The sequence below is a fragment of the Eleutherodactylus coqui genome, chromosome 2 (assembly GCF_035609145.1).
Source record: "Eleutherodactylus coqui strain aEleCoq1 chromosome 2, aEleCoq1.hap1, whole genome shotgun sequence".
NCBI classification, from domain to species: domain Eukaryota; kingdom Metazoa; phylum Chordata; class Amphibia; order Anura; family Eleutherodactylidae; genus Eleutherodactylus; species Eleutherodactylus coqui.
The window spans coordinates 4,620,866-4,870,690 of record NC_089838.1 but is presented as its reverse complement, the minus strand read 5'-3'; the positions used below and the strand labels follow the sequence as shown (position 1 = coordinate 4,870,690).

The 249,825-nt window shown below is 45.8% G+C and overlaps 1 protein-coding gene across 3 annotated transcripts; it reads right to left on the bottom strand.

Moving 5' to 3' along the window:
• Nucleotides 1-7,585: 7,585 nt before the first annotated feature.
• Nucleotides 7,586-141,748, bottom strand: SHISAL1 (shisa like 1). Of its 3 annotated transcripts, XM_066590193.1 has the most exons (5): nucleotides 141,156-141,741; nucleotides 58,480-58,579; nucleotides 43,850-44,063; nucleotides 33,446-33,739; nucleotides 7,586-8,339 (listed from the first exon to the last, which is right to left on the bottom strand). In XM_066590193.1, coding segments are annotated over exons 2-5 (576 nt in total). In that variant the 5' UTR covers nucleotides 58,547-58,579; nucleotides 141,156-141,741; the 3' UTR covers nucleotides 7,586-8,338. The 3 variants fall into 3 exon arrangements, with proteins under 3 accessions (XP_066446290.1, XP_066446288.1, XP_066446289.1); XM_066590191.1 differs by lacking the exon at nucleotides 7,586-8,339 and having other exon boundaries at nucleotides 33,442-33,739; nucleotides 141,156-141,748; XM_066590192.1 differs by lacking the exons at nucleotides 7,586-8,339; nucleotides 141,156-141,741 and adding an exon at nucleotides 112,559-112,651 and having other exon boundaries at nucleotides 33,442-33,739.
• Nucleotides 141,749-249,825: the final 108,077 nt, after the last annotated feature.

Sequence of the window (249,825 nt, the reverse complement as noted above, 5' to 3'; positions counted from 1 at the left end):
ATGCAAATCTGTCTAATCCTGGGAGATAATCCCACAACCTGGCAGGGAGTACTGGAGACGTTACCAGTTTAATGAGGCATTACACGGCCATTCTGTAGATTAGCAAATTTACTCCACATAAGAACAAGATGGCGCCCAAGAGCTTTTGGGAAAATTTGCCATTTCTCTGTTCTAGGTTGCTCTTCCTTAAGAAATGTTTTTTCAGTTTTGCTTCGGGATAAACTCGCTATCCTGTTACAAGGTTTTCTGACTACTATTATACGATAACAGGTGGCATCTTTTTCTCCACTTTTGCACCATTTGCCCCTTTCTTTCTTCCATACTGGCAACGCTGAAATCCCAAATCACATGGCTTGTGTTAGCTCCACCCCCTATCTACCAGGAAACACCTCTTTATGCAAATTTCTTCCTTTTGCAGTTTTGTAAAAGGGGCCCCGGAGCATTAGGATGCTGGGTTTTGCATGATTTCTTCCTTCTTTCCATGAAACTTAACACAGTGAACAAAAGTTCTCCCTGGAAAGGTTCTCCAACCTAGTAGCACAGTGGATAGGATCAATCAGGGTTGAGTATCCTTTAGCCAAGGGCTGCATAGCATTTTAGTTTTTGATGAAGATAGCACATCAATAAGGAGTATTGTTGGCCTCCTATTGCAGATATAGAGCAGTGTGGAAGGGATTCTGCTAAAGCCAGTTGTCTTACAGCCAGGATCAGCTTTACCCCTCTTCTTTGTTGGTTAAAGCTCCATATTGTCTAAGGACCGGATGCAGAAGTTGTTCACCGCTGCCTTCCTTTCTATCTGCTCTGCTACCAATCTACTAGTTCCTAAGACCACTCTACATTCTTCGAAGATGACCAAGATGCAAACTGAGTACTGGTGGTTCATTGGGCGTCTAAGACTTTAAACGTGGCTTTGATTGGCCAACACTGCTCACGTGGCCAGTGCAAAGCCAGCATGCATTCTGATTACCCATCAATTAGTGACCGTGGCCATCTTGGAAGAAAGGAGGCCCCAGAAACAAGCAGATTAGTGGCAGAATGTGGATGAGTCCTTCACAGGTTCTCCAACCTAGTAGGAAAGAGAATAGGAGCAACCAGTGATGGGATTAACTTTACCAAGAGCTGCATAACATGTAGCTGAGCATTCTTGGTTTTTGATGAAGGTAGGACGTCAATAAAGATTATTCTTGGTCCACATATAGTGCAATGGAAGATGGCTTCTGCTGAAGCTAGTTGCCTTACAGACAGAGTCATGTTTAGCCAACCTACTTATTTATTAAAGTGACCCTTTTGAAATTCACATAGGGTTAAGCTATGTTACCTGGTGCCCTATTTTCTCCCCTTTCTACTACTGATCAGCTAATTCCTATGGCCTCTCTTCATTATTTGAGAACCACAGAGAACCTTCGACTACTTGATGTAAACTAAGCACTGGTGGTTCATTGGTAGTCTAAGACTTTGAGCACAGCTCTGATTGGCCAGCACTGCTCATGGGCCAGTACAAAAACAGAGCAGCATGCAGTGTCTGATTACCCATCGAGTGATAATAGTGCTTGGAAGAATGAAGAAGGGCCCAGAGAACAAGACGCTCAGTGGCAGAACTGCGAGAAAGGAAGGCACCAGATATTATAACTATCCTCTTCCAATCTGTTAGACTGCATAAGCTATGCAGTTTCTCTGGAGAGGGGAGTCCTGTGCAGGTTCTGGTAAGTCCAGGCTCCATGGTCAACCGCTGTAGTATTTAAGCCCTATTACACTACTACTGAGCGATGACAGGATCCTATTCCCTCCCAACCCATCTGCCTGCTCTGTGGCATCGGCTCCGTCCTCACATACCGTCTCCAACCAATAAAAATATATAAATATTGTTAAAATCCTACAAATTCTGGAAACTCATTTTCCTGGCTCGGTGTCCGGCCTTTGCAGAGCACATGCCGTAATTTTGGACTTGGAAGAAAAGAATGTCTCTCCTTTAAAGCGGTGCCTGTTCATCATATATCGCGGGCGGCCGGAGACGGGTTTTCTCATCTCGTAGGTAAGTTTTCTTTTTTCAAGCTCAAATTTTTGGCCCGAATGAAAAAAAAAAATGACATTGATAAATTCCTTCTCTTTCACTTGTGTTCTTTAATTCATCATCAATCAGTTTCTGGTTGGAATGGCATTTATTTTTTGACTTTGCAAGGGCATTACGTGTCCACAGAGGTTCAGGCACATTGCTGTACTTTATAAAAAGATTGCTCCAAGTACATGCAGAAGAGGGAGGGCGCCATAACTTTGGGGCAGGCTGTTGCTACCAAACACTTAGTATTTTTTACCCCATTTCAAAGAGCCTTGGGCCGGTTCTCTACCTCCTTGTTTGCAGGTTCTCACCACCCAAAAGCAAAGTGAATGAGGCCAACCAGGTTTGGGTCCCCCCTCATCAAGGGCTCCGTAGGTGCTGCTAAGTCTGCCACCATGATACGTACATACATGGCTGATATTAATATACTGATATTGTGGTGATTATGGTTCTAGTGTATGCCACATTTCATAGGTGCTCTCCCTTAGAAACTGCCAGGAGAGAATATGGAGCTTCACCAAAGCACTATGTGTCAGTACACTGATTGCCAATGGGACATAATATGGCCGTACTATGGGTCAGAGGTGGGTTTGTGGCCATCCTACACTCAGGGGCGTCACTACTAGGAGCAACCTAAGGCTGCTGCAGCAACACAGAGGGGCGGCGCTTGGGTTGCCACTGGCTAGTAAGTCACCGGTCTGGCCATTAATATGACCAGTATTTATTTTTTACCGGTCATAATAATGTCCTTCAAGAATAAAACATGCAGTAGCCCAACGCCATTGAGCACTTAACTCACTCCATCTGTAGCTCCTGTAATCAGACTGTGACTCCCGTGCTTTCCCCTCCTCTGTGTCTGCATTGCGTGCCGGATGGCGTCTGGATGCGGGAATGCAGATGGCGGCTGTGGAGGGTGGAAGAGATCAGGGATCACAGTCTTATTACAGCAGCAGCGACTCGCTGGATAGCAGCTACAGATGAAGTGAGTTGAATGCTTGATGGTGTTGTGATGCAGCCTTGCTGGAGGTCCACTAAGGGGGTCACTATTACTACTGGGGCCATTAAGGGGAGCACTATTACTATTGAGGCCATTAAGGGGATCACTATTACTACTGGGGCCATTAAGGGGATCACTATTACTATTGGGGCCATTAAGGGGGTCACTATTACTACTGGGGCCATTAAGGGGATCACTATTACTATTGGGGCCGCTATGGGGAACACTTACTATTGAGGTCACTTCTGGGGTCATTATTACTTTGTGCCTTCAGACAAGTCTCAGTGGTTCAATTACATGTTGGGTATCTTGTGTATTGGCAATTTCAATGCCTATAAAATGAGTGTTTTTTGACGGTAATTGGTAGGGCACCATTTCACACTTCAGACAGCAGAAGGTCTAGGAGCATCTCTGCATGTACTGTGCAGTTTCCCATCACCAATTAGCACTCTATAGTCCACCAATAGAATAAGTTGCATGGTATTAAAGTTTATCTGGCCATAAAAAAGAAGACATCTGAATGTTTAGGTCACTTCTAATTCATTGAAAAAAGATGAGCAGAGAGCAGTTATGCAATATTAATAAATAATTATTACTTTTATGGATTTTTTTTTGGGCATCATGCCAGCAGCCATTTTTAATTTAACTTGACTATAATACTTCATTTCTCCTGCGGAGGCACTGTAGGGAAACTGAACACTTATTTCTGACTTTCTCTATAGATTACAGCTGTTTGCTAGAGATCCCATCAGCAGGACACCCTGTAATTTGCTAATAGCTGGGGGCACTTTCAACAAAAAGGGATTGTCCAAAGTAGACAACCCCTTTAAATATTGTTACAATAATACAATGTTACTGTTCATACTAACAAAGTGCGGTTTGTTTTTCCCATCACTATCATTCATATGTATTCCTACTTTATATTCCTTCTCGGCAGTAATGTAGTGTATTGTTATTTCTGATATTTGACTTTCTGTGAGTCACTTGTCAATCCAATGAACTTCTCTGTTTATGAGGTTTGCCGAAACCTTCAGAGACCTGTTAAATTATCCGGTATTTTCCAGCACCGAAAATGTAATAAAACACAAGGATATTTTCCAAGTATGTTTCGTGTTTGCAAGTGGTTACAAGAAGAATTGGAATATTGTCTTTATTGTTGTTTCCGAATGAAAATAACATCTGGAGATATTTTCAAAAACTTGCGCAGATGAAGACGTGTTGGGATTTCCCACAGTTACCAATCAGATTCCAGATATAAGTTTTACTTCTAGTATTCATGTACTAGTTAAAGAAAACCAGAAGACTCATCTACTTGATTATTGTGGTCATCACAACTTTTTAAAACTTTTTTTTTAATATTCCACATTATAACATTTCTCAGTGGGCATCCAGTAGGAAGGGTTTCTTCTCCTAATAGAGCTTGTCTTCTCATTAACAAATGCATGGACAGATGACACTGGAGCAAAGCAAACGGTCCAGCAGTCTCCAAGTGAGAGATATTAACCAAGAGCCACAACCACATTTGATCTGGCTCGGAACCAAAGTGTCATCACCAGGGACCCCATTGTTTTGTGAAGTCCCAAAACTAAACAAAAAAATATACTATGTTAACAAACGTATTGGGTCACCCACCAATCTTGTCCTGTCAGGTAAAGGGGATATGCAATGTGGGCATATTTGTGCCAGGAAGGACTGGGGCCATTGGTTATAATGAAATTCACCCTCAACGCCAATGGGTACAGAGACCTTCTGGACAATGTGGCTTTACCTACCCTGTGGCAATACTTTGGCACAGCTCTGTGCAGAGGCGTAACATGAAGCTCCCGGGCCCCAATGCAAAACCTGTAACAGGGCTCCCAACTATAAGGCTTTACTCATAGTACTGGGCTCCCTATATGGACAAGAGAGGCCTTATGGGCCCCCCAAGGCTCCTGGGCCCGGGTGCAACCGCATCCCCTGCACCCTCTATAGTTACGCCTCTGGCTCCGTGTATCTGCCGACTTGACTGAGCGCCATGTCATGTAACATGCAGTATTGAGGCTTTGTTTGAGGAGCAGAATGTCTGCAGACTTTATAGGCCGGCCAAAGTCGCGATCACAATCTCATTGAACATCTTTGAGATGAATTAGGACGCCGTATCCGTGCGCACCCAACACTCCCATCGTACCCTGCAGCACTATGTGAGGAATGCAGGCAAATCCCTCCACATATATAGGGATAGCAATCCTAAGTGGATTACTGCGGTCAATGAGGCTAAAGGCGGCCCAACACCGTATTAATGGGAAGAAAGTAGAATTTATCACCCTCTATATGTGTCCCAATAGTTTTGTCAACATAGTCTAGATTGATAGAGTCAGGGCACTTGTGATGTAGAAGAATTCCAAATATGAGAGTTGGCAGATCTTTTTTTGTTCACCACGAGCCTTTCGTCTGAGTTCAAACTATCACCGCCACCAAACTTTTCTGAAATAGTTGACATTTGGTCATTCCAGCTTTAGGGCGCCCACCCACTGGCGTTTGCGATTTTCGTGCGTGAAAAACGCAGCGTTTTCGGCGCGTTTTTTGCGGCGTTTTCGCGCCTTTTCCATTAATTTCCATTGACATTCATGGGTGCATTAGGAGAAAAATAAGGACACATATGCAACTGACAGTTCCTATGTTAAAAATCGCAACGCACCGCAAAAAAAAAACGCCAGTGGACAGGAGTACATTCAATTCTAATTGCTCTTGAGAAAAGACGCAAAACGCAAAGAAAAAAAAAATCGCCAGTGGGTGGGCGCCCTTATTGTCAGGAATTGTACCACCTCAGTTTCTACTGCTGCACCGCTCTGGAATTTCCAAGGTGATGTGACCCCAGTGCACTTGCCACGTGTGCCCTCTCGATAATCCATCCCTGGTGTTCTGTGTCTTACAATCATGATGCACTAAATGAAAATTTTAGACCCTCATGGGAAACCAGTTGCAAGTGGTCTTCTTTGCACCACTGTCCTAATTCTACCATGAAATAAAATTATATAATGTACTAGAGGGTATGAAGAACAGAACTCATCAAGAAGCTCTTGGTTGTAAAAACTCAATTACCTCATCCTAATGATATACTGTACCGCTAATTTTAGGTTTTCTAAAATCTACCACTGCTTACCCTATGCCAAAATCTATTCACATGTTTTTGAGACCATCTTACCCCTCAGAACTTACCCTTGTCCACGTTTGAAGCCCACAGAGTAGGACTATCCTACAGATGACAGTGAGGAGCAATCCAGTCCCTTGTCATCCTCATTGCTACCTTTGATGGCCCTCAATGGGCCTCACCAATGCTTCAACTCTTGTCTATCCTCGCAAGTTCCTTCAAAGTTCTATATCTGACATCATAGTGATTTTAAAGGAGAATTCTAGCTTGCCACAATAACATCTCTAGTGAATTGATAAGAATCTAACTTTATCAAGATGTTCAGGACGTCTGCTAAAATGGGCCTCTGTTGATGTTATCTTCCGGCATATTTTGGTGGCATATTAAAAGATACTTTAAAAGAGCTGGCCACTTCTGAACTATTGATGACCTATCCCCAGGATAGGCTGCCAAAAGTTCATTAGTGAGGGTGGACCGATATGCTGCAGGATATCATACAGAGCCTGTATGCTTCCATGCCCTCCATATCACATCTTGTATCCAAGCTAGAGGTGGCACAACAGGGTACTAGAGCCTCCATGCCCACCCTTATCACATCTTGTATCCAAGCTAGAGGTAGCCCAACAGGGTACTAGAGCCTCCATGCCCACCTATATCACATCTTGCATCCAAGCTAGAGGCGGTACAACAGGGTACTAGAGACTCCATGCCCGCCCATATTACATCTTGTATCCAAGCTAGAGGTGGTATAACAGGGTACTAGAGCCTCCATGCCCGCCCATATTACATCTTGTATCCAAGCTAGAGGTGGTATAACAGGGTACTAGAGCCTCCATGCCCGCCCGTATCACATCTTGTATCCAAGCTAGAGGTGGTATAACAGGGTACTAGAGCCTCCATGCCCGCCCATATTACATTTTGTATCCAAGCTAGAGGTGGTATAACAGGGTACTAGAGCCTCCATGCCCGCCCGTATCACATCTTGTATCCAAGCTAGAGGTGGTATAACAGGGTACTAGAGCCTCCCTACAAGGGGTCAGTTTTCTGCAATAAATTCTCCTTTTGCTCTGATATTGTAATCACTAATATCAATGTTACAATCACACAGAGGAAGTTTCATTTGATTCCAGTAACTCCTTTTAGGGGATGGATTTTGACAATGAGGAATGTGAAGCTCCTGGGTCCTGATGCAAGACCGGTCTGATACTTTCCACTTACCATGTGCCACTTATAATGTCTTCTTATTTAGTAGACAGACTTATGGGCCCCCTCCCCAGCATTGAGGCCTGGATGCAATTGCTCCATCTGCACCCCCCATTTATAGACAGCCTGGTCATACTATGTGCCGTAAACCATACCCACCAATTAGAGGTCAGACAGTCCATATATATTCAATTCTGATAGTATTTATTGTCATGTTTAACGAAAGTGGAAAATAATTTCTCCTGCAGGAGTTCATCTAAAGTTAACGAGTCAAAATTCACAATTGACGTCAAACTACATAGAACCTCCTGTAAATAATACTGGTCTACGCGGCAGGTCGTGGTGCCATCATGGGTGACTGGTGATGGGCGCGCCTGTACTTATTTGGAACACTTATGGATTATAAAAAAAGGACAGTCCCTCTACTGTAGATTATAAGGATATGATAAGTGATCTCTGAAGTATGTGCTCTGTTGAACCCTTATAATTTACACCCGGGGGTTTCTTCAACGTTGCCTCATACCACATACTCTTTTTGGTAGTGAACTGCGGCCAGCTCATACCTATTAGCCTGACACTTAGACTAAGTACTTGACGACATATGAACACATAAGGCAGACTAACCACTGCCTGCCATTGCTATATCGAATGGTGCCCCATCGCTTCCTGTCTAGTTCACGTATAACCTTGAGGGCACGCTACATAGTTCATCTACTCCTTGTTGACAGTCCATTTCAAAAATAATCTTCTCACGCTAGAGATAAAAATATTGCTTACAAACAGTTAGAAAGTACATCCCGATGACTGTGAGAGTCTTTTCCGCCAACCCCTTTTGGTAAAAATTTCCATAAATGTCATTCATCTCCATTCTTTCTTCAGTCTTGATTGGCATTGCAGACTCAGGCTTTCACCTGGGTGATAATCTTCTCCCATCATTAGGCACTATAGTTATTCTGGAAGAGAAATCAAAAAAGTCATTAGAGGATCGGTGATTGCACGTTGCGGACTCAAATGTTCAGTGTAGCTTAGGCAAGGTTATTGGATGAGGAACAAGTGAGCGATTAACAAACCATTATAAAGGAAATGAGTAGGAGGGGTAACTCTGCCATCCAATTTCTTAAGAACTTCCACAACATTGTATAGAATTAGAAAAACATGGCTGCTTTACTTTGGAAACATTGCCCAACCTGTCCATGGGTCGGGGCTATTATGGTAGCTCGGCTGCATGGTGTCAGGGACCTGGGGTCCAGGTATGGGATTCCCTGAAAACAACCCACTACCCCTGTCCCTACCTACCTGCCCCCCTGGGCTAAGCCCCAGGGCAACAACTGGGCGACGGTCCCTACACTCACTAGGGAAGCACAGGGACCGATACAGACGAACACTGGAAACAAACGAGCACAGAGGAGAGTCAGACAGTCCGAGTCGGCAACTGGAGGGTACGAGGTACAAAGGGGTCAGGCAAGGCAACGTCAGGTCCGAAGTCCGAGGGTCAAGAGCCGGGAGCGCAATCCAAATATGCGGGTGTAGCCTGGAGACAAACATACACTGGCAACGCTGGAAGGAAACAGGCACCTTTAAATGCTGTCAGAACTCCCGCCCCAGCAGCTAATTAGGGCGGGGGCCTGGCCGCAACCAGACCCAGACATCCAGCAGCAAGTGCAGATCATGCTAATCAGGATGTCATGGCAACGGGGACGGCATCCGCCGCATCCCCAGCAACTCGATTGCCCAGGCGCCGCCCCCTGAGCACAGGAGCATGCGCCCGCAGCCAGTGTCCGGGACCCCGACGGCCAGGGGAGGTCACCAAGACCGGAGCTCCCCTGCGCCGCATCCAATTAGCTTGGGTGATAGGACTGGTGGTGCGGACACGGAGACCCCGAGAGCCGTCGGTCCTAACACATGGAAGAGAAGTAGGACTGAGCTCCAATTTTTTGATTTCACCAATGCATCTAAAATCCAGAATAAAAGAATCATAATCCTTTTTTTAAATGCAACTACTTTTGAAACCTATGTGTCTCTATGGTTACAGACTACAAACCAAGCCTGCATGTAGTCTAGTGCTGCAGTCATGTGTTACCCCCCCCCCTCCTTCCTTCCTTCCCTTTTTCTTGACTAACCTACAGACTGCAGATGGCAGGTAATAACACATGACTGCAGGATCAGACTACGACAAGGTTTGTTTGTTGTCTGTCTCCATGGAGACACATAAATCTGTATAAGTGTTCTGTTTGGCTAGTATATATGCACTCAATAGCCTCTTTATTGGAGGCCCCCATCTAGTAGCGGGTTGAACCTCATTTGGCCTTTAGAATGGAAGCAAATTGTTGTGGCATAGATTCCACTAGGTCACGAAATTGTTCTGTAGAAATATCGGCCCCTGCGGACAGGAAGCTTCCACAAATTGGCTGGAGGTACTTAGTTCTGAACAGCTGTCAGGAAGGGGTCATTGGTTCGTGCTGCTTGCGCAAAATTCTGGTTCCCCCGAGTCGCAATTGTGCAACATCAATTTAGATTCATTTTTTCACCTCTCAGTGATACAATTTTTGCACGCTTTTGCCCACTACAGTCTTGCCTTTCTGTTTCTCTTAGATATCAGTGATGCTGGAACTAGTTATCTGCTGTTATAGCCTATCCATGCTAAGGAATGATGAGTTGTATGTTCGGACATGTTAGTTGGAGCACCTGCATTCTATTCAGCTGTAATTGCTTGACAGTGCAGCACCTGGTCATCAGAACGATTCCTGACATCCTCCTCTGACCCCTTTCTGTAAGTTGTTGCCGTCTACAGGATCACCTTTTGCTGGATGCTTCCCTTTGATAACACCATTCTCTGTATACTCTCTACTCCACTGTAGAAGAAAACCCTACAAGGTTGGTAGTGAAATCTCGACCCTGGCTAGTCCAGCACCGATGGCCGGCCTTGTTGGAAGTTGCTCAGATCGTTGGATTTTCTTATGTGGATTCACAGAAAACGTGTCACGTGATTTTATGTCGCACTCGGAGGTCACGGTTCAAATTTCCATACAAAGATGCTCCAATTGTGTGAGGGCTCGTGTCTTTAATGTAGGGGTCATTCAGGGTACATTTTTATAATACTTTTGTCTTTTTTTGATACAAGAATATACAACTGTAAATCCCAGCCCCCTACCGCTTCTCCATTTGGTTCGCCGAGTTACACAACTTTCATTAGTTCTATTATGACCTAAATATATGCAAGTACTTGGATAAAAATGGAGTAATTAACCAGAGCCAGCATGGGTTTGTAACAAACAAGTCAGGCCAGACTGATGTAATTTCCTTCTATGACAGAATTACTGACTGGGTTGATCAGTGAAATGCGGTGGATATAGTATATCCTGACTTTAGTAAAGCATCTGACAAAGTATCTCATACCATACTTATTGAAAAATGACCAAATCTGGGATTGACGAGGCAACTGTTAGGTGGATTCACAACTGGCTGAGTGATCGTACTCAAAGAGTGGTCATAAATGGCTGCACATCCAAGTGGGAGAATGTATCAAGTGGGGACCACAAGGCTCTGTCCTAGGCCCAGTGTTGGTCAACATTGTTATAAATGATGTGGAGGAGGGAACTGATGGGAAACTGATCAAATTTGCAGATGACACAAAGCTAAGAGGGATGGCTAACACTAGGGAAGAGAGAGAGAGTATTCAAAAAGATCTAGAAAAGCTTGCACAGTGGGCGGCGACTAACAGAATGGTATTTAACAAGGAGAAATGAAATGAAATGTCCTACAATTGAGAAAGAAAAATGAAAAAAGCATATATAGGATGGAAGGAATTGGGCTAAGCAGCAGCACATGTGAAAAAGACTTGGTTATACTAGTAGATCACAGACTGAACATGAGTCAACAATGTGATGCAGCAGCCAAAAAGGCAAACACAATTCTGGGATGTATTAAGAGAAGCACAGAGTCTAGATCACGTGAGGTCATTATCCCCTCTACTCTTCCTTAGTCAGACCTCATCTGGAATACTGGGTCCAGTTCTGGGCACCCCACTGGAGAAAGTCCAATGAAGAGTGTTACCTAGATAGTTAGCGGTCTACAAATCATGTCCTATGAGGAACGGTTAAAGGATCTGGGAATGTTTAGCTTGAAGAAGAGAAGGCTGAGAGGAGCCTTAATAGCCGTCTACAAATATCTGAAGGGCTGTCACAGTGCAGAGGGATCAGCCCTATTCTCATCTGCACAAGGAAAGACTAGAAGCAATGGGATGAAACTGAGAGGGAGGAGATACAGATTAGATATTAGACAGTGAGGGGGGTCAATGAGTGGAACAGGTTACCACGGGAGGTGGGAGTTCTGCTTCAATTGAAGAGTTAAAACAGGCACTGAGCAAGGGGTTGGACCCGATGACCCTGGAGGTCCCTTCCAACTCTACCAGTCTATGATACTAGCTGCTTTAGAAGTGACGAGGCTGTCTGTGTACGTTATGTCCTTGCTGTCATGTAACTTCTTCTCTGGGTGGTGGAATATTTCTCTATTATTCCCCTTTTTATTTACAATTTTTGTGACTTAAAAGCACGCTGCCTCTTCTCTCCAAAGTCATTTAATATTCTGTTTCATGCCAAGCGAGAGTTCAGAATGTGAAAAACATAAATGTCAGAATTCCTATCAGCACCGAGTAAAAATTATCATATATTCTGATAAAATACTTAAAATACTAAAAAAGCCATTTCTAATAATATTTGTGCAACCTGCACCTCCATCTGTAGCAAATGCCCCTCATTATCTGTCAAAGTGAAGAAGTCCCCATTATTGTGGCAGGACTGAACCAGCATACAACGTGGCCTGTACTGAGGGCCACCACTTTTTATCATCTACTCCATTGGATATTGTTCTTGAAGTATCTATTGACGGTTTATCCTCAGGATGGCTCACCACTTTGTTATTTTGTGGAGGTCAGCCTGCCAGACAGCATTCATTTCATTGGTTGGACCCCCTGATCGATTAACAGAAATGTTTCCCTTGCAGTACCCTACTTAGCCACATGGTGTGTTGTCAAATGGAAAACCAAAGGAAGTTCCTGAAATACCCCTTTAACCCTTTCAAGGCCAGAGAGTTTTCATTTCCCTATTTTCATTTTTTTTTACCCCGCTTCCAAAAGCCATAAGTCTTCCATTCGTATATCATAAGAGAGCTTGTTTGTTGTGAGATGAGTTGTGTTCTCAGTGGAACCATTAAGGGTTCATTCACAGGGGTTTCTTGCACAAGTTTAGTGCGTTGCAAGATGACAAAACTTGCACCAAAATAGACGCCATTGTTTTCAATGGAAAATTTGCGGCATGTTCTGTTTTTCTGCAAGTCTGCGATGGTTGAGAAAACGAAAGGCGCATCGCGTGTACGTGCGGGTTCATTGCAATATTCAATTTTTTCTATGTAATCCACTCGTAAGTTGCAAGGTTATACGCGTTATACTGCCCCGATATTGCGCTTGCCTGTGTGAAGGCCCCCTTACTGGACCATATAATATGTGCCTTTTGGAGGCAGGCACAACCCCTTTAAGTAACAGTTATGTTCTCTAGGTTACAGAAATATGTCATTTTATGAGACAAAACCGGCTAATTTATGCAAATTTCTAATATACTCAGTCTTTTACATCTTCCTCACTTTCAATATCTGCTTGCTGTCAATAGTTACATATTTGCTTACTAGAGGTGAGAAAACTTTTCAAAAGTTTGGTTTCGCTCATTCGCTGAACTTCATTAAAATGTTTGCTACTGTCCAAATTAGTTTGAGCCGAACAAGAAGTAAAAAAAAACCCTAAATCCGGTATTGAGGATTCTTTACTAAACATGAAACAATGGTAGTAGTGTCTCCGCGGTTAGTACTGCTGTAGGAGACTGAAAAACCTGCTGTGGCCTACTTACTAAGGTAAATCATGGCAATGTCATGTGACTTTTCCTTTGGCTTTATAAGAGAACACTAATATCACATAAAGTGAGGGGTATTAGATTGGAAAACAGAATGTGCTCTTTTGTTTTGTACTTCCAACAACAGCGCCTTTCTTCTCCATGGGCTGTGTCTGGTATTGCAGTTCAGCCCAACTCATGTGACTGCAATACCAGACACAACCACAAGAGCGGCACTGTGTCTGGGGAAGAAAGATCCCTTTTTCTAGTTTCATACAATCCCTGCATTGTACAAAATTTGCCGTTGACCCCCTTAGGCCGCCTGTCCACGGGCGTTACGTTTTACTGCAGCGGATTTCCACCGCCGGAGAACCCTAAGGTCACTGAGATTTTTCGCAATGAAACTATCACTATGATAGGCTCACCGCAGAAAATCGTGGCATGCCGTGATTTTTAATGCACAGGCAGAAAATCATGGCGGTTTCCACTCGTGTACATTGGGTTGCGCTTTCTATAGTTATCCTATGGCAAGCGTTTCATGTGTTACCCACGGGCAGATCATCGCCCGTGGACGGGAGGCCTTACTTAGCAGTGATACTCTTTATATTCTGGTGCTCACAGCCTCTGCACTGAAAACTTTCCAAATTCTGTTCTTAAATAGCATACAAACTTGCCCTAGATAATTCCTCGCAGCTCCCTCCACTTCTCTGCCAGTTTAATTATTTCAGATCAAATAGGTTTCCGCCCTTGAAGATTTCTCTAGACAAGTTCTTGCATATAATCCATTATTCACCAAAAACTATTAACACCCTCTTCATCTCCCAAGACCTTTAAAATGGGATAGAGACGGCAAATTTTATATACTTTCTATATGCGCTCGCCACCCACAGCATGCTTGTCCTATTATGAGCATCATACGGTAGTAATACACCCTATCGAGTACGGAGAAGTTCTTCAGAACTTCACAGAATCATAGACTGGTAGAGTTGGAAGGGACCTCCAGGGTCATCAGGTCCCCCAGGGTCATCGGGTCCAACCCCCTGCTCAGTGCAGGATCACTAAATCATCCCAGACAGATGTCTGTCCAGCCTTTGTTTGAACATTCTCATTGAAAGAGAACTCAACACCTCCTGAGGCAACCTGTTCCACTCATTGATCACCCTCAGGCCTCTTTCCCATGAGCGTATATCGGCCCGCCATTTTCACAGTCGGACGATATACGGTGTGATCTAATGCATTGGATTCCAATGCATCAGATCACATGGCCGTATTCCCGTGACCTAAAAGCGCCCAGTCGGCCAATATAGCGCCGGGCGTTTTTACGTTGGGCCTAAAAGATAGTCTTGTAACTATCTTTTGGGACAGAATACGTTAGTCGCTACAAGGGCTCCTATGAAAGCCAATTACAGCAGACGGAGAAGGAAGGTGGGAGGGAGTTTAGCAGAGTGACTGCTAAACTCCCTCCCTCCTTTCTCCTCCCCTCTGGCTGATTGCAGTTGGAGGGAGCGGGACAGGGGCGGAGGGGAGGAAAGAGGAGGAGGTAAGCCATCGAGGGGGAGGGAAGGGGAGGGGGTAACGGTATGGCGGCCTCGGCGTATATGCGCTGATATACGCTCGTGGGAATAAAGCCTTGCTGTCAGAAAGTCTTTTATAATATCTAATTTGTGTCTCCTACCTTTCAGTTTTATTCCATTGAGGACTTCTAAGGATGGAATTTTAATGTTTGATTGGTGGTAGTCTGATCTCAGGGACCTCCTATTATGTTTCAGCCAATTTTACTTAGAATTAAATGAGCCTAACGGAAGTGTCCATCCCTTAATGAGTCTATGGTGAATGTCTATCTCTTAATGAGTCTAATAGGAGTGTCCAACCCTTAATGTTTCTATGGTGAGTATCCATCTCTGGATAAGTGTAAAGGGAATGTCTATCCTTAAAGGGGTTGTCCCGCGCCGAAACGGGTTTTTTTTTTTTTTTAACCCCCCCCCCCCGTTCGGCGCGAGACAACCCCGATGCAGGGGTTAAAAAAACAAACCGCACAGTGCTTACCTGAATCCCGGCGGTCCGGCGTCTTCATACTCACCTACTGAAGATGGCCGCCGGGGTCTGCTCCCTCCGTGGACCGCAGCTCTTCTGTGCGGTCCATTGCCGATTCCAGCCTCCTGATTGGCTGGAATCGGCACGTGACGGGGCGGAGCTACACGGAGCCGGCATTCTGCACGAGCGGCCCCATTGAAGACAGCAGAAGACCCGGACTGCGCAAGCGCGGCTAATTTGGCCATCGGAGGCCGAAAATTAGTCGGCACCATGGAGACGAGGACGCCAGCAACGGAGCAGGTAAGTATAAAACTTTTGATAACTTCTGTATGGCTCATAATTAATGCACAATGTATATTACAAAGTGCATTAATATGGCCATACAGAAGTGTATAGACCCACTTGCTGCCGCGGGACAACCCCTTTAATGAGTCTAAGAGGTGTGTCCATCTCTTGATAAGTCTATGGTAAGTATTTATGTTTGGCACAAAAAGGACCGCACCTTGGCTGATTACGAAGTAGGGGGGAGGACTCCCCCCACCAACATGACTCAACTCCAATCCCAAGACAGCCCCCCAAGGGGTGGAGCTTAGCAGATCTAAAAGATTCTGCCTCGTGTCTCCCAGATATACTTCCTGCTCTCTGCTGAACAGAATGCCAGCGGCTGATGATTCCACGAGCAAAGTGATTTAGGGTGTAACCTTTGGCTATCCGTCACCTATACCCAGGTTCTTCTGGGGCGATGCCAAAGACGTACCAGACCCTGAGGATGTTCCTGCTGCGTCTCCTCTAGCTGAGCAAGAGATCTTGCTGGCCAAGAAAACAACCCTAATCCTTGGACCCTTGCAGCCTGCTAGGCCCAGGAGGGTTTCTCCAAGAGCCAGGCTACTTGAAACTCGAGCGCCGGATGCTCCCGTGGTTGCCACTTCAGTCCCTAAGCCACACCAGAGGTTCGTGCCGAAGTTGCTACCCCATAAAGGGAAGGACCCCCATCTTACCCTGGATCATTATTTATTAGGCCAACAGGGTGGCCAGACCTGCTATTCCCCCTGGGTTGCGTCCCTTTATCCAAGACTTTGAGGACCCTGGGGTGAGAGTGTTGTTGCACGCTAGGGAACACATGCATTTATGGTGGAAGCTGCGCCCTCCTTATTCTTCACCAGCCCTGTTGGATGAACCCTGCCCTACCAGTGTTGCTAAGCCCACAAGAACTGTAACCCGACGTGTTTGGGATCTGGGCAGCCCTTCATCAGTGGTCTCTCTGGGGATCCGGTCCTGGGGTAGTTCAGTAACCTCCAAAGGCTGGAATACTGGATTAGAGGACGAAGACAAGGAGATCTACGTTACCCAGGTGATTCTTTTCCCCCAGTTAAAGGGGTTGTCCCGCGCCGAAACAGTTTTTTTTTTTTCAACCCCCCCCCCGTTCGGCGCGAGACAACCCCGATGCAGGGGTTAAAAAAGAACACCGGACAGCGCTTACCTGAATCCCCGCGCTCCGGTGACTTCTTACTTACCCGGTGAAGATGGCCGCCGGCATCTTCTCCCTCGGTGGACCGCAGGGCTTCTGTGCGGTCCATTGCCGATTCCAGCCTCCTGATTGGCTGGAATCGGCACGTGACGGGGCGGAGCTACACTGAGCCCCATTGAGAAAAGCAGAAGACCCGGACTGCGCAAGCGCGTCTAATTTGGCCATTAGACGGCGAAAATTAGACGGCAACCATGGAGACGAGGACGCCAGCAACGGAACAGGTAAGTGAATAACTTTTGATAACTTCTGTATGGCTCATAATTAATGCACAATGTACATTACAAAGTGCATTAATATGGCCATACAGAAGTGTATAACCCCACTTGCTTTCGCGGGACAACCCCTTTAAGTCCCTTCTAATACAAGGACTTCAAAGTTATTTCCCTTTTGCATAGTCATGCACTAAATGTTTTCCATATTGAAGTTCATGATATGATTGATGATGTTTGCAACATTCAAGAGATGTGCAGGAGGACGTTTATTTCATTGCATTTGTTATTTTTCTGCTCACTGACGCTCAATATATAGTAATTTATATCTTGAAAATGTGATATGCTCAGTTTAGTATATGCTTAATTTAAAATGTCTATGTGTGAGTGGAACTGTATGTATGATATGTATGATCTATATGTATGACAGGTTTCTTGTATCCCCATGTGCTGTCTCAGTGTTTGCCCTCCGTCTAGTCTGTCCAAGTAGGCAGGGTCCTTTCTTTCTTCTTTTTCTTTGGTCATGGACAGCGGTATAGACGTAAGCTACTGACTGTACCGCAGACTACTACTTCTTCAGGGAGAGTGATGGTCATTCCACTCATCTCTTGTTTTTCCTGCCAATCAACCTTCTCTATTCTGTAGTTCAGTAGCAGTGTGTTTCAGTTCTTTACCAAGTAAGTGATGGTCATTCTGCTTGTCTCATTCCTTTCGTCTGTGGAGAGAATAGTTATGTATGTGCTCCACAGCTATACTAGTGTTCCTGAATTCCTAGTAGAAAACTTTAGATGTACTTGCAAGTCATATTTCTTACATGCTGTCATAATCAAAAAGCTAGACTCGGAAAGCGACATTCACCGTTAGTCTCAGTACACCGGGAATGGGTTTATCCTGTATATAGCTAACCGGGGGTAGGAGTTGTGTTTATAGGTTTTGCCTTGTATACTCCGTGACTGCGCAGAGGCCTCTTGGGTGAAATGGAAGTAATACACTGAAGATAGCTTGACTCCGGATCTTACACTCCAATTTGGAGGCGCCAGGGTCGGCTTATTTTTAAGTTAGGGGGAACTGTAGTGGCCCAGTACATCTATTCCTGGCCCCCTCCATTATGTCATACATGTCATGTCTTATGTTGGTGCGCTGTGCAAAATTGTCTTGTCATTTTGTTATGTGTATTGCACAGCTGCAGCAAGTGAGGAGTTAACTGTTTGTATGAGCCTGGGAGATGCTTGCAATATTTCAATTTGTCTTGTCACGTGGTATGAATGAGAATATAAATAAGAGTGTGTGAGAGCGGAAAGTCAGTTAGAACATTCTTCAGAGAGATTCTTCTGGGTTCCTGAGAGAGAGTTTAGGCTGCATGAGGATACCTTCAACCGTCATGTAGAGAAGAATAGAGGAAGAGGAGTAGTTCCTGACTATCTGTGTGACAGCAACCGTGGCAGAGTGAGTCCCTTGAGACGAGAGAGAGCGTGAGCAAGGGAGAAGGTGCATACGACTGGGCCTAGTGTAGAGGTACGCTGTGATTGTCTTTCCTACACGGCCGTCCTGAAGTCTGGGATCACAATGTGGAGGTACACTCATTTGTTTTTCACCTCCGGCCGTCCTGAAGTCTGGGATCACTGGGTGGAGGTACTCTCAAGTCTGTTTCTTTTTCCTGCACTGCCCATGTTATGTAAATTGTGCCTGTATCCAGAACTTTTGCCTTAGTAAAGTTTTTGCAAGGCCCTGATCGTTCCCAGGGACCTGAGGTACGTTACTTGTCTGCGGCTTCTTTTATTTACCGCCGAGGGTCAAACTGGTGGATAACGGAATGGTGGCCTCACCCGTGACATCTGCTATACCTGTTCTCCAGTTTATTGGGCATCCCTATCCTAGGGGTGTCCAGAAGAGGCCCAGCGCTGCTCTGCCAAAGGCTACGTGCGACCCTCCAGGGGGACGCCTGGTAAGTGCCACCATGACAAGTGACCACTCTACCCTCCCAGCTCCTCAACGTGTGCCTTGTGTCTGGGCTCATCCTATGGGACGTTGCAAATGTCCATCTCTTAATGAGTCTATCGTGAGTATTTATCTTTGATTGAGTCTAAGGGGAATGTTTTTTTTTAATCAGTCTAATGGGAGTGTTTATCTCTTAACAAGGTTATTATGAGTATGCCTCCCACACCATACCCTGCCCTTCACGCTGTTGCTCCACCCCATCCATCCCCAAACCTTTTTGTGCCTAAAAGAATAATGAAAACTCATTCTAACTTAACTCAGGGGGCTGCACTCCTTATTACTAACCAAACTAAATAGAGTTTACTAGAAGCTTCTAGAGAAGGTTGTAATTGGTTATGTAGTGTTAACAACCAGCAGCCATCTTGAAACTGTGATGCAGCTCAAATTGTGTAAGAGAAGGAAGGAGCACAAAGAACTGTGTGATCTAAAGTGATATGTAAGGGCCCAGCAAGGCACCGGTTGATATAGAGCCACATGTGATGCTAGAGCCAGATGTTACAGTGAAATTAAGTCATCATGCATTAGGCCGGGCTCACATCAGCCTAATTTAATTGGGTATTACTCGTGCAATGTATGAGCTCATAATATGCACTGAATGGAGTCAATGAAAGTACACTGATTTTAATAGATCCATTAACACGGGCGTATGTTCATTACGTATAATAGGGACGAAAATAAGAACACAGGATATTCTATTTTACTGTGTATTAAACACAATAGAGCCCTATTGTTCCTTAATAGTGCATCCAAAAATGCACACATACACAATTACAATGTGTTCTGGGGATGTGGGCACAGTTGGAATTAGTACCGCTGCCAGGGAGCCTGGCACAGATATATGATTTTCTGTAAGGTTAACGTGCCCCTGCCCCATGTATGGCTCCACATACCTGAGACCACCTACCTGCTCCTTACTGATTCCCTCTGGGTATTAGTGTATCTTGACGCCACCAGGAACTCCTGGTGGAGTCTAGATTGATAGGAGGGTGACGCCCCCTGATGCTGATTGGCTGCACATCAGGCTTGAAAAGTAGGTCCTGGAAGGGCACTTAAAAGCAGAGTTTAAATGAAATGCTGTCTGCCGGCGGCCCTGTCAGCTCAGTGGCCTCAGCTCCCCCACTGACATTTTTTCCGCCACTGCCGGCAGTGTCAGCTCCGTACCCGGGGTTCAGCCACTGAAAATTCCCGCACTAACCACCGCAGGGACTGTGAGATGTCTAGCTTGCGCTCCCCCACTGCCGGCTGCTGGCTCAGAGGTGTCCTGCGGCCGGCGACTGTGAGCTCCGTAGCGGGTGGTGGCTCCAAGCTCTGTTGCCGCTGGCACCTGGGAGCTCCGTTGCGCCCGGTGCCTGCGAACTCCGTGCTGTCCATGTGCCGCAAAACGTCTGCACTGACAGGGGGCTTCCGGGCTCTGGGCCGCGGCAGGGGTCCTACTTGCATCTGTGGCTGGAGGCCCAGTGGCCTATTTATCCCTTTTCTATTGTTTCTTGCAGGACCTAGTGCACAAGACGCTGTGCAGCCAATCAGCTACAGGGGGCGTGACCCCTCTGTCAATCTTGACTCCACCAGAAATTGCTGGTGGCGTCAAGATACACTAATACCGTCACTCTGAACCCGTCTAGCTGCTGTCCATGCGGCACACGGCGGTTACTCTGGATATTAACTGGTGGTCGTAATAATGTGACTCGACTCTGTGTATGTCTTAAATGTCTGTGCTACTAATTACTCAGTGAGTAAATTACGCATCGTCTAACGAATAAACCCAGATAGAGAACATTATAGAAAAACATTCTCATTAAAGGCCTTTCAGCCGTCGTTCATTGACAGCTGACACATCTTTAAGAAGTAGGGAGCTAAAACACTTTCATGTGGTTTATAAATAAGACTGATTTAACAATTAACCAAATAAATGAGATTGACACCTAAAAAGAACATTCTCTCTGGGGAAAGGGGGGTGAGCAAAAAATTACACAATCACTGAAACGCGTCAGCCCTGAGGACACGGTCTCTAGTAAGACTAATGCATGAGCGATAACTATAGACGCCAACAGTATTTTCGGCACATTGGTAACATGGTTTGTAGGATACCCCCAACACTGAATTTCAGTTTTAACCGTTTTGCTGCCCATTGTCCAATGATTTAGCATACTACACGTGCAGATAACCAGACATTCAATATCAAAGATATTAGTGTTTTGTCATCTGAACTCACCAATTAGATGACTCTCTAATGGGGGCAGTTCAAATCCCCCCCGATGACGAAACAGGACGTTGAATTTCAAAACCCGATCCTTTTGTTCCCAGGGAGATAAGCTGCTGCTGCTACAGTTGTATGGCTGTGGCTTACTTTCCTTGACACATGAATACATGGCCGAGCCAAATATTCATGTTTATGGGGGTCTGTTGGAAACAGCTGTCAGCCATAATATGTATGGGCACCTTTAGTTGGCGCCTTCCCAAACGGCGTACTAGAAGGTAGATTGCGGATCTCTTTAAATGGGCATTCCAGGGAGTAAGATTTTTTTCAACGTTTTCACCCATCCACTGCATGGGTGAAAACTGCCAGGTTGGTGGGGACCACCTGCTGGGACCCCCACTGATCTTGAGAAGGTCAGATCTGTCTCTGTCTATTTCTCAATGCAGGATCGCTTATTCCTTTTTCCCCAAATGCTGCAGCGAATCTGCCACTGCCCGCACATGCACAGCCATAGCTCCCCTAAATTCTGTGGGGATGACAGACAGCCGAGCACTATGCTGCTCCATTCATTTCAATGGGGCAGACAGAGATAGTTGAGTATGAGTTCCCCTATCTCTGACTGCCCCATTGAAATGAATGGAAACCTGGCTGCGCATGCGCGACCGCAAACTCATTTGCGTTACTGAAATAGTGCAATGCTGCACTGCGAAATAGGGGGGGAACATGAGTCCCCCTTTCTCATGATCAGTGAGGATCCCTGTATCTGGGCCCCAGTTGCTCTATTGGTTTTCAACCATCCAGCAGATTGGTGAAAACTTGGAAGAGTAACACTGTCCATTAACAGCGCATGCACCAATCCGGCACAGTAGGTTCAACCACTTTATTTACAGCAGAGACAAGACAAGGTGTTTTCAGACCAGATAGGACCCTTCATCAGGTAAATCAGTAAGTCACGTCAGCCTGATGAAGGGTTCTGTCTGGACCGAAACGCATTTCCTAGTCTCTGCTGTAAATAAAATGTTTAAACTCCTGTCCTGGATTGGTGTACGTGCCGCTGCGTGGTCAATCTCCTGGTGATCTGTCTGATGGTGTGGAGAAGCGGGCAGCCACCCCTTCCTAAAGCATGTACCATACCATGCAAGACACAGCTGATCAAGATGAGCGGCTTAAAGTAAAGTAGTTTCTTCTTTACCCAACCCTTCTTCTTTTCTTTGTTTTGCATGTATATGGTATAAGGTCATTCACGGCCCTTGGCAGTGAATTGGGTGAAGAGATCCAGTAGAATGGCGGCCAAAGTCGTCGAACTTCACGCCTTTTAAATTTTATCTCTAGGGTCATATAAAGTCCCTTGTGTAGGCGGAAAAATATGCAATATGGTTCACCTGAAACGGCACATCCTGCAATGTAGAAGTATCAGCCCTCAGCTAACTCCTAAACAAGATAGGGCAAAACTGACAACACCCCTGTGGTTCTAAGTAAATTCTAGTCAAGATTGGTATATCACATGACCCCCTTCCCATTTGAAGAACCTCAGATGAATTCAATATGGCTATTTCATGGCAATGAAGTAATTATTATGGGAGACTTTAATTATCCAAATATAATATGGGAAGACGAAACCTGCAAATCTCACAAGGGGCATAAGTTCTTGACAACAATTATGTTACAGTACTAGTAGGGTGCACAGGTACACACAGTGTGGAACTCCCTGACTCTCACCCATGCCAATGTCCCTTCCTGGAGGTAGCCCCAAAGGTGGACAGGTCCAGGTTGCCAACACTGACCCTACGCTGCCTAGTGGCAGGACAGGAAGGAACGGTCGTACCTATGCAGATGACAACTTACTAGTACCGACAGGCTAGGCTGATAGAATAAACCAACATGACAGGAAAACCCCAGAACACAGGCAGTGCTAGATTGAGACAAAGTAACTTTCACTGGAGCAGAACGGAAGTCAGACGCACAGGGAACGGAACCAATAACTGGCAACTGCTATCAGCAGCTGCCAGACTATGTTCAGGAGTCTCCACCCCTTGGGTGGAGACCAATCAAGCCAGCTGACTGGAGCTCCCAGCCAGCCATTAAAACTCACAGAGGTAGAGCGTGCGTGCCTCTCATAGCAGGCATGCGCGCACCACATGCTGCGCCCGCACACCGGAGCACGGCGCTGCTGATCGCTGACCCGAACGTGGCTGCAACACCATCCCAGAACGCCGTGGCAAACCGCGTCACTACCACCCATGGTCCCTGACCGGCCTCATGGTAACAAATTAAGTAGAACTACCTTACCCAACTTGTGCGGAAGCCAACTAGAGGGAGGGCCACTCTGGACTTATTATTAACTAACAAACCAGACAGAATCACAGGGGTGCAGGTTGAGGGACACATAGGAAATAGTGACCACAATATAATTAATTTCCAGCTGTCATTCAATAAGAAGTCTTGTCAGAGAGTGACAAATAAACTAAACTTTAGTAAAGCAAAATTTGATCAGCTCAGAACTACTATCAGTAACATTAATTGGGACAACATCCTCAAAAATATCAGTGAGGACAAATGGGAGGAGTTTAATAACATCTTAATTACCTCATGTGAACAGTTCATACCCACTAAAAAAAAAAGAACTACAAGTTGAAAAAAACCAATGTAGGTCGACAAGACTGTAAGGGGGGCAACAAAAAAGAGGATTAAAATCGATAAATCGCTGGGCCCAGATAGAATACACCCAAAGGTTCTAAGGGAATTAAGTGATGTGATAGCTGGACCGCTATTTCTTATATTTATGGACAGTATTGAGACTGGGGTTGTACCACTGAATTGGCGCATGGCCAATGTGCTTCCAATATACAAAAAGGGGTCTAAAAGAAAGCCTGGTAATTACAGTCCGGTAAGTCTCACTGCAATAATTGGCTTCACTTGTTAGGCCTCACATGGAATACTGTGTACAGTTCTGGTCATCGATGCTCAGGAGAGAAGTTGCAGTGCTTGAGGGGGTTTAAAGAAGGGCAACTAAACTAATACACGGACTGGGAGGACTGGAATACCCAGAGAGGCACCAAAATTGGGATTATTCCCCCTGGAAAAAAAGACGGCTAAGAGGCGACCAAATAACTATGTATAAATCCATGAGAGGACGATACAAGGATCTCTCCCATAATCTGTTTATACCCAGGACTGCGACGGTAACAAGAGGGCATCCGCTACGTGTAGAGGGAAGCAGGTTTCATCACCAACACAGAAGGGGGTTCTTTACTGTAAGAGCAGTGAAACTGTGGAACTCTCTGCCTGAGGACGTGGTGATGGCAGGATCCATAGAGGATTTTAAGAGGGACTGGATGTCTTTCTAGAGCACTATGATATTACAGGATATAGACATTAGGTCATCAACGGGGTTGTTGATCTCAAATGTTGATCTAGGGATTACTTTGGCTACCATCATGGAGTCAGGAAGGAATTTTTTTCCTCCAAATGAGCTAAATTGGCTCACTGTTGTTTTTTTTGCCTTCCTCTGGACCAACAATGAAGGAGTTGAAACAGGCTGAACTGGATGGACATTGTCTTCATTTAGCATAACATACTATGTTACTATGTGTTTTCAAAATGGGTACTGAAAATTTTTCCTCCCCCAAAATATGCAGTCTTCCTCCCAATTAATACTTTCATACATTTGAAGTCAACGTTCTCCTAATTACAGCAGTTAAATGGGTGTGTCCAGACTTATGCCTCACCCTGTGTTGTGTACCATGTAGTGAAACCTTCGTATGTGCCTGATACAATTACACCCACAAAACATGAGGATAATTTCCTACATACGGGACTGTAGTTCCATCAGTTAGTAACAGGTTGCTTTATCTTATTTTGGAACATATCCTGAGATTTTCTTATTTTTTGCTGTCACCACGCTCTTACAAAAAACAACTCCAAATGAGCACCGACAACCAACATGTGCCCTAATTATACCGCCGCCCTACAGAGCCACGTAAGCCTATCTGTGTCAGTGACAAATCTCCCAGCATGGAGGGACCGAGATCTCAGGTTATTGTATTCTTAATAGTATGAAAGTCTCTTTTCCTCATTATTACTTATCTTTCCCTTCTTGGCTCCAAAATGCCTTAAATTTCCAATGAAGTTGTCAGATTTGATTTGAATAAAGTTTCAAGGGCTTTTTCCCCTTTAATTGCTTAATGAAGATTTCTGAGTTATTGATTTTATTTAACGATATTAGGTCAATATACTCAGTGGCGTTGAATCTCCACCATCTGGTAAACCTGGCATATGGGCTCCTACACTAGAAGCCCCAAGGCAGGTTCACGGGACGTCACTCATGATGCCCCTGTCCGGCTTCCTATTGGCTGCTGCGGTCATGTGAGTACACAACCTAAGTCATCGCTGCAGGCGGGAGTAAACAGAAGACCGGAAAGATGGGGGGCAGCGCTCAGCGGGAGGGTTTCTTTTCTTAGAATTATGTTATGATCCTCTTCCCCCAATGTTTGGGGTTCTTAGAAACCCTCCTCTAAAGGATACGTGCACTTCTTAAATTCAAATAAACTTCTTCTCAAAAAAAAGAAGCTCTTGTAAAGAGTCGTCGTTTTGCTGAAAAACTCGGCATGCCTTTGTCACACATCCATCGTTGTCTCCGTTTGCAGTGGTGACATGAAACTGGGCGCTACAGAGTCCAACTGGGTTGACTTTTAGATTTAGTTTGGGCGCTGACGACGGTCATGTTCGTGTTTGGAGACCTCGGGGTGAGCACCTTAATCCTGCCTTTGCTGTGGAGCGACACACTGCCCCCTGCTGGTGTGATGGTCTGGGGGGGTCATCACATACGACAGTCGGTAACCCCTAGTAGTGGTACGAGGGACAATGACAGCTCAGCCATATGTTCAGGACATCCTGCAGCCACATGTGTTCCTCTCATGGAGGCTTCCAGCAGGATAAGGCTCAGCCACACACAAGGGGGTCACAGGAGCCCCCACAATATTGTCACACTGCCATGGCTGCCCGGCGCCAGATTTATTATCATTAGAACATGTATGGGACCATCTGGGATGCCAACTTCGACAGGTTATGCATGATCTACAGCCTCAGTTATAGTAAATGTGAACTATATGGGTACTAGAGCATCAATGCCCCCTTTATGACATCTTGTATACAAGCTAGAGGCGGTACAAGAGGGTACTAGAGTCTCCATGCCCGCCCATATGAGATCTTGTATCCAAGATAGAGGCGGTACATCAGGGTACTAGAGTCTCCATGCCCACCCATATCACATCTTATATCCAAGCTAGAGGCGGTACATCAGGGTACTAGAGCCTTCATGCCCACCTTATCACATCTTGTATCCAAACTAGAGGTGGTACAACAGGATACTAGAGCCTCCATGCCTGCCCATATGACATCTTGCATCCAAGCTAGAGGTGGTACAGTAGGGTACTAGAACCTCCATGCTCCCGTATCACATCTTGTATCCAAACTAGAGGTGATACAACAGGGTACTAGAGCCTCCATGCCCACCTTATCACATCTTGTATCCAAACTAGAGGTGGTACAACAAGATACTAGAGCCTCCATGCCCGCCCATATGACATCTTGCATCCAAACTAGAGGTAGTACAACAGGGTACTAGAGCCTCCATGTCCACCCGTATCACATCTTGTATCCAAGCTGGACGTGGTACAACAGGGTACTAGAGCCTCCATGTCCACCCGTATCACATCTTGTATCCAAGCTAGAGGCAGTACAACAGGGTACTAGAGCCTCCATGCCACCTGTATCACATCTTGTATCCAAGCTAGAGGCGGTACATCAGGGTACTAGAGCCTCCATGCCCACCTGTATCACATCTTGTATCCAAGCTAGAGGCGGTACAACAGGGTACTAGAGCCTCCATGCCCCCCGTATCACATCTTGTATTCAAGCTGGAGGTGGTACAACAGAGTACTAGAACCTCCATGCCCCCCGTATCACATCTTGTATTCAAGCTAGAGGCGGTACAACAGGGTACTAGAACCTCCATGCCCCCCGTATCACATCTTTTATCCAAGCTAGAGGTGGTACAACAGGGTACTAGAGCCTCCGTGCCCGATCGTATCACATCTTGTATCCAAGCTAGAGGCGGTACAACAGGGTACTAGAGCCTCCATGCCCCCCGTATCACATCTTGTATCCAGGCTAGAGGTGATACAACAGGGTACTAGAGCCTCCATGCCTGCCTGTATCACATCTTGTATCCTAGCTAGAGGTGGTACAACAGGGTACTAGAGCCTCCATGCCTACCCGTATCACATCTTGTATCCAAGCTAGAGGTGATACAACAGGGTACTAGAGCCTCCATGCCTGCCTGTATCACATCTTGTATCCAAGCTAGAGGTGATACAACATGGTACTAGAGCCTCCCTGTAAGGGGTCAGTTTTCCACAATAAATTCCCCTTTTGCTCGGATATTGTAATCACTTACATCATCGTTACAATCACACAGAGAACGTTTAATTAGATTCTGACTACTTCTGGGAAGGGATTAGTTTTGACAATGAGTGTAATTTAAAAAAAAAAAGTGATTTTGTAAATCCCCTTGATTAAAAATCTCCTACCGTCCTGCTCAAATCTATGTGTATCCATGGTTACTCGCATCAAAACAAGCCGTTTGTGTAGTCTGATCCTGCAGGACCTTTCTCTTTTCCACCTAGCCTACCTACCTCTGTCTTGTATTGCCAGGGATCTAAAACAACTTCTGAGACCATGTCAAGGGTATGTAGATGCTCCTCCAGCTCACTAAATGCCGCTCCCGCGCTCTGCCCTCCTCCTGTACCACTAAATAACAACCCAAAACAGTGAGTTACAATGAAAAATAGAGGCCACTGTGGCGTCTCTAATTACAAATCCAAATTAACAAAACATTCTCATAGAAAAATAACCCTGAATACGTTGTAATTGTCAAGAAGAACCGTCACAGCCAGAGGAAGTCCAGGGTGGCCATCCAACTGCAGTACCAACATGAGCCCACAGCACCGCACCCACTCAGGGGGTGAAAAAAAAGGCCAAGGTACTGTCTGACTCATTTAGAGCCAGGTCTTCTGGAACCGTCCTGGTGGAACCAACCCCCAACCAGCAGAGTAACCATACCTCCGATGTGCCCCTAAACCACCTCATAGATTCCCATCCATGACCTTCTCCCCACAGCTGCCATGACAAATCTTATCCAAAGCCACCACTACTAAGAATGCAATCCCATAAAGGGTGGGCTGCTGGCTGGTCCAGGCTTCCAGACGGACTAACAAACTCCTCCCAGCAAGAGGTGCACTTTCCCTTTTCTTCCCCTATTCTCTACTGTTGAAATAATCCTTTAATTTAGGTGACACTCAAAGGATATTGAAGCCTCATCAACCAGGCATGGCCTATTGTCTGTGCAAGGCATTGAAGAGGAGCACAATATGGAACAATTAAGTGTTGCTCCAAAGTTCTGAAAGTAGAAGCTCATTCACAGTTTTTATTGCAAAAAGTAAAACAAAGAAATGTATAGTAGTCCAATCAGAGTGGACATCACCCTAAGTTACACCTTATTGCAGTGCAAAAGTTGCAAATCAGTACTAAAGTTAACCCTTTCCAATCCACTGTCTGACGTCTGAAGACATTCTGATTGAAGGCTGTGCAGCTCCGATGTTGGAAGACGTCCAGCAGGGTATTCTTACTGTATATTACTTGCCGCTTTGTTATCGGGGGCCTCTCCAGCATGCCCCCATACCCTGCAGTACTGGCTCTAGCCAGCAGTCGACGCCATTGTATAATGACAGACAGAGAAAGCCACCTAGGAAACCCTGAATCCAAAATTGGATTGCTAAGGGTTAAATACTGACTAATGAATACATAATGTGATCTGTGCATACATTAGTCATAGTGACAAGAGCAAGTAATTCGGACACAATGACTAAATATGGTCTTCAGGAAAAACCCAAGAGCCTCCAGTACTTAAACTGTATGAACTGGTGAATAATAAGTGTATCATAGATCATTTTAATACTTTCTCACCACCAATCCAGTAAAGCCCCTCTTTAAGCCCTCCCCTCACATCACCTAACTATTATTAACCCCTTAATGACTTACTTCCTACAAAACCTGCCATGATGGGTCTGCACTTTGCTACTCCCATTCTGGCCCTACCTGGAAAGCTGCTAGGATAAAAAGAAATGTTACTATACTCATCTGTTGAGTCCCCCGCTGCATCAATGTCCGCACTACGGTGATCTGTGCCAGTCTTTGTTTACTTCCTTGCAGCAATGATGTGCCATTCATGCATGTGACTGCAGCAACTAATCACTGGCCTAAGTATTGATGCTAATATGGAAAGCATAAGACTGCTAAGGACAGTAAATGGCTGAAGCGATCATGTGGATATACGTAACATCATCAATACAGGACAAGCCAACGAAAATTGGTGGAGAGTCAGGAGACCATCGAAGAGGGGGTAAATTGAGCAGGTAAATATAGTTTTTTTTCCAATTTTCCCAACATTCTTGCCCTTAACAATTTTTTTTCTAGATCCCGGACGAGCCCCCAGTAGAGGGAGCAGAGGCTGTAGGGTAACTCATGACTCAGGAGCCCCATGGAGTATATTTGTAGCTAGACAGAAACATGTTGAGAGACCCAATAGTCTCCTTGGAGATCATGAATGTTGGAGGTGCCCAACAGCTACTTATGCCCCTGCTTATTTGCTCAGTTGATGTGAATGTACATCTTTATGGAGGAGTCAAGGGGAAAAGCTGAAGGGAAGGGGCTTATTTGACCAATAGCCATCCTATGTATGGCCAGTTTAAATCTCACATTTTGATACCGTTTAATGTTAAAAGGGTATACCTGTCTCACAAGTTATACCCTATCCACAGGAGTATAATGGATAACCTACCGATTGATGGGATATTATTACTGGCCCCCCCCCACTGATTCAGAGAAATTGCTCCCGGCAAGTCTTGAAATTTGGATAGTTGTGGCCATGCATGTGCGCCCCAGCACCATCCAGTTTGCTGTGGCGCACAGTCACGTTCAAGCGTTTGGCGATCTCCAGTACTCCCATTCACTTCAATAGGACTAGCAGAGCTTGCTGAGCACTTGAGCTTGGCGATCTCCGGTGGTCCCACTGAACTGGATAGTGTGCTGACGTGCATACAAAGCCACCTACTGTCAAAATGTTGCGACCTGCTGGGACAATTTCTCTGGATCTGCGGTGGTCCCAGTGGTCAGCCACCCCCACCGATCAGCAATTTATCCCATCTCCTGTAGATTTAACCCCTTCATGTTTCAGTCATTTTTCTTTTTGTCATTTTTGCTTTTTCTCATCACTTTCTAAAGATAACTTTGTAACTTTTCTGATGACAGCTACATGAGGGCTTCTTTTTAGGGGACAAGTTGTATTTTTCAGTGCTACCATTAACTGTCCCATATAATCTATTGGAAGACTGACAAAGGGGGTGAAAAACACAGTTCTTGCCATTTTCTTTTTGCGGATGGTTGCTTTTACGGCATTAATGGTGATGTAAAAATGGCACGCTAACTTTATTCTGCAGGTCAATCACAGCCAGACCAAATGGATCTAGTTTTTTCTACTGTAGTACTGATTTTTTTAAAGAAATTAACCCTTTGACCCTCGTAACTTCTTTGGTTTTTTGACAATAGGGCAGTGTGAGGGCTCGCTTTCAGAGGGATGACCGGTAGTTATTATTGATACCATTTTGGGGTTCTGATCACTTTTTGATCACTTTTTTTTTCAATTGTTTTCTTGGAGCTAGGGAGCCCCAAAAATTCTGATCTTCCGTCTATTGTTTTTTCTGATGGTGCTCTCCGTGTGAGATTAATAATATGATAGTTTAATAATTTGGTATCGCTGCGTTGGTGTATATCCACTTTTTATTGTGACAACTGGGAAATGGTTTTCATTTTTAATGTTTTTTATTTTTTTTTTAATAATAATTAAAAAAATTTAATTTTACTTAAAAAAAAAAAATGTTTCTTTATTCCCCACAGGAGACGGACCTGAACTTACAATTGTCGGATCACTCATACAGTACAATGCAATACTGTAGTATTGCATTATGGTATATTCTCAGGCACATCAGAAATGCCTCTGGCTGCCATGACACCTAGGCGTCTCTCTGCGTTATCATCATAGGGGAAGCTGTTCCAGACACCTGAATGCTGATTGGAGCATTTAAAGGGTTAACAGCCAGGACTAGTTTTATCTCAATTCGCGACTGCTGCAGGTAGATCCCAACGGTCAAAGATGGCCTACACCTGCCGTGTATGTTGTGGGCTTGGACACCCAACGTATGCCGTACATGTACAGCGCATGTCTGGAAGGGGTTAAATCATTTTTAAGCCCATCATTCATGCTGATTCATTTCTGGTATACCCTTATAGCGGTCGGGGCTCCATTTTTCCTTATACAGAGCTCCAAATCCCCTGCATTGACAGATGACATTCTGACTACAAGCCGTGAATGAGCGAAGGATTCGGTTGGGTGACTGTCATATTTTTACATATCACTCCCAGCAGATGGCTAAACAGGACCGGGATGTGGCCCACAATGGTACAATCTCGTTACATTCCAGAGCTGTACTCTAAGTGCCGCTATCATCCCTGCAAGATGTAGAACAGAAGAAACACAAAAGCCGCTCGCTGGCTTGTTCTACACGCGGTCGTACCGCATTCAAAATGCTCTTCATTCATCAGAGTTCAATAGGCGTCATTATGTATAATCCCAATGTAGACATGAACAATCCCGCTTTCCTTTCTCTCCTGCATTGTACTGGTGGAGGCTTACTTGGCTCTCTTTCGACAGAGCGGCGTACTGTGAAAATTGCTTGAGGTGAATGTCTATTTACTGCTGCCGATTAATGCCCTCGAATTTACCAAGGTTGCAAGCCATAAGTTGGATGCGTGCGGAACATTCCTATGATGGGTTCGCGGGATGTCGCTCCCACCTCCTACAACCAATGCATGGTAACTATAACACCCCATCCAAACTCTGAGGAGGTGCTCGACTCTATGGTGATGCTTCTACTCATCTCACCCTTCCAGTGGCACGGACTTACTGGCGAACGCGACTCCGGCCACCTGTGGCGATCAGGCTTGGGTAACCATTGTAACCAGAGCTCTTGGATGATGTCAACCATGACTATTTAAAGGAAACTCCTGCCTTACCTCTTTGCCTACAGTTGGGGTTGCCACCATTGTCATTGAAGAACGAATCTCAGACATGGTAAAGGCGATGTGCTTTAGCGGTGCGGCAAGAGGCGAGGCTTATCACTACATATCTTTGTATCTCTGTTATTACAGTAGCTCCAGTAGTAATAGTGTCCTCTCTCAGTGGCCACAATAGTAATAGTGACTGTTCTCAATTGCTCCAGTAGTAATAGAGTCCCGTTTCCTGGCCCCAGCCATAATAGTGTTCCCCTTAATGGTTCAGCAGCAATAGAGCCCCCTTTTGTGGCCACAGCCATAATAGTGCCTCCCTTAGTGGCCCCAATAGTAATAGAGACTTTCATTAGAGAGTTGTGCCAACATACCAGTTTTTTGTATTCGCATTGACTACATGTCTGACTACATTGTAGTCAGACATGTAGTCATGCAGTCAATATACATTGTAGTCAGACATGTAGTCATGCTGGTTTTGGGTTAGCCAGTGCTACTCAGGTGAGTGACACTGACCAATCAGAGCAGTGAGCAATGTCTTAGACTACCGGTGTGAAAAAGTCTGAGCTGTATAGACCTTTTCCCATTGAATGTAATAGGATGTGGAATTTGATGCAGAATCGGTGCATATTCTGCAGCAAAAATCTGCTGTGTGAATATATTCTAGGAATCGCCATGGCCATATTGGAATGGAGCCACACTAGCAGAGAGAATGGAGAGAGAAGAGGGCAGCAGGTACTATTACTCTCCACCCCTCCAGCCCCTGGACATATTTTGCCCAAATCTTTAAAGAACTCACAGAACCCCTTTAAGACTGAAGAAGGGGGAGTTCCCTGAAACTCTGCATCCCATTTCAGAAACAGCGCCACACCTGTCCTTAGGTTGCATTTAGTATTACAGCTCAGCTCTAAAGTGAAGAGCTGCAATACCACACACAACCCGTGGACAATGGTGGCGCTCTCCGCCAAGCAGCCATGTTTGACAATTCTTTTCAACTTGGCCATAAGAAGGGCTAATCTCTCCAGAGTCTTACCAGGCAGTTGAAGTCTGAAAGGACATCAGTGTTGGACTAACAGTATCTCCTTTTAAAGTGTGTACGGCATGTGAGGTCTGAGACTGAGTCTGTACTTGGGAGGGCTCCGGTGCTGCTGCTGCTTTATCCCATTGCCTCTGTCCTTGCCGCATCCATTTCGCTTGGATCCCCCACCTTGAAAGGTACATTTTACAAAAATCATAGTTCATTGCTGAATAGTATATGAGATCAAGAATTAACAGGGTGAGCACAAAAAATCCGTAGACCCAGACTCCGATCAGGGCGCTGTAGTTGCTGTGAAAAAACAGACAAAAAGGATAAAGCCATTAGATGAATCAGACTTTTGCAAATACTTTATTTTAACCCTTTAATGACCTAAAGGACCAAACACTTTTAAAGAGTCACTTCGGCAAAAACACATTTTTTCATGCCTGGCCTCTCACCTGTCACACTCTGGAGGTCTCCTCTGTGTATAGCAGTCACTTCCCTGCAGTGCAGGCCCCTGTCTGATGCTTATCAGGCACTATATTAAGGCTGAGATTTTTGACTTTCAGTTTCACACCAATCCCATGATGCATCAGCATAGCATTAGCTGATGCTACACCATTTTTGCCTGCTGAGGGGGACAGTTTAATTATAATTACCTTCACCTATGTATGCTACAGCCCATAAGTAAGTATACAGCCAGGAGGATGAGCTGTGATCTCCTCTTTTATACCTGTGTGATCATCATCAGTAACGGTGACAGAAGTGTCTGTGTCCCCCTGTTGATAGTTTCAGTAGTAGATCCATGGACCAGCATCATACAGGCTGACATTGGACTCATTGACAGGGAGGTATTTGTGCTGTGTATTATGTGTGTTTTTTTTTTACCCACAATGCACCGTCTGACTTCCCGTTGAGTTATTGGGGTATTAAGGGAAGCGCATTTTCACAGAACTTCCGATTGCATGAAGAAAATTTGCAACACGTCCTATTTTGGTGTCGCACCCAGGTAGCCTATTGAAGTGAATAGGAATTACACAAATATGCATGCGCTTGTATATTTACGGCGGTGCGAGATGAAAGCCCAGAAGGGGGCGCCGTAGATTTACAGCCCTTGGTATTTATCAGAATAGTAATGATTTGGAGTCTCCAGTTAGCCCTTCGAATACGCACTATTACTGCTGCCCTCTGCTAATGTAGTGCAGATATGCTCAATGCCCCCCGCTGCCCGTTCTGTCGTTCGTCTGCTGAGGTCTGTGCCTTTATATCTTTGGATGTGGAAAGGGAATCATAAAGTGTCTTGACTTTACAAGGAAGAAATGTTCCTTCTTAACAGACGTGTGACAGACGGAAATTCCGAAGGGGTCCTTACTGATCATCACAGCTCAGGCACCGAGGAGTGCGAAGACCCCTGAGAGAATGATTTCACAGCAATGTATGATGGTGCCGCAATGATCTGACCGAGGAGAGTTGCCTTTGACTCAATGGACTAGGGAAAATCAAGATGTTACGTGATGGACGAGGCCATGATTACTAGAGGGTGGAAAATCCTACACAGACATCTCTGTCTTTTCTTACTGAATATCTTATATAATTTATTATTATAATTCAATGTATTTCAAGGTTATTTAATGGGTTGGTTGTGGATTTACAGGGTAGCTACCTATAGATGGCACTAGAGAGACAGTTTTTTTCCTTCTAGAGGAAAGCAAATTTGCATACCATTACCCAGGGTGCATTGCCTGTCTCCCTAAGGTAACTAGTGTCTTTGCAAAGGAGAAAGAGTACACCCAAGTGCCTGTGAATATAAAATGCTAACGCTACTCCCTTTCCTTATACCCTATTAGGGCACATGGGATCCACTTCATGGACTATTGTAACATAGAACTAGAGGGAACCAGACCCATCCATGTATTACATGGTTCATGGCGTAGTTGTTTTATGGAAGGGTAGTTTTCAGTAATGCAGCTATACAGGTTGTAGTTGCAAGTGGGCCTCTAAGTCAAGGGGGTGGCAAGGGTCTTCCTCATCACAATGGCAGGTAGAAGTGTCATTGCTGGGCCCCTCAGCCCCCAAAACACAGGTGTGCACTGAATAAACTATGACACCTACTCATTGAGAAGGACAATGGAGAAAGCAGCAGAATGGGGAGAGTGCCCAAAGACAAGTCATAGCTGGAAGAAGTCCTCATGGCGGTCTGTACCCAAATAAAGAAAAGGGAAAGTGGATGACTACATCAAACATGAGCTGTGATCACTGGAGGTAACTGCACTGTAATCATTATCATCATGTATAAGTGATATCTGGCTATTAAATGATGACTGCGTTATTTAGATGTACCGTATGCTACCATACACAGAGCTGAGCTGCTGTATCTGAGCCGGGGAAAAGGGGGGAACAAGTTGAACATTTGTATAAGGGCTATATTGCCTCATGAGCCTGCAGCTCATGAATTTCAAGGACTACTTTCTCCATGTGTGTTCTGCTGACAGACTACTTCACAGATCCATAAGATGGACATATCTTTGCAATCAGTGAGCCTTTTTCTACCTTATACTGCTCCCAGAAAGATGGTGACAAATTCCCTTTAAGAGGTTCCAGGCGGGTATATTAATCAAGTGACCATACGAAGGATGATATAATGTGTAATACGCAGTCAGAAATAACCCGTGAAGATACTTTTTAGGAACCTTCTAGATGTTTAATTCCTGCCTCGTGAAAGCACTGAGCATGAAGATAAAAAAGGATCTCGTAATTATATAATGCGGTGTTGGAATTCTCAGCCAACTGCCTTATAAAACGTAAAAATGACTGGAGGGGATCGTGTATCCTCATATAATAAGATTTATGGAGGTAGTGCGAGGAATACATGGGTACACACAGATTCATCTCCACAAACACTGAGGAAAGCGATTTATTCCGAATCGTAATAAATACCAGACATCATAAAGCATCCCAATCAAAAGTGAGGAAGGGAAAGCAAGGGAGAGAAGACATATGAAATGTAGTATAAGGAGCGTATATAACAATTCTCTATTAGACTCCTAGTGACCACAGTGCCTTCTCTAGGTAAGGGGTGAACAACCGGGGTGATCAAATTACCCATGGCACCTTAATCTGCTGTCTATTCATCATGACACTCTCTCCATTCAGGGGACCATAGAAGCTACAACCCTACTGGGCCTATAGCCTCCTGATGTCCTGACCCTTCTTCCCTCTATTACTCATAAATAACTATTAAAATTAACTATTACGGTAACCAAATCCCAATAGGTAATTGCTAGACGATAAAGTAATTCATTCTCCTTGCCTTCATATTTGTGATGGCTCTAATATGGCGGACCTCCATAATTTCCTCTACTTAGCTTGGGTCGTAGAACTGACAACTAACCAGAACTTCAATATCCGTCTGCAATTTTGAAAGTGTTCTAAATCCCTATGGAATACAAAGTAGTGATTTTTTTATAATATGCATGTCTGATCTCCATCATGACCAATCTTAAAAGTATCAGCATGAAGGTGTTGTTCACGGGTTCATGGTGGTTCCTAAATTCCACCATTGTTCAAGCCAAGATTTGTCAAGAACATGATGGAAACAAGCTGGTTCTCTGCAACCCTATGAATACTGCACCAATTCTTTAGAAGATTCTTCTCTAGATTGGGGTCTTCAGACTCTGTGATGTTCTCATGATCTTCCTGCGAGTCATTCTTTTCCTCCTATCTTCAACACATAATTTATTTTCAAATGATCTCAATTTTCTTATAATACACTCTTTGTAAAAAAAAATGAAAATCCAACACCTAGATCCAACACCTTGCTGCAAAACCTGGCATGCAGTTATATCTCAGGCAGATATGCAAATGACTAGAGTTGTGGCATGATTAGATGTATCAACTTGCTACTTGAGGCCCAGCTGGTTGACCACTAGACATGCCTCTACGATAAAATCAAAGAGATTTCACCGAGTAAATAAAGTTTGAGAAGGCAGGGAATTATTGGCATGGAAGAAGCTGGATGGTAATATCGATGAATTGCCCACCACCTGGGCTGTGACAGTTAGGAGGTGTTGGGACTTGTGGTTGCATACGGGTATGCACACAAGGCAACTGGACTCAGGATTCCCTTGGCAGACCACCAGTAGAGGAGATTGTCTGATCATTCAATAAGCACAAGCAGCTACAACTGTTTCATTGTTCGCTATCCAGAGACAGGTGGCGCCATTGTTACAGGCTTCTGTGTCTGTTGAAACCATTTCCAGGCACCTAGCTGAAGGACATTTCGTCTCACGTTTTTTTGATTCTGACAATTCCTTCTAGGTGTTTGATTTTTTTTTACACTGAGTGTACATCCAACCATAGTTGCCTATGCAGAGGACTGGCAGCTGCCTTTCAAGGAGGTCTTGTTCATCGGTCATGATGGTTCCTAAATCTGGCCACTGTTCAAAACGAGATTTGTCCTGATCATGGTGGAAACAATCTGGTTCTTCGCAGCCCTATGAAAACTGCACCAGTTCTTGAGAAGGTTTTCATGATTTCCTTGCTGGTTATTTATTTTCTCCTGCTTTCAACACATAATTTTATTTTTCAGTTATCTCATTCTCCTTATCATGCATCCAAAATATGATATAGGTTAATTTACCATTGTGGCATACACAGAGAACTGGGAACTTCTCTACTTTGTGTGCCAACGTTGCAGAACTGGTGGAGGCCACTTCCATATACAGGCTCTTATCACCTAGGGAAGAGACTCTATGGGCCTAATAGCAACTATATGGGCTAATTCTATGATGCCTAGCTCTTGGTTCAGCCTGGTTATTTATGCTTCAAGTGGTCACCCAGACACACTGCTGCTCCATTCACTTCACTAAGACCACCAGAGATAGCTAAGTGCTTGAGCTATCTCCAGCATTCACACTGAAATCAATGGAGCGGCAGTAAATACATGTAACCACCGCTGCTACACCTCAGGATACACCAAAGCCCCTTCTAGTTATTGGTCATTCGGGCCCAGAGGTCGGACTCCCATTGATCAGCAAGATATTGTTTATCTTATGAGTTGGGTATAACTTGCTTTTGTGAGACAACCCTTTTAATTCTTCATCAATACCAAGGCTCAAGGTTGTCACCAGCTCTGGTTTTGGCTATACCTTCTATCAAATGGATCAGGGTGTTGTTCCTCCGTCTAACCCTACTATCAATTTTCCCTGAAAGAGCAAATCTGCGGCATTAGAAGTAGGTGGCAACCATTCCCCACCGTGGTCCCCTAACGTTATCACTAGAGTTGAGCGAACGTACTCTGTCGAGCTTGATGCTCGTTCTATATATGGTAATATGCAGAGCTCTAAGTAATGCAATCACCATATAATAGTTGGATATTAGATCTTCATAGTCATTACAATGCAGTTACCTCCAGAAATCACAGGTGATGTTTTCTCTGATGGGGTCATCCACTTCCCCTTTTCTTCTTTATTTGGGTGCAGATCACCGTGTCTACTTCTTTCAGCCATGAGTTGTCTCTGGACACTCTCCCCATCCTGCCACTATCTCATTGGCTCCTCTCAGTGTCCCCACAGTACTTGTGCTCCACTTTGTGCCCCATACAGTAATACTGCCTCCTAGCCCTGCTCCCCTCACATTTTGGCTTAGCCCTGCTCCCTCAGTCCCCCCAAAACTCCAGAGAGCATTGAATAAGCTTGACGGTGACCTCTACGACTCCTATAGCTATACCATTGTCTATGAGCATCCTAGCAGTTTTGGTTACTTGAGGACTCCCATAATGCATTGCTGCAAGTTGTGTTTGCTGTAATATTGTAGTTTACATTTAAGATTGGGATCTCGGTGGAGTCATTTATTTTGTTGGTCTCGGTCACATTGAATTTCAAAAACCGCCAATTACATCTAGAGCTTAAACAAACAGCCATTCTGAATGAATGCAATCTTCAACAATTTATTAATCTCCCAGCCCGTGGCTTTCCCATCTGCTCCCTCTAACTAACATCTGTCTGTCATACAAGAGGCTTTCTCAGCTGATAGGACGGCACAAAAGCCTCATAACTACAGAATGACAGAGAGAAGGAGAGGGAGGGGGGCACTTACTTATCTTCATTACATTCGCTGCTCTGATTTCGTGTTCCTCTACTTACCCATTTATAGATTGCAGGGGAACACTAAGTCTTGTTCACTGCAATGACATTGTCTTAGGCCACATTCACATCTGCCTTCGGGCTTCTGTTTGGGATTACCTTTTCATGTTCTGTAATGGAAAAACCGAATTCCTGCCCAAATGGATCCAAGACAGAATCAAACAACGCTGAACCAACCCCATTGACTATAATGGGGTCACCTGGACAAAATAGTGCAGAAGTGAATGTGGCCTTAGAGGGGTTTCGAAAAACTATTTTCAAACACTCTTTTAGGGAATAGACGGGGTTCCCATGTTTATAATCTACATCCTATAGCTACAAAAAATAGTCTCTGGAGGACCAACAGATCCAACCATTTCAAGGAAAGCCCATTGATTTCCATAGGAAGTGTGTAATTCTTCATTTCTCCTGCGGTAGCGCTGCAGGTAAATTGGATGCGCTACAGAAAAAAAAGGGGAAAACGACCAGAAATCTAGAAGAAGGCCCATGTCCTGAGTAAATACTCCCCTCTTCTCGTTCCTGCAGTTCTCTTAACTTCCAGACAACATCCTGACATCCGTGCCCGTCATCAGGACAGGGACTGCAAGTGGTTGGAATGAGGGCAGGTGATTTACTACAGGGTGGTCTGGGTCTAAATATGGTTAGGGGTCTGGTCTATAGTCTGTAATAGTTTAGGGGTCTGGTGTTTGCATTTGTTTATGAGGTCTGAACTGGAGTCTGAGTTAGTAGGGGCCTCCATAATGTTCTGTTTTTCTCCTGCCAATGTCTTGTCAGTGTCTTGTTTGTGGAATGCATTTGATTTATGTCTATTGCATGGCTGCAGGACTAAGAGGGTTAATGTGTGGTATGTATTGTCCTGTCTGAGAAATGTATCGTTTTGTGTGTGTCACGTGATGTGGATTTATATATATATATATATATATATATATATGTCTTTGCTGAATGCAGAGAGAAGGAGAAGAGAGAAAGACAGAGGACTGGCATAGTGTAAAACCCTGAGAGAAGCAAGTCAGCAAGTCGGTCTGCGTGTGGGACATGGAGGAGGCCGAACGACTTCCCCATGCTCATTCTGGACCCTTACTACCCAAGAGGCTTCGGCGCTTCTGTTGAATGCTGAATGAAGGAACAACCATTAGACAGCGAGAAGAAGAGAAAGAGACTGTTTGCCAGAAAAGGAAGTTCACAGATAACTTGGACTGTGAGTGATCTGAATATGCTTGCCTATCTTCGACAGTCCTTTTGGAATGAATGGAGCAGCACCGCAGCCGCGCAGCCATCGCTCCAATCAAATCACTGCAGGGGGTTGCAGCAAGCCCACAGTGAGGAGAACGGGGGAAACGGGACCCTCATTATTGATATCGTTGGGGTCTCAGCATTGTTACCTCACCAATCAGATTTGTATCACCTAGGTGATAAAGACTATCTTGGTACAAGAAGGAATCGGTCACCTCCCTAGACCACCATAAACCAAGGTGATGTAAGTTTTTATACTCAACTGTTCCCCGGTTTCCACCGATGAAGATCGTACTGGGCACGAAGATATGACTCTTCTTTGAGACGTGAGCGTGCTCTCCCATAGACTTGTATGGATGAGCATGCACATGTCAATCACCGGTCGGGTCTGGTCTGGGGTCTCTATTTGTTTAAGGGGTCTAGGTCTGTATTTAAGAGATCTATATTCTTCAGGGGGTCTTCTCGGGGATTTTGATTTGTATAGTGGATTTGGTCTAGGTCTGTATTTAAGGGTTCACTATTCATTAAAGGGGTCTGGTCTCAGGTCTGCATTTGTTTAGGGGGTCTGGTCTAGGGTCTGTATTGATTCTGTGGTGTAGCCTTGGGTGTGTATTCATTTTGGGGTGCTAAGCATCTGGAGTCTGGATTTATTTTTGGGTTTGATACGGGGTCTGTTTTCAACTTGGTGTGCTATCTTGGAGATTGACCAGTATAAATGGACAACATAAGTATGTCCTAATGCTTTGAGATGTTGTCTACAGGCTTGTTGAGGACGATACATGGCGGACATCCACGTAGTTCTTACTTATAGCACATTCCTCACCTACGTTTTCTCAGCTCACGAATGTCTGTCTCCATCATATTTAAGTAATACGTCCAAATTCCAAACAGGAATAATGAGGTAGTTTATGAAAAGCGTAAACTTTTCTAACCTCCCGCTAGCAAATTTCGTATTCAAAGCTTCTAGTATTCAGATGTGCGGCACACGCCGGGCTGGAAGATGAGGCTGGATTCTAGCAGTAAAGGGTTATTTCCTGCAGGCGGGGAGATAAAAGTGGAATCACAAGAAAACAGCGAGCTTGGGCCCCGTCTTGTGATTCCGCCTTGTTATTTAGGTTCCACACGGTTACCATGGCAATGGCCTAATGGATGGATTATAGATTTATTTATAAATGGTATTAATTGGATTCTGGAATTGAAATGGAAATCAGCCCGTGCACGTTCAGGCGGCATGACTTTACTTCATCTGCATATGAAGAAGCAGCCACAGAGTCGCAGCTGAGCAACTGTCTGTCAGAGGGATTGTCATGCAGAACAATGGACAAAAGGACTCCTTTGATCCATAACCCTTTCATCTTGCTTTTTTTGCCCCTTTAAACAGTTTTCATTGTATTTCTAGAACCTAAAAGCTGAGGAAAATCTTCTTTTTGGATGACGAGAAAATCTACAATATACCATTTTCTAAGTCTGATAATATAAAATATCGGATAACCCAGCACCCCAAGGATAGGCCAACAATGGAAAATACTGAAAAGTGTTTCATCATGTCTCCTAACTGCCCTGGTTTTGGCGGGACAGTCTCACCAACCTGGGAGGTGCAAGGGCGGCCAGGAATGGAGTAAAATAAAACTCATTTTTGGGTAGCCCAATCATATATACCAATGCCAGGGAATGGTCACAGAAATCACAAAACCATGCTATAGGAGACTAGGGAAGTGGGGAGCTGTGGCAGAGGGAGTGAAAGAGGTGAGTAGCCTGTTTTTTATTGTTTAGTGGGGGCATGTAGGGGCACTATTGTCATGAAAGCAACACTAAAGGACCCTGTTACTCTGAGGGGATCCCTAAGGAGAACTATTACCATGAGAAGGATTTTTAAGAGGCACTATTACTGTGAGGGGGTCACTAATGGGCACTATTACTGTGAGGGGGTCACTGAGGGGCACTATTACTGTGAGGGGGTCACTAAAGGGTACTATTACTGTGAGGGGGTCACTAAAGGGCACTATTACTGTGAGGGGGTCACTGATGGGCACTATTACTGTGAGGGGGTCACTGAGGGGCACTATTACTGTGAGGGGGTCACTGAGGGGGACTATTACTGTGAGGGGGTCACTGAGGGGCACTATTACAGGGAGAGAGTCACTAATGGGCACTATTATAGTGAGAGAGTCACTAAAGGGCACTATGTGAGAGGGTAATTAACAGGTAGTAATACTGTGAGGGCGTGGTGTAGCATCAAAGGGGCATAGCTTAGCAGAGTAATACAGTATATACCGTGGAGTTCAATACATGCCACAAGAATTGTCCCTGTTTTCATTGTTCAAAATTGGGTTGTATGGTTTCACATTATAAAACAGACATATTTTGTAGGCAGTACCATGCCTAACCACACGGTGCGCTGTTAAATGAAGTAGGTCCATAAATAGATAGACCTCACAACTCACAGAACTTTAATTGTGTGATTGTTCCCAGCAAGAGAAACCAAGTCATCTTGTAGATGTGATACCTTTTAATGGCTAACAAAAATACACGATGCTACAGCGAGCTTTCCAACCTACTCAGGGTTCTTCCTCAGGCTTAATGGAGAATCTTGATTGTGATGCCATACTGTAAGGTGCCTGCTAGTGGCAGACTTTTGTACTCTAGTCATTCAAGAAAATGCAACTTATAGAGCATTTCCAAATAAAACAAAAAATGTGACAACAGGAAATTTCTGCCATTACCACTACTACCAAGATTTCTAAGATCCCTAAATGCGTAATCTGCTGTAGGGTTGGTTGAGGTATTATTGTATAATTACTATCCACTTGGCACTCTGGGAAAACTGGGTGACAATGACAACCCCTACAAGGGCTGTGATAGCAGCCATTACCTTCTGCCAGCTTGAGATGCGGGAAGAATGGTGTATCCAAAGGAAAACAATGTTCAGTCTGCCTATGATGGGGATATTGGACAAAAATCTTAAAAAATGGGCAACCACTCTATGGTCAATTTTTAACAAAAATTTTTGTTGAGAGGGATGATGTGGGATTGGGTCACTTACTTGTGCATATAGCCATCAGTACCCAACGTGAGATTCATCTGCATGACGTTCTGGAATTCTGTCTCATTACAGCAGTACTTGAAGACGGTGTTGTTGTGGTGACAGCACAAGATGTATGACTTATTGTCTGAAAGGCGAGGACAGTGGAATCCAAAGTGGTATCGACCTTTGTGGTCTGTATACGGTTCACAGACTCTGAAGTGTGCAGAAGAGGCTGTGGGATATTAGAGTAGGTTAGATAGCAGAATGCATTATACAGCAACATCATAAACTTTTTGTAAAAAAATAAAAAATCAATCCCCTAGAAGGAGTTGTTGCTTTGCTGCAAAATTCGGTATGCGGTTACATCTCTGATATACAAATTATTAGAGTTGTGGTGCTTAGATGAACCGTCTTGTCACCAGAGGCCCTAAAGCTTGGTTTAGACACAGCGATAATCACTCAAGATTTTTTGAGCGATAATCGTTGTGTTCTTTACAGTGCAAAGTGATCGCTCAAACATTGAGGGATCACCTTGCGCTCTGTGGGGAGGATGCAGAAGACAAGTGGGGCCACTTGTCTTCTGCATCCAGCTGTTCCCCAGTCGGAGAATCCCCTACAGACCACCAGTAGAGAGGACCGCCTCACCAGACTGTTAGGAGGTGTGGGGACCAGTGGATGTGTGAGGGCACACAAGGTGACCGGGCTCAAGATAGCTCCTACAGACCACCAGTAGAGAGGAGCGTCTGACAAGACTGTTAGGAGGTGTTGGGACTAGAGGATGTGTGAGGGCATACAAGGTGACCGGGCTCAGGACGCCCCCTACAGACCACCAGTAGAGAGGACCGCCTCACCAGACTGTTAGGAGGTGTGGGGACCAGTGGATGTGTGAGGGCACACAAGGTGACCGGGCTCCGGACGCCCCCTACAGACCACCAGTAGAGAGGAGTGCCTAACCATACTATAAGGAGGTGTTGGGACCAGTGCATGAGGGCACACAAGGTGACCGGGATCAGGACACCACCTACAGACCACCAGTAGAGAGGACTATCTAACCAGACTGTTAGGAGGTGTTGGGACCAGTGGATGTGTGAGGGCACACAAGGTGACCGGGCTCAGGAAGCCCCCTACAGACCACCAGTAGAGAGGATCATCTGATTGTCCTATAAGCATGAGCAGCAACAACTGTTTCGTTGTCCGCCATCCAGAGACTGGTAGCGCCATCGTCACACCCCTGTGTCTGTCTGAACCATTTCCAGGTACCTGGCCAAAGGACATTTGGTTTCACGTTGCCTATTACATGTACTGCCTCTGACACTCATCGACCGTCTCCTCCATTTTCAGTGGTGTCCTAAACTGCTATGGATTGGAGCTGCGTTGTCTTCAGCGATGAATCGAGGTTCAGTTGGGTGATGATGGCCTTGTTCGTTTCTGGAGATCTAGAGGTCAGCGCCTCAATCCTGCCTTTGCTGTGGAGTGGCACACTGCCCCCTGCTGGTGTGATGGTCTGGGGGGCCATTGCCTATGACAGTCAGTCCCCCCTAGTTGTGGTACGAGGGACAATGACAGCTCAGCGATATGTTCAGGACATCCTGCAGCCACATGTGTTCCTCTCATGGGGGTCACAGAATGTCTGCACTACAGTGGCTGCCCGGTCGCCAGATTTGTTGCCAATAGAACATTTATGGGACCGTTTGGGACACCAACTTTGACAGCTGAGTTTGCACGAGCTAGGGGCTCAGTTGCAGCAGGTGTGGAACGATAAGCTACAGGATTCTGTACAGAACCCATATGACTCCATGCCAGTATGTATCACATGTTGTATCTAAGCTAGGGGAGGTACAACAGGATACTAGAGCCTCCCTATAAGGGGTCGGTTCTCCACAATAAATGCTCCTTTTGCTCTGATATTGTAATCACTTACTAATATCAACATTACAATCACACGGAGGAAGTTTTATTCCAACAACTTCTGGGGGGGGGGGGGGAGGGATTGTTTTTGACAATAAGTATATTTACGTTGCTTACCATGATTAAAAAATACATTAGGGAATATTCAGCATGAGTCCATTATACCATATATACTACCTAATGGTTGCAATCACAATTTTTTAACCCCAATTGCAAATTAGGTTTATTTACAAACTTTCAGCTGTTTTTTTTTTTTTTTAAACAAGAATTTAAGTAGCTCAACACGACTAATATAACCAGCAGGTTCTCCAAATTGACCACAATTGACTTTTAAAGACTACTGCAGTGTCAAAAGCATTCAACTCCCTGAATAGAATCCCTCATAAGAGCACAAATTTGCAAATCAATTGCTGTCTTAAACACACCTGATGCATCTTCTGGTCATTATTGGTTGCATCAGGTGTGCTTGAGAGAAAACTCATCCAATACCTGGACTGGTGAAGGCTTTGTCAGCTGTGACATTCAACTGCATGTTAGAAATATAGCTAAGTCCAGAGATTGGTCTACAAAGTTAAAGGGTTGTCCAAGTTATAAGAGGTTAGGACAAACTCTTACTCATGCAGTAAAATAACAAAGTGATATACTCACCTCTCCCAGCTCCGGCACTCGGTCCCTCACGGCGGTCTCTGTTTATAGCCGCAGTCCTGCCTTGTTTTCGGGACGTCACATGGGCTGCAGCCAATAATGGAGCTCAGCGATCGATCTATTCGGGGCAATGGATCAGTTCTATGTCTGGAAGTGGAAGAATGAAGCATACGCTGGAAGGAAGGCCCTGCCTAGAGTGAAGCATGGTGGTGGTCGGTGATGCTCTGGGGCTGTCCTGCTTCCTCTGGCACTAGACATGTGCAGTGTGTGGAAAACAGGATGGATTCAATGAAATGTCAGGAAATCCTAGGAGAAGACATCATGATTTCTGTGAGGAAGCTGAAGCTTGGGCATCAATGGACCTTCCAATAGGACAGTAATTTCAAGATACCTCAAAGTCCACAGGGCTTGGTTTCAGAAGAAGTCCTGAAGTATTCTGAAGCGGCCATCACAGTCACCTGACTCCAGCCCCGTAGAATGTGTAGAAGGCAGTTGTAACACGCAAACTCAAGAATATTAGTGAACGGGAGGCCATTGTTCATGAGGAATGGGGTAAGACTCCTCAGGAACGCTGTCAGAAGCTCAGCATCACGTCTGCCGCAGGTCAAAGGAGCTCTACTAAGTGCAGAAGACGCTTGCCATTCAGGGGTGGGGGGGAATAATTTTGAGCCTGCAGTAGTTAGTAAAATTGGCATTTTGTGTTGAATGTGGAGAAACCACTTCTTATATAGGTAGGGAGATATTTAAACTGTTCTTGCTTGATTGCTTTTTGCAAAAAGTGAAAAGTTTGTAAATTTTGCAAATAAACCTGATTTGCAATAGGGTTTTCAATAATTGTATTTTTAGCTGTCTCTTTGCATGCAGTACCATGCCCAAACACATGGTGTGCTGTCAGGGGAACGAAGTCCATACGTTACTGCACACAGAGCATACAACACTATCATTGTAAGGCTCTATCAACATTTCTCCCTTTCCTTCGGGGTTTTGGTACTTTATCAACAAGAACGGAATAGTCTGTAGAGCGATTCTTGATGTCAAAAATACCACAACCATGACGGAAACCCGCAGACCCCTGTATTAAGGATCCATGTGAAAAGTGATCCCTATTATTCGTTATGAATGTAAGCTATGATGTTAGTGTGAACTGTGCCTAATACAATACTTAAGGCGCCAGCTAGTGACAGAACTGTACTCTCATACACACTGAATACTAATGAAACTGCATAGAAATCACGATAATATTCTACAAAAGTTTTCAACATGGATCCATTATAACTTGATGAAAATTGTAAAAGAAACATATACAAATTAAACTTGCAATACTATGCCTGACCACATGGTGTGCTCTCATTCCCATATGTGTTGTGTAATGCTCCACGGCTCCAGCTAGTGGTATAAATGTTTAGTGCAGAAATTTTAAATTTCTATCATTCATGATTCTCTGATGTTACATATGAGGTGCATTTATGAGACAAACAGCTCTGCTTTACACTTCTGGTCCTCAGTTGCTGAAAAAGCAAGATGGCTGCCAGGCACCAGATTCTTTTGCACATAGTAGAATAGAAAGCAGATAAAAGCAGGGGTGGGCTGAGCATTAAGGCAATATGTATAGCTACACTAGGTGGCTGGTAAAGGCCCATGACCACTCTTGGTTTGCCCCTTGTTGATTATTTCTTCCAACACTAGTCCACTTGCTACTAATATATGGTAATACCGTATACTGCTCATGATCAGAAGTTGGTTAAACACCCACTTCCATCTAAATATATCTAAAACAGTGGACTCAGAAGTTCTCATAAACCGCAAACAGCCGGCAAGCATGTGTTTAGAGGACTGGCCTGGATCCAGGATAGATATCTGGTCTAAACTCCATCTTTAGTTCCAACATCCGATCTACTGATGTTTGATGCAGTCACATCAAGGGAACTTTCAGTAACATCTTGGTCACTGACTCTAAAGAGACAGGAAGGTCTAATATGAGACACATGTGGAAGACTCTACAAAATGAAATGCTGAAATATCAAGTACAGCTTGGTGGGAACTCCATATTGATTGCTCAAGAATTCAGTTGACACCAGAAGACCTTGCTGTCCAGTTAGGCCAATAGAGTGTTCCTGGATTGGGCCAAATATTGTTAAGGGCCCCAAGATCAGTTTTACACTGTATTCAGAAGCAGAGCAGGAAGACCCATAAGTAGTATCTAAATAATGGTGCCCAGAAGGTCACTGAAGTAAACCTTCCTATGACGAAATCCCAAATTGAAGGGCATTTTAAAAGGGTTTTCTAGGCAGCACCCACTGTCAGTGGCAAGCTACAAGGGGGTCGGAGCGGAAGCTGCTCTTCCAACTCATGTGTAGTGGCCGGCACTTGTAATTGCAGGCGCAGCTCCTATTGATTTCAATGAGACTCCAGCCCGCAGTTATGATAGTCGGCCACTACACAAGGGTCAGAGCAGTGGCTTCTGCTTTGACCCAGTTGTATCCCGACACTGACAGTGGGCGCTGCTTAGAAAACCCCTTTAAGCCACCCCACCAGAAATGCCTTTTAAACAGTATAAAAGGGCCTTTTTGTGTAAATTTATATCATCCACTCTTTTCACAGCCCAGTTCACCGGAAAGTCTATTAATATATTATTTTGAGTGACTGAGACCCCCACAATTTAGGAGACACTATTGCTCCTTTGGGCTAATCCTGAGGGCTGCTCCAAGAGGTCCATGGTCTTCATCCTTTACCCTCTTTTAAAGGGTCTGGTCTGAGCAGAAGGAAACCTCCCGGACGTTACTTCAGCAGTAGACTCGGTTCATTAATATGTGACCTGGTCGGGTCGATACACCGTCCGAAAAAAGGCCAAGGTTGGGACAGGTAGAGTTTGGGAAAGCTCAGTGTTCAAGATGACAGTCAAAACCAGCAAACGGATAGTATACAGAACACCTTTGTTTGGAACATTAGGAACCTTGCGGCTCAGGCACCTTCCAGTGGGAAAAAGTACCTTACATATCCTCAGAAGAGCTGGCCCTTTAAGAGGCTGCCTAAGCACAAACGCGCACTCTATGGGTCTGGGCATTGGCAGGAGGAGTAATGTGGCACTAGTCATACACCAGCCACAGCAACCAGTGGCAGAGGGAGTTGATAGAAGGCACTGCTGGTCATAGTTGAAGACCAGCAGACTTGGAACTTGACTTTAAGAGTCACACATATGTCATAATACCCTTTGTTGGAATACCCCTTAAATACATAAAGGAGAACTCTACTTTTGCCAAACATATATTTTGAGAATGCATAATTTAAATCTATACAAAATAATCAGTAACTTTGCAAATACTTTGCTTCACTTATTTTATACTTTTTATACGATATTGAATTCAGACAGGACACTACATTATACTGAGAACAGTGCATTGTGGGAGATCACATGACAGGTTTTCAGTTGTTAATTGACTGCAGTGCAAATAAACTGTACAGAATCCACACTCACATTGGGTGTGAATGCTGAAGCCAACATGATATAGGTCAAAATCAGTACAAGTTAAAAGCTATGTATACCTTTGCACTTTTTGCTTTCTTTTAATCAATATGTTTTTGGAAATTAAGACTTTTTGTAATTAGTTTTCATTAAAAAATTTTGATTTCTATACTTGCTTTGTTTTTCAAGGCACTGCCAGCTGGAGGACTGAAATCTTAGCAAATGTGGTCAGTCAGAGTAAACTGACTCCTCCTCTAGCCTGCTCCCCTGTTGTGAAGCTGCATTCACTGACATTCCACTGAGCTATTACAGAGGGCTGTATGACAGTGCCAGGGTAGGGTGGAGGAGATCAGGAGGACAGCGAGCAGAGAAAGCTACTATTACAGAGGACTGCAATTCACTGTGGGCGAATCTTCTGATCTTATCAGCAGTAAGGGGGGAATGGGACCAATAGCTACTCAGAGAGAGGATGACACATAGCTGTGTAGTGTTGAGTGGGTGTGGTTATGCTACACAGCCTCTGGAAGAGAAGAGGAGATAAGAGGGCAAGCTGAGCTTGTGTGCATTCATGAGAGAAACTAGCTGATCAGTGCTGGGAATGCCCCCCTTGCCAGAAACTTGAATGTAGAAGAGTTTGCAAACCAAGTATGACACTTTCTTAGTGCACGAGAAAGAAAACTCAAAAGAAGATATTGCATTTTATATGTGTGTGTTGATTTTTCATGCACAAAGGTTTCCATAGCCTTTAAGTAAAGGAAAGTATTTACACATTTTCTCTACCTGATATGTAAACGTTAAATGGGCCATTTAAAAAAAAAAGTGGAATGTCCCTTTAAGGTCTTAATATGGTTTTAAATCTGCAAATGATGGGTGCGCGCCCAACTCCTTAACACAAATTGGCTTTGAAGTGCACATTAACATTGACTATGATATAACCTTTAGCATGTCCTTCCACGTTGCGGGGGCATCCGTGACACTGTAATGATAGGATGTCATCTTGTAAAGTTAACCTACTCCAATACCTCCTGTGAAAAATGTTCCTTTTTACCTTAAAGGATTAACCTTTACATTGAAAGCTTTTCAAACCCCATTAAACTTGACATTAACGTCTCAAATATGTTGCCGGGGAGAATTGTGGGTAAACAGTTATTTTATAATGAAATGGAGGGAAGAAATATCTAATGCAGAAGACATTCACTTGTCCTTGTATGACTCGTAACAATAATGGATAGTAGCAGTTGGTAACATAGTAGCTGCTCCGTTATTTCAGGACCATGCCCCAGCATTGAAGTTGACCCGACATTGGATGATATCCAAAATAGTACTTCTACGTCTCCTCCAATAATGTACCATACAGTGCCTGAATGCTAACTGCCATACAGTACCCAAATAACAAGGCCATGTGCTGACCGAATAATACTCCCACTCATTGGCCTAAATAAGAATTCCATACAATGCTGCCACCAGCATACACTGTAAATACAATATACTGTACAATGTATATGTAGCAGTGCAATACAATGCAAATAGTGCTATATAGTGCTCAAACCATACTAACCCCCAGTAACCAAATGAAAGCACCATACATAAAGCGATCTAATACTGCTACAGTCCATAATGTTTTAATGTGACTGTTATCAGATTAATATTAAAGTGACTCTCTAGTTGGGGACGAAAATAGTTACATGGACTGAAGGGGAAGTCCTATTATCTGTGGTTGGTCTTCTGTGCAGTTGTCTCGCAGGTCCAACAGTTTCAGGCCCCATTTTCGGTCATCCAAGATGGCCATCCCAAACTTTTGTCTACCTAATCTACACTGTGCTTTGAAAGTACGTTAGACTACCGATGTATTGTAGGGTCTACCGGGCCTTGAGCTATTACTGGGGTACATGAAGCAATGTATGCACGTTCTTTTATAAATGTGTTACTATCCCTTTAATTTCAAGATATCGTGTCCCTAGGCTGCTGGAGACGGAAGGAGTGAGATGCCGGATTGATTCTCAAGTGAGAAGGAACCTAGAAAAGGAGGCCAGATACTACTGGGTGTGGCGGTGCAAAGTGAGTGATGAGTGGAGGACGTGCGTTCTGAGCGGAAATAGCTGGGCCACGACTGAGTCAGTAGGCCGAGGGAGTTTGGAGTCATCTCCCATGCATTCTGGTGCAGTCTTTACTGGTGGCCATGAAGCTGTATGCTCTATTGAAGAAAACAGATGGAGTTCCAAAGATTTTGTATGTTATAACTTGAGCAACTCTGCCTTCAGTGATGCAGCACCAGAAGTTTGTAAGTCTGTAGGTGTTCCACTTAATAATGTCTAAAGTCCCAGTGTGGTGTCATATACCACTGAACCATATACCGAGGATCTTGTGACAAGGTCTACTTTGCCAGAAGAGGACAGCCCTACAGTCTATCCAGGATGCGGTGGTCCTGAGGTGAGTGGTGCCCCTTATGCAGCCGATCCCCAGAACCCCTATTGCCCTCTGCCTGCCTCCCTACAGGGTATTAAAGTACTACACCTGTTCTCTGAATGGCCAACATTGCTCATGTGAGCTGCAGCGGCCAGTGTGAGGGCATACTGCAGTGATCATTAGTTACTTAGAATATTGTGATAGCCATCTTGAAGAAGAAAACAAGGCCTGAAACTGGTGAGCCCAAGGACCAACGGAGCACAGTACCAACGGCCGGTATTATAACCCACCCTTTGGTTTTGTCTTGGGACAGAAGGGTCACTTTAAAGAGGTTATCCCAATATTTACTCCTTATCTGCCAGATAGTGAAAAAGTGTGACCGGTAATGGTTTGACTGCTATAGCCTCACCAATCACGAGAACAGGAGTCCTGTGTCCCCTTATATAGTGGCAGCCAAGCATGTGCCCTGGTATCCTATTCATCTCTATGGGATTACCAGAGATTGCCAATTGTTGTACTCAACTTCTCTTTGGCAGGCCCATAGAGATAAATGGAGGGGCAGTGTATCTGTACATGTGATTGTTTTCTGCTGGACCTTTGGGGCCATGCTATAATAAGGTCTCATATATGGGCAGCTACCAAGGTGGACTTGTGATTCTTTGGTGGACCGGCCCAACCTAATAACCAGGCGTTATGTTGACCACCAATAATACAGAACAAATGTCGTGCTTGGGGTCTGTGGACTCTCATTAGACTTAATGACCCTCACTGAGACCGCCTGCTTCAAAGTAATCATAAAAGAGCCATCTCTACAAGTTCTTCTTTAAGGGAAGGCACAAGGCAACATCGTTTCCCGCACATCATCACAGCGAACTTGCTTTGTTTTAGGATGCTTTCCAATAAGTCTCCTCTTTCATCTATTATGCGCCTGTGTTATCCAAATGGGAAATGCATGATGTCTAGCAGACGGCGGCGACTGAATTAATTCTTAGTGAGAAAGGAGAGAATGATTTTAATTTTAATTATGATCCAGACAATTAAATGGCTGACACAAGAGAACAGAGAAAGAAGTGACTCAACAAGACATTACCCTACATACGGCCTGGATCAGTTTGGTTTTCGTGGAAAGTCTTAAGTCAGTATGATTGCTATTTTGGTCGTGAGGTCACCTCTCGTCTCCCCGTCTTCTCCAGATCTCCTCTGATGGATGCGATACAACATGACTTCATCCTACATTAACTTCCAATGTTTTATTCAGCAATCCCAGTTATTTCAGACATTTTGATGAGTTAGGGCTTGCGAAAATAGTTTATGGCGTCAAGAGTTTTCCAAGCCATTGGGCAACTCATCAAAAACTTCTCCGAACTCAAAAAGTACAAAACAAAAAGTTCTTCACATCTTCTGAAAGGCAGGCAAGGAATTGCATTACAATGGAAAGGGTTGCTCCTCTTTAGATTAGTGTCTAATGGTATTGTGATGTATTTGACCCCTAGTTTAGTAAGGAGATCCTCAAGTATTATGAACTGTCATCCTCTTACAGTAGTTTGACAATAAGACATATATTTACAAACTGAAAATCTTTACCTCCGTTTTTGCTATGATTATGGAAATGTTCTGCACTTATTTTAGTTACAGAGATATAACTTGAAGTTTACGGGCCCCAATATGAAATCTGTAATCTGTTCCCCATCTCACATGCACCATTTACACTGGATGGTAACTTTATTAGAGTTGAGAGGGAAATACATGTGTATGTAGGCATACTAATTCTATACAATGCTATAATGCAAAAAACTTAATATGGACCTTACTGAAGCTTGATTAGATATTATGCCAAGGCTTTGCAAGGCCGAGAGAGATGTGTCCAGAAATTGAGAGATGATACAGAACCGGATACGAAGGCCGCGTGCTAGGCTGTTTTCTCAGAAGCGCCTTATCTAGATAAAAGCTGTTTAACTACATATATGACTAACACTACCTCAGGTGGAACTGCGGACATCACATATATGGTTATGCGGTGGATTTGAGCCAATAAGACACTTCTAATGATGCGATAAGGGGTATAAAGCCCCATGTAACCTATAATAAAGTGCCCAGTTATTTCCCCGTGTGAGGAACTATACCAGACCTCCGTGAGTGGTGTTTCTTCTTTACCGCCGGCAACGGGGCATTGGGGCAGGCCTGATTGGTGCTGTACACAGAATTACCCAGAGACAGAGTCTTCGGCCCTTTCATGATTGGAGCTTCTCTGTATGGAAAATAGAGCCGTGACCCTGAAGCTCAGCATAAAATCATGACAAGTTCTCTCTGGATCAGTTTTATTGTGAATACACAAATTGAGCGATCTGAGCGACTTCCAACGAGGCCGGTCATCGGTGCTAGACTAGCCGGGCCGGGATTTCACTGCCGACCTAGTGGGGTTTCTTGTGCAATGATTTGGATAGTATACTTAGAATGACAAGATCGAGTACAAAATCCAGCAAAAAGGGATCCTGTTGATGGAAACAACTTGATGCCGAAAGGGGTCAAAAGAGGATGACAGGAAGCGTTCTGATGAACAAGCAGTGCACAGTTATGCAAGTTGCAGGCGATTACAGCGCTGATGCTTCACCCAACAAGTCCGAAGGTGCAAAATTTCAATGGGCAATAATAGTAGATAACCACTTCCAGCACCATTAATGTCTAAGAGAAAAAGAAAGGCAAGGCTTCATTGGGCCAAAGAGCACAAAAACTATATCAGTGAGCAGCGAAAAAACATCACCTGAAATTTGAAGCAAGTGTGGCCAGCGGGATGAGTAGGGATCAGCTTGGTTCATGGTAGCTATACATTCTAACTAGCATCAGCTCCACTAGATGTGAAAAGGGGAAGCAAGGGGATGATGGTAGATGAAGTTCATGACGCCAGTCCGCATCAAGCCGAAGGGAGGGGCAGCTAGATAGTACTACAAACAAAGTTTTTGGTTGAGGGGGGGTGGGGGTTGTACTTTCTTCCCCTGGGGACTGGTGTAGTACATGGTGTAGTTGCAAGTGAGAAGGAGCTCCAGGAGTCCAGGATAGGGTGACCCAGGTATAACTCACTGTTATTCACAGTCGCAGGAAAACAAGGTAACGTTCCACACAGTCCAATTCTCGTCCACAATAATCCAGAGTTTGGTGACTGGAGATACTGCCCTTGGAACAGTGCATTGTATCTAACACTTGAGGTACCGCTCTCTATATCTTGCATCATATCTGGCACCTTCTCTCAGATGTGGGGAATGGAGGTCTTTGTCCTGTTTCAAGCTTTTCTGTTGTGTTCTTCTTTCTTTCTCTCTCTAATTTCCTTATTCTAATCTTCTCTCTTCTTTATTACACCTTTCCTTCTTACTGCACTAAAAACTGATCTCTCCAACTCTGTACTTACTTCTAACTCTAGACTGAACTTTCTGGAATCTGGGTGGAGGTGTTTATATGTTCTAGGTCCTCCCCTGAGCATAAAACTCAGGAACTAGACAGGGGCCTAGTCTACCCTCTAATTGGTACAACCCTGGGTCACTACACAAGCAGCATGAATTGATGATCCCTTCCTGTCAGCTGGTCAGAATATGTCGGTACTACAAGAAGCTTCCTGTCCACAGGGGCCGATATTCCTGTTGAACGATTTCAACTCCTAGTTAAATCTATGGCCCGACATACTGCTGCACTCCTTAAGGCCAAAGTCCATCATGGTACTAGATAGGGGTCTCTAACACAGTGTCCATTCAGTGTATAATACTGGTGTCCTATATGAGGCAGGGGGGTCTTTAGCCCCCTCAAGCATGAGGGTCTGGGTGCAGTTGCTTTGTTCGCACCCTTTGTAGCTACACAGTAGTTCATGTCGTGCACAAAGGTTCATGTTTCTGGCGAATACTGAGTGATAAATTGTATTCTGCTTGAGGGGAGCATATTGAAGAGGACATGGTGGGGTCTGCAGTTAGTTAGCACCATTCCTCTTGCCCCCGCTCTTATGCTTCGGCCTCATTATTTTGCATGTGGTTTTAATTCGAAAAATTTGTAGTTACTTAAAAATTAGTAATAAAACCATATAATGAGAAATATCCAGTCTCCACATGTTGTATTAATATACGCCTACAGGCTGATGGTTGCATGGGTTGTATTATGGAAATGTCACACTGTATGTATACTATCACCATATCACATGTACCATCGGCATTGGACACAAGCGGTGGTATAGTATGGAGGTGCAAAGGTTGGCAATGGGCCTTTTAGCAGACACTGCAGTAAATGACTCCTTGATTGTTAGCATCGGTGGTCCCATTGATTTGGATGAGAGCTGCACTTGCAGTTACAGGTGACGGCCACTATATAGGGGTCAGAGCAGAGACTTCCGCTCTGAATCCTGTGTAATTCTGGCATTGTCAGTGGGCACACAATCAGCTGATTGGCTGGGGTCCCAAGCAACGGACCCCAGCCGATCAACTATTCTCTCTGGGAAAACCGCTTTAACCTCCAGAGGATGTTGACCGACTGGTGAGGCACTTCTTGGTGCATCTGGGAACGAGAGGCTTAACTCAGTGGTAGTCATAGTACCCCAGTCCTCGAATATAGGCAGGGGTGTCAGCTTAGCCTTGTGGCCGGGTACCGGCACACCATTTTTAAAAAATTGAGTCTTGACTAGAAGTAGGCGCGGGGGATGTAGTGGTCTACCGGACACTCCTTTGAAATGTGAAAAGATCGGAACCAGACATTGCTGGAAGACAAAAGAACGGAAACAATTGGCGGTGTGCAGACTGTTAATCTGAGTAATCTTTCCCGTGAACAAGGTGTCAATAGGGTAACGGTGCTGATAAAGCACAATCTACTTGCAGCAGAGAAGTAGAGCGTCCTTTTTGTATCCCGGGTTCTGGGTCTGTTACACATTCAGTTTACAGAGCATGTCTTTCCGAGCCTCAGATAGTCCGCTTATAGACTGTGGCAGTGAAAGTTTGGGAAGACCCACAAAAGTGGCCAGCTCTATATTGATGCAGAAGCGGCTCAGTTAAATCCCTTTATCTGCCCATAGGGCTCTTTTTCTTCTATCTTAAGTACCCCCATAGGGCAATAGCGCAGACCGGCCTCACTCAGCAGTGGAGGTTCTGGCAATACTTCTGTTCCTCTAAAATTCATATTTTTTAGTTTACCAAATACTCTTGGAGATTAAGTTGTGGTAGAAGCTTCTGTTAGTGGATAAGCAAAATGTGGTTAATCAGAAACGTTAGACAACCTGACTGACTCAAAGAGTCTGCTTAACTCTAACGAGCGTGGAGTATGGTAACAATCTGGCATGAATCACAGAGATCAGCCACATGCTTCACCTGTAGAACACGTGGTAGTACCACCGAATGCTTCAATCCAGCAATGGCGGTCTCTCACACATAGTCCGAAAGTAGCGTAAGTGTTGTTGAATAACTGGCAGGTCTGTGTTTAAGTCACTACCTGTGTGCACATGCTGAGCCTTTTCCTGAGGGCCTACCTCACTTACCTATCTCCAGGGTGTACGGTACTGTAATGTAGGTGGCACGTCTTTGGACGTCTGTTGGGGATGCCCCAATTCACCGTGATGCAGGACAATGTGAGTCATTTGCAGCAGCCTCTCTAGCTGTCGTTCTGCAGCTTTGCTCTCTCTGCGATGTCGGTTTGGCGCATTATGAAGTTGCACTTCTCAAACACCGTCTACTTCCTTTCTTGTGCCATTGTCCCTCCCTAAGAGACACAGATCCTCCAGAACACATCCTCCATGCCTCCCTAAGCTGACTCCTCACTCCTTTGTCAGCTCTCTCTTCCGGCAATGGCCTAAGGGTCCGTACCATTGGAATTGCTCTTCCACTTGCAGCTCTCTATGATCTCAAGTCCTCCAAATTTCCCACATGACTTCTGCAGCCAATGAGAAATCTTATGCAGCACTCCATAAGCACATGACCTGCAGTAATGCATTTCGACCAGTAGAGGTTGCCCTTATACCATCCAAATTATATAACTATAGGAACCATGACAGAGCTCATTGCAGCACAAACTATAACCTGGGCTACCCCCTTACACAGCCACTCCTCGAGCCTCGCCCACTCTTAAAGAGGCAGGAGCTATAAATGTTATCAGCACATTAAAACAACAAATAAAGGTACAACGATAACATGTTTTCCCCCTTACAGCTTCATAAGATGCAATTAACCCTTTTAGATAATATTAAAGGTTCTACTCAATGACTTACCTTTTGAAGATAATACTAAGAGAAATAAGATGAGACCGTTGAGAAAGCGGTGAGCCCAGCTAGTCATCCTTTTGCTCTCATCTGTCCACTAGAGAATCACCTAGAACATAAGAAGAGATAATAATCACTATCCTGATTCGGATCCCATCAGTGCGTTTTTGGGTTAAGTGGTAATATGTGACGATGGATAGTCAGTGATAGTCAGACCCATAGCTGTTTCCTCTGACTGACCCATATACATGAACATTTGGCTCGGCCAAGCATTTATGTCTAACTTAATAGGCTAATGAGAAGATGGAACAATGGACAATGGAGAAGACTCTGGCTTTGGCTTATGTTAAAAGGTCAGAAATTGACTTGCAGGAATGCTGCCTTCTAATAGGTGGCGCTGTAGAGGCATTGTTCCATCTTCTCATTTGCATATTTCTTAGTGGAGCATGCATGGCCTTATAAGTCTCCGCACACCTTAAAGGATAAACTGTACCCCATCCGATCCATGTGTATAAGGAACTAAGCCATAGTCAGACATCTCTGGCAGCGGGTGATTTCCTTTGAAGTAAAAGGATCATGTGTTATGAATTCAATGTCCCCGATCCTTCTTTCTCCTGACATTATCTGTTGGGGAAACGTTAAGCGCCCCCATCACATTAGAGAGTCAACCAGCCCCACAGTTATTGATGGGCTAGGAGAAAGCACTAATGTGTATACACTTGTAACAAAATCAACTTTTATCACCTCTCCATAAGATAATAGTGTGATCACAGGGGGGCTCACCAATGAGATCCCACTGATCCCGAGAACGGGGTCCCGGGTCTCCCTCTCACTCTCACTGTGGGCTCACTGCACCTCGCAGTGAGGAGTAAACTGAATGAAGTGGCTGCACATGCACGGTGCCTTCATTAATCATAAATGGATTGCCGGAGATAGCCGAGCGCCTATACTTGGTGATTTTCTTTAGAGTTGAGTGGAGTAGCTCCGCGCATGTGCGATCACCGCCCCATTCAGTCTCCACGTCACTGCTGGTGGGTGCAGTGAGCAGGGGGCACATGACTCCTGTTCTCCGCAGTGAGACCTCAACTGATCAGACTTAAAGGGATTACCACAAAAAGTTGATTTTGGAATAACCCCAAATACATGTGTAGCATGGAAGCAGATGAAGCAGCCGCTCTGAATCCCTTGGAGGGGGTGGGGTGGGGGGCAATCTTGGTTGGTTCAATTCCCATTTTTATTGGGTTGAAAAAACCTGTATCAGACTCTCCTCCCCAGAGGATCTGCAGTTTTGGCAAATAATAGGGTGGGGAATTCACCTATGGGCCATGGATAACAAAATCAGGAACCATGGCTTCAGTATGGGCCCCTCTCTTATGTGTGCCGCGTTGACTTGAGATATCAAGCAGCTAAAACATATTCTTTTCTATAAAAACATACACACAGTTCTTAGTTATGAAATATAGCATTGGTGCAATGACACTTTTCTACCAGCAGAGGTGCTACTGATCTTTTTCTAATAACATAGAGCAGTGTTCCCCAACTCCAGTCCTCAGGGACCGCCAACAGGTCATGTTTTCAGGATTTCCTCAGTGTTGCACAGGTGATGTAATTACTGTCGGTGCCTCAGATATTGCCAGAGGTGTTCCTACTATAGGAGATCCTGAAAACATGACCTGTTGGTGGTCCCTGAGGACTGGAGTTGGGGACCCCTGACGTAGAGGACCCATGCAGTTAATAACTAACTGATTTTAAAACCAGTGACAATTTTAGATTAGATGGCACCCTGCGTGAAAATTCTTAGGCCTCCATCATAAGAAAACAACTATATATAAAGAACTAATAGGTAGTCTGCTTATATTCTGTTTGTGCAGAAATCAGCAAGATAGAAGTATACCCACACCCAAACAACACAGTGAATACATACTGAGCCAGAACCAAGCTCATAGCATAAATACAGCACCAGAGCAAAGCTCACATAGATATGTAGTGGCCAGAAGTCTATGCTGTTGCCCCCCCTTGTCTTTTTTTTAGATGCGCTGTGCAAAGTTGTCTAGTCTCTTGTTATGTGTATTGCACAGCTGCAGCAAGTGAGAGGTTAATGTCTGCATGTGACTGGGAGATGTCTGCAAATGTATCAATATTTGTCTAGTCACATGATTTGTGTTGTCTATAAGTATGAGTGTTTTGGGTGTGGTAAAGGTTCATCCTCCTCAACAATAGAGTGGAGTGGAGTGCGGGCCACATGGGGGTACCTTTAACCCTCATGTGGTGAAGAGAATAGAAGAGGAAGAGAGGTACCCTGAGGATCCGAATGCCGGGGGGGGGGGGGGGGGGGAGAGAGAGAGAAAAAAGAAAGGCCAAAATTCATTGTGCAGAGGTGCTGTACCACGAGAGTGTCTGTGGAGTGACCTCACCCCTATTGTCCTCTGGAGAGTTCCCCTTTCAGAAGCCGTGCCTAGCAGATAAGTGGGACTGCAGGACCGGTTTCATCCTGAGCTTCCTCCTGCACCTCTAATCTTCTGTCTACCTGCATCACTATTTTAAGAAGTGTATTTTTGCAGAGTTATTCAGTAAGGTTTTGCCAGGCCCTGACCGTTCCCAGAGACCTGAGGTACGTTACTTTTGTCTGCGGCTCCTTTATTTACCGCCAAGGGTCAATCCAGTGGGTAACGAAAAGGTAGCGTCACCCATGACAACGATATCTCCTGTTCTTATGTTTATTGGCCATCTCTCTCCTAGGGGTGTCCGGAAGAGGCCCAACGCTGCTCTGGCCGAGCCAATGTGTGTCCCTCTGGGACGGAGCCTGGTAAGTGCCACCATGACAAGTGACCACTCTACCCTCCCAGCTACTCAACGTATGCCATGTGTCCGGAGTCACCCTATGGGACACTGCAGATGTAACACCAGAACCAAGCCCATAACATAAATACAGTAGCAGAACTAAACAATTTTTGTGCGAACACTAATGGACTAACAGTGGTGCCTAGGAACATTGGAGGGGAGGTGACAGAGCCAATAGGGAGGATGATTCGCGTAGCTCCACAAAACGCTGTCACATGGAGGAAAAGGATCATCTGGTCTGGTGGACCTAAGGGCAGAGACATAACTTGAAGCTACTGGGGCCCAGTGCAAAATCTGGAACTGGGCCCCCAACTCTAAAGCTTCAATAATAGTATTGGTTTGCAGTATGGGGAAGAGAGACTTTATGGGCCCCCTAGGGCTCCTGGCCCCAGGTCCGACAGCACCCCTTATATGTATGCCAAGGGTGTAAGTATAGGGGGTGCAGACGGTGCAGTTGCACCTGGGCCCAGGAGACCTGGGGGGCCCATAAAGTCTCTCTTCCCCATATTGCAAACCAATACTATCAATGAAGCTTTACAGTTGATGGCCCAGTTCCAGATTCTGCATCGGGGCCCAACAGCTTCAGGTTACGCCTCTGACGTACACCCATGCCTAAGGGGGATAATCACTCCCAGCCTACAAATGCCTGGTGTCCCCCCTACAAGCTGGTGGCTGTGGCCCTGTACAACCGCATGGGTCACACTTAGATAAGGCCGGCCATGTGCAAAGTATAATACTTCCCCCAAATTAAAACAGAAATGACCTGAAAATGTTAATTACCTGGTGAGATGGAACCACTAATGATCTTTTTTAAACAACAGGTCCCTTTCTAATCCCGGACTGCTCGATCACCTGAGAAGGTAATCAGTAACAGGGCCTTATCTACTGTGCCATATACCATTTATAATACTTTCTTATGTGGCCGAGGGGCCTAAAAGCCCCCTTAAGCATCAGAGCTCAGGTGCGACTGCTGCACCCCCTATAGTTACCTTCTGTAGGCAGCCAGGAGAAGGGACTGGTGGCTGATGAGAATGTCTGGAAGAATTCACATTATACCCACAGATATACTTCCAGGCACCGAGCCCGAGACTCGTCTTCAATTTCCAAAATACGGGAGTTATACAACACAGTGAGTCACTGTTTAGCAACACTGGTTTTATCCAGAAAATTCTCTTTGATTGCAGATTGCAAAACACGCTGACTGCGCCATTGTTCTGCTTATTAGTAAAAGAGAGGATAGTATATGCAGAAGTCGTACGGAGAACACTGGAGATGGCAGAAAGAAGGATCAGACAGATTGGATTTGACCCTGTTCAGAGATAAGTGGCACTTGGAGGAGTCTTGAAGAAGCTTATTCTACTTCAATTCTCTAACATTTTTTATTTGTGCCAGTTGGGAAATGCGTTGTGGACTGATCAGTATTTCGTGTGACTGCCATCTATTATGTAGCTATCCCCCAGTATATATAAGTTGGCTAGTGTAACCTTGGTTAGTTATAGCTTTCTGTCTATACCCCCTGGCTTCTTCCTCCTCAGATGGTCATGTGATCTCCATTCTGACCAGCTCCGATCTACTTGGGGTTATGTGGTCATTTTATAGTCAGTGTCTCAGTTTATGTGATGCCGTTACATGGATCTGCCATAGAAACTGCATAGAGGGGGACACAGAGACCCCTATCACAGTTACTGATGAAGATCACACAGGTATAATAGAGGAGATCACAGCTCATCCTCCTGATTGTATACTTATGGTTTATACCTTATTTAGGTTGAATATAGAAGGTAATTATAATTAAACTGTCCCCCTCATGGACAAAAAGGGTATAGCCTTAACTAATGCTGTATTGATGCATCATGGGATAGATGTGAAACTGAAAGTATAAAATCTCAGTCTCATGATGGTGGCTAATAAACATCAGACAGGGGGCTGCACTACATGGAACTGGCTGCAAAATATATAGGAGACCTCCAGAGCGTGACAGGCAATCAGGTAAGGGGTGCAGACAGGGGGAAATGTGATTTCACCAGAGTGTTCCTTTAAGGCTGTCTGCACACGGGCGGGTCAGATTCCGCATGCAGAATCCCACAGTGGAATCCGGCCATGGCAGCAGCTGCGTCCATACATACCTGCTTTCGTGTTCTTCTTTCTGTACTGCTACAAAGGTGCAAAAGCCTGCAGAGGAGTGTAGTGGCCCGAAGTCAGTGGGGCCCTCCATAATGTTATGTGTCTGTCTCGTGCCATTGTCTTGTCAGTGTCTTATGTGTAGTATGCATTTGGTTTATGTGTATTGCACCCCTGCAGTACTGAATGGGTTAATGTCTGGGTTATGTCTGGAAAATGTATCATTGTGTGAGTCATGTGACTATGTTTAATATATGTATGTGTTTGCAAGAGTGCAGTGCAGTCTAGTCTAGTCTAGAAGTCAGTGGAGTGGGAGTAGAAGTCTAAGAGTGGAGAGTTGAAGAAGTCAGTGAGTGAGCCGCACGGATACTGGTCGGTCTGTGAGTGGAAAATGGAGGAGGCCGAGCGATGGCCTGAAGCTCAGCCTGGGTCCGTGAGCACCCAGGAGCCTCAGTACCACTGTTGAGTGTTGAGAGAGGCCAGACGCTACATGGCGAGAAGAGGACTACAAGAGTCAGTGTTTACTGGTAGAGAGTGAGAAAGAGTCGCCGGGAGCGGGATCTCGCAGATAACTGGGTCTGTGGATCATCCAAGATACCCCGAGAATCCTCCCTGTTATACCACTCTAGTTACTTTGTCAAGTTACAGTAAACGGACATTACCAACCGTTCCTGGTTTTGTTCAGAAAGTTTTCCTTGTGTGTGGACTATTTTATTTCATCATCAAGTTTCACCGCAGAGAACGGAACGGTGGCGTCACGAGTGACAAATGGACTCAAGGTAACCCCTGGTTACTTTCCCTGTGATCTCCCCCAGCAGTAACGTGATTGGGTTTTGTGCTACCCCCAGGGGAGGAGATGGTAGAGCCCCGTGACAAGGTCTTTATCTACCCCGATATCTCCTCGGTTGTGGGCCCGCTTCTCAGACTCTGCTGGAGCTGCAGCTGGAATGAATGCTGGAATCCAGGGAGAAGAGCTGCTGGAAGGACAGAGAAAGCACAGCACTGCATGGCAGAGCGACAGACCAAAGCCAAAGAGGACACTGAGGAGATTGTTGCCACGGAGTTGTAAGTGAGGCCGGCCTCAGTAAATCCACTAGATGTACACACTGCTAAGGATGATACATGAACAGGCCTGCTATAGCAAGGGCTAATAAAATGGACACTGATGTTGTTTAAGTTCCAGGTGCTGAAATCCAGGCTATAGACTGTAGTATTTAAAGAGACAATGAAATCTAAAAACACAGCGAATCAGAACCAACACATCATATATATGTAAACATAGTGATACCTGGTCCCATAACATCTCATATATGGCACCACCATATCAAAGAATACTAAAAGAGAAGAAAAATGAGCAAAAAATGACAAATTTGCAAAATATAACACATTAAAAAAAGATGAACCGCCACAAAGAGTTTCAGCCACACAGGGATCCGTGCTAAGTAATTACAACCCACAAAGTAACATAGCATGTTTGGCGGAAAAAAGACATATGTCCATCTAGTTCAGCCTATCGCCCCCAATGTTGATCCAGAGGTAGGCAAAAAAAAACAAACAATGATGTAGAAGCCAATTTTATCCATTTAAGTATAAAATTCCTTCCCAACTCCAATCTGGCAATCAGAATAATCCCCGGATCACCGACCCTCTTGAAGTAATCAGTGATATAACATGTAATATTTAAGAAAGGCGTCCAGGTCCCTCTTATACTCTTATCGAATTTGCCATCACCCCGTCCTCAGGCAGAGAGCTCCATTGGCTCACTGCTCTTACAGTAAAGAACCCCCTTCTATGTTTCTGTGGAAACTTCCTTTCTTCTAGACATAGAAGGTGCCCTCTTGTTACAGTCCTGGGTATAAACAGATGATGAGAGAGATCTCTGTACTGACCCCTGATATATCTATACATAGTTATTAGAGCACCCCCTTGTTACAGTCCTGGGTATAATAGATAATGGGAGAGATCTCTGTACTGATCCCTGATATATTATACATAGTTATTAGAGCGCCCCCTTGTTACAGTCCTGGGTATAATAGATGATGGGAGAGATCTCTGTACTGATCCCTGATATATCTATACATAGTTATTAGAGCGCCCCCTTGTTACAGTCCTGGGTATAAACAGATGATGAGAGAGATCTCTGTACTGACCCCTGATATATCTATACATAGTTATTAGAGCGCCCCCTTGTTACAGTCCTGGGTATAATAGATAATGGGAGAGATCTCTGTACTGACCCCTGATATATTATACATAGTTATTAGAGCGCCCCCTTGTTACAGTCCGGGGTATAATAGATAATGGGAGAGATCTCTGTACTGACCCCTGATATATTATACATAGTTATTAGAGCGCCCCCTTGTTACAGTCCTGGGTATAATAGATGATGGGAGAGATCTCTGTACTGACCCCTGATATATCTATACATAGTTATTAGAGCGCCCCCTTGTTACAGTCCTGGGTATAATAGATAATGGGAGAGATCTCTGTACTGACCCCTGATATATCTATACATAGTTATTAGAGCGCCCCCTTGTTACAGTCCTGGGTATAATAGATAATGGGAGAGATCTCTGTACTGACCCCTGATATATTATACATAGTTATTAGAGCGCCCCCGTGTTACAGTCCAGGGTATAATAGATGATGGGAGAGATCTCTGTACTGACCCCTGATATATCTAATCTATACATAGTTATTACAGCGCCCCCTTGTTACAGTCCTGGGTATAATAGATGATGGGAGAGATCTCTGTACTGACCCCTGATATATCTATACATAGTTATTAGAGCACCCCCTTGTTACAGTCCTAGATATAATAGATGATGGGAGAGATCTCTGTACTGACTCCTGATATATCTATACATAGTTATTAGAGCGCCCCCTTGTTACAGTCCTGTGTGTAATAGATGATGGAGGAGATCTCTGTATTGCTTCTTATAATATTACTCATTTTTATTTCTTTGTTAGCAAATAAATATTGTTCTGTAACTCCTTCTGCTGCCTTGTATCTTGAATCTGCATTGAGACATCCCCCCTCCCAGCTACATGTTTATTTTAAAGCCTGGAAGTCCTAGAGAAATGAAAGTCTGTGGCATTGCACTGATTGACCTTAGTGACACGGCCTATTTTGGTCCTAAAGTTGCTACATTTTTGGGATTTTCATCTCCACATTTCAAAAACAATAACTTTTTTATTTTTCAGTTGACCTGAACATATGAGGGCTTGTTTTTGCATGGGGAGCCGTAGTTTTTATTGGTACCATTTTTTGGGTTCATATAATATATTGTATAACATCTATTACATCTTTTTTTGAAGGGCAGAGATAAAAAACACCTGTAGTGTAGAGGAGTGTACACTCTATAATTTAACTGTGGACTCTACTATGAATTGGTGGACAACTGTCACTTTAAGTTATTGTTGGTCTACCACACTTTGACTAGAAAAGTTCAGCCTAGTTTAGAGTCACTTGTCAGGCAGTCAGGAGATAGACAGCCTGGGATTGGCAGAAGGGTCCTATGCCCGCGTTGGTCAATAGGAGCTTGGTATAATATAGAGGGGAGGAGTTAAGAGTCAGTTATAAGAGAGTCTATCCAGAGAAGAGAGGAAACTCAGTTCTCAGAGAAGTTTACGAAGAGAAGTCTAGAAGAGAGAGTCTAGACAGGGAGCTCAAGAGAAGAAGAGAAGCCAGCCAAGAAGGAGCTAACCAGTGAGATGGGAAGGAGATAAAAGGGCGAGTACTCAATGTTGTGTAATATCCACTAAGGAAGAGAAGGAAGAAAAGCAATAGATAAGCTTCAGCAAGAATCTTGATACTTGAAAGAATAGAAGAGAATCAGTATGGACCTAAAGCAACTGTAATGCAATAAAGAACGGAAACACGATACTTGAAAGAATAGAAGAAATAAAAACTAAAAAGAGAAAAGCAGAAGGGCAAAGCATAGAGGGCAGAAAGTATTCTGTGATTAATTACTGTCAGAGAGCCCATTTGTGTCCAGATGGAAAGTCTGCTCTTCATGCCTGCATGTGTCCTAATTATACTAAGATTTGTCTAAGGAAAATATACCTCCCAGTAAAGTACCGTATATACTCGAGTATAAGCCTAGTTTTTCAGCACATTTTTTTGTGGTAAAAAAGTCCCCCTCGGCTTATACTTGAGTCAGGGAAGGGTTAAAAATAAAAAAAAAGCCTCCATACTCACCTCCCAGCCGATGTCTGTGTCCCCGGCATGGTGCGGCAAGCTGCTTGAATTCCTATGTTCCTGGTGGCGATGCAGCAAGCTGCTGGAAATCTCTTCGCTGTCATCCCCCACTGTCCTCTCTGCTCGGTTCTGTCCTCCCCCGCCATCACTGCTGTGATTGGATTGAGCGCCAGCCAATCACAGCCAGCGCTCGATTATTCACAGCCAATCGCAAGCTGCTTTAGAATTCTCCCCACTGTCAGCTCCCTGCTGTAGGTAAGCGCTGTGATTGCGAGTGCCGGCTGTGATTGGCTGGCGCTCAATCCAATCACAGTGCTTACTTACAAAGCGCTGACAGAGATGACAGAGCTGAGCAGAGAAGACGACTGGGATGACAGCGGGAAGAATTCACGCAGGTTGCCGCACAGACACAGACGCTGGCTGGGAGGTGAGTGTGGAGGTTTTTTTTTTTTTACCCAGTATATACTCGAGTATAGCTCGGCTTATACTCGAGTCAATAAGTTTTCCCAATTTTTTGTGGTAAGACTTATTGACTCGGCTTATACTCGAGTATATACTGTAACTCTGAATTTGCACTAAAGCTGAAGTCACCTCATTGTTCTAAAGAAATAAACTGTTCTATGTTTCCACCTTTAATTCAGCCTCCTGGAGTCCCTTCCCACCAGTTCCCATCTGCACTGAGGTACAGCACTACACTTCAGGGGAAAGAAATGTTTTATATTATTTCTCCCATTTTTGTATAATTCTTTTGTCCGGCACAGAGTAGGTCTGTATATGAACTGTCGTCACGAATTTCACAACTGCCATTTGCCCCTCTGTGGAGCCACACCAAAACGGCATCTTTTCTCGGAGAGGAGCAGTGGCGCCACTGTGACAACCAGCTTCTTTTCTGCTGCTCTCACTCCTAGGTCTGGTCCAGCTCACTGCACACCTCAAAACTGCAGTTTTTTACAGCATTAATCATACAGCATAAATGACTTGATTTCACGTGACGAGCAGAAGTTTTCATTGGTACCATTCTGGGGTACATATGGCTTTTTTTTTATCATCTTTATTGCTTTTTTGGGGTGGTGAAATGAACAAAATAATTTTTTTAAATTGAGCATTTTAATTTTTTTTACATTTTTTATGCCTCTGTAGGGAACTTGAACCTGCGATCTTATGATCACTATGATAATACATGGCAGTACGTCTGTACTGCCATGTATTGTCACTAATAATAGCTATTGTCTGGTATCTGGTTGCCATGACAATCCATCAACCCTCCTCAATTACATTGTGGGATGCCAATGATGTCACAGTGGGAGCGGCCTCCCCTCTGTTAACTCTTTACACGCCACGATCAACATTCATCAGTGTTGTCCACAATCCCCGCTGTTGCATTGGAAGGCCAGCTGTCAGTCACAGCCGACTCCTGCTGCACATGGTGCAGGCTCAACTTCTGAGCCCGCGCCATCCATAGGAAAAAAGTTTATGTGCATTCGCTGAAACCCCATCCCAGCCTACACTATGTGTTGGGTAGGGGTGCAGGGAAAGCTTGCCAATTGGCTACCTGAGCGGTGGAGGATCGGGCGTCTGATTGGTGCAAAAGGTAGCAAGGGGAGAGTTTTACAGCTACACAAAAAGTGTGTACAGCAAGCCGCCCCCCCCCCCATTCTTACAGCAAGCCCCCCCCCCCCACCACCACCACTCTGCAGTGAGCTCCTTGGTTTTTAATCTTGTGTATTGCATATAGTAAAGCCTACACTGGTGGAAACTGAAAGGGTTATACCCAGATAGAACTTTTATGACACTTTGATCAAAGTCTCTCCATATGAAGGGGACTGAATAATTAAAAATTGAATGAAGTCTGTGTATTCGTATGGAAATGATGGGCCCCTTTGTTATGCAAAATGCTACATTGTTCTAGTTTATACATGATACAGTGTGTTATGTAAGAAGACCCTCTGTTGCCCACACATTGTTGGTGACCAGGTATGCCAAATCATAGAGGTGGAACTCCGTAGACCCAAATGTTTGACTTGTCATGTTCCAAATGGGGACATCATATGGTGAAATCTCCCGAATGACTGGCCATAGCGCAATGTCAGTAGTTCCTCAGAGGACACAAGGTAGACCCGCTGACACGGCATAGGTCCACACAAAAGGACAACGCCACGTGAAGACCGCCAAACTGTGCAGATGGCAGTTGCTGATTGACGGAGGACAGCAGCACAGATCTGAGCAAGTTAGAGTCACCCAACAAACAATTGTAAACCGACTGCTTAAAGTTGGGTTGCCTTCTTGGACCCCGTGCATTTGTGTCCCATTAACCCGATTTCACTGCCAGCAATGACTGTGTGCTGCCAGACGCACCCGGACATATGAATGGAGAACAGTTGTGTTTAGTGACGAGTCCTGATTCTGTCTGGGGCAAAGTGATAATCATCAACGTATCCATCTGCGTTTTGGAGAAAGGGCCCACCCTGCAGTGATCTCAGAGTACCACCACCCAGGTCCAACCCCTGGAGTCATGGTTTGGGGGACAGTCAGTTATGATAGCAGGGCACTGACCCCCAGTATGTGGACAGAGTGGTACACCCTGTTGTCATACCCTTCGTGGTCTTCCAACGGGATAATGCCCATCCACATACTACAGCTATCACAAGACAGACCTTGCAAGGTGTCATGACCATGGATGGGTCTGCACGGTCCACAGATTTATCCCCAATAGGAGACGCATTATGTCACTTGGCCACCCATCACAACTGACGGCACAAGTCATGCAGGCATGGAGAGACCAGAGATATCCGAAGATGTATCAATTCTATGCCTGCAAGAATCCAAGTGTGTATAGATGCTCAAGGTGGGCACACGTCTTACTGACACCTGTACCCAACGGTAGGAAACCATCGGATTCATTCCAGTCTGCCATCATTTATGACTCTGTACACATCTACCAGGTTTCCACCAATTCCCTTTGGGTGTAGTTTTGGGACATGGGGTATCCATGAGTCCCTATAGGGTCTAGTATACCCCTTAGCCGACTCCTGTAATTTATAACAACTATCTGATCCAGGATCGACACCTGTGTCTAGTATGGGGGTCTCCGACCCGGTCCTGCCCTGTGAGGTGGGTGCTGGCCATCACATCTAACCATAGATGAATGGAGGGGGTCCGCAGCGTTCTCCAGCTGTTTCCGTAACTCCCATAGCAGTGCATGACGAGAGACCTGCATGTGTGGGCCCACCGCACCGGGCGGACGGGGATAATAAGACAAACATCCCGCGCCGCTCCTACAGTCTGAAGGATGTGAAAACTTCACAAGGAAACTGGAAGAAGCAAACAAAAGTTGCAGTGGTTCATTTATATTCCGCACCCCCCTCTGCAGTGCCCCTCCCCCCACCCGTCTCAATCTTGATATTTAAGCTTAAATTCCTTATTTCACGCCTCAGAGTCCCCCTTTGTGAGGCGGTTACCCGGGTCACGGTGCGCAGTCACAGAACACATTATCTCTCACAACCATTTGGAGAAGATTTGTGATTTTTTATGACTTTTCGCACTCCCATAAACTAGAATTTTCAGGACGCTGAATAAATATGTGCATCTTAAGATGTGTGCAGGTGATCCCCCGTAACCTATGCTGCACTATGAGGCGATACTAAATGTTTTGTGACTTAGGTCGCATAAATTTCGCAATTTAAAGGGGTGTTCTGGTTTCGGCAAATAAATGTCATTTCATTGTGGAATAGAAAGTTATACAATTTTCCAATATACTTGCTGTATCAATTCCTTACAAATTTCAAGATCTCTGCTTGCTTTCATTCAATAGGAATCTTCATGGTTTACTCACAGTTTATAAAAAATCTGTCCTGGTCATGTGACAGCTCCATAAAGGGACAGTGCAGTCTTCTGAGCTATATGTTATCATGAACTGTGTCCATCACATCACCAATACAGATTTTTTTATACCCTGGGAGTAAACAATTAAGATTCCTATTAAATGACTGCAAGCAGAGATCTTGAAAATTGTGAGAAATTGATGCAGAAAGTATATTGGATAATATTATGAGTTTTCATTGAAGAAAGAATATATCCTTTACTTGTTGAAACCAGAACATCCCTTTAAAGCTGAAGATGTCATAATATGCAGTATCTTTAGAGGGGTCCAAACTATGTGCTACTGATCAAAAGCACCAAATTCCTGGACTCACTTCACGCAGTCATATAATACAATCTCAGTTGCTTTTAGCTACCACTAGGGGGAGATTAGGCGTATAATAAAGCCTTTCCAACCTGCATTTTACATATATAACACAACAGGTGGGATGTTCCTACCAACTGCTGTATAGCTATGTGTTGCAGTCAGCAGCAGGTGTCAGCTATAACATACGGTTGATACCCCACTGCAACAGCCAGGATCAGAGATAACTGCTATCCCAGATATATTAGCCCTTAGATGCCATGGTCAATAGTGGCCGCAGCACCAAAGCAGTTTGACTGAGGAACTCTCAAACCCAATCAACAGCTTATGGGTTGTCATGGCAGTTGGGGCTCATTGAGGGTCTGTGGTCTTTGTACATTATTAAAGGAGTTGTGAAGGACTTTTACTATTCATGACTTTTCCTCAGGATAGTAGTCGAACAGTGAAGGTTCGGCATTCAGGATCCCCACCGATCAACTGCTCAGCAGGTCCGGTGTCAGTACAGACTGCGCTGGAAGAAGATAGCACTGTCAACATTGCAGCTGCCAGTTTAGTACTACAAGCACAGCACCTATTGAAATCAATGAGCGCTGTGCCTGCAGTACCAACTAGAGACACTGCAATACAGACAGCGCTATCTGCATCCAGCACACTCTGCACTGACAGTGGGCGCAGCAATCAGCTGGTCGGGGATCTCCAGTGGTGGACTTTGCCGATGAGGATACACAGCTTTGTCCTATTGTCTGGGGCTAAATCTGCATGCAAACCCGCAGCACAACTCTGAGGCCAATGCCAGCCTTATGTTAGATGACACACTGTGTGAAATTTCAAACATTTTTTTTTGGCTCCCCCCCACCCCCTAAGAAAAAAAAAAGATATATATTGAACTGATAGGCAGTCTGCCTGTATTCTGACTGAGCAGAAAGCTGCAAGATAGCAGCAGAGCCACACCAGCTCAGTGAAAAAATACTGTACCAGAAACAAGCTCATAACACAACAGAACCAGAATTAAGCTCAGTACATAAATATAGCATGATCCAACCTCAGAACATAGATGCCATACCAGAATCAAGCTTGTAACTAGAGATGAGTGAGCACACTCATTTAAGGCAGATACTCGAGCGAGCATCGTTTTTCTCGAGTAACTGATTACTCGTCTGAGCAAATACGGGGGAGATACCGCCCCCCCCCGCCGCCTCCCCGCATTTGCTCGGACGAGTAATCAGTTACTCGAGAAGACCGATGTTTGCTCGAGTACCTGCCCTAAATGAGCGTGCTCGCTCATCTCTACTTGTAACATAAATACAGCACCAGAACCAAGCTCATAATATAAATACAGCACCAGAACCAAGCTTAGTGCTTGAATATAGCACCTGAACCAGGCTCATAACTTAAATACAGCTACAGAAGATTATAACATAAGTGAAGAAGCAGAATTAGGGACTTGTGTTGCGGGGGGAACTGACGGGGTGACAGCGGCACCTTAGAGCATCAGCGGGGAGGAGACAGAGTAGGACAATGATTCATGTAGCTCCACAAGACACTGCCGCACGGAGAAAGAAAATCATCTGGTTGGTTGAACCCAAGAGGGCGATCGCTCTCAGCCTACATCCATCTGCTGCCCCCCATACAAGCTGGTGGCCAGCGCCCTGTTGACCGCATTGGGTCGTATGTAGCTGAAGGAGGCCATGTCTGAGGCTCAGCCCCAAAGCTCTTGTGCAGATTACGTATCGGAGCCACTTGGCCCCTTCACAGCGATGGGAGCTGAACCTAAGAAAAGTCTGTACGGGGGAACGTTGCACGGGAGCTGCATACAAATACATTTTGGTGAACGCTCCACTTAAGTAGATAGTAGGCATATGTGCCCGTGCACCACAGTGGGGGCCCAGTGTGATATGGAGCCCCCTCTTTTCTGTGTACCCCACTGGTTCACTCCATTGTGACATGAGGGACTTCATCAGCCGCGAACATAACCCCCCAATGTAAAGCTTCAGGGGCTTCAGGCCAGGGAAAATAGGATTACAAAAAGTTCTGACTAAGTTTCAAAAATACTGAAAATTCCAAGCAGATTTCAGGATAAGGATGTGACGGCTACAACACATGACGCAAAACCCCCTTCATCGTATTCTGGAATGTGTTTATTCATTGGAGTCATCCAAAAATGTTGTTTTAAGAAGTTTATTCGATATATAAAAAATGATATTTTCCATCCAAATATCAACAAGGAATGAACCTCGGAGAACAAAGCGTGATCCTCGGAGCCTCCTCGGCCAACTCAAACTCCGTTTAGATTCATTTTAATGAAATTCCTCGGTTTATTTAGCTTACCTTTGACCCAAGAGCAGACGCCTGGCGCCAAATTCTGACAGATACAACACTTGGTGCTGACACTGCGTGTCATCTATCCAACCGCGGTGCGAAGGGCTACGAGACATGAGATGTTCCTCAGAACAATTCATCATGGCTTTTTAATAGTTTGCTTCAATGAGTTGCAAACCTATCAGATAGGGGGCGCACTAACGTACGCCAACCAGGATCACACATTGCAGACTGCGAAAAACACCCAAAATATAAGTCTGTGAGTCATTTGCTTCCGGGAACTTGTTGAAAACTTTAGTAAGCTGTTATAACTGCTTTTGGGAAGGTCATGTGACTGTGACAACTGCTATGGCTGCCTGTATAGCTTTCAGGAAGGTTGTCACTCAGCTTTCCTGGACTCCTAAATGGTAAATGCCCCATTACAGGAGTCGGGGATGTCTCAATGCATGGCAAGTTCTAAGAGAGGGCATCTGAGAAATTCAAAAATTTGTGGCCTTCTGCCCCAGTTATGTAGCGCACGTCCCTGAACTATGGTATGTGAGTAATAAAGAGTCCTTAGGACCCCTTTTATCACACCCCAAGATGAATACCAAAGACTGGACTCCCTAAGCTAATACAGACAACAGAGCAGACCCCCTAAGTCAGGCTTGGACTAGCCAATAGGATAATAGGTGAGTCCCCACATGGGCTCTGAGATAGGAGTGGGACCCCATAAACAGCGCACGACGCTATAACCCACTGCAATACATACTGATGGTCAGAGTACAGAACTTTAGACAGGTCATATTTGCATGTAACTGTTCAGTGGGCCCCAGAATTGGTTGAACTGGTGGGTCCTGGGCAACATTGTTCTAAGCCAACTCAGACCCCAACAAGACCCCATAAACTAAGAAAGACCCCAGACCAGAGCGCCTGAAGTAATACAAACCACAGACTAGACCCCCCTGAGCTGAGACAGTCTCCAGACCATAACAATTGAACTTATGCAAACCCAGGCCAGACCCCTTAAATTAACATAGACCTCAGACCAGACCCCTTAAACTAATACAGACCTAGAGCCCTAAGTGAAGCCAGACCCCTAAGCTAATACATACCCCAGACAAGACCCACTACACAAATACCGATCCAAGACAAAAACCTCTATAGAAATACAGACCCCTACAGACCCCCACCTCCTAAATAAATACAGTCCCCACACCAGCCCCCTAAACTAATACAGACCCCAGACGAGACCCCCTAGACAAATACAGACCCCAGATGTAAACCTCTAAAGAAATACCTAAGCTAAGACAGACTCCAGACCAGACCCTCAAACCAATAGAAGCCCTAACAACAGACCCCTAAGCTCAGACAAACCACAGGACAGACCTCCTAAGCTAGTTCAGACCACAAACATGGCCTCCTAAACTAATACAGACCTCAGACCAAACCCCCTAGACAAAAACAGAAATCAGAACAGACCTTATAAGCTAAGACAGACCCCAGACCAGACCCCTTATACTAACATAGAACTCAGACCAGACCCCTAAATCAATAAAAACCCCGGACCAGTCCCCTTAAACTAGTTCAGACCCCTAAACTAAAAGAAACCCCAGAAAAGACCCCCTAGACCTGTGATGGCGAGCCTATGACATGCATGTCAGCACTGACACGCGGCCGCTGTCGGCCGTTCACCCTGTTGGTGAATACTAGCAGGGCCGCGGCTCCCCTGCTGGTATTCACTAACCAGCACTACTACCGGTAGCAGCGCTGATCCCGGCCCACACTGTGATGTCAGTGTGCAGCCGAGATCCTCCTCCACCCATCCCCGACGTCTCTTACCACTTGGTTCCGCGAGAGCGTCCAGGGAGGAGTCCGGAAGCGCACTGACATTAGTGTGCGCCAGAGATCATCTTTGCTAGTGGCGCGGAGGCCAGCGGAGGAGCAGAGCTTCCAGGACGTGGATGGGGTGAGTACGTGGGTCTCAGGGGGCACTGTCGCTGCTGCGGGGGGTCCGCTGTCGCTGCTGGGGGTCCGCTGTTGCTGCTGGGGGGGGGGGGCACTGTTGCTGCTGGGGGCCGCTGTGGGAGGCTCTGTCACTGCTGGGGGCTGCTGTGGGGGGCTCTGTCACTGCTAGGGGCTTATCATTACTAAGATAAGTGAGGGGGAGGCTGGGAGAGGTGAGGGCCTGTGCTATGGGGGTTTTAGGTTTACTAAATACAGTTATACATTACAATTATACATATTTGTTATTTAAACTATAAATATCGCAAATTTATGGATTTTTTCTCGAAGTGACACACTGCCCGAGTCATGCTTTGTTTTTTGGCGAATTTTGGCACACCGAGATCAAAAGGTTGCCCATCACTGCCCATCACTGCCCTAGACAAATACATAAAGCAGAACACACCCTCTAAGCTAAGACAGACCCCAAACAGAGTAACATGGAGCTCAGACCCGAACCCAGAGGAGAAATTCTAAAGAAACGCACCACATTTCCAAAACCAATACAGTCCGCAGACCGGTCCCTCAAACTAATACAGACCAGATACCAGAGCCCCCGAAACGGATAAAGACCCCATGAGATCTCAGACCCCTGGAGGAGTGGGGAAGCAAGTATCTGCTCTCCTGACACGTCTCTTTCAGTAATTCCTGGCACTTTCCATGATATAACAATTCTTCAGCAGCTTTTCTTAGAATACTACTTGTGTTTTTCCTCTGTTATCCCTCCTGGAAATGTATGAATAAATTAAAGGGCCCGTTCAACTGTGAAATATTTTTTTTGGAAAGTGGCTTCAAATGTGTTAAAACAGTAAAATAAGCACTTCTTGCCCGTTCACTCCAGCGCTGCAGCTTCTGTAGTACCAAGGGCTACGGCCTGCCCACTGCAGACAAGCGGAGGCTACAACAGGCACATCCCATTCTCCTGCTAGCATGGCCCCCAGTGTCTGAGCGGTGAGGTTTGGAGACTGGACATGATTGCTGCAGTCTATGATTGGACAGTATCAACATTTGTAGGCGCACACCCCTTTCACAAGGGGACTGTTAACATCCAGGTGCCAATGGATGCATACATTTCCAGGAGGAATAATAGAGGAATGACAAAATGCAAAGTTGTAACAAAATGTACTCAGAACTTTTATTTTATGGAGCCTGCAAGCACTGCCACAGGAGAACTAACGAGCCATCTTGAAGTCGGCCTTTAGGTGACAGTCATATACTGGATGTATATATATATATATATATATATATATGGACCTGGATTTAGAAACCTCTGGATTTTTTCCTATTTCTTCCATTTTTTAGCTGTGTCCTTTTTAGAATTCCAGAGTTTATTTTCTGTGACATTTGCTTTTTTTTGCCACTATCTCCCAGAGCCCCTCCGGGGGAATAAAATGCCAGATGGAGACCGAAGAGACGTGTTCTGCCAGAACCTTCCCGAATGCCGTTTCGGCAGTATGTGCAAACACGACTAAAGTTTCTGCCACTAATAAAATCTGATTGTTTCAGGTTAAACATCGGAGCCCCCCCCCCCCCCCCCCCGTTCCCAAGGGCAGCAATTCTCTGATTAAAGGGGTATTCCAGCTATGAGATGTTATTCTCTACTTTTCACTAATCCACTAGTAGGGTGAAAACTGATAGATCGGTGGGGGTCCGAATGATCCTAAAGGTGGTGGACCCATGTCCCGCCTATTTGACAGTTCAGGATCCACTGTTCCATGCCTTTAGTGTAGTAGGCCTCTGGTCACACATGCGCAGTATCGGCTCCGTGCTTGGCCCGGCTACCAGTCTGTCCCATTAAAAGGGATGGAGCAGACAGAGATATTCAAACTCTGCGCTCAGCTGCGACACTGAGAAGAATGGCGCGGCGCCGCTCTGTACATTACAATAGGGCAGTCAGATGGCCAGGCCGAGTACAGCGCGATGCCTACTAGGTTACACTGCATATTCTATGGTATTACATTATACTGTATGACTGATCAAATGATTGCAAGTGCAAAACAATGTAAAAATAAAGAAAAATCAGTTTTTTTAATTATTGGAAAAAAAGTAAGTAAAACATTTAACCCGGTAACCCCCCTTTTCTCCATATTAATAAAATAAATATAAAAATAAATGCATATTCGGTATCACCGCATCCATAAAAATAATCCATAACTTATCCTGCACGGTGAATGTCATTGGAAAAAAGAATACACACCAGAACTGCGCATTTTAAGCCGCCCCGTCTCCAAAAAAAAGTTAATAAAAAGTAATCAAAAAGTTATACAACCTACAAAATGCTACCAATAGAAACTGCAGGACATCTAGCCAAAAAAAAAAGAGCCTCCACACAAGTATATGGACGGAAAGCTAAATAAAGCTATGGCTGTCAAAAAATTTTTTCCCCCTTTCAAAGGGGAAAGGGTTAAACTTTTAATACCATTTACTTTTTTCTCAGAATTAATAAAACTTTTTGAAACCAACTTTTCTTAGTCCCTCCAGGGGACTTGAACTTGCGGTCGTTTATTCCTTCAGAGAGTGTCATGTGTTACATAAGATTGCATTACACCGTGTTCCGGCTGTCAGAGGACGGCGGCAGAAAATACTGGTAGGCTTTCCAAAGATAGTTTATTTTTAAAAAGTAGTATAGCAAAAAAACCTAAATGTGGATCATCACAATCACACCGACCGCAGAATAAAGGTAGCACGGCTTTTGTGGCATTAACACAAGCCCCCCCCCTCCCCCTTCCAAAGATGGTGGAATTGCATGTTTTTCAGAACATTATATAGGACATTGAATAGTAGCAATGAAAAATATAGTAAAACATCAGCCCTCAAACAGCCGATGGAGAAGGGAGGGGTGTAATATGCGGAAAGTAGGGAGAAAAGCCGAAAATGTAATAAAAAGGGCTGCATTAATAAGAGATTAGAGCAAAGCTTTCTGACTACATTTTGCCACCTACAGAGGGCGCTCCGGAGAGGGCTGCATCCATTATGCACTGAAGTTAACCCTTTCCAATCCACTGTCTGACGTCCGAAGACATTATGATTTAAGGCTGTACAGCTCTGATGTTGGAAGACGTCCGTCGGGGGTTCTCTTACTGTATATTGCCAGCCTCTCTGCTGTTAGAGCCTATCCAACGTGTCACCTCATGCAGTACTGGCTTTAGCCAGCAGATAGCGCCGTTGTATAACGGCAGAAAAAGAATAAGTCCCCTAGGAAAACCAGGATACAAATTGGATTGGAAAGGGTTAATAGTAGGACACCGGAGACCGGTCTCTATGGTATAAATTAAAAAACAGCTGAGATCTCTAATGATGGGTGTTTCGGATGGAGCTGCATCCGCTGTATTAGGCCCAGTTAACTCTTTGGTTGCCTTTAACCCGCCCGTCATACAATAAAGGACGTAGGTGATTGATGTTTCGTCATCTATGCAGACGGCTTTGTACAGCCATTGGCTTTGACGCTCCGGCATGTGAATGACACCGAGGTCTAACAGCTGACGGCACGTCTAATCATGGACTCCTTCTGGTGCCTGCTGTCAGAAATGGATTGTACGTTTGCAGCGAAGTTGTGGCAGGACTCCTGCTTCTGATAAAGGATTCACTGTGCAGGTACTAAGCTGGCAGGTAATGGCCAGGAGAAATGTCAGCATTCCAGGGCAGCCAATACTTGTGATGAGGCCGGAAGGAGCAGGAGACAGGCAAGTGCAGAACAGAAGAAAGTTTAGTGCCACAACTTGTATGGTGGGGGGCTAGTAATGTTACAGAGGGCAAAGACCGAATAACTAAGTATTAAACACAGACGGGATGCAGCAAGGTGTTACCGGGACCTCAGTGGTCCACGAGTTTGTCCAACTCCATGTAAAGTCTAATATGCCACGTAATGATGTAAACGACATATATTATAGTCCTATGAGCAGGATAACAGTCCTCATAAGTCTCATATATCTGTGAAATCAGAATAATGATCATCCATCCATGCGGTGTTCTATTTATGTACTGAGCTTGTTTCTGGTACTGAATTTCTTATAAACTTGGTTCTAGTGCTTTATTTATGGTATAAGTTTGGTTCTGGTGCTGTATTTATGGTATGAGCTTGGTTCTGGTGCTGTATTTATGAACTGAGCTTGGTTCTGGTGCTGTATTTATGTTATGAGCTTGGCTCTGGTATTGTATCTATGCACTCAGGTTGGTTCTGGTGCTGTATTTATGTTTTGAGCTTGATCTGGTGCTGCATTTATGTAATGAGCTTGGGTCTGGAGCAGAATTTATGTTATGAGCTTAATCTGGTGCTACATTTATATTCTGAGCTTGGTTCTGGTATTGTATTCATGTATATCACTTAGTTCTGGTGTTGTATATATGCTGAGCTTGTTGTTGGTACTGTATTTATTATGCATTCGGTTCTGTTACTGTATTTATGCTATGAGCTTGGTTTTGATGCTGTATTTATGTCATGAGTTTGCTTCTGGTACAGTATTTATTTTCTGAGCTTGGTTCTGCTGCAGTATTCATGTTATGAACTTGATTCTGGTGCTGACTTTATGGTATGTGTTTGGTTCTTGGACTCTATGTTATGAGTTTGATTTTGGAGCTATATTTTTGGTATGTGATTGATTCTGGTGCTGTATTTATGTACTGAGCTTGATTCTGATGCTGTATTTATGTTATGGGCTTTAAGCCCACGCCATTGCAGACCTCCTGGGCTCCAGTGCAAAATTCATAACAGGGCCCCTTTTATATAATACCGGGGGCTTCTTATGTGGTAGAACAGACCCCTCATATATCAGAGCCCACATGTGGCTGCACCCTTTGCACCCCTTAGATCTGCTTGCATCCCTGTTAGCATTTCTTTAGTCCATTTCGGCCTTCTAAGGTCATTAGAGGTCATTACAGCGCTATGTGATATGGTATGTAATATATTCTTCTGCACAACGACTTCCGCTTCTGCTATTGTCCATCGATCCCCATATATTGATATGATATCTGAGGCCCGACGCATTTTGTATGGAGAGCCCGGACAATCCTTGTCTCCTACCCCGTGACATCAACGCTCGTCTCTCACTTAATGATGAAATTGGGCAAACTGTTTAGCCAGAGGACGGTAAAGAGACATCAAAGGAATATTGAATCTTCACATTTCAAAGGATCAACAAAGCAGAGGTGGGAGGAAGGCCGCCCGAGGTCTGGGGAGATAAGTGATGGAGGTGGCACAGAACTGCGAGCATATTAACAACCATTAATTGCTCACCAGCGCTCGGGTCACCTTGTAATAGATCCCCATTACATAAATAAAGAGCAGAAGAGATGATCGGCCTCGGCTGTAGTCATCAACTACAGGAAAATGTGGAAAACCTGTATGCCGACTACTGCTAACGGACAGGCATGTGGTGCCATAAACAGGTTGTCGCCCTAAAAGGGGTTGTTCTGTTGTAAACTAATGATTGCCCATCCTCAGGAGAGATCATCGATAGTAGAACGGCTGCAGTCCAAAGCTTGGGAGCACCATGGATCAGCTGTTTGCCAGGCCAGTGGGCTTTGTGCCACTGCAGTGGCCCAGTTTGATATTGTAGGCAAAGTTCCCATTGAAGTGAATGACGACTTGGCCTGCAATACCAACTCTGACCACCACAGTAAGAATGGAGCTGTCTGCTTCTTGCAGAAATCAGCTCAGTGCATACCAGCATCACTGTCCATGGGAGTCCCAAGGAATCGACCCCTGCTAATGTACTACTGATGACCTCTCCTGAGGATAGACTATCGTTAGTTTAAACCCTTTAATGGCCCTAAACCCCACCAGATGGGCCGACAGTCACATGACGTTCATGGCAGAATCAACGCTGAAACCTGTGAAAGGCTAAGTAGTCATCTGCATGATGAACGCTTCATGACTGCAGCCGTGTTCTTCTTGTACAGGCCCGAGAAAAGGTTAAGTGCCACAGCCTCTGCGAACAGCTGATTGTGGTGGCAGACCCCAGTTGATCAGATATTGATGACTTTTCCTTAGGATAGGGCATTGATATGTAACTTCTGGAAAACCCCTTTAAATAGGTTCTTCATGAGCTAAAAAATGGCTGCCAATCGAGGATCCTCTGGGAAACCCTTCGTAGAACGTAATGGAGATGAGCTGATAAAACCAAATGAAAGAGATGGGGAGGAGGTGGAGATGGGGGAGGTGGGGAGAGGGTGGAGGTGGAGATGGGGAGAGGGTGGAGGTGGGGAGAGGGTGGAGGTGGAGATGGGGGAGAGGGTGGAGGTGGGGAGAGGATGGAGATGGGGGAGACGGTGGAGGTGGGGAGAGGGAGGAGGGTGGAGGTGGAGATGGGGGAGAGGGTGGTGGTGGGGAGAGGGGAGAGGGTGGAGGTGGGGAGAGGGTGGAGATGGGGGAGAGGGTAGAGATGGGGGAGAGGGTGGAGGTGGGGAGAGGGTGGAGATGGGGAGAGGGGAGAAGTAGGGAGGAGGGTGATCTTTAACACCCCACTGTTCATTCCAGTCAGCCTGACAGGAGCTCCCGCTGTATTATTAGGCTTCACTTCTACCCTTACCCCCCCTTCTGCTTTCCCACACTCCTCATTTCTCATCAACCCATCCTAGTTACATTCTAGGATAGGCTTTTCAGAGGCTGCTTGGATGGCAGCTATTTTATACAATTTTTGGGGGACCCATGTAAATAGCCCGGATCAGAGTTATCTCTGATCCCAGCCCTTGTAGCTGTGTAGCTAACACTCGCTGTTAATGATTTGGGCTCAGCGTCAGCGCCTGCACCGTTCCTGCGCCACACAATTGTCATGCATAACGTTACCTACCTCGCACTATCCATGTAAATGTATTGGTATTAAGGTCATTAAGCACATGATAAGATGTAGCCATATTACATGCCTTTAAGGACCGTCGCACATATATATCATTTTGCTTGCACCAGTATTGCGTCATCAAAAGCGCTTACACAGGCCCTGCCACTATTTATCAAACGGAACAGCCTAGAACTAGACGGATCCATTACGTACCGTCCTCTCAATGTTTACCTAGGGACCGGGAAAAAGGTGGGGCTTATTAATTCACAATTTCCAATTCTAAACTCCTCCTCTTTGTATAATCCCACCCCCGAGGAATCTATGACTAGCAGAGAGAAGGCTTATGTTGCGTTACAACTAGCACATAGGTCTCAGTCTGGTACACAGAGGTGCCGCCAGATACCACAAGTATCCCGTATGAAGAGACTTGTGCCTTTTAACGCATTAGTCTCGCCGACGCCATGAAGCGCCAGTGACTATGCCCCAGTCTGTGCCGCTTCATTTGTATTATTTCTAGGCACTACGGGCACACCAGCTCCTAATCTACCATACGGTGAAGAACTCCGCCAGATCCATCAACATCCTGCATAAACTGCAGCGCTTCTTCTTAGCGTCACGTCCCTGAGCGTTAACTATAAAGCACAATCTGTCGCCGCCGCCATCTCTTGTGGGAGACGTGCTTCATTGTGCTGACAGACTTCGGAGGCTATTAATGGGAGAGCTTCCAGGTCAGCGCTATAATTGATTGATTGCGAACGTATTTAGTGCAGGCATTTTAACGATTCTGCTTCCAGCTCCAGAACGTCCAGGGAGAAGTCATTAACGAGTTATTAAATGGCGCTAACCTCCGTTCTTATACAAAAGCATCGAGGCGCGGCCGAGATTTTACTTTCAAGGCTCATTTTTCGGCTTTCTTAGAAAGCTACAGTAGAAACATCGGGGCACATTTAATTAGACCGCTGTTATATATGCCGATCTAATTAAATTATCGGGCGAGCTAAAAGCAATAAATGTATTGAGAGGCTCAAACCTTTTAATATGTTTTTCTCAACTGGCAGAACCTCCTCCTGCTAGATGGAAGCCTACACTACTTGGGCTAGGTTTACGCTATATTGTATGCCAGGTTCGGGCTTGCATTACAGTAAATCTATTGGCTGTGCATGGCCACACCCCATAGAGCTAGGTCCCGCCCACTTTTGAAAAATTGCCAGGGACCCACTGTAAAAACATAAAACATCACAATTTTGGGGCATGCAAAAACTATCCATATACCCCAATAATCTTAGTGTCGGGCGTTAGGACTATGAATAACATAGTTTATGTTATAAATGTACTTAAAGGGACAGTACACCTGCATTGGAATTACCCCCCAACAGTCACATTAAATTGGGAAAAACACTCCCAAAAATGTCACTTTTGTTATTGTAGATTTTAAATGTATGTCTCGCCAGAAGAAGATCAGAGTTTTGGAATGCCAGACCTGAATGCCAGTGAAGGTCTGTGGGTGACCTGAAGAGGGCGCTACACACAAGATGCCCTCGCAATCTGACAGATTTGGAGCGCATCTGCAAGGAAGAGCGGGCAAAGATTGCCAAGTCAGGATGTGCCATGGTGATGGACACCGACCCAAAAAGACCGTTAAAGGGTGCATCAACACAGTGTTAGTTTTAGGGTGTGATTAGTTATGCAAATGCATTATTTTAGTATTACTTTTTTTAGTTTTCCACCCTAAAATCCTTCCATTTGTCCCCCACCGGCAGTGTGCGGTATAGCTGGCATTCGTGCGGCTGACATCAGCCGGTCCACGTTATGTCCAGCGAGCGCCAATGTTTTGCAATATTAGCAAGAATGAAATATAAAACATAGAAAGAACTTTTCCGATATATCAAGTGGTAAGAAAGCTGCGAGGTACAAAGACTAATGAGAGGAGCGGGAGGGGGGGGGGGGGCGCGGCACAAGATTAAGTGTAATGGCACAATGGGAGGGAAGAGCGGAGCAAGAAGACAGAGAAGAAGAAGATGTGCTCTGACCAGAAGAAATATGGGAAGCGCTGCGCCCTAGAAAGGGACGTGTGAAAGGCTCACTTATCTCCGTCACATGAGTCGGATACTCCATGAATTATATCTCATCGCCATTTATTAGACGGGCTCTTTGGTCCGTCCTGACAATATTCCGCTGCTATCACAAGGCTTCGTGCCTCCGCTTGCTTCACCCTGCCGGACACCTTCATGTGACATGGTACATGTGGTTTTAGAAACGGTGCCGCTCTGTGTATGGGCTGTAGTTAAACTGCAATACCAGATACAGCCTGAAGTTCAGAGAGGCGCCATTTCTGGAACAAAACATATTCCCCATTAAGGTCTCATTAAGCTCATTTCTACAGGCCGTTGCCATGACAATGGCGCATGTTTACTGTGCTTTAAACACTAGATTTCCAGCATACAAAATCACAAATAATGGCGCACGTCGTTACTGGCAGCTTTGGTCATCTTTACATTCACCTATGATACTTTTTTAACAGTGGTTGGGGTTAAGCAAAAATGGCCGTGGTCTCTAGGGGGTGTCAGATTTACGGGAATTTATACCAGTAATTGGCGTACATTATAGCTGCCACCTACGCCAGCTGGTATACATTTCTGTCTGCCGCATGTAGATGTTGCCAGGTACGGCAAATGTGTAAAGAAGCCGGTAAATACATTTGTCACACAAACACCAATACAAAGATTACTGAGACCAGAGCAGGATCTGAGTAAAGTATCTCTCTATCTATCTTCTATCTATCTATCTATCTATCTATCTATCTATCTATCTATCTATCTATCTATCTATCTATCTCCTATCTATCTATCTATCTATCTATCTATCTCCTATCTATCTCATATCTATCTATCTATCTATCTCATATCTATCTATCTATCTCCTATCTATCTATCTACTATCTATCTATCTATCTATCTATCTCCTATCTATCTCCTATCTATCTATCTATCTCCTATCTATCTATCTACTATCTATCTTTCTATCTCCTATATATCTGTCTATCTATCTATCTCCTATCTATCTATCTATCTCCTATCTATCTATTTATCTATCTATCTCATATCTGTCTATCTATCTCCTATCTATCTATCTATCTCCTATCTATCTATCTATCTATCTATCATCTATCTATCTATCTATCTATCTATCTCATATCTGTCTATCTATCTATCTCCTATCTATCTATCTATCTATCTATCTTTCTATCTCCTATATATCTGTCTATCTATCTATCTCCTATCTATCTATCTTTCTATCTATCTCCTATCTATCTATCTTTCTATCTCCTATATATCTATCTATCTATCTCCTATCTATCTATCTATCTATCTATCTATCTATCTATCTCCTATCTATCTATCTATCTTTCTATCTCCTATATATCTGTCTATCTATCTATCTATCTCCTATCTATCTATCTATCTATCTATCTATCTATCTATCTGTCTATCTCATATCTATCTATCTCATATCTATCTATCAATCTATCTCCTATCTATCTATCTATGTATCTATCTATCTATCTCCTATCTATCTATCTATCTATCTATCTCCTACCTATCTCCTATCTATCTATCTATCTATCTATCTCATATCTATCTATCTATCTATCTATCTCATATCTATCTATCTCCTATCTATCTATCTATCTATCTATCTCCTATCTACCTATCTATCTATCTATCTATCTCCTATCTATCTATCTATCTATCTATCTATCTATCTATCTCCTATCTATCTATCTCCTATCTATCTATCTCCTATCTATCTATCTATCTATCTATCTATCTCCTATCTATCTATCTCCTATCTATCTATCTATCTATCTATCTATCTATCTATCTATCTATCTATCTATCTATCTATCTATCTCCTATCTATCTCCTATCTATCTATCTCCTATCTATCTATCTATCTATCTATCTATCTATCTATCTATCTATCTATCTATCTATCTATCTATCTATCTATCTATCTATCTATCTATCTATCTCCTATCTATCTCCTATCTATCTCCTATCTATCTATCTATCTATCTATCTATCTATCTATCTATCTATCTATCTATCTATCTATCTCATATAATATTATTTCTTGGCTCCTGCTGTTTATCACACTTGGAATCTTCTAGCTTCTTAGATAAAGCCCGGTGTTGTCTCCCTGCGATCAGGACCCAAGTTTGGATGCCAACATTCAGGCTCCCATATGTTATTCTGGCAGTGGAAACCAATGAAATGTATTAACTCCTTCCTAACTTCAGGTTTTGAAGCAGTAAATAAATTGGCGTCTTCATCCCATAGAAAGCAGCTCTTTCTGGTGTGGATGATGGGTTATGGATGATGGGTGATGGGTTATGGATGATGGATGATGGGTGATGGGTTATGGATGATGGGTGATGAGATGCTCTGCAGGATAGCGCTGCACAAGATTTCAGCTTCATCCCCTGCATACCTTATAGTTACGTTAAAATACGAAGCTGATGGAGGGGCGCGACTGCAGGGTTGGCGAGGTGACGTATTGTCAAGTAATACATGTTATTAACATAAAAGCAGACATTCCATGCGTGTTCATGGGAATTCCATGGTGGATTGTGGGTGGGGCTTAAAGGTGTCCCATGAGTGGATGTTGAGAGGTATATTAGCTCCAGTTTAACATATGCAGTGCTGGCCTAAGATTAGATAGCACCACATGCAACATTTTTCTTGGGGCCTCCCTGTCATTAGTAAAAAACAATATATATTGCACTGATCGACAGTCTGCATGTATTAGGCTTGTGCAGCATACCCACATCACAACAGCTCAGCGAATAAATACGGTACCAGAGTTTATAACATAGAGTACTAAAAGCAAGCTCAGTACATAAATACAACCTCAGAACCAAAGCCATAACATAAGTAAAGCACAAACCAAGCTCATTACATAGATACGGCACAATAACCAAGCTCAGTACATAGATACAGCACCAGAACCAAGCTCAGTACATAGATACAGCATAACAACCAAGCTCAATACATAGATACAGCATAACAACCAAGCTCAATACATAGATGCAGCACCAGAACCAAGTTCAGTACATAGATACAGTACAACAAGCAAGCTCAGTACATAAATACAACCTCAGAACCAAGCTCAGTACATAGATACAGCACCAGAACAAAGCTCAGTACATAGATACAGCACAACAATCAAGCTCAGTACATAGATACAGCACCAGAACCAAGCTCAGTACAACAAGCAAGCTCAGTACATAAATACAACCTCAGAGCCAAAGCCATAGCATAAATAAAGAACAAACCAACCTAAGTACATAGATACAGCATAACAACCAAACTCAGCACATAAATACAGCACCAGAACCAAGCTCATAACATCAAAACAGCATGAATCAAGCTCAGTACATAAATACAGCACCAGAACCAAGCTCATAACATAAGTACAGTAGTATAACTAAGCAATTGTGTTGCAGGGTGCCAAAGGATTGCCACAGAGCTTTGGACCATCAGAGGGGAGGAGTTAGAGCAAGGAGGAAGATGAGTCGCATCGCTCTACAAGATGCTGCCACATAGAGGAAGATCATCTGCCTTTGGCAGACCTGGGGAAGATCCTCCTCAGTCTACATCTGACTGGCGCCCCCTATCCCCACAAGCTAGTGGCTGCATGGGTCAAATGGAGCAAAGGTCGGCCATGAACATATGCAACTCCATTCACTTGAATGTAACTGGACTGAATTACTAGAAATCACCTATGGCTGAGAGCGGTGCTATTTCAGGAATTAAACCACTGTTTTCCTAATCTCACCCAAATTTATAATCACCGGCTGCAGGAAACCACTTTATAACGCCAAGATCAGGAAATGTGCATATTAGGACGTATATAAGTGTGGGAGCATTCCATAGTGGTGGCAGTCCACTTTAGTTCATGACATCACTGCAAACAGAGGCGACGGTGGGTGGGTGTCAAAGGCCGTACATATAATGGGGGCCGTGAGAGCAGTTGTCCTTCAGCCAAGTGCCTGAAAATGGTTCCGACAGACACAGGGGTGTAATGATGGCGCCCCCTGTCTCTGGATGGTGGACAACAAAACAGTTAGAGCTGCTGGTGCTTGTTGGACCATCAGACGGTCCTCTCTACTGGTGGTCTGTAGGGGGCGTCCTGAGCCCGTTTACCTGGTGTGTCCTCACACATCCACTGGTCCCAACACCCCCTAACAGTCTGGTCAGATGTTCCTCTCTACTGGTGGTCTGTAGGGGGCGTCCTGAGCCCTGTCACCTAGTGTGCCCCCACACATCCACTAGTCCCAACACCTCCTAACAGTCTGGTCAGACGCTCCTCTACTGGTGGTCTGTAGGGGGCGTCCTGAGCCCGGTCACCTTGTGTGTCCTCACACATCCACTGGTCCCAACACCTCCTAACAGTCTGGTCAGAACGCTCCTGTGTACTGCTGGTCTGTAGGGGGCGTCCTGAGCCTAGTCACCTTGTGTGTCCTCACACATCCACTGGTCCCAACACCTCCTAACAGGCTAGTCAGACGCTTCTCTCTACTGGTGGTCTGTAGGGGGCGTCCTGAGCCCAGTCACCTTGTGTGCCCCCATCCATTGGTCCCAACACTTCCTAACAGTGGGGGACAGTTTTTCTATATGACCATCTAGCTTCTTGAATTCCATAATGTGCCCTTCTCAGACTTTGTCAACCGGGCAAAAATTTTTGTATAGGCGTCTAATAGGCAACAAGCTCTACACAAGTGGAAGAAGAGGTCACTGCACACAAGGGGCCTCTGAGAGCCTCTTATAGGCCAAGGGAGGAACCACATTTAGGGTCTCTGGTGACAAGACCGTTCATCTAATCACATCACAACTCTAATCTTGCCTGGTAAGAAGAATATCCCATCACCCAGGTTCAACAGATGGCACCATTGCTGCAAAACTATTTCAAAGGTCCACCTTATGGAAGCCTCCATAAACATTTTACAGCGTACTTCTAGGGTGGCCGCCAGAATAAACCAATTCTATCCATCATCGCTGCCCTTCTGTTTCAGAGGTTGTTCGGATAGGATCCCAGTTGCATATCCAGTAGACTTGCCCAGAGGTGTCCTGGCTCTGGCCTCAGGTCCATAGGCTACCACACCAACTGATCGTTGAACCATTGCAAAACTCCCCACTGGTGTTTCTATTAGGAGATCGCCCACCGAACACCAGCCATGAACGTATACAACATATATGTATGGCGACTGGAAGGCACATTGCAGCGAGATGGAAACAAGCCCAAGTACTGGCCAGAGACTCACTATGAAAGCATTGATGCTATAGGGTCAGACCCATTAGAGAGGTACGGAGGGGCGTGGGGACCTGGGAGGCATCTGATAGATATTCCAGCATTTCGATGATAACATTCCTTCGTAAGTCTGGGGAGAATCTTCAGCTAAACACGAGAGGAGTGACCCATGTTTGCTCTTGTTTTGTTACATTGTTTAAGTTTATATTTAAAGTAAAAGTTATCTATTTCATAAATATCAAAAAATTGGTAAAACCTTTTACACCATCGGTCTGATAATCTGAGGGAAGCATTGCTGGCTGACTGTACGGCCTTCTGCTCCTTAAAGGAAGCTGCGCCACATTTTGCTTTCTTAATAAAAAATCTTTGAAACAAACAAAACAAATGACATTATTCTCACCTTCTCTGCTGTCTTACCGCTTCGCATGCCATCCCTTCCAGTAAGAGGCGGAATTAGAAGCCTTTGGGCCCCAAGGCAAAACCTGTAACAGGGCCCCCAACTATAATGGTTCATTCCTAGTACTGGGCTTACTATAGGGAGAAGAGAGGCCTTATGGGCCCCCTAAGGCTCCTGGGCCCGGGTGCAACCGCATCCCCTGCATCCCTTATAGTTACTCCCCAGATTCCAATCCCACTGATCTCCCTGCAGCCGGTCACATGGTGCTGCAATCCCTGGCCAGTGATTGGCTGCTGCCACCATGCGCCATCAAGCATGTGACTGGCTGTCAGGACTGAGGCCTGGAGACATCAGTGGGATCCAAAGGGACAGTCAGTGGAAAGACAGGAGGAAAGAAAGTGAAGCGACTGGGGGTCACTATTACTATTGGGGTCACTAGTGGGGGGTCACTATTACTACTGGGTTCACTACTGGGGGGGTCAATATTACTATTGGGGTCACTACTGGGGCCACTACTGGGGCCGCTAACGGAGGTCACTATTAGTACTGAGCATGCTATTACTACTGGGGTCACCAATGGGGGGTCACTGTTACTATTGGGGTCACTAATGGGGGGTCACTATTACTACTGGGGTCACTACTGGGGCCGCTAACGGAGGTCACTATTAGTACTGAGCATGCTATTACTACTGGGGTCACTAATGGGGGGTCACTGTTACTATTGGGGTCACTAATGGGGGGGGTCACTATTACTACTGGGTTCACTACTGGGGCCGCTAACGGAGGTCACTATTAGTACTGAGCATGCTATTACTACTGGGGTCACTAATGGGGGGTCACTGTTATTATTGGGGTCACTAATGGGGGGTCACTATTACTACTGGGGTCACTACTGGGGCCGCTAACGGAGGTCACTATTAGTACTGAGCATGCTATTACTACTGGGGTCACTAATGGGGGGGTCACTGTTACTATTGGGGTCACTAATGGGGGGTCACTATTACTACTGGGGTCACTACTGGGGCCGCTAACGGAGGTCACTATTAGTACTGAGCATACTATTACTACTGGGGTCACTAAGGCCGTATTTACATGGTTGATAGCGTGTTGTGCCCGAGACCCTCATGCACTTCCGTTGCACGGCACACAGACCCCCCACATCTGGCACTGCTTGCACCGTTATTAGACAACTGTATACTTTCAGCTCCTGTTTAATGGCATCTATTTTGGCAATATTTGGCGCTGCTACTCCTTACAATACTGTATATTATATTTGCAGTGTATTTTGGCGGCTGGTTTGTTGGCATTGTTTGAGCACTGCTCCCCCGGCGCTCTACAGTGAGGTTTATTATTTAGTGTATCGCACTTATATTCTATTAGTATGGAGTGATTTGACTGCTATATGTTGGCATTATTTTGGCACTGTTTAGCGGGAATGGATTTAGGCAATGTGTGCGGTACTGCTGTCTGGGCATTTTACTATACTGCTTCTTGATGGTGTATAGTGGTGGCGGCACTGTATGGCGCTGTTATTACATAACTTTATGTATGTACTTGTTATTCAGCCACTGAATATTGGAATTATTTGAGCCCCCTTTGGCTGTAACACCGCTACCAGGTGCTTGGCAGTACATGTAGCATTGTTTTGTTGGTGGATGGCGGCACTGTATAGCACTGCTATTACAGAACTTTATCACTTGAGCACTCTTTGGCAGTATTGAAGTACTGTGTTGCACGGCTACTTTACCATACTGTATATTATTTTTGCAGTGTATTTTGGCATTAGAGGACTTTATGTATGGAGCTATAATATGAGCACTGTTTGGTAGTATTTCTTTAGGCACGGTGTGGCACTGCTGCTTAAGCACTTTGCAATACGATTTATTACTTTTGCAATGTGCGGTGGCAGAAAATACCCGGTGTGGGGAAATAAGTGACATATCACTGCTTGATGTGGGGAAATAAGTGACATATCACTGCTTGATGTGGGGAAATAAGTGGCATATCACTGCTTGATGCGGGGAAATAAGTGACATATCACTGCTTGATATGGGGAAATAAGTGACATATCACTGCTTGATGTGGGGAAATAAGTGACATATCACTGCTTGATGTGGGAAAATAAGTGGCATATCACTGCTTGATGTGGGAAATAAGTGACATATCACTGCTTGATATGGGGAAATAAGTGACATATCACTGCTTGATGTGGGGAAATAAGTGGCATATCACTGCTTGATGTGGGAAATAAGTGGCATATCACTGCTTGATGTGGGAAATAAGTGACATATCACTGCTTGATGCGGGGAAATAAGTGACATATCACTGCTTGATGTGGGGAAATAAGTGACATATCACTGCTTGATGTGGGGAAATAAGTGACATATCACTGCTTGATGCGGGGAAATAAGTGACATATCACTGCTTGATGTGGGGAAATAAGTGACATATCACTGCTTGATGTGGGGAAATAAGTGACATATCATTGCTTGATGTGGGGAAATAAGTGACATATCACTGCTTGATGCGGGGAAATAAGTGACATATCACTGCTTGATGTGGGGAAATAAGTGACATATCACTGCTTGATGCGGGGAAATAAGTGACATATCACTGCTTGATGTGGGGAAATAAGTGGCATATCACTGCTTGATGCGGGGATATAAGTGACATATCACTGCTTGATGTGGGGAAATAAGTGGCATATCACTGCTTGATGTAGGGAAATAAGTGACATATCAGTGCTTGATGTGGGGAAATAAGTGACATATCACTGCTTGATGTGGGGAAATAAGTGACATATCACTGCTTGATGTGGGGAAATAAGTGGCATATCGCTGCTTGATGTGGGGAAATAAGTGACATATCACTGCTTGATGTGGGGAAATAAGTGGCATATCGCTGCTTGATGTGGGGAAATAAGTGACATATCACTGCTTGATGCGGGGAAATAAGTGACATATCACTGCTTGATGTGGGGAAATAAGTGACATATCACTGCTTGATGCGGGGAAATAAGTGGCATATCGCTGCTTGATGTGGGGAAATAAGTGACATATCACTGCTTGATGCGGGGAAATAAGTGACATATCACTGCTTGATGTGGGGAAATAAGTGACATATCACTGCTTGATGCGGGGAAATAACTGACATATCACTGCTTGATGCGGGGAAATAAGTGACATATCGCTGCTTGATGCGGCTTCTGCATTATTTCTGCAGTATGATTCCCTCTCCCTATAAGCCGTTCTACAGGAATTTCGGAAACACAATGCATTGCAGAATCAACCTGTCTGAGCCTTACGCCATATTCAGACGGTCCCCATGGAGCAGCATTTACATGTCTGTATCACTACTGCAAGTTCTGGACGGGCTCTAGATCTGAGGACCCGACCTAAGAGCATCACAGGCCCCTTCAATGCTGTTCGTTACTGGGGTCAGGGCTGGTGCCCATAATACTGAAGCTAGAATGTGGCTGCATCATGACCTCCCGGACGCGCCCGCAGTCTGCTACCCACTTCCTCTAGCTTCACCTCCCCTCCTTCCATTTCTAGCGCTAGCATCGCCCATTAATCCTGCTCTTTCTTTGGAGATGATAATCCAGCTGTGAACTTTCTTCTTCTTCTCTTCTCCGAGCCGATAAGAGAAGAGCAGGTGCTGAACAATGGATTTGTAGCGAGGCTCGTAACCCCGCGCAATGGGATTTCGGAACGAAAATATCACTTCAATAACGACTTCATTGTCGATTTATGCAAACAAAGTGGCAGCAACAGACGAGGAAACATTAGAAAAGACGGATCGGACAGAAGGGAAGACGCAGCCATTGTACTTGGAATCTCACCAGCTGTCGCCACATACAGTAGCTTGTTAAGTAACGTGAAATCAGCAGCATGTGGGGCTCAGGAGCCGGGAACGCCGCCAGGAACAGTCGCGTGTTTTACTCGTGTTTTTGAAATATTCAAGCGTCTTCCATAGACTGTAGTAACAGAGGGGTTGCGGCGCTCCGTAGTTTGTAGTCCTAGATAGATTGTAATCCTCCATAGACTGCAGTCATCCACAGGTTAAAGTCCTCCATAGATGGCAGTTCACCATAGGTTGTAGTCCTGAACAGATTGGGGGCCTCCATAGATTGCAGTTCTCTATAGGTTGTAATCCTCCAAGGGTTGCAGTTCTCTATAGGCTGTAGGCCTTCATAGATTGCAGTTCTCTATCAGTTGCAGCCTTCTATAGGTTTTAGTTCTCTATAGGTTGTAGTCCTCCAAGGGTTAGAATCCGTCTACCCAACAGAGCTCCCATGGTGATCCGTGTAGTTACTTTTGTGATCATGAAAATTAATGTATATACCTGAATCCAAAATCGAAGGAGCTTTGGGCAATTCCATCATATGTGTAGAAACGTGCCCTTGTCTCCACCCCCCGAAAACATAGGCCCGACGACCCCGGCAACATGTTGGAAAGTCTCCTGGGAGTCATGTACCATCACATTAAGAGTTTATCACCGGCGTCAGTGATTGATACATTAATGGAGAGTTTGTAGCCCATCAGTCCTATACGGATTATACTCCTCTATATATTGCAGTGTTGATAGCATATCCTTAGCACCAAGGCCGTAGCTAAAGGCTCATGGGCCTGGGTGCAAAAGTTTATCTTGTGGCCCCCAACCTCTCTTAACCCCTTAACACAGAGGTGTAACCTGAAGCTCCTGGGCCCCAATGCAAAACCTGTAACAGGGCCCCAACTATAATGCTTTACTCATAGTACTTGGCTCCCTATATGGAGAAGAGAGGCCTTATGGGCCCCCTAAGGCTCCGGGGCCCCGGTGCAACCAAATCCCCTATAATTACGCCAGTGTCTATTTTTTCTGCATCTTTTCATGCAGTACAATGTCTCATAGAGGTGATCAGGACCGGGATTGTTCCGGCCCACCAGGGAATTCTGTGATCCTCCAACATTCCATCCCGTCTTTTTGAGTTTTCTTCCTCCACTGATGCCGGATTTGTACAGTATACATATGTATTTTGCAGTAAATCATATCACCCCCTCGTGCCGTAAAGGCGTTTCTTCCGTTTTATGTCGCTGTCAGTTCTTGCAGTCAGCAAATTGATTGATTTTCTGTTGCTTAAAAGAAGAAGCCATTTTATTCTGCCGCCGAGGACAGTAATTCACACTTTAATATACAGGTTTCAAGACAATATAGATTTTTCCGTTTGGATCAATATGGTGCCGGTATCAGCAGCCCCATGTAATACATCATATCATGGTCTGCCCGTACAGACAGTTCCCAGCTATATATAGAAGGAGCGCGGATGTGTTTGTGTATTAGTGCAGCAAATCTGGAGTATCTAAGCACCAGACACAGAATTCAATACATGCACGAGATAAGTGGGTCATCTGGACAGCCGGAGGGATCTCCGTACAAAGGAGTTCACAGGAAGCACACGCACAGCGTTCTCATTTTATTTGCTGCGTCAATATATAAAAACCAAGACGGGTCACCCTGAAATTAATCATTTATCGCCCATCTGACTGGCAATACAAATAGTATGGCTGTGGAACATCCGCTGGGACCACGGGTGATCAGTTAGAATCTACAGCAGAAGCTGGCAGCAGTATTCAATTTCCCTACAGCGCCTCCGCAGGGAAAATGAGGCATTGCATCAATTTTTTAAACAGTCAAAGTTTTACTTCCTTTCAACAAACGACTGTGTAACGAATCCGCCAATTACCGATGCTTCCAAGGACTACGATCTCATAAATCAATCATCTCCTCTCTGCCCGAGTACAGGTGATATATTTGCAGACGTTGTTCTAGGCTAAGATGATAACAGACACTGCTTTGTACGCCAGTCCTGACGGCCGCACTCATCCTGAGTGACATGTCATTTAGGAATAATGAGGGAGGGGTGCTACGGGATGAATTGTCTGCGCTCGGCTTCTGTCAAGCACAGCTGAAAGGCTGACGTCTTTGGCGCCGGCACAAGTCAAAGCCTTTTCAATGGGAATGAATAGACGGAGAAGTGTTTTCTACCAGTCTAGATTATAAATAAAGGAAGGCGCCGAGTAGAATAAAACTAGATGTGTGTGATATGGAGCCTCCATCAGCGCGGTGGATATGAGGTCTGCTGTAGTGTGCTAGAACCCTTTCATAAACCATTGTTGGGCAATGGACAGAATGCATGGGTGGAATCTTAAAGGGCATCTTCATCTGAAAGATATCAATTAGGTGGATTATGAAAGTGCAACAGGAAGGAGAACGAGGGGCCACAGCTTCATAGAAATGAACAGGAGCATCGAAAAAGTATGTGTTTTCGGCAATCCAATTAGTTTCTATATTTCTGCTCTCTACCTTAGTCTCGGTAACAATAGGGACCCCAGAGGCCTGATCCCCGCTGGTCATACTTTTAGAACCAATCTAATTGTCATAGGAGAATCCTTTTAGAGCCTATAGTGCTGTACAGGTCTATGAAACTCTGTGGCACCCATTACAATCTATAGGCCCATATTCTGAGATACGGGGTGCCTCAAGCCTTTATGCTGCCTGAGTCGCCATGTGAAATGCCCCCCGGGAAAAAAACTCATTTTACAGGCATTGAAAGGGCCAATACACAAGATACCCAACAGATATTTGAACCACTGAATCTTGTCTGAAGTGACAAGTAATAATGCCCTCAGTAGTGGCGCCAATAGTATGTGTCCTCCTTAGGGGACCCAGCAGTAGTAGTGATCCCCATAGTCATCCCAGTAGTAATAGTGATCCCCCTAGTGGTCCCAGTGGTAATAGTGTCTCCCATAGTGGCTTTAATAGTAATAGTGTTCCTCTTAGTGGCCCCAGTAACAAGATCTCCCCCAGTAGTGTCCTTAATAGTAATAGTGCCCCACATAGTGGCCCCAAAAGTAATTGTGCCTGCAGTAGTAACAGTGTCCCTATTAGTGGCCCCAATAGTAGCAGCACCCTCAGTAGTGGACCCAGCAGTAGCATCGTCTGTCACCAGAAAGCTCAAAAACGGCTTTGCCACCACAATCATCGCCTTCCTCGTTCCAGCACTGTAGCGTGCGGCTGCAGTTATCTGTCAGACATTGGCACAACTGTTGTCTCAAACTGTCTCAGCCATAATATTCTCCACTTTTTACAGCAGGTCACCAAGTGCCATCCTCATCCTATGGTCATGATGAGGCCAAATATACACCAACCCTCCTGGCGAGCACTGCGGATGAGTGGCAGAACTGGCCAATTTGTGGTTCTGTGAATACGTATGAAGTCCTCAGAAAGCCCTGGAGATACTTTTGAGGGCCTCATTTGGCAGCCTTCATTCTCCAGCCCTCTCCTTCCACCCTGCAGCTTGACCACTGCGGTTCCTATGATGTGTCATTATGGGCACAACCCAATGTTTAAAAATGAAAACCACTTGTGTTATTCTCTGTCTAACAATAAAATCCAATCAGAGTCACAATCCGAGCCAACAACACCCAACCGCAGAAAGTTTGGATGCAGCAGAGAAGAGGGGCAGCGGCGGGGTTCGAGTAACACTGGATTTTGAAGTCGAGCTTTTTTTTTTTTTAAACTTCAAAAAATTTGGACAATAAATTATATCTGACACCTTGATTTGCTTTAAGCACTTGGAAGGAAAACTAGAAGGTTGGCAGCCGAGAAATTAAATATTTGGAACTTATAAAAGCAGGGTTATGAAAAAATATGGATTATTTCTGTATTTAAAGGAACATTCCGGGCAATAATGATGTCATGCGTTCTGTTTTTTGCAGGGCCTCAGGTGGAGGAGCATGACCCAGGGACTTACTATTGAGGCCACTATGGGAGACACTATTACTACTGGGATGACTATGGGGGTCACTATTACTGCTGGGGCCCCTAGGGAGGACACATACTATTGTGGCCTAGGTCAGGCAATAGAGAATACCCAAGTTCCGGAGGAATTGAAGAAGCCTGAGTTGGTTCAGGCACCGGTAAGCCGAAGTCCCACAGAGTGACCAGAGTTTCCTAATCCATGTAGGTCAGGGGAGATGCTAATAGGCCTTCATGGCCGGGGTCAGGTCATACGGGACTACACTGCGGCATTGAGGCAAACTGGGCTCTGGAAAGGCAAGGACCCAGAGATGGCAGCCATATGTGGCATAATCCAGAGAGGCTATGGATGCTTCAATACAAACACCAAACAATAAACAGTAATGAGTAATGGCTGCTTATGGCCGCCTGCACACGGGTGGATTTTCATTGCAGAGTCAGGAGCGGGTGGCCACCTCTGGATTCTGCAGCCAATACCGCCCATAGCATGTTAGGGAAAGTGATTCTTCCAGCACACGAGTGGAAACCAAATGCAGTTTCAGCTCGAGGAGGAAAAAACAGCATGCTCCATTTTTGCGCGGATTCCGGAATTGACATTGACAAAAGAAGGACAATTAGTGTAGAAATCACAAAGTGGTGCGACAGGGAGGAAATCACGGGGTGAGCGAGGGATCTACAGTCCCAGTTATCTGTAGGGCTCCGTGCCCGGCACAAACACCTCCTCTGCACAAACGTCTGGCACACACTCCACACTGCGATGGCGGTTCCTCTCTCTCTCCTCAGTGGGTCAGTACACCACTGGCATCTCCTGGGTGTAACAGGCCCAGGAACGGCTGGGGATGTCTCCCAGCCTCCTCCATTCCAGCCCACACTGAACGGCAGGTCTGTGTATTCCTTGCTGGGCTAGGACCGGAACCAGGACTCCCCACTCTCTTGCACAACCACTTGTAAAAACATATATTAAGCATGGTCACATGACCCCAAACTTACAACACAAAGCGATACATTTCCAGACAGAGACAGCTAATTTGCCGACATTAACCCATTCAGCGCTGCAAACTCCGATACACATTTTGCTGATTTATACCTCATCAAAGGAAAATAGACAAGACATTACAAACAACGTATAGCAGACATTATGGAGGGGCCCCGTTGTTCTGGGCTACTACAAGCACTTTCAGCAAATAAATGACATATGAAGGAGCACGTAAGTCATGGCCGCAACAAAATAGCAAGGTTCTTAGCACACTTTTTGATCATAACATGTGGACCCATCTGCCACGTCCAAGTGAGTCTTATTGAATGTGTTCTTAGCTCTGTAGACACCTCTCTTTGGGCAAAAAGTCACCAAATGAATGGAAAGCTGGATAAAAAGTGACCCAGTCCCAGTAGATAGACCCTACAGTTCACCGTCATCCCCTACATAACCCTTTGGTTGATACACCACTGAGAGGATCTCACCTGAGGCCGTAGCTGCCCTAAGGCATACTCAAAAATAAAGGTGTATGTAATAAGGCTGTACAAAATAAGCAGAAGATGAGCGTGAAGCCTCCCGCAGATACCATTAGATAGTCAGCACTGGAGAACGCACCATCACTGCAGGCTGCAGGACGTCAACATACATTAAATGGTATATGAAATAAATGACAGCGGCATCCATTACCCGGAACGTTATATGTCCTCCTAAGTGCTGAACATTACTTCTCTCTTGGCCTTGTTGCATTAAATGGATGAACAACCATGGGGGATAATCTACTCCTCATACTCAGTGACTAATGCAACCCAGGAATCAATAATATATGTTTCGCTATATGGAACTTGGCTAACAATCGCCCGCTTATGACGTCCACTTCTAGATGAATCGTCGTCTCTGGGGACATTATAACAGGATATAATGGAGCTCTTGGCCTTCTTTCAAAATCTATAAGACTCTCATGTTGCTGAGACATACATCTATCTATAGATCAATAATGTCTTTCTCTCCATAGATACATCATCTAACTATCTCATATCTTTCTGTAGTGGTCCAGAGTTAACGGGGCCCCTCCATGTTAAGTGTTTGTCCTGTGCAATTGTATTGTCTGTGTCTTCCATGTGTATGCATTTGTGATGTGTATTGCACCTCTGCAGCACATAATGGGTTTATGTCTGGGTTATGTCTGAGAAATGTATCTTGTTGTATGTTACGTAATCATGTTACATATATATATATATGTTTTTACAAATATGCTAGGCTAGAAGAGTCTAGGCAAGAGAGAGTGTGCAGTCCAAGTCCAAGTCTTTGCAAGCTTGTTGGAGTTGGAGAGAACTTTTGTTGAGTAGAATATACTGTGCCCTGTCTTGTGAAGAGCCCCAGGATGGAAGAGGCTGAGCGATGGCCTAATGGCCAGAGAGAGAGAGAGACAGAGAGAGAGGGAAAGAGAGAAAAAGAGAGAGAGAGAGAGAGGAACTGCCAAGCAGTGCTGAGTGCAACTTCTCATAGTGAGTGTTGACCAGTAGCTGGAGAGAGAGAAAAAGGGTGGCCAGGAGCAGAACCCCACAGATAACTGGGACTGTGGCTTCTTCTGCCATCCTGTAAATCCTCTACCTATAGATCTATCTATCTCATATCTATCTATCTCCTATCTATCTATCTATCTCCTATCTATCTACCTCATATCTATCTATCTCCTATCTATCTATCTCCTATCTATCTATCTATCTATCTATCTATCTATCTATCTATCTATCTATCTATCTATCTATCTCCCTATCTATCTATCTATCTATCTATCTCCTATCTATCTATCTATCTATCTATCTATCTATCTATCTATCTCCTATCTATCTATCTATCTATCTATCTATCTATCTATCTATCTATCTATCTATCTATCTATCTATCTCCTATCTATCTATCTTTCTATCTATCTATCTATCTCCTATCTATCTATCTATCTATCTCCTATCTATCTATCTATCTATCTATCTCCTATCTATCTATCTATCTATCTATCTATCTATCTCCTATCTATCTATCTCCTATCTATCTATCTATCTATCTATCTATCTATCTATCTATCTATCTATCTATCTATCTATCTATCTATCTATCTATCTCCTGTCTATCTATCTATCTATCTATCTATCTATCTATCTCCTATCTATCTATCTATCTCCTCTCTATCTCTCTATCTATCTATCTTTCTATCTATCTGTCTGTCTGTTTTTCACATCTCAGGCCACCATCTGGCATTCAGGTAATGATGATGCTTTGTATCCACATCCTCGTTACCTGTCAGATTCTGCCCATTAATCGCTCACTAGCCGGCCTGGAATCAAATTATTTCACTTATCAAATCTGAACATTTTCTGATCTGAACAGAACTTGTGATTTCTGCTTTGCATGCGGGATGTGAAGGTTGCAGCGGCGTTGGCACCACCCGGAGAACACGTCGTGTCACATTAAGCCCGATGAGGTATAACACTGAGATGTGTCATTCAGCTCTCCGCTCCATTTCTAACAGATTTTGCTGACTGGTACTGAAGACGTGAAAAGATTCCTTAAGGCACAATTATTTTTTGTAGCTTGTCACAAGCCATCGTTATTAGGAGCTGCCAATTGTATCGTTCCGTCAAGGTTGATGCTACGCTCAGCTTCCATGAAAGTGCCATTCGCGATCTTCCGAGCGTCTTATTAACAAGCGCATCTGTGATCTTAGACCCCGAGTCTTGTTTAACACGAACCTTCTACAATCACTGAGCAGCAAATGACACCAAATCGCTACATTTCAGATTCTTTTTGGATTTTACTCTTTTTGTCCAACCACACAGTCATGCAAGCCATCCTGCCTCCTCCGAATGACGACCCTACCATCCGCCACCCGTGTTCACTTATTAGAGCTATGTAGTCAAGATATGTCTGCAGTGCATAATAAATTGCAATCAGCGCAGATTACGGTCTGGGACGACCGCTGACTGTTGTTCGGACTAGTGAACAGATCCCTTCATACAGCGCCCAAAGAATACCGCCATGCGGTGCTTGAACAATACTGCCGTGTAGTATCCAAGTAATTCCACCATGCAGTGTCCAAATAATACCGCCACATCATGTCCAAAAATATTCCCATACAGTGAACAAATAACGCCGACCGGAGGTTCCAACGCAGATGGTAAACCGCTCTAACTCCACCAAACAGCGTCCACATAAAAATACCATGATTTATGGAACAAGCCCCGGTGGGATCTGGATGGCTTTCTGGAAAAAAATGTAACATTTGGGTACTAAATGTCCGCAGACAGGATGTAATTACGTGGATTTATACTTACTATCATATTTGGAGTCGGGGAGGGATTTTTCTTCAATATGGGGCATTTGGCATCCACATCATGGGTATTCTTGCAGATCAGTACGGTAGGATTGTAGGTTCCACTTGCTGGGCCAGCGCCCTTATCAATTGCATCAACTATGTAACTATATACAGTGTTCAAATAATACCACCAAACACCGCAAATATAATATCGCCATACAATGTCCACATAATACCAGCATGCAGTGCACAAATGATAACACCGTAGTGTCATTATCATAGTACCGTGCAGTGCACAAATAATACCACTAGATAGTATCCACATAACAGCACTATAGTGCACAAATAATAACCCCAGACAGCGCCTACCGCCGTAATGCACAAATATAAAACTTAATGGAGTTTCCAAACAATGTTATCATTTGGGTGAAAATACATCTACGTACCGCCATCATACAGTATAGTGCTAAATAATAACATCCCGCGGTTCACAAAGTAATAGCACCAGGAAGGATATTCATAATGCTACTATATAGTGCACAAATAAAAACACCATATGGTGCCCAACTAGTAGAACCGTGCAGTCAAACAAATAATGCCACCATACAATCTTTACTCCCAGAATGGCCGTCTAAGGGAGGAAGAGCAAGGATTCTGGTGCAAGACTGGGTAGAAATGGTACCATGTTTCAGAGTGAGTCAGATCCTAACGGCTGACACAAGTCGGATGTGTGGGTCATCTCTCCTACGGAGGCTTGTATTTCCGAGAGTTCTGTGTATTTAGTTACACCGCAGTGCCGCCCTTTGTCTAAAGTTCATAGAATCTTAGAATGGTGGAGTTGGAAGGGACCCCCAGGGTCATCAGGCCCGACCCCCTGCTCAGTGCAGGATCACTAAACAAATCATCCTAGACAGATGTCTGTCCATCCTTTGTTTGAACACTTCCATTGAAGGAGAACTCCCCACCTCCTGTGGTAACCTGTTCCACTCATTGATCCCCTCACTGTCTAATATCTAATCTGTGTCTCCTCGCTTTCAGTTTCATCCCATTGCTTCTAGTCTTTCCTTGTGTAGATGAGAATAGGGCTGATCCCTCTGCACTGTGACAGCCCTTCAGATATTTGTAGACCGCTATTAAGTCTCCTCTCAGCCTTCTCTTCTGCTAAACATTCCCAGACCCTTTAACCGTTCCTCATAGGACATGATTTGCAGACCGCTCACCATCTTGGGAACTCTTCTCTGAACTTCCTCCAGTTTGTCTTAAGTGTGAAAAGATCCAGGAACCGGAGAACAAACGAAGTTTGCACAAATACAAACTCTGCCCAGGGTGCATCCAACCTAAGGCCGGCACCGCTCAAGTAACAACCAAGAGAACCGTAACCGCTTACTGTGGTTTGTATGAAGGGGGTCCAGGAGCCACACAATGTGGGTGCTGGCTGTTTCTCACAGCTGTCAGCCACAGACAATCCCCCAGCTGATCACAGCTAGTAAGCCTGTAAGTGCAGCTGACAGTTCTGACAGCGGCATTTATACCCCCAATCGGTTTTGCGGGGTCCCAAATGAGATTGCAAGGTGCTGTTTGGTTGCCATAGCAGCCTGGGACCTTCTGAAGGCCTCCAGGGCTGCCATGGCTGATTGGCCATCAAGCCATGCCTGTAGACTACCTGTCAGATCGCAGGTTCAAGTCTCCTCCGGGGACTATAAAAAAAAATGTAAAAATCAGTTTAAAAAAGTTTTATGGATTATTAGAAACCATAAAGTAGTAAAAGTTAGAAGATGAAAACCCTTTTCCTATATTTATAATAAAAAACAAAAACATTCGGTATTGTTGTGTCTATAAAAGTCTTATTTATCAAACGTACGCATTAATTATCCGCTACGGGGAACGTAAATATACGTCAGAATTACATTTTTTTGCTCACCCTCGAATCCAAGAAGAAATGGAATAAAAAGCGAAACGCGCTCCGAAATGGTACCGATAGAAACTACAGGACGTTCCGCAAAAAAACCAGACGCTCACACAGCTACACTGATGGAAAACTATAACAGTCGCGGTGGTTAGAGGATGGCGGCAGAAAAGAACTATGTTTTTTCATAAATATTTTTTTAAAGTAGTGCAGCGCGAAAAAAGACGATAAATTTGGTCTAGTTGTCATCGTACAGAATAACATTATCATACACCATAAGTGATTTCCAGGGAAGGGCTTTAAATAGAAGTCCTTCTCTGAAAATCATCCCTAAAATGTGTAAAGAATAAAAAAAAATGTATACTCACCTCTCTGCAGCTGCCGGGGCTCAGGCGCATCCAGCCGACTCTTCTCCTGCACTGCTATGAAGTGCTTTTAGCAGGCGGGGATTTAAAATCCCGGCCTGCTGAAAGGGCTGCCTCTGATTGGCTGAGCACCGTGACCAATCAGAGGCAGCACTCAGCTATTGAATGACAGCTGTAGCAGAGGACTGCAATGTTCTCTGCATGTCAATAGGGCCGCCGGCCCCATTGACCACAGGTGAAACCCCTGGATGTGACAGCAATCAGGGGTTTCACATCCAAGGAATTCGCTGCTGCAGCTGTCATAGCCGCAGCAGAGGATAGTGGGCAGCGCACTTTATGTGGGCAAAAACGCGGTCAAGTGCGTTTTTTCCTGCGTGACGCCCGCTTCGGTCACGCAATTTTTTTTGGCATGCGTTTTTGCGCACATAAATTTGCATGTTAAAACGCTCATCTGACGGAGCCCTTAAGGGGTTAATGTCCAGTGCATCTTCCCAATAGCTGACTATGCCTGCGCCCGTTTTTGATTCAATTGCCACATAATTTAAGGACCAATAAGACCAGAGTTTCTGCATCCTAATTTTTGGCATTTTTAGGGCTCAGTCAGACGGGGATTTTTTATATTTCCGCACGTAAAAAAATGCGTGACCGCGTCCATGGACACCCACATGTTCTATCCTTCGTAGGTGTGAATTTTATGCGCATGTAAAAAACGGACATGTGACCGCTGCCATTGGAAAGCATTGTTCTATATAAATGCGAATCGCAAACGCAAAAAGCATGCGCCGCAAAAACCGCCCCTCTGACTGAGCCCTTAGCCCACCGAATATTTCTGAGTGTTCTAAAGATTGTATGTGACCCCTCCTGTAGACACGCGACCCCTCCTGCAGACACGTGACCCCTCCTGCAAACACGTGACCTTCCTCCTCCACCTGCATCTTTGCTGAATCAAGTCTTAGACCCCTCCTGTAGACACGTGACCCCTCCTGTAGACACGTGACCCCTCCTGCAGACACTCGACCCCTCCTGCAGACACTCGACCCCTCCTGCAGACACGTGACCCCTCCTGCAGACACGCCACCCCTCCTGTAGACACGTGACCCCTCCTGTACACACGTGACCCCTCCTGCAGACACTCGACCCCTCCTGCAGACACGTGACCCCTCCTGCAGACACGCCACCCCTCCTGTAGACACGTGACCCCTCCTGCAGACATGCGACCCCTCCTGCAGACATGCGACCCCTCCTGCAGACACGCGACCCCTCCTGCACATGCGACCCCTCCTGCAGACACGCGACCCCTCCTGCACATGCGACCCCTCCTGCAGACACGCGACCCCTCCTGCACATGCGACCCCTCCTGCAGACACGTGACCCCTCCTGTAGACACGTGACCTCCCTCCTGTAGACACGTGACCTCCCTCCTGTAGACACGTGACCCCTCCTGTACACACATGACCCCTCCTGCAGACACGTGACCCCTCCTGTAGACACGCGACCCCTCCTGCAGACACGCGACCCCTCCTGCAGACACGCGACCCCTCCTGCAGACACGCGACCCCTCCTGCACACACGTGACCTCCCTCCTGCAGACACGTGACCCCCCCTGCAGACACGTGACCCCTCCTGCAGACACGCGATCCCTCCTGCAGACACGTGGCCCCTCCTGCATACAAGTGACCCCTCCTGCAGACACGTGACCCCTCCTGCAGACACGCGACCCCTCCTGCAGACACGCGACCCCTCCTGCAGACACGTGACCCCTCCTGCAGACACGTGACCCCTTCTGCAGACACGTGACCCCCTCCTGCAGACACGTGACCCCTCCTGCAGACACGTGACCCCTCCTGCAGACACGTGGCCCCTCCTGCATACAAGTGACCCCTCCTGCATACAAGTGACCCCTCCTGCAGACACGTGACCCCTCCTGCAGACACGTGACCCCTCCTGCAGACACGCGATCCCTCCTGCAGACACGTGACCCCTCCTGCAGACACGTGACCCCTCCTGTAGACACGTGACCCCTCCTGCAGACACGTGACCCCCTCCTGCAGACACGTGACCCCTCCTGCAGACACGTGACCCCTCCTGTAGACACGCGACCCCTCCTGCAGACACGCGACCCCTCCTGCAGACACGTGACCTCCCTCCTCCACCTGCATCTTTGCTGAATCAAGTCTTAGATTGTATTTAGCTGATTGGGGTCTTCGGAGGCTCCAGAACATAAACACTTCCAACTATATTTCTGGTTTCCTGTGATTCCTGATGTCAGACAGCTCATGTAAAGCCAGCAGGGTTCCGCAGCGTTATCTGCGGCGCGGCTCCAGGTAACGTCTTCACGGCTCCGCAGCACATCTGCTCCCCTGGCCTCCCCTCTGCTGCTCTGATTATTCTTCTTGCTCGGTTTCGCAAAAAAAAAAGTTTTGTTATGTAAAACCATATTCCAAACATTGACCCGGCGCCCGAACATCTGCGCCGCTCACACCGAGGAGATAATGGGGGAATTGACAACAGGTTACTGCAAAGAAATCCTTGGATGGAGTCAGAGGAGAAGCTGGAAACAGCCAACAATTCTTCGATTTTCACAGTTGGGTCCTCCGGGGACGAGTTATATAAGGATTCACACTTCTGAGTGGCGTCATCCATTATTCCACATTCACGGGTCACATTAACATCCACTGCTTCACTTTCATGAAAGGAGAACGAATGGCACAAGAATGTATAAAGGAGGAATTAGTGGATTTGTAGATCTCAAGAACCTCCCAGCAGAATCACAAGGTAATGCAAGTTCATAGGGGCAAGACGCTGAAAAGACACTTTATTAGAGACCCCGGCCCTCTTCCCCTTCACACTCTCCTATATGGCAATGGGGGCCGTGACCACAGAGTGTAGCATTAAGTCACGTGACAAGTTTTCTGTGAATCCCCATTAGAAAATCCAGCAATCTGAGTGACTTCCAACGAGGCCGGTCATTGGTGGTACACTAGCCGGGGACGGGATTTCACTGAGGAAGGGGGGAGTGTTTCACGCAACAGTCTGGAGAGCATATCAAGAGTGTTGTGTTCGAGGAAAAGCATCCAGCGGAAGGGGATCCTGCAGACGGAACAACTTGTCGCTGAAAGGGGTCAGAGGAGGGTGTCAAGAATCCTTGAACAGGCAGTGCACAGTCAAGCAAATTGCAGCTGAAAACAACTTCTCGTCCTTACCACGGCTGGGCTATAACAGCAGACGGCCAGTTCAGGCTCTATTGTGTCTGAGAGAAACAGAAAGACGAAACTCCAGGGGGCAAAACAGTGCAAAAATTGTATCACTGAGAAGTGGAAAAATATCATCTGTTGCCCCATGCTGATGGGAGGTCAGAATATGGCAGAAGCATGGCATGACCCCTTCCTGTCAGCTGGACAGATCATGTCACACCGCCATCTAATCTGCAACAACGATGAGAAGTTTGCTGTCCGCAGGGGCCGATATTCCTGCAGAACGACTTCATCACCGAGTGGAACCTACATCATGATGAGTTGATGCAAATCTGAAGGCCAGTGCAGGTCCAACGCGCAACTAGATGGGGGTCTCTGGATGGGAGGAGGGCAAGAGTGTTTCTGTAGTCTGAGCAGGAGATGATGAGGGCATGCACTCTTATTTTCGATGACTCAAGGTTGCGGAAAAAACATATCGAAGAGATGCTTTCGAGTTGGAGATGGCAGGAGGTGGCAAGGGCTTATATGTATAGTTGGAAGAGGGCACAAACAAATATGACCCTGAGACAGCAGACCGGAGGGATTGGGAGCCGCTAACTGTTATTTAGGAGGAGAATAAGGAAGATGGAACCAATAGACTCTCTGGGACTTGGGAGAGCAAAAGGGTAACATCTGGGCGACATAGGAAGAGTTTGGTGTCATCTGCATAGAGGTGTTACTAGAAACCTACAGGTTCTAGAAGCTTAAAGTTCTTGGGTCCACCCATACTTTTGGCCTAGGTTCTAGACACGGTTCTAGGCCAAAGGTATAGACGGAGAAGAGTTAGGTGGTCCGAGCCTTGGGGGACACCAGAAGAGAGTGGGTGAGGTGAGGATGTGGTGTGCGAGGGGGAGACACCACACGTTCAGTTGGTGGGGTACGAGGAGGGTCGGGTAAGTAGACAATATACGGTCTATCAATTACTGTATGACAATACACCTTATAGGGGAGCCGACGGAAGGTAAAGCGCAAGCAAGCCCAGCCGTGGATGGTGATATAGAGTATGTTCACAGTCAGCAATACTCCAAGTTCCCTCCAATTTGGGGCATTACATGCTCTTCAGGGTCTTTGGACAACCCTTATGGGGACATAAAAAGAAATCACAGAACTCCATAGAAAAACTTTTAATGGGCCTTATCCCGTTGGGAGCGCCAAAAAATGGAGGACTTTTTTAAGTAATTGGGGTTGAGCCGCTCGGCTAATGTCATTTTATTATAGTCTTATTAATTGGAATTAAGACGTTGGAATACATTTCGGAGATCCCTTTTATAAGAAGGGATTTAAAATGAGTAATTGTGGAAGCCGGAGCGGCGGAGGCCGAGCCGAGACGCAACTGTATCATTAGCTGCCGAAACACTGAAAGTTGCCTTGAAAGCGCAGAAGCTCTGATCTCAGATCACAGCCGGCTCCTGCTAGGACTCTGCTGCTCTTGCAGGAAAACTACAAAGGTAGAAGCAACAATAAAACCGAAATCTCTCCGGATAATTGGATATAATATGATTTTATGCAGTAAGCATAACGGGCAGGAGAAAGGTCTACATGCATAGAGGGGGACGAACAGCAAGTCTAACACCGCTCTAAACCTGTCAAACACTAATGGTGTTCACTGAGGGCTTCATATGAGATTAGAAGAACACCGCTGCTTTCTTTCAGGAACAGCGCCACTCTTCACCATGGCTGTGTGTGGTATTGCAGCTCATCCCTAAATAAGATCAAGACCCTCATCTTCTTCTCTCTATGGAGGACCGAGTACAATCATGCATTACACAAATTGAACACCTACTGCTGGATTCTTGCACCTACAGATGATCACTAGTGGTCCCAGCAGCTGGAGATCAGTTTATGGATGGGGATCCTTCCAATAAAAGCAGACAGTTTAGTCGTCATTCAACTTTTTGCAGCACTGTGGCGCATATGTATTATAGTTTTCCGTCATGCATGCACCAAAATTGTGAGCCTTTGGGCTTTTACGCCAAGTCCACACACTTTTTTAAAAGGTGCGTGGCGCCTGTTAGGGGCGTGACAGGGTACATTTTCTATAATGTCTGCTGGGGGTTGGCATACATTATTGTAGAAACCTATGCCAGCTCTGAGCTGGTGTAGGTTGCCATCTGGCGCACGCCGCTGCATTTCCGCCAAGGCCTGCTACTTCTGCAAAATGTGGGCGGGGTCTAGCATTAAGGGGTGTGGCTGTACGTGTCTCGTCACACTTAGTATATTTTTTGCCAGAAACGCAGCTGGTGTAAGTCGCGATGTGGCAGATGCGACAAATCTATAAGGAGGCTCTTACTACATTTGTCACCCTTACGCCGCTGCATCGTTAACCTGTATGTGCAAAGCAAGTCTATGTAAATTTGCGCATTGCGTTTTGTATTGGCCGTTTTTTCTCACTTTTGAGGCGGATTGTGGATCCATGGCAATTTTTGCAAATTTCAGCCCACTCCGTTCTGCTGTTTTCTCTGACATTTTTCAATATAGGAAAAGAAAAACGTGAAAGAAGAAACGCGGCCACTAAAAACCGCCACCAAAAATGTCCGTAAACACACAGATATCATTCAAAAACTGCTAGAAAAAAGAATTGGGGAATGGATTAAAGACCGGTCCTTAGCTGACGAATTAAGATGCGCACACCCTGATTAATTTTGGCGCATCCTCTGCCGACTTTGAGCCACTTGTTAAAATCCATGACAGATTAAAGCTGCCGCCAACTAACGCTGTCATTTATGCCAGGTTCTAAAGCAAATTACAAAGGACCCGCCCATCCCCCATCCCGCCAAGACCCGCCTATTTTATTTTACTTTAAACTCTGCGATTGCAAAATGTGCGCACGATATGCAGAGAACAGGATTGTTCGCCTGCGCATATTTTACATAAACGTAGACTTTGCTGAAATCTTGGAATTTACCTGAAATGTTCTGTATTAATTTCGGCTTAAAATTGCGGCAAAATCCACATCGACCGCGACGTTTTACTGCCGCCGATCCGCACGTGGATTCAGCCCTTTTAATGGACAAAATCTGCATGCAGAATTCCAACATGTTTCCGTTCGTTTCTGCATCAAGAAGCGACACGATTTTCTGTGTCAGAATTGCGCACGCAGATTTTGCCCATTAAGGCCAACATGTTTCCACGTCAAGAAGTTTTATGTCACTTCTTGAAGCAAAAAAGCGATTTTCCGCGTTGGAATTCTGCACACGGATTTTGCTCATTGACGGCGCTAAATCCACACGAATTTACGGCAAAAACCACAGCGGACCGATGCGGATGATTACCGCGGTTTCGGGGCGGAATTCACACGGAAACTCCCACGGCGAATTCCAATGTGTGAACATCCCCTCTGGCGCAAGAGAGAGCGACCCACCGCTGTGATCAGCTCACATTTACAGGACTGATACATTGTAGCAAAACCGCAGCTTTGACTATTTGGCTTTATTCCTACTTGCATATTATTTTTTCGTCAGGCGGTCACGTCTCTTGTCAGCGAAATAAGGGCAATCTACTGGGCCAAAAGTACCAGAGCTTCCATGGAGCCCAAAATCAACAACTCGTCTATTATCAGCCTCTTGTATATTTATTATTAACCCCTTGTTTGTTTATTATTAACCCCTTGTTTGTTTATTATTAACGCCTTGTTTGTTTATTATTAACCCCGTTTTGTTTATTATTAACCCCTTGTTTGTTATCAGCCTCTTGTTTGTTTATTATTAACCCCTTGTTTGTTATCAGCCTCTTGTTTGTTTATTATTAACCCCTTGTTTGTTTATTATCAGCCTCTTGTTTATTAACCCCTTGTTTGTTTATTATTAACCCCTTGTTTATTATTAACCCCTTGTTTATTTATTATTAACCCCTTGTTTATTTATTATTAACCCCTTGTTTGTTATCAGCCTCTTGTTTGTTTATTATTAACCCCTTATTTGTTTATTATTAACCCCTTGTTTGTTATCAGCCTCTTGTTTGTTTATTATTAACCCCTTGTTTGTTTATTATCAGCCTCTTGTTTATTAACCTCTTGTTTGTTTATTATTAACCCCTTGTTGGTTTATTATTAACCCCTTGTTTGTTTATTATTAACCCCTTGTTTGTTTATTCCCTGTGTCCAGCACAGACGAAGGTGGATACATAAAGAGTCGGTGATTCTCCCGAGCCGCCTGGACTTTGCTTCACCACTTTATGTTCTTCGCACTTGTCTGATACAAAGTGACATTGTGCGGAGGATAATCACTTCAGTTGTGGGAAAGACATTACATTGTCTCCGCTCTGCTGTGCGGAAATTAATACATCTTGAAATATTCCCCCAAAACAGAGAAAACAAAAACAGATATGTATTTTGTAAAAACGCCGTAGCGAAAACCTCCTGTACCTCATTGTGATAATGGGGGGAGGGGTCCCGTCCGGTTAGAAGGTGAATCCCGGGATCTCCTGTCCGGCTGCGGCAGAACCCATATCGGTAGCGTCCCGGTATGAGACCCCCGGGATAAAGAAGGGGCCGCACACCGCTTGCAGGTTACAGCGCAGACCACCCTCACCGTGGGGGAGTCCCGCAGACGCTCCAAATAGACCGGTGGGATCCCCTCCCAGTTTCTGGCATTACATTTGTTTCCTAGAAGGTGGGAGGCAGCTTAACCCCTTAAGGACGGGGACCTTATTTTCTTCCATTTTTGTTTTTTCCTCCCCCCTTTTTAAAAAACTCATAACTCCTTTATTTATCCATCGCTGTCTGAGGCTTGTTTTTGGCGTGACGAGTTGTATTTTTTAGTGGTACCATAGAATGCACTGAAAAACTTTAAAAAAAATTTAAGTGGACTAAAATGGAAAAAAAAAACCTAAATCCCCCCATGTTTGGTGCGTCTGGTTTCTACGGCGCACAAACTGCAACAAAAACGACCTGATCCCTTTATTCCATGGGCCAATACAATGACCGCGATACCGGCCTTGGATAGCTTTTATTTGCTGGGTTACTTTTATTTTTTTCAAAGAAATTTAATTTTTACAATGATTTTCTTCTGACCGCCGGAACGTCGTTATTTTTTATTGTGCGCGGCTCGTTTTTGCGGGACGTTCTGTAGTTTCTATTGGTACCATTTTGGGATACATGTGACTTTTTGATGACTTTTTATTGCATTTTTCTTGGATACGAGGCTGATGAATCTGATGATGTTCACCCAGCGCGGTAAATAATCCATGACTTTGATAGATGGAACTTTTTACAGCGATAACAAATATACATTTTTGTTTTATTATTTAGATTCTTTTATTAGAAATATGACAAAGGGGCTTTTTTAATTTTTAGTGCTTTTCAGTTTTTTTAAGAAGTAGTAAAACTTTGTAATGCCATAGCTTGATAGGCACTTTGCAATGGCAGCCCTGGGGCCATTCAGAATGCCCCCCGGTTGCCATGACAACCTTACGGCAAGCCGCGATCTTATTGCAGGGGACCAAATGTGACCCCCAAACAGCGGTTGGGGCATTTAAATGCTGCTGTCAGAATAGACTGTGGCATTTAAAGGGTTACTATCTTAGATGAGTGGCGCGACATATCGGAGTTGTTGCGGGCACTGCGGAGATTCATCCACAGATCGGACCGTTCAGCCGCAGGGATCATACTTTCCTGTTCACTGAACAGAGCAGGAAAGCGGAACCCTGGGTGCAGGCTGGCACCACCCTAACACAGCTATACAGTGCCAAGATAAAAGCACCATGTGCCGCCCAAGTGCTGCCATGATATCCTGCACCAACAACAGCCGAATGCAATGCCAAAATGATACCATCATACAGTGCATAAATAACAGCGCCATACAACGCCCGGAGAATACGTCGCACCATACACAAATAACAACGCCATACAACGCCCGGAGAATACGTCGCACCATACACAAATAACAGCGCCATACAACGCTCGGAGAATACGTCGCACCATACACAAATAACAGCGCCATACAACGCTCGGAGAATACGTCGCACCATACACAAATAACAGCGCCATACAACGCCCGAAGAATACGACGCACCATACACAAATAACAGCGCCATACAACGCTCGGAGAATACGTCGCACCATACACAAATAACAGCGGCATACAACGCCCGAAGAATACATCGCACCATACACAAATAACAGCGCCATACAACGCCCGGAGAATACGTCGCACCATACACAAATAACAGCGCCATACAACGCTCGAAGAATACGTCGCACCATACACAAATAACAGCGCCATACAACGCTCGGAGAATACGTTGCACCATACACAAATAACAGCGCCATACAACGCTCGAAGAATACGTCGCACCATACACAAATAACAGCGTCATACAACGCCCGAAGAATACGTCGCACCATACACAAATAACAGCGCCATACAATGCCCGGAGAATACGTTGCACCATACACAAATAACAGCGCCATACAACGCTCGGAGAATACGACGCACCATACACAAATAACAGCGCCATACAACGCTCGGAGAATACGTTGCACCATACACAAATAACAGCGCCATACAATGCCCGGAGAATACGTCGCACCATACACAAATAACACCGCCATACAACGCCCGGAGAATACGTCGCATCATACACAAATAACAGCGCCATACAACGCTCGGAGAATACGTCGCACCATACACAAATAACAGCGGCATACAACGCCCGAAGAATACATCGCACCATACACAAATAACAGCGCCATACAACGCCCGGAGAATACGTCGCACCATACACAAATAACAGCGCCATACAACGCTCGAAGAATACGTCGCACCATACACAAATAACAGCGCCATACAACGCTCGGAGAATACGTTGCACCATACACAAATAACAGCGCCATACAACGCTCGAAGAATACGTCGCACCATACACAAATAACAGCGTCATACAACGCCCGAAGAATACGTCGCACCATACACAAATAACAGCGCCATACAATGCCCGGAGAATACGTTGCACCATACACAAATAACAGCGCCATACAACGCTCGGAGAATACGACGCACCATACACAAATAACAGCGCCATACAACGCTCGGAGAATACGTTGCACCATACACAAATAACAGCGCCATACAATGCCCGGAGAATACGTCGCACCATACACAAATAACACCGCCATACAACGCCCGGAGAATACGTCGCATCATACACAAATAACAGCGCCATACAACGCTCGGAGAATACGTCGCACCATACACAAATAACAGCGCCATACAACGCCCGAAGAATACGACGCACCATACACAAATAACAGCGCCATACAACGCTCGGAGAATACGTCGCACCATACACAAATAACAGCGGCATACAACGCCCGAAGAATACATCGCACCATACACAAATAACAGCGCCATACAACGCCCGGAGAATACGTCGCACCATACACAAATAACAGCGCCATACAACGCTCGAAGAATACGTCGCACCATACACAAATAACAGCGCCATACAACGCTCGGAGAATACGTTGCACCATACACAAATAACAGCGCCATACAACGCTCGAAGAATACGTCGCACCATACACAAATAACAGCGTCATACAACGCCCGAAGAATACGTCGCACCATACACAAATAACAGCGCCATACAATGCCCGGAGAATACGTTGCACCATACACAAATAACAGCGCCATACAACGCTCGGAGAATACGACGCACCATACACAAATAACAGCGCCATACAACGCTCGGAGAATACGTTGCACCATACACAAATAACAGCGCCATACAATGCCCGGAGAATACGTCGCACCATACACAAATAACACCGCCATACAACGCCCGGAGAATACGTCGCATCATACACAAATAACAGCGCCATACAACGCTCGGAGAATACGTCGCACCATACACAAATAACAGCGGCATACAACGCCCGAAGAATACATCGCACCATACACAAATAACAGCGCCATACAACGCCCGGAGAATACGTCGCACCATACACAAATAACAGCGCCATACAACGCTCGAAGAATACGTCGCACCATACACAAATAACAGCGCCATACAACGCTCGGAGAATACGTTGCACCATACACAAATAACAGCGCCATACAACGCTCGAAGAATACGTCGCACCATACACAAATAACAGCGTCATACAACGCCCGAAGAATACGTCGCACCATACACAAATAACAGCGCCATACAATGCCCGGAGAATACGTTGCACCATACACAAATAACAGCGCCATACAACGCTCGGAGAATACGACGCACCATACACAAATAACAGCGCCATACAACGCTCGGAGAATACGTTGCACCATACACAAATAACAGCGCCATACAATGCCCGGAGAATACGTCGCACCATACACAAATAACACCGCCATACAACGCCCGGAGAATACGTCGCATCATACACAAATAACAGCGCCATACAACGCTCGGAGAATACGTCGCACCATACACAAATAACAGCGCCATACAACGCTCGGAGAATACGTCGCACCATACACAAATAACAGCGCCATACAACGCTCGGAGAATACATCGCACCATACACAAATAACAGCGCCATACAACGCCCGGAGAATACGACGCACCATACACAAATAACAGCGCCATACAATGCCCGGAGAATACGTCGCACCATACACAAATAACAGCGCCATACAACGCTCGAAGAATACGTCGCACCATACACAAATAACAGCGCCATACAACGCTCGGAGAATACGTCGCACCATACACAAATAACAGCGCCATACAACGCTCGAAGAATACGTCGCACCATACACAAATAACGCCATACAACGCTCGGAGAATACGTCGCACCATACACAGATAACAGGGCCATACAACGCCCGGAGAATACGTCGCACCATACACAAATAACAGCGCCATACAACGCTCGGAGAATACGTCGCACCATGCACAAATAACAGCGCCATACAACGCTCGAAGAATACGTCGCACCATACACAAATTACAGCGCCATACAACGCTCAGAGAATACGTCGCACCATACACAAATAACAGCGCCGTACAACGCCTGGAGAATACGTCGCACCATACACAAATAACAGCGCCATACAACGCCCGAAGAATACGTCGCACCATACACAAATAACAGCGGCATACAACGCTCGGAGAATACGTCGCACCATACACAAATAACAGCGCCATACAACGCTCGGAGAATACGTCGCACCATACACAAATAACAGCGCCATACAACGCTCGGAGAATACGTCGCACCATACACAAATAACAGCGCCATACAACGCTCGGAGAATACGTCGCATCATACACAAATAACAGCGCCATACAACGCTCGAAGAATACGTCACACCCTACAAAAATAACAGGGCCATACAACGCCCGGAGAATACGTCGCACCATACACAAATAACAGCGCCATACAACGCTCGAAGAATACGTCGCACCATACAAAAATAACAGCGCCGTACAACGCTCGAAGAATACGTCGCACCATACACAAATAACAGCGCCATACAACGCTCGGAGAATACGTCGCACCATACACAAATAACAGCGCCATACAACGCTCGGAGAATACGTCGCACCATACACAAATAACAGCGCCATACAACGCTCGGAGAATACGTCGCACCATACACAAATAACAGCGCCATACAACGCTCGAAGAATACGTCACACCCTACAAAAATAACAGGGCCATACAACGCCCGGAGAATACGTCGCACCATACACAAATAACAGCGCCATACAACGCTGGGAGAATACGTCGCACCATACACAAATAACAGCGTCATACAACGCTCGAAGAATACGTCGCACCATACACAAATAACAGCGCCATACAACGCTCGAAGAATACGTCACACCCTACAAAAATAACAGGGCCATACAACGCCCGGAGAATACGTCGCACCATACACAAATAACAGCGCCATACAACGCTCGGAGAATACGTCGCACCATACACAAATAACAGCGCCATACAACGCTCGGAGAATACGTCGCACCATACACAAATAACAGCGCCATACAACGCCCGGAGAATACGTCGCACCATACACAAATAACAGCGCCATACAACGCTCGGAGAATACGTCGCACCATACACAAATAACAGCGCCATACAACGCTCGGAGAATACGTCGCACCATACACAAATAACAGCGCCATACAACGCCCGGAGAATACGTCGCACCATACACAAATAACAGCGCCATACAACGCTCGGAGAATACGTCGCACCATACACAAATAACAGCGCCATACAACGCTCGGAGAATACGTCGCACCATACACAAATAACAGCGCCATACAACGCTCGGAGAATACGTCGCACCATACACAAATAACAGCGCCATACAACGCTCGGAGAATACGTCGCACCATACACAAATAACAGCGGCATACAACGCTCGAAGAATACGTCGCACCATACACAAATAACAGCGCCATACAACGCTCGAAGAATACGTCGCACCATACACAAATAACAGCGCCATACAACGCTCGGAGAATACGTCGCACCATACACAAATAACAGCGCCATACAACGCTCGAAGAATACGTCGCACCATACACAAATAACGCCATACAACGCTCGGAGAATACGTCGCACCATACACAAAGAACAGCGCCATACAACGCCCGGAGAATACGTCGCACCATACACAAATAACAGCGCCATACAACGCTCGGAGAATACGTCGCACCATACACAAATAACAGCGCCATACAACGCTCGAAGAATACGTCGCACCATACACAAATAACAGCGCCATACAACGCTCGGAGAATACGTCGCACCATACACAAATAACAGCGCCATACAACGCTCGAAGAATACGTCACACCCTACAAAAATAACAGGGCCATACAACGCCCGGAGAATACGTCGCACCATACACAAATAACAGCGCCATACAACGCTCGAAGAATACGTCGCACCATACAAAAATAACAGCGCCGTACAACGCTCGAAGAATACGTCGCACCATACACAAATAACAGCGTCATACAACGCTCGAAGAATACGTCGCACCATACACAAATAACAGCGCCATACAACGCTCGGAGAATACGTCGCACCATACACAAATAACAGCGCCATACAACGCTGGAAGAATACGTCGCACCATACACAAATAACAGCGCCATACAACGCTCGAAGTATACGTCACACCCTACAAAAATAACAGCGCCATACAACGCTCGGAGAATACGTCGCACCATACACAAATAACAGCGCCATACAACGCTGGGAGAATACGTCGCACCATACACAAATAACAGCACCGTACAACGCCCGGAGAATACGTCGCACCATACACAAATAACAGCGCCATACAACGCTCGGAGAATACGTCGCACCATACACAAATAACAGCGCCATACAACGCTCGGAGAATACGTCGCACCATACACAAATAACACCGCCATACAACGCCCGGAGAATACGTCGCACCATACACAAATAACAGCACCGTACAACGCACGAAGAATACGTCACACCCTACAAAAATAACAGCGCCATACAACGCCCGGAGAATACGTCGCACCATACACAAATAACAGCGCCATACAACGCTGGGAGAATACGTCGCACCATACACAAATAACAGCGCCATACAACGCTGGGAGAATACGTCGCACCATACACAAATAACAGCGCCATACAACGCTGGGAGAATACGTCGCACCATACACAAATAACAGCGCCATACAACGTCCGAAGAATACGTCGCACCATACACAGATAACAGCGCCATACAACGCTCGAAGAATACGTCGCACCATACACAAATAACAGCGCCGTAAAACGCTCGGAGAATACGTCGCACCATACACAAATAACAGCGCCATACAACGCTCGAAGAATACGTCGCACCATACACAAATAACAGCGCCGTAAAACGCTGGGAGAATACGTCGCACCATACACAAATAACAGCGCCGTACAACGCTCGGAGAATACGTCGCACCATACACAAATAACAGCGCCATACAACGCTGGGAGAATACGTCGCACCATACACAAATAACAGCGCCGTACAACGCTCGGAGAATACGTCGCACCATACACAAATAACAGCGCCATACAACGCTGGGAGAATACGTCGCACCATACACAAATAACAGCGCCATACAACGCCCGGAGAATACGTCGCACCATACACAAATAACAGCGCCATACAACGCTGGGAGAATACGTCGCACCATACACAAATAACAGCGCCATACAACGCTCGGAGAATACGTCGCACCATACACAGATAACAGCGCCATACAACGCTGGGAGAATACGTCGCACCATACACAAATAACAGCGCCATACAACGCTGGGAGAATACGTCGCACCATACACAAATAACAGCGCCATACAACGCTGGGAGAATACGTCGCACCATACACAAATAACAGCGCCATACAACGTCCGAAGAATACGTCGCACCATACACAAATAACAGCGCCATACAACGCTCGAAGAATACGTCGCACCATACACAAATAACAGCGCCGTACAACGCTGGGAGAATACGTCGCACCATACACAAATAACAGCGCCGTACAACGCTCGGAGAATACGTCGCACCATACACAAATAACAGCGCCATACAACGCTGGGAGAATACGTCGCACCATACACAAATAACAGCGCCATACAACGCCCGAAGAATACGTCGCACCATACACAAATAACAGCGCCATACAACGCCCGGAGAATACGTTGCACCATACACAAATAACAGCGTCATACAACGCCCGAAGAATACGTTGCACCATACACAAATAACAGCGCCATACAACACTCGGAGAATACGTCGCACCATACACAAATAACAGCGCCATACAACGCTCGGAGAATACGACGCACCATACACAAATAACAGCGTCATACAACGCCCGGAGAATACGTCGCACCATACACAGATAACAGCGCCATACAACGCTCGGAGAATAAGTCGCACCATACACAAATAACAGCGCCATACAACGCTCGGAGAATACGACGCACCATACACAAATAACAGCGTCATACAACGCCCGGAGAATACGTCGCACCATACACAGATAACAGCGCCATACAACGCTGGAAGAATACGTCGCACCATACACAAATAACAGCGCAGCACAACGCTCGGAGAATACGTCGCAGCGTTCACAAATAACAGCGCCGTACAACGCTTGGAGAATACGTCGCACCATACACAAATAACAGCGCCATACAACGCTCGGAGAATACGTCGCACCATACACAAATAACAGCGTCATACAACGCCTGGAGAATACGTCGCACCATACACAAATAACAGCGCCATACAACGCTCAGAGAATACATCGCACCATACACAAATAACAGCGCCATACAACGCACGGAGAATACGTCGCACCATACACAAATAACAGCGCCATACAACGCTCGGAGAATACGTCGCACCATACACAAATAACAGCGCCATACAACGCCCGAAGAATACGTCGCACCATACACAAATAACAGCGCCATACAACGCTCGGAGAATACGTCGCACCATACACAAATAACAGCGCCATACAACGCTCAGAGAATACATCGCACCATACACAAATAACAGCGCCATACAACGCTCGGAGAATACGTCGCACCATACACAAATAACAGCGCCATACAACGCTCGGAGAATACGTCGCACCATACACAAATAACAGCGCCATACAACGCCCGAAGAATACGTCGCACCATACACAGATAACAGCGCCATACAACGCTGGAAGAATACGTCGCACCATACACAAATAACAGCGCCATACAACGCCCGAAGAATACGTCGCACCATACACAAATAACAGCGCCGTACAACGCTTGGAGAATACGTCGCACCATACACAAATAACGCCATACAACGCTCGGAGAATACGTCGCACCATACACAAATAACAGCGCTGTACAACGCTGGAAGAATACGTCGCACCATACACAAATAACAGCGCCATACAACACTCGGAGAATACGTCGCACCGTACACAAATAACAGCGCCATACAACGCCCGAAGAATACGTCGCACCATACACAAATAACAGCGCCATACAACGCTCGGAGAATACGTCGCACCATACACAAATAACAGCGCCGTACAACGCTCGGAGAATACGTCGCACCATGCACAAATAACAGCGCCATACAACGCTCGGAGAATACGTCGCACCATACACAAATAACAGCGCCATACAACGCTCGAAGAATACATCGCACCATACACAAATAACACCGCCATACAACGCCCGGAGAATACGTCGCACCATACACAAATAACAGGGCCATACAACGCTCGGAGAATACGTCGCACCATACACAAATAACAGCGCTGTACAACGCTGGAAGAATACGTCGCACCATACACAAATAACAGCGGCATACAACGCTCGAAGAATACGTCGCACCATACACAAATAACAGCGTCATACAACGCCCGGAGAATACGTCGCACCATACACAAATAACAGCGCCATACAACGCCCGAAGAATACGTCGCACCATACACAAATAACAGCGCCATACAACGCTCAGAGAATACGTCGCACCATACACAAATAACAGCGCCATACAACGCTCGGAGAATACGTCGCACCATACACAAATAACAGCGGCATACAACGCCCGAAGAATACGTCGCACCATACACAAATAACAGCGCCATACAACGCCCGAAGAATACGTCGCACCATACACAAATAACAGCGTCATACAACGCCCGGAGAATACGTCGCACCATACACAAATAACAGCGCCATACAACGCCCGAAGAATACGTCGCACCATACACAAATAACAGCGCCATACAACGCTCAGAGAATACGTCGCACCATACACAAATAACAGCGCCATACAACGCTCGGAGAATACGTCGCACCATACACAAATAACAGCGGCATACAACGCCCGAAGAATACGTCGCACCATACACAAATAACAGCGGCATACAACGCTCGGAGAATACGTCGCACCATACACAAATAACAGCGCCATACAACGCCCGGAGAATACGTCGCACCATACACAAATAACAGCGCCATACAACGCTGGGAGAATACGTCGCACCATACACAAATAACAGCGGCATACAACGCTCGGAGAATACGTCGCACCATACACAAATAACAGCGCCATACAACGCCCGAAGAATACGTCGCACCATACACAAATAACAGCGCCATACAATGCTCGGAGAATACGTCGCACCATACACAAATAACAGCGCCATACAACGCTCAGAGAATACGTCGCACCATAAACAAATAACAGCGCCATACAACGCTCGGAGAATACGTCACACCATACACAAATAACAGCGCCATACAACGCTCGGAGAATACGTCGCACCATACACAAATAACAGCGCCATACAACGTTCGGAGAATACGTCGCACCATACACAAATAACAGCGCCATACAACGCTCGGAGAATACGTCGCACCATACACAAATAACAGCGCCATACAACGCCCGAAGAATACGTCGTACCATACACAAATAACAGGGCCATACAACGCTCGGAGAATACGTCGCACCATACACAAATAACAGCGCCATACAACGCCCGAAGAATACGTCGCACCATACACAAATAACAGCGCCATACAACGCCCGGAGAATACGTCGCACCATACACAAATAACAGCGCCATACAACGCTCGAAGAATACGTCGCACCATAAACAAATAACAGCGCCATACAACGCTGGGAGAATACGTCGCACCATACACAAATAACAGCGCCATACAACGCTCGGAGAATACGTCGCACCGTACACAAATAACAGGGCCATACAACGCTCGGAGAATACGTCGCACCATACACAAATAACAGCGCCATACAACGCTGGGAGAATACGTCGCACCATACACAAATAACAGCGCCATACAACGCTGGGAGAATACGTCGCACCATACACAAATAACAGCGGCATACAACGCCCGGAGAATACGTCGCACCATACACAAATAACAGCGCCATACAACGCCCGGAGAATACGTCGCACCATACACAAATAACAGCGCCATACAACGCCCGAAGAATACGTCACACCATACACAAATAACAGCGCCATACAACGCTGGGAGAATACGTCGCACCATACACAAATAACAGCGCCATACAACGCTCGGAGAATACGTCGCACCATACACAAATAACAGCGCCATACAACGCCCGAAGAATACGTCGCACCATACACAAATAACAGCGCCATACAACGCTCGGAGAATACGTCGCACCATACACAAATAACAGCGCCATACAACGCTCGGAGAATACGTCGCACCATACACAAATAACAGCGCCATACAACGCCCGAAGAATACGACGCACCATACACAAATAACAGCGCCATACAATGCTCGGAGAATACGTCGCACCATACACAAATAACAGCGCCATACAATGCTCGGAGAATACGTCACACCATACACAAATAACAGCGCCATACAACGCTCGGAGAATACGTCGCACCATACACAAATAACAGCGCCATACAACGTTCGGAGAATACGTCGCACCATACACAAATAACAGCGCCATACAACGCTCGGAGAATACGTCGCACCATACACAAATAACAGCGGCATACAACGCCCGGAGAATACGTCGCACCATACACAAATAACAGGGCCATACAACGCTCGGAGAATACGTCGCACCATACACAAAGAACAGCGCCATACAACGCTCGGAGAATACATCGCACCATACACAAATAACAGCGCCATACAACGCCCGAAGAATACGTCGCACCATACACAAATAACAGCGCCATACAACGCCCGGAGAATACGTCGCATCATACACAAATAACAGCGCCATACAACGCTCGGAGAATACGTCGCACCATACACAAATAACAGCGCCATACAACGCTCGGAGAATACGTCGCACCATACACAAATAACAGCGCCATACAACGCTCGGAGAATACGTCGCATCATACACAAATAACAGCGCCATACAACGCTCGGAGAATATGTCGCACCATACACAAATAACAGCACCGTACAACGCCCGGAGAATACGTCGCACCATACACAAATAACAGCGCCATACAACGCTCGAAGAATACGTCGCACCATAAACAAATAACAGCGCCATACAACGCTGGGAGAATACGTCGCACCGTACACAAATAACAGCGCCATACAACGCTCGGAGAATACGTCGCACCGTACACAAATAACAGGGCCATACAACGCTCGGAGAATACGTCGCACCATACACAAATAACAGCGCCATACAACGCTGGGAGAATACGTCGCAACATACACAAATAACAGCGCCATACAACGCTCGGAGAATACGTCGCACCATACACAAATAACAGCGCCATACAACGCCCGGAGAATACGTCGCACCATACACAAATAACAGTGCCATACAACGCCCGAAGAATACGTCGCACCATACACAAATAACAGCGCCATACAACGCTCGGAGAATACGTCGCACCATACACAAATAACAGCGCCATACAACGCTCGGAGAATACGTCGCATCATACACAAATAACAGCGCCATACAACGCTCGGAGAATACGTCGCACCATACACAAATAACAGCGCCATACAACGCTCGGAGAATACGTCGCATCATACACAAATAAAAGCGCCATACAACGCTCGGAGAATACGTCGCACCATACACAAATAACAGCGCCATACAACGCTCGGAGAATACGTCGCACCATACACAAATAACAGCGCCATACAACGCTCGGAGAATACGTCGCATCATACACAAATAACAGCGCCATACAACGCTCGGAGAATACGTCGCACCATACACAAATAACAGCGCCATACAACGCCCGGAGAATACGTCGCACCATACACAAATAACAGCGCCATACAACGCTCGGAGAATATGTCGCACCATACACAAATAACAGCGCCATACAACGCTCGGAGAATACGTCGCATCATACACAAATAACAGCGCCGTACAACGCTCGGAGAATACGTCGCACCATACACAAATAACAGCGCCATACAACGCTCGGAGAATACGTCGCACCATACACAAATAACAGCGCCATACAACGCTCGGAGAATACGTCGCACCATACACAAATAACAGCGCCATACAACGCTCGAAGAATACGTCGCACCATACACAAATAACAGCGCCATACAACGCAGGAAGAATACGTCGCATCATACACAAATAACAGCGCCATACAACGCTCGGAGAATACGTCGCATCATACACAAATAACAGCGGCATACAACGCTGGGAGAATACGTCGCACCATACACAAATAACAGCACCGTACAACGCCCGTAGAATACGTCGCACCATACACAAATAACAGCGCCATACAACGCTCGAAGAATACGTCGCACCATAAACAAATAACAGCGCCATACAACGCTGGGAGAATACGTCGCACCATACACAAATAACAGCGCCATACAACGCTCGGAGAATACGTCGCACCGTACACAAATAACAGGGCCATACAACGCTCGGAGAATACGTCGCACCATACACAAATAACAGCGCCATACAACGCTGGGAGAATACGTCGCACCATACACAAATAACAGCGCCATACAACGCTGGGAGAATACGTCGCACCATACACAAATAACAGCGGCATACAACGCCCGGAGAATACGTCGCACCATACACAAATAACAGCGCCATACAACGCCCGGAGAATACGTCGCACCATACACAAATAACAGCGCCATACAACGCCCGAAGAATACGTCACACCATACACAAATAACAGCGCCATACAACGCTCGGAGAATACGTCGCATCATACACAAATAACAGCGCCATACAACGCTCGGAGAATACGTCGCACCATACACAAATAACAGCGCCATACAACGCTCGGAGAATATGTCGCACCATACACAAATAACAGCGCCATACAACGCTGGGAGAATACGTCGCACCATACACAAATAACAGCGCCATACAACGCTCGGAGAATACGTCGCACCATACACAAATAACAGCGCCATACAACGCTCGGAGAATACGTCGCACCATACACAAATAACAGCGCCATACAACGCTCGGAGAATACGTCGCACCATACACAAATAACAGCACCATACAATGCTCGGAGAATACGTCGCACCATACACAAATAACAGCGCCATACAACGCTCGGAGAATACGTCGCATCATACACAAATAACAGCGCCATACAACGCTCGGAGAATACGTCGCACCATACACAAATAACAGCGCCATACAACGCTCGGAGAATACGTCGCACCATACACAAATAACAGCGCCATACAACGCCCGAAGAATACGTTGCACCATACACAAATAACAGCGCCATACAATGCTCGGAGAATACGTCGCACCATACACAAATAACAGCGCCATACAATGCTCGGAGAATACGTCACACCATACACAAATAACAGCGCCATACAACGCTCGGAGAATACGTCGCACCATACACAAATAACAGCGCCATACAACGTTCGGAGAATACGTCGCACCATACACAAATAACAGCGCCATACAACGCTCGGAGAATACGTCGCACCATACACAAATAACAGCGCCATACAACGCCCGAAGAATACGTCGCACCATACACAAATAACAGGGCCATACAACGCTCGGAGAATACGTCGCACCATACACAAAGAACAGCGCCATACAACGCCCGAAGAATACGTCGCACCATACACAAATAACAGCGCCATACAACGCCCGGAGAATACGTCGCATCATACACAAATAACAGCGCCATACAACGCTCGGAGAATACGTCGCACCATACACAAATAACAGCGCCATACAACGCTCGGAGAATATGTCGCACCATACACAAATAACAGCACCGTACAACGCTCGAAGAATACGTCGCACCATAAACAAATAACAGCGCCATACAACGCTGGGAGAATACGTCGCACCATACACAAATAACAGCGCCATACAACGCTCGGAGAATACGTCGCACCGTACACAAATAACAGGGCCATACAACGCTCGGAGAATACGTCGCACCATACACAAATAACAGCGCCATACAACGCCCGGAGAATACGTCGCATCATACACAAATAACAGCGCCATACAACGCCCGGAGAATACGTCGCACCATACACAAATAACAGCGCCATACAACGCTGGGAGAATACGTCGCACCATACACAAATAACAGCGGCATACAACGCCCGGAGAATACGTCGCACCATACACAAATAACAGCGGCATACAACGCTGGGAGAATACGTCGCACCATACACAAATAACAGCGCCATACAACGCCCGAAGAATACGTCGCACCATACACAAATAACAGCGCCATACAACGCCCGAAGAATACGTCACACCATACACAAATAACAGCGCCATACAACGCTGGGAGAATACGTCGCACCATACACAAATAACAGCGCCATACAACGCTCGGAGAATACGTCGCACCATACACAAATAACAGCGCCATACAACGCTCGGAGAATACGTCGCACCATACACAAATAACAGCGGCATACAACGCCCGAAGAATACGTCGCACCATACACAAATAACAGCGGCATACAACGCTCGGAGAATACGTCGCACCATACACAAATAACAGCGCCATACAACGCCCGAAGAATACGACGCACCATACACAAATAACAGCGCCATACAATGCTCGGAGAATACGTCGCACCATACACAAATAACAGCGCCATACAACGTTCGGAGAATACGTCGCACCATACACAAATAACAGCGCCATACAACGCTCGGAGAATACGTCGCACCATACACAAATAACAGCGCCATACAACGCCCGAAGAATACGTCGCACCATACACAAATAACAGGGCCATACAACGCTCGGAGAATACGTCGCACCATACACAAAGAACAGCGCCATACAACGCCCGAAGAATACGTCGCATCATACACAAATAACAGCGCCATACAACGCTCGGAGAATACGTCGCACCATACACAAATAACAGCGCCATACAACGCCCGGAGAATACGTCGCATCATACACAAATAACAGCGCCATACAACGCTCGGAGAATACGTCGCACCATACACAAATAACAGCGCCATACAACGCTCGGAGAATATGTCGCACCATACACAAATAACAGCACCGTACAACGCCCGGAGAATACGTCGCACCATACACAAATAACAGCGCCATACAACGCTCGAAGAATACGTCGCACCATAAACAAATAACAGCGCCATACAACGCTGGGAGAATACGTCGCACCATACACAAATAACAGCGCCATACAACGCTCGGAGAATACGTCGCACCGTACACAAATAACAGGGCCATACAACGCTCGGAGAATACGTCGCACCATACACAAATAACAGCGCCATACAACGCTGGGAGAATACGTCGCAACATACACAAATAACAGCGCCATACAACGCTCGGAGAATACGTCGCACCATACACAAATAACAGCGCCATACAACGCTCGGAGAATACGTCGCACCATACACAAATAACAGCGCCATACAATGCTCGGAGAATACGTCGCATCATACACAAATAACAGCGCCATACAACGCTCGGAGAATACGTCGCACCATACACAAATAACAGCGCCATACAACGCCCGGAGAATACGTCGCACCATACACAAATAACAGCGCCATACAACGCCCGGAGAATACGTCGCACCATACACAAATAACAGCGCCATACAACGCTTGCAGAATACGTCGCACCATACACAAATAACAGCGCCATACAACGCTCGGAGAATACGTCGCACCATACACAAATAACAGCGCCATACAACGCTCGGAGAATACGTCGCACCATACACAAATAACAGCGCCATACAACGCTCGGAGAATACGTCGCACCATACACAAATAACAGCGCCATACAACGCTCGGAGAATACGTCGCAGTGTACACAAATAACAGCGCCATACAACGCTCGGAGAATACGTCGCACCATACACAAATAACAGCGCCGTACAACGCTCGGAGAATACGTCGCACCATAGACAAATAACAGCGCCATACAACGCTCGGAGAATACGTCGCACCATACACAAATAACAGCGCCATACAACGCTCGAAGAATACGTCGCACCATACACAAATAACAGCGCAGCACAACGCTCGGAGAATACGTCGCACCATACACAAATAACAGCGCCATACAACGCTCGAAGAATACGTCGCACCATACACAAATAACAGGGCCATACAACGCTTGCAGAATACGTCGCACCATACACAAATAACAGCGCCATACAACGCTCGGAGAATACGTCGCACCATACACAAATAACAGCGCCATACAACGCTCGGAGAATACGTCGCACCATACACAAATAACAGCGCCATACAACGCTCGGAGAATACGTCGCACCATACACAAATAACAGCGCCATACAACGCTCGGAGAATACGTCGCAGTGTACACAAATAACAGCGCCATACAACGCTCGGAGAATACGTCGCACCATACACAAATAACAGCGCCGTACAACGCTCGGAGAATACGTCGCACCATAGACAAATAACAGCGCCATACAACGCTCGGAGAATACGTCGCACCATACACAAATAACAGCGCCATACAATATCCATGTAAAATAGAGAAACAGAAAATTGACAGCAGAAAAAAGACACTCTGGTCCATTTATGCTCAGATGGCGACCTTTGGTCCAAGTTCTTATCTCTTCAACACAGTTCACAAATGCTACCATAATGCATTGCTTAAACCACAGTTCTTGCCCCGGCTCGTCTCCTTCTATTGCCTCTGTTAGGGTAATGGGGGTCCTCAGATGGTGAGCAGGTGGGCTATGTGCTGCCTCTTCTCCGTATACTCTCCCGTGGGCAGGATACACCTCCTATACTAGTAATCCTATAGGCACGGGCCGTGTGATGCTTCCTACAGCTCAGCAGCACAGCCAGGTGTGACGATAGTGCGAGCTTTAATTAGGCAGAAAGGCTTACGGGTGTCAGACATGTGGATTCTGTTTAAGCATGAAGAAGCAAAGAAATCCACGATATGGCCATCGGTTGTGTTGTCATGGAAACAACACAAATCATCTAATCAAGACATCAGCCGAATTAATAGCAAAGTGAAAGGTAAATATTGGTTCAGATTGGACATTGGGTTTCTGGTTCACAAACGAGGGGGGGGGGGGGGGGCGAGAAAAAGTTAATTTAGCATCATCAGGAAAATGCTGTACCTGCTAGAGTTCATGTAAGAGTACAGGTAGAATGCTAATGCTTCGTTAGGGAAGTAGCGCAGATACAAATGTTTATGTAGGAAAGTGATATCAGAGCATAGGGATGTTATAATAGTGATGATTATCGCATATTGCTGAAGGTTATTGTGTATTGCCAATGGGAGCTGTGTAACATTTGTGTAACAGTCACCGTTGTGGCCCGTGTGGACACTGAGTGGTCTCCTTCCCAAACCCAATGTGATACTCCGTGAACGTGGATCTGTTATGCCTGTAAACTGATTGGACTTAGGGATAGATCCCGAGACAGCTTCTGGATTTCCTAGGTAATCACCCTTTAACCCCACCAGTTGAGATCTGGTCTTTACTGCAGGGGAACCCCAAACCATTACCCTGGGAGTAGCCTCAGTTAAAAGGCTGCTAAGATACTTGGTTTGTGTCTAGAATGTGCTACAGGAGGGTATAGACAGTGATGTAGTCAAGGAACAGGCCAAGGTCAGGACAGGAAAATAACTCACAAGGACGAGAAATAGGCAGCAGACTAAAGAATGTAGAGCTAGATAATGAGCTGAGGTCAGGAATGGAGAGTTCAGGAAAGCTGGGTAGTTTAGATGCAGATTAAATATCAGAAGATCAGACAGGAACACACTTATACACAATATGGAGACTGATTGCTCAGGCTCCTGTTAGATGATGGAGTAACCCTAAATAGCCCAGGACCTCTTAGGATTGGTTGGGGACTGGAAAGCTGGATGTGCGTGCTGGCCATTTAAGATGTGGCCGGGTGCAAGAGTGTACCCTATGGATGCCGGGAAACAGACAGGAGATGAAGCGTCTGTCACAGACAACTCAAGGACACAACACTGGTCGAGCCCAACGGCATTAGCCAGGACTAGAGAATATAACACCCGGTGACCATTGGAAGGTGTACATCACCAGGAGGCCTGTGAGTCTAATGGACAAATGCTAGGATATGTCTTGTCCCGCAGGATGGTGCTAATGTTAGGTCTAAAAGGCGCTAAGATGTTGTTGTGCTGACATGATGATGAAGTGTGCAAGCATGAGGTCTGTCCAAGGCTGGGTGTAGCCTAGTCGTGCACCAGGAGTGGAACCCTGGAAGTGTGCTGAGATACGGAGTACGGCCTGAACATGTGAGCTGTAAGGGAATCCTTGGAGCCTCCTCCTCAGGGATAAGGTGCCCGATCAGTCGGATCATTGGCGCTGTGGTGCTGAGTAACTAAGAGCCTGTGAATACCCAAAGAGACTGTGAATAGCCAAAGAGCCTGTGAATACCCATGAGGAGACTGAAGAATCTATTTCAGTGATGGCGAACCTTATAGAGACCGAGTGCCCAAACTGCAACCCCAAACCCACTTATTTATCACAAAGTACCAACATGTCAGGGGGCGGGGCTTATCACGACATGTGCTTTTTACCTCCGTTGTTATAAAAGGGGCAGGGCTGTTTCAAAATATGCAGCATGCAGATTTTGACTGCTTTTTGGATGCAGAAATGCTGCAGAATTTGCCACGGAAATTCCCACTGAGGAAATTCAGCAGCATTTCCGCCACATGTAGACATACCCCAGCGGTGATAGTGACATCCCAGAGCAGCCCCAGTAGTAATAGCGCCCCCCTTGAGACCCACATACTTACCCCCTCCTCCTACTGGAAGCGCCGGTGCTCCTCTGCTCAGCACTGCTAGCAGCGCTGATCCCCGGTGCACACTGACGTCAGTGTGTTACCAGACGCCAGCTCTTACGGAACCTAAGAGGAGATGTCACACTGCATGCAAAGATCAGTGCCGCTAGTGAATGATGGCAGGGGAACCGCGGGCGCTGCCGGTATTTACTAACATGGTGAGTGGCCGAAGGCGACAGGTGCCAGCAGGGAGGGCTTTGTGTGCCGCCTCTAGCACGCATGCCATAGGTTGGCCACCACTGTTCTAGAGTCTGTATTGTGGAGTACTACACATTGCTTTGCCAAAGTATTTGAAACCACGTTGCAATGTTCTGAAACTTTGTGCCAAGTTGAAGTGACTGTACCACTGCTGCAGCTGCCAAGTAAAGACTGTTATTGTTTACTGCATCAGAGGCTCCGTCTCTTGATAAACTGGCATGTGGGAGTCCCTCAGATGTGTCACGGAGGACGCCGGTCAGAAATAATTGCTAATACTGGATCGCCTGCCGTTACATTGAATTTGTATCACAAAAAAGTGAAGAACCCTATGCAAAGCTGGCACTGCCATGGCCGCCATTGCTGCTACCTCCCTAGTCTCCTGCTTAGTTAGACAGTGAAAACCCTATTGCTCGCATACTGATCCATAAGTTGGTAAGCTGGCTCATTTGGATCAGCTCAGCAGAAAGAGTCCGCTCTTTCAGCTCCTGAATGGCTCTTAATTTAAAGAAGTTGTCCAGTTGCATACTATTAATGGGCCTATCTCCAGGATAGGTCATCAGTAGGGGTCCACCGTCACCACCAATCAGCTGTATGCTGAGTCGCTGCGTGTGTGCACTGAGCTGATTTTTGCAGGGAGCGCAGAGCTCCATTCTTACTGCAATGGCCAGGCCTGGTATTACAGGCAAAGTTCCTATTTACTTCAATGGCGATTAGCACTGCAATACCAAACCTGGCCACTGCCGTTGGAACAAAGCTGTCTGCTTCCTGCAAACATCAGCTCAGTGGTCCAGAAAACAGGTGATCAGCAGGAATTCCAGATGGCAGAACACTACTGATTTACTGTTGATGGACTATCCTGCAGATAGGCCCGTCAGTAGTTTGTAAATGGACATCCCCTTTAATTTGACTGCTGTTTGTGCACTCCTCTCCACTACTTGCGCTGACTTGTTGAGCAGCAAGACAAGCAGAACACCAAACAGCACACAGTCTGTCCCTCTCACCCCCCTTCTTTAAACCTGAATGGTCCCATACCTGCACCCTTTACCCCACCGTGCACTCTGGAGAAGGTGTGCGGTGTTAACTTGCTGTCCAAAGCGCCCTATACATAAGGTAAAAGGGTCGTTTCCAGCTGTCAGATGAGATCCGGCACTCATTGTTCACTTTACACAGCCGGCTTGTGACCGATGAGAGTGTAGGGAGGTGAGCAGTACAGCTGCTGAGAGATTGGGAGTTGCCATATTTGGTGGAATAATCTGGCCACTGATCGCTCGCTGCTTTCCAGGAGACGTTGTATGAAGGAAGTGAGGGGCAGCCACTTACCGGACTTGTAAGATAGAGAAACTGGAGGTTTCATCAGTGACAAACTAGTGTGAGTCTAAAACAGCAAGGGCACCTGGTGTAAGAAGTGACTGACATAACTGTTCTACAACCAAACCACATCTACTAGAGATTGTGCTATAGTCTCCATTGCATTATACAGAGACTGCTGAATCTATATGCATCCCATAGAAATACCTCAGCATTACAGCGCTTGTTGCTGAAGTGGAAGGGCAGCTGATTGCAACAACAGCCTTAGGCTGCCTCTCCACGGGTGTTGCGGTATCCCGCTGCCCGGGAGCAGGAGCAGGCAGACATATCTCCGCTGTCAGCCTATCTGACAGATAGGCTGACCACGGAGAATCGCGGCATTTCGCAGCATGCTGAGAATTGCCAGCCACGAGGGGAAAAATGGCAATGATTCTCCACTGATGGACAGGGGGGGGGGGGGGAGTGCTTTTCATAGCAACACGATGGAAAGAGTGCATTGCATTCCCCGCAGCCGGATTATCGCCACGGGGAACGCAATTCAATAACGCCCGTGGACAAGCAGCCTTAGTGGTTTTGTCACCCGCCCTTCTGTACTAATTGCAGGTGGCATATCGGTATGGGCATATTTCCCAAACTTTGAGCAATGAAAGGAAGGACAATTCTTGCCACGAATACAGCACACCTTGGCAATTTTTTTTACAATGCGTCAGTCCCTTTATGCTCAGTTATGCCCTTTGTGTGCCCTCACAGTAATAGTGCCCTTCAATGACCCCCTCACAATAATAATGCCCTTCAGTGACCCCTCACAGTAATCGAGTCCATCAGTGACTTCTTCACAGTAATAGCACGTTTCTCTGAAAATAAGCCCTACCCTGATTATTCTGGATTTTTCTGAAATATAAGCCCTAACCCAAAAATAACAGTCATCTGTTTTTCATCTCTATCCGAGAGACCGCCATGTAAAGTTCTTACAAACAAGACTCATCAGTGCCCCTCTCCCTATTCTGCTGCTAGCCACTCCCCCCCCCAATAGCGTTAGTGTCCCCTTTGTAGCCCCACAAAATAATAATGTCTCCTCTATGGCACCACTTAGTTATAGTGCTCCCTCTCTGGCCCAACTTATAGTGCCCCCTCAGAGGCTCCACTTAGTTAAAGTGCACCCTCTGTAGCCCCACATAGCTATTATACCCCCTTTGTGGCCCACTTATAGTTTTCCATCTGTGGCTTCACTTAGTTTCTTAGTTAGTACTTGCAACTAATAGCCTGAGGTTTGTGAGCGGTGGCCCAGTGCTGGGGTGCAGAAGCAGCAGGACATCCCCTCCTGGGATGGTGGAACAGTCCCCAAAATCCAGGACTGTCCCGCTGAATCCAGATCAACTGGGAGGCATGTATGGGGTATGTCACTGTAACTAGGCCTATGGCTTTTCATGTTCAGTGGTGGATAGCCATCAGGTGGCATCTCTATATACCCACACTCTTGTTATGCCAGGGTTGGGGGATGGCAGCATTTTGACAGCTACATACACACTTGAGCGCTGTGAGTGCGGCTGTGTATCCGCTCTTGACACAATGTAGCCTTTCTACAAGCAGTAAACCTAGGGATGGATTTGGTGCACATGAACTGCTCCTCATTATTTCCTTATATCCCCTCCATAGTTAGCATGCAGATCGCCCTAATGATGGCTTATGTAACCACAGAAAAGGTAGCAGGAACCAAATCTGGATTATTTGCTGTTCCGTCGGAGCTAAGATTCAATTTGTACGATGAATTTGGCTGGGGGCGCGTGTTGTGAATGAGCGCAGCGCTTGTCCAGGGCTGTTTGTGTTCTCCGTGCCGTTGTAGGCTGAAGGCTGGGGAAAATATTTGTGTAGGTTCAGAGTGTTCGGCCATTAGCTGTTTATTTTATTGTCTTCCTATGCCAAATGCGATCAGCTCGCTCTCAGACAGCTTGTTTAGACAGTGTCAGCGTCTGGCGGATCCATCGCCAGCGCTAGAGGTGGCAGTAACTACCGCACACAGGGTCAGTGGCAGAGCGTTCACCACCAGTAGGCAGAGCTGCCCTAGCCAAGTGGAGCAGAGCCTTGTCATACGGGGTTGTGCTTCTCGGGGATTTGCAGGAAATGTGTTTACTGGGTCGGAACTTGCCAGGAAAATAAATTCATTTTGTTTTTTGTAAACTCTTTTTTTTAATTGTTGGAAATGACTCTCTTTACAATAAAAGATACACGTGGGATGAAAGGAAGCGACCGTGACTGTCAAGAGAAAGAGTCAGTGGTAAAAGGAATCATTTGGGGTTTCCTTGGTATAATTTGGCTCAGAGCTGCACTCACTATTCTGCTGCTGGTGGAGTCACTGTGTACAGACATTACTTATCCTGTATTATACTGCAGAGCTGCACTCACTATTCTGCTGGTGGAGTCACTGTGTACATACATTACTTATCCTGTACTGCTCCGGAGTTACATCCTGTATTATACCCCAGAGCTGCACTCACTATTCTGCTGCTGGTGGAGTCACTGTGTACATACATTACTTATCCTGTACTGCTCCTGAGTTACATCCTGTATTATACTGCAGAGCTGCACTCACTATTCTGCTGGTGGAGTCACTGTGTACATACATTACTTATCCTGTACTGATCCTGAGTTACATCCTGTATTATACTCCAGAGCTGCACTCACTATTCTGCTGGTGGAGTCACTGTGTACATACATTACTTATCCTGTACTGATCCTGGGTTACATCCTGTATTATACTGCAGAGCTGCACTCACTATTCTGCTGGTGGAGTCACTGTGTACATACATTACTTATCCTGTACTGCTCCTGAGTTACATCCTGTATTATACTCCAGAGCTGCACTCACTATTCTGCTGGTGGAGTCACTGTGTACATACATTACTTATCCTATACTGATCCTGAATTACATCCTGTATTATACCCCAGAGCTGCACTCACTATTCTGCTGGTGGAGTCACTGTGTACATACATTACTTATCCTGTACTGATCCTGAGTTACATCCTGTATTATACTGCAGAGCTGCAATCACTATTCTGCTGGTGGAGTCACTATGTACATACATTACTTATCCTGTACTGACCCTGAGTTGCATCCTGTATTATGACTCCACCAGCAGAATAGTGAGTGCAGCTCTGGAGTATAATACAGGATGTAACTCCGGATCAGTACAGGATAAGTAATGTATGTACACAGTGACTCCACCAGCAGAATAGTGAGTGCAGCTCTGGAGTATAATACAGGATGGAACTCAGGATCAGTACAGGATAAGTAATGTATGTACACGGTGACTCCACCAGCAGAATAGTGAGTGCAGCTCTGGAGTATAATACAGGATGGAACTCAGGGTCAGTACAGGATAAGTAATGTCTGTACACAGTGACTCCACCAGCAGCAGAATAGTGAGTGCAGCTCTGGAATATAATACAGTATGTAACTCAGGATCAGTACAGGATAAGTAATGTATGTACACAGTGACTCCACCAGCAGAATAGTGAGTGCAGCTCTGCAGTATAATACAGGATGTAACTCGGGAGCAGTACAGGATAAGTAATGTATGTACACAGTGACTCCACCAGCAGCAGAATAGTGAGTGCAGCTCTGGAATATAATACAGTATGTAACTCAGGATCAGTACAGGATAAGTAATGTATGTACACAGTGACTCCACCAGCAGAATAGTGAGTGCAGCTCTGGAGTATAATACAGGATGTAACTCCGGAGCAGTACAGGATAAGTAATGTATGTACACAGTGACTCCACCAGCAGCAGAATAGTGAGTGCAGCTCTGGAGTATAATGCAGAATTAAATAATGTAATATACGAGTATTTACAAAGCCACTCAACGTTTCATCTGGGTTCATTCTATATGTATACCAATTACCTTTACTGTTCATCATTGTGTGTTTCCTAGCTGTCATAGAACTGTAACTCCCAGCATGACGTGCCCACTAAACGTATAAATTAAAGTATATTACTTTTTGTATCATTTCTATTATTGGAAATGTTTCTGTACGAGCGAGAGAAGTAATATGAAATATGTAATACATCAATCTGTAATATCAAACATATGGTTTTCAAAGTGATATACAGAAGTGACCAGCAGGGGGCGCGCTGTAGCACATATGAAACACTGAATGTACAGTATCTGCTGAGGAAATCTGGTAGTGATTGCGTTAAAAGTAGTGAAAATGTGCAGAAAATAGAAAAAAAGGCCCACCTGGAAACAGGCTCGCTACCAGTCACATGGTAGGGGACCGCCACAAAGTCTGAAGATTAATGCAAAAGATGACAAAGGGGCCATGTGCTATCAGAGCAGAATGGGGTGTTCGCTTAAGGAAACCTTTGAGAAGTCTAATCTATCTAGCTATGTAGCTACATCTCAATAGATTGCTAGCTCTGCTGGACGGGAAGGGGGGGGGGGGGGGTATTGGATTTTACTCTTAACCCTGGAACCCTCTATAAAGTGCAGAATTCCCATGCTGCATCACTGTATTCCCCCCACTTGTTGTGCACTACTATATAGTCGGGATCTTCCTCCTTTATTTACACGCCTCTTTATGGTGACTGCAGCAGGAAAACTCCCCCTGAACCCTATATGCAGCCAGAAGCTATATGTTCATGTTCAGCCACACCTAGGAGATGCCTTACAAGACATGGGGTGGAGTAGGGTTGCCCTTGGAGCTGCTGCACCTGTATGCAGAGTCAGATCTGGGCTTTCCTTCACGTGGAGCAAAGATTCCGTTTGCTGCCCTAGCCCTGTATCTAAAGCAGAGGGCCTTGTTGGTGCCCTCCTGGCACCCAGCAGCTGGCAGCCCACCCCCAGGCTACGCCCCTGCTTGTATAGAGTGGAGACACATGTGAAGCTTACATTGTGTCTATTGTAAACACAATGTAACAAACTCTACTGGTTGTTATATAGTAGCTGCTATGTAGCATCATTATAACACTCAATGTGTATGTGCTGCTGATAATAATAATAATAATAATAATAATAATATATCAATATACCAATAAAGGAAAGAGCAGGTCCCCGAGGAGCAGAGATCATATATGGACCTGCAAACTCCATACGTAACTCTGCTCCAGGCTATCAAGAAGATGTGCGGCAGAATATAGGTGACCATCAAGATGCACAGTAGGTATAGATGACCATGGAAGGCGTATAACAGGTATAGGTAACTATGTAAGATGCATACTAGGTATAGATGATCGTGGAACATACATACCAGGTATAGGTGACTGTGGAAGATGAACAGCAAGCTATAAGTGACCATTATGATGCACAGAAGGATAAAGCTGACCACAGAAGTGTATCGCTGACCATAAAGATGCACAGCAGGCTATAAGTGACCTTAAATATGGATAACAGGTATAAGTGACCATGGAAGATGTATAGTAGATAAGGGTGCCTATGGAAGACTTGCAGCAGACTATAGGTGAAAGTAAACATGTGCAGAAGGATAAAGATGACCACAGAAGTGTACTGGTGGCCATAAAGATGCACAGCAGACTATAGGTGACCATAAAGATGAACGGTAGGTATAGATAACATGGAAGAAGCACAACAGTTATAAGTGAATAAGGAAGATGCACCCTAGGTATAGGTGACCATGGAGGATGCACACCAACTATGGGTGACCATGGAGGATGCACGCTAGTTATGGGTGACTATGGAGGATGCATGCTAGGTATAGGTGACCATGGAAGATGCACACCAAGTATGGGTGACCATGGAGGATGCATGTTAGGTATGGGTGACCATGGAGGATGCATGCTAGGTATAGGTGACCATGGAAGATGCACACCAAGTATGGGTGACCATGGAGGATGCACGCTAGGTATAGGTGACCATGGAGGATGCACGCTAGGTATAGGTGACTATGGAAGATGCACACCAAGTATGGGTGACCATGGAGGATGCACGTTAGGTATGGGTGACCATGGAGGATGCATGCTAGGTATAGGTGACCATGGAAGATGCACACCAAGTATGGGTGACCATGGAGGATGCACAGTATGTATAGGTGACCATGGAGGATGCACGATATGTATAGGTGACCATGAAAGATGCCTAAGAGGATACAGGTGACCGTGGAGGATGCACGCTAGGTATGGATGACCATGCAGGATGCACACTAGGTATAGGTGACCATGGAATATACATAAGAGGATACAGGTGACCATAAAGATGCACAGAATTAAAATGGTAAGCACAGAGGTATACCGGTAACCATAAGGATGTACAGCAGGCTATACTTGAGCAAAAAAGATGCACAGAAAGATAAAGTGACCACAGCAGTGTCGCTGACCACAGAAGATGCACAGTAATGTACAAGTGACCCGGTGGGTATAAGTGACCATAGGAGATGCACAGCAAGGTAGATAGGCTATAGGTGACCATAAGGATGCATAACAAGATATAATTGACCAGGGAAGATGCACAGAAGGGCTTAGGTGACCATCACAGGGTAAAAGTGACCATCGAAGATACACAATAGCATATAGGTGACCATAAGGGATGCACAGCAGGATATAGGTGACCATGGAAGGTGCACCTCAGAATACAGGTGATCATGGAACTATGGGATGAACTTACCTTTGAGCTGAGCGGATTTCTCTTCCCAAACCCTGGATCAGTGTTGAAATGCATCCTCACCCAAATCCTATATTCCAAGGTGGAAAAGTAACTCATAGTATGAAAAACATAGGGGGTTAAATCCTCATCATGAGAGCAGTGGGGGTCTGAGGGTCTCGGCCAGAGCTGGGGGTGCAATTATTCCACAAAGCGGTTCAATAGAGCCGGATCCAATGAGTGCAAAATGTAGAAGTATCTCCAAGGCGCAGCGTTTCTCCAGATCCCTTGGACCCTTGTGGGAAAGTCAGGTCTCTCAGGATGAAGGTCCCCTCAGTGTTCTCATTGTCTTCCTCTCACTCCCCCTGAGCTCTGAGAATCCGGCTGCTGCGCTCCTCTCTGCTCCTCAGCTTTACTGGCTGCCATCCAGGAGCTAAATCTGAGAGGTCAAACGGTGCCTGTGCCTCTGCTCCTCTCCCAGTGACAGCTCTGATGTGAGGGATCTGGGCAATTACTGAGTCTCTTTAGCTGCCAGATTCGCTCCCCCCACCCATATAACACACCCTCGTGCACACTGCTCCCCCCTCTTTTGTCAGTCAGGGGGTGGAGGGGGGAGCAGTTTGCATTTCCCACATTTATTTCATCAATTCAGGTGTCAAAATGTCCCTGCGCCATCCTGGTCTCATTATCCAGTTTGGAATTTGAAGCATTCTTATGCCCATGTGCATCTTAGGTATGTGTGTGCCCTGCAGGGTTCTGTGCCCACGTACAAATTATAGGGTTATTATGTAGGTGCCACAGCTGGCGGTGGAGAACTGGGATTGTATTAAGTAGGAATAGAAATGCCTGTAGTTGTATGGGCTTAGAATAAAACAGACTGGAGATTGAGTAAAGGATGTGCTACTAAGAGAGATAGACAGATGTGAGGGAGAAAGAAAGAAAAGAGAAAAAATGAAAGAAAGAAAATATATGGGAAAAATAGGAAAAAAGTAAAAAAGGAACAGAAAGAATAAAAAAAGAAACAGAACAATGAAGATAAATAGATAGATAGATAGATAGATAGATAGATAGATAGATAGATAGATAGATAGATATGAGATAGATAGATATAAGATAGATAGATAGATAGATAGATAGATAGATAGATAGAAGATAGATAGATAGATAGATATGAGATAGATAGATAGGAGATAGGAGATAAATAGATAGATGGATATGAGATAGATAGATATAAGATAGATAGATAGATAGATAGATAGATAGATAGATAGATAGATAGATAGATAGATAGATAGATAGATAGATAGGAGATAGATAGATAGGAGATAGATAGGAGATAGATAGATAGGAGATAGACAGATAGATAGATAGATAGATAGATAGATAGATAGGAGATAGATAGATAGATATGAGATAGATAGATAGATAGATAGATATGAGATAGATAGATAGATAGGAGATAAATAGATAGATGGATAGATAGATATGAGATAGATAGATATGGGATAGATAGATAGATAGATAGGAGATAGATAGATAGGAGATAGACAGATAGATAGATAGGAGATAGATAGATAGATAGATAGATAGATAGAGATAGATAGATAGGAGATAAATATGAGATAGATAGATAGATAGATAATTAATAGATAGATAGATAGATATGAGATAGATAGATAGGAGATAGATAGGAGATAGATAGATAGATAGATATGAGATGGATAGATAGATATGAGATAGATAGATAGATAGATAGATATGAGATAGATAGATAGATAGATAGATAGATAGGAGATAGATAGGAGATAGATAGATAGATAGATAGATAGATATGAGATGGATAGATAGGAGATAGATAGATAGATAGATAGATAGGAGATAGATAGATATGAGATAGATAGATAGATAGATAGATATGAGATGGATAGATAGATATGAGATATATAAATAGATAGATAGATAGATAGATAGATAGGAGATAGATAGATAGATAGATAGATAGATAGATAGATAGATAGATAGATAGGAGATAGATAGATAGATAGATAGATAGATAGAAAGATAGATAGATATGAGATAGATAGATATGAGATAGGATATAGTAGATAGATAGATAGATAGGAGATAGATAGATAGATAGATAGGAGACAGATAGATAGATAGATAGATAGATAGGAGATAGATAGATAGGAGATAGCTATGAGATAGATAGGAGATAGATAGATAGATAGATAGAAAGATAGATAGATATGAGATAGATAGATAGATAGATAGATAGATATGAGATAGGATATAGGAGATAGATAGATAGATAGGAGATAGATAGATAGATAGATAGGAGATAGATAGATAGATAGATAGATAGATAGGAGATAGATAGATAGGAGATAGCTATGAGATAGATAGGAGATAGATAGATAGATAGATAGATATGAGATAGGATATAGGAGATAGATAGATAGATAGATAGATAGATAGGAGATAGATAGATAGATAGATAGATAGATAGATAGATAGATAGGAGATAGATAGATAGATAGATAGGAGATAGATAGGAGATAGATAGATAGATAGATAGATAGATAGATAGATAGATAGATAGGAGATAGATATGAGATAGATAGATATGGGATAGATAGATATCAAAGGGACAGAAAAGAATGAATAGATATGGAATAATAAAAAGGTAAGGAAAAGGAAGAAAGAAAGTGATCTGGGTGTAGAGATGAGATAGATAGATAAATATAAAATGTGATAATTCTATATTGTGGCTCCCCATCCCTTTCTTTTCACACTGACCTAAATAATAAATACTGTCTGTCTTTAGCCACCACTAGGGGGAGCTCGCTGCAGATGGATGTAATTCATTTCCCAGTGTAATACATCTACATTCAATCCTTCTGCTCTCCCTAGTGTAGGATCTTCAAGCGTGCAGAATTATCCCACTTAACTCTTCAGGGTCTAAAATCAGAGCATTTGGATCTCTGCAACAGAAAAACCCAACTCCAACCCCTAAAAGATATATTATGAAATCTATCAACATAGGAGAAGATAAAGAAAACCTCAAGATGATAGATGTTCACTCTAAGTGGGTTCCAGCCGTTTGACAAATCCATTGCAGAGCGCTTCTCGGGATAGAAAGTGTTTTGAAATGTGATACAAGCCACGTGTTGAGAGCCGGGTCCTCGCAGAGGATCACCACCAGGCAGACGGCGCGGCCTTCATTTCCATACGTTACTTCTGGCCTGATAAATCAGATCTGTCAGATGTACGGCAAGTTTACCAGGCCGGTCTAATACAGAAGGATAGCAATGTGTCACCACCTATAACTCATCCCTCGCTTGGTGGCTTCCTGCATCTCGGCGCTCTGGAAAACACAAGAGTTTTAACTGAACGCAGAACCCGGTGAAAAAGAAGATGAAGATGAATACGGGAAATTGTAGGCACCATGTGACTGTCACTTAACGGATTGCAAGCTGATCTGATTGAGGGTCCCCAAAACAATGTGATGCTATGTGGCCATACAGAGTGGGGCCCATTTCACGTTGGTCTTATCCCAATTTATAGGTGTCACAATGTTAAAATCGCTTCACAACCACTCTGTCCTTCCGGATTGCTACTGACCCGGACATGTGACTGCTACAGCCAATCACGGATCACAACAGAGACGAAGACAAGCAGTGGTAGAGTCACATTCATTGCTTTGGACAAAACAGTAGTAGTGCTGATTCCTTCATAAGAAAACTGTAAGTGAGGCCGTCCCCAACTCAAGTATTAGGTGTGTTCATCCTTAGGGATGCAAATAGTGAATCATCAGGCTTGTTGTATAGGAGGGCCAGCTGGTGGCCATCTTGGAAGGTATCAGAGTGACACAGATATAGTGTGTACAGGATAGTGTGTACAGCCAGTGACCCGATTAGTTAACAAGGGCTGTAGAAAGGCTGAGGATGAGAGGCCCAGATGAGGCTGAAGGGTCCTCTTGGAAGCTGTCATTCAATAAATGGCTGAGCGCTGCCTCTGATTAATCACAGTGCTCAGCCAATCAGAAGCAGCGCTTTCTGGAGGCGGGGATTTTTTAAATCCCTGGTCACCAGAAAATAGATGAATACACATGGGGATGGGGAGAAGAGCCGGACAGTGCTTCTAGGGGAGTTAAATTATTACTTTTTTTAACAGCTAGGATTTTCGGGGTAGGGCTTATATTTCAAACCACCCCCCGAAAATCATTGCTGCAGGGGTTACCTTCTTCCTATTGCCTTCAATAGGGGTGCAGCAGCACTTATCTAGCTACTTCATGTGTTGTGTATATGTTTGTCTATGTCTTAATGTATATGTATTAACACTTGTCTTTGTGTATTGGCTGTGTCTGGTACCAAACAGTTAATGGCTGTGTCTGTCTTATCTGTCTCCATGACTGTGCAGAATTCACCCTGTCGTCTGTCAATCACCCCCATCTAGTCCTGGGATTGGATAGAGAGTTTTCCCCTTAGCCCAGGATTGGTTAATGGGGATGGTATAAAAGACAGTTCGGGGGTGGGTAGAAAGAGAAAAAAAAAGAGTCCTTGGGAGATAAAGTAAAGGAGTTCAGAGAGGAGTTCTTGGAGCCTGGATAGAAACAGGGAGTGAGGAGCCCAGGCCTGGACAGCGCCTGCTCTGGCCCTGGGGTTGAGTCAAGAATCAGCAGGAGAGGAGAATGGCAGGACGGAGTGAAAGTTTCTTCGGTTTTCTTTAACCTTGCCCAGAGGGATTTTTACCAGAGAAGGTCTGTTTATCAGCAGAAGGAAATCAGCCACCGCAATAGTGAGTCTAAATTGTCCCCGTTGAGTCAGAGGTCAAGTCTCTACAGGAGAGCCTGGATTGTTCCCTCTATTCCTCCACGAATAACCTCCTAAGTCTATCTGCCAGAAAACTTAGCCTGGCTTATTTCTGTTACCTATCTCGAATCCAGGACTGTTTGTATATAGTTGGCTGTGTTGGACTGTAACCTGTTTTCCAAGCTACAAGTAAACTGTGTGCCTTCGGTTTCACTAAGGCACTTGGGACTGTTTATTTCGTCGTCACATCAGACAATACCTGAACTAAACATTGTTATGGCTAAGGACCAACCGGCTGCACAAGCCACTACTCCTAGGCAGAGTAGCAACCACCGTGGCGATGACAGAATTGGCGCAACCGCTTGGGCTATCCTCCTACCAACTTCTGCTCACTGCACATGCATGATTTAATAGAGGGGAAGATATGCATGGAGTCCTGAGCTGTGCATGGTTGGAAATATTCCCGAAAGAGTGCTGGAAGGTTCCAAGAGTGCCATTTGTAGCTTGCTCGAAAAAGGTACTTGGGAGCAGTGCTGCAGGTGACCAGTGAGAGAGAACCGAAGACCAAGTGGGAGGAGAGGGAGGCTCCCTCCCCTGATTGACCAGGTCCACCCAAAAGATTGGCGGTGAAGGCATGTGATATACCACTTCCATACAGTTGACCCATTGAGGCTACTAGGCCTGGAAAAGGCCTGAGTTAGAGACTGTATCCTTGTGGGTGCTAGGTCCATGTACTGTATTATTATATAACTGTATGGTAGTGGGCGATGGGGCCGTTGCTGGATTTGAGGTTGTTCAATATATGTAACTTTGTAGCGCCCTCCTATGGACTAAGTAAAGACTTTCTGTTTTGCTGCACCCTACTGCCTCCGCTTGCTTACTGCAGTGCCATTTCATAAGACCACCCCAACATTACAAGTTGTCAACTTAACACCCAAGCCAATTGGCCCGTCAGGTTCGACTTTCTTAAAGGGTAATTGCTTTGGTAATTGGAATAACTTTGTTCTTGTATTGGGTCTAGGAGCCAAAAAATTGGAATGCCTGGAGCCCCCTGGAAGGACACCACAGCAGCGGGGGGTTCTGGATAACATCCTCCTGCTTTCAACCCCTCATTCCAAGGTAGTTCCAGCCTTTTATTTGTCTTTTCCATCTGCTTCTAGAAAGGTCAGCTTCATTAACAAACTAAACAGTCTATTTTTTACTCGGCCGCAATCTGGATGGGAAAGAGTTTAGAGCAATAATTGGGATTCTGCGTACGGTAAGTGAATTCCTGGAGTAATTCTGATCTGAGACGTGACGCGGGCCGCACTCCATGAACTCTGTCCTTAATAGGTACATCAGGAAGAAGAAGAATTTGGACCTTATGCTTTAATCATGTTAGAGACCAGGTTTGCCCGCTGCTGTCTATTATATATAAGGTCGCCATCCGGCCGGTACGCTCCCTATAATTTGCTCTTGAGGCCTCACAATAACTCCTTGCTCTGAGCATCTGGCCCAGAGGTGGAGCATGGGTGAGTTAAAGCACTTGCAGGGGTGGTTGCTGCCCCGCTATAAGTTTATTACTAGAGGTTGGGGCCACTAATATTACGATTATGGCCACTATTACTGTTCGGAGCACTGAGGGAGCATTATAACTTTTGGGACCACAGAGAGCAGGCACTATTACTATAGGGGCCATAGAGAGGGGGCTCTAGTACTATAGGGGTTACTTAGAGGGGATGCTATTACCATGGGGGCCACTGAGAGAGGGCGCTATAACTACTGGGCCACTGAAATAACAGACCTGCACCTTCATCTGATCGAGAGGGAGACAGGGACATGGGCGCTGGCCTGCTGAGCGCTGCAGCGCTCTGCCAGAGACCCCTCACTGGCGAGAGCCATGGCCGGGGAGAGTAACCGCCATGAGCCCTGATGACACGGGGGCAAAGATGGAGAGCCAGCCACATCTCTGCGGTGAAGCACCCAGCATCATGCGGGAGGAGAGGGTGACACCCTTCCATCGTGGCTTGTCAAAGAATCGCCACAGACGCTGAAGCTGGGAAATGAAGTAGGCAGCAAAAACGTAAGCATTTAACCCCGGTATTCCATAAGATTAAATCTCTAGTCAGGGGGGGGGGGGGGGGGGGTAAATGGACTCATGGTATTATAATAAGAAGCTAGCAGAATAGGTTAAATAATGGCGCCATAGTTTAATAAGCTAAAGTGCAAGGTCTTGCGAGGGTTAAGGTTAAGTTGGGAAATCTAATATTTAGGGTGATGCTATAATGTTATGCACAAAGGGTTAATGACGGTGTAATGGAGCTGATGTGATGTAATGACGAGGTGTAATAATGACGAGGTGTAATAATGACGAGGTGTAATGGCGCAGTCAGGCATACAGCATAGAGTGTATATGGCATCGCGTAATGTAGCGTGGGAGAGAAACTGCTAGTTGATGATGATGATGATTGATGATGATGACCTCAGGACTATAGTATCGCCTGATTCGTGTTTTACACGTTACACAAGTAGGACCGTTGCTCCTACGGGGCCATTTGAGGACAGGATGATGATGTATTTAGTAGTTATGCTGCATTAAAAGTGACAAAAGATGTGAAAAAATGCTGAAACCACCACATGCCTTCCTGCTGCCAGGAGGAACTAATGAGGAACCAATGTAAATGTCAGCGACAGACTGCATGTGATGAAACTGTTTATTTACTGTCCCGTTAAGAGTACTATGCCTTTACATGAGTGTATACTACCTGTTTATTACATAACCATCCAGCACCTTGAACCCAGGTCATCAGTTTCCTCCGGGTGATTGCCGCTGTGCGGGATGACGCATTGTCATGCAAGAACACGACACCTTGGGTCAACGTTCCATGCCTTTTGGTCTTTACTGTCTCCTTCAATTGATCCAGAAGCGTTGTGTCATATGCAGTCCTGATAGCAGACCCCTGGGAGGTCGTCCACAAGTAGGGTCATCTTTATCTCAGAAGACAGATACCATCACCTTGGATGACGACTTCTGCACTCTACTTCTTTGTCTCCATTCTGTAGACCGCTCTTTTGATCCATCATACATAACAATCCATATTTCATCCATGGTCACCAGTCGAGATGGAATGCGTCCTGCTGAAGACGCTGTAGATGCTTTTGATCTGTCGACAAGCACTTCGGGCCCCGCTTGGCAGACATGCTCCTCGTGTCCAGATGATCGGGGGTCATAGACCCGGCTCTTCCTTTGGAAATGTTCAGAGCCTCGGCTATTATCAGAAATCTGCCGGTCTTCCAGATTGAAGTCACGGATGGCGTCTGTGGCTTCTGGGTCGGTCACCACTGGAGGTCCTAATCGTCGGCGTTGAAGTGGTCGTTCTTAAATTTGGCCACCCAATTTTCCACTGTGGAGCACGAAGGGCGCTTGTCGCCTAATGTTTGCACCGAGTCGCCGTGGATGTCTTTGGCCGGCATCGCTTTCACAACCAGTTACTTCATCCTTGCTCTGTCAGAATCTGAGGATCCTACAGACAAGTGGTGCCACACAGGTGACGCTTATCTCTACCTGCAGAATCAGACGGTCATGAATTCCCTTCTTTTGTGCCAAATACAGATTGACTGATGTAGTGCTCTCTTTTTCTATAAGAGGTTCTTCAGCAGCTGCGGCGTGTGTTACGTCCAAATCACATGCACCCTGCAGTTTTGGTCTATTTCTGCTGGTAAGCTCCATCATTGAAGCTGAACAGTGAAAATCCCCGAACTGCTGGATCCGGCACATGCCAGACCTGAACGGCGCTGAACGGACCCCAACGACTACAATGGGGCCCGGGACTCCGCATGGCATTTTATCGGACAAAGTAGTGCAGCTTGGTATTTCCTTTGGGATCTTCTGCTGGAGGCTCTGATGCAGATGTGGATATACCTGGTGCAGCGTCCGAGGAGCGGGCCCCAACCTAGGACATAGCGGGGTAGAGTTTAGGCCTTGTCACGGGGCTCTACCATCTCCCACCCGGAGGATAACCAGGGACACGTCCAAGAGGCCGAGGGCCGGCTATTGAATAGGCAACCTGAACTGTGGTTTACCTTAGTTTCTTGTCACGGGTGACGCCATCGTTCCTTCCTGCACGGTGAATTCTAGACAATGTAATAAAGAGTCCGCGCACGCAGAGTTGATGTTAAAAGGCTGAATCGGGAATGGCGGTAGAGCCGTTTACTTGCAAAATAACATGAATAAATGTGAAGAACAGTCCGTACAGTTTACATCCCCGGCATGACACTGGTGCCGGACTGATGGGGTGCCGGGGGAATCACGGGAGGACAGAGGGCTTCACAGGCCACGTTATCTGTGGTTCTCTGTTCCCGGCCTCTCTTCTTCTCGCACTCTCCAACTCTCTAGTGGTTCACACTCACAGGGTAGAACATGCACTCAGTGCTGCACGGTGGGCTCTCGCAGGCTTGTGGCTCCTCTCTCGCTCTTCAGTGAGTAGAAGGAACCCAGGACACACACATGCCATCCGCTCAGCTTCCTCCATCTTCCCCACACACGGACTGAAGGTGTCTGTGTGCAGACGGGCTCCTGGCTGGTATCTCAAGCAGAAGACTGATAGAAAAGACCTCACTCATGCATCTTGCAACCACATATATAAAACAAGGTCACATGACATACAAATGATACATTTCCAGACATAACCCAGACAGTAACCCATTCAGTGCTGCAGAGGTGCAATACACATCAAATTCACCCACATAGAAGACACTGACGGTATTAGTGCATCTTGACGCCACCAGGAAGCTAGGGGTTTGACAAGAGGAACGCCCCTCTCACAGCCCCAGCTCCTGATAGGGTCAAGCTTTGAAGGTCCTAGCAGTATATTGTACATTGCTTGTTGCCGTCCCTGAAGCCTTACGGTGAGGGTAAGTTTTCCATGTAGGCTTACATTATGAGCTTTAAGAATAAAAGGAACCCTCACCCTGATCCACCAGGAACGGCAAAAAACAATGTACAGGCTGCACGTAAGAATGTGAACGCTGCGGGGGTGCGCTGCTTCTCTGCTATGTCTCCCCGCCGCACAGAGGATGAGCTGTGATTGATGGCCGCTGGGTGTGTCTTCCGTTCCGGCGGATGCCAGCCTGCTGCCACTAGTGTGTTGTACCTTACAGCGTGTCCTACGCGCACACCAAATGCTGATGTGGCAGCACGGCCGCTGACTATCCTGCTGTTGTTTCGCGCCCCTTTGCCATCCCTGCTGTGAGGCTGCCCTGTGCATCCGGCCAGCTGTTACAGTGGCTTCCCCGGCGCACTGCGTTCCCAGATGCGGCAGACATCTTCCAATTACACCGGGCCAGGGGTGCTTGTGGACTGCAGGAGGAGGCGCTTCACCACTCTTTATCCTCACTCACTTCTTGGCTGCGGCAGCAGCGACGCCTTACTGTCCTTCCAGCACCTACAGCCTTGGCATCTGAGCAGCCAATCAGCATCAGGGGGCGTCACCCCACCCTGTCAATCTTGACTCCGCCAGGAGTTCCTGGTGGCTTCAAGATACACTAATGCCGACACTGACACCAACACACATAAGCATAAGACATACAGGGATCATTCAAGAACATCCAGGACGTTCTGCACATCAACTTCAGTACACTACACTTGTGTCACAGCTGCGGTAAAACATTATAACAAACACTTCAGCTGCTGCAGAACATCTTAATATACACCTCAGCTGCTGCAGAACGTCCTACCATACACATCAGCTGCTGCAGAACATCCTTCAACACACCTCAGCAGCTGCAGAACCTGATAACACGGACAGCTACTGCAGAACCTCACAATACATATTTAACCTGCTGCAGAACATCATTATACTCACATTAGCTGCTACTTCATAATGTGACCCTCAGCTGCTGTAGAAGGTCATAATACACTCATTAGCTGCTGCAGAACTTCAAAGTGTGCCCCTTAGCTGTTGCAGAACATCATAATACACACCTCAGCTGCTGCAGAACCCTTATAATACACACCTCAGCTGCTGCAGAACCTCATAATATACACCTCAGCTGCTGCAGAACCTCATAATACACACCTCAGCTGTGACAGAACATCATAATAAACAGTTCAGCTGCTGCAGAACCTCATAATATACACCTCAGCTGCTGCAGAACATCACAATACACACCTCAGCTGCTGCAGAACCTCATATTACACTCATTAGCTGCTGCATAACCTCATAATACACACATCACCTGTGCAGAACATCATAATAAACACTTCAGCTGCTGCAGAACTTCATAATAAACTCCTTACCTGCTGCGGAACATCATAATACACACCCCAGCTGCTGTAGGACATCACAATACACTCATCAGCTGCTGCAGAACCTCAAAATGCGACCCTCAGCTGCTGCAGAACATCATACTAAACTGTTCAGCTGCGGCAGAGCCTCATTATACACACCTCAGCTGCTGCAGAACCTCATAATACACGCATCTGCTTTCTTGAAAAAAGCATGTCCTCCTTTACTCTTCCAATAGAGGTTCTGCAGCAGCTGAGGTGTGTATTATGATGTTCTGCAGCAGCTGAGCTGTGCTTTGTTCATTCCATTAATATTCCCGTTCCAGCCCCGTGTTATCGCTGCCTACAGTTACTGACACGCGGCTGGCGGCACGAGTATCCATCGCAGTAACAGATCCTGCGCCTCGCTGTTCCATCCGCGACGGGTATTTTTAGCCCAGAACTCATAACAGTCATTGATAACGGATTAGATCGCTTGGGCGGGAGGTCATGGGCTATAAATAGATGGCGCTGTGGATTTGGCGGGAGGTCATGGGCTATAAATAGATGGCGCTGTGGATTTGGCGGGAGGTCATGGGCTATAAATAGATGGCGCTGTGGATTTGGCGGCGTTTGGCGGCTGGGACGTTCATTCATAAATCCGGCACAGGTTCCACTTCTGTATAATTGGTAGTTGATTAGCACTGCCTGCCACTTTGCAGCGTGCTGTAGAGCGAGCTCTGTTAATACTGCTCGTATAGTCCTATATATTCATCAGGAGAGGAGATGCCCTTTAAGTGATATTCACACACTGTACTGATCATGTTTGATGTATATATATATACTAACTGACCACTTTATTACAGCCACCAATCCTTCCACGATTGGCGCTTCTCTGTATGGAAATTCACCCCGTGACCCCGGAGTGCGGCATGAAATCATGTGACCAGCTGAATAGAACGCTGGTGCTCCAATGTTAAAGGGTCAACGCAGGACAAAGGGGTGTGGTCAGGGGCGGGGCTTATTACAATGTATGATTTTACCTCCAATGTACAGGGCCGGTTCAAAAAAGACGGAGCAAATTCAGCAGCTTTTCTGTATCCAAAAAACAGTCAAAATTCGTACCATTGGTGCAGATTGTGACAGGAAATCAACCGCGTACCGACAGCTGATACTACCCTGTTTCCCGATAATAAGACCTACCTTGATTTTCAGGGAGGGCAGCTTGAAATATAAGCCCTCCCCTGAAAATAAGCTAATGTTCTGATTGGTTCATCAAGCGCTGCGTCACCCAATGAAAGCCAGCGCTAGATTAACCAATGACAGCCATTCAATGACGTCATTCAATGAATGCGTGTGATTGGTTAATTGAACGCCGGCTCTCATAGGCTGACGCGGCGCTCAATTAACCAATCAGAACATTAGCTTGATGGAGGCGGCGTATTCAAGCCCCGCTTCCAGGAAGAACTGCTCTGTCGGCGTGGAGGAAGACTTGGCAGCCTGCAGCAGCGACAGAGACCAGCGAGAGGGCCCGAATGCCAGCTGCTGGCGACCGAAAATAAGACACTGTGCCTACTAATAAGTAGTAATAATCTATGTGTATCCGGCAGCCCTGGGGAAAGCGGGACACAGGGTACAAAAACGGGACTGTCACGCCTAAATCACCTGACCCCAAAATATGTCTGTATGGGCACGATCTTCCATAAAGGACCTTCTGTGAAGTTGGTTCCCTACTAGAGATGAGCGAACACGTTCGGCCCCGCCCCTTTTTCGCCCGAACACCGAACTTTGCGAACACTTCAGTGTTAGGGCGAAAAAGTTCGGGGGCCGCCGTGGCAGCGCGGGGGGGTGCGGCGGGGAGTGGGGGGGGGGGGAGGGAGAGAGAGAGGGCTCCCCCCTGTTCCCCGCTACTGCCGCCCGCGCCGCCGCGCATCTCCCCGCCCCCCGGCGGCACCCGGACACTTACGCGCGAACACTGCAGTGTTCGGCAAAGCCGGTGTCCGGGTGCGGATGTGTCCGTAACGGACACGTTCGCTCATCCCTATTCCCTACCTCTGGCTTGGTCACTGGGGGGTCTGTGTTTACATCAGACCCAGAGGCGTAACATGAAGCTCCCGGGCCCCAATGCAAAACCTGTAACTGGGCCCCCAACTATAATGGTTCATTCATAGTACTGGGCTCCCTATATGGAGAAGAGAGGCCTTATGGGCCCTCTAAGGCTCCTGGGCCCGGGTGCAACTGCATCCCCTGCCTTTTTTTTTTTTAAACCCCTGCATCGGGTTTGTCTCGCGCCGAACGGGGGGGCTATTGAAAAAAACAAAAAACGTTTCGGCGCGGGACAACCCCTTTAAATAACACAGCTCGCCGCTCCTTACCACAGCCAGGCTATAACAGCGGACGACCAGCTCCAGCGCCATTGTGTCTAAGAGAAACAGAAAGGTGAAACTCCAGCGGGCAAAAGAGCGCAAAACTTGTATCACTGAGCAGCGGAGAAACATCTCCTGTCAGATGGGTCCAGATTTCTGTTGCCCCGTGCTGATGGGAGGCAGAATTTGGCACAAGCAGCATGAATCGCTGACCCCTTCCTGTCAGCCAGACAGAACATGTCAGCACTGCCATCTAATCTGAAGGGACTACAAGAAGCTTCCTGTCCGCAGGGGCCGATATTCCTGCAGAACCATTTCATCATCTAGTTGGATCTATGCCACGACGAGCTGCTGCGGTTCTGAAGGCCAAAGATGACGGAATCAGTGATTAACCCTTTCAGAATGCTTTTTATGAAAGGACTCATCAGCCTGCAGTATGTGGACGGCGCACTAGATGGCGACACTCTTTATGTTTGTGAATTGTAACTTTCATCACCGACGTCTATAAGAGATATTAAAAGCTCAAGCATGAAAAAACTATCTGAAGGAGCAAACAAGGAGCACAACACAATAAGACCTCAGACTCTCTTATTGTCGGTGGACAACAATTGACAGGAAGGAACGTACAGTGTGACAAATTCAATAGCGGCAGTGAAGATGCGCCGGGAATCTGCAGACGACAAAGCTTGCAGCACAATGGAGAACCCAGGTGGTTTTGTCGGCTCTTCATCTAGACCTTGCAAATAGGCTGCTTTGTGATGATTAACATAACGCAATCTGTTTTCTTCCTCTCTGTATGGCAGTAAATTCTTATAATTTAAAGAAGGTTTCTTCTTCAATCCAGAAGAATCCTTTGCCAGAAGGGTCCCCAGAGAACAGGGAAAACCTGCTGGCAACCCCAGCAATCAGCTGTAATCTTTGGTGGAACTCAGCAGCAGGTGTTCAATCTATCTGTAGCACCCCCGCAGGGGAAATGAAGCATTACACAGTTCATTTAATTTAATGATCTCTCCATTTAATAGTACACAGATGTGCTGAGTGTGCAGAATTTCAAATACTCTTCTGTCTGAAAGTAATTCTGTTTTGAGAATGGAATGCCAAAACTGCAGTAAAGACTGACACATTAAATTGGAAAAAATAAGCAGGAGGTGGATTTTAATTCCTTTCTGATTGTCACCCAGCATTTTATTCCTGTGTAATTGCCGAGAATAACTTGATCTCCACAAAGAGGATAGCTCATATATCATTGTGTAATTATTTGTGTTAACTAGGAGCTGCAATTCTTTAAAAGTTTGTTCTGGATTGGAAAATGCATTTTCCTGTTAGCATGAATGTTGGGCCAGGGGCAGGGCTACAGCTGCTGTGAATCAGGTGCCAACATGCCACTGTGCCTTGACCAGCATATTTAGAAGCAGAGCAGGGGCAGTGAACTGAAGCTTTGCTCCCGGTGAGGAAAAGTCTAGCTATGGCTTTTGCTTGTTAGGGCATTCGCAGTTTTTATAAGTGAGTCCTCTAAAAATTAGCCAAAGTAGAAGGTGGCTACAAACAGCATCTGTCTCTGGAAGACACAGCATGACTGTGCATTACATAAACAGTGCATTGATTTCAATGTGAAACATGTAATACTCTACTTCTCCTGTGGGGGTGCTGCAGGGAGATTAAAAACTTACTACAAAGTTCTCTTGCATTAACATGTAATACTTTATTTCCCCTGTGGGAGTGCTGTAGGGAGAATGAAAACCTACTGCCAGGTTCTCCTGCAGATTGCAACTGATTACTGAGGGGTGATGAACTAATTTCCAGGGTACCCTTTTAACAAAAGTGATTTGTCAGAGGTTCACAACACCCTTATAGCAATTTTGTCCTGAGACTGCTGGCCCTCTGATATAATGGTTCAGATCATCCAAGATGGCCAATGCAATCTTCAGACTATCTAATCCCCACAGTACATTGGTAGTATTAGACTACCAATGCACCATACTTGCTCTCTATTGGCCAGGGCTTCTCATGTGATCAGAGTCGGCTAATCAGAGAGCAGCACACAGTGTGCATTAGGTAGTTCCACAGTTGTTGTGGCCATCCTGGAAGCTGAAAACAGGACCCAAAACCGTCGGATCGGAGGGTCAGCAGAGAAGTTCAACTATACCTGCTCTCTCTTTAGTCATGGGGCAGAATTTTGGAGGGTCCCTTTAAGGAGAGACAGAATTGCAAGTCATTCCATGAGAAGAAGTAATGCCATGTTACTTGTGTCCTTCTAATCCTACCAATGTTGGTCGCTCGTAGCAGTTCGCCGGCAGCTCCAGCATTGTGACAGCTCGCTCTCCAAACATATTTCCATGTAATATCTCCCCGGGGACGTTTTCATGTTGCCGTCCGGCAGTGACAGCACAATTAAGATAAGAACCTTCCTCCATTAAAATACTTAATGAAACTTGTCATCTCCATCCGATGAGGTTCTCGAAAATAAATATCCCGTCCTCCACCGGCACCACAATAGATTGTCCCGGTGATCGGGGGCCAGCTCATGTGTCATCGGCGTCTCAGCAATCTGATTACCGTCTTGTACAGTGGAGCAGCGGACTTGACAAGTCTTATAGACCCGACTCTTGTGGAACCGACAAAGAGATTGACTGTGAAAAACAAAGCGGCTAACACATTTCATTACGTTCCACCGCCATGGGGATCAAGAGCAAACCTTGATTTACTACCAAACTGCGCGGTGGTATAACTGAATAAACCTTTTCTCTCTGAGTCAATAGTCAGAGTTTTATGGCTTGTAATTTTGAGGCTCTTAGATGGAATCAAAGGAATTTACTGGACACAGAGGTCACTTGGCGGAATGTTTAAAGGAACATTCTGGGTAAAACAAATATATGGTCCCAGAGCCCCCTAAGGCCTCATGTCCACGGGGAAAATCAGGCCCACTACAGATTCTCCATGGACATGAGGGCTGAAAATAAGAATAAACTTACCCGCAGCGGACCGGGCAGGTCTTCTCTTCTTCGCGGCAGGATCCGGCCGATGTGCTCGGCATGCCGGCAGCGTGCCGCGCGCATGCGCCGGGCACATCCGCCGGGCCAAAGAAAGAAGATCCGGCCGGGAAGAAGAGAAGATCTGCCCGGTCCGCTGCGGGTAAGTTATTCTTATTTTAGGTCTCCCGCGGATCCGGACGGCTTCCATAGACTTCAATAGAAGCCATGGGAGCCGTCCCCGTGGGAGACCCGCACGAAAATGGAGCATGTCCATTTTTTTCATGCTCCATATTTTTTTAATTCCCTTTTATTGACCATCCGCGGGTATTTATCTACCCGCGGGTGGTCAATGCATCCCTATGGGGTGCGGATCTGCTGGCGGGAGAAGAGTTAAAATCCGCTGCGGATTTTAATTCTTCTTTTCCCCGTGGACATGAGGCCTTAGGCTCCTGGGCCCGGGTGCAACCGCACCCCCTGCACCCCCTATAGTTACGCCGTTGTATGGTCCTTTAAAGATGTTTCTTGACACTCGCAAGAAAAGGGCTGAAGGGAGGGCACAAAATAACAACCTTTCCCTAAGGTCGTATCTGTTCGTTCTCTGGGTGTGGGGTTTGTATGGATTGGGAACCAATGAGTATCTTTGACAACTGACAACCACCAGCAACAGCCCCAATCAGTGTGATTGCTGATCGCGGTTGCTAACTCTTCAAATTCCCTGATCTGTGTGGGTAAACTGGTGACGGGTTCTTCCATCATGACTTAGCGCTGAGTGGACAGGTGCGGAGTGTTAACGAGGGTTGACGAATGACATAACACACTTGTCTCGCCCTCCATATTCACCTGATCTTGCTCTGTGCAACTTTTTTTTACGAGTGCTTTGAGAAGTGGAAAAGGGAGCAGAATCTTATAGCGGCACGCTGTTCGTAGGAATCATCCATCACAAAACAGGCGAGACACTGAACAATTTGTTGAAAAAAAATCACTGGAGCAGAACACAACCTTCCCCAATGTTGGCTGGCATACCACCTTAGAAGGGTTCCTCAGACTCTCACCTAGCAACAGAAGCCGGTACTAGTAACGCTCCCCCACCAGAAGAAAACTCCTGCTTCTTTTGGGTGCCGCCTCACATTTTGTATGTGAACTTTGACTCTGTTCCTTACTACAACTCATTTCTCTCCGATACTTCTACCTTGATTGAACAGTCTTCCTGGTTTTGACTGTTGCCTATCCTGACCATCAGATCTGCTCTATACCACAACGTTGTCTTCTACAGAGCAATAGCCATTTTCTGGTGTATGCGTCTTGGGGTTGTGAACTGCCCCCTCCCCTATAACACAACCTGACCAACCCATGTCTTCCCCATTTCTTCTGGTGGAGACAAGATGCACCAGTACCAACCATCACCAACGTCCCCAACACCTGGCTCTCAGAGCATGCTATGCCCATCCTCTAGCCCATTGCATGCTGCAGGAAAACCATCTCTCTGCCTGCAGCTACCTTTAGCAATATCAGCTGTTTGCCAATGGTTCAGAGAGCAGGACCCATGGTGATAAACTGTTTGCCCTGGGCCCCGCATTCCGAAAGGGGTTTTGTATCTTGCTACAACCTCATTAAGAGAGGAGAACAGGAGGGTTCTCTAGCCTATGTCAAGTTGGATATAGAATAGAGATACAACTACCTTGGTGAGTTCACTAATAAATATAAAATTACTTATGCCCTGTGGCCAAATAAAGAGAACAACCCCTTAGGCACAAGACACCAAATGCAATTAGGTGTAGTAGAAATTTACACAATGGAATTACCTGAAACAAAGTTTACAGAATGGACAAAAACTTGACTCGAGGTCTAAAATTTTTGAATTATTTTTGAATTTTCCCTCCTTTTCATTTCGCCGCTCAAAAATTATTTGTGTTTTGTGTACTATTTCTTCAGCACGACTCGGCGACGCTGCCAAGATATAAAGTTTTACAGAATGGTAACGGCAAAACTAAAATAGTTCTCGAGTGTTTCAGGAAACGTTGAGTTTTATGGAAAGTAAAATCTTAAGAGAATCTTGAGTGCCACATCTGTAGAGTGTTACATCTACTCTGCCAACGGAAGGGGCACTTGTGGGTAATGTGTGATCGCAGTTCAGCCATATGTCCTCCTGCCTGTGCCAAGAAAACTTTCAAACAAATGATGACTGCAAACCCAAGCTAAAGAGAGAAGCCAACATTAGAGCCCGAGGCAATCTGGTGAGGACCAGGAGGAAGTACTGCGGACCCTGAAAGTCTTTGCTCAAAGTTTGATGTAGCCGATGCGAATTACTATAGTTTACTTTGTTTGCACTCAGAGCGCCTACTAGCTCCATAATATCAAATAACGACAAATGCCGTAAAAGTCTTTTAATTTGGCATCTAATCGTACAGAAATTCTGATCATCTGATACTTAGTTCTGGCATCAAATTATCCGAAATCTATATGGTCTTACCTCTGTTTCCGCTTCTGTCAAAAGCTGCTAGTCAGAGAAAATGTTATTGAAATCCAAGCAGGAGGAAGAGCAGCTGCTTCGGCCTCATTATGTGACACGGTTTGGAAGTATTACATGTACACTGTATGGTGGTATTGTGTGCACACTGTATGATGGTGGCCCAGTACTGTGATCATAGACTCATTGTCCAGAAACCAGCCCTCTCCAAACGGGGATATAATATCAGAGCAAAAGCATCATTTATTGTGGAGAACCGACCCCTTGTAGGGAGGCTCTAGTACCCTGTTGTACCGCCTCTAGCTTGGATACAAGATGTGATACAAGCAGGCATGGAGGCTCTATTACCCTGTTGTACCGCCTCTAGCTTGGATACAAGATGTGATACAAGCAGGCATGGAGGCTCTAGTACCCTGTTGTACCGCCTCTAGCTTGGATACAAGATGTGATACAAGCAGGCATGGAGGCTCTATTACCCTGTTGTACCGCCTCTAGCTTGGATACAAGATGTGATACAAGCAGGCATGGAGGCTCTAGTACCCTGTTGTACCGCCTCTAGCTTGGATACTAGATGTGATATGGGACGCATGGAGGCTCTAGTACCCTGTTGTACTGGCTCTAGCTTGGATACAAGATGTGATACGGGCAGGCATGAAGGCTCTAGTACTCTGTTGTATCGCCTCTAGCTTGGATACAAGATGTGATACAAGCAGGCATGGAGGCTCTATTACCCTGTTGTACCGCCTCTAGCTTGGATACAAGATGTGATACAAGCAGGCATGGAGGCTCTATTACCCTGTTGTACCGCCTCTAGCTTGGATACAAGATGTGATACAAGCAGGCATGGAGGCTCTAGTACCCTGTTGTACCGCCTCTAGCTTGGATACAAGATGTGATACAAGCAGGCATGGAGGCTCTATTACCCTGTTGTACCGCCTCTAGCTTGGATACAAGATGTGATACAAGCAGGCATGGAGGCTCTAGTACCCTGTTGTACCGCCTCTAGCTTGGATACAAGATGTGATACAAGCAGGCATGGAGGCTCTATTACCCTGTTGTACCGCCTCTAGCTTGGATACAAGATGTGATACAAGCAGGCATGGAGGCTCTAGTACCCTGTTGTACCGCCTCTAGCTTGGATACTAGATGTGATATGGGACGCATGGAGGCTCTAGTACCCTGTTGTACTGGCTCTAGCTTGGATACAAGATGTGATACGGGCAGGCATGAAGGCTCTAGTACTCTGTTGTATCGCCTCTAGCTTGGATACAAGATGTGATACAAGCAGGCATGGAGGCTCTATTACCCTGTTGTACCGCCTCTAGCTTGGATACAAGATGTGATACAAGCAGGCATGGAGGCTCTATTACCCTGTTGTACCGCCTCTAGCTTGGATACAAGATGTGATACAAGCAGGCATGGAGGCTCTAGTACCCTGTTGTACCGCCTCTAGCTTGGATACAAGATGTGATACAAGCAGGCATGGAGGCTCTATTACCCTGTTGTACCGCCTCTAGCTTGGATACAAGATGTGATACAAGCAGGCATGGAGGCTCTAGTACCCTGTTGTACCGCCTCTAGCTTGGATACTAGATGTGATATGGGACGCATGGAGGCTCTAGTACCCTGTTGTACTGGCTCTAGCTTGGATACAAGATGTGATACGGGCAGGCATGAAGGCTCTAGTACTCTGTTGTATCGCCTCTAGCTTGGATACAAGATGTGATATGGGCAGGCATGGAGGCTCTAGTACCCTGTTGTACCGCCTCTAGCCTGGATACAAGATGTGATACGGGGGGCATGGAGGCTCTAGTACCCTGTTGTACCGCCTCTAGCTTGGATACAAGATGTGATACGGGCAGGCATGGAGGCTCTAGTACCCTGTTGTATCGCCTCTAGCTTGGATACAAGATGTGATATGGGCAGGCATGGAGGCTCTAGTACCCTGTTGTACCGCCTCTAGCTTGGATACAAGATGTGATACGGCAGGCATGGAGGCTCTAGTACCCTGTTGTACCGCCTCTAGCTTGGATACTAGATGTGATATGGGCGGGCATGGAGGTATACAGGTTCTGTATGGTATCCTACGGTATCGCTCCACATTTGCTGTAACTGAGCCTCCAGATCATGTAAACTCATTGGCTGTTAAGCTTGATGTCCCAGATGGTCCCATACATGTTCTATTGGTGATAAATCTGGTGACCGGGCAGCCACGGCAGTGTGACAATGTTGTGGGGGCTCCTGGGACCCCCTTGTGTGTGCGGCCGAGCATTATCCTGCTGGAGGAACACATGTGGCTGCAGGATGTCCTGAACATATCGCTGAGCTGTCATTGTCCCTCGTACCACTACTAGGGGGGACCGACTGTTGTAAGCGGTGGACGACAGACCATCACACCAGCAGGGGGCAGTGTGCCGCTCCACAGCAAAGGCAGGATTGAGGTGCTCACCCCAAGAGTTCCAGACATGAGCAAAGCTGTCGTCAGCGCCCAAACTAAACCTCATTCATCGCTACAGAAAACCCGGTTCCCCTCCGTAGCGTCCAGTTTCGTTGTTTGTGACATCACTGCATACAAAGGCGATGGTGGAAGAAGAGGTCACTACACACAAGGAGCCTCCGAGAGCCTCTTGTATGCCAAGGGGGAACCACTTTTAGGGCCTCCGGTGACAAGACCGTCCATCTAATCACCACAACTCTCATCATTTACAGATCTGCCTGAGATGGACGTGCTCGACGTTACTAGACTAGCCTTGGCCAGGATTTCACTGTCAACCTTGGTCCTGTGGACAGAAGCAACTCGTCGCTGAAAGTGGTCAGAGGACGATGGCAAGAATTGCTCTGATGAACAGCCAAGCAAGTAAAATGTTGGTGCTCCAACTAACATGTTCTTAAGACAAATAGGCTATAACAGCAGACGACCAGTTCCAGTGTCATTGTGTCTAGGTGACACAGAAAGGCGAGAACTGTTTAATCTAAAGTTCCCATTGAAATGCAGTAAATGAAAACTTTGCCTGCAATACCAAGCCTGGCCACTACAGTAAAAACGGAGCTGTCTACTTCCTGCAAAAATCAGCTTAATACACAAGCATGCTGGCCTGGAAAACAGCTGATCAGTATGGGGTCTGGGCAGTGGATCAATACCAATCTATTGGTGAATTCTACTAGGAGGTAAGTTCTAGACTGGACCGGGGAGTCACTGGATCTTGTGTATCTGGACTTTTCCAAAGCGTTTGATAGTCTGCTGCATAAAAGGTTGGTATATAGAATGAGAATGCTTTATCTGGGGAGAATGTGTGTAAGTGGGTAAGTAACTGGTCAGTGATAGAAAGCAGAGGGGAGGGGGGGGGGGTTTATAGATGGTACATACTGTGATTGGATCACCGTTACTAGTGGGGTACCACAGGGGGCAGTATCGGGCCCTATTCTTTTTAATGTATTTATTAACGACCAGGTGGAAGGATTGTTCAGTAAAATAGCAATATTTGCAGATGATACAAAACTATATAGAATAATGAACACAAGAGGGCAGAATGCGGCTGCAAATGGATCGGGATAAATTGGGGCAGAAAAGTGACAAATGGGGTGTAACACTGATAAATGTAAGTGCAGTGACCAAGGAGCCGGCCACGGCCTAGAAGACAGCGGGGTAGAGTTTGGCCTTGTCACGGTGGCTCTACCGTCTCCCACCCGGAGGGTAACCGGTGACACGTCCATGGGCGGAGGGCAGGTTAATAAAGGAAACCCCAGTGATGGATTACCATGAGTCCTGTTTGTCTCATGACGCCACCGTTTCTTCCACAGTGGGGGATTCCTGGGTGATGGAGTAAATCCACACACACGGGTACAGTTTAAGACACGGCCTCCGGAAACGGACGGGCGACTGGTTGTTTTACGTAACTACATGAACAGGAACAACTTCAGCAGCTCTTGGCAAGTGATGTGACAGGGAGGACTCACGGGTCTAGGGGCACATGATGAGAACATTGCTCTTCCTCTTTACAAGTCACTGGTCAGAACACACATGGAATATTCTGGACCGTTTTGGGCACCGGTACCCAAGAAGGACATATCAGAGCTTCAGCGGGTACAAAGGCTGGCAACTAAGAGGAGAGCAGGTTTCTACACCAACATAGAAGGGGATTCTTTACTGTAAGAGCAGTGAGACTGTAGAACTCTCTGCCTGAGGATGTGGTGATGGCAAAGTCGATAAAAGAGTACAAGAGAGTCTTGAGTGATACAATATTACTGATTACTTCAGAAGGGTCGGTGATCCGGGGATTATTCTGATTGCCAGATTGGAGTCAGCAAGGAATTATGTCCCTTAAATGGCGAAAATTGGCTTCTACCTCAGCATCTATAGATGGGAATCCCCACCAGGGTCTAAGTGCAATGGAGCTGCTCATATCTGGCAAAGTGGATGCTGACATCATTCGTAAGTGTGCCAATTCCCCAGGACTGCTAGCCGTAAACTCCCTGGCCAGTGTGCTAAAGACGCAGGCTATTGGGATTGGATTATAAAGTAGGCTTATGGGCTGCGACTAGGTGACCCAATGAGTCCGGGATGTGTTATACTTACCTCCCCCATCATTCCTTTGGTGTGAGCGCCAGCTATTCGGAAAGCAGATCGACTCTATTATATTCAATGGGGTTCTCCCGGCCCTGTTCGGTTCCATCCAGAGATGCAGCCATTCGGCCATGGGGATTCCCCTTTCCTGTTCCCCAAGCAGGTAAGCGGAATCCGCAGAGCAGATGTGAAACCGTCTTTCACATGAGTGTTATTTTGACTCTGTATTAGCTGCACCAAAACATCACAACCATTGGAGCAGAAAATGGCATGAATGAAGAATAGCTGCGACCAAGTCGCTGCTATTATTCACAATGTTTCTGCCCATTCACAAAGCTGGCCGCAGTGAAATAGCGCCGCAGAACGACTATTTATGTACTTTAAATGCCTCACTCAAGGGACCTGCGAGGGTTCAGCAGCGCTAGCCTCTGCTAAACTCCCTCCCTTTTTTAGATGGCTCCCATAGGAGTCTATGGAGCCTCCAGTGTTTTGTGGTCCAAAGATAGGGCAAGACCTATCTTTTAGGGCAGCAAGAAATTTCAGGCGTTGAATTAACGCGCTTATTTGCTATCTTTTGCGGTCCAATTTTTTTGGCGTGACAAAAAAATCATTTATCTGAAGGAATCCATAAGAAAATCGCAATTTTTTGGCGCATACTTAGCGCCAGAATAACGCTTCTGTGAAAGAGGCCTAAATCCTGTAGCTACTGGTGTTTACAGGGTAAATGCTAATGCTTACTATGTAACAGCCTCTGCCCTGGCCCCCGTGGGCATTGTGTGTGTGGCCTTGATCACATTGTAACATTTCCATAACCGTTCACCATTCTGGGCGGGGCATGGGAGTCTTTCTGGCGAATGGTGAGATACATCTGCCCTGCAAGGTTTGTGTTTGGTACAAGTGGTGGAGTGGAGTGCTTAAGCAAGTAGGAGCGGTCCGTAGAGGAGGCTGCGTGCAGCCTGAAGCCATGAGTCTTGAGAAAGACCTGGAACCTTTAGAGAAAGAGGTTTGGTACGGCCAAAAACACTGATCTGTGTGAAAGCCCTGGAGTCTGTTGACTGCAGAATTGAAGCTACTCCGGTCATTGAAGCTATTTTGGTTGTTGGTCTACTGGACTTCTGAGAGAGAGGAAGTTCTAATACCATAGGGACTATGAGAGTATGGCCTGGATCCACCCCAGGACTGTTGTGTATTTAAAGAGACTGTAACTTGATACGGCAATGGCTGACAAACCAGGACAGTGCTACCAAATTCCAAAATTGTGTTGCAAGGTTCTGAAACTGTGTGCCAAAACTGCAGAGTTGAAGCTACTCCGGCCATTGAAGCTATTTTGGCCATTGATCTGCTGGACTGTTGAGGAAGTCCTGACATCATAGAGACTGTGAGAGTATGTCCTTGTGATTTATAGAGTGTGGTCCAGGCCTGCTATGCATTTAAAGAGACTGTGACTTGATATGGCAATGGCTGGCAAACCAGGACAGAGTTACCAAATTCCAAAACTGTGTAGCAAAGTTCTGAAACTGTGTGCCAAGTTAAAAAGACGGTACCACTGATTCAGCTGCCAAATAAAGACTGTTACCGTTTACAGCAACTAGTTCTCCATCCCTCATCTACCTGTCCAAGTGACCCCCGCAAACTGCTGGAAACCCACTTTAAGAAATATCTCCAGCTACTGTATTTGCACGCTGTGTATAGTGGAGATGAATGTATAGCAGTGACCTACTTGGCGGTAGAGTGTTCAGCAGGTGGTGGTGGTGTTATTATGTCTGCTCTATAGGAGGCGTTGCATGGGTATTTATACCTTATATTCATGTTTTGTGTTTTGTAGAGTTATTTATTTCCCCCTGAAGGTTCAACATGAGAGACAAAAGGGAAACCAGTTGGGGGCTGAGCTGTAATCGCACAATACAACCGCACAATGCCGAACAAATGCACTTATACAAATCCTATTTATGCCTCCTAGATATTCAAGAGTTTCTTAGTGAACTGAACTGATTGCAAAAAGCAAATCCAAGAAGCTGGCTCCTGCTGGAAGACTATGGTTGGCTATTCACCTGAATGGGGGACATGTAATACCACACTTATCCAGTAGTGGCCACTGCAGGAGAAATGTGCTACTTCCTACCACTTCTTCTGGTGATCACAGCCGATCATTAGGGTAATCTCCAGCAGAGCGGGCGTTGTTAATGCTGTACTACATGTAGCAATACTGACACTCACGATTGGGATTCTATGTGATCTCCGTAAACTTGTCCATAGATATTAGATCATTTCTCAACTGATCTCACCAATTTTGATGTCATAAGTGTCTAAAAGCCTGACCGACGGTGCCCCAATGTCTACGATCAGAAAAGGCAACAATTCAACAAGTTCACTCCCAACCTGGCTTGTTATTAATCTGTCTACAACTGCTTATCTCCATATTAAATGTCTTTTTTTGCGGTTTTGTTTGCATTTTGTGGTTTTGAAAAATGCATGTAGTATTTTTGTTGCAATTTCTCTCCACAGAAAGTTACCAGGAGAAGCTACAAACATAAAAAAGCAAACTACACAACTTTTTCACATGGATCAGTAGTACAGATACATAAAAACTGCATAAAACCTCCAGTTGAAAATGTAATTAATGTTATAATGTGTGTTTTATCTCTGGTGGTTCTACATGCATGTTTAAAACAGCTAGTTTTCTACATTGTGAATTAGCTTTATAGTCAGTGACTCACGTTTTCTACGATTGGAATCCTCTTATTTCCTTTTTCTTCTCTATCCGGCCCAGACTGCTATGAAGACTTCTTCCAACCACAACTCATCTGTTGCAGCGGTTCTGGGATCACTTCCTTTCTAACGAATCTGGTACAGGTTTTGTATGCGTTTCTTTATCTTCTGTCTCTGGAGGGACTGGTATTAGGTGCGACATTCTTGGCTTCACCTGGGGATAATTTGTCAGGACGATTTAACTTGGCTTTGCGCTTGGCTGCAGTGCTGTTTAATTTCAGTCTTACTCTGCCTTTGGGGGAAGTCAGAGCTTGGAGCTGGATGTCCTGTTTGCCTGAGTCTTCTCAAACTAAGTACAGTGGTTATCTTACATCTTGTTTGCTGTGGCTTTCTTCTATCCCTCGTAGGCTCAGCTAGTCAGGTTCGCCCTTCTCAGGGCGGGTCTCTTCCCTGGGTTAGGTAATTTAGGAACAGTACTTTTCTTGTCTGTATTGTTTTCCACTGTTTGGAGTGCATTTGAATTAAAGGGGTTGTCCCGCGCCGAAACGGGTTTTTTTTTTTTAACCCCCCCCCCCGTTCGGCGCGAGACAACCCCGATGCAGGGGTTAAAAAAACAACCCGCTCAGCGCTTACCTGAATCCCGGCGGTCCGGCATCTTCATACTTACCTGCTGAAGATGGCCGCCGGGGTCTGCTCCCTCCGTGGACCGCAGCTCTTCTGTGCGGTCCATTGCCGATTCCAGCCTCCTGATTGGCTGGAATCGGCACGTGACGGGGCGGAGCTACACGGAGCCGGCATTCTGCACGAGCGGCTCCATTGAAGAGAGCAGAAGACCCGGACTGCGCAAGTGCGGCTAATTTGGCCATCGGAGGGCGAAAATTAGTCGGCTCCATGGGAACGAGGACGCCAGCAACGGAGCAGGTAAGTATAAAACTTTTTATAACTTCTGTATGGCTCATAATTAATGCACAATGTACATTACAAAGTGCATTAATATGGCCATACAGAAGTGTATAGACCCACTTGCTGCCGCGGGACAACCCCTTTAACATTTCAGGTTACTGATTCAGCATGCCCGGTTAGAATGCCACATCGTCGCTTCACAAACTCCTCATCCTGCTGCTATCCCTAATACTTCTTTCAATGCCCACTTAACAGTAATAGTGCCCTCTTTTGTGCCTACAAAGAAAAGTCCCTCATTGTATCCACAACAAAATAATCTTGCCTCCACTTGGTCACCCAGTAATAGTGCCTTTGGCTGTGCCCCCACACAATAATAATTCCCATTTGGGCTCCCACAAACTAATAGCTGCTCTTTTGTGCCCCTCAATGATAGTGCCCTTCTTTATGGCCCTGCACAGTAATAACTCCCCTTTGTGCCTCTCAATGAATACATTTTGTGCACCCACAATAATGCCCTCTGTATGTTATCACCAATATTGCCCATTTTGTGCCCATGACAGATTAGTCTTGCCTCCATTGTACCCTGACGTAGTAATTACTCTTCTTTGTGCCTAGACCAACTAGAACGCTGTATCCGTGTGCGCCCATCATTGCCCGCATCACTATCTGAAGCTCTTCTCAAGCAATGAAGGCAAATCCCTGCACACATCTATGGGAATTTGGGAGTAAGCAGCCTAGGAGGGTTACTGCGTCACTGAGGCCAAAGGCGGCCAACACCAGACTGAAAAATGTATCTTCCCTAAGAACTGATATGGCAACAAGCCATAGAAGCATCTAGACTGCCCATCTATAAAAAGACTTTGGCGCGGTTATTTTCTTACTTCCTCTTGATCAATATAACAAGGAAAAAGTAGGCAAAGTTTGGGAGATCCGTGTCACTAACGCCGCTACTCTCCCTATTATCTATGACCTCGTTACCGCTCAAAATAAAGAATGGCGCGGTACTTTTCACCTTCTGAACAAAAAAAACATCTAGAATTCTAAAACAATATAAAGCCGGCGCTCCTTAAAGGCCCGCCGCCTGCACAGCGCATGGAGACGACTACATGAGACACCCCTGCATCCCCCGCTCGCAGGCGCACGCTTTCAAGGAGCGCAGATGTCAGCTACTTCCGTACACACAACATTCTGTAAGGAGAATCGCGCTCATCCCGGCCGCCGCAGCCCGCTCTGACTGTTACATTGTACAGACCCCCAAATGAAGGAAAAAACTCCTAATGACGCTTTCCAGAGCTTCTCTAAACACGTCTGTCGAGAATTCAGGTGCGGAGATGAAGGATCGTAGGAAAAGTGGCACCAATTTATCTTGGCAGAGAAATCAGAGTTTACGTAAGACTGAAACATGTAGATTACTAAAGATGGAGGCAGAGAGTGGATCCCTAATAGACTCGGAGGGAAATAAGACAATGCCTTTCATTTATGAACAGAGAGCCACCTATGAGCAGTAAGTGGTACTGCGTTCACTTGAATGGAGCTGAGCTGCAATACCAGACACTGCCTTTAGACAGGAAGGGCGCTGTTGAAAAAAAAAAAAAGCAAATCCTTTGCTCGTATCTCATGCAACTCAGGATCAGTGCAGGATAAGTAATGAATGTACACAGTGACCCCACCAGCAGAATAGTGAGTGCAGCTCTGGAGTATAATACAGGATGTAACTCAGGAGCAGTACGGGATAAGTAATGTATGTACACAGTGACTCCACCAGCAGAATAGTGAGTGCAGCTCTGGAGTATAATACTGGATGTAACTCAGGATCAGTACAGGATAAGTAATGTATGTACACAGTGACTCCACCAGAAGAATAGTGAGTGCAGCTCTGGAGTATAATACAGGATGTAACTCAGGAGCAGTACAGGATAAGTAATGTATGTACACAGTGACTCCACCAGTAGAATAGTGAGTGCAGCTCTGGAGTATAATACAGGATGTAGCTCAGGATCAGTACAGGGTAAGTAATGTATGTACACAGTGACCCCACCAGCAGAATAGTGAGTGCAGCTCTGGAGTATAATACAGGATGTAACTCAGGAGCAGTACAGGATAAGTAATGTATGTACACAGTGACTCCACCAGCAGAATAGTGAGTGCAGCTCTGGAGTATAATACAGGATGTAACTCAGGGTCAGTACAGGATAAGTAATGTATGTACACAGTGACCCCACCAGCAGAATAGTGAGTGCAGCTCTGGAGTATAATACAGGATGTAACTCAGGAGCAGTACAGGATAAGTAATGTATGTACACAGTGACTCCACCAGCAGAATAGTGAGTGCAGCTCTGGAGTATAATACAGGATGTAACTCAGGAGCAGTACAGGATAAGTAATGTATGTACACAGTGACTCCACCAGCAGAATAGTGAGTGCATCTCTGGAGTAAGGTGTGGTTTGTTGGAGCTCCTCAGAGAACCAGGGTGTGGTTGCAGTCCCAGCTGGAAGCCTGTTTTGGAGCCCAGGATCAGAGCACGTAGCTGGGCTTCTTGTTCTATGGAGTCACGCAATTCCCCCCCACCCGGCTTCGGTCGGAGGGGGGGGAGTGCTGAGAAGGCAGCGACAACACCAATAGCGGCGCTGGCGGCATACGTGGTTTCAGCAGCAACAACCAGGAAAGCCGGAGCAGCTAGTAAAGCTGCGAAGAGAGAGGGTCCGGGTCGCAGGCGCAGTGACATGGCCCAGCAGGTTGGTGCAGCCGCATCTGACAGCGCCGGAAGCGAGATGATGACCCGCAGTCAAACTCGCAGCCAAACGCTCAGCAAAGAAGGTAAGCCACAGTGGAGTGATCGTCGGAAAGGGGAGTCTGTGGTAGAGCTGGCCTCCCGTCTGGCCACCAGCATGGCGGATTATGAGCGAGCGGGGAGAGAAATCCTCCTGCAGAAGGAGAAGCTGCGGTCGGCCAGGTCACTGAAGGACCAGACCGCCGCTAAAGGAAAAAGAGATGCAATCAGCAAGTCCATACAGGACTGTAAAAACTGCATACAAAGGTGCAAGGAGGAGAGGGACAGGATTCTGGAGCAAAGTGGTCCCTTTAGGGAAAAATTAATAAACAGTGATAGGTTCTCCAAGATGGCGTCAGGACACAGCGGTCACAAGGAGGCTGATCACTCCAGCGATAGAGACAGCAGTGGTGACTGTTCTGAGGAGGACACCTACCAGGACAGTCTGAGGGAGCAGCCTGTCTGCTCAGGAGAGCAGACCCAGAGTGGCACTACAACCACCAGCAGCCTCCGGCCGGAGCAGGTTGCGCTGCCTCTAACCTCCGGGGATTCTGATCCAGAAGAAGACAAAAGCGATGGGGGCGCTTTAATAATGCAGCAGATAAGGCTGTTGGAATCCCCCCCTAATATGAGCGGCCTTCAGTTTGGTGATGATTTACCAGAAGAGGATGTGAAAATCAAGGCGAAAAAAGGAAAAAAAAAGAATTTGGTGCAGGAGAAATTTGTGTTTGTGACGGGGGGCGCTGGTTTGGCTGCAAAGTCGGATCAGGGCACCCCCACCCTGAGAACCCCGGTTTCTGACTCTGCAGTGGGTTTTGAACATGGGAACAGGGATAAAGGAGTTAAACTGGCCAGGTCCCCTGTCCCTGTTTCAGTTAGTGCAGTGACAGAAACAGCCAGCAGGGCGGCCAGCACAGGACAAGGCAAGGTGGCAAAAGAGTTTGGCAGTGGCGGAACTGCCAGCGCCAGTAAGGCCAGTGATGCGGAGGGTGCTGCGGGATCGGGGGTCCCCCGTGCGACAGGTCGGTCTACAGGGGTCCCTCAGTCTAGGTCCCAGCCTAGGTCCCAGGCACCCAGTGATGTGGAGGCTGCTGGCAAATGTAAAGGAAAAAGCAAAAATAAAAATGTTAATACTGCCGGAATGCAGAGTGCTGACCATGGGGGGGTCATTACGGTGGTTGCAGCTGCGCAAGGCCCAAAATAAAAAAGCTGCTTCTAACCCCAAGTCCGGTCCAGAGGGTCTTGGAATGAAAGGTCTTGGTATGAAAGGTGTGGATGTGTCTGGTGCAGCCCGCGAGTCTGATGCTCCGACGCACTCGGAGGCACGGGCTGCAGCTAGTGTTCTCAGCACAGGGGAACCTACTGTAAATATAGGCACAGGTTCTAGGGATGGTCAGGGCACATCACAGGTTCCAGTCGCCCCTCCGGTGGCGACCACAGCTGGTAGGAGTTATGCCAGTGTCGCCGCTGGAGGGGAAGGGTCCTCCTCGTCTCCAGGCTCTAGAGAGGGCGTATTGCAACAGCGCCTCCTGGGGGCTCTACGGAAGGGGGAGAGTTCAATCACAGTTGGAGGAAGAGAGGTGAACCTATCTCTTTGGACAGAGAGACACGGCTTAGGAGCCTTCCGAGAGCAAAGGGGGGAGACCGTATGGTCCCTACCAACACCCGGGCAGGACGCAGGTCGTAGGAATGTGGTCCGTCTTCGTTGGAGGGGCAATGATACATGCCCCCCGAGGGCGAGGGTAGTGGAGCTTCTACTGAAGATGGGCTTCAGGGCGGTTGACATCTTTGCCCTAATCCATCCCTTCGGCACGTCTGAGTTTGACATCAGCTTCGTTCGCCCAGAGGGTCTAGAACTCTTCTGGGGGAATTACGAGCTGATGAAAAGCGAGCCCGGCTGGCGAGACTTTGCCGTCCAGGTGGTGTCTCGCCAGAACGAAGTCAAGAAGGTGACCGTTTTGACTCGTAACGAGTCACTTTCTTCTTTTGACATCATGACGTGGCTCGGTCGATACGGAGAGGTGACAGACATGCCCAGAAAGAACAGGGATGAGCACGGCATCTGGTCCGGGGCCTGGACGTTTATGGTCAAGCTGAAGCGTTCAGGTAACTCAGTGGCACACATTCCATCTGCAGCCTTCCTCGGCAGGGATCGTATCCTGGCCTTTTACCAGGGGCAGCCGAAGCTCTGCCACAGGTGCGGCGACCCCTCACACTTGAGCGCCGCTTGTAAGACCTTGAAGTGCGCTCTGTGTGGGGGTCTGGGTCATCTAGCCGCCTCCTGTGCGGAGATTAGGTGTAACCTGTGTGGTGATCTCGGTCACCCATTCAGTCGCTGTCCACGCTCCTTTGCCAATGCGGTGTCAGCCCCTACGGATGGGGGCCATGGTGCGGCCTCCGGGGGTGAGGGGACTAGCAGAGGTGGAGGAGCTCAGGAGCCAGGGAAGAACCGGCAAAAGACGCCTGCTGAGCAGAGGCGTCAGGACAAACGCAGACGGAGCAGGGAGCTGACAGGAGCGCCCACAGCAGGTGGGTCAATGGTGGCCCCTGTTCCTGAAGCAAATTGTGCGGCTGAGGCCTTGAGGGACAGCGAAGTGGATGAAGAGGACAGGAGGATCCAGAGGGAGGAGAGAAATACCAACTCTTCAGATTCCTCCCACTATGAGAGTGTGGATGAGGAAGGAAAGAGGTGGTTAGAGAAACGGCGTAAGCTAGGTGCCACTAGGAGAAAGCGAAGGGGGGATTCAAGATCTTCTCCCACCCCTGGCAAAGTACTGGAAGGAGAAGCCAGCTCGCCTCCAGTTGGACTCTCCAACAGGTACCGGGCCCTTCAAGACATCTCTTCCTCCTCTGAGGGGGAAGCGAAGGGCAAGGTGCCTGGGGCAAAGAAAGGGTCAACAGGGGGCGCTGAGTCTCCTACTCGTGGAGGCATAGTTCCTTCCGGGGAGGGGGCTACTCTGGAGCCTGGAAACAAGGACGATGGGGTCGGGGGATCCCCTGCTATGGACACATCTGTGTCCAAAAAAAGAAGCAAGGGGCTTTCCCCTGACCCCGAAGAAGCGGGTGTGAGGAAGAAAGCCATCTAATTTAATCACTCATGATGGCGGCACCCACTCCGCTGACTCTGGCATCAATTAACGTTGCCAGCATTAAGTCGGATACGGCTAGATTTGCGGCCTTTGATTTTCTCGGCCGCGTTGAAGCCGACATTTTATTCTTGCAGGAGACCAGGCTGTCCGATTTGGCAGCCATACATAAGGCAAAAAGGGAGTGGAGGTCAGGCCCTTCCTACTGGTCTCTTGCGGCCGAGCCGTATAGCGGAGTGGCGGTCCTTTTTACCGCAGCGGTCGAATGCCGACGAGTTATTGAATTAGAAATGGGAAGGTGCCTGATCTTAGATGTCCTCATGAAGGGACAAGAATTGAGACTTGTAAACATCTACGGTCCCCAGTCAAAAAAGGACAGGAAGAGTCTCTTTATGAGGATCAAGCCCTACCTTTTTACCAGCCGCCAAGTTGTCTTTGGAGGTGACTTTAATGCAGTCACAAGAGCCCGCGATAGGGGAGGCTCTGGAGACAGGCGGTTGACTTTTGACAGCGTCGCACTTAATAGCATAGCTAGCGAGGCTCGCCTGGTGGATGTCCACATCCGGCACACCCCAGGCCACGAGGGATTCACCTTTTATAGGGGTCAGAGCAGGTCTAGAATAGACAGGTTTTATTTGAAGGAGGAAGCCATCTCTTCACCAGTGTCCGTTGTTGAGGTGGAATTCTCCGATCACTGTCTAATATTGTTTTCTCTGAATGTTGCAGAGACCCCCCGGATGGGTAGAGGTTTGTGGAGACTGAATTCATCACTCCTGGAGGAAGCAGAGATAAGACAGTCCTTTTGAGGATTTTCTGCAGAGCCAGGTACCATTACTGGATCTCTGTAGCAGTAAGTCAGAGTGGTGGGAGATGTTCAAGAGGAGGGCGGCGAGGTTCTTCCGTGAGCTCTCCAACCTCAGATGCCTGGACAGGTACCGCCTGTACAACGGCCTGAGGAGGAAACTCGAACATCTCGTTTCGACTGGAGGTAGCCGCGAGGAGATCTCCAGAGTGAAATCTTTACTCAAGACGTGCCAGTATGACAGACACGCATCCTTGGTTTTTGAGAGGGATTTCGGGAAGTACCGCTCGCCCGACCCTTACAGAAACTGTAGGATGTCAGTGAATAGTAAAGTGGTCACTGGACTGATTGACAGTACGGGGTCCCTGAATCGATCCAGATCAGGGATTCTGGAGGTCGTCAGATCCTACTACTCGCAACTCTTGGGAAAGAGGGATCTAGATTCGGAAGTGATGTCGGCTTTCCTGGCTGAAGCTGTCCCTGGGCCAGGGGTAGACACCTCTCTTGGCGTTTTGACAGAAGGGATCAGAGAAGAGGAAGTTAGACTGGCGATTGATGGGCTCCGGCCCAAAAAGTCGCCAGGTCCGGATGGATTAACATCCGAGTATTATAAGACCTTCAGGGACCTCTTGAGTCCCCTCTTGACGGAGGTATTAAATGAGTGTCTTTCCTCGGGCACTCTACCAAAGTCAATGAGGAGGTCGGCCTTGATCATTCTGTCAAAAGGTAAAGACTCGAGCCGTATTGAGAACTGGCGTCCCATAGCGCTTCTCAATACGGACAGGAAGGTTCTGGCAAAAGTGCTGTTTAATCGGCTGGTCAAGTTTGCACCCCGGCTCCTCTCGGGGGCCCAGCATTGCTCTGTTCCAGGCCGTAGCACCTTTAGCGCTGTTCTCGGTGTCCGGGAGGCAGTGGAGCAGGGTAGGGCTGGTCACTGGGAGGGGTACCTGCTGTCCTTGGATCAGGCCAAAGCGTTTGATCGGGTTAATCACGAGTACCTCTGGTCCGTCCTTCTGAGATACGGCCTGCCAGTGGGGTTTGTTGATTGGCTGCGAACATTGTATGCAGGGGCTGAGACTTTCCCGCTGGTGAACGGTTGGCCCGGCCGCCCTTTTGAGGTGGGGTCCGGCGTCCGTCAGGGCTGTCCTCTAAGCCCCCTGTTGTATGCGTTTGCGATAGATCCCTTCCTTAGGAGGGTTGATTGTGGACCTATAGCAGGGGTCGGGATGGACCGGGCGGTGCCGGAGGCTACCCTGAGGGCAGTGGCATACGCCGATGATGTCACGCTCTTCGTGTCCTCGAGAGAGGAGGCGGAGTTTGTGGTGTCGGAGGTGGACCGCTACTCAGAAGCTTCCGGGTCTATGGTCAACTGGGATAAGTGTGAAAGTCTCTGGTTAGGAAGGGGGGATCCTACGTTTGATCTCCCGGACACCCTTCCGGTGCCCCAAACTTCAGCAAAAGTACTTGGCATCAAATTCGGCCAGGGGGATTACCCCATGCAAAATTGGGTGGACAGGCTGGATGGTGCAACTCACAAGGTAAATCAGTGGAAGGGTTGGTCTTTGACCCTTCGGGAAAGAATTAGCCTGATCAAAACATACCTGCTCCCGTTATTCATCTACCTGGGCAGCGTATGCATTTTGCCAGAACCTCTCTGGACTCGGGTCTACAACCTGTTCTTCCTAATGTTGTGGGGGAATAGGTTGAACCTGATCAGGAGAGATGTTACATACCGCACGAGGAGACTAGGGGGGTTGTCTATGGTCAACCCCGTGGTGTTTCTTGTAAACACTTTTTTTAAGATCAACATAGGCAACCTCTGGCAAGAGAGGGCTCCTCCGTGGGTCTACTCCTGCAGGGGATGGTTTCGGCCCTTCTTCCAGGAATGGGAGACAGGAGGGCGAGTGAAGGACCTTCGCACGCAGCACGGACATCTCCCGGCTTACGCTACCTTGGTTCTGAAGGTGATACGCCGGTGGGGTCTGGGGATGTGGGAGATCAGGACTCTGACGAGGAGGCTCCTCGACGAAAGAGTCCTGTTGACCCATTTCCAGAAGCCCCTGGCGCTCAAGGACTGCCCAAGTCGGGACCTGGAGGGAGGGTTACGTTTACTGAATTCAACCCGGGTCCCCTTGAAGTTTTGGGACTTGGCTTGGCGCTGCTTTCACGGGAGACTGTATGTAAGGGGTAACTTGAAGAGCAGGCCTCTGATTGACAGGGGTTGCCCCCGTCAGGAGTGCAGCGACGTGCTGGAAAGCATGGAGCATTTCCTGCTTCAGTGCCCCTTTAATACAGAGGTATACCAACGGGTAGGGGTCTCCATAGGCTGGCCTCAGCTGGCACACCTCTCCTATGCGGAGTGGGCTTATGGAGCGTTCAGAGGCCTTGGTGGCAGGGACCGCTGCACTTTATTTCTAGTTAGCCTAGTGGTCAGGTTCCACATCTGGAGTGCACGGTGTTTAATCTCGACGGAGCTGAAAGTCCTCCCCGTGGATACGGTATGTAGGAACATCCTGGGTGACCTGGTGAAGGTGCGTTCTTTGGAGTATGAGAGGCTGGGCACATCTAAAGCTTCTCTCCTATGGAGAGGGCTTGTATTTCGTTAGGGACAGTTTGTTTTTCTTAATTTTCTAGGGGCAGAGTAGGGAGAGAATAGGGACAGGATAGGGAGAGAGGAGGGATAGGGCAGGGACAGGTTTCCATGAAGGGTCAGACTGAGGGGCAGACTAAGGACAGTCTAGGGCAAATTAGGGAAAGAATAGGGAGAAAATGCAAGGGATAGTACATTGTGATGTCTGTGCCCGGCTTATCACCTCCAATCCCGGTGGCGGGCTGTGAGTGCACCATAAAGCTTTTTGTTTTGATTTGGGCAAAATGGAGTGAAGTAGGGCTGCAGGTGAGCCGACCTTAGGCTTTCGGGTTATGTTAATATATATCGTGTATGTCATGTATATTGGTTATTGTATGTTTTATATGTATATATTCACGTTCTGGGTGGTAGTTAGGTTGGGTGGGGGGTTGGGGGGGAGTGGTTTCACGCCTTGAGCCGTAGCCTGGCACGTCCCGAACATTGAACTCTGGGCACGGACTGGTGGAGCGGGCATGGCCCCCAGGCTGCGGCAGGCAGAGTGTTGTACAGTTTATATATATTAAAAAAAAACAAAACCCTGGTGTGGCTTGGCACGTCCTGAACTTTAGAACTCTGGGCACGGACTGATGGAGCAGGCATGGCCCCCGAGCTGCACTGGGGACCCAAAAAAAAAAAAAAAAAAAAAAAATTTTTGAAAAACTATTTCTTTAGTTATTTTTGTATGCCGGTTGGCTTGGTCTTTATTTTCATATTTAGTTAATTATTGGTATATATATATGTTATGTTTACGTTATTGCCTAATTTTGTTTATGATGGGGTTTCAGTGCGGTACGGCTGGACCTGGAGCTTTAGTTTTAGTTTTATCTTCTGGATAGCTGGATGCTCTTCTTTTAGGTATATTGTGTTTTGCTTTGAGTGTGTGTGCGAGTGTGCGGCAGGGGGGAGGGGAGTCCAGACATGGGGTTTTTTTTGTTTGTGGACCATGGACTCTGGGTGAAGGGCCTTATCTCTGTATACGGTTGTATTATTATTATTTACTATTGTTACAGTTTGCTTTTATTGTTATGTTTCATACTTTTATAATAAAAGATCTACAGGATGTAACTCAGGAGCAGTACAGGATAAGTAATGTATGTACACAGTGACTCCACCAGCAGAATAGTGAGTGCAGCTCTGGAGTATAATACAGGATGTAACTCAGGAGCAGTACAGGATAAGTACTGTATGTACACAGTGACTCCACCAGCAGAATAGTGAGTGCAGCTCTGGATTATAATACAGGATGTAACTCAGGATATGTACAGGATAAGTAATGTATGTACACAGTGACTCCACCAGCAGAATAGTGAGTGCAGCTCTGGGGTATAATACAGGATGTAACTCACGATCAGTACAGGATAAGTAATGTATGTGCAATGTGACTCCACCAGCAGAATAGTGAGTGCAGCTCTGGAGTATAATACAGGATGTAACTCAGGATCAGTACAGGATAAGTAATGTATGTACACAGTGACTCCACCTGCAGCAGAATATTGAGTGCAGCTCTGCAGTATAATACGGGATGTAACTCAGGAGCAGTACAGGATAAGTAATGTATGTACACAGTGACTCCACCAGCAGAATAGTGAGTGCAGCTCTGGAGTATAATACAGGATGTAACTCAGGATCAGTACAGGATAAGTAATGTATGTATACAGTGATTCCAGCAGTAGAATAGTGAATACAGCTCTGGAGTATAATACAGGATGTAACTCAGGAGCAGTACAGGATAAGTAATGTATGTACACAGTGACTCCACCTGCAGCAGAATAGTGAGTGCAGCTCTGCAGTATAATATGGGATGTAACTCAGGATCAGTACAGGATAAGTAATGTATGTATACAGTGATTCCAGCAGCAGAATAGTGAGTGCAGCTCTGGAGTATAATACAGGATGTAACTCAGGAGCAGTCCAGGATAAGTAATGTATGTACACAGTGACTCCACCAGCAGAATAGTGAGTGCAGCTCTGGAGTATAATACAGGATGTAACTCAGGAGCAGTACAGGATAAGTAATGTATGTACACAGTGACTCCACCAGCAGAATAGTGAGTGCAGCTCTGGAGTATAATACAGGATGTAACTCAGGAGCAGTACAGGATAAGTACTGTATGTACACAGTGACTCCACCAGCAGAATAGTGAGTGCAGCTCTGGATTATAATACAGGATGTAACTCAGGATATGTACAGGATAAGTAATGTATGTACACAGTGACTCCACCAGCAGAATAGTGAGTGCAGCTCTGGGGTATAATACAGGATGTAACTCACGATCAGTACAGGATAAGTAATGTATGTGCAATGTGACTCCACCAGCAGAATAGTGAGTGCAGCTCTGGAGTATAATACAGGATGTAACTCAGGATCAGTACAGGATAAGTAATGTATGTATACAGTGATTCCAGCAGCAGAATAGTGAGTGCAGCTCTGGAGTATAATACAGGATGTAACTCAGGAGCAGTCCAGGATAAGTAATGTATGTACACAGTGACTCCACCAGCAGAATAGTGAGTACAGCTCTGGGGTATAATACAGGATGTAACTCAGGACTAGTACAGGATAAGTAATGTATGTACAAGGTGACTCCACCAGCAGAATAGTGAGTGCAGCTCTGGAACTTTTATATTTGTGGGATGCATGGTGTATGTGGATGGTGCAAAAAATTTACATTTCAACATTTGCATTTTGAATAAAATGTTATCTTTCTTAGGTATTCCCATGGGGTTACAGAACATCGTGCCATTCAGGAGTCCTTTTTTGCTTGCAGACATAGTTGTCTACTCCAGACATCCTCATTAAAATGGCATAGATGTTGCAGCTTACCTTTCAGTGCAGAAAGAGGGACTGTCTATATTTAAGGGCAGGGTCTGGGTCTATAGTGCATCCCTAATAAGGTGAATAATTAGCAACCAGCATGACAAATTATCTACAGAAGTCAGAGGTTGAGTCAGAAATTAGCTAATTACCTCCAAGTGAATGCCTAACAGAATGAGGACAGTGAGTGAAGTTTTATCCATTTCAGGAATATCATATTTATCATAGGAATACAGATATAAAATGTTAGTAAAGGTGTTACATATATGGATACGCTCTGTGCTTAAGTCATACTGCAAAATACTACCACCATACGGTGCACACTTAGTACTGCCAAACCTAATCCAAATGGTGCCTCAAGCAATACGAGCTAATAGTGTTAGCTAGGAGGGATAGCTACAGTAACACTAAGGAAGAGAGAGGATTCAAAAGGATCTAGACAAGCTTGCACAGTGGTCGGCGACTAACAGAATGGTATTTAACAAGGAGAAATGTAAAGTCCTATATCTGGGGAAGAAAAATGAGGAAAGCACATACAGAATGGGAGGAATTGGGCCAAGCAGCAGAACATGTGAAAAAGACTTGGGTGTACTAATAGATCATAAACTGAACATGAGTCAACAATGTGATGCAGCAGCCAAAAAGTCAAACACAATTCTGGGACGTATTAAGAGAAGCATAGAGTCTAGATCACGTGAGGTCATTATCCCCTCTACTCTTCCTTAATCAGACCTCATCTGGAATACTGGGTCTAGTTCTGGGCACCCCACTTTATAAAAGACATAGACAAACTAGAGCAAGTTCAGAGAAGAGTTACCAAGATGGTGAGCGGTCTGCAAATCATGTCCTATGAGGAACGGTTAAAGGATCTGGGGATGTTTAGCAGAAGAGAAGGCTGAGAGGAGACTTAATAGCGGTCTACAAATATCTGAGGGGCTGTCACAGTGCAGAGGGATCAGCCCTATTCTCATCTGTACAAGGAAAGACTAGAAGCAATGGGATGAAACTGAAAGGGAGGAGACACAGATTAGATATTAGACAGTGAGGGGGATCAATGAGTGGAACAGGTTGCCACGGGAGGTGGGGAGTTCTCCTTCAATGGTCTTCAAACAAAGGCTGGACAGACATCTGTCTGGGATGATTTAGTGAATCCTGCACTGAGCAGGGGGGTTGGACCCGATGACCCCTGGAGGACCTGATGACCCTGGGGGTTCATTCCAACTCTACCAGTCTATGATTCAATACTAGTGCAAGAGACCAAATAATTCTGTCACACACTATGACATAGGGTAGCACTGCCATACAGTGAATGAATAGTAACGCCATACAGTGCAGAAGCAATGCTGCCATGAAAAAAAATAGTAACGTATTATGTATGGCTGGAAAAAGACACATATCCACCCAGTTCAGCCTATTACCCCCAATGTTGATCCAGAGGAGGGCAAAAAACCCCCTATAAGGTAGAAACCAATATCCCCCAAACGCTAAATATCAATGCCAAACATTTTACAAGCAAAGCTGCTCCATCATTATGTGGACATTACATGGCGGTATTCTTCATCCTTTGTGTGCACAGTATAGACCACCTGGGCTCTTGGGATGTATTATTTATGCACTCAGTGGCTTTGTATGGCAGTCTTTTTGTGCACCGAGTGTCTCCCAACTGTCCCAGATCGGGTGGGACAGTCCTGGTTTTGGTGGCTGTCCCATCATACCGGAAGGCAGGAAACAAGACCCGATTCTAATTGTATCTGTGTCCTAAATATTTGGGCATTATAAGGAATACTGTAGTATGGCAGACTCAATGGGGCCATAAAAGGGGTATCTTTAGCTTGGAGGCATCAGAGGCCGTTTCTAGGGGGAATGTCTGCTGTTGGGGTATCTTTGGGGGAATTTTCACTAGTTCTACTAAAGAGGCTTCTGTGTTTGGGGGCACAAAAGAAGCATCACGATGGGCACTAAGGGGGGAACATTTACTGGGGTAAATAAGAAGCCATCTGTGTGTGGAGGCGCTAAAGGAGAATAGTCATTGGAAGGGGTATATCTGGGGGTACTACGGAGGCATCTGTGTGGGGCAATCAGAGAATCACTAGGGAATGAAGTAGGAATTTTTATTTTGGGGGCATAGTTGGGGGCACTAAAGAGGCAACTGTGTGAGGGGTTACTAAGGTGGTATCACTAGGGGCACTAAGGGAAAATCTCTAATTTGGGAGGTATTACTGGGGCCACTATGGGTGCCTCACTGGGGTACTAAGGTGGGAATACTTACTGGGAGAACTGATGAGGCATCCGTGTACATGGGTATTAAAGGAGAATGTTTATTGTGAGGAGCATATCTGGAGGTACTCAGGGGGTATTTGTGTGTGGAGTAGTAAGAGGGCATCACTAGGGGCACTAAGGGGAAATCCTTATTGTGATGGCATCTCTGAGGGCACTAAGCAGCTATCTGTGTGTGGGGAGCTGCAGTAGGTGTACAGGCACTAAAGGGGAATCTTTACTGAATGGTAAGTCACTACTGTAAGGGGCTCTAAGGGGTGTAATTATTGTGAGCGTGTAGTGCCCAGCACACCACCCTGGCCCCCTCCATAAATGTCATACGTGTTTGTCGTATGTAGATGCACTGTGTAAACGTTGTCTTGTTATTTCCAGTATGTGTGTTGCACAGCTGCAGCGCTAGAAGGGTTAATCTTTAATAAAACCGTAAGCCCGCATGTAAATGTATCAGTCATGTCATGTGGTGTGAGAGAGGATATAAATGAGTACAAATACTCCCCTATTGGCGGACAGCTCCGTTCCAGGAACGTGCTCGCAAGTACATTCGTCCGAACAAAAGTTTGTATGGAGCAGGATCGCGGGTGGATCCCGCTCAATGCAACGTCGGGTGCCGGCTGTAAGAAACAGCCGGCACCCGATGTTCAGGGATCCCGTACAGTGTCCGCGGCGGGACGCTGTGCAGTTGCTAGGCAGCCCTAGGGCCTTTCAGAAGGCCTCCGGCTGGCTAGCAACCGCACAGAGTCCCGTGATCTGACCGGACAGGCTTGATAGAAGCCTGTCCGCTCCCTGCACAGTATGATGTAATGCCATAGCATGACATCATACTGTGCAGGACAGATTGTTCGCATCTTGCGAAGTTCGTAACTCGAATGTTCGCAAGTTGGAGACTATCTGTAGTTGAGAGCAGGAAAGAGAGTCCATGTCTTTAGGAGTTTGGTGAGACAGGAGGTCCATGTACATGGGGACACCTTCAGCCCTCATGTGCTGAAGCATGGAGGAAGAGGAGAGGTTTCCCGTGCTGATATGAATGGATTCTGAATGGAATGAGTCCCAAGGAGAAAAGGAGAGCGTCAGTAAGTCTGCTTTGTTGTGCCCAGTGCAGAGGTACTATTTGCTTATCTGCTTTTTCCATGCGTCCATCTGAAGTGTGGATCACTGCACAGAGGTACACCCTTTATGTCTGTCACACCCATACGTGTACCCTGGAGGTTCTATGAGCCAATCATCTACAAGTCAATAATCTCTGAAGTTTACTTGATTGCCTGCACTGTGAAGTCTTTTATTGACCTGCCTTGTATTGTTCCACTCATTATCACAAGTAAAGTTTATTCTGGGCTCTGACCGTTCCCAGAGACCCGTGATACTGAAGAACTGTCTGTAGCTGCACTTTTTATTTGCCGAGGGTCATGCCGGCATATGCAGGAATGGTGGCGTCACGCGTGAAAAGTGTTTCCCGGTCATATGGGCTGTCAGGCATCCCTATCTTAGGGGTGTCAGGGGTAGGCTACGGTGCTACCCTGGTCTTGGCTGTGTGTGTCTCTCTGGGATGGAGCATGGTTAGTGCCACCATGACAAGACAGCACTATACCCACCCACCTCCCCACGTATGTCAGGTATCCGGGGTCTCCCTATGGGATGCCAATGGCCACCACAAGGGGGCACTAAGGGGTGTAATTATTGTGCGGAGGCATTAAGGGGTGTAATAACGATGAGGAACATAAAGAGGGCACTATAAAATATGTGGAGCACAAAGGGGCACTATTACTATGTGGTGGCACAAAGATGACTAGGTGGGATTGGGTGACGTTAGAGACTTGGCTTGACACCAAAAAAATTGCATGCCCCAAAAATTGTCCCTCTTTGTGTTCTTTAAGAGTTGGGATAGATGCAGTGTACTAGAAGATGCAAGGCTCATGGCCTAACCACCTGAAGTGGAGCTTAGATGTCCGCAGTGTCCTCGCGCTTTTTCCGAACTCTTTACCGATTGGCTTCATATTTGCAGTCATTTCTCCACATCTTCCATACTGATAACGGTTTTCTTCAGATATTGGTGGCTCCACTCTGGGATGAGGGATGTTACATGGAAGGAGAGATACAAGCTATATCGGATTCCTCAGTGTAGCTATAGATTTAGTGTCCCACAACGACTGCAGTCCCGGAGTCTGCGAGGACCTGCTAAGCCACCGTCTGATGGTAAATTACCAATCAATATTCCTTCTCAGCCTTTGATCGTATGGGATCCAGCTTCTCGGAAACGCACTTTCTTCATTAACTTTCTTCATTCTGTCTCCATAATGCCTGAATGCTGACCTAAGGAGCGGCACCTAATGAATGCATTACAGCAGCGAGTCCGGTATAAGTGCGCAATTACTGCAGCGTAAGGAAACTACAGCACCAGCTCACCAGGGAATGGATGGACGGTGGGAGAGGGGAGCTGGTAATTAGTTTCTGAGCTTAGCTTGTTTCTTGCAATGGTTACTCCTGTTCTTATTGTGTAGCCTGGAGTGCCCCCTACAGCAGCAGTCTGGTTATACAGCTTGGAGTGCCCCCTACAGCAGCAGTCTGGTTATATAGTCTGGAGCGCCCTCTATAGCAGCAGACTAGTTATACAGTCTGTAGCGCCCTCTATAGCAGCAGACTAGTAGTATAGTCTGTAGCGCCCCCTATAGCAGCAGACTAGTAGTATAGTCTGTAGCGCCCCCTATAGCAGCAGACTAGTAGTATAGTCTGTAGCGCCCCCTATAGCAGCAGTCTAGTTATATAGTCTGTAGCGCCCCATAAGCAGCAATATAGGTTTACAGTCTGAGGCGCCACCTATAGTAACAGTCTGACCCTATAGCCTGAAGAAGTTCCTATAACAGTAGTCTAGAGTGTCTGCTATAACAACAGTCTGTTTGAAGAGCTGCACACTGATGAGGGGCAAACACCCAGAAACAGCTGTCTGTGCATGGTTTTCTAGCTTATTTCCTTTTCCAAATCATTGTTAAGACTTGTTAGAAAGCCACATTGATGCAAAGGAATGCTACCATCTGATAGGTGGCGCTGTAGATGTACTGGTGTATCTTGTCTCCACCAGCAGCTAGGGGTGAAGACCTGGGATTGTGGGGGTGGAGTTACAGTCAATGCTCGCAGCTGACGATTGGCTACGTGGATGGAGGGTGAAGAAAGCGGCTGATAGCCACATGGGGAACGGGTAGAACAGACAGCCGTCAGGGGACAGAAACAACGCGGGGGGAGTGGCGTGTGGGAAGGTAACAGCAGGACAGAGGGTGAAGAAAGTGCCTGAGGGGGCCGGGGAGATCTGACAACCATCAGGGGACGGGGACAGAGACAGCGCATGGTGGTGGTGGTGGTGGTGGTGGGGAGGTAACAGCAGGACGGAGGGTGAAGAAAGCGCCTGACGGGGGCTGGGGAGATCTGACAGCACCAGACAAGATACACCAATACCAATGTATTTTTTCACCTTCCTTTTTTGCATAAATTACCCAGAGGCTCTAGCATGGCCTTATAAGTCTACTCACTCTCCTTCTAAGTGTCCCCACACCCCTTCTGGTTGCTCTCCTTGGGGAGAAACTATGCCCCCCCCCCCCGACCCACTCACCCCCTAGGTATCTCTACACACTTTTTGGATGGTCTCCTTAAGGAGACACAACACCCCTCTTTGAAGAGCCTCTGACACTGGAGTAAGTGATGTCACATTCATTCATCATGCGGCCTAAGTGCCCTCAGTCCCATTCTAGTGAGTGAGCTGCTATACTAGGCAGCACCACTACAAAATCTACGGCACTGTGCTGGCATGCAGGGAGCGGCTGCCACACTCCCCTGAGTGCAGCATCTCCTTCAAACAGATAGTCATCAGCTGAAAGCCCGAACAGCGGCCCCCACCGATCTGATACTGATGACCCATCCTGAGGATAGCTCATCAATACTCAAGTCCCGAAAACCCCTTTAAATTCAGTGTTAGAAAATGACATTATGTATCACGAAAAAAATCTTCTTTGCAACAAAATATATTCTGTGATATCTTGTTCCAAAAATATGATTTGTCACCAAACCGCATCAGAAAGTTGTATTCGGCGGCAAAACCACAAATGGTGCCAATTAGGAGAAAAGCATGCAGCCCGGCCCTCCTGAAGGCTCCCCCCCTCTTCTAGCCTCTCTTGCAGTACATTGTATTTGGCGGCTCCAGGTTATTTCTGCTGGTTGTACTCGGGCAGACTGCGGAGAGCAATTACTTTACGCGGCGGGTCCAGCTGAGGTATTAGCGTCTTGCTTTGTCCATCGATAGAAGTACGTATAATGATGAGATTAATATTAATCCGCGGCTGTTACATCTGTAGAGCGCTCAGCAATATCCTCCTGGATTTGAGGACAACTTCACAGAAATAATTAGAAAGTATTAAAGTCCTCGTCATTAACCCGAAAATTATCTCCCGTTGTAAATACAAAGCGCAGATATGAAGATCGCCAGATACCGGGGCCATAGGATGATGAGCGGCAGGACGGAAGAGGAAGCCAACTGAGGAACACGTCTGGAGTCGTTTCTTCTGAGTTTTATCTCCTTGTGGGAAAACAAATATGGCCGACATTGAAGTCCCTTGGAAAATTGGGTGACAACCGAGCTGCACTGGTGGCCATGTTGGTTGTCACCAGCCAATAGATGTAAATACCACCCACTGAATGACCCCCAAAACACCTAAGGGCGTATATACAGGGGTGAGCGCAATATCAGTCAGAGGAACTTGGCCCGATATCGCGCTTGTACAATTGTGATTATCTATGCGCATACAATGCGATATGCGAGAAAATCACATGACATCGCTGAACATGAGTTCAATAGAAAAAACTTAATCGCATCGCCCTTGCATGAAACTCGAATATAAATACAAGTGGGAGCTCTGCGAGCTCACCGAAAGATAGAGAATACTGCAATTTCTCGATTCCACAGCATCGCTACGAGAGAAAAGTCGCCTATATTAACCATTTCCAATCCACTGTCTGATGTCTGAAGACATTCTGATTGAAGGCTGTACAGCTCCGATGTCGGAAGACGGCCGGCAGGGTATTCTTACTGTATATTACTGGCCGCTCTGCTGTTGGGGGCCTCTCCAGCATGTCCCATACCGCAGTACTGGCTCTAGCCAGCAGACGGCACCATTGTATAATGGCAGAAAAAGAAAGCCCCCTAGGAAACCCTGAATCCAAAATTGGATTGCAAAGGGTTCATATACCCGTTGCAAACAACGGGCTGTATACCCCGGGGGGGCGTTGTGCATCTCACCATGCACAGAAGATGCAGGAATTTCTCGTCCATGTAAATACAGCCTAATATGGAGTACGTAAAGTCTGCATTGTTCTCAACTGATCGCCTCTTGAAATAAATAGGTCCAATATACCCCCCTCCAGTTTGCCGCAGATACCCGATAAAAGTGTGTCTATCATAGATACCCACAACACCAGAACAAAGCCGATAGCTTAAACACAGCCCCAGGACCAAGCTCATTACATGAATACAGCCCGAGAAACAAGCTCATATTATAAATACAGTACCAGAACCCAGCTCTTAACATAAATACAGCCACAGAACCAAGCTCATAACATAAATATAGTATCACAGCTAAGCAACTGTGTTGTGGGGGTGCCAATAGACTGATAGTGGTGCCTCAGAACATCAGAGGCGGGTCGACAAAGCCAAGACGAGCGTGGCGCATGTAGCTCCACAAGATGCTAGCACAGGGAGGAAGATGATGATCTGGCTGGGTATACCTATGGGGGAAAATTGCCTTCAGTCTACATATGCCTGGTGGCCCCCTATAAGCTACGACCGATGCCCTGTGTTACAAAAACACGAGAAGGTGGGTAAATAAAGCTGCTCCTTGTGAACAGCGCCAAGTTGGTGCAGGGGGTATAAGCCATGTCAAGCTCCCTGAAATAAGGTTGATATTGGATAAAAAGGTATACACTGGATGGGTGAAAAACGACTGATCGGTGGGGGTCCCATGGATGGGGGAAAACTGAAAACGATGGCCACTAACGGAATAGCCCTTTGAAGTAGTGCCACAAATGCCCCAATATACGCTTGGCACAGATGCCCCCCAAATTATCTGCCATGGATGTTCTACAGATGCCATGCATTGTGCTGCAGTACTGCATAGTCTATTTCCAGAGATTCGCCGCACACGCTAACATCACGGCCTCGGTGCCGTCTACACGTAATACAAACCGCAACTCTCTTCTATACGTAATTGTAGAGCTCGGCCTACTCGCAGACTCGCTGGGTGCGTAAGGTGCGCCAAATACAGCCGCACTGAATGTGGTAGACTACTTCTATTCTCTATTGCCCGTAGTGCCTCTGGGCAGTGCCCTGCCATACCGGCACATAGACATCATTGATGCCTACTTTGAAGCCAAGTCCCTACAGAAAGGGGGCCTCCCTCTCCTCCCTGAGGTCGGTGTCGTTCTCATTTGGCCCCAGCCATCGGGTACTAGACCAGCGGAGGCGGGGCTTACAGATTCCGAGCGGCTGTGCGATGCCCCCCCAATATGCTCAGCACAGGAGCCTTCATTGTGCCCTCCACAGACGATCCAGAGTGTGCCAGCCACAGATGCCCGCTTTTGCCTGCCACAACTGCTGGTGGTTTTAGAGGGGCATTCGGTGGGTGCTATCGATAGGTACCCCCATACGAAGACGTCGGTGACTTATTCCACAAACGCCTAGAAATTGTGATTCCTTCCCGGGAGAACATGGCCGCTGGATCAGCGAGTCTCTCGTCTTGGAATACGAGGTGGGAATCCCATGATTGAAGCAAGCTGTGAGCTGCGGCCTACGTAAGATCCACGTTATCAGACACATAATGACTCCGACTCAGGCAAAAGCAACATGGTTGTCATGGCAACACGCGAGGCACAGCTCCGGCGGAGACAAAACAGACAGAGAACAGGCTCGGTGCTAATAATGTATTGAAATTCTTCACCGCCAATTACTAGCATGTGTTGCAGAGACCCCGGAGGATCTGAGAATGGAAGCGGATCTTTAACTCTACGGTTCCCAATGGTTGTTTGTTATTCAGCTGTCAAGGTCGCCGCTCCGAGCGTGCGCGCCAGCGGGTCATTAGCCTCTAGTTTTATGCCGATGAAGCTTAATCACTGGATAATTAAATATTATATTTATTTCTGACACACTTCGTGCTTCGATTTCAGGTCATTTATAAGACCTCTGCTTGCTGTCAATGAGTGGGAATTGTATTGCTTACACCTGTACAGACCTCGCTCATCTGGCTGTAGCGATGGAAGGAAGTGGAGGAGCCCCCCTACCCCCGAGAAAGCCACCTTCAGGAAGTTACCGGTAGCGCTACGGCTTGGATGAGTGCGTGGAGAGGTCAGTCCCCGTGGATGGTGTAGGTGGCCACGTGGCTAGTGCATCACCGGCCCATGAGGTATATTTAGTTAGACTAATTTTTTAAGCAATGTTCTAAGTAAGACTCGTGCACCAAATATTAACAAAGTGTGTAAGGCCAAGAAAGGCCCACGTCCATCCAGTTCAGCCTATTACCCCCAATGTTGATCCAGAAAAAGGCAAAAAAAAAAAAGGCATAAACTTCTGCTCTCGGTGCCAGTGCTGGGGTACAGCGGGACTGGAGCAGGGGCTGCTGCTCTGACCCTTGTCTAGTGGCTGGCGCTAATTACAGATGCAGCTCTCATTGACTTCAGTGAGAGCGGGCGCTGCCTGGAATACCCCTGGAATGCATTTGGTGTAATTTTCGGGTGTTCCATGTGCCTAAGCTGAGATCTACACAAGTTAGCAACCAGTTTCTAGTGTAAACTATAGTAAATCTGTCAGGGTGTGTGGCCACACCCCTAATGTTAAGCCCCACCCACTTCTTACAGGTAAATGCACAAAAGGACGCAATTGTTGGCACTTATGCCAAAATTGCAGTTTGTTGACGCCACAATTCTGTTGCACCAGTTCTAATATGCCTTAATATGCTTTCCCTCTCCCAGCAGAGCAGAGGAGAGGATGCCGCCCCCTAGAGCAGGGGTCCCCAACCACCGGTCCGCGGACCTGGCCGGGCCATTAGGTGTTTAGCCCGCTGCCTCGTGTTATGTGGCCTACGGTGTGCCGACGACGCTCACCACTGAAGCGATTACCATTTTTTCACATTTTCAACTGTAATATCTCAAATATGTCCAAACATACTGTACACATTTTTGATAGGATATATATTTCCATCTGTTTACTTTATTCTGGAAGCACATTTGAAAACGTTTGTGACGTACAAATTTAACATTACTTTTCAGCATTTTGAGGAACACTTTCTTTTCCTGCACCAAGCCAAGTTTGCAAAGGCTCATGAGTGTCAGAATAATAGATACCCCCCCCCCAAATGACCCCATTTTAAAAACTACACCCCTTAATGTATCCACTGAGGGGGTCAGGAGGATTTTGACCCCACAGTTTTTTTTCAGGAATTAATTTAATTTAGAGGAGAAAAAATAAAATTTCATATTTTTGCAAATATGTTCATTTTAAAGACATATTTTTTTCCTATACTGCACATGAAAATGACGATTTACACCCCAAAATGGATCCCCCTGTTTCTCCCGTGTTTAGAGACATACCCATTGGGGCCCTAATCTTATGTCTGGATGCACAACGGGGCCCAAACCGAAAGGAGTAGTCGGTGGCTTTCAGAACAGAAATTTTGCTTGAAGGCGTTTTAGGCCCCATAGCACTTTTGTAGAGCTCTTGAGCGGCCAAAACCAAAGAGAACCCCCACAAATGACCCCATTTTGAAAACTACACCCCTTAACGAATTCATCTAGGGGTGTACTGCCCATTTTGACCCCACCCTTTTTTAATGAATTCAAGCAAAACAAAAGGAAAAAATTGTGATTTACGTTTTTTTGGCAATTCCGTCATTTTTAAAACAGCCTTTTTTGTACAGCACACATATGAATGTTTGTGCCCTGTCAGAATCACACCCCTTGTGGCCCTTGTGGCCCTAATCTACTTAAAGGACACATAGGTAGGCCTATAATGGAAGGAGCACCCGTTGGATTTCAGGGTACAACGGAATAAATTCCAGGTCCCATTGCCCACTTGTAGAGCCATTGAGCATCCAAAATGATAAAGAAGCCCCACAAATGACCCCATTTTGAAAACTAGACCCCTTAACGAATTACAGAGGCTGGTTGGGCCGGGTATCCCCCCGCCTCTCATGCTTTTTGGGGGTTATTTCGTGACCTCAGTAGCGGGTATGGGGTGTAAAAAGTGGCGCTCTGTGAGTCTTCGTAAGCTTGCTGAGGTGCGGCGGTCTCACACAGAAGGCGCTCAACAAGCTGCTCCTGGAACTGCAGGAAGGCGAGCGTTCCCGGGGCTTCTTGTAAATTACGTATTACAGGTAGCGGTCTGACTAATGCCGGGCTCACACGGGCGGATGTGGAATCCACTGGCGGAGGTCCGCAGCGGATCCCATCTGTGAGCCCGGCTGTGACGCTGCGTACGGCCACATATTGTACTGCGCAAAACTGCCTACTCCCACAGGCGGTCATTCGCAGTACACTTTTTTTTTGTTTGTATTCCCCGCACCGTCGCTTAGCGATGACACAGGTACCTGCAGCCCGTATACAATGTAGCATGCTCCGCGACCATGAAGCACAATGGGCTCTATGTTGCGGATATCCGCCGTAAAATAGAACCTGCTGCGTTCTCTTTTCTGCAAGTGGATTACACAATTCCGACCCGCTAATGTGAGATCTGGTCATGTGAGACCGGCCAAAGGTAGATCGCTACCTTTTTATCACGTGACCGGGGACCGCTCAACGAGGCCACCCGTCACTGCTCCAGGCTCTCGGCGACCGTTGATCGCTGGGAGTACGGAGATTTTAAGTTTCCTGGGCTCCCCGACTCCTGCGCATGTGTCCGGTGTGCGAATACGGAGGTCTCCGGTAAAAAGGTTCATCTCCTCTCACGGATCGCATCAGTGAGGGGAGATGAACTTTCACCTTTTTTTTACTTTTACGTGATCGCCATTATCCATTGGATAGCGGCGAACACGTGATCAGAAACCGCTCGCCGCGGCCCCCCGTGAAATCTCCAGGCTCTTGGCTAAGTTTTGTAGCCAGAAGCAGGGAGATTTTTAATTTACCTTGGCAATCCACGGCTTTTGCGCTGCGCCTGCCATTTTGGCGATGAGCGCATGTGCAGAGGCTGGAAGAAGGTCCGCGGATAAATCCGGGGGCCTTAGGTACGCCATTTCATCCATTGGATAACAGTGATCATGTGGCCAGTGACATCCCTCTGCTCCTGGCTACAGATGGCAGCCAGGAGCAGAGGGATTTTGAATTTCCCGGGGCTCGAGCCCCTCTGTGCACGCGCCTGATGATTGACATCGGGCACGCATGCGCAGAAGGGGAACTCGGGTCCCGGGAGACTAGGACATCGCAAAGGACCTGAGGTGAGTATTTTGACCTCCCCTCCATGAGGGTTGGTGAAACTGCCACTTTTTAAAAACTTTTTTTGCAATCGCCGCTATCCAGTGGATAGCGGTGATCGCAGGCCCGGGGACATCTCCTGGTTCCCAGCTACCTTCAGGAGTCGGGAGCCAGGAAATTTTGAATGTCATACGTCTGGTGCGCAGAAGAGCAGCGCCGGGTCAGCTGAATATCTAACTTTTTTAAATTTACTTTATTGCGATTGGCGCTATCCATTGGATAGCGCCGATCGCAATGCCGGGGGGGACTGCCCGCAGCCCAGGATGACAGCTCCATGCTGTCGGATACCGACAGCATGGAGCTGTCATGTCCAGAGCCTGAGGGGCTTTAATCCAAAGAGAATGAATATTTCTACGTCCTCTAGGATTAAAGCCAGAGGACGTAGAATCCCGATGGGGCCGTCACTAAGGGGTTAAAGATAATTTCTGCCCTTTTCGTACCCGTCGCCTCAGGTGCAGACACATGGTGATCACACCCTTCTTCACTGGATTTTTCAAAAATGAATTTCCTAACTGCAAGCATTTTTGTAAAATATTTTATTTACAATTTTTTAAAATAAAAAATAGAACTTTGTAGAAAAATATATAGAAAAATACATACGAGGGGCGGCTCTGCTGAGAAGTCTTTGGCGTTGTGTTCTTTTTTTTGTTTCTTTGGTAACGAATGTTACATCACAGCTTTATGTGCCTAATATATGTTTTTGAAATGTTGAGTTTGTAGCTTATGGCAACCGTGATCTCGGCACGCGGGAAAACAAAATGGCGGAGTCTAAGGCGATATTCACCGCAAATGAGAGCAGAGGAGTGATACAATTCTTGTTTCTGCAAGGAAAGTCCGTGAAGTCGCAGACATCGGGGGATCAATGCCCTTCATATTCTACAGTTATGGACTGGGGTGCCACTCCAGCCCCAATGATGAGGAACGTCCTGGACGACCGAGAGGGGTTGTTGTACGGAGATCGTCGATGCTGCGCACAACCTCATACTGGAGAATCGGCCGGCTGCAGGAATAGCCGACATCATGGGGGTTTCTGGTGAACGTGTTTGTGCCATTATCCATGAAGAAGCCATCTGCAGAGTGGGTCTCCAAATGTTTGACAACAGATCAGAAAAGCATGGAGTGAAAACCTCCCGCTCCATTTGTCAGCGTTTCCAGACTGATAAGAACTTCCTGGATGGACCGGTCACTATGGAGGAGACCTGGATTTATTTGTATGACCCTGAAACCAAGGAGCAGTCAGAAGAGTGGAGGCCCGGTGGTTCTCAGCCACTAAGGTGATGGCGTCTGTGTTCTGTGATAAGGAGGACGACCTTCACAATGGTTCCACCATCAATACAAGGGATTACATTGAACTTTTGGACCAATTGAAGGCAGCTCTGAAGACCAAAAGGAGCGGCAAGCTGTCCAAAGTAATCTTGTTCCTGCAAGAAAACACCTCCGCTCACACTGCACAAGTGGCCGCGGCAAAACTGGTGGAGCTAGGCTTCTAGCTGGTTGACCACCCACCTTATTCACCAGATCTAGCTCCCTCTGACAATCATCCGAAGAAACACCTCAAGGGTGCCAAATTTCACACCATTTCCGATGCCATGGCTGCTACGGGTGACTGGTTTGAGGCACAACCAAAATCCTTTCTGGGTAAAGCCAAAGACTTATCAGCCGCCCCTTGTCTACATATATAGTATCTGTATAAAAATGTATCTCTATGAAATAGCCATCCGTATAAAAATATTCATCTGGATGAAAACATACAAAAGTAGATGTCTGTCTGGTGGTTTTGGTGGTGGCAGGGGGTCTCAGGGATTTCTTATTGGCAGCAGGTGATGTCAGATGTTTGTTGCTGACGGCAGGTGGTTTCAGATTTTTTTTTGCTGACGGCAGGTGGTTTCCGGTGTTTTTTAGTGGCAGCAGGGTGTTTTTTTTGGTGGCAGCAGGAGGTCTCCTATGTTTCTTAGTGGCGGCAGGTTATGTCAGATGTTTCTTGCTTGTGGCAGGTGGTTTGTAATGTTTCTTCGTAGTGGCAGGTGGTTTCAGGTGTTACTTGGCTGCAGCAGGTGGTTTCAGGTGTTACTTGGCTGCAGCAGGTGGTTTCAGGTATTACTTGGCTGCAGCAGGTGGTTTCAGGTATTACTTGGCTGCAGCAGGTGGTTTCAGGTGTTACTTGGCTGCAGCAGGTGGTTTCAGGTGTTACTTGGCTGCAGCAGGTGGTTTCAGGTATTACTTTGCTGCAGCAGGTGGTTTCAGGTGTTACTTGGCTGCAGCAGGTGGTTTCAGGTGTTACGTGGCTGCAGCAGGTGGTTTCAGGTGTTACTTGGCTGCAGCAGGTGGTATCTGGTATTACTTGGCTGCAGCAGGTGGTTTCAGGTGTTACTTGGCTGCAGCAGGTGGTTTCAGGTGTTACTTGGCTGCAGCAGGTGGTTTCAGGTATTACTTGGCTGCAGCAGGTGGTTTCAGGTATTACTTGGCTGCAGCAGGTGGTTTCAGGTGTTACTTGGCTGCAGCAGGTGGTTTCAGGTGTTACTTGGCTGCAGCAGGTGGTTTCAGGTGTTACTTGGCTGCAGCAGGTGGTATCTGGTATTTTTCTTGCTGACAGTAGGTGATGTTTACTGATTTAAAGTCCTTCATGTTGGTCAGGAGTTGCTTTGACCTTTTTGCTTTTTTTGAACCAGCGCAATATTCTGAACGATCTCCGTTTTTTCTCGATCTGCTGGTGACTTGGCTCTGGCTGCTGGTCACTTGAGGCTGCATTTGTTTGGTCTCCTGACAAGAATTTGTTCAGCAAGTCCTCGAAGATATCCTTTTCTGATTTGGTATGGTCTTCAGTCGCGGCACCTGAATCAAACCCATAAGAAGTTGCATTAAATCCCAGTAATCCCCTCAGCTAACGACCTATAGATGCAGAATCCTCCGACTCATTCTGTATGAAGGACTTACCGTTTTGTGCTCGCCTCTTTTCTATGGCTTGGATATAGTCGGCCATTTCTATAATTTCCATTATTTGCTCCACCTTATCGCTGTGAAACCAAAAAGCAGAAAATATTATTGTAATCGACATTCGTTAATCTATACTATAGAACCTCGTTAGTCATTTCTACACAAGATAACTACTAGGAGATGAAATGAGAGGAACAGGGCAGATACCAAAAATGATGGAAGATGGAAGTAGTTGGGTTGTGACAAGGGCGGATTTAGGGCGGTGGATAAGGAACACATATTGTTCCCCTTTATGCTTCGGTCATCACTGATCTGTGATAAAGCCGATCTGGTGGGAGGCGCCACTTATCACCTCTACTTATTAATACCTCTTTTAATGACTTCAAAGGGAGTTTTGTAAAGTTGAGTAGAGAGGGCCCCCTAGTGGCGGCTATAGACAGAAGCTAATCATGTAACTATTGCTGTGTGCAGTGAAATAGGGGGCTGCCTATATGTATAATATGGGCTTTACATAAATAGTACAACTTCCAGCCTGCTCTGACAACGCCTGTACAGCTGTGGCAGTCGGGGGATGCTGGGAGTTGTAGTTTTGTATCGGTGGGCCGCAGAGGCTGGAGACCGCCGCTCTCGCACAACATGTGTGAGTTTAGGGATGAAGATTATGGAGTGCGGTAAAGAACTTACCTGTTATCTAAGGCGAGGAGCTCTACATCAATCTGTGAAAGAGAAGAAATAAGAAAGAGATTCATTTCCATTTACTGACCTACAAGAACCCCAGCAGTCCTGTATCTGTAGAGTACAAGCTCTACACCAGGGGGCGCTCTCCTACTCTATCATTATCAGTATTGTCTGATCCCCCTAATATTAGAACGCCTTATAGTTTGGGGATGGACATTATTCTCCGCCGGCTTCTCCATCTTCACATCCCACTAAGTAACCAAAACCCCAAGAATTCAGAAGGGAAATCTTTACTCACGGGTCGCTGCAGCTTTATTTGGTGGCCTATGTATTGCCAACGAAGGAGCATCCGTTCCTCACAGTCCCTGCCGCATCGCCTCTTATTTGGACACATGAGGAAGACATGATGTTTTTCTGTTGCGGTCTTTATGCATAACAGATTTAATGCTCCTTCGTGGACCTGCTTGGTGGTGATGGTAATGAGGTCCAGGGGCAAGATCCTGCGGGAGAACAAAGGAGAAAGAAGAAGAATAAGATAAAACAGAACAACTTACTGAGAAGATCCCCGCTCTGTATGTTGTATGGACACGACTTCCCCCCATCACTTACCTTCTTGGTACAATTTCTTTTGTGGCTAGGTTGTAATCAAGCCATAACAGTTCCTCCCCTATATAGGAGTCCTGGCTGCCAGCTGTTACCGCCAGGACGGTGACTTGTGGGGGGCTCATGATGTTATCGGGGTCTTCGTCGAGCTTTTTGATTTTGCTCAGCTGAGTAAGAAAGTGGAGATAGAATTACACACTTGGGGTATACACTGCTTTATACACAGTAGTCCCTATGCTGACCGCTACTGGTCCCCCACTGCTTTATACACAGTAGTCCCTATGCTGACCGCTACTGGTCCCCCACTGCTTTATACACAGTAGTCCCTATGCTGACCGCTACTGGTCCCCCACAGATTTATACACAGTAGTCCCTATGCTGACCGCTACTGGTCCCCCACTGCTTTATACACAGTAGTCCCTATGCTGACCGCTACTGGTTCCCCACTACTTTATACACAGTAGTCCCTATGCTGACCGCTACTGGTTCCCCACTACTTTATACACAGTAGTCCATATGCTGACCGCTACTGGTCCCCCACTGACACAAAACAGTATAAAAATAGTCTGCATGCATGAAGTGGAGGGACAGGGGAAACGGGGAGGCAGATAAAGGGGTGGTCCGGTTGTAAAAAGTATTGATGGCCTATTCTCAGGATAAATTATCAGTAGTAGATTGACGGGGGAGTTACTCAAGCGCCTCGTCATTCAGCTATTTGATGGGCCAGTAAACTCAGGTATTGAATTCTGCAGGAAGCAAACAGCTCTGTTCTTACCATAGTGGCCAGGCTTGGTACTGTAGGTCAAGTTCCAATGGAAATGAACGGGAACTTTGCCTGTTATACCAACTCTGGCCACTGCAGTAAGAACAGAGCTGTTTGCTTTTTGCAGAAATCTGCTTAGCGCACAAGCACACTGGCGTTGCAAACAGAGCAGATCCTACTTGTTTGCACTTCATGAAATCCACGCAAAACATTCATGAGAATGAATCCTCTGAAATATATGGGCGTGCAAAAACGCCTTGTGAAGGCGCCAAATGCGGCAATTTGGATGGATTTTCCGCTGTGGATCTGCCACAGCAAATACATAGCCCAACTCTGAATATGGTCAGCCATAGAAACAGCTGCCCGATCCCATCATCTTCATACATAGCCTGTTCTACACACACATGACACTACTTACCTCTGAGAAGACTCCGTGGGCGATGATGTGCACCGATGTTAGGTGCTTCGTGGCTTTCTCTAATCTAGACTGTAGATTAGGTATGGAGAAGTGGGCGATGCAGTCGCTGTCTCTGCCTTCTCTCTGGAGCAGGTGGTATAGCTCCTTCATCGTGGTCCTAAAACGGAAAAGATCATTATGAGTAGAAAGAAACCAGCGAGCCTTCTATCCTTATTGTATGTGCAGTAATGGAAGTGGCTGATAAAGGAGAACAATAGAGGAGCGAAGAGAGCGGACCCCTTGTTACATCCCATTCCCACCAACTCCACCCACACAGACGTTCCCATCCACTATGACATACAGGATGTAGCAGCGATGTTTTTTTATGGCTCCCAAGAAGAAGTGCGCAATAACGCCAAAAACATCACATGACGACATTGTTTCATCTCTCAGCATTCTACATCAACCCATTGCAAATAATACGCTGTATTTCCGTGTGCGCTTTGTACATCTCGCAACGCACAAAACTCGTGCGAGGATATCAGCTTTGTTAATACGGCCTAATGAGGAGACGAGGGGAATCTACATGGAGGATGACATCTAATTCACTTACCCAGGTTGTTGTTCGGGACCTGCCGGAATGGGGTTTCCGTTTATATTCATTGTTAACGTAATTGGCGTAAAAGCAATAATAAATCACACAGCAGAATAACTAATGAGCAAATGGCCAGTCCCAGGCATGCGGCCCCTTATATAGTCTCAGTGATGTCATTATGACCACTGTGATGTCATCAGCAGATGCATTGGGAAAGAACTTGTATACAGCATTATGATGTCATCAGTATTCCGACATCAGCGGCAGGTATATACAGTACACTGGAGAAGCAAGAATATACAGCATAGTGATGTCATCAGTACTGTGACATCAGCAGCAGCAGTATACACTGGGGAAGCAAGTGAATATTATATACTGTGTTGTGTAGATGCCTCCTGAGTGTCGGGACCATTCTGTGATATATGTGACATTCCGCTGTGTTTGGTATTTGCTTGTATCTCAGTACTAGCTGATTACCCAGCGTTGCCCATGTATTTTTAATGGCAGCCACGCTGTGGTAGTAGGGGTTCCGAGCTGCGTGATGTCATAATACTATCGTGCTGGTGGGAGGCTGTGTGGTAGATAGTGGCCATTAGGTTGATTGTGGTAGACATTAGGTGACCAGCAGGGTTGTTGATCCGCAATGGTACAAACCTTGACTATTTTTTGGATGTAGAATTTGCTCCCTGCCTTTCTTGAAACGGCCCCGCACTTTTTATCATCCGTTGTGATACGCCCCGCCCCTGATCACTCCTCTGTCCCACTTTGATTCAAAAATCCCCGCCTCCTGGAAGCGCTGGCTGTGATTGGCTGACGCTTAGCCAATCATAGCCAGTGCTTGATGAATGGCAGCGATTGAACCAATAATATTACACACCAATAAGTCACGGTGATATCACATGGACCAGCGATGCGACATCGCTATGATTTTATCGCAGCCATGCCGTGTCGCCCGTGTGAACGAGGCCTTATAGGCGTTAGTTATTTTTAACCCTTCACTATTCATATTTCCCATGAATAGGTCACATAAGCTAGCAGGCGTGTAATATGCCTTTCAGTTCCAGTCAAATTCTTTGTAATTTGGTTATAAATTGCTCCTCATTGTCCAGGAGGCTTTCTGTGTACAGTACATAAAGTCCATGAAATTAGCATCAGTAATGAGTCACTTTGAAATGTAAAATATATGCATAAAAGGAGCATATGTTTGCATCCAGGAGAAGAAGCCGTTCCCAGCGATGAGCGCCTATTTCACTAAACAGTTTAGACTTGTGATTTGCATATTTGTGCCCTTATTCTTAGATGACGAATCCTCCATCATGAACTTCATAGATTTAATCTTTAATATGGTAACATAAGTCCCGAGTCTGCCCTTGGGGTCGAGTCGATGTTTGATGGTTGGAGATCCTAATTCCAGGACCCCCCCCCCATGACCAGTGGATTGAAGAGCTCTTTCCTTGTTTACACAGTCATATTGGTTTGTCCATGTGGGAAGCAGTATCAGTTGTGTGAGTATTCCTTCCAGTACTTACAGTATTCTGTAGTCATTGGGGCTCCGGCACACAAACGCGAGAGGATGACCTGATTGAGTTCTGAATGGAGCATGATGAAGTACTTTCACATTTTAGTGTATATTTGGGCCGGGCCCATTGAGATCGGCACAGGAGACACCCATTCTGGTTTTGAAGCGGCTCAGCAGCCTCATTAGTCCCTGCTGCTAGCAATTAACACCACGTCATGCAGTTACAGGGTGGGTGTAGTGGCCCACGGTTAACGGGGCCCCGTCATAAGTGTGAATGCATTTGACTTGTGCCTATGTGTTGTCAGTGTCTTCTATGTGCATGAATTGGATGTGTATTGTAACTCTGCAGCGCTGAATGGGTTAATGTCTGGGTTATGTCTGAAAAAAGTATCTTGTTGTGTGTCATGTGACCATGTTATATATATGTGATTGCAAGGTGGAATGCAAGGGAGGCTAAGCCAGAGTCTATGCAAATCTGCAAGACAGTTGGTAGTTGGAGCCCAAGCTAGTCGGTGCAAGGTGCAGAAGTTGGAGAGCATGGAGGCTTTTGGTGATTAGGTGAAATTATGCCTTGTCTTACAAGGGACCCCAGGAAGGAAGAGGCTAAGCGATTGCCTTGTGTGTGCCGTGGTTCCAGTTCACCCAGGCCTTCCCGCTATTAACCTGGAGGACTGAGAGAGTGAAAGGAACCGCCACGCAGTGTGGAGTACCCATCTTCCAAATGTGAGTTTTGACCAGTAGAGAGCTGGAGAGAGAAGCAGAGGGGCCGGGAACAGAACCCCACCGATAACTGGGACTGTGGACTCATCTGTCATCCTGTGAATCCTCCCTGTCACACCACTATTGTGTTCTGCACCATTATCCTGCTGGTGTGTTGGACTGTAATTAGTTCTGCAAGTAAACGAGCTTAACCGACCGTTCCCTGTTCTCCTCTGAAAAGTTATCCCTGTGTGTGGACTCTTTATTTAGCCATCTGCATTCACCGCAGAGGACGGAACGGTGGTGTCACAAGTGACAGGACTTCAAGGTAAACCGCCACTTAGCAGTAACTTGTACGGGTCCAGTGCTACCCCCAGGGGAGGAGATAGTAGAGCCCCGTGACTAGGCCTCAATCTACCACGCTATCTGCTTGGCTGTGGGCCCGTTCCTCGGACACTGCATGTGCATTTGCACACCACCATAGACTTCTATCGGGCCTCAGGTGTGCAAATGCGCACAAAAATAGAGCATGTAATGTATTTTTCACTCAACAGAAATGCGGGTGCAAAAACGGTCAATGTAAGGGAACCCATTGAAATAAATGGGCTCTATTGTCTGCAGTTTGTGCAAAATCGCTCATGTGCAGGAGCCCTAGCAGGAGCTAAAGGGGGTATCCCACCAATAGAAGTTGTGCCCTTATCATAGGATAGGGATTTATTTGCAGCTTGCTGGGGGGTCGGACCACTGGGACTTCCCCATGAATGAAGAAGAGGAGTCCTGGCTGTCCAGGAATGAAGAGACCAGCATGAACTTGGCTAACTCAAGCGATTCCATTTAAATGAATGGAGCAACAATGGACATGTGCAAAAAAATTTTTGCGCCATTGTGCCTCGATTCTCCCGGTTCCCAAGCCCGGTTTTCAGTTTTTCAAGATGGCTGATGCAATCTTCTGAATACCTAATGCAAACTGTGCATTGGTAGTGTGTTAGACTACTGATGCTGTACACCTATTTTCTGATTGGCCAGTGCTGCTCATGTGATCACTTAGATGTACCTTTGGACGACCATTAGGTAGTTAGAAGATGACTACTCTTGAGAACCAGTGCATCAGAGGAATAGTGTGCAGAGGACAGACGGCCGGCAATGGAACTCCCTTTAGTCCCTAGACAGAATTTGGTCCTGGGGCCGGGGGGTTGCTTTAAGAACAGTTGCAGGGGTGGGCACTAACAGTAGATATTACTCCATGCACAAGAAGATATGCAAGATGGACACTAGCCATAGACAACCACATTCATGGCTGTGCAGAAAATCCCTTACCAGTGTGCCAATCCACCAGTAATTGGGAGACAGTCGGGAGGGGCATAGACTCCTGCATGTAAGCGAATATTTGCGGCACTACTTTTTAAAGGTAGCAGTGTGTCTCCTTATGTGCAAGGCCCCGATGGAGCTGTATGGGTGTAACAACCAAGGGAGCATTCATAGCAGCTCCTATGGACCCAGCCAGCAAGGTGGCCGATATCCACTCACATGTGAGCTACCAATAGTGATCCATGAGGATGATGGAAGCAAACAGTGAAAGGAGATAGTAGAAAAATCGAACAAAACGCATTTTCATTTTCAGTATGAAGCCGGCCTTAGACTTGACTCTTACAAGACTAGCTAGAATCTCCCTTCCACAGTATCCTTGCAAACACATATGTATAACATGGTCACATGACACACAACAAGATACATTTCTCAGACATAACCCAGACGTTAACCCATTCAATACTGCAGAGGTGCAATACATATCACACATGCATCCACGTAGAAGACACCGACAATACAATTGCACAAGACAAACACATTCATACTTATGGAGGGGCCCCATTAACTCTGGGCCACTACAGTAGTAGAAGTAAACAATGGTGTTGTGAGGACACTAATGGGCTGATAGCGGCATCTTGGAACATCAGCAGAGGAAGAAGATAATCTGGCTCGGCAGACCTAAGGGGGAACAATGTGCCCCAGCCTAAACCCTCCTAGTGCCCCCTGCACAAGCTGGTGGCTGCCTCCCTCTGTGACCATAGGGGTCATGCATGGTTTAGGTTGGCCATGAAACTCACCAAAGCCACAAGGAACACAGTAGAGACCAAAATAATCATATGTTTGCACCCTGAACCTAAACGCCTAGCTGATAGGATGCTGTCCACAGAACTGGTGGGATTATTAACATATAGGAAGGGTCGAGTGACACTTGGTCTTCAATCCTAATGGAAATTAGAGGAGAAAGAAGTGGCTGTGATATCACTGTGATATCAGCATTCTATCATTTCGTGTTTGTATTACAAGTCGCTTTAACAGGTCTATGAGATTCATGTCTCAAGTAATGAACCGTTACATCTTCCTCGGCGTCACCTGCGCAGGAAGAAATGGTCTGGTGTGTGCAATTAATCTGACCGAATTAGAGAACCTTTGCCTAATGGCTCCTTACCTCACCTGAGGGGAATTTACTTATCGTCACTTAATCAGACTCTGATTGCTGCCCGGCTGCTCAGGACACCGGGGTCTGCCACACTGACAGCTACAATGTATTTTACTGTCAGTTAAACAGGACATTTAGCCCTAATGGAAGTCGAGCGCCCGCATTGAATCGGCTTTAATTGGTATCAAAAAATAGTAGATGTTTTTTAGTTGCACTAAGTGTCTCCAGAATGTAAAGAAACGGCAAAGAAAATCTTAATGTCTTCAGTAACATGAAAGTAGATTAAAATCTAAATAGTTTCTAAAATTCATATGAGAGACTTAAATTATTTATGTGACCCCTTTCTGTCCTTATTAATATGTATGTGAGTCTTAGAGGTTGGACCACTGCTTGGGACCCACTTCTTTTACCGAGAGCGGAGAGCCAGCGCTACGAGCAACTTGTGCTGTGAAGTGCAACCAAGGACGGCCGCTCATCTCCATAGGCATGATGTCATTGGGATTTTAGCAGGTGGATCGCCAGTCACTGAACAGGTCGTCACATTTGAGGGGTATCATCACTTAGACTCCATGCTGAAACATTCTTATATTTAGAGGCAACCGAGCCAAAACTCAAGAAACGATTTCTGAAGAATACAAATAAGGGGAATCAAGGTCATTCTTTCGGCAACTGGTTTCACTTGGACCTTTTTTCTAAACATTTTGGCTTTCAAGTCTGGTCTGTGTCACTTTCTTGTTCTCCAGGCGTTCTTCTCTCTGTCCTTTCAGACTGACCCTCTTCAGGGGTATCCCACAATGCCTCCAAACTACTTGCAGTCTCTACTGAGTCTTACTACAGCTCTACTTGTGCATTCTATCAATTGTGCCACACTACATTGGACAGGACCTATAACTATAACCCATGAGAAACAGCATTGTGACCTGGTATCTTCATGCCCTTACGTTGCCATCTTCATGTCCTTACGTTGTCTTTGCCACTACAGTGTTCCTACAGCAAAATTCCACCCATACTCCAGCCATCCCATGTGTACCATCACCGTACAATGTTGTTTTTACTCATTTGCACCTCCAAATCCTATCGTGACATATACAAGGAGGCTGTACTGGAGCAAAATGTATTGAGTGCATTACTAGGACATCGATTGACTCTTTTAGAGTGATGTCACAATGCCTATGTGGTTACATCATGTGGTATGAATAGGGCTGCTGTTGCATTCCCCTTTAAGGTAAGTAGACAAAAAGATGGGAAGACTCACGTAAACTGTAACAGACTTTAAAGAGTCTTTACTTGAGCAGCAAAGTCGCAGTGGAAGCCGTAGAACTTGACAATACAGTCTTTAGAATTTGGAAGCACAGTCATAATCAAGTTCGGCTCTTTGGCTTCACCCAGTAGCATGGTGACTGGTTATACAAACCCTAAAAATGGCCACCGGACTGGGTTTTAGCCAACACACACACAGTGTCCTCAAGGCCGTGACAGGATTTATAAGATGAACTAGATTAAACACCTCGGGCACCAGAGTCCGTATATCTACAGCCATGGAGCCCACCAGCCTTCTGGCAGGTCAAATACTACACCGGACATACTGCAGAGCATTCTCCTGGAAGGGGTCAGACAGGAGGACGGGTCTTGGGATGTTCATATGCTAATGGCACAGAACAGAACATTAACCATACATTAGTGCCGTTATGGAGAAAAGAAATTATTCAGAGTTTTAAAATGCGGCTGAAAAACGTTTTATTTTTTTGGAATCAAAATCTATTATAGTATTGTTAGACTGCGGAAAACCCAGCAGGGAGCGACCTCCTTCCCAGATTATGCTGGTTCAGAAATCGCTGGAAACAGAAAACATATTAGTCAACCCCTGTGTACAGTGCAAACATAAAATATATCTATAGAAGAAGCTGAATCACTGCGTACATACTTTACATTGCTTATCTAATATTACACTCCAGAGCTGCACTCACTGTTCTGCTGGTGGAGTCACTGTGTACATACATTACTTATCCTGTACTGCTCCTGAGTTACATCCTGTATTATACTGCAGAGCTGCACTCACTATTCTGCTGGTGGAGTCACTGTGTACATACATTACTTATCCTGTACTGACCCTGAGTTACATCCTGTATTATACTCCAGAGCTGCACTCACTATTCTGCTGGTGGAGTCACTGTGTACATACATTACTTATCCTGTACTGACCCTGAGTTACATCCTGTATTATACTCCAGAGCTGCACTCACTATTCTGCTGGTGGAGTCACGGTATACATACATTACTTATCCTGTACTGCTCCTGAGTTACATCCTGTATTATACTCCAGAGCTGCACTCACTGTTCTGCTGGTGGAGTCACTGTGTACATACATTACTTATCCTGTACTGATCCTGAGTTACATCCTGTATTATACTCCAGAGCTGCACTCACTGTTCTGCTGGTGGAGTCACTGTGTACATACATTACTTATCCTGTACTGACCCTGAGTTACATCCTGTATTATACTCCAGAGCTGCACTCACTATTCTGCTGGTGGAGTCACTGTGTACATACATTACTTATCCTGTACTGATCCTGAGTTATATCCTGTATTATACTCCAGAGCTGCACTCACTATTCTGCTGGTGGAGTCACTGTGTACATACATTACTTATCCTGTACTGATCCTGAGTTACATGCTGTATTATACTCCAGAGCTGCACTCACTATTCTGCTGGTGGGGTCACTGTGAACAGACATTACTTATCCTGTACTGATCCTGAGTTACATCCTGTGTTATACTCCAGAGCTGCACTCACTATTCTCCTGGTGGAGTCACTGTGTACATACATTACTTATCCTGTACTGATCCTGAGTTACATCCTGTGTTATACTCCAGAGCTGCACTCACTATTCTCCTGGTGGAGTCGCTGTGTACATACATTACTTATCCTGTACTGATCCTGAGTTACATCCTGTATTATACTCCAGAGCTGCACTCACTATTCTGCTGGTGGAGTCACTGTATACATACATTACTTTTCCTGTACTGATCCTGAGTTACATGCTGTATTATACGCCAGAGCTGCACTCACTATTCTGCTGGTGGAGTCACTGTGTACATACATTACTTATCCTGTACTGATCCTGAGTTACATCCTGTATTATACTCCAGAGCTGCACTCACTATTCTGCTGGGGGAGTCACTGTGTACATACATTACTTATCCTGTACTGCTCCTGAGTTCCATCCTGTATTATCCTCCAGAGCTGCACTCAGTATACTGTCATCATCATGAATTTCATGTCAACAACATGGCCGCCTCCTCTGTGGGAAGAAACGATGACATAAAATATAAAACAGTTTCTCTGTACTCATTATTTTTTCTCTTTGAAAACTCTTTTAGTCTCGGGAAGGTAATTAATTCACTTTCCAAAGTCAAGCCTAATTAATGAAAAACCATCAGCCCCCAGCGTGGCTGCGCCCAGAGATAGCGTATTGTTCTGTCTAATCATATGCTAAGTTTATGCGCATTTTAACATCAGCTTCGTGTCCCGCCTGCGTCAGAACATTAGGATGAAGTTCGATGTCCGTTTCCTGCGGCCCCGACGTCTGCCGCTTCTTTCCTCTAAGATTTTTTTTAGCACGTAGATAAAATTTCCAAAATCTTTCACGCGGAACCAAAGTAAGTGAACCCCAATCAGATCTCAGTGTTTTTAGTGTATAAATATGGAGCAAAACCGGTTTGAGTCGACACCCAATTCCTCGCAGCTCCCTTTCCATCCGTCCCCAGTTGCACCCTTCCTTCGGCCACATTGCAGGGTCATGTGACAGCCGCAACCAATTACTGGATATATGTAACTCAGAAACAGCCAGCAATTGGCTGCAGCAGGCATATGTGGTGTGATGTCATCACTAGAACCATAAGAAGAGCACAACCAGGGACTGGGCACCATCGAAAAGGGGATTGGATGAGGTGAGTATGACTTTTTAAATGTTTTTTTTCTTACCAAATCACATTTTTAAATGGATTACCACCAGGGCCAGGAGACAAGGGGCAAAATAGAGGCCTCAGGGCATCCTTTGATTTTGATCTGAGGCCTCAGGGCATCCTCTGATTTCATAAGGAGGCTTTTTCTGTCAAATGCCATACAGATGCAATTGGAAATAAATCATTTCATGCCTCTCACCTAGTCAACCAGAAGCCTACTGTGTCCGGATGAGGGTAAAGACCCCAGTAACAGCTATCTGTACGTAGGTATTCTGGTTTGGCTTATGTCCCCAGTCACGTTGCAAGGCCTGTTGAAAGGTTAGATCTTGTCTCATTGGTGGCACTTTGGAGGATTATTCTATCGCTCATTTGCATATTTATTTCCCAGGGAGCATTGCGTGGCCTTGAAGACTCAGTACACCTTTGTGGTGCTCTCCACAAGGTAAAATATGATGGTTCATCATTTAGTCAACTAGAGCTCTGAAGCAGTTGCTTTGGCTCTCACCCCTAGTCATGTTACACCCCTAGTCACTTTACATCCCCAGTCATGGTGCTCTCCACAATGAGAATCATTGATGATTTCTTATCTAGGTAATTAGAGCCCTGAAGCAGCCATCTGCATATGGGTACTCTGGTTGTGCTTACATTTCTAGTCAATTTGCATGGGCTGTTAAAAAGTTGGATATTGATTCCTGGGTTATTTACCTTCCAAGAGGTGGTGTTGTGGAGGATTACTCCATCGCTCATTTGCATATCTCCTCCTTAAAAGCGATGAAACTTTTGACTAATCACACAGTCAAGAACCTTCACACGGTCTTGTCTCCTTTCTTCCACTGAATCTAGTTCAGTGTCCCTGTTGATTGTCCATGTGCTCACTGTCTGATGAAGGGTCTACTGTACCAGAAACGTTGTGATCTTCCATCTGCTGGTCCAAATAAAATGACTTCAGGCACAACAGGCTGTGTTCGATTACTTCCTTTTCTACATATTCGGAAGTGGTCAACCCACCAGCACGATGCATGCACACGTCCCGTAATAAGGAGCTGTGCTAGATGGAAACAACAGGACTGTGATCTTGTGACCATAATACAGCATTGAGGTTGGATTGCACTAATCCAAAGGTTGCTCTGTAGCCCCTGCCAGAGGTGGAAGGGCATCTCCTCCTAGGTCACATGTATTGAGGCACCTGCATTGGATCAGGAATAGTTGGCAGCTCTGAACAAATGCAAGCCTTCGAGGAGCAGCTGCGTGATTAATGTTTTTACATAGCAGAAGCTGCGTGTGTTAAACAATCAGCGGAACAACTTTGTGCCGCTCGCTCTGGAAACAGCCCATTTAAGTTCATAATTAGTATTTATAATCCGATTGTGAAATTATTAATAAGTGACTCAGCCCGGATACCCAAGCAGGGAACGTATGCTGCTTGGCGCTCCCGATGCATCTAATTAGTGTCAGAGTAAAACAATGAAGTGTTTATATACCACCCAGTGGCGGCTCCTAGAAACATCTCATATTCGTACCGGAATCATTTACAGAACTCAGCCATGTATCAGCGTTATCACTGCCATGTAAAAAAGCAACAACTCGGTGGGGTCCAGTAGTGAAGTAGTCTGGAGTTTATGGCTCTCGAGCTGTGGTGGAACTATGACTCCCAGCATACCCTGAGTTGTAACGGGTCTTGTTACCTAAGGCAAGGATTCCGTTTTGTACCTTATTCTTGTATCTAAACACCTTGGCCCCTGCAGTGCAGCTTATTTGATGCCCCTTATAGAACCCAGCTCCTGGGTCACATGTTTGGGCAGTCAGGGCTGGAACAGGATGATTTAGCGCCCCAGGCAGGTTGGGCAATTTGCCACCTCTCCTCACCTTCCCTCCCGCAACTCCCAGAATCAATTGAAAATCAGCTTATTTTCTAATGAAAGAGACAAATACATTTTAAAAGTAACAAATACAAGCAGAGTAAATATTTAATCCGATGATTCACTTTAGTTTTCTTCTCTATTCAACCCAGACCATCCTGTCAGTTTCTTCCGAAGGTTGCAAAGTTTGCTGCTGCAACATCATTGACCTGCAGGAAAGTGTGTGAGAAAAAGCAGTCGAAACCAAGCTCTGGAGCTAGATGGAGCCCAAAGGCTGCATTGTCACAAAAGGCATGGGTATTGTAAATGACGCATGGTAGCCATGGTATGTGTTAAGCCAGGGCTGTGATAAAAGAGAGTGATAAAAGTCTGGTTATATGTACCTTTCTTTAGCGAGAGCCTATTATATATATATATATATATAGTTGCGGAAAAAAGTAAGAAAACCCTTTGGAATTCCCTGGATTTCTCCATTGATTACTAATAAAATGTAAGCTTTCCAAATTAACATTAAGACATGATTTACACTAACCAGTCTTTCTTGAGAAGAACAGATATGACAGTAACCAGGCCTTCGGTGCCTTTATTTAATGGGCGATTCACTGTGAAACCTGCACTTACAATCTTATCTCCTTAGTGGAAACCCCTTCGCTAATTAGCTCTTGGAGAAGTTATTAAAGTGACCCTCCGGTCCTGGAAATCAAAGATGGTGGCAGTTCTCAAACCCCCCCGATGCATACTATACATTAGTATTAGAGATGAGCGAACACCAAAATGTTCGGGTGTTCGTTATTCGAAACGAACTTCCCGCGATGTTCGAGGGTTCGTTTCGAATAACGAACCCCATTGAAGTCAATGGGCGACCCGAGCATTTTTGTATATCGCCGATGCTCGCTAAGGTTTTCATGTGTGAAAATCTGGGCAATTCAAGAAAGTGATGGGAATGACACAGCAACGGATAGGGCAGGCGAGGGGCTACATGTTGGGCTGCATCTCAAGTTCCCAGGTCCCACTATTAAGCCACAATACCGGCAAGAGTGGCCCCCCCCCCTCCCAACAACTTTTACTTCTGAAAAGCCCTCATTAGCAATGCATACCTTAGCTAAGCACCACACTACCTCCAACAAAGCACAATCACCGCCTGGATGACACTCCACTGACACTTCTCCTGGGTTACATGCTGCCCAACCGCCCCCCCTCCCCCCCACAGCGCACACCAAAGTGTCCCTGCGCAGCCTTCAGCTGCCCTCATGCCACGCCACACTCATGTCTATTTAGAAGTGCGTCTGCCATGGGGAGGAACCGCAGGCACACACTGCAGAGGGTTGGCACGGCTAGGCAGCGACCCTCTTTAAAAGGGGCGGGGCGATAGCCCACAATGCTGTACAGAAGCAATGAGAAATAGAATCCTGTGCCACCGCCATCAGGAGCTGCACACGTGGGCATAGCAATGGGGAACCTATGTGCCACACACTATTCATTCTGTCAAGGTGTCTGCATGCCCCAGTCAGACTGGTAATATGTACCTTAACAGTAACCGCGTTGGTGGTAATGTGGTGGTGACTGCGGACCTAGTAGCACGGTTGTGTTTTGTTGGTTTTCGGAATGCGGCCAGGATTAAGTGGGCCGTGGCGGGGGATGGTGGGGGGGCTCTCGTTGTGTCGGTAAAGATGAAATTCTTGGACTGCCACCAGACGAACCAATGCAAAGGCATTTGCCAAGAATGTTTTCCCTGTTGGAGGAGGAGGGGGATGTTTTTGAGGCACTACGTGTCCTCTCCACGTGTCCGTGGTTATATGCACCTTAACAGTAACCGCGTTGGTGGGAAATGGCCTCGCCGCCATCATGTCTTTGGGAAGCCTCTGTTTCCACACCCCAGAGACATACCATTAGCAGCGGTATAGGCAGAGCCCAGAATTCGTAACATTTCAGCCGTAGCATTAGGACAGGCCCCACTAACATATCAGTAGCAGCATTATAGGAGGAGCGCAGTCTTCGTTCCATGTCAGCAATAGTAGCACTCAAGACAGGCCCCAGTAACAATTCCGAAGCAGCAGTATAGCGGGAGCGCAGTCTTCGTTCCATGTCAGCAATAGTAGCACTCAAGACAGGCCCCAGTAACAATTCCGAAGCAGCAGTATAGCGGGAGCGCAGTCTTCGTTCCATGTCAGCAATAGTAGCACTCAAGACAGGCCCCAGTAACAATTCCGAAGCAGCAGTATAGCGGGAGCGCAGTCTTCGTTCCATGTCAGCAATAGTAGCACTCAAGACAGGCCCCAGTAACAATTCTGAAGCAGCAGTATAGCGGGAGCGCAGTCTTAGTTCCATTTCAGTAGCCTTAGTATAGCCATATGTGAGGTTTCAGGAGGAGGAGCAGGAGGAGGAGGAGGAATATTAGACACAGATTGATGAAGCAGAAATGTCCCCGTTTTGGATGGTGATAGAGAACGATGCTTCCATCCGCGGGTGCAGCCTACGTATTGTTTAGGTATCGCTGCTGTCCGCTGGTGGAGAACAGAAGTCTGGGGAAATCCAGGCTTTGTTCATCTTGATGAGTGTTAGCCTGTCGGCACTGTCGGTTGACAGGCGGGTACGCTTATCTGTGATGATTCCCCCAGCCACACTAAACACCCTCTCCGACAAGACGCTAGCCGCAGGACAAGCAAGCACCTCCAGGGCATACAGCGCGAGTTCAGGCCACGTGTCCAGCTTCGACACCCAGTAGTTGTAGGGGGCAGAGGCGTCACCAAGGATGGTCGTGCGATCGGCTACGTACTCCCTCACCATCCTTTTACAGTGCTCCCGCCGACTCAGCCTTGACTGGGGAGCGGTGACACAGTCTTGGTGCGGAGCCATAAAGCTGTCCAGGCCCTTAAAGACTGTTGCCCTGCCTGTGCTGTACATGCTGCTCGATCTCCGCACCTCCCCTGCTACCTTGCCCTCGGTACTGCTCCTTCTGCCACTAGCGCTGTCGGCTGGGAATTTTACCATCAGCTTGTCCGCCAGGGTCCTGTGGTATAGCAACACTCTCGAACCCCCTTCCTCTTCGGGAATGAGAGTGGGCAGGTTCTCCTTATAGCGTGGGTCGAGCAGTGTGTACACCCAGTAATCCGTTGTGGCCAGAATGCGTGCAACGCGAGGGTCACGAGAAAGGCATCCTAACATGAAGTCAGCCATGTGTGCCAGGGTACCTGTACGCAACACATGACTGTCCTCACTAGGAAGATCACTTTCAGGATCCTCCTCCTCCTCCTCCTCCTCCTCCTCCTCAGGCCATACACGCTGAAAGGATGACAGGCAATCAGCCGGTGTACCGTCAGCAGCGGCCCAAGCTGTCTCTTCCCCCTCCTCCTCATCCTCCTCATGCTCCTCCTCCTCCTCCTGTACGCGCTGAGAAATAGACAGGAGGGTGCCATGACTATCCAGCGGCATACTGTCTTCCCCCGGCTCTGTTTCCGAGCGCAAAGCAGCTGCCTTTATGGTTTGCAGGGAATTTCTCAAGATGCATAGCAGAGGAATGGTGACGCTAATGATTGTAGCATCGCCGCTCACCACCTGGGTAGACTCCTCAAAATTACCAAGGACATGGCAGATGTCTGCCAACCAGGCCCACTCTTCTGAAAGGAATTGAGGAGGCTGACTCCCACTGCGCCGCCCATGTTGGAGTTGGTATTCGACTATAGCTCTACGTTGTTCATAGAGCCTGGCCAACATGTGGGCACGTCGCACAGCAGTCGGTGCACTGGCAGCTTAAAGTGATGTTGCAGGGTGCGCAGGGTGGCAGCGTCTGTCTTGGACTTGCGGAAATGTGCGCAGAGCCGGCGCGCCTTTACGAGCAGGTCTGACAAGCGTGGGTAGCTTTTCAGAAAGCGCTGAACCACCAAATTAAAGACGTGGGCCAGGCATGGCACGTGCGTGAGGCTGCCGAGCTGCAGAGCCGCCACCAGGTTACGGCCGTTGTCACACACGACCATGCCCGGTTGGAGGCTCAGCGGCGCAAGCCAGCGGTCGGTCTGCTGTGTCAGACCCTGCAGCAGTTCGTGGGCCGTGTGCCTCTTATCGCCTAAGCTGAGTAGTTTCAGCACGGCCTGCTGACGCTTGCCCACCGCTGTGCTGCCACACCGCGCGACACCGACTGCTGGCGACATGCTGCTGCTAACACATCTTGATTGCGAGACAGAGGAGGAGGAGGAGGAGGGTGCTTTAGTGGAGGAAGCATACACCTCCGCAGATACCACCACCGAGCTGGGGCCCGCAATTCTGGGGGTGGGTAGGACGTGAGCGGTCACAGGCTCTGACTCTGTCCCAGCCTCCACTAAATTCACCCAATGTGCCGTCAGGGAGATGTAGTGGCCCTGCCCGCCTGTGCTTGTCCACGTGTCCGTAGTTAAGTGGACCGTGGCAGTAACCGCGTTGGTGAGGGCGCGTACAATGTTGCGGGAGACGTGGTCGTGCAGGGCTGGGACGGCACATCGGGAAAAGTAGTGGCGACTGGGAACTGAGTAGCGCGGGGCCGCCGCCTCCATGATACTTTTGAAGGACTCCGTTTCCACAACCCTATACGGCAGCATCTCCAGGCTGATGAATTTTGCTATGCGGACGGTTAACGTTTGAGCGTGCGGGTGCGTGGCGGCGTACTTGCGTTTGCGCTCCAACAGTTGCGCAAGCGACGGCTGGACGGTGCGCTGAACTACACTGCTGGATGGGGCCGAGGACAGCGGAGATGAGGGTGTGGGTGCAGGCCATGAGGCGGTAGTGCCTGTGTCCTGAGAGGGGGGTTGGATCTCAGTGGCAGGTTGGGGCACAGGGGGAGAGGCAGGGGTGCAAACCGGAGGCGCTGAACGGCCTTCGTCCCACCTTGCGGGGTGCTTGGCCATCATATGTCTGCGCATGGTGGTGGTGGTGAGGCTGTTGGTGTTGGCTCCCCGGCTGAGCTTTGCGCGACAAAGGTTGCACACCACTGTTCGTCGGTCGTCAGGCGTCTCTGTGAAAAACTGCCAGACCTTAGAGCACCTCGGCCTCTGCAGGGTGGCATGGCGCGAGGGGGCGCTTTGGGAAACAGTTGGTGGATTATTCGGTCTGGCCCTGCCTCTACCCCTGGCCACCGCACTGCCTCTTCCAACCTGCCCTGCTGATGCCCTTGACTCCCCCTCTGAAGACCTGTCCTCCTGAGTAAGCGTTGCACACCAGGTGGGGTCAGTCACCTCATCGTCCTGCTGCTCTTCCTCCGAATCCTCTGTGCGCTGCTCCCTCGGACTTACTGCCCTTACTACTACCTCACTGATAGACAACTGTGTCTGATCGTCATCGTCCTCCTCACCAACAGAAAGTTGTTGAGACAGTTGGCGGAAGTCCCCAGCCTCTTCCCTCGGACCCCGGGAACTTTCGAATGGTTGGGCATCAGTGACGATAAACTCCTCTGGTGGGAGAGGAACCGCTGCTGCCCAATCTAAGCAGGGGCCCGAGAACAGTTCCTGGGAGTGTTCCCGCTCCTGAGCAGGTGTCATTGTAGTGGAGTGAGGAGGCTGGGAGGAAGGAGGAGCAGCAGACAGAGGATTCGGATTTGCAGCAGTGGACGGCGCAGAACTGCGTGTTGACGATAGGTTGCTCGAAGCACTTTCTGCCATCCAGGACAGGACCTGCTCACACTGCTCATTTTCTAATAACCGTCTCCCGCGTGGACCCATTAATTGGGCGATGAATGTGGGGACGCCAGAAACGTGCCTCTCTCCTAATCGCGCAGCAGTCGGCTGCGACACACCTGGATCAGGAGCTCGGCCTGTGCCCACACCCTGACTTGGCCCTCCGCGTCCTCGGCCGCGTCCACGTCCTCTAGGCCTACCCCTACCCCTCAGCATGCTGTATTACCAGTGATTTGATTTCACAGGCAGGAAATAAATTGGCGCAAGACTGCAGCCAAATATAATTTTTTCCCTTTTTTGAAAACGAAAGGCCCCACTGCCTCTAGTGAATGAATAATCTAAGTTTAATAACTGTGCTGTGTCCCTGCTAATGTGGCACAGAACGTGAGGGTAGCAGAGTTATTAACTCTGGCAGAGCAGGTATTTTTTTTCCCAATTAAGGAAAGCAAATGGCGAAGCCAGGAGTAAAACGTAGCTGGGTGCGTCTGATTTTTAAACGTTGCACACGCAGCTGACACGTGTCCACCGCCCTTAGGACGGACAGAGGCAGGACAAATACAATTATTTTCAGTTTCTTTCCACCAAAAGGCAGCACTGCGTATATTCTATGAACATGAGAAGTTTAATAACTGTGCTGTGTCCCTGCTAATGTGGCACAGAACGTGAGGGTAGCAGAGTTATTAACTCTGGCAGAGCAGGTATTTTTTTTCCCAATTAAGGAAAGCAAATGGCGAAGCCAGCAGTAAAACGTAGCTGGGTGCGTCTGATTTTTAAAGGTTGCACACGCAGCTGACACGTGTCCACCGCCCTTAGGACGGACAGAGGCCGGACAAATAGAATTATTTTCACTTGTTTTACAAGCAAAAGGCAGCACTGCGTATATTCAATGAATAATAACTGTGTTGTGGCCCTGCCTATACAATTCTTTCCCTGCAGTATCAATGGAGGGTGCAATGCTCTGCAGAGGCGATTTTGAGAAGAAAAAAAATATGCAGCACAGCTAACAGCAGCCAGCACAGTACTGCACACGGATAAATATGGCCCTAGAAAGGACCGTTGAGGTTCTTGAAGGCTACACTCACTCCTAACACTCTCCCTGCCTATGCAGCACTTCTGTCCCTAATGCCAGGTGCAACGCTCTGCAGAGGCGATTTTGAGAAAAAAAATAATTGCCACTGCTAACAGCAGCCAACACACAGCTATCAGTGGCCCTAATAAGGACCTTTGGGGGTCTTGAAGCCTACACTAACTACCAATTCTTTCCCTACAGCAGCTCCGGTACAAACAGCACTGTCCCTCATCTAACTCACACGGCATCTGAGGCGAACCGCGGGAGGGGCCGACTTTTATATTCGGCGGACACCTGATCTTCCCAGCCACTCACTGCAGGGGGGTGGTATAGGGCTTGAACGTCACAGGGGGAAGTTGTAATGCCTTCCCTGTCTTTCAATTGGCCAGAAAAGCGCGCTAACGTCTCAGGGAAGGAAGTGAAAGTAACCAGAACACCGCGTGGTGCTCGTTACGAATAACGAACATCCCGAACACCCTAATATTCGCACGGATATCAAGCTCGGACGAACACGTTCGCTCATCTCTAATTAGTATATATCATTCGTTTAAGACAAATAAACTGATTTAAGTGACCAATGTTTCCCACGTGAGCAGCACTGGGCAGTCAGAGCAGGCATGTAGTGCCTTACTGTCGCATACTAATGCATAGTGTACATCAGGTAGTGAAAGATCTACTGGTGGCGTTTTTATATGTCCCGGACTGGAGGGTCTGCCTGCACTGTGGATGATTAATCAGTATGCTGAATAAACAAGACAACTGTTTATAATTGTGTCTTAGATAACAATCGGAGCACATTTTACCAGTAATCAATGCAGAAAACCAAAGGGTTCACTTACTTTTTTTTGCAGCTGTGTAACAATAATCTGGCTACTCTGGCATTTTCATAGTAAATGCCAAGCAATCAAAATTTTTAAGCAAAACGTAAAAAATAAATAAAATAAAATCTTGTTATCTCTATAGCGCCAACTTATTCCGCAGCACTTTCAGGTAATTTTATTTACTACCCCCCACCAAGCTGGGTACTCATTTTACCAAGCTCAGAAGCATGGAAGGCTGAGTTAACCTTGAGCCGGCTACCTGAACCAAGCAGGGATTGAACCCGCAACCTTCAGGTCGTGAGCGAGAGCTTAAGACTGCATATCTGCTGCCTTAAGACTATGGTCTATAAAATATTCAGATTTTTTTCTATGGGGCCCTAAAGGGATTGAATCAAAATAGACTTTAATCACCTATCCAAAGTCTGATTAATAAAGGTCAGACCACTGAGACCCTCACCTATCGTCAGAATGAGGGTCCCTTACTGCACCCTCCACAGTTAGAAGGAGATAGGTTGTCCATGCACAGTGCCGCTCCGTTCATCTTCCATGGGACTGACGGAGATAGCGGAGGGCTTGTACATTGAAATAAATGGAGCAGCGCCGTGTATATCCGGCTGCCAGTCCAGTCAATCACCATGTCATTGTGGGTGCAGCAAGCCCGCAGTGATAAGAAGAGGAGGGGACAGGACTCCTGTTCTCAGGATCAATGGGGCTCTCAGCTGTAAGACCACCATTGGTCAAACGTTTATCCCATGCATAGGTGATAAAAGTCTAAGTGCAGCCCCTTTAAGATCCCTATGCAAACCCTTACGGGGGACGTATACTGTAGACAGCAGCGAGTCTAAGACGTGACGGAGCCTATAGAGCTACATTTGCACACAATTCCGCCTCTTGTATTCCATCTTGTAGCCATCAGAATATCCCGGTAATAGTAATATTGCATTTTTTAGTCCATCGATTCTCCTCCATCAGCGAGGGCCTTCAGGCGTGCCGCCGCATACCTGCATCCATCTCAATAACAATTTTCTACAAGCCAGTGTTTTCCACTGATGCGTTACTCACTTTGGTTAGAGCATTCGCTGACATGAGATTATGAAATCACCTTCATTCAGAGGCTTCTTGAAACAAAACCTTGTCTGTCCTCGAAAGGAAAGACGTTTCTAAGATCGTAGAAGATAAAATGGTTTTGACGCCACGACTTACAAACTCCCCGATTTGGGTTCCATCGGGATATTCCTTGGAGTTGGGGAGTCGGGACGGCGTTCCTGATATTTTGGTGCTACAGGTGGGAGGCATTGATTGAGGTTGGAGGCTTTTTCAGGATTTGTTGCGGGACCTTCAATATGATATCTTAAGATTGTTAATGTCCCATCAGGGCTTTGATAGTCGTGTGGTCAGAGATTGCGCCCCGTAGGACTTGACGAAATGCGAGGTCGGTAAGAAGTTTGAACAAGACTTGGTGAAGTTAAATTGGGAAGCTTCAAGGTTTGTGGCTCGTAACGGGGGTGTAACCGTGGAATGTGGAGCTGGAAACTGGACACGGGAATTTTTGGAGGAGTGATGGAGTACACTTAAAGAGGTACTTAGCGATCCAGAGGAGGGTGAGAGAGCGCTGGTTTTGTAGGGTGCAGCTCAGCTTTGAGGTGGTCAAGCCATGCTCGTTGTGGCGGATGGGGGGTCCTTGGAGTCAGTATAAAAGTGGGGTGGGGGGGGAGACAGGGTCTGGATAGCCATCTCTCCCCCTTGTTTGATTAATGGTTATGGTGGGTCTGTCGCTTATTGGCTGTGACAGGGCGGAGTTGGGAAGTGGACAGCTGAAGGCAATTGGCGATGTTGGGTCTCCTGAGTCAGTTTGCTTGCGGCAGGAGGCAATTGGGAAATTGGGTCTACCGAATCAGTTGGTGTGTAGTGGGAGGCATTATGGATATTTCCCTAAAAGGTGAGACGACAGATTTGGGGTCTCCAAGGACCTCCCCTATTTTGGTTTATGGCTAAATTGGGGTTAAAATTAATGATATGTTAATTTTATGTAAAGTTATGTTTGTAATAAAAAGTCTGATGTGGCCAGATTATCAAAAATAATTGGTGCATGTTGTTATTTGGGCATAGAGATTGGTGAAGGTATTGAAGGCTACAGCTGGGAACATCTCCGTTATATCCGGGTCATGTAATCTCTTATATTAATGTTACAATCACACAGAGAAAGTATCACTCTGTTCTGACGCCCCCTTCTAGGGCAGGAATGCCTTTTGACAATAAGTCTATACAACTATAGACTCATTTGACTGCCAACATCATGCGAGAAGAAGCCGAGAGACTGGATCACTTTTTCTATAAACTTTTCTATGTCTCATTACAGCAGCACCAAATCCTTTAGGTTTGGAGTTTATGCTAACCCCCTCCTCTCCTAAATCCGATTGATGCTTTTGTCTCTTTCCTCTGTACGCTCCAGTTACATTTCTGTCAGGTTGGTCATTGACTTGTGTTTACTTTATATAGTAATATTGGAAACACTGACGAGCCGGCGCACAGTCATCAATTATTTAATAGCTGGAAAAATCGTGGGCAGCGTGTATTGTTAATGTCAATAGACTCATTGACAGGGCCATCTGTGATAGAAAGGATTCATGTAGGTCAAACATTTTCCAGCTCTTGGATTATAAATGTCGTGACTCATTGGTGCTGAAAGTAAGAGGAACCTGTGAACATCCTTGTAATATATCAGCAGACAGTTGTTGCCCTTTCCTTGCTTAAGGTGTAATGGTACCGATGGGTGGTGCGGTCCTCGTTCATTGGACCGGACCCTTATTCTTGGTATTGGTGGAGGGATCGGTTTCGGCATGGCAACGGATGGGGTTGTCTTGGGACTCGGGGCCAGTGAAGGGATCGGTACCAGTGCAACAATGAGTAGAGCTCTCTGAGGACTTGGTACTCTGATGGCGCTGCGAAGGGTCGATAGGAGACGAGAGGGGGCCCAACCAGTCTCTCTGCAATTTCCAATTGAGGTCCTCTCGGGAACCCGCCTGGGATTCCACTCCTGCAGTTTGGTAAGGGTGGGAGCCTGGCACTCAGCACACGGCTTCCTCATCTGCGCCAATCATTGAATCAGTGCACGGATGCGCAGTTAGACTTTGCGCCATTCAGCTTCTCACTAGAGCGTTCAGCGACCTCACTTCTCCCTTCCTGTACAAAAATGTAAAGGGACATCACCTGGAAATGAACAATCACACAAAATCTTTTAATGAAACCGAAAAACTATTTTAACCCTTTACACCAACACCACATTGCATTTTGGAAATGAACTTTACTTGAGTAGCGACACAACCTCCTATAGATATTTGCACCACAGCAGGAGTTCCCTTGTTAGCGGTTGGAAGGTACACTGTGCGCCAGGGTCTCATGATCTGGGCTGTCTCTCTCCTTTTGCAGACTTTCTGGGGAATTCTTGTCACTTGCCACTGAATGTCTATGTCTTCTTTTTTACTCAGCCTTTCTTTCTCTCTGTCACAGAGTTCTTTCTCTTTTTCCACTAATTAACAGGCAAAAATGAGCGCTGACCGCCAGGATTCCCTGTCACAGAAGAGCTGCAGGTTTGTAGCAGACCCTGATCAGCTCTGCCAGTGACTATTGTCACTATAGGGGATGTTTCCCCTGTAACTAGGGCTTCTATGGATACGGCTCTTATGGATGCCCCAGCTACAGTGGGAAAGTGTCAAATAAAAAAAGACCATGCGAATGACCCCCAGAGGTCTTATATGACATCATGGGGAACATAGATGTTATAAAAAAAAGTAGTTACAAAAATAGGTAAAAAAAACTTACAAAATAATATAAAAAAATGTAAAAATTAAAATGACCGAGTGCCGAGGCCAACCAAAACCGTCACCGTACACACCCTGTAATCCAAAACTATACAAATGTATATCAAAGCGTCCAACCAACATGAGGAACCCGTTCCCATACTTTATTTTAGCATAAATATACTCATTTTAAAAATGAACGACTATAAATAAAAAAAATCTATAGGTTTTTTGTTTTTTTTACCACTAATAAATCTAAAAAAAACTGAAAAAAGCGATGTATTCCTTGGTGTGGTTCCAGGATCATCAACGCTCACATAAGCCTGTTTCCCAGCTGTCCCATATTCGGCAGGACAGTCCTGGATTTTGGGTCTGTCCTGCTATCCCAGAAGGCTGGAGACATGTCCTACAAGGTGACCGGGAATGGAGTAAAAGAAGAAACAGCCGATAATCACCCGTTCTTCTACCTTTGCTCCTCCAGTCTCTGCTGCATGGGGTTTCCCACTAATTTCTGGGTAACGCAGTCATATGCCGTCTAATGCATGATTGTTGTGAGCGATCACTAACCTCTGCTGTACCAGCGCTGCGGGCACCAATACTGAGGGGTATTATTACTGAGGGGCATTATTACTGAAGGGCACTATTACTGAGGGGCACTATTACTGAGGGGCACTATTACTGAAGGGCACTATTACTGAGGGGCATTATTACTGAGGGGCATTATTACTGAGGGGCACTATTACTGAGGGGCACTATTACTGAGGGGTATTATTACTAAGGGGCATTATTACTGAAGGACACTATTACTGAGGGGTATTATTACTGAGGGGTATTATTACTGAGGGGCATTATTACTGAGGGGCACTATTACTGAGGGGCATTATTACTGAGGGGTATTATTACTGAGGGGCATTATTACTGAGGGGTATTATTACTGAGGGGCATTATTACTGAAGGGCACTATTACTGAGGGGCATTATTACTGAGGGGTATTATTACTGAGGGGCATTATTACTGAGGGGTAATATTACTGAGGGGCATTATTACTGAAGGGCACTATTACTGAGGGGCATTATTACTGAGGGGTATTTTCACTGAGGGGCATTGTTACTGAAGGGCATTATTACCGAGGGGCACTATTACTGAAGGGCATTGTTATTGAGGGTATTATTACTGAGGGGTATTATTACTGACAGGCATTATTACTGAAGGGGATTATTGTTGAGGCCCATTATTACTGAGGGGTACTATTACTGAGGGGCATGGTTACTGAGGGGTATTATTACTGAGGGGCATTATTACTGAGGGGCATTATTATTGAGGGGCATTATTACTGAAGGGCATTTTGCTGAGGGGCATTATTACTGAGGGGTATTATTACTGAGGGACATTATTACTGAAGGGCACTATTACTGAGGGGTATTATTACTGAGGGGTATTATTACTGAGGGGCACTATTACTGAGGGGCATTATCACTGAGGGGTATTATTACTGCGGGGCATTATTACTGAGGGGTATTGTTACTGAGGGGCATTATTACTGAGGGGCACTATTACTGAGGGGCATTATTACTGAGGGGTATTATTACTGAGGGGCATTATTACTGAGGGGCATTATTACTGAGGGGCATTATTACTGAAGGGCACTATTACTGAGGGGCACTATTACTGAGGGGCATTGTTACTGAGGGGCATTATTACTGAGGGGCACTATTACTGAAGGGCATTGTTATTGAGGGTATTATTACTGAGGGGAATTATTACTAAGGGGTATTATTACTGACAGGCATTATTACTGAAGGGCATTATTGTTGAGGCCCATTATTACTGAGGGGTACTATTACTGAGGGCCATTGTTAATGAGGGGTATTATTACTGAGGGGCATTATTACTGAGGTGCATTATTATTGAGGGGCATTATTACTGAAGGGCATTTTGCTGAGGGGCATTATTACTGAGGGGTATTATTACTGAGGTGCATTATTATTGAGGGGCATTATTACTGAGGGGCATTATTACTGAGGTGCATTATTACTGAGGGGCACTATTACTGAGGGGCATTATTACTGAGGTGCATTATTACTGAAGGGCATTTTGCTGAGGGGCATTATTACTGAGGGGTATTACTACTGAGGGGCACTGTTACTGAGGAGGATTATTATTGAGTGGCATTATTACTAAGGGGCATTATTACTGAGGGGCATTATTACCGAGGGGCATTATTGCTGAGCTGCATTTTTACAGAGGGGCATTATTGCTATGGGGCAATATTACTGAGGGGCACTATTACTGAAGGGCATTATTGTTGAGGGGCACTGTTACTGAGGGGCATTATTACTGAGGGGCATTATTATTGAGGGGCATTATTGCTGAGGGGCATTATTATTGAGGGGCATTATTGCTGAGTGGCAATATTACTGAGGGGCATTATTATTGAGTGGCATTTTTACTGAGGGGCATTATTGTTGAGGTGTATTACTACTGAGGGGCACTGTTACTGAGGGGCATTACTACTGAGGGGCACTATTACTGAGGGGCATTATTACTGAGGGGCATTATTACTGAGGGGCACTATTACTGAGGGGCATTATTACCGAGGGGCATTATTACTGAGGGGCACTATTACTGAGGGGCATTATTACTGAGGGGCACTATTACTGAAGGGCATTATTGTTGAGGGGCACTGTTACTGAGGGGCATTATTACTGAGGGGCATTATTATTGAGGGGCATTATTGCTGAGGGGCATTATTATTGAGGGGCATTATTGCTGAGGGGGAATATTACTGAGGGGCATTATTATTGAGTGGCATTTTTACTGAGGGGCATTATTGTTGAGGTGTATTACTACTGAGGGGCACTGTTACTGAGGGGCATTACTACTGATGGGCACTATTACTGAGGGGCATTATTACTGAGGGGCATTATTACTGAGGGGCACTACTACTGAGGGGCATTATTACTCAAGGGCATTATTATTGAGGCGACACAAAGGTTGTGGCCTAATGTAAAAATATTTGCTGTACGGCACTATGTAGGCCACAAGAATTGTCCATTGTTGTTCAAAAGCTGGCCAGTGTGCATCAGTTCCTGTAGCTCTAAACACATATCTGGAGTCCCCCCCCGATCTGGAGAACATACCATGCAGATATTGTCCTCGGCCAGACTGCAGCCCATGCAACAGTTTTGATCATGTGCCCCCTTTCTCATCGCTCGGTACATTGAGTTCTCACATGTAATTTCAGCAGGTGCCGAAGTCCTTGCCAATAATCTCCGAAGAGGCAATCAGGCTTTTATCTGTAGGGATGCCAAGATCTGGCAAGGAAGGATGCCCGTCAGGAACATATAAACTCCCAGCAGAAGATGTCTATGCAAGGTGTTTATAGGAGGCCGATGACTGTAATAGAACATTCATGAGATGTCGGTTTATAGAACTAAATACCAGGACAATCCCCTCTTTGTTATTTTTAGTTTTTGCAAAAATTCACCTCTATTTACCTAATGATGTGAGCTGAGAATGTTAGATAGTAGGTGCCACAAGCCGCGGGCACATTACAGTACCCCTGCGTGCCAGGAGAGGGATAGCAATGGAGTTCGGAGACACAGATACCGTGGAATTAAGGCGCCTACTAAGTGGGAGCAATAAAGGCTCATAGAACACCAAAAAGACCATCCATCCAAATGGCACTCATGGCAGCAATGAGCTTCTCGTGGAGGAAGGAAGGAAGAAGAAAGGAAAAGTGGGTTTGAAAAATGGAGGAGAAGGAAGGAAGGAAGGAAGGAAGGGAAGGAAACAAGGCTCATAGCAGAGAAGGAATCAAGGAAGGAAGAAGAGAAAAAGTAAGAATGAAATAGATGAAGGAAAGAAGGAATAAAAGAGACCAGGCAGAAAAAAGGAGAGGAATACAAGAAAGGAAGGAAGGGAAGAAAAAGAAGGAAAAGCTGGAGAAAAACAAGAAAACAGTCTGCGTCTCTCCTTCTGGATGGTACAATGGTTCCCAGCATCATTTGTCCCCCCGAGTTCTGCTGATGCTTTTATAGCTCATATCCTCCTACTACTTCCCCATAACCCTCCCGCTGCTTCCTTCCCGCTGCTCAGCCGTTTCTTCCATCCTGATAGATTAGTCCATAGCATCTATCTCCAGGGTCCGGGCTGATGACGGGAGGATGTTGATCTCTGCTGGGTATTTATTTGGTTTTCAGGGATGATGAATATACGGTGCAGCCATTACAGCGCGCACTGCTCGGCGCCGGACGTATTTAGAAGTCTATCTTGTATCATTAAAAGAAATCCTTTCCAGTCTCTTCAGGAAATCTGGGTGGTAAGCAGTACTATAAATTGTATTTGGGTCTTCAGAGCTCTTAAAGGGGTTGTCTCATCTTGACCACCCCCTTCCATATGCTCTATTAGGGTTTATGACATCATAGAGAGGCTTCCCGCCTCAGAACCAAAACAGGGAAACACTCCTTTTTAGCGGATTCAGTTGTTTATCCATTACGTAGGCGGCCATTTTGAATGGTCACATGTAATACTACATTTCCTGTGTAGCGACTCCTGCAGGAAAAATGACAAAATCACCTAATTGCCATGGCTTTTGGAGATTGAACCTAGAACATTCCCCTGAGAACCCAGAGGCTTTCATATTAAAGGGGTTTTCCATCACACTAAAAAATTGAGTTAAAAAGGCTTAAAATAAGTAAAAGTTGAATACTCACATCCCCGTCGGCTTCCTTCCAGCACTGCAGCCTCGATGCCTGACAGATGGAGCCTGAAGAAGCGTCGGGCGGTCACGTGCCGTTCATTGTGCACACGGCCTCTCTGCCACTCACAGGCCTCAGCGGCCATAAAGGAATCCCCCCTGATGGCTGTGACTGGCTGAGTGGGCATGCACAGAATAACCATCCGCCGCTTCTTCTGGGTTCTGTGTGATGGGCACCACAGCTGCACGTGGACGTGGAGCGGTCGGAAGAGGTAAGTATTCGATTCTCATTTACTTTTAGCTCTAACTCCATTTTTTGTGTCAGAAGACCCCTTTAAAGTAAGGCTCCATCTATCTACAATCGTTTCACTATTTAACTTTCTTGTTATTTCAGTCTTAGTGTATAAAAAAGGTTTACTGCAAGGAAACCATCAACAAGCAGGCTAGCTGTACTGTTGGATCTTATTCTAATTAAGGCCTGTTAAGTCTGATACTAAGTTGTCACTGAAATGACTCAATTAACAGCCCATATAGAGCAAAGCACCATGACTAAACTAAAGCTTAGACTGGGGCACTAAACTAACCTACACGCTCCCTTACCTGTTAAATCGTGGGGTAGGCCACAGCTTTATTAAACATTTTAACATATATTAACTCTTTAATAACTTTAAACTATCAAAACCCTTTCCATGCCGTAAACTGTTATGATTATGAGTCCGTAACAGACCAACAGACATTCGTAAGCCCCGATCTCCTTCGGGCTTGCCAACCTTCCTCGACTTTCCCGTAGCCAGCATGGAAAGCTCCAGGCCACACGGGATGTGTCATACACCTATGATGCATTCCACCCCACCCCACCAACCCGAATTAACGCCGCCTCCACGCCATCCTGTAGACCAGATAAAAACGTGTCCAAGCCCACCTCGTTAAGGTGTACTCCGTCTTCTCCTTTTTCTTTGTCTTCCAATTCCCAGTGCCGGACGGCAATGCCACCCAGCGCTTGCACAAATTTTGACATCTTTAGATTGACGAGTTTTCGTACCCTCTCGATTGCCTCTGGATCTCTAGCTCCTCTCCAGCACCGCCGTGCCATGATGTCCGACCATACCAAAATCGATTCCTGGAAGCTGTCCCGAAACCGCAGCATGTCCTGCTTCATTAGCACGAGTAAATCGCCCATTTTGATCTTTCCCAGGTCGTTCCCCCCGGCATGAACGACCAGAATCACTCTTCGGGGGGTCCACCTGCTTATTCTCATAACAATTTGTAGCAGCCTGGGCCATTGTAGCCCCCTTATTCCGTGCCAGCTAACTGTTGTTCCATCCAATCCTACGTTCCTTCCTAATGGCCGAACCGATGCCCTTTTTTCGGCCCAATATACATAAGAATGCCCGACAATCCAGACCATCCATGTTACAGCCGCTGAAGAGAATCTGCCTCACCTCTATGTGTATATACTGAGGGGAATCTACCTCACCTCTATGTATATATACTGAGGAGAATCTACCTCCCCTCTATGTGTATATACTGAGGAGAATCTACCTCCCCTCTATGTGTATATGCTGAGGAGAATCTACCTCACCTCTCTGTGTATATACTGAGGAGAATCTCCCTCACCTCCATGTGTATATACTGAGGAGAATCTACCTCACCTCTATGTGTATATACTGAGGAGAATCTACCTCATCTCTATGTGTATATACTGAGGAGAATCTACCTCATCTCTATGTGTATATACTGAGGAGAATCTACCTCACCTCTCTGTGTATATACTGAGGAGAATCTACCTCCCCTCTGTGTGTATATACTGAGGAGAATCTACCTCCCCTCTATGTGTATATACTGAGGAGAATCTACCTCACCTCTCTGTGTATATACTGAGGAGAATCTACCTCCCCTCTGTGTGTATATACTGAGGAGAATCTACCTCCCCTCTATGTGTATATACTGAGGAGAATCTACCTCACCTCTATGTGTATATACTGAGGAGAATATACCTCACCTCAATGTGAATATACTGAGGAGAATCTACCTCACCTCTGTGTATATACTGAGAAGAATCTACCTCACCTCTATGTGTATATACTGAGGAGACTCTACCTCACCTCTATGTGTATATACTGAGGAGAATCTACCTCCCCTCTATGTGTATATACCGAGGAGAATCTACCTCCCCTCTATGTGTATATACTGAGGAGAATTTACCTCCCCTCTGTGTATATATACTGAGCAGAATCTACCTCACCTCTATGAGTATATACTGAGGACAATCTACCTCACCACTATAAGTATATACTGAGGACAATCTACCTCACCTCTATGTGTATATACTGAGGAGAATATACCTCACCTCAATGTGTATATACTGAGGAGAATCTACCTCACCTCTATGTGTATATACTGAGGAGAATTTACCTCCCCTCTGTGTATATATACTGAGCAGAATCTACCTCACCTCTATGAGTATATACTGAGGACAATCTACCTCACCTCTATAAGTATATACTGAGGACAATCTACATCACCTCTCTGTGTATACACTGAGGAGAATATACCTCATCTCTATGTGTATATACTGAGGATAATCTACCTCACCTCTATGTGTATATACTGAGGAGACTCTACCTCACCTCTGTGTGTATATACTGAGGAGAATCTACCTGGCCTCTATGTGTATATACTGAGGAGAATCTACCTCACCTCTATGTGTATATACTGAGGAGAATCTACCTCCCCTCTATGTGTATATACTGAGGAGAATTTACCTCCCCTCTGTGTATATATACTGAGCAGAATCTACCTCACCTCTATGAGTATATACTGAGGACAATCTACCTCACCACTATAAGTATATACTGAGGACAATCTACCTCACCTCTATGTGTATATACTGAGGAGAATATACCTCACCTCAATGTGTATATACTGAGGAGAATCTACCTCACCTCTATGTGTATATACTGAGGAGAATTTACCTCCCCTCTGTGTATATATACTGAGCAGAATCTACCTCACCTCTATGAGTATATACTGAGGACAATCTACCTCACCTCTATAAGTATATACTGAGGACAATCTACATCACCTCTCTGTGTATACACTGAGGAGAATATACCTCATCTCTATGTGTATATACTGAGGATAATCTACCTCACCTCTATGTGTATATACTGAGGAGACTCTACCTCACCTCTGTGTGTATATACTGAGGAGAATCTACCTGGCCTCTATGTGTATATACTGAGGAGAATCTACCTCACCTCTATGTGTATATACTGAGGAGAATCTACCTCCCCTCTATGTGTATATACTGAGGAGAATCTACCTCACCTCTATGTGTATATACAGAGGAGAATCTACCTCACCTCTATGTGTGTATATACTGAGGAGAATCTACCTCATCACTATGTGTATATACTGAGGAGAATCTACCTCACCTCTGTGTGTATATACTGAGGAGAATCTACCTCACCTCTATGTGTATATACTGAGGAGAATCTACCTCCCCTCTGTGTGTATATACTGAGGAGAATCTACCTCCCCTCTAGGTGTATATACTGAGGAGAATCTACCTCACCTCTATGTGTATATACTGAGGAGAATCTACCTCCCCTCTATGTGTATATACTGAGGAGAACATACCTAACCTCTATGTGTATATACTGAGGAGAATCTACCTCACCTCCATGTGTATATACTGAGGAGAATCTACCTCCCCTCTATGTGTATATACTGAGGAGAATATAACTGACCTCTAGGTGTATATACTGAGGAGAATCTACCTCACCTCTATGTGTATATGCTGAGGAGAGAATCTACCTCACCTCTATGTGTATATACTGAGGAGAATCTACCTCCCCTCTATGTGTATATACTGAGGAGAGTCTACCTCCCCTCTATGTGTATATACTGAGGAGAATCTACCTCACCTCTATGTGTATATACTGAGGAGAATCTACCTCACCTCTATGTGTATATGCTGAGGAGAATCTACCTCACCTCTATGTGTATATACTGAGGAGAATCTACCTCACCTCTATGTGTATATACTGAGGAGAATCTACCTCACCTCTATGTGTATATACTGAGGAGAATCTACCTCCCCTCTATGTGTATATACCGAGGAGAATCTACCTCACCTCTGTGTGTATATACTGAGGAGAATCTACCTCACCTCTATGTGTATATACTGAGGAGAATCTACCTCACCTCTGTGTGTATATACTGAGGAGAATCTACCTCCCCTCTATGTGTATATACTGAGGAGAATCTACCTCACCTCTATGTGTATATACTGAGGAGAATCTACCTCACCCCAATAGATTTGAGATTTGCGCACTGCATAGCCGATGTTAATTGGTGGTGACTTTTCACATTCGGATTGTTTTTATGACCTTCCTACAATATGTCATTGATAAAACTACTACACTGCAAAATTCAAGATTAAGAGATCTGTCAACAGCAACTGTCTGATGTTTCCTTGCATCAGCAAAAGCTTTTTTTATGGTTTCTTCCTATATGACAATGATAGAGATTAGTCCGGGTCTCTGAATTTCTGATCCTATCAAACTAATATACACTATCCTACCAAGAATACTTGGACCCCCGAGCGAGAGTCAAAAGTAGTCTTTATTTCCTTATGTTAATTCTTAGTGGGGCTCTTTTACCAGCTGAAGTGCATCAGAAGTTAGTAGAAGGTATACCATGAAGAGTATCCAATGTTGTTAGGGCCAAAGGAGCCCCAGGAAGTGTAAACATATGGAAACAATGACTCCTTGTGATTCTCGCTCGGGGGTCCAACTACTTTGGTAGGAGAGTCTACAGCAGGACGCCATTGTACACTAAAACTACTAAATTGAAAAATATAATATTAAGGGATCGGTCTACAGCAACTTTATCAGCAAAACGGTGTTCAGGACTTTGTTTAATCCCATCGTTCTCGGTTATCCGGTAGTTTTCCTCCACCTCTACAGAGATCCTTCCTTATGTCCTTCTCATAATATGTTCATAAAAAGCTAAAGGTTCAATATAAGCAAATACTTAATAAGAGGAAGAAAGTAAAGTTCATATAAAGTCATTGCTGCTAAATTTGCATATGCAATCCGAATATTCTCCATAGGTGATGCAAAAATCCCTACAACCACATTGACATTTCCCTGCCATTGCTTCCTCCTCGCCCCCCATCCTTCCGGGGAGAGAGATTATCTGCCAGATAACTAGAAAGGTTCCCAGGATGATTTCCATCCTACGTAATCCTGTTTAGAATTAAAAGGGTAACTATCCAATTAAATGGTTATAAGGTCTGGCCTACAAACTTTGGAACATATACAATAAGTGGAAGATGCCTCTGGAAAGTAACTATATTATGGTGTTCCCATACAGTGGGGTCTAATAATTATCAAGGAGGGTTATGCATTCCTTAATTGTTAATAAGGCTGACCTGCTCGTTTGGGACCTCCTTCTATTAACCTGCTAAAAAGAGTGCCAGCTCACCCTGGAGGACCCAAGATTACATAAACTGCTCACTGATTTCAATTGGCACCATGCAATGCTTCATTTCTCTTGTGGAGGCACTTCAGAGGATTTGAATACTTTGCACCAGGTTTCCTTCACAGCACCAAGGCTCCGTGTCTTCAGCATATTTCCGGGATACTCCTCAAACAAATGAGATTGTCCCCGCAGCCAATCCCTTTAAAGTGGTTGTACCAGAATAGCAAGGTATCCCCTATCCACAAGATATCCACAGGGTAGGGTATAACTTGCTGATTGGTGGGGGTCTCACCACTGACACCCTCACCGATCTCGAGAATGGGGGTCTTGTGAACCTCATCCTCCTTACTGCAGGGTTACTGCACCCCCTTAGTGAGGAGGAGATTGAATGGGGTGCTGGTTGTGCAAGCTTCATTCACTTTCAATGAGACTGCCGAGATAGCTGAGAAGTGACTCCCACAGTAAGAAGGAGTTCTTGAGATCTCAGCAGTGAGACCCCCACTAATCAGTGAATGGGGATAACTTGCTTTTCTGGTACAATCCCTTTGAAGGGTCTGTCATTGCATATGAAGCCCTTAAAGTAGTTCAGCAGTTTATAGGCACTAAGGAGAGAAGGGTTGTGATATCTTATATTTATCAGTGCAGCCTTCACTGAGAAATCCCCCATTTGCATTGATGCATGCTGCAAGCTAATGAAATGGCAACTGTCCAACGGGCGGTCTTGCAGCTCATACAAGTCCTAACATTCTCCAGCCCCTCACCTTGCCTAATGATTGACAAGCTGGGGAGGACTGAGAGACAGGACCAGTATGATCTACAAGACCACCCATCACACGGCTTGCAGCTGTTATGGGAATAAATCATATCCCTTCTAACTTTACTGTACTGCTCCAAATTAATTATTATAAGAAGTGCATCCATGCAAAGTAACTGACAGTGACACAATGCTGGTCAATCATCAGTATGTTTCTGGTTTATTAGTAACATCACTGTACAGATATTCCCTAAATGACACAGCAGCAGAAGTACATACCCTCTGAAACCATAAGAACTCATGATTGGCTTAGTTTGTAATGACTGACACATGTTAACGCCTTAAGGTGTGTGTTACTACTAAACTCGTGATTTCTAGGAAACAAAACTAAAATAGACTTATTCTGTATTCATTGTTCTAGCTTCTCTCTGAATGGAGGTGGTCAGAAAACCGCTATCTCATGACATTCTTAAGCCTGGGAAAGATGTGTGGGAGTATGTACAAGTACCTCGCTTGCACATACCAGGATATAATATTGAACAGGTTAACCATTTAGCTGCTAAGTATTTACTAATGAGGTAGATATATATATGTGCTTGACCAAGACTGATGTGAGAAACATATGACAAGATATATATATATAGTAGAAAATATATTATTACTATAACACAGCTCATTTACATGCAGCACGCAGTGTGACAATTGGGTGGTTTCTCAGTGAAGGCAGCATTATCAGGTATATAGAAGGTATCATCATATTTCTCTCTGCAGCTTCTGTCTGTTGTTGTTGATGCTTTAAGGGCCTTATATGTAATATTAGACCTCTTTTTGATAATTCTTTACCATCTTGTATATCTTATTTCATCACTAATCGGTGGGGTTCACTGATCAGGAGAATGAAAGTTTAGTACCATGCCATGTCCTCTTCTACTTTTCCCCTGCAGAGCATTGAAAGGGACAGCAGTGGGTTTGGGGCTTTATAGGTTTTCCAGGTTGATGTCAGCTTTCCAGGCATAAAGTGGACCTCCCGGGGCCAAGCTGAGCTCCATGAACGAGGTGATGGAGCCCCTTTCATCATGTGTAGGCAGCTGGAACATAAGCGACTCATGAACCAGTTCCAGACATACTGGCTCCGGTGAGCCCCTGGTGTTGAATAAGGCCCAACTGACAGCTGTGGCCCGGAGACTCATAGCTCACTTCATTGACAGAAGTCATCACTGCCAAATTAATAGCAGGTTTATTTACTGTAACACAAGAAGAATGCAACTTGTGACCTCGTAATTTGGGGCAAATTAGTCTCTGAATAGAGTTCAAGATTCTGTGTAGCTGACCCTTGCCAAGTCAACCAGGAGATAACTCACTTGAGGCACAAGTCAACAGTAGTCGGGGAGGAGGAAACAGAGGAAAGTGCATCTTCAGCCTTTCGGGCATCTTGACTTTCTCTGATCAGCCTGCTAGCCTTTTCCTGGAGGACACGGTCTATAGGACTGTAACTGCTACACTGTAACACAAATGAGGAGAGACTCCCTTTCACCTCTGTCTCAACATCAACTTTCACCTGCCGGGTCCCGTCCCGTTCAGCTCTGATCCTCCCTACCCACTCCCTCTTAAAGAAACAGCATCATTAAAAAAACATAGTATTTAACATGGAACAATAACGAGTTGGACACCCTTTACAGCCCTGCCCTGGTCAGGTCACTACATTGTGTAGGAAACTGCAGCCGGCCCAACTCACATGAATCAGGCTGTGCCGCGGTTTCCAGCACAGCCTAGTGGTAGGAGTGCCGCTGTGCAGCGGAAAAAGTATTAGTTGTAATGCCACACCAGATTTACTTCCCTTTCTTTCTCAGGACCAGTGGGGGGCCCAGAGGTCAGACTCCCACCAATCATAAAGGGATGGCGTATCTTAGCGATATGCCATAATCTTACAAGATGGAGATATGCCTTTAAATGGGGGTTTTCACCATATTAGGCGATGGCATGTCATTAGGATATTCCTGTTCCATCAATATTTGATTGGAGTGGCCCGAGCAATCTCCAGAGTGAAGGGGCTACAGCCTAGTCTACATTTATTCTGCATTGACCCACCTGCAATCAGACTCTATTCAGAGGATAGCCTACTTTCCAACAATCCCTATTGTACCTTTAACCCAATTCCCTCTTTGCCCCTTCACTACTACATCATTTGCTGTATATTTCTACACATAATGTGCTTTGCCAAGATGGAACAGGAGAGCTGAGTATGTAAGTCAGGACGCTGTGTTTGGGAATAGTGAGGAGTGAATTTTTCAGACATTTGGGTTGACCAATTCACTGAATTTGGGTAAAAAGTTTGGTTTGGTCTGAAGCAGTTAAAACCGAACCAGAACGTCACTAAAACCTCTTCAACTGGTGTATAACACTATAGGAGCCACTAAAGCCCGTATAACACTATCAGTTCACTTAGGAGTGCAGCTAAGGGCTTTTGAGCTGCTTTTAAGGCGACCTTAATATCAGAGTTACAGCTACATGTATGGCTGCGGGCTCACCGCTCAGTACTCTGTTCTCCAGCTCACTGCTCAGTACTCTGTTCTCCAGCTCACCGCTCAGTACTCTGTTCTCCAGCTCACCGCTCAGTACTCTGTTCTCTAGTTCACTGCTCAGTACTCTGTTCTCCAGTTCACCGCTCAGTACTCTGTTCTCCAGCTCACTGCTCAGTACTCTGTTCTCCAGTTCACCGCTCAGTACTCTGTTCTCCAGCTCACTGCTCAGTACTCTGTTCTCCAGCTCACCGCTCATTACTCTGTTCTCCAGCTCACCGCTCAGTACTCTGTTCTCTAGCTCACTGCTCAGTACTCTGTTCTCCAGCTCACTGCTCAGTACTCTGTTCTCTAGCTCATTGCTCATTACTCTGTTCTCCAGCTCACCGCTCAGTACTCTGTTCTCCAGCTCACCGCTCAGTACTCTGTTCTCTAGCTCACTGCTCAGTACTCTGTTCTCCAGCTCACCGCTCATTACTCTGTTCTCCAGCTCACCGCTCAGTACTCTGTTCTCTAGCTCACCGCTCAGTACTCTGTTCTCCAGCTCACCGCTCAGTACTCTGTTCTCCAGCTCACTGCTCAGTACTCTGTTCTCTAGCTCATTGCTCATTACTCTGTTCTCCAGCTCACCGCTCAGTACTCTGTTCTCTAGCTCAGGGGTCCCCAACTCCAGTCCTCAGGGACCACCAACAGATCATGTTTTCAGGATATCCTATGGTAAGAACACCTGTGGTAATGTCTGAGGCACTGACAATAATTACATCACCTGTGTAATACTGAGGAAATCCTGAACACATGACCTGTTGGCGGTCCCTGAGGACTGGAGTTGGGGAACACTGCTCTAGCTCATTGCTCATTACTCTGTTCTCCAGCTCACCGCTCAGTACTCTGTTCTCCAGCTCACTGTTCAGTACTCTGTTCTCCAGCTCACCGCTCAGTACTCTGTTCTCTGGCTCATTGCTCAGTACTCTGTTCTCCAGCTCACCGCTCAGTACTCTGTTCTCCAGCTCACCGCTCAGTACTCTGTTCTGCAGCTCACTGTTCAGTACTGCTACACTCCTATCTATAATTTTTGTGTACTGGAACAGTAATACTGTTCACACTTTTTCTCCCAAAGGTCTTCTAACACCTCTACCCCTAGCTGAAGCTATAGTGTTTCCTGATTGGCTGATAGAGCTGTTTGCAAGGCATTGTGGCCTACCCTGAGGTCATGTGATCCTTCTTCCCTCTCCTTTCTGCCATGTGGCAGACACCATTTTAGTGAGTTTGACCAAGAACTGCCAGAGATTCAGGTTCGTACCAAACCGAACTTTCAGAAAAGTTCACACCTAAATAGAGTTCGACTATTTCAGTTCGCATAACACCATCCCAGAGACTTCACCGTTCTACAAGCTCTGAAGTGTTCCTCTTGGGCAGTATGAAGTTTTAGTAGGAGCTAGCAAGCATATAGGCATCCCGGATTCTGAAGCCCGGTGGTTACTGTATTTCTTGCAGCCGTGGCTTATTGTGCCGCTTCACACCTAATTTATTTGTGGATGTGCAGACTTTTCTTTTCTCTATGCAGCCTATGGGATTACAGACCGTCAGTGTTACAACCATTTGAAGTAGTTGGCTTGTATCATACTGGGTTTACCTGTGGTGGGCGGTAGGCCCAGTTGTTGGGAACTATGTGTGTTTGCAATGTTTAAAGTTGAAAGCGCTGTCCCACGGAATGACCAAATGTAAATAACGTGCAGTAGGAAAAAAAATGTTATTGCCTCCGCTTACTTACTGCCGCGGCATTCACAGCACCTCTACCTGCATCTTACCTATTTACAAAGGTAGATCTGAAATTTGGGCTGAGTTATACAAAAGTGGACAAACACTAATTTGTAGCAATGTTCAACACATAGCTAACTAAAGAAATGTTACATAATGGCAACAGAGAAAAGTCTCCAGCCCGGCGCGATATACAGCAATCACGCGTAAATGACAGCTGTAATAATCCGCCGACCGTCAGCACAGAACTAATACAGATATTGTAGCACACAATTCATTTAAAAATAATTACAAGTTTTAATTAAGGTGTATCAGACACAGCATGTGGAAATGAGACATCGGTGGAAATGGGGAGATCTAAATTCAGATTTAATTGGATTTTTGTCTGGGGAATCCAAAAATAAACGATCTTGGGAAAATTAGAAATGTTGTTATGTGTGAAAGTTTTTACATCTGAATATAAATATAGCGAAGAGATCTTAGGGCTTAATGCTGCGTTGCATTCTGTAAGGGACTCGGCCCTAAGGGGTTAATGCTGCCTCTGAAGGGACTAAAGGTATGGCAATACCGAGGGTGTACTGGGCTTTACAACGGAGCACCAAGATGGCCACTCCAAGGGGAACGAAGCATGTTCACTGGAAACTTTCTGGTGGCTGGGGCCTAGCTATATAAAGGACATTTTTGGTGTGCCACAGCAAGAACTGTGTATGAGAACTGAGGTGTAGCTTGGAGCTGTAAAAGGAAGTGCAACAGTCTGCAGAGAAGCTTCTGCTGGATAGATGCAACAGTCTGCAAGGGAGCCGCTGTTAGAGAAAGACTGGATAGAGAAGTGGGAGCCTGGACCCTGGAAGTGACAGGGTCTGTTGTGGAGACCAGAGAAAGTGCTGATCAAAGGATTCAGAAGCTGCTTGCTATTGAAAGGGAGAAAGTATTCATGCTAGAGTCACAACCTGGTAGAGACATCGGGACTGCAACCAGGAGCAACTAGAATGATACAAGGGAGTTGTACTCCTGACCTGAGGCATCCTGGGTCAGTGGAAATTATGAATCCCGTGCAACAGAACCGTAAGTGGGGTCAGCCTCCAACAAATAGTTAGCCAGTAGGCCTGCTGTGAATAGGAGCAGAGACATATTGGCTGGGGTTCGAATTGTAGCATTTTACCGGCGCTGGATAGGAGCCACTGGTGTAGTAGCCATCCAGGTCACTAGAGAGTAGTCAGCATTGCCAGGAGTCAGCAGTGGATGGTCTTGGTTTGCAGTACAAGTGGATAAGGCAGGTAACATAGTAAGATGGAAAGCCTTGAGTCAGCAACAAGAGATCTTCGTTTGCAGTACAGTGGGATGAGGTGGGAAACATAGTCAGATGGATAGCCAGAAGTTGGTATCAAGCGGGTTTGTCACAATAGCAGAGGAGCAGGCAGAAGTGGAGCTGAACAATGCTGTGGAGCAGGATAATCATGCATTGGTAGGGTCAGGGTCAGGATTTTTTAGTGAGCCTGATTAGAAGCAGCACGGGGCCAGGACAGGGAGGCAGAAATGAGGATACACAGGCTCATGAAACAAGGCTCGATTCAGCGAGGGAGCTTTGTTTAGCAAGCTGGATAGCTCAGCAGTGTGAGCTACTGACAGGAGCGCAGGAGGTCATCGGTTCGATTCCTGACCTGAATGCTGTGCCTCAAGTAGTCTGTGTTGCTAGTATTAAAGTACCATAAAGTGCTAACCCCTTACTGAATGGATTGTGTAATTTTATATTTCTTTCTAACAGCGCTAATCTCTGCACAGCATTATAGGTACTGTTTCCCGCATTACTGGTATTTTGTATTGTGCATATACTATTAGTGATCCTTGGATTTAGTTAGCTGTAGTTAGCGCCAGGTAAATCGAAGGTAAGATTTAAACTGCTTGACTGTTAATATAATATTACTCATTTTAATTTCTTTCTTCAAAAATAAATTTTGTATATTTTTGTAATTTTGTTGTCTGCATTGTATCCTCAATCTGTGTTGCGACACCATTCCCACAACATAAGAGAGAGTTCTATCTGCAGGTTCAACTGATGTACATTACAAGTGTAAGTGGCCTGTAGAGGGTGGTGGTCGATGGGTGGCACTGTTGCCTTGCAGAGCTGGGAGTCTTAGGTTCAAACCCAGCCATGGGCAATATCTGTGTGGAGGTTGTGTATTCTCCCCTTGTTTGTGTGGGTTTCCTCACATACTCTGAAACGTTATCTCGAAAGACCCCCATACACATTAAATAAAAACTGTTGGCTGTGCATGTGGGGGCCTCTTAATTTTTTCATGGCCCATGATGGTGGGTAAAGGATCGGGCATATTGAATTTCAATGCCCAATCCTTTTGTATCCTCCTGGAAGCTGTCTGGCAGTGGCTTACCTACTTCTGCTGGCCAAACCGATCGTTCATGTGTACAGGGGAAATGGGAGAAATAGCTGCTTTTTGAACAAGCAATCACCCAGCAGCTATTGCAGGCCTGTACAACGGAGTGCAGATGGAACGTCCTGGAGCTTGGTGCAACCCTTTAAGATCAAGAAGTATAAACTTAAAGCCAAGGAGTAAAAAGTTGACTTTTCTTTATCAGACGATTGCTGAGTTTCGAGGCAAACAGCTCCTTCTTCAACCACTTCTTTTCATGCAGTTGACACAACTAAAAATGCATCACCACCCCAATTGTACCCCACCCACCCAAAATCTCTGAGGAAGTGGTTGTTTGCCTCAAAATGTGTAAATTGCTGGATCTAGTAAAGAGACAACAAGTTCTTATGTCTTGGCTTTGAGTTTAGATTTGTTCACTTCATGGAGTCCTGCCAAGCTCCAGGATTTTCCTCACCACCTTGTTGCATCTCCTGGACCCTCATTCCATGTGGCTGGATAGCATCCCTGGGTTGGCAACACCTTTAATACACCGTTTATTTGGCCTACCTATAAACTGATCTCCCTTCGAGCGCATACAATATTCACAGTAGCTCACCCCATTCAAACATTCACTTTCTTATGGCTACACGAAGAGGAGATCTGCCATGTTTTTCTCACTCATCACTGAAACTGTGTGTAAATGCATCAAGTGTTTGTACACACAAGAAATATGCACAAAATCACATTAATTTGGCGCGTGTATGCCCAGTGAATATGCACGTTTTCTGCGTATGTTATATGCATTTACGCATGCCCATTGATTCTAGTGGACTCTTGTGGTGCGCAAATGCGCACCAAGATAGGTCATGCCTGTATATTTTTTCATGTGATGTGAATGAAGCCATTAAGATCTATAGGTTCTATTCACTGTGTATTACCTGCACAAAAAATACTCAGGTAATACGCTGCGCAAATACGCTAGTATGAATAAGCCCTAAGAGATAACTAGGACTGTCACTGTTTAGGCAGTCTCATGGCTAAAGGAAGAAAGTTCCCAGAAGTTGGGCGTAGACGAGCCCATGAGGACATGTCTTGCCCTAAGAAAATCCAACCACATTTGCTGCTTACAAAACTTTTTGAGCCAGACTCTGGAGATATTCTGATCCTCAGTCGGGGCAATCATGGTTCCATTAATATATTAGCTCAGTTGGAAAGTATTAATACCCATTGGGCATTTTAATCCCTGAACGATGATTCACATTCATCACTTCAGTGAACCAGGTGCTCAAGCTGAGACTTCATTAACGATTGTCTAATTGCAAACATCTTTGTAATAAAATGAGCAATGGCCCAGTCACATTTCCCTTTATGTAAGCTCGGCAGAGCGAAGCTTGTTTATTATCCATGCCCCAGTCCACAAGCAAAAACCTTTTGACTGAACACTCAGTCAAAGACGTATTCTCCGGAGGAAAGGTGGCATTTACTGCGGATTAAATGTAGACTCTAAAACTTCACCTTCTGTTCTTCATTTAACCTTAATGCCCCAGGGGACAATGACTGCATATTCTCTGTTCCCTTCTATATTCCAAATTTCCACGTGCCGGCATCGAAAACAAGGCAAAATAATGTCTTGAAATGTGTTGTTTCACAGATTGCTCCAGCAGGCTGAAGACGGGATAAACATTTTTTATAGACCATTTTTAACTTTTCCAGTGCTGGATAAAGGCCAATATGTCCGAGACCTTACACTATGTTCCCAGTTTGCTGACCTTTCTTACTTATCCCAGTCAAGCAGTGATGACATACAATACAGCTTTTGGACGGAGAGAAGGTGCCCAACCCACTCCCATTGTCACACCACTGTAGGCCCCATAGATTGCCTATCCAAGAGTGTCTTCTTGTAGCCATCTTTGCTCCTTTACTTATGTGCTCAGACCTTGAGCAGCCCTAAGGGTTTTTCCCAGTATAGGTAAGGATATATCCAAGGATATGCCATCACTTTCTGATCAGTGGTGGTCTGACAGCTAGGACACTCCCCAGTCTTCAAACTAGCTAAAGAGGTTGTGCCAGGTTTAAAACTTTCCCCTATCCAATGAATTTGTTTTGGGGGCAAATAAGGACGAACAAGTTCTCAACAGAAAGAATCATCCATCTATCTAAGATGGGACAGGATGTCTTTCTAGAGCACTATGATATTACTGGCTATAGACATTAGGTGACCAGTGGGGCTATTGATCTGGGTCTTACAGTCAGGTAGGAACTATCAGAGGTTGATCCAAGGATTATTCTGATTGCCATTATGGAGTCGGGAAGGAATTTTTTCCCCAAGTGAGCTAATTGGCTCCTGCCTCGTTTTTTTTTTTGCCTTCCTCTGGATCAACAAGGGGAAGGTTGAAACAGACTGAACTAGATGGACATTGTCTTCATTCAGCCTCACATACTATGTTACTACGTAAAGAATCTTGTCAGTTTGGAACAAGCTTCCCGGCCATATTTGATGCTGGATTTAGAGATTGGGGTGCAGCCATTATGTTTCGTCTTTAAATGGGTGTACAACATTTTTCATGGTTTGAGTCTGGTATTGCAGGAAACGAATGAGCCCAAGTGGTGATAACACGTATTACCTGTGTACCACCCCATTAAGTCAGTACTGCAATACTAATGTGGCACAAGAATAGCTACATTTTGTAAAGATTTTCCATACTACACCAAATGTAGCCCATCTACTCATTGCCACCGGAGCACAACTCAGCTTTCATCATATTGTACATGAGAAAAAATCCTGGAGGAGGCTCGAAGATAGAAGTTTAGGCAGACGAAAAGTCCCTCAATGGGCTACAAAAACATGAAAGGACCTTCCACATCTCACAGTGGATGCCACCAGAGTTTCATTACTGACCCAATAGTTATGAAGGTACCAGTATTCATATGATGCATCTCATTAGATCATTCGTTGGGGGACCACCTGCTCTCATAAGCCCCTTCATCCACTCTGATGGATATATGGTCTGGTAGCTCATGATCTTTGCTTTACCTTGAACAACCTCATATCTCTTTGTGCACATTTACGTCCAGGAGAACTCAAAAGAATGTGGTTCAGCTGTCTCTAGACGTTGGTTTCTAGTTTTGAGAAGCCATTGCAACCTTCCATTCTATTGAGTCAATGCAGGTGGAAAACTTACGTGATTCCCATGAGGCATGTACATCCCCCAAACTATAATGTGGCCCAATGGCCAATCCAACCATTTTAATAGCTCCTAGAGAAATAGAGCATTCCTAATGAGGGTTATCCTGGAACCTTTACCTACGCAGCTATGGTGGGTCAATAAAACAAACCAAAGTCCTGATGGTCAAGACTGTTTTCTAGATATATTACCTTCCTGATAATGTAGGCCATTAAATCATTAGAAAGCTAAAAATATCCAAAAACAGTAAAATCAGAGGTGCTAATCCCAACGTGGAGCCAACAAATGTATGTGTCAGTTCCACATTGGGATTACCACCTGTGTTAGCCAATTTACTGTGTTTGTGTGGATTTTGAACCCAGTTTGGAGTATTGGAATCAACTGAAGGCAGTCTGACTGCTTTTATTTATTTTTTCCATGCTGTTGTGCTATTTCATAGTCCCCCCATATCAGGTATGCATTACAGCTACTTAAGTCGTCTTTACTGCAGTTTATTAATCCTATCATACTTCACCAGACCGCTGCTCTCTTGTCTCTCCTGCCCTTTTTTGCTTTCTTCCTGAGATATTTCTGAAAGCTAAAAATAAAAAATGGAGCAGAATTGCCTAATTTTACCACTAGGTGTTTCTTTGCCTGAATTCTTCAGATTCTCTAAGGTATGTTAAAAGTGACAGCACTCCGTGTGTTCTGGCATGGTACTGCAATTAAAAAAAAAAAAAATTAGTTGCATTATGATACTTTATTAATTGAAGTGTTATCATAATATATTCGGCAAAGCAATGGAAGAAACTTATTAAGAACAAGAAGATAGATTTACACTTTTGCTTCCTTCCTCCATATCGGGTTCATTACTAGCGCTGGTATGGCTGCTACGGCACCACTATGACAGTTTCCCTATTAAAAATCCAGTGGATGTGGATAAAAGTATTCATTTTCATAACATCAAACATAAAGTATCGTTTAAAGTACAAGTTATAGCGAGTAACATAATTACTAATTCATGGCATATGATCTGACAAGTTTTACCACAGGGTCTACTGTAGATACAGCTCTGCTCGTGAAGCGGAACAGAATGTGGCGCATGGGAGACCGTACAGTAAATGAGGAGCGTTAGTCCCAGGTTCTCAGTTAGAGCTGTTAAGTAAATAATTATTAGCAGCAAAGGGCCGATACTTTCAATGTTTGGTTTTTTTACTGTAATGGCGGGTGAGGATATGAATTATTGAGTTGCGGTTAGGATGATGTATTTATGAGACGCTGCTTACTGATCCCCTTTTCAATAAGACAGTTTTTACTAAAGCTGCTCATTCAGATTGCTGGCCTGGGGCGTTATAGGGCTCCGTTATTAAATCCCACCATTCGTCGTATCTCACTGTGGTCCTGATATTGGAGCAGCTGAGCTGGCGTGATGATGTCACCATGACTATAAACAGAGGGCACGATGACAATAAAAGGTAACATCTGTTATAAAAGTAGGGTTCGATAATGCTGTATCAGACCATTAATAATAGGTGAACGCCTCCCTCTCCCTGACTTCTATGGGGACCTTTGGTGCGAAGATACGCAGAGAAATAGTGAATGTTATTTTTTTTGCGTGTGTGACCAAAATGTGCGTGCAAAATCCGGAAATGCGAACAAATCACTGTTCCTATGCCCCCACCCTGTTGCAGTCACTGCACCACTGCATCTACCCTGTGCCGGTCAATACACTGGTGTCCATCCACTATAGAATAAAATTTGTACTTATCACTCTCATCCATAATGCTCTCTACGGTGCTGCACCTCCCTATATCTCCACCATCACCTCTATCTACCCTACTCATGCTCTCCAATGACCTCAGACTAAGTTCCTTCAGAATCCGAACCTCAGAATCTGAATTCAGAATCCCATCTCCAAGACTTTCCCTGTGCTGCACCACTTCACTGGAATGTGCTACCCCGGAGAATGAGGTTAATTGGCAATATTCACAGTTTTAAGTCCCTCAGAACCTGATAACTTCATCCCACAGTATTCCCCACACACCCTAATGCACGTCATATCTTTACATGCACGATTACCGGCTAGCGATCGGCACATACAGCATTATGTATAGTACCATATATATATAAAGGATGGCCATTGTACGAAACAAGCACTTATACCTCTTGTGTACCCTGCATTTCCTCATAGATTGTAAGCTCTTGTGAGCAGGACCCTCACTGCTGCTGTTTACTGTAATGTCTGATGTCTGTACATGTATCTGGTGCTGAAAATGTTGGCACTATATAAATAAAGATCCTTCTTATTATGTCACCAAGCTTGCTACATTCTTCTATAGAAGTCAATGAGTCATTTTCTGAGTTACCTTATATCTAGGCGCCAATATGTCGGCCTCCATAATCACGTACCACCACCCAACCACAGACAGATGGTGACCAGTCCAAGGCTGCAGACCATCAATGTGCGTATTTTCTGTTGTGAGACACTTCTGCAGCAGTCGTTGTGATCTATACAGCAGAAGTAGAAGAAATAATGGCTTTGGGTTTGTTTGTTCTTGTACCTGAGTCCTCCAGCCTCGCTGCTTCACACACATTCAATAAGATTCATCGTATACGGAAGGTTTTGGCAAAACTTCAGTGTTTGACTTCTGGAGAGCTTTAATTTCCCAAACGATTGTTATGTCTGCAAAGTAAAGATTCTGGCCAATTACTGTAACAAATAGTGTAATTAGATGGAGGTGCATTCGTAACGCTGCAGAATGAGTTTAAGGTTCGCTGTTTGCCAGGTGGTTTCTCCACATCCTCAGAAGAAGAAAATAACAATTCATTACCCTTTTTTCTTGGTTTCAGCTTTTTCTTTGTACTAGCAGATACATGTGAAAGCCCAGGGGCTTGGTCATTATATCTACTGCCTAGAACTTCACAGCGGCTTATTGCACTATCCTGCCAAACGTAATTGGACTCCTGAGCAAGAATCAGAAGTAGTCATTATTTCCATATGGTAATACTTATGGGGCTCCTTTGGCCCTAATGATATCGGATACTCTCCTTGGCATACTTTCTACTAACTTCTGATACACTTTATCTGGTATTTCCCTGCATCCATCCTGCAAATGTCTGGCAAGTTATTTTAAAGAAGATGGATGCTGTTCAAAATTTTTGACTCAACGTTCCAGTTCATTCCAAAGATGCTCGGTAAGGTTCAGGTCCGAAGAATGGCCGACCATTCCCAGAGTATTGTCACATTGCCGGCAGCACATTATTGTCTAAAATGTCAAGGTACACCTCTGTGTTCATGGTTCTTGTCACTACAACCAACGGACCAAGACATTGCCCTGTAAAACATCCCTAGACCATAACGGAACCTCTGCCGAACGTAACTGTTGGCACAACACACACAGGTCAGACTTGAAGATGGGAGAAGGTGATTTGTCACTCTATGAACGCTCCATTGCTCAACTGTCCAATGACGATACTCCTTGTACTATTGAAAATGGGCCAAAATTACAGAAAGGGAAATATCAAACAGACAAATTGTAAACGGGGCGACCTGAGACAACTAACCAAACATTTGCAGGATGAATGGAGGGCAATACCAGCCATTAGTAGAAAGTGTGCCATGTAAAGTGTCCGATGTTGTTAGGGCCAAAGGAACCCCAGGAAGTGTTAACATATGGAAATAAATACTACTTTTGCTTCTCGCTCATCTTATTCAGGTGTCAATTCATTTAGGTAGGACACTTTATCTATGAACAGAGTCAAGAGATGCGTCAGCAGTAGGGTTGCCACTTTTTCACCAAAAAAAGGGTGTGATTTTGGGGTTATGGCTTGACTCAAAGTGTAATGAAGCAATTATATCCTCTAAAGAATCACATATTCCCCATGTACAACTATCTATATATATATAAAGACGGAAGCCCTCACTGACTGACTCACTGACTCACTGACTGACTCACTGACTGACTCACTGATTCACTGACTCAATGACTGACTGACTGACTGACTCTCTGACTGACTGACTGACTGACTGACTGACTCACTGACTGACTGACTGACTCTCTGACTGACTGACTGACTCACTGACTGACTGACTGACTCTCTGACTGACTGACTGACTCTCTGACTGACTGACTGACTCACTGACTGACTCGCCACTAATTCTCCAACTTCCCAATGTCATAGAAACATGAAATTTGGCACAAGCATAGATTATCTCCAAAATAAGAAAAGTAAAGGGGTCCTAACTCGATTATTCAATTCTAGCGCAAAAGAACAAGTGTCCAAATTTTACGTACGGAATCTAATTCTCTCACTTCCCGATGTCATTGCATCAGTCAGTCGTGATTCACTACAATGGGTACAGCAGAAGCGTGGGTCACACTGATTACCGCTGATGGGGGAAACATATTTGATGTTGTGCAACAAAACGTTTGGAGTTTCTGTTTCTATAGAGTGTTATGGGGGTCTCACATCGGGAAGATCATTTGTAATAACCCTATATAGGAGCACTCTATAGGTAACCAAGCCAAGCCTCTCTATGTGGCTTGTACTACAGTGCTTCACATGTCACATATGTTATATGTAGATGTATTTAAGAATGAAGTCCGCATGCCATTGTATCGCTGTACCTGCCCGAAATACATTTGTCACCTATCTATCTATCTATCTCTCTATCTTCTATCTATCTATCTATCTATCTTCTATCTATCTATCTATCTATCGATTTCCTATCTATCTATCCATCTATCTATCTCATATCTATCTATCTATCTTCTATCTATCTATCTATCTATCTATCTATCTATCTATCGATTTCCTATCTATCTATCTATCTATCCATCTATCTTTCTCCTATCTATCTATCAATCTATCTATCTATCTATCTATCTATCTATCTATCTATCGATTTCCTATCTATCTATCCATCTATCTATCTCATATCTATCTATCTATCTTCTATCTATCTATCTTTTTATTTCCTATCTATCTATCTTCTATCTATCTATCTATCTATCTATCTATCTATCTATCTATCGATTTCCTATCTATCTATCTATCTATCTATCTATCTATCTATCTATCTATCCATCTATCTATCTATCTCCTATCTATCTATCTATCTATCTATCTATCTATCTATCTTTTTATTTCCTATCTATCTATCTATCTCCTATCTATCTATCTATCTATCTATCTATCTATCTATCTATCTATCTATCTATCTATCTATCTATCGATTTCCTATCTATCTATCTATCTATCCATCTATCTATCCCCTATCTATCTATCTATCTATCTATCTATCTATCTATCTATATATCTATCCATCTATCTATCTCCTATCTATCTATCTATCTATCTTTTTATTTCCTATATATCTATCTATCCCATATCTATCTATCTATCTATCTATCTATCTATCTATCTATCTATCTATCTCCTATCTATCTGTCTATCTATCTATCTATCTATCTATCTATCTATCGATTTCCTATCTATCTATCCATCTATCTATCTCCTATCTATCTATCTATCTATCTATCTATATATCTATCCATCTATCTATCTCCTATCTATCTATCTATCTATCTATCTATCTATCTATCTTTTTATTTCCTATATATCTATCTATCCCATATCTATCTATCTATCTCCTATCTATCTATCTATCTATCTATCTATCTATCTATCTATCTATATATCTATCCATCTATCTATCTCCTATCTATCTATCTATCTATCTATCTATCTATCTATCTATCTATCTATCTTTTTATTTCCTATATATCTATCTATCCCATATCTATCTATCTATCTATCTATCTATCTATCTATCTATCTCCTATCTATCTATCTATCTATCTATCTATCTCATATCTATCTATCTATCTATCTCATATCTATCTATCTATCTATCTATCTATCTCATATCTATCTATCTATCTATCTCATATCTATCTATCTATCTCATATCTATCTATCTCATATCTATCTATCTCATATCTATCTATTTCATATCTATCTATCTATCTCTCTCCTATCTATCTGATATCTATCTATCTATCTATCTATCTATCTATCTCATATCTATCTATCTTATATCTATCTATCTCATATCTATCTATCTATCTATCTCCTATCTATCTATCTATCTATCTATCTATCTATCTATCTATCTCATATATATCTATCTATCTCCTATCTATCTCCTATCTATCTATCTTTCTATCTATCTATCTATCTCATATCTATCTATCTCCTATCTATCTATCTATCTATCTATCTATCTATCTATCTATCTATCTATCTATCTCCTATCTCTCATATCTATCTATCTATCACCTATCTATCTATCTATCTATCTATCTATCTATCTATCTATATCCTTTCTATCTATCTATCTATCTATCTCCTATCTATCTATCTATCTATCTATCTATCTCCTATCTATCTATCTATCTATCTATCTATCTATCTATCTATCTATCTATCTATCTCCTATCTATCTATCTCCTATCTATCTATCTCTCTATCTCCTATCTATCTATCTATCTATCTATCTATCTATCTATCTATCTATCTATCTCCTATCTATCTATCTATCTATCTATCTATCTATCTATCTATCTATCTCCTATCTATCTATCTATCTATATCCTATCTATCTATCTATCTATCTATCTATCTATCTCCTATCTATCTATCTATCTATCTATCTATCTATCTATCTATCTATCTCCTATCTATCTATCTATCTATCTCCTATCTATCTATCTCTCTATCTCCTATCTATCTATCTATCTCCTATCTATCTATCTATCTATCTATCTATCTATCTATCTATCTATCTATCTATCTATCTATCTATCTCCTATCTATCTATCTATCTATCTCCTATCTATCTATCTATCTATCCATTTTTCTACATCCTTGTCTTACATAAAGTGGCACACGTTCTCTGTAGATCATGTCCTGTTTAGACCACAAAGTCAGTTTTCTTGCATTACACTCCAGCATGCGGCTTCCGGTGTCCTACAAACGTTGCTGTAGTTCCTGGGAAATCCATTCCCCGGAGATGATTCTGTGTTGAATTATTTGTATCAGGACAAATATTTGCATCACACATGACTAAATAAAACCCATCATCACATAAACACAATCTGATTGCTATTCTGGGTCCGGCTCGTCTGTCTTCCCGGTAGAGCAGGCTCAATAAATAAATGGGGGAGACAATGTTTTTCTTTCCTCAAATTGTAAAACAAGTTACAAGAAATGAAGCAAAACATGAGCTGAATATTTATGTTATCGACATTGGGATGACCCCCCCCCCCCCTGAGATGGCGGAAAAAGTATTCCTTGTACTGCTTCATATGTGGGTCATGGTGGTGTCCCTGAGGACCTCACTAGCCGAGGAAGAACACAATATAGTTAAGTATTTAAAATGGTTTGGTTAAGAAAACCCATTTCGAAACCCCCTATTACAAAATTCTGAGATGATACATGGTGGAGCTCCTCCATTCAGGACTTTTTTCTATTAACTATAGTGAATAGTCGCTGCAAAAAGTGTTTCTCATTTTGGAAGACTCAACATATCCATGCATTACAAGGAATGCCTACATTTCAGTTTTAACTGTGTAATACTTCCTTTGTCCTGTGGAGGTGCTGCAGGTACGCTGAGAACTTCCTTGCGGGTTTCCCACTGCTGATCGCTGGGATTGCCAACAGTATGATACATCCATTTGTATAAATCCTAAAGGAGATCTCTCTCAGTCCCCCCCCCCCCGAGCCTGCTCGGACGAGAATGCAGTTACTCGAGAAGAGCGATGCTCGCTCAAGTAACTGCCTTATCCGAGCATGCTCGCTCATTTCTGGTAGAGACCCATTTTTTCACTTTCAGTTTTAATCTTCCATATCAGCTTCAGACCGGCTTCTGTTTCTGCAGGCAGAGTTGTGTCTTTCACATAATGGAGATTGTTGATGTTTCTGCCACCTATTTTCACCCCGGTTTCCAATTCGTCTAGGTCCATTTTCCATTGATCACTTCCACATATAGGTTAAACAAGAAGGGTGATAGCATGCAGGCCTGTCGGACGTCTTTGCCAAACCTAAACCAATATGTGTCCCCATACAGTGGCTTCTTGATTGGTGATTTTATCAGCCTGACTAGATGTGCCGATACGCCCAACTCTTGTATCTTTAGCTCGTTTCTTTATTGCCATAA

Bases quoted from the DNA above. Each gene is read 5' to 3' on its own strand.
- SHISAL1 (XM_066590191.1), bottom strand. From the start codon at position 58,546: ATGACTAGCTGGGCTCACCGCTTTCTCAACGGTCTCATCTTATTTCTC. The intron at 44,064-58,479 runs GTAAGTCATTGA...AATATCCCACAG, and splicing joins CTTAGTATTATCTTCAAAAG to CCTCTTCTGCACACTTCAGA. The intron at 33,740-43,849 runs GTAAGTGACCCA...GTTTTTTCACAG, and splicing joins ACTGATGGCTATATGCACAA to CAACTACAGCGCCCTGATCG.